Source organism: Staurois parvus, unplaced genomic scaffold, assembly GCF_062004578.1.
Source record: "Staurois parvus isolate SC_StPar_1 unplaced genomic scaffold, SC_StPar_1.0 ptg000287l, whole genome shotgun sequence".
Taxonomy (NCBI): Eukaryota; Metazoa; Chordata; class Amphibia; order Anura; family Ranidae; genus Staurois; species Staurois parvus.
This window is the reverse complement of record NW_028318083.1, coordinates 17484315-17772672: the sequence shown is the minus strand read 5'-3', so window position 1 is coordinate 17772672 and position 288358 is coordinate 17484315. Positions and strand designations below refer to the sequence as shown.

Genomic DNA, 288358 nt, shown 5'->3' with positions numbered 1-288358 from the left:
CCCACTGACACCAACGATGGGGCACTATTCCTCCCCCCACTGACACCAACGATGGGGCACTATTCCTCCCCCCACTGACACCAACAATGGGGCACTATTCCTCCCCCCACTGACACCAACGATGGGGCACTATTCCTCCCCCCACTGACACCAACGATGGGGCACTATTCCTCCCCCCACTGACACCAACGATGGGGCACTATTCCTCCCACTAACGCCAACGATGGGGCACTATTCCTCCCACTGATACCAACGATGGGGCACTATTCCTCCCACTGACACCAATGATGGGGCACTATTCCTCCCACTCATACCAATGATGGGGCACTATTCCTCCCACTCATACCAATGATGGAGCACTATTCCTTCCACTGACACCAATGATGGGGCACTATTCCTCCCACTCATACCAATGATGGGGCACTATTCCTTCCACTGACACCAATGATGGGGCACTATTCCTCCAACTGATACTAATGATGGGGCACTATTCCTCCCACTGACACCAATGATGGGGCACTATTCCTCCCCCCACTGACACCAACGATGGGGCACTATTCCTCCCCCCACTGACACCAACGATGGGGCACTATTCCTCCCCCCACTGACACCAACGATGGGGCACTATTCCTCCCCCCACTGACACCAACGATGGGGCACTATTCCTCCCCCCACTGACACCAACGATGGGGCACTATTCCTCCCCCCACTGACACCAACGATGGGGCACTATTCCTCCCCCCACTGACACCAACGATGGGGCACTATTCCTCCCACTAACGCCAACGATGGGGCACTATTCCTCCCACTGATACCAACGATGGGGCACTATTCCTCCCACTGACACCAATGATGGGGCACTATTCCTCCCACTCATACCAATGATGGGGCACTATTCCTCCCACTCATACCAATGATGGAGCACTATTCCTTCCACTGACACCAATGATGGGGCACTATTCCTCCCACTCATACCAATGATGGGGCACTATTCCTTCCACTGACACCAATGATGGGGCACTATTCCTCCAACTGATACTAATGATGGGGCACTATTCCTCCCACTGACACCAATGTTGGGGCACTATTCCTCCCACTGACACCAATGATGGGGCACTATTCCTCCCACTCATACCAATGATGGGGCACTATTCCTCCCACTGATACCAATGATGGGGCACTATTCCTCCCACTCATACCAATGATGGGGCACTATTCCTTCCACTGACACCAATGATGGGGCACTATTCCTCCCACTGATACTAATGATGGGGCACTATTCCTCCCACTGACACCAATGATGGGGCACTATTCCTCCCACTGATACCAATGATGGGGCACTATTCCTCCCACTCATACCAATGATGGGGCACTATTCCTCCCACTGATACCAATGATGGGGCACTATTCCCCCCACTGATACCAATGATGGGGCACTATTCCCCCCACTGACACCAATGATGGGACACTATTCCTCCCACTGACGCCAATGATGGGACACTATTCCTCCCACTGACGCCAATGATGGGACACTATTCCTCCCACTGACGCCAATGATGGGACACTATTCCTCCCACTGACGCCAATGATGGGGCACTATTCCTCCCACTGACGCCAATGATGAGGCACTATTCCTCCCACTGACGCCAATGATGGAGCACTATTCCTCCCACTGACGCCAATGATGGGGCACTATTCCTCCCACTGACGCCAATGATGGGGCACTATTCCTCCCACTGACGCCAATGATGGGGCACTATTCCTCCCACTGACGCCAATGATGGGGCACTATTCCTCCCACTGACGCCAATGATGAGGCACTATTCCTCCCACTGACGCCAATGATTGGGCACTATTCCTCCCACTGACGCCAATGATGGAGCACTATTCCTCCCACTGACACCAATGATGGGGCACTATTCCTCCCACTGACGCCAATGATGGGACACTATTCCTCCCACTGACGCCAATGATTGGGCACTATTCCTCCCACTGACGCCAATGATGAGGCACTATTCCTCCCACTGACGCCAATGATGAGGCACTATTCCTCCCACTGACGCCAATGATTGGGCACTATTCCTCCCACTGATGCCAATGATGGAGCACTATTGCTCCCACTGACACCAATGATGGGGCACTATTCCTCCCACTGACGCCAATGATGGGACACTATTCCTCCCACTGACACCAATGATGGGGCACTATTCCTCCCACTCATACCAATGATGGGGCACTATTCCTCCCACTGATACCAATGATGGGGCACTATTCCTCCCACTCATACCAATGATGGGGCACTATTCCTTCCACTGACACCAATGATGGGGCACTATTCCTCCCACTGATACTAATGATGGGGCACTATTCCTCCCACTGACACCAATGATGGGGCACTATTCCTCCCACTGATACCAATGATGGGGTACTATTCCTCCCACTCATACCAATGATGGGGCACTATTCCTCCCACTGATACCAATGATGGGGCACTATTCCCCCCACTGATACCAATGATGGGGCACTATTCCCCCCACTGACACCAATGATGGGACACTATTCCTCCCACTGACGCCAATGATGGGACACTATTCCTCCCACTGACGCCAATGATGGGACACTATTCCTCCCACTGACGCCAATGATGGGACACTATTCCTCCCACTGACGCCAATGATGAGGCACTATTCCTCCCACTGACACCAACGATGGGGCACTATTCCCCCCACTGACACCAATGATGGGACACTATTCCTCCCACTGACGCCAATGATGGGACACTATTCCTCCCACTGACGCCAATGATGGGACACTATTCCTCCCACTGACGCCAATGATGGGGCACTATTCCTCCCACTGACGCCAATGATGAGGCACTATTCCTCCCACTGACGCCAATGATGGAGCACTATTCCTCCCACTGACACCAATGATGGGGCACTATTCCTCCCACTGACACCAATGATGGGGCACTATTCCTCCCACTGACACCAATGATGGGACACTATTCCTCCCACTGACACCAATGATGGGACACTATTCCTCCCACTGACACCAATGATGGGGCACTATTCCTCCCACTGATACCAACGATGGGACACTATTCATCCCACTGACATCAGTGATGGGGCGCTAGTCCTCCCACTGCAAAATTACAGTTATGAAGTAGCAACGAAAATAATTTTATGGTTGGGGGTCACCACAACATGAGGAACTGTATTAAGGGGTCGCGGCATTAGAAAGGTTGAGAACCACTGGCTTAGAAGAACCCATGGTGCTGATTGTTGGGGCAAGGTCAGATGAGTCTGGGCATTTAAAACCTTTGAGATTGACATCACCTGGTCTTCCCAGATGATGATTGAGAACAATACATGACACTGGCAGGTTTCAGCTTTGCAAAGGGGGCAGTGCATGCTATAAATTCTGCAGGGTGCCCAAACATTTGCAGACGCCATTTTTTTGTTTTCTGTTATTTCGAAAGTGTAAATGATGGAAATAAAATCTAACTTTTGTTGACATATTATAAGAATGTCTAATCTGTAATTTGATGCCTTTTGGAAATTTTTCCATCTTTTCTTGGCTTCTTTATGAACATTAATACAAATTTTTAGCTGGGGTGCCCAAACTTTCGATCCCCACTGTACATGAAGGACTTACTTCTCCAACTATGTTTTTCTTTGCTGGAGTCATCATGATCCCTGAATCTAGGAGAATCTTGGTTGGAAACAGATTCATGCTCAGCATGAACTCAGAAGTACTTTCATTCATTGATGGAACGGTGCATGTAATACATGATTTTTGGGCTATTAATGACAGTTTATAGAGAGTCCCATATTGCATGGGCACCTCCTGCCAGGGACATCGTACTCTGTTATGCCCCCAGTTTTGATATAGTCAGCATTAAGTGATGTTCACTCTTTAGGGCACAGGGGAACTGGCCTGCTTTTTTGGGAAATTGGTGTTTCACTGTATTGTCTCATGGTGGTTCTGGGGTTCCGTGGACCACATTTTCAAAGGGAAGGGTTTTTTCTTCTCTATGAAAAAGGATTCCTTGGACTTGGGAGCAAGTAGCTCTCTGGTTACCTTTCAACCATCTCAACTAACTGATTTGTAGTTTTAGGGTCTCTATGACAAACCCATAACTGCTGGTTGACCAGCAGGGACAGAAAGTTCCAGTCAATCTCACTCTAGGCCAGTGGTTCTCAACCTTTGTAATGCCGCGACCCCTTAATACAGTTCCTCATGTTGTGGTGACCCCCAACCATAAAATTATTTTCGTTGCTACTTCATAACTGTAATTTTGCAGTGGGAGGACTAGCGCCCCATCAGTGATGTCAGTGGGATGAATAGTGTCCCATCGTTGGTATCAGTGGGAGGAATAGTGCCCCATCATTGGTGTCAGTGGGAGGAATAGTGTCCCATCATTGGTGTCAGTGGGAGGAATAGTGTCCCATCATTGGTGTCAGTGGGAGGAATAGTGTCCCATCATTGGTGTCAGTGGGAGGAATAGTGCCCCATCATTGGTGTCAGTGGGAGGAATAGTGCCCCATCATTGGTGTCAGTGGGAGGAATAGTGCTCCATCATTGGCGTCAGTGGGAGGAATAGTGCCCAATCATTGGCGTCAGTGGGAGGAATAGTGCCTCATCATTGGCGTCAGTGGGAGGAATAGTGCCCCATCGTTGGTGTCAGTGGGGGGAGGAATAGTGCCCCATCGTTGGTGTCAGTGGGGGGAGGAATAGTGCCCCATCGTTGGTGTCAGTGAGGGGAGGAATACTGTCTCATCGTTGGTGTCAGTGGGGGGAGGAATACTGTCTCATCGTTGGTGTCAGTGGGGGGAGGAATAGTGCCCCATCGTTGGTGTCAGTGGGGGGAGGAATAGTGCCCCATCGTTGGTGTCAGTGGGGGGAGGAATAGTGCCCCATCGTTGGTGTCAGTGGGGGGAGGAATAGTGCCCCATCATTGGTGTCAGTGAGGGGAGGAATACTGTCTCATCGTTGGTGTCAGTGGGGGGAGGAATAGTGCCCCATCGTTGGTGTCAGTGAGGGGAGGAATACTGTCTCATCGTTGGTGTCAGTGGGGGGAGGAATAGTGCCCCATCGTTGGTGTCAGTGAGGGGAGGAATAGTGCCCCATCGTTGGTGTCAGTGGGGGGAGGAATAGTGCCCCATCGTTGGTATTAGTGACACAAATGATGGGGCACTATCCCTTCCACTGACACCAATGATACTTACCTTGCTGACTCCTGCTCCAGCCTGGGCTCGCTCTCTCCCTCTCCCATCTACAGCCTGCATACCTGGCTGCAGCAGCAAAATTTGCACTTACCTGTCAGCTGTCTTCCTTCTCTGGCCTCTCTCTTCACTCGTTCCTGCAGCTCCCTCGATCTTCTTCGATCTCCGCGCGCTGCCGCTCGGCTCCTCCTCTCCAAGCTCCACCTTCTCGCCGGTGATTGGCCGCCTGTGTGCCTCTCCTGAGCTACAGTTCCGGTGGCCAATCAGCGGCGAGGAGGCGGTGACAGGGGCAGCATATCATCCCGCCCACACATCGCCGGAGACAGCAGCGGTGTCTCGGTTCCTAAGACCACCGGAAATATGTGTTTTCCGATGGTCTTAGGCGACCCCTGGGAAATGGTCGTTTGACCCCCAAAGGGGTCGCGACCCCCAGGTTGAGAACCGCTGCTCTAGGCTGGACTCACCTAGATGTCAAACGGGGAGCAATGGCTGTGTCCATGCAGAGGCTGTGGCCTGTTTGACATCTAGGTGAGTCCAGCCTAGAGTGAGATTGCACACAGATGCATGGAACACCTGTGCATCCTGTCCAGGGAAAACACGGCCCTCAAATGGATGTATACCATGTGAATGATATCTAAGTCTCACTGCCTCTTTGTTACATTATTCTGTCAAGACCATAACCCTTTCACTGCCAGGTCTGTATGTCATATGGACCTGACAGCAGGGGGTTTTACATACACTCCCGGTGGCTGTATATCTGACAAGCAGACTGATGTCTGTTAGACGAAAGCAGTCTAGTGCCTTCAGGGGTGCCCCCGGTAATGAGCGCCCCCCCACATGTGTGCCCCCACCATGTATCTTGGACTCCGCTTACCCATCTGCAGACCTGGGTAGAGGGGAGGGAGGTGAGTGGACATTTGTCTGCTCTCCTCCTCTTCTTGTAGCTGACTCGAAGCGAAGTGTAAAACATCACCTCTGGGTCCTCCTGTCAGTTTGCCTAGCTAGTATGTCTGGGAAAGAATGTAGTGCAATGCGATCTGCATTACATTCAGTGGAGCAAAGGGGAGACATCCTGGATGGCTCATTAAATAAACTTTTTGTCCCCCATGTGATAAAAAAAGTTAAGTAAAAAAAAAGGCCTCTCGCATTTAAGCATGTAGAAACGTAAATGCATGCGTTGAGGGTGCCTACTCACGAAAAAGTTGATTGCGATACACATGTTACATATTATCACACACAGTGGAGTGAGAGCAATATTTCTAGCACCACACCTCCTTTGTCACGCTAAACTGATGACCTATTTGGGCTTTTAAAGCATCACCTATAGAATATATAGGGTACTGAAGTTTGTCACTACTTCACGGGAACACACAAATTTGAAGGTTTGACATGTTGGGTATCGATTTACTCAGTGCAACCTCATCTTTTATATTTTATACCAAAAGTTGGGTAACTTATTGCGTTTGTGTGCCCTAAAACTTACTGCGTTTCCCAGACCTTTGCAGTAATATCGTGTAACCTAAAAAATTGGAGCTTCCTCTTTTTTATTCTCTAGGGCAGTGATGGCGAACCTGTGGCACGCCGAGCCTTATCTGTGGGCAAGCGAGGAGAATACCGTATTTTTCGCTCCATAAGACGCACTTTTTTTTCCCCCAAAAAAGGGGGGAAAATGTCAGTGCGTCTTATGGAGCGAATATAGAGCGGCCGGTCCGGTATTTCCACCGCCGCCGTGTCAGAATACCGGGCCGGCCGCTCAGCTCTGCAGTGGGACCGTACCTGTCCCTCTATCCAGCGGCGCGCTGTCTTCCCGGCTTCTGTAGTGTGCGTGACAGCCGGGTCCCAAGTGCGCATGCGCAAGAAGCAGTGCTCTTTGTGAATGGTAAGGCGGTACCTGGGACACATGACAGATCCCAGAAGCCGCCGGACCAATCACAAAGCGCAGCGCTTCTCGCGCATGCGCACTGGGCATCCGGCTGTCCGACGAGCGCCCACACTACAGAAGCCGGGAAGACAGCGCGCGGCTGGATAAAGGAACAGGTAAGATAAAAAAAAACTCTGCGGAAGTAAGAGCGGGTACCTGTCAAATTCAGGTACCCGCTCCCCCTCCCTCCCCAAAGGTCAGCAGTCATCTGTACTGTCCGCAGTCTCTGGTCATCCCTGTGCTTTCCGCAGTCTCTGGTCATCTCCTGTACTGTCCGCAGTCTCTGGTCATCCCTGTACTGTGTCCGCAGTCTCTGGTCATCTCCTGTACTGTGTCCTCAGTCTCTGGTCATCTCCTGTACTGTGTCCTCAGTCTCTGGTCATCTCCTGTACTGTGTCCGCAGTCTCTGGTCATCCCCTGTACTGTGTCCGCAGTCTCTGGTCATCTCCTGTACTGTGTCCGCAGTCTCTGGTCATCTCCTGTACTATGTCCTCAGTCTCTGGTCATCCCTGTACTGTCCGCAGTCTCTGGTCATCCCTGTACTGTCCGCAGTCTCTGGTCATCCCTGTACTGTGTCTGCAGTCTCTGGTCATCCCTGTATTGTGTCCGCAGTCTCTGGTCATCCCTGTACTGTCCGCAGTCTCTGGTCATCCCTGTACTGTTCGCAGTCTCTGGTCATCTCCTGTACTGTGTCCGCAGTCTCTGGTCATCCCTGTACTGTGTCCGCAGTCTCTGGTCATCTCCTGTACTGTGTCCGCAGTCTCTGGTCATCCCGGTACTGTGTCCGCAGTCTCTGGTCATCCCTGTACTGTGTCCGCAGTCTCTGGTCATCTCCTGTACTGTGTCCGCAGTCTCTGGTCATCCCTGTACTGTGTCCGCAGTCTCTGGTCATCCCTGTACTGTGTCTGCAGTCTCTGGTCATCCCTGTACTGTGTCCGCAGTCTCTGGTCATCCCTGTACTGTCCGCAGTCTCTGGTCATCCCTGTACTGTTAATTAGTTTGCACCACTGTACGAGTTGTTTTTTCTAAACCAAAAGCTCGATATTCAGGTTTCATTGCAGTGTTGGCACTTTGAAAGAAATAAGTTGGTTTTGGGTTGCAGTTTGGGCACTCGGGCTCAAAAAGGTTCGCCATCACTGCTCTAGGGTGTCTGCTTTCAGAAAATATATTATATTTTGGGGTTTTATACAATCTTCAGGCCTAAAATTATTATTTTAACATGCGTGCAAAAAACGGAAAACAACTCAGCGGCTATGGCAGTGAGGGCCATAACTCCCATTTCCTCCTGAGGTCCCCGAGGACATTTTCTCTTGAGGTCCCTGGTGCCCAGTCTGCAAATGGCTGCTTACCAAAATTCATGCACGCTACAACAGTGGAAAATGGTTTTAAGCGATACAAAAAGGCTGCTAATATTTTCTGATGAATTTTCATCAGCTGGATTATCTCTCTGTTTCCCTCAGTACATCTAAGGCTTTTACAAGACGTTTTACCCATATTAATTATAGGCTTGTGCATAATTTCAATTGCAATTACACGTAAATAGTAATATTGGAATATTTCAACAATTACTATACCTTCGTTTTTACTAGATTTATTAGATGTGTAATTTCTCATTTGGGCACAAGAGGGAGGCCTACTACATTGAATTATGCTCTTTCTCCGCATGAAGGCTTTTATTGCTCATGATGTTCAGCATACAAATCGTAGTAGTTTCATCAGACAGGTTAAGTGGCTGCAATTTTCACTTCTTTTCAAAGTAAACAATAGAAAAATGAAATTATGTTCCCATTTTCTGTCTGTACCTATCTAAAAATTACAATCAATGCACATATGCAAAAAACAAAACAAAAACCTTAGACTTATGCATTTTAAAATAACATTTAAAGTGATGCTAAAGGCTTTTTTTTAAAGAAAAAATAAACATGCCTATATATACCTGCTGTGGAGGTGGTTTTGCATAGAGCAGCCTGAATCCTCCTCTTCTTGGTCCCTCGCAGGCTCTCTTGGCCCCTCTCTCCTGTCGGGCGCCCCCACAGCAAGCAGCTTGCTAAAGGGCACCCACTGCTCCCCGTGTGTCCATTCACACATGGAGCCACAGCTTGACCCTGCCTCCTCTCTCTTCTCAATGGCTCCCGCTTCTGTCCCAGCCAATGAGAAGAGGGAGTCCTGGGATAGAGGAGACTCCAGTGCACATTGCTGGATCGAGAGGGGGCTAGGTTAGTATTTGGGGGGGATGCTGCACACAGAAGGTTTTTTACCTTCATGTATAGAATGCATGAAGGTAAAAAACATGAGCCTTTAGAACCACTTAAAAGTGAAGATTTCAGTGCCTGCAGAGATACTGTCATATTGCCTATTCGGGGATAAGTGACAGTTCCATTGTATAGAGCCACGCCCCTCCCGAACCCTAATACTCACTTTGTCATTGCTTCTGCTGCCATCGCAGCTGGCCACAATACCTTGTGCTCGGATCTAGCAGCCAATAGATAGACCCAAGCACCATTACATGACCAATGACACCATTGCTCCCCTTACAGTCTGACAACACCTGACACTAGAGATTTTAGCGCCAGCTGTGACAGAGGCAGAAGCAATGGGAGGAATGCTATCAGGGGGTTGAAGGGGATCCTTTACAAAGACATAGTCCTTTTGACATGAATGGGCAAGATTACTCTTCAGAATAGATCTAAACCCAATCACTTAAAAATCTTTAACATGTTATTTTAATTTCACAAGTTATTTTTAATCCTTTTATTTGCATAGGTTTCTTTAAAAAAAACTGTCTAGTATCCTGCCATGAAGGTCCTTGTTCAGCCACTTCTTGTTATGGAGTGTCCCAGCTGTGGTCCTACCTTGTCACCCTGTCATTGACACCCCAGGTATTCACTACAACTACCCAGTCTGGCACACATTGTGCAGGTGCAGTCCACTGTTGTCACATCAGCATGCCACTCAAGAGCAATGATATGTAGCCAGTGCTGGAAAAAGTGCATGTAGACTGAAATTGGTTGAAATAGACTAGATTAAATCATTATTACTGAACAGGAACAAACAAACAGATCTACTGTAACCACTTCGATACCACCATATTGTAAGAAAAAAGGTGAGGAGGTGGGCATGTATTTTTTGAGTGCTTTTCATAGGACAGTTCAAATTACAGTCATGATGTACAGAGCTAATCAAAATGGCTCTGTACCTTGTGATCACTGTGAACCAATCACATTCATCAGAAGTGTAAACATCATGGGTATTTACAAACATTTAGCACATTCACAACAGAGGAAGCTCCCTTTCTTTATTGTGAACAGGATGAATATCTGTAAACACAGTAGGAAGGAGAATCGGCAGATTGATGGTGAAGATTGGTGTCTTAAAGTGCCACTGACCATCAAAGATTATGGTACTTTTTATGGGCTCGGGGGTTTAAAGTGCTACTGACCACAAATAATTGCTTTTTTGGGGGGTATTAAGTATTACGTTATTAGGTATCACCAAAAGAAAGCTCTATCTTTCTTAACAATTATGGAAAATTAATTTGTGTATAGTGTTGTAGAGTTGCATGCTCAAATATTAGTCAATCAAAGTATTACAGCATTGAAAACTGAAAAATGTCTTGATATTGAAGGGGCACGTGAAAGCTAGTACTTAAGTAGTTAATGCCTTCAGGCTGACTTTGATATAAACCCTTGGAAAGAGAAGTCAACTGTAGCATCAGAACCCTGTACACTGCCTTTTTTTTTAAGTGCTAAAGATTCTATATAAACATGAAAAGTGAGCCTAAAGCTCCACATTTTGCCTAAATGTAAGAATGCACAATATTAGTATGCAATATTTCATATATATTTGACAAAAAAATAAACCAATATTTTAAAATTTGTATTTATTGCCAACAAAAATATATACAAAACCAATATATACTCCTTTTGAAGGTAAGTGTTGGACATGTTATAGATTTAGCTTGCAACAAAAAAATATTTTTCTCTTCATGCTTTTTTTGGTCTTTATAGTCCCTTATGTTATGTCCCTGATTTTCATATGAGCATGCCTTAAAAAAAATTTTCTCAGTGTAAATATTGCCCACTCTAGTGCTCTGTGCTGGCATTGATGATTAATACAAACACCCCATATCAAAGACCACGTTATGCACACTTTTGCTGCAGAAAACAAGAGAGGAGTGCCTGACTGGGTCAGTTAAGCAGGGCATACAATTTTTTTTGTTCAGCCAGTGGGTTGAAGAAAAACATACCTGCATCCACACAAGCAATGTGGATGTAGGGCTCTTCCCTGCTGTGCTATTGAATTCTGACAGCAGGAACTTCCCCACCCCCCATTAGAATGCACAGATCAGCACTTCAGCCATTGGCTGCAAGTGCTGATTGAATGTTGGTCTTCCAGCAGGACTGTTTGACCACCTTCTGTTGGACAGACAGCAGTACACACGAACCGAAATTTGGCTGGTTTCTGCTTAGTCAGCCATATTTTGATACATGATAACTGGGTAGCTTTAGAGTGCACTGGACAATGTAGTCAAAAGTTGGTGCCCACGGGACTGTATAGTCATATTTACAAAAACTGTGCAACTGCCATAACAGGATAGTAGTGGTGGAACTGTGAAAATGAGGGCTATCTGAGTGAAAACTGATTTTTCTGACTTCAATTAAACTTTAACCACTTTCTGTCCGGCCCATGTACATACACGACTGGACAGGAGCAGTGCCGAAGCGGGTTGCCGTTTATAAACGGCTCTCGCATGAACTGCCTGTGCGCTCCCCCTGGGAGCGTGCAGCACCGCAATCTGGTGTGAGGTCCTGATTCATGTGATCCCTGATTGGCCAATCAGCGATCACATGAATAGTAGTAAGCAAGATGTCACTTCTGACATCATTGCTTTACTTATAGTTAAATCTGTGAATGATCACAGAGGTCACATGGTACAAGGCTATTCACAATAGCCTTATACCATGTGTCAAGCTGTGACCAATCACAGCTCTCACAGTATTTCTCAATGGCTGCAAGAATGCAGCCAGAGAGAAGGAGAAATGATTGCTTATATAGCCTTTATGGGTGTAAAAGCAATCAGTGTAAAAAAAAGCAAAAAAAAATCTTCAACACCCCCCACTAGTAGTCCAGTGTCACTATAGTGATAATGTACTGCTAGCGTGACAGTATGTAAAAAAAAACCGGAAAAAAACCCATAAATAATAATATTAAAAAATTTAATAAAAATGTAAAACATTTTTTTAATTATAATTTTTGGTTAGAAACTAATTTGGGTTATTTTTTTTACTAAAAAGATATATGAATACATTTTGGCCAAGATATATGAAGAAAGATTATTTATTTGCAAAATTGTATAACAAAAACATTTTTTTTTTCAAAATGTTTGGACTTTTTCATCTATATAGCAAAAAAATAAAAATCCCAGTTGTGAATAAATACCACCAAAATAAAGTTTATCTGTCTCAAAAAGATGCTAAAAAATTCATATGGGTACAGTATTGCATGACCACGTAATTGTCATTCAAAGTGTGATAGCACTGAAAGCTGAAAATTGGCCTGGACAGGAAGGGGGTGAAAGTGTCCGGACTTGAAGTGGTTAAAGTGACTCAAAATCAAAGGCATCCCTGCAAAACAAAGAGTTAATTCTTACGTCTTCTGCTGCCCATGCTTCCAAATTTCTTTGTCTTTTCCAGCCATGCTGGCTGCAAAATCATAAACACTCAAACAATTGGACTTGTCAAATGTCTGGACCCTTGTATCTTTGACATTCTTTCCTTCTTCCTTACATCACTACAGAACACAGTGGTAATGTAGGGGTGAAGTAACAAACCAGAGAGGATAGAGCGGTCTCTCTTCTCTTCTGTACACTTTCCAAGCTCCACTGGCCCTGCACATGAAGTACAATACTAAGTACCAGCACATAAGGAAAATGTGGGACATACTTGCACCACGTCTGTCTGTTATAAAGTGATTTTCCAAAACAGCTTATTTTATATACATGCAAATTTGTATTAGCCATTTAAACATTATTATTCTTTTAATTTAACAGTATTTCCCATTCTAAAAAACGGAAAAATTGGTTATACAGAATCCAATGTTTCCCATCATATAAAACAAGCCCATCAATAAGACTGCTGAATGTTACAAATGTGTGAGCTGTACCAATTGTTTATATATGTTTATATTAATTGCACATCTTTTAGCAATATTGGTTAGGATTTCTTAGCCTCTAGTTCCTTACAGTACAGCTTTGATGTATGCCAACATAATAGCCAATATATTATTTTTCCATAACCCAAATTTTGCCTGCAGCTTTCCCTTTGTAAAATAAGACAGAAAGATGAAAGGAGAAAGAAAATGGCTTTATTCACTCAAATTGCTGTACAAGACCTTTGACAACTGTTATGTAGATTAACAAGCGAATAACAGAGAATATGTAGCATATTTAATAAGTTGATGAGCTAGTTACAATAATTGGATTAATGCCCTTTTAAAATGTTGAAAATGTATTTTCTATTTATTTAATATGTTTATTTAATATTTCTTGTATAATGGCAATTTGTATTTACAAAGAGAACTGGAGCACTTCCAGCTAGAATAGATAACGTGCATATGTACAGTATATGATACCAAGATATTTGCATTTGCCTAATATTTTTGCTTTTGAAAGCTTGCCATCTCAAAGGTTAGTAAATGTGAGCTCTTCACAGATGTGTTTATATTCTATATAGATATAAAAATAATTATCACATGTGCAGTTGGCTGCTGGCTATACTGTATATGAGAAAACCAAAGTCTATCTGAACTATAGAATGTTACAAAACAATTTAAAATGCTAGTGTTATGATTTCAAATTATGTTGTATCCCTGTGTAAGCTCAAATCACAAGACATGGAGCTTGCACAGGGCTCCTTCTCTTTGGCTCAAGAGGTGAACAGAGCAGAAGGTAGTGTAAGGATGATTGGTATAAGCGTTTGGAAAGCCTACGCAATGTAAAATGTTATATTACAGTGAAGGAAATAAGTATTTGATCCCCTGCTGATTTTGAATGTTTGCCCACTCACAGAGAAATGATCAGTCTAAAAATCAAATGGTAGGTGTATTGTAACACTGAGAGACAGAATAGCAACAAAAAATTCAAAAGAAATGCATGTCTAACAAATGATGCACTGATTTGCTTGTTCATGAGGGAAATAAGTATTTGATCCCTATCATCTAAACGACATATCAGACTGGATGTCGCTCCATTTCCTCAAACTGAACCTTTCCAAAACCGGACTCCTAATCTTCCCCCCAGCCCGAGCCCCCCCCCTCTCCATCATGACCAACAACGCCACCATCAGTCCCACCCCTCAAGCCAAAGTCCTAGGTGTCTCTCTAGACTCAAACCTGTCCTTCCAACCCCATGTCCAATCGTTGGCAAACTCATGCAGACTCCACCTCCGCAACATCTCCAAAATACGTATGTTCCTAACCCCAGACACTACTAAACAACTCGTTCACTCCCTTATTATTTCACGTTTGGACTACTGCAACTCCCTTCTCACCGGCCTTCCTCAAAACAGACTATCCCCGCTTCAGTCTATCCTGAACTCAGCAGCCAGACTCATCCACCTTACCAACCGCTCCTCTTCTGCCACCCCCCTCTGTCATTCCCTCCACTGGCTCCCGGTTGCCCAACGCATTAAATTCAAACTACTAACACTGACATACAAAGCCATTCACAACGCTGCCCCAAACTACCTCACCGACCTGATACCCAAATACCACCCAACCCGTAATCTTTGCTCCTCACAAGACCTCCTATTTTCTAGCTCCCTGGTCTCCACCTCCCACGCCCCTCTGCAGGACTTCTCCAGGACTTCCCCAATCCATCAGACTGTCACCTACCCTCCTCACCTTTAGGCGCACCCTGAAAACCCATCTCTTCAGGGAAGCCTACCCCACCCTCACCTAACAGCCAATCTCCTCCACTCCTCCTACCACTCCATCCCCCACAGCCACTTCCTCCTGTACCACTTTCCCCTCCCTCCTAGATTGTAAGCTCGAAAGAGCAGGGCCCTCGAACCCCTCGTGTATTGTTTTGTTATTGTATTGTCTCATGTTCTGTCCCGCACTATAATGTACAGCACTGAGCAAACCTTTCTGGCGCTATATAAATACTGTATAATAATATAATAATAATAATATCATTCAGCAGGATTTCTGGCTACCAGGTGTCTTCCATACAGGCAACAAGCTGAGATTAGAAGCAGTCTTTTAAAGGGAGTACTGCTAATCTCATTTTGTTACCTGTATAAAAGACACCTGTCCACAGGAGCAATGAAACAATCAGATTCCAGACTCTCAACCATGGCAAAGCCCAAAGAGCTGTCCAAGGATGTCAGGGACAAGATTGTAGACCTACACAAGGCTGGACTGGGCTACCAAACTATCGCTAAGCAGCTTACAATACACCTACCATTCGATTTTTAGACTGATCATTTCTTTGTGAGTGGGCAAACATTCAAAATCAGCAGGGGATCAAATACTTATTTCTTTCACTGTACATATATTTTCTAGAAATGTATTGTAATTGTTAAAGTAACCTGGAGCAAAATCCTCAAAAAATCCCCCTATGCAATTCTATATTCAGTGAATAGTACAGCAGCTGTTGGAGGTCCTCTCCAGAAAAAGTGCAGGCCCCACACCTCTTCTTTCTGCCATTTTCAGGATGTGCTGAATAATGCACCCTTTAGCGGTCACTTGGGTTGTTTAAACTGCACACGTGTTCAGTTCATCCTCCAAGTGCTCCAGCTTAGCTTAGGAGCAGCAGCTATGGGCTGCTCAAACGGCATGCATGTCCAGTGCACCATCTTCTTCTCTAGCTGAGCTAGCTGTGTTGCAAACATATATATCCTGTGTTGCCAGCTCCTATGTGCTTGTATTGGTTAAACATTAGTTAAACTTTGTATTTCAAACAAAACTGGTCAGGCATGCCCCCTCTTCACTTCTGCAATAAAAGTCAATGTAAAGACACTCGTGCTGAGGGGTGTGGTTGTTACTTAGCTCTGTCAGCACAGAACACTGTCATGTGAGGACAGGGAGCAGCATCTTCACTGAGGGAAAATTGATATTTTAAGGTGTTTCCAGGAAAAAAAATCAGTCACAAATCATAATTCCCAGGGGGTTCAGGACTATTATAATGTTTCTTCTATCTTTGGCTGAAAATGTTTTCTTAAACTTTAACTATATTGATTCCTGCTCACTTTTCTTCCCTAATATTTGGAAGTGGCATAATAAATTTGTTGACCAGATACTGATGCTGTACACTACTGATACTTTAGTTTGAGCCTGGGTTCACATATATGTGGTTCATTACATTGCATGTGATTCGCACAGGAACCGCACCGTATTCCTGTGCAAATCACATGTGATTTGTGTGCGGTGCGATTGGAGCCATACATTTTGTATAGCTCTAATCGCACCGCACCCACACCAAAAAGGTGCAGTACCCTTTTTTTTGGTCCACACTAGAATTGGATCGCATGGGTATTCACACCTATGCGATCCGATTTATGCACATCGCACCACGTTTTGCGGACCGATTTCGGGGTGTTGTTAGCTTAACATACACACCCGCAGCAGTTTGCATGAACTGGGTGCGATTCTGATGCGGTGCGGAATTTGCACAGAAAATGCTGCGAATTTCGCACCGCATCAGTGTGAACCCAGGCTGAAGCAAGAAAAAAGTATTTAATAAACATTTGTGCATTGCAGTTTTCAAGATAATCCTGCCCATAAATGTTACTCTAAATTTTAGAAGCTAGCAGACATCCCAGGAAAATACAGATTACTATTATTAAACTGATTTAGGAAACACCGCCTGCACTCCTCTAAATTTTACCCTGGCATTCATCTTCTGTGCCTGGCTTGCTAGCTAAATTCCAATATTCAACTGAATGGGACTCAAACTGAACCACTAAAAGAAAAGCTTTAGTGTCCATTGGTTTTATCATTACCCCATCTCCCCAACACAGATTCTCTTGCTTATATTAGAGCATGTGGGATAATTTTTACATATATTGTGCATCATGTGAATGGAGAAGAATTTCAACTAAAAGCACTGTGTGAAGCTTGCAATAGATTATACAGAAACCAGAAATCATTGTGGTTTCATTCAATAGATAACAACTGAGCACAACATTCCAACAGAGCTGTTTTTTTTCCGGTACATCTAGGTAGAAGCTTTTTAAATCTTGAAAATGTCTTTTGAATTTAAAGTTAAATTATTATGCATTTCCAGTTTTATTTTTATATTCATTAGTTTTCACAAATTTTTTAAAAGTCATACCTGTAATGGTCACCTCAACAGCTTTTTGTACTACTTTCTAATTTTTGCATTTGTTATCATATCCCCTTTATTGAATTACATATACAGATTTTTAGATTCTCCCTCTATTATATTTTGTATCTCCATACTCAGCTTTCCTAATTAACAACTACTGATAAAATGAGATTGATTTAATAAAGAAGTCGATAATCTTCACTTGATAATGTGTAGCTGTGTTCATTTCAAAATGTTGTTGCCCACGTAACACATATGTGCAATGACAAAAGGGTGGGCTTTAATGCCCATGTGGCGAATATAGGTATGTTTTGCTGGGTGGTCCATGTTTCTGTGTTCAAGTTCACTGTGTGCTCCCAGCACAGTGACTGAGCCGCAGATCAGTGCAATTTGTACCTCCGATTTCACTGTGGCTTGCAACCTCATTTAACAGAAGTTAATGTAAGTCACATTGAAATTGGAAAAAATTGGACTGGAGGAACTTGAATGGCCTGCACAGAGTCCTGACCTCACCCCGATAGAACACTTTTGGGATGAATTAGAGTGGAGACTGCGAGCCAGGCCTTCTCATCCGACATCAGTGCCTGACCTCACAAATGCGCTTCTGGGAGAATGGTCAAGCATTCCCATAGACACACTCCTAAACCTTGTGGACAGCCTTCCCAGAAGAGTTCAAGCTGTTATAGCTGCAAAGGCTGGCGCCAACTCAATATTGAACCCTATGGACTAAGACTGGGATGCCATTAAAGTTCATGTGCGTGTAAAGGCAGGCGACCCAATACTTTTGGCAATATAGTGTACATTAGATACGCCCTCAGGTGTGATTTGCAAATCGCATGTCACACCTGGGGTTGCACCCGTGTAAACCAGGGCTAAGAGTAACGAGAACTCCTGGCATATCAACAATATGTATCCGGACCTAGAGAAAGACCCATAGGAGATACTGAAAAAACAGAAGAGTAGAGAAAGCATAAAGGATAGGTGAAAGAAAACATTCTGGAAAAGATAAAGGGTAATAATAAGAAATCCAACAGAAAGAAAGAGGTTGGGTGGGGGGAGTGGGGTTGAGATTCAGGTAAACACCTCACACAGACCCATGGACCATGCTCAGAAGGGTACTGTAATCTGTTGCGGTTTGGAAAACTAACCATTAAAACCAAGTTTTGCTGAACCATTTTTCAGTATGATTAACTCTAGACATCAGGTTCTCCATAGGTCTGATTACATCAACCTTAGTTATTCACAAAGCAATTAATGGGGCAGAGGTTTGATTCCAAAATAGTGGAGTATAGGCCTTTGCCATGTTGAGGAGATGGATAAGTAACAATTTCTTATAATGTTGAGAGACATTGGAGTCAAATAGAGAGGAAGGTAGTGTGGTGGTGACCTAACTGGACTTTGGTCAGATGAAGGGTCATATCATGAATTTTGTCCTAAAAGTCACATAGAATCAGGCAGTCCCAAACATATGTAGTAGTAACCCCTCTTGGTGACATCTCCAGCAAAGGTGTGAGCATTGTGAGAACATTTTATGTAACATTTTCGGGACCCTATACCACCAAGCTACCAATTTGTAACAAGGTTAAGAACTTTTTAAAGCGATGGCAGGGTGGGCAGGAAGGGGTTAGATACCCAATCATGTGCAGATGAGAAACAGGAACTTGCATTTCACATGATTGGATAATTTACATGTTACATCAATATTTAGGGTGTAACATGCAACCAAGCGGACTGCTCCACAAACAGCATCACCCTGTGACAACATGCAGGAGAGTTATGTGAATGAATAAAGTACATGTCCAGTTTGTCACCATGGCAGACAGACTTGTAGCTAATAGTGGAACACAAGTGCCTTGACTATGGCACTCATAGTCAGTTGACACTTTTTCTTGGTCTCTACCTGAAAGTCAGTACCCTAGAGAGGATATAGAGCTGGAGGAAGAGTTTGAACGACTGTGCATTGCATTGCACTCAATATCCACTGATAATGGTTGCAATGCTTTATGGGCTCATTTGCAAAAAAAAAAAAAATGTACAATTTGCTTCAAATATTCAGTATGTGCATTTATTATTATTTATTATTATTATTATATTTTTTCTTGAGTAGCACCCTTCTAGTTTAGCTAAGGGTAGCTAGACCCTAATGGTTAGTTAGGAGCTGATTAGCAGCTCAGGTGAGATAGCCAGAGAGGCCAAATTCTGGTCATGACTGAGAGACTCTGCAGGCCAGCCCCTCTGGAATTTCCCCCTGCTCTGAGGCTTTCAGAGCAGGGCCTTGTAGGCAGTGGGTGGATCTGAGGAGTGGCTGGCTACACTCTTGAGGGACCTCAGCCAATCCCCAACAGGAGCTTTGGCAAGAGGCTAGGACTCCCTTAAAAGTGGAAGAGCCTGCTCAGTAGCAGGAATGTGGTGGAGGGAGAGGAGTGTGGAGCAGGAAGATGTGAGGCTTGAGGAGGAAGGCTGCCAGGAGGCCTAGTGGGATGGGGTCTGCCTTGGAGCCTGGAGCTTAAAAGGAGGAAAACTCGGGACTCACTGGCCCCCTGCGGGAGAACCACCTGTATGGCAGGGAAGGAGCAGCCCAGTTGATAGACTTGGTAGCAGCAGCCATCCTGAAAGTGGTACATGAGAGGATCTGAGTGAGTACATCTGCACCCACCGGGCGGATAGGGGAAAGAGCACTCTGATAGGGAACCAGATTAGCCCTCTGCTAGTGCTCAGGAAAAAAGACTCCAGATGGTTGGGTGAAGAGGAGTTCATCTAGGGTCTGGGGTAGTAAAACTGGAGCTGCTGGCTAGCACTCCAACAGAGACTGTGTCAGAAAAAAGAACCTGTGAATAGTTCAGGAAGTTGTCCTCAGATTTCCCTTGGGCATCCTATACACCCCTTACCCCATCAAAGTTATAATCCCCTCAATAAAATAACAAAACTAACACTCAAGGACTGATTTCTGTCTACATATGAGAGCTTGTGTGAAGAGGTGCTAACTGACTGGCCGTACAGGACTATAGGAGGACTACAATTCATCAGCAATCCCTAAGGGGGTAGTGCTACACTTGCAAAAAGTGGACTTATCCTCTAACTGAATTTCAACCAATTTACTAAATCAGTCTCGAAATCTCAGTCACATGGGCAATATTTTTTTTCATTCATACCTGAAAAACTGCAAGGTAAATACATGATGCAGAACTTCTAAACAGGAAGCAGTGCTTAGCTTACATATATAATAAGCAAACATGCCTGCTTCCGTTTATATATAACTTGCTAACTTTACACAGAAACAACTTTTTTTTTCTTCAAAAACATTAATGTACAGAACAAAATGTAGTAATTTAGAGAAACCAGTGAGAAACCACCTTATATGCTTCTGCCTACTTATGGATAAGTGTAGCTTACCCAGAGGCGTATTTACCACAAGGCAAACAAGGCACTTGCCTAGGGCGGCAGTTTTCAGGGGCGCAGCACCTCCCCCCAGAAGAAGGGATGAAAGAAGGGTGCCATGGGAACTAGGTGGAATCTGAGAGAGGCTGCTGGATGCTTGATGGTGTATGTAGAGCCTGACTTTCGTTCCTGGGGATGTCAGGAGCTGTGTAGATGAGTGTCTTTTTCTTTATCATATCGGGGGAGGGGGGTAGTGGAAGGCTTTTCCGGGTGGGGGGCAGGGGTGTTGTCAGCATTGTCAGGTTCTCTCTGCGGGAGGGGGAAGTGATGTTGGTTGGGGTCCGTGGGGGCAGACGATTTTTGTGTTGCCTAGGGCAGCACAAAACCTAAATACACTGCTGAGCTTACCCATCTATGTCTAATGCAGAATACTTTCATGGGCTTTCAGAAAAAAACAAACGTCATTTAAGGTCAGTTTGGAAAGCATTGGAGATGTGTTTCCCCTGCATACTGAATTGTGTAGAGGATAAAAAGCAAAGGTATACGATGCATAGCAAAAAGAGCAATTTACTGAAATCAGCACAGCTCTATATGATTCAATTCAAAATTCAAACACTGCAATCCAAATGCGTAAAAAATATTCAACAAGCAAGTTATATGTGAAACAGAAACAGATATATACTCCAGTCCATAAACTAGTTGATGGGAAATGAAGCTGTGCTTGTGGCATATGTGTATTTGTACATAGTGAACAAAGTTTGGCTTTGCCTTTAAACTGTAACTTCCCTATTCAGCAACTTTTCATGGCAATAGTAAATACGCAGCAACTGGAAAAATGCAAATTTTTAGTGTATCAATGAACACTTTGGGACCTATTTAAAAAAAGCTGCAGAAACAATATTTCAGTGTATATGAAACATATCCATCACAGAGCTTGTGCACAGATCAGCCTTTATTTCAGCAGGTATTGCTAGCTTTGGTTTTTTTTTTTTTTTTTTTTTTTTTTTTTTAGCCATTAGAAGGAACAATAAGGTGTTACAATCATCATCTGTCTACATACAATGCATACCACACAAATGCTTAACCTGTTTAACTAGGGGTGAGGATCAAGCAGTTGATATTGGTGCATATATTTGCATAATTCACGCATACATTTGCATATACAATTCACCTTTCAAAAACATATCACCTCTCTTTCCTCTCTGAGATTTTCAGTGCTAGTCAACAGACAATCCTTGAAAAATAACATTACATTAGTTAGTGTGATTTTCTAATGAGCATTCCACGCATATATTGGATGAATGTGTTTAAATATTTTGATTGCAAATGGCCCAGTGTTTTAAGTTAACTTCACACCATGAGTTTAATTAACTGGTTTTGATATGTTAGGTTGTGTTCTGTATAGCAATTAGATTCTTTATTAGTACAATACTAAATTTAAAAAAATTAAATATACGAAATCTACAAATCATATAGCATTCTTCATAACCAAAACACACATGGATTGAAACAATATGAAATCACAGTCTCCATAAAAAATTAACCACCTGATAAATATAACAGTTTAAACTCTGTTCTGTTTAAAATAGTGCAGCACTCCTAATAACCAAACTTTTAAATCAGCTAAAAACTTACGTATATCAATAGGTAATGTGCAGCACTATATACAGAAATATGTGAAGCAATGTGTTATATGAAAAAAAAAATAACAGAAGTAAATCAGTCCAGTAATAATCAGTATTCAAGAGTGCAGGAGGTATTTCAAAACTCCATAGAAAAGGCTCCCAGAAATCCAATAGAGACAGGAGTGAGGCTGGATGCTTACCAGAACCCAATGACTCTCACATAACCGAGAAGCCAAAAATGCTTTAGGGATAAACTGCATACATGCCTGCAGTAAATGATGCAATCCAGCTGGTGCTTCATTTCAGCTTCACTCCCATAGTCTCAGGAATATGCAGAATTTAAATGCTCATTACCCTTAAAACAGAATTTATTAAGATAAAGAAGTGCACTCACATTCCATTAAAAATAAACTGGCATTGATAATCAGTAAGCCAAGCCCCTGACAACATCCAACGTATGACGAAATGAGTTGGGCAGTGCCCAACATGACGTCATCACGTATAGCAACTGCACAGTGGATATTACAAGCGCTGCAGCTTGCACATTAAAAAATGCCGGTTTGTTATTTTTTATGTGTATATTTCTTCTAACACATTGCTTCACATATTTTTGTAAATAGTGCTGCACATTATGTATTGATGTTTGTTGTAGGTTTTGCATCTTTTTACGTTGTGCTAGCTGCTTCTTCTGTTTTTCATTATATGTGTTTTTTGATATATCATTTATCTAAGTGCAGAATTACTCATGTAAAAAACTTACATATGCAAAGCTTAAAGTCGAGCTCCAGTCTTATCTGAAAAAAATAAAAGTCAGCTGCTACAAAAACTGTAGCTGCTGACTTTTAAAAAAACAGCCATTTACCTGTTCTATGATCCAGCAGTGTGTTCACACCAGCCGGGTTCACCAGCCGCATCCTCTCTCCCTGGTGCCAGCATCTTAGATGTGGACAACCGGCCAACTTGCGGCTTCATAGCCGGGTACCCACTGCACATACGAAAGTAGCAATGCACCTTGTGAATGGTCCCATAGTCTTTTGAGACCTGTGATGTGTCCCAGAAGACTACAGGGAGGGAGAAGGGGAGGACAACTTCTGCTTCTGATGGCCTGGGTGGTCAGAGTGGACGTGGGAGCGGGTACTTGTCAAAATCAGTACCCCCTCCCCTCCACTCACCAAAGGTGCCAATTCCTCACGGGGTGCGGAGGACCAATCCTTAAAGCGGAACTGCCCCTTTTGGGTGGAGATCCACTTTAAGAACCTATGTAAGCTTTTAGATGATTTAAAAGTTTGGTTAGTAAAAGTGATGCACTATTTTAAATAGATCATTTTGTTGGCTTTTACTAACTTCACAAGGGTGGTAGCTGCTCCTGGATTATACAGATTATATATTTTTTTGCATTTATAGGAGTAGTGCACAGATGTAATATTTTCTGGAAGCAAAACCTCAGAGAAAGATAACCTCAGATATTTCCAGATATAATATCTCAGATTTATTTCCACTTTTCCTGTGCCAATATAAAATTTTAGATGACGGAGAGGCGTCTGATGTTTAAAGATTAACTCCACCTTTTTTCAGAAAAAAAATCCCCTCTAGGTGATCAATTTAAAATGCAAAGCTTTTTACAAACTTTGTTGCAGATTCCTACCTGTTTTTGCTTTGAAGCTGTATATTCCAATATTTTTTTGGGATACTGATTCTGAATGGAAATGACTGATTCATTATAATCAGCTGATGCAGTCTGAAAAGGAAAAGGAAAATGTAATAACATTAAAATATTATATGGCTTGCTTCACAATTGTACAGTATATGCTATATTATTTTTTTCAATTTGCTATATTTTTTTTCCCATGGAAGTGGAGTTACCCTTAAAGGTGTATTTGCCACAAGGCACTCGTAGACCAGTGCCTAGGGCTGTAGGCTCAGAAACAGTAGCGCCAAGCCTCAAAATACATACGTTTACATAACATTTTCACTTTTTGTTTTTCTGCTCTTTCCACCACTAGAGATGTGTGGCTAAGTTCAAAAAAGAGAGCTGTAGGGGAAGATGGCGTAGAGATGTTAAGAGAAGAATGCTTTTTTATTGATCAGGAAACATAAGTAATCTCTCCTTTCTCTTGTTTGGTGGCCTGTACAGTTTACAGCACTTCCTATGTTACAAGTTGTATAGATAGGATCTATTTTGTAATGCTGAAGTCTAGGATACTAGTTAGTTTTAGCATAAATTCTGTTACATATGTATACTGTAAATTTACTCATTGTTTTATTTTAAAACTTCCCACTTTATGAGAAAAATATATTTTTGAACTCTGTGATGTCATAGCTTCCATTTAGAAGCAAGATGATATGTCACTTTCACTCATTGTGTGGCATCACTTGGAGAAACTACGTTTTCCATCAAGCAGTGGGAATTGTAGTTGTGAATAGGTGAGCATGTCAGGAAGACTGAAGGTGGGTATAGGCTTGACAGACCAGGAAACCCCTGGCCTGTTCATAATTGTTAGGTCATGATTGGTGGGACAGACCAGGAGTAAGTTGGAGGGTCAGTCCAGGTATGTCAGTAAGGTGTAACATGTTGCCGCTCAATGTTCCTAGGAACTCCATACAAATGGTAGTCAGAAATAGCGGACAAAGTGGCCTCCATTCCTACTAAAAGGAAATACAGGAGACTGAGAACTGATCTTTACTCATTCAACTTATTTCTAATATCCATGTAAAGGTATATCTAGGTAGCAGTGACCATAACATGATTTCATTAAATCTAAGCTATAAAAAACAAGCACATACTGGAAAGATATAAACACTTAATTTTAAGTGCAAATTTTCTAAGCCTGAGGGCTGCTCTTCGAGACATAGACTGGGAGACAATATTGTCAGAGGAACACAGAACAGAAATAGGACAGTTTCAAACTGATTGTATGCAAACATACTGCAAAGAATTTTCCAATGGGCAAAAAGTTTAAAAGGTTAAAAATAAAACCTAGGCAACTCATGCCAAAATTAAAAAAAGCTATAAATGACAAGAAAAGAGCATTTAAAAAAGTCTAAAAATGAAGGAACATTATCATCATTTAAAAGTTACAAAGAATATAACAGAATAAGTAAAAAGGAAATCAAGGAGGCAAAAATCCAAAATGAACAACAGGTTAAAAATGTAATAAAAAGGTCAGGTCTGAGCATGTGAGCCCTTTACAAAATAATTTAGAGTTGGTGACTGAGGACAAAGAGATGGTAAATGTATTAACCACTTGGATTTACCCTCCTTCATGACCAGGCCATTTTTTGCGTTATGGCTCTGCATTACTTTAACTGACAATTGCACTGCCATGCAATGCTGCACCCAAATGAAATGTACGTCTTTTCCCACAAATTGAGCTTTCTTTCTTTACTATAAGTAAAAAAAGACCGACAATTTTAAAGAAAAAACAATATTTTGGACTTTTTGCTATTAAACATGTCCAGTAAAAAAATTTTAAAAATAAAATTTCATCATAAATTTAGGCCAAAATGTATTCTGCGACATGTCTTTTCTAAAAAAAATCCCAATACGTGTAAATGAATTGGTTCACATGAAAGTTATAGTGTTTACAAATGGCGGTATAGATGATGGGATTTTTTTTTCTAATAGTAATGGCGGCGATCAGTGACTTATAGCGGGACTATGGTGGACATTCTGACACTGGGGGGAACTAACTTTGTGTCACTGACACTCCAGTGACACCAATACAGTGATCAGTGCTAAAAAAAAAAGCACTGACACTGTACTAATGGCACTGGGCAGGAAGGGGTTAATGTGAGGGGAGATCAAAGGGTTAACTGTGTGCTGGGAGTTTTACTAGGGGGTGGGGGGGTGTTCTTCACTGTTAGCACACTGATCCGGATGGCTGTACTGTGCACAGCCATCCCGAGCAGTGTGCTCAAGCTGACAGGGAGGAAGATTGTTTGTAAACAAAACAATCTTCCTGCCCATCGGAGATGCTTGGTAATATCAGGTGACAATGGGTAATTACCGGCCGGGACCCGGTGATTGACATCCGCAGCCATGAACGGCGGAAATGTAAAAGCACGTATATATACGTGATTCTGTGCACAGGTGCCGCCCTGTAGCAGTATATCTGCTATAGGGCAGTCCTTAAGCGGTTAAATATCTTATTCAGCTCTGTGTATACAAAGGAAAAAGGGGGAGCTGAAGTCTGTAATGTGGATGATGTTGACATAGCCCCAGATAAACACCAATGGCTCAAAACTGAGATAGTCCAGAAACATTTAGACAAAATATACATAAATAAAGCACCTGAACCAGATGGCTTACATCCCTGGGCCATCAAAAAGTTTAGCTCTGTTATTTCCAAGCAATTGTTACAAATTTTTAGAGACTCTTTGAAGACTGGCATGGTACCACTGGATTGGTGCAAGGCCAATATGATGTCTATATTTAAAAAGGGATTCAAGTATTTACCAAGTAACTCAGACCAGTTAGTTTAACTTCTATAGCCAGGATGATACTTGACAGATTAATAAAAGAGCACATGGAAGAGTTTTTGCTAGAAAACAATATTTTAAGCAATAAACAACATTCATTCACAAAAGACCAATATTTTCAAACAAATCTTTCTTTTTATAAAGAAGTAAGCGAAAACTTAGATAAAGGAATGCCTGTGAATATAGTATACTTGAATTTTGCCAGAGCATTTAACACAGTTACCCACACTTGGCTAATGTATAAGTTAAAGTCTACAGGCTTAAGCAAGTCACATGTGGATTGAAATTTCAATTTCAAAATTCAACCTATGTATGAGCAGGCTGGATGTAACCAAGCTGATCTATTGAACAATCAGTCTGTCAGGTTTTTCCTGATTGACCAGTGCCATCTGTTATAGCCAGCATCACTGCTCATTGTATTCTGCAAGTGGGGAAGGCTCTCTGCTGTCAGAATATAATACCACAGTGGGAAGGATTCCCCCATCCACTTTGAGTGTGTTGATGGGGAAATCTGATCATTTTATTTTGTTTATCCAACTGGTTGAATGAAAAAAAAAATGATCAATGTTTAGGCTACTTTAGAAAAGTTTGTAAATGGGTAGAAAACTGGCTAAAAGACCGTATTCAGAGAGTAGTGATTTATGATCTATACTCTGAATAGTCTAGGGCTGTTAGTGATGCACCCCAGTTCAGTGTTGGGACCCCTAATTTTTAATACACTTATATATGACATAAGGTTTTGGATTAAAAGTACCATTTCAGTGTTTGCAGATGACTCCAGCTTACAAACTGACCTCTATTTAATTGGGTAACTATGTGGCAAATGATGTTTAATACTAATAAACGTTAAGTGTACAGCTAGGAGAGTCAATGTTCTGGTAGCTCTACCCAGTGCCATGCTGAAGTTTCTAAAGCTAGCAAAATACCAGGAGTTTAGTTTTAATTTAAAAGTTGTTGTCTTGTTGAGCATTTAAAGCATCTGGCAGACTAGTATTCAAATGAAAAATGAATCCTTGCAAGCGTTGGGTAGGCACACTCTCAGATTAGGGACCTAGTAGACCATGAAAAGTATCAATGAGTAATGACTGGGGAATGTTATAGAACTATTTTAATTATGAAGGGACAGAAAGGATGAGGTTTAGTATTTGCTGTTGTATGCAGTTTTAGAACATTATTATTCTACAAACACATTGTGGTTAGTGATTAGAGTCAGTTTATGTATTGCAGTTAACAGGGGCAGACTGACCATTTGGGAACTCGGGCACTGCCCGAGGGCCCGGGGTCAGTAGGGGGCCCCATGAGATGCCCCTGGTACCTTTCATAGGCTTTTTTGGGTGTGGTTTGAGTGTGGGTGAGGACACAGGGGCCCCATGATCCCCTATTGCCCGGGGGCCCCATGAGTTGTCAGTTCACCCCTGGCGATTAATATACCAATACATATTTCCACCACTTTACTGGACCTTCTGTAAGGATTATATACTCTAAAATAGTTAAAGAATTAAAGTAGAACTATACCACAGCATTTGCTTCTGTCAAACCGAGATTAACAAGTATACCTGTCTCTATCTCTCTGTCTTACTCCGTAGTTCTACCCAGATGGGCATGTGCCCAGATGTTACTCTCTCACTTACAGGCGTACTAGTAATCATGGCAGAGAACACTTAGCCTAACTAAAAGGCATTTTGCATCCTGTTCTCAGTGCACATCAGACTATAACAAGAGTCACTGTGGCTACAGCTGGTTCTTCTGGGTGTTGAACTACCTCACCTGGATTTCAGCCCTGTGAAGGACCCTTGGCAACAGTTGACTACAGCCATCTGACTATGGGGTGTTTAGCTTCCATGCCCCATCTGTCTTGGCTCCTCCCATCCTGGTATTTATGTGGGCACCTGGCTGCTAAGCAGTCTGACTATTTTAATGAAGGTCTTCTTAAGGTAGGCTCAGATAAAATGCTGACCATTTTCAGTTTACGCAACATTTAGTGTAGTGGAAGAGTTTTATTTTATTTTAAGATGATTGTGCTGAGGTTTATACATGTCTATGAGACTCTTACTTGTGGCATAGCAATCTAATCATATTTTCTGCAAGAATGCTTTAGTTTTATTTAACCATGCCCCTTTAAGTCCCTCCCACTGTTAATGCAATTTAGCCTCACTCACTGTTCGCCGTTGGTCCTTTACTCCCCTTGTAGCTCCCAAAGGTGCCCCTGGTCTTTTACAATCCCATAGTGTATACTACAACAAAAATTGCATTGCCCCACCAATGTGCTTGGGTTTGGCTTGAAGAACATGTGGCAACCTTGGGGGAAGTGGGGGTGCGTTTTTTAAAGTGATTTCTCAAAAGATTAAGCATGGAGACATGGATGTATGGGGGAGATTGCTTTGAATATTAAAAATGAATTTAAGTTTTGGTTTGTGGTGCACAGATGCAGTACAATTCTATTTTAAAGAATTTGATCTAGACAGCACAATGTGATATGATACTCAGGGTTGGATTTACCATTGGACCCAATGGACACATGCTTATAGTCAGCTTTTTCTTTACAACTTTTTTCCAATTTTTTTCCATTAGTAGAAATAATTATCCAATATATAGTTATGTACATAGTATCACAATATCCTAAAGTAAATTAAGGCCTAAAAAAAAAGAAATGTTTTGTTTTAAAGAGGTGATCCCACAGAGGCAAAACACATTTATTAGTTACACATTTTTTTTCTATCCTCAGTATAAAGATTTGTCAGATACTAGGTTATTTACTCCTTGTCAAAATTATCTAAACCAGATTAAGACCAGGAAAACTGGGAAATTTTAACAAGGTGATGCCAACAGAAGGGTGTTACTTGGGGTGCCAAAAGTTGTGCGCTTAAAGGCTCCAGTTATAAATCCAGCCCTGAATATACTGTAATTTTATACGGGTAGTTATTTACAGTATTTCACAGAAGTGAGTACACCCCTCACATTTTTGTAAATATTTTATTATATCTTTTCATGTGATAACAGTGAAGAAATGACACTTTGCGGCAGTGTAAAGTAGTGAGTGTGCAGCTTGTATAACAGTGTAAATTTGCTGTCCCCTCAAAATAACTCAACACACAGCCATTAATGTCTAAACCGCTGGAAACAAAAATGAGTACACCCCTAAGTGAAAATGTGCAAATTGGGCCCAATTAGCCATTTTCCCTCCACAGTGTCATGTGACTCATTAGTGTTACTTGGTCTTAGGTGTGAATTGGGAGCAGGTGTGTTAAATTTGGTGTTATCACTCTCATTCTCTCATATTGGTCACTGGAAGTTCAACATGGCACCTCATGGCAAAGAACTCTCTGAGGATCTGAAAAAAGAATTGTTGCTCTATATAAAGATTGCCCAGGCTATAAGAAGATTGCCAAGACCCTAAAACTGAGCTACAGCATGGTGGCCATTGCTACAGAGGTTGAAGGGGTGGGGGGTCAAGCCTGCCAGTGCTCAGACCATAAGCCGCACACTGCATCAAATTGGTCTGCATGGCTGTCATCCCGGAAGGAAGCCTCTTCTAAAGAAAATGCACCAGAAAGTCCACAAACAGTTTTCTGAAGACAAGCAGACTTAGGACATGGATTACTGGAACCATGTCCTGTGGTCTGATGAGACCAAGATAAACGTATTTGGTTCAGATGGTGTCAAGTGTGTGTGGTGGCAACCAGGTGAGGAGTACAAAGACAAGTGTGTCTTGCCTACAGTCAAGCATGGTGGTGGGAGTGTCATGGTCTGGGGCTGCATGAGTGCTGCCGGCACTGAGATACAGTTCATTTAGGGAACCATTAATATAACGGATCGAATCTCAAGGAAACAATCCTACTTCATCTTCTCATGGTTTTCAAAATAGTGGTTTAAAAAATGCTTCTACATTTAACCCCAAGATTTCTGGAAATGCTTTTCTGGAGGTTTTTAAAAATATGGTAGAAAATGAGATTAAGAGTATTAATGTTAAAAATTCGTACTGTATTCCACCAGATATAAAATTGGGTATTGATGATCTTGAAAAGAGAAAGAATATAGTAATTAGAAGTGCTGATAAAGGGGGAAGTATTGTTGTTTTAAATAAGAATGACTATGAAAAAGAAATGAAAAGATTATTACAATCTGAAGATACATATAAAATTCTGTCAAAAAATCCCACTAAGAAACTTAAATTACTACTTAAGAGTATTATTAATAAAGGAAAAGAGTTGGGGGTATTAACTGAAAAAGAAGCAAAATATTTACTGATTAAACATCCGAGAATACCTACTATATACTATTTACCAAAAATACACAAAAATAAGGAGAACCCACCGGGGAGACCCATTGTGAGTGGGATAAATTCTTTATTTGCAAGAGTTGGTGAATATGTTGATACTTTTCTGAAAAATATTGTTATGACAAATAGGGCTTTTCTGAGAGATGGTGGACATCTTATTAATATTCTTAAAGAATTACATAATGTTGATAATTGCATATTGGTTACTATAGATGTAGAATCTTTATATACTAACATCGATCAAAATGATGGAATTAATGCGGTAAAATGGGCCCTTAAACATAAATCACTCCTGAAAAGATCGCAGAGGAAATTCGTTGTTGAATTACTTGAATTTGCGATGAATAATAATTTCTTTTGGTATAACAACACTTTTTTTCAGCAATGCAAAGGTGTTGCTATGGGAGCTAAGTATGCTCCCAGTGTTGCAAATCTGGTAATGGATAAATGGGAGGAAGAAAGTATTTTCAATAAATGGCCAGAGATGGCGCTATACAAGAGGTATATTGATGACATTATAATGGTATGGGATGGATCCAGAGAAAAACTCGATTCTTTTATGGAATATATTAACATGAACCGCTATGGATTGAGATTCACTGTTATTAGTGATTTTGAGCGAATTAATTTTTTGGATCTGGTCCTATATAAAGATAATGGCCAAATTTGTACCAAAACTTACTTCAAGGAAGTGGACAAAAACAGCTATATACCTATTTCTAGTGGACATCATCCAAATTGGTTATATAGAACTCCAAAAAGTCAGTTTACCAGATTAAAAAGAAATTGTAGCGCTAACAAAGATTTTTTCGATCAATCTGAGGTGTTAATTGAAAGATTTCTAGAGAAAGGGTATGATAAGACCTTTTTGATTAAAGAGAGAAATTCGATTGGTATTAAAGATAGGGAGACATTTCTTAGAAATAAAAAGGCTCATGTGGGATTTGAAAATAATGTACCCTTTATTACTAACTATAATATGCAATATAAAAATATTGAACGAATTTTTAAAAAATATTGGCCCATTTTGCTAAAAGATGATATACTAAATAAATTCTTATCTAAAACTCCTAAATTCATTTATAAGAAAAATAAATCTCTTAGGATGAAATTGGCTCGCAATGTCATCAAACCCCCAAAAAAGTTCGATCTGTTTCCAAATTTAAATGGTTTTTTTCCTTGTAGGAAGTGTAAAGTATGTAGGACTGTAAAAGTCGGTAGTAATAAAAAAAGAAAGTCATTCTGCTCTTCATTTTCCAAAAAAGAATATGATATTAAATCCCTGATTACATGTAATTCTACACATGTGATTTATGTTTTAGAATGTCCATGTCATTTGAGATATATTGGGAGAACTGGGAGATGTTTAAAAACAAGAATAGGCGAACATATAAGAAACATAGTAAAAGGATTTGATAAACATAGTGTATCCAAACATTTTAAATTGGTACATAATTGTGATCCGAGCTTACTTACCTTTTATGGGATTGAGATGGTAAAACCCCATTGGAGGGGCTCGGATTTGGTTAATGAGATTTCCAAAAAAGAGACGTTTTGGATTTATGAACTAAATTCCTTGCAACCATTCGGGTTAAATGTCGATATAGATTTGAACTGTTTTCTCACAAATTTTTAAATTTTAATTTTTATGCTTTTTAAGTATATTTTCATATAGGCAACTGTTTAAAGATGATATATGGAAGATTGTGTGCTTTTTATACAATTTCTGCATTATTTTTGTATTATCACTAGAGTTCCCCTTTATTTGTGCTTAATGTGCTACTGGCCCTTTAAGTTCCCTTTTTTGAAACACAGTCTTAGAGGGTATTGGCCCGTTAATGTATTTATTTATTTAATTTATTTACTATCATTGTTTTATTTAAATTTCTTTTTATTTTTGTTCCCTTGTTTTAAAGTTTTTTGCTTGTGATGGCAAATATATTGGATATATTGTATACTTTTTGTGGACTTCTGTCATCCTTGGGGCGGCTTGCTTTGCTTGATTCCCCATTGATGTCAGCTGTTCGTTTCCTGTGAGTGTATATTTAATGAGGGTGAGACGTCTCACATCTATCCGCTCCGTGAGGACGTCGATGACGAAACGCGTAGGGCGGAGCTTGATTGATGTGATGTCATTACGTTTTTGACTGCCAGCTATTGCACATGTGCTGAGTAGTCAGGCTCGTTTATGTGATTGCTGTTGATGCTGTTGATGCTGGTGTCGGCTGGGACACCTCTTGAGTAAGTGCAATGAGTATCTAATAAAGGAATTGGTTTTTATAATATTGCACCATGAAGTCTTTCTGTTTCTCTCGAGTGCTTGGCATTTCCCCCCATGGATACGTTTGAAGGTGGTCCTTTTTCTATTGGAGAAGTGGATTTTCGATTAACTACAAAGTTTTTCGTCCTGTTATTTCGATCGATGAGGATCGGTGTGTTGGAGAGCTTCCGTTTCTGAAGATATTTTTATGGATGATCTGCCATTATATTATCAAGGTTTTTTGGTGAAATTTTTTTATATTGAGACACTTTTTTTATATTGAGACACTCCTTTTGCACAAAAGTTTTTTTGCACTTAAAAAGTTTTTTATATTTTTCTGTGGTATTGGTATATAGATATTTCTCTGGACTTATGATTTGATGATTTCTTTACATATATTTATATATATTTACTAGCGCAAATTATTTATTAATTGGTACACTTTATATATGGTGGTTTTTTTGCAGCTGGTACACTATTAGTAAGTTATACAATTTTGACCATAGGCGCTATTATTAATTTTTTTTATTTTTAGGGAACCATTAATGCCAACATGTACTGTGACATACTGAAGCAGAGCATGATCCCCTCCCTCGAAGACTGGGCTGCAGGGCAGAATTCCAACGTGATAACAACCCCAAATACACCTCCAAGATGACCACTGACTTGCTAAAGAAGCTGAGGATAAAGGTGATGGACTGGCCAAGCATGTCTCCAGACCTAAACCCTATTGAGCATCTGTGGGGCATCCTCAAACGGAAGGTGGAGGGGCGCAAGGTCTCTAACATCCACTAGCTCTGTGATGTCATCATGGAGGAGTGGAAGAGGACTCCAGTGGCAACCTGTGAAGCTCTGGTGAACTCCATGCCCAAGAGGGTTAAGGCAGTGCTGGAAAATAATGGCGGCCACACAAAATATTGACACTTTGGGCTTAATTTGGACATTTTCACTTAGGGGTGTACTCACTTTTGTTGCCAGCGGTTTAGACATTAATGGCTGTTTGTTGAGTTATTTTGAGGGGACAGCAAATTTACACTATTATACAAGAAAAAAAATATATTGAATATGGCCAAAATTGTATTGTATTTGCATTTCAAATATATGTCAATATATTTGAAGAGAATATTTTTAAAATATATTTCAAATATATTTTTCTTCCATGTAACACTGGCAGTGTTGTTTACAATGATCAGCTTTTATTTATTAATGTAAAACCTTTATCCCAATAGAAAAAAAACAGTTTGCTGTAACTGATTGTAGTGTGTGATCTAGTGTATACACTGGCTTCAATTTGTTAGTGCATTTAAATATGCTAGTGTTTGCTGTGCCCCCTGTGCTCATTAATACAGAGGGGGGGGGGCACTCTAATACAGGGAGTGTGTTCTTGGCCAGATCACAAATGAAAATAAAATGCAGTCACCACATCTAATGATTGGTAAGCTGGAAAAAAAAAAATAAAAAATAAAATATATATATATATATATATATACAGCTTTGGCAATGGGTTTAATGTTGCTTTAAAGGAAATCTAAAGCCATAATGCTGACATTCATTTAGTATTAATAAAGACTACCATTCATCAAAGCAAAATGCTGAACTCTTTTCTGTAAAATAAAATTCTTATTGTGACACTGTCCTTATCTTGTCCCTCTGACTGTTCTGCTGAGGCTGCTGGTTTGTACAATTTCTGTTTCATTATAACGGGGTGCAGCAAGGCTGATACATCTTCCTACCCATAACAAAACTACAGTACATGTTCTTTGTCTTTTTGCAGCTTACATCAAACAAATGAGCCCTCCTACTTCCCAAATCACTTTTTGGACACGTACATTTGTAGTCTCTGCTTTCAACGCTTTGGAATGAGTGACTATGTGGAGAGATATTCAGAAATTAGACTGCAATGTAGCCACAGATATAAAGGAAATCAATAGAGATCTAGCATGATGACAAGGAATTTATTGGCACTAAATTGACACTGAATTTTAGGGAACAGGAAGAAACATATGATAGTGTAATTCTGCACCTTATATGTCATTTTTATTTTTAACTTTAGTTACACTGTAAATTTTACTTTGAAAAATCAAAATGTTTTGTGAATCTCCAGTACACCTATTTATTAAATGATCACCATTGTTCTGGTCCTATTTTCAGTTCCAACCTGTTTAGAATAAAAAATTGGCATTGTCACTCCTTTGAATTTTTAAAAAATGTATTTACATTTCAGGCCCAGCGGTGCTTCTATAATGTAACAGAAGCGCAGCTTAACTGTTTGACAGTAGTCGTTTATCTGCTTGTAGCAGCAGAAAAGCTAAATTGTCTGACTTCACTTTGGCTTTGTAAATAGAGCTCTATACAGAATTTTGGTGTAAGGGAATCCCGGTGAGACGATTGGTGAATAGAAGTGCGCATGCAGAAATGCGCACGTGCACACGCACGGTGAAGATTGGCCCCAGATGGACTATTTAAAAGGTGCCTCTACCTGTGCTGAGTGCTGACTGATTTTCAGCTGTTCCCCATTTCCTGCTCATTCCGTATGGACTCTTTTTTCTCAGCCATGTCACAACTTTACGCTGATCCCTTCCGTCATCAGACTGCAGAATCTATGCTTAGCAAGCTACAGCAAGGCCAAAGGCCTGTAGAGGAATATGTCACTGAGTTCCGTATATGAAGTTCTAACACTCAATGGAACGAGTCTGCTCTCCGCCATCAGTTTCACCTTGGTCGTCTCTCTAATATCTTGAAAGGTGAGCCTGCCCGAGTTGGGGTACCAACCAGGCTAGAGGACCTGATTAACCTTGCCAATCAAATCGATCAACGGATGCGGGAAAGGTGGGATGAAAGAACTAGCAGGGGTGTCTTGATCTGCTCAGAAATGGAGACTCCTGTCTCCTCACCCACTGCTGTCACATCAGACATACTCTCCAGCAAAAGAGAGCATCGTAATTCTCGTAGAAGGAGTTTTTGGAGACCACCGTTATCCTCTGCTGAACGTCTTCAACAACAAAACTCCAACCTTTGCCTCTACTGTGGTGATGTGGGTCACTGTGTACTGACATGTCCAGTGAGAGACATGTCCATAAGCCTTCTCCTAGCTGGTTCTATATGATGCACCCCCAAGGAACGAGTCAAACGCACCTCTCCTTCCATCTTCACTTACAACTTGCTGAAAGAACTATTACTGTTCTAGCAATTATAGACTCTGGTGCCTGTAGCTGCTTCATGGATTCGACTTTCGCTAATCAAAACAATATCCCTCTCCGTACTAAGACACAAAGATATTCGGTCCATCTGGCTGATGGCTCTGGTATCAGTTCTGGCCCAGTGACACAAGAGACTATGCCAATTTTCTGCCACTCCTCCTCGGAACATCAGGATTTTTTATGTCTGGATGTCATAACTAGAGATGAGCGAATCGAACCTGGCGAAGTGGAATTCGTTTCGAATATTAGGAAAAATTTGATTCGCGCCGAATCCAAATATTAGCAAACTTCGGATGCGCGAATCGAATTTTCCCCGATCGGCCGATTTTCATCCCTTCTACAGCCGGCAAAAAGTGTCCCTGCAGAGAGCTCCGCTATTTCTGACAGTTCTCTGACAGTTCCTTCACATTTACAGCAGTTGAAACATTGTATCTATTTGTTTCCATTTAAGATACAGATGTTTTTATTCGGAAACAAATAGATACAATGTTTCAACCGCTGTAAATGTGAAGGAACTGTCAGAGAACTGTCAGAAATAGCAGAGCTCTCTGCAGATACACTTTTTGCTGCACTGGAATTCTTCTTCATCCTCATCCTACTTCTTCTTCTTCTTCTTCTTCTTCTTCATCCTCATCCTACTTCTTCTTCTTCTTCTTTTTCATCCTCATCCTTCTTCTTCTTCTTCTTCATCCTCATCCTACTTCTTCTTCTTCTTCTCCTTCATCCTCATTCTACTTCTTCTTCTTCTTCTTTATCCTCATCCTACTTCTTCTTCTTCTTCATCCTCATCCTTCTTCTTCTTCATCCTCATCCTACTTCTTCTTCTTCTTATTCTTCTTCTTCATCCTCATCCTACTTCTTCTTCTTCTTCATCCTCATCCTACTTCTTCTTCTTCTTCTTCTTCATCCTCATCCTACTTCTTCTTCTTCATCCTCATCCTACTTCTTATTCTTCTTCTTCTTCTTCTTCTTCATCCTCATCCTACTTCTTCATCCTCATCCTACTTCTTCTTCTTCTTCTTCTTTATCCTCATCCTACTTCTTCTTCTTCTTCTTCTTCTTCTTCTTCTTCATCCTCATCCTACTACTTCTTTTTCTTCTTCTTCTTCTTCATCCTCATCCTACTTCTTCTTCTTCTTCTTCTTCATCCTCATACTACTTCTTCTTCTTCTTCTTCTTCATCCTCATCCTACTTCTTCTTCTTCTTCTCCTTCTTCTTCTTCTTCATCCTCATCCTACTTCTTCTTCTTCTTCTTCATCCTCATCCTACTTCTTCTTCTTCATCCTCATCCTACTTCTTCTTCTTCTTCTTCTTCATCCTCATCCTACTTCTTCTTCTTCTTCTTCTTCTTCTTCTTCATTCTCATCCTACTTCTTCTTCTTCTTCTTCTTCTTCTTCATCCTCATCCTTCTTCTTCTTCTTCTTCTTCATCCTCATCCTACTTCTTCTTCTTCTTCTTCATCCTACTTCTTCTTCTTCTTCTTCATCCTCATCCTACTTCTTCTTCATCCTCATCCTACTTCTTCTTCTTCTTCTTCTTCTTCTTCATCCTCATCCTTCTTCTTCTTCTTCTTCTTCATCCTCGTCCTACTTCTTCTTCTTCTTCTTCATCCTCATCCTTCTTCTTCTTCTTCTTCTTCATCATCCTCATCCTACTTCTTCTTCTTCTTCATCCTCATCCTACTTCTTCTTCTTCTTCTTCATCCTCATCCTCATCTTCCTCTTCTTCTTATTCTTGCCATGGGCCCCTGTACCGCCTCCTCATGCTGCTGCCAGGTCCAGAGTGTGTCATGGGTCCCTGTACGGCCTCCCATTGCTGCTGTCTCCATCGCCACACTCTGCCATGTGCCACTTTCAGGTCTCCTCACACTGCTGGTGGGTTCCATTTTGTCATAGGGTGCTGTATGGCCTCCCATTGCTGCTGCCTCCACCGCCACACTGTGGCTCCACACTCTGGTTTTGGCCCCGTGACTGCCCAAATGAGTGAAGTGTGCGGTGATTCTAAGATCGACGGCACTCATCTGCATGTCATACTGACTGATAGTATTATTTCTCTTCCCCAGCAGACTCCAAGGGCATTTAAATTAAAGGTACAGTGTTCTGCACTAATATAAAGGCTCTCTGAAGCCTAGAAACCCTTTTTATAAGTTAAATTCGCAGCGAATAAATTCGCATCGAATCGAATTTATTCCACAAATTCGGCGAATCAGCCGAATCGAATTTTTGAATAATTCGCTCATCTCTAGTCATAACCTCACCAATGTTTCCAGTCATCCTCGGCGTGCCCTGGCTAAGGGCACACAACCCATCCATCGATCGGCTTTCCGGGGGGAGATCCTCTTCCCTTCCGAATACTGTCAGACCTATTGCATTCCAAAGGAACCATGTGCAGTTATTAGCATCCATCCTGATTCAGAGATGATGAAACTTGTCCCTGCCGCTTACCATGACTACTTGGATGTATTCAACAAGAAGAGTGCCAATGCTCTTCCCCCGCACCGGCCCTACGATTGTCCTATTGAACTTCTGCCTGGTGCTGAAATTCCTTTTGGGCGAATTTACCCCCTCTCCGAATTGGAACTAGAGGTCCTCCGGAGTTATATAGATGAAAGCCTGGAAAAAGGGTTTATTCGGCCCTCTACATCACCGGCGGGAGCTGGCATCTTCATTTGGTCTCTGTAATGCCCCAGCAACATTCCAACACTTTGTTAACGATATATTCCGGGATTATCTTGATCTATTTATCATTGTTTACTTGGATGACATCCTAGTCTTTTCCAGCTCAATTGAATGACACCGGGACCATGTAAAGAAGATACTGGGTAGATTACGCCAACATCACCTCTATGCCAAAGTTGAAAAGTGTGAATTCGAGAAACAGACTATTCAGTTCCTTGGACTTGTGATCACTCCCGATGGCATTGCTATGGATCCCCAAAAGGTGACCTCTGTATTAGCATGGCTCATTCCAAGAGACAGGAAAGCGGTACAACGCTTCGTTGGATTTGAAAATTTCTATAGGAAATTTATTAAGAACTTTTCAGGTATCATTGCACCAGTCACATAGTTAACTAGGCAACATGTTGCTTTCAAGTGGACTCCTGAGGCTCAAGCAGCGTTTGAACAGTTAAAGAAGTAATTCACCTCTGCTCCTATCCTGAAAAACCCAGATCCTGCCCTAGCTTATGTCCTTGAAGTAGACACTTCTGAAGATGCTGTTGGAGCCATATTGTTGCAACGACAGGGACTCAAATCCCTCCTTCACCCTGTTGCCTTCTTCTCTAGAAAGTTAAGCTCCCCTGAAAGGAACTATGATGTGGGAGACAGAGAGCTGTTAGCCATCAAGGCGACACTTGAGGAATGGCGCTACTTGCTGGAGGGAGCTTCCCACCCTATCCTGATCTTTATGGATCACAAGAACCTAGAGTACTTGAGAACTGCAAAACACCTAAGGCCACGGCAGGCAAGATGGGCACTGTTCTTCTCCCGCTTTGTGTTTCACTTGACATACCGTCCAGGATCAAAGAATGGCAAGCCCTCCTCCCCGTGGGGAGGAGTTTCCGGTGACGTCATTTCCGGCGTGGGGGCCATATTGGATCACCCTGTTGAGTACACCCATGCAGTACACCCATAGCATGTGGTAAAAAGCTGGAAAACTCGTGGGCAAATGTGAGTGTAATACTTATTGTCGTTTTAAATTTGATGCAATAAAAACCGGTTGCACTATGGAGGGTCTCTGCTTGTGTCTTATTATGATCCTGTGAGGAGCTGGCTGTTAGTCTGTTGGAGGCTGGAGACGTGAGGGGAAAGCCTGAGAGGGACCCATTCTGATAGGATCACTTGATCCTCAAAGCGTGTTGACCCTGTGGGGTCTAATGAAGGAGGTGAGGGGGTATTTTGGCTGGTAAAGGATTGGTACGTGTGTATCACGTATACGGCACATTATATATTATTGCATGAAGAGTGAAGTGTGAGGATCACCACAAATTATCGTATTACTATTATTATATCATTTTGGACTTTTTGAATTGATTATTTGTTCACTAATTTTGTGCACCAGTATAAATCTTAAATTGAGCTGCCCTTCAAAGAAACTTGGTCCGAGGTACCTGGGACCATTTACAATTAAGAGAAGGATTAACCCTGTGGCTTTTGAATAAATGCTACCAAAGAATATGAAGATCCATCCGGTATTCCATGTCTCCCTATTAAAACCAACAATACCAAGGTCGAGATCCGGAAACTCCTGCTCCACTGCTGGTCGAAGGCAATGAAGAATATGAGGTGGAGGCTATCCTGGATTGTAGAAAGAGGGGTGGTCAGACCCAGTTCCTCATCAAATGGAAAGGCTACGGTTCAGAGGATAATTCCTCTGAACCATCCGCTAATGTCCATGCTCCACGGTTAGTTTGAGCTTACCTTCATCGTCATCCTGAAAAACAAGCTTTAGTAGGCATTTGGAGGCTGCCCCTAAGGGGGGCAATGTAAGAGAATCCCAGTGAGACAATTGGCGAATAGAAGTGCGGATGCGCACAGAAATGCGCGATCACGCACACGCGCGGTGAAGATTGGCGCCAGACGGACTATTTAAAAGGTGCCTCTATTCTGCTGTGCTGAGTGCTGACTGGTCTTCAGCTGTTCCCCGTTTCCTGCTCGTTCCTGTGTGATTTCCTTGTTGCTGACCCGGCTTGTTCCTGACCTGACTCTGATTACTCTCCTGCTTGATACTTGTTCCTGACTTCGGCTCTGCTCCTGACTTTGGCTTGCTTATGATTTGGTACCTCGCTGTCCACCCGTTGATGACCCTGGCTATTCCTCTGACATTGCTCCTGTCTCCCATCCCTGCTTCCTGCCTTGCTCTGGTGCACACCTGGGGACCTATCATACCAGCTCTGCATATCACTACTGCTCCTGAATCAGAGGTTCATCAGTCTTCCAAAGTCTCCAGCTACAAGAGCTGCAAACAACATCTGCTGGCGCTCTGGTCCCCCTGGTCCCTAGACACCCTCTGTTCCACTTCCTGTGGGGTCAGGGCTAGTGACACAAGTGAGGCCGACCTCGTCATTTTAGACTCCAATCAGGTACATGACATGTGGTCACAGGTTCTTGATTAGTTTTATCTATATGATACAAACTTTAAAAAACTATACTCTATATCTTTTGTGCAGTTAATAGATGTACTGTAGCACCTTCCTAGAATAAGTTTGTGATGGACCGCCTGGCAACCAGCTTGAGTGCTTCCATCAGAGAACTGCTTCTTCGCTGCTGGGACACAGGACCTAGGTATTATAGCTGGGCATTACACCCAAGGACTAGATGACACTAGCTTAGGTGCAACTTTAACTACTTTTATGAACAGAAATACAGGTTTTTATACACTTTGGAAATAGGGGCAGTCCTCACATGAACAATAAAAAAAAATATTACACATTGGGATAAACATCCACACTGATTAAATAATGAGGTAAAGCTGACACCAGCCTAATCCCATCTTGTAGGAACCTCCAGGAGCACTAGCCAACAGACAGAAACAATAGGCGACTCAATTAACTAAATTAACAATGGGACAAATACACAATGGTAAACACATCACACCTTTATAAATAGATTACAGAAAGAGACCTCAGCAAAAAGTTGTTTTGCGCTGATTATATTAACATCTACTTAGAGTTTCTGAGTCTGGGATGAGGGGTTGATGCAGTCAATGCTGGTTTGGGCACAGAGGCGCCAAATCTGTATTCTGGTCCTCCAGTTCTCAGAGTATGTATGTTCCAGGGACACATGAGCTTGAATACAAAGTAAAAGACCCCCCAGGCATACACATCCCAAAGAATAGAGCCCCCTCAGATGCCAGGGCCCAAGGTCAGTAGGCAATAGGCTAGCCTGCAGTCCCCTCCAAAAGCCCCTGTCCCGGTTTGGCCTGTCACAAGGTTGCTAGAGAGGTTCAGGTAAATTTATTTCTTTAGCTCCTCTGTAATCATTGGAGCAGTGTGTAAGGTACCTGTGGTAGGGTTTAATCCAAGGTGGAGCTTTGGCTGAGGGTTGAGGCATCAGCATAGTCAGACAGGCCAGGTCAGCAACAAGTCTTGACAGCAAGGTGCAAAATCAGAGTTCAAAAGCCTGGTTGAAGACAGACAAAGGAATGCAGAGTCATCAGACAACAGAGTAGTCCAGGAATCAGGCAAAGTTAAAAAATCCAGAAGTTCAGCAGTTCAGCTGCAAAACAGACATCCACAGAAACAGATCCAACAAACGGGCACAGTGTACAGGAAGTTCCATAATTTAAGTTGAGCTGATTGTGGATTGACTGCAGCTGGAAGGCAGGTGGAGCTAGAGAGCCCCAGGAGCCGATGTACTAAGCAGGGTAGATGCTGCAGAGACTCAGATTCCCTAGTGGCAGAGTGAACAGAGTCGCAGCACAGAGGCGGAAGAACCCAAGCTCAAATCCAGGCACATAACACAGTGTGTGAATATTATTTTTTTTTTGGCTGTTCTGGGTCCCACTGGCTGCTGGCTCAACTGCGTCCTCCTGCCTTCTAGTGGATTCTAGACTGTAGTGGGTTGAAAGAAGCAGACCCTGGGAATATTCATGTGGTCTTCGCCGATCCCTGGGGAGATATTCCCAGTAGGTGGCTGAGGATTGCATAAATAGTCTGTGCCTGGAGCAACAGGGTTCTTGTCTAGGAGGAGAAGACCCCAGCCATAAGGGTCGCTGTCCTTCTGGGCCAAATCTGCAGGAGTTCATCAAGCTCCCAGCTCAGTGGGAGCTGGGGGTCCTATGTTTTGAGAGGAGCTGGAGCCACATCAAAGTGGGTTCACTGAGGATTTTGCCAGGGAGTTCACAGAAGTGTCTGGCCAATACTGGACAGAGGCATCCAAGTATGTGAGTGTAGGATCCTAGTGAATATTCACTGCCCTAACCCTTTGAACATCTGTTCCAGTGTTAATGAATTGGGACATTTCCTGTTCTTGGAGTTTCTGAGTTGCTTGTTTTGCTTATGCCTTAGGGTTGCCACCTTTTCTTCAAGCCAAACCTGAACACTTTAGCGACAAGCAGCAATTTTTCTTTTTGTAGTATGCACTATGCATACATTTTGTGATTAAATACCATTTCTAATCATATGGAGTTAATCACAACTTTCCAAATTATTTGCTGTCTTTCCTAAAACTGGAGCAATCAGAATTTTGTGCAGCTGTGCATGGTAACCAATTTAACTTCAGCTTGTACAGTTTTGAACAGAGTGGAGATGGATTAGAACCCCTGTCAATTGTTATGTTTGTGAATTAACCATCTCTATTTTTTGGTTTGTCCCCAGATTAGTATTAGCAGGGAAATCTTCCAGTAGGAACACTAGTTTTGGTGACCTTGGGGGGAATTCCCTTAATTTGTGGTGATTTCCTCTCAGCTCCTGCTTGGCTATGGGACAGGAAATTCTCCCCAATGGGACGTAGATGACAAAAAATATGTTGACAGGGGTTATAACCCTCCCTTACTCTATCCAAAATGAAAAACTCTCCAGTTTTAGTAAATAACCCCCTATTTTGGGTTTGAAATACTGCCGGTATATATGTAGCACCCTCCTAGGTAGCTAGGGGGAGCTAGATGATTATTTTTAGTTAGAAGTTGAGTAGTAGCCTGGAGGAATAGTCAGAGGGGGTCAAAATTTGGTTAGGGCTGAGAGGCTCTGCAGACTAGCTCTCTGGAACTTCCCCCTGATCTAGAGACTTGGAGAAATCTCTAGCATTCAGTGGATGGGGATTGGTCAGGATCCTTTGAAAGTGCAGACCAGCCACTCTTCACCCCAAGAGTGGCTGGTCTGCACTTTCAAAGGATCCTGACCAATCCCCAAGCAGGAGGCTTGGCATGGGGTCAGGACAACCCTTGAGAGTGACCAAGCCTGCTCAGCAACAGGAGAGTTCGGGTGGAAGATGCAGCAAGCATGATGGAGCTTGTAGCCTGGGGGTCCAGGAGAGGGGCCTACCGACAGGCAGAGGAGCTGGAAAGGAGGATCTCTCAACCTCATTTTCCCCTGAGAGAGGACAACCTGGGAAGCAGAAAAGGAGCCAGCCTAGCATAAGGCCTGAAGACAGCCACTAACCCACAAGCTTGTCGGAGAGACTGAGTGAGTAACCCCACACCCCCTGGGCCAGATAAAGGGAAAAGGCATTCAGGTGGGAAACCTGGCTAACCCCTATCTGGGACTGCTTTCATCTAAGGTGGCAGCTTCTGTGTCCCCTTGTCCAGGGATTCCCTCAGGCAGCTGGGTGAAGAGAAGATTTCATCTGGGGTCTAAAAGGAGAGACTGGATAACTCTCCAAGAACAGAAAGCCCTTCGAAGATGGGAGGCGGAGCCGCCCTAGGGCAGAAAATCCCATGTGTGTGAACAATGGCCAGGCTAAAGTGTCACTGGTTGTTAGGAGACCTGGGGGGGGGGGGTGCCACTGTTGTCACAGGGGAGAAGGCCAGAGAGGACACAGGACAGGAGGCAGGCAGTAGGGAGTGAGGATTTCCCTCGCTGGCTGGCTGCATCCCCAGGACAGATTTAGCTTACAGGCTGGGAAGAGTGAAGGTATGTTGTGTCCGAATTTCAGGTGAACAGAAAGTGTCAAAGTGTCAAAACCCACACTGTGCGGGTCAATCCCATGCAGGTGGCAACTCTATATTGCCTTCCAAGAGGGGAACTGCACTGAAGAATGCAGTCAAGGCAAAGAGTGCACTACATTTGAGAGTCCTAAAGCCTACCCTGCACCTCAACCAAATTCAATGAGCATAAATCTTAAAAAGACATACCCTGCCTGGTTATCGAGTTGTGAGTGTGTCCGTGCTGCCATGTGCCTGGCTGTTCTTTACACCAATTCGGGAAGAGGACCTGGGACAAATCTGTAGGGCCCTTCAGGGGTCTTTGCTACGTAGATTATCTTTAAAGTGAATATGTGCTTTCTCCACGCAGGGTAAAAAACAGGTTTGCTTATCTTTTTTTTTATACTCCCCTGCTGGTCCGTTCAGCTGCTGGGAGTGAATGCAAAGCAATCTGGAAGCTTTACAGGACTATGGACTTCCATTGAGACAGTGCTGAATGGCCTAGCTTTGTCACATGGCACATCCTCCATAACTAAAAGAACCTGGTGCTTCCTTTGGCTCTCAAAGCTGAACAGAGTCTCTGTGGATAATGAAGAGTGGTAATACAAACATGTTGCTTTGCTCTGTGTGGGTAAAACAACGGTTTACTTTCAAGTATTCCAGTCAAGATAGTGTAAGAGGATGGCTAATGATGAGACAGAAAATAATTGTACTTTGCAGTTGACTAAACAGATACAAAGTCAGAATCAGTATTGAACAAAAGAGCCTGCTTGGCAAAGAGCATGCATAGACTACAGAATAACACAAAGCAGATTATGAAAGCTGCACAACATGAATTATCTGTGACACAATTAGGGTAATGTGGCTGCAGGGGCTGACCATTTGGAAACTCGTGCACTGCCCGAGGGCCCGGGGTCAGTAGGGGGCCCCTTGAGATTCTCCTGGTACCTTTTTCATAGGCTTTTTTGAGATTGGGCAAGGACACAGGGGCACCATGATCCCTTATTGCCCGGGGGCCCCATGAGTTGTCAGTCGTGGCTGTATAGTATAGTCTCTACAAGACCCTATAGCAACTGAGAGTCTAGCTGAGAATCACTACTTCATTAAAACAGTACAAAACACAGCTTTTTAGGATTCTCCTCATAAAGAACTTTCCTTTACATTGAAGTCTAGGGTGACTCTGGTAACACATGAAGAGTTGGAGGAATCCAATACAAAAGGGCCACCCCACTGGAACTACACTGCTCCCCACAGAAGCTAGGTCTTCTGGAGAAGCTGCATGCTATTAGGATCCTGCCCAGCTGCCTACACATCAGTTCCGACAGTGGAGGCCCTATCAACTGGGTGCAGATCATTTGCTCTACATCAGGTAGGGCGCCCCTGAGCTGGATGGATGAAAAGGCAGGCCATAGAGAATTACAAATCCTTGGTTAGGAAAAGCTAAGCTCATTTAAATACATTCCTCAACTGCCACAGATTATTTAAATCCACTCTGTGCACACCAAATGACAATATTATCTTGTAAAAGTGACAGTGACAACATCACTGTGTGTACAAAGCCTGTGTAGACAGCAGAGTTGTGGGAGGGTCTCAGTAGGCTCCACCCTCTACAGGCTGCCTGCAGAAAACAACAGGAGGAGGTGGAGACAAGACCAGTCACCCTGCACAAGGAGAGAGAGCAGCAGTGACCGGTCTTTATAACAGGACGATCCTGTACAGAGGCAATGTTTCAGCAAGGATATTGCACAGATCTCGAAGAAATACAGAAAGCACACAAGATTCAATAAGAATACACATTTAGAAAATATTTGCTTATGCTTAAGTTCAGCTTTAAAGAAATTCTCATAAAGGTATTTAAACTGTGTACTTTGCTGCTTGCTTGGAGGCAAGTTGGAGTTCAGCTGTAATAACTTTTCACTTAATAATTATTTTGTGTGTTCTGCCTGGAGTGCTCCTTTAAGCAGCATGTAGGTGATGTAAATTATTCATGTTGTATTGAGATGAACAACTAACACAGTTTAGGCATGTTTTGTTAGGAGGCAGGCTTACTTTCAGATCAAAAGAACTTGGAACTTAAAATACATCCTCTGGCTTTTATCAACTCCTGTACAAGTAATAAATGACTTGTCCCCAAACTGGATTGAAGTTACTAGCAATTTCAGGATGCCATGCTATAGGCGGCTAAGTGCCACTACGCCTGTGATAGCGGAGAGAGCGAGAGAAAGAAGACATGATCTGAAAAACGAGACAGCAGAGGAGGAAGATAAGATAGAAGAAATGCACATGGATGACCTTGAAACAGAAAAGGATACATTTTCATTTCTTTCCATTCGAGAAGGGAGCCAGAGGAGTTCCCTAGGGACCTCTGCAATATAAACGTCTGTTTTCTGTTTTTAATCAGATCCTGGAACATATTAGCATACAAGATGCTTTGACTTGAAACTGTTAAGAAAAGCAGATTTTGAAATGTCTGTGTTCTCATCACAGTTGAAATAAAAGGAAACTGCATCTTTGTGTTATCACGTACTTTCCTCTAGTACAGCAGATTCAGTTTCCCACATTACACTTTTTAACAGTATGGGAATAATCCTTTTGGCATCTTGTTTTGATTAAATTATTATTTATAACAGTACAAAATACTTTTTTTTCTGACAAATGCCTTATGAGAAAAAAAGTTCATTTTTTAATGCCATTATTTTTATGATATTGTATATAATTAGATGTATCATAACTTTCAGTAAATACCCCTTTGAGTTAAAATTGTAATTATTATAAGTATAGTGCTTTCATACAAATAATTTTTCTGCTTTTATTTACCAGGGGTATGATAGTTCTCACAATACTACTACTTGGGGACATGACATACCACCACTGACTGTTTGCCAAAGCATTGGTAGTGTGTGCAACAGAACATGATTGTTGGATTGGATTGTGCGGAGAGATAAATGCGTAAAAATAGAGGAATGCAAAGAGGAGGCAAAAAATAATTTGAATTTATGCATCAGCAATCCAGAGGTGTAATAGGAACAGATTTCCATGCACAGGTTCCAAAGCAGTAGACTAAAGCTGGCCAAGCACATTAACCTCTTGGCGCCGGCCGAACGCAAATGTGCGGCCTCCTGGTGTCTGGGCCTAGATGCCGAGTGGCCGCACATTTGCGTTCTATTAAAAAAAAAACATATGTGCTGAAAGCGTGCACCCTGTGCGCTCCCAGCACACATGTTCAGTACTCACGGAAAGGTCCCAATCTCCTCTTTTGATGGGGACCTTTCCCGATCATGTGACCACCATGACAGCAAAACACGGCAGTCACATGACCTTAAAACCCCGCCCCGCCTCCCGGCTTCTGGAACCCTTAAAGGGCCTGGAGGTACCGGCGCCAAGGGGTTAAGGGACCTTTCACACTAGAATGTAGTGCTGGAAAGCCGCATTCCTATGCAACTTCCTGTACTTCATTCCAATTGGACTGCACTTGCGATCTGCTGCGGATATCAGTGCAAAGTTGATGACACTCATGTGCCAACAACGGTCCACACCAGATCGCATGGTACAAAAGTACCATGTGATCTGGTTGCCATGCATTTCAAAAAGTAATCAATAGGGCTGAAATTTCACTACATAGAACTACGTGTCAATTGCACAGGAACCACACAGTATTCCTGTGCAATGCACATGCAGTTCCTAGTGTGAAAAAGCCCTAAAGCTGCCCTAAATTCAAAGAAATACTCATTTGCTCATTCCAACAATACAATGGTGAAATACCTCACTGGCTGCAGTCGTCTTTTCCCTGGGCAATGGGATTTTGGCCTTTTGATTGGCCAGTGGGGGAATGATGTCACCTCCTACATGCATGCAGGAGTCTGTCATTTCTGCTCAGTTGGAGTGCACCAGAAATGCATACTGAGCTGCACATGCTCAGCTCAGTGTGTATGCAAGAGAAGACTATAAGGCCTCATGTACACAGAGCGTTTTTGCACCCATTTTTAGGGGCGTCAGGCATTTTTTTTTACTGCTTCCAAACGGCCCTCCATGTTATTTTTTGTGTCCATGCACACATAGACTTTTAGAAGCACTTAGTAGCAGCAGTGTTTACCAGCAGGGAAAAAAACCCCAGGGCCAATGCTTCCAGGAGCAGTAGTGTTTTGGCCAAAAAAAGGCTTGGCACGTCTAAATGCTAGTCACGTTTAGCGTTTGAGTGTTAATTCATTTCAATGACCAGAATAAATTATCATTCTGGCCAATGAAATGAATGAACACCCAAGCGCTTAACGCTTTGAAACGTGGCTACACACTTGTAAAAGTGCTAGATACTTTTACAAGCCTCAGGCGTTTTTTCTGCAAAAGCTCTGCTGCCAGGACAGCTTCCAGGAAAGTTTTTTTTTAACGTCCTGTGTGCATGAGGTCTAAGTAGGCAGATACACTATATTGCCTGCCTCTACACGCACATGAACTTTAATGGCATCCCAGTCTTAGTCCATAGGGTTTAATATTAAATTGGCCCACTCTTTGCAGCTATAACAGCTTCAACTCTTCTGGGAAGGCTGTCCACAAGGTTTAGGAGTGTGTCTATGGGAATGTTTGACCATTCTTCCAGAAGGGAATTTGTGAGGTCAGGCACTGATGTTGGATGAGAAGGCCTGGCTTGCAATCTCCGCTCTAATTCATCCCAAAGGTGTTCTATTGGGTTGAGGTCAGGACTCTGTGCAGGCCAGTCAAGTTCCTCCACCCCAAACGCGCTCATCCATGTCTTTATGGACCTTGCTTTGTGCACTAGTGTACAGTCATGTTGGAACAGGAAGGGGCCATCCCCAAACTGTTCCCACAAAGTTGGGAGCATGAAATTGTGCAAAATGTCTTGGTATGCTGACGCCTTAAAAGTTCCCTTCACTGGAACTAAGGGGCCAAGCCCAACCCCTGAAAAACAACCCCACACCATAATACCCCCTCCACCAAACATTACACTTGGCACAATGCAGTCAGGCACGTACTGTGCTCTGGCAACCACCAAATCCAGACACGTCCGTCAGATTGCCAGACAGAGAAGCATAATTCTTAACTCCAGAGAACACGTCTCCGCTTCTCTAGAGTCCAGTGGCGGCGTGCTTTACACCACTGCATCCGACGCTTTGCATTTGCACTTGGTGATGTAAAGCTTGGATGCAGCTGCTCGGCCATGGAAATCCATTCCATGAAGCTCTCTATCCACTGGTGTTGTGCTAATCTGAAGGTCACATGAAGTTTGGATGTCTTTAGCTATTGACTCTGCAGACAGTTGGCGATTCTTGTGCACTGTGCGCTTCAGAATTCACTGAGCTCCTGAGAGTGATCCATTCTTTCACAAATGTTTGTAGAAGCAATCTGTATGCCTAGGTGCATGATTTTATACATCTGTGGCCATGGAGGTGATTGGAACACCTGAATCCAATGATTTGGAGGGGTGTCCCAATACTTTTGGCAATATAGTGTAATTGTTTATTATTGTAGAAGAGACATAACCTGTTTGTTCTGAAATAAAAAGCTGCCTACTCACAGCTGTTTACTAGTTCCGTTTCATTCCGTTTTAAGATTTCAGCATGGATGGATGAATCTACAGTATTAGCTATGTATTCCGACAGCCAGCACCCGTGTTCAACAGAGAATTTTCCAACTGACTCCTATAACATAAGTTGATTGAAAAAAATCAACTTTCGCTGAGATGGGTGGTCACAACAGAGCCACTTACAGAATGAATTTTGGCTGGATCAGCTGAAAGTTGATCTGTGTATGGCCAGCTTTAATACTTCTAAAGGACCCCCGGATAACTGATCAAACCTGATGGGAGTTTAATCCTTCCCAACACTATCCAAAACTAGATAAAAAGCTTTTGGTTTGACCTACACTTTAATACTCACTTGATCATTGTGGATAGTGTTCTAAATGAGCCAGAATTAGGCTGCTTGCAGAAACCCTCAGACAGGGAAATGTGTGGGGTTAGTGTGGCTAAAACTGAAGGTTTCAAACCACATTGTTGTAGATGCTGCCATTTTGTATCTATTGTATTGCTCAGCTGCTGAAACCTAGAAGGGGTTATCAAGTTACATGTGCATTTTATAATGGTAGGTATGGCAGAGATGATTACAATTGTTCCATTGTTCTGTTTAGATCACTATGGACACTGAAGATAAAACCTGCACCATTGTTACAGTAAGAATCTCTAACGGCAAGAAAATAATAGTACACATAATCTGCAATTGTTGCCAGTTAAAAGGTTTGTACAAATATTCTTAGCAATGTCTCAGTATTTAATAGGGTAATTCATCTTCCTAAGTGTAAATGCCAGTTTATTGGCCTAGCTATTACCCCTGGCTACAGAGTAGTCCTTTGTGTGTTGTTATGAGCGTGGCTAAGTGATGAGAATACTCTGCTTGCCAAAGTTATGTTTTCAGCAAATCTGTTTATATTCCAACTGCCGCTTTTTATGTTTAGTCTTAACAGCAAGTTTTCTACACACAGGCTAGAAAGCATGTGCCGTACAAAGCTGAGATCCATGAAGGTGATTGGATCTCAGAAAAAATATACTATTTGTATTTTATTTTTTTTTCTGTTCATTATGTACATAACATGAAAAAGACAGTATTCCAGCATTAAAATGTAAAACATACCGCATATGTCTATACAATAGTGTACACTTTAACTGTTTCTGAACCTCAGCATGGTGTGAATAGAAATGAGGTTTGGGTTTGGATCTAGAGCAGGTTCAAGGTGAACCCTGCATGTTCATGGTTCATAAACCTGGTGAACTAATGCAGGAAATTGCCAAAATAACCACAATGCACTGCCAGACCTTTAAACGTAAGCCAGCTGGCATAGAAGGGCCAATAAGAGAGCTTTGAATAAGCCAGCTCCTTAACTATAAAAGGGGCAGCTATACTGACAATGTGGTTTGGCTGTTATAGGGAAATCATAGGAAGTGCTGCTGATAATAAGAAAGTACATAGTGAAAGATTAGTGTAGGGCTTGTTGGCACTAGCAGGTTTCTTAAAGTAAATGTAAACTCTTACTAATTCCTGTATGTATCAAAATGTTGTGTATATTGGAGAGTGAGAGGGTGAGGGGAGGAAAGGGTTTCACCCTGTTTCATCCTTTTGTCAGGACCTGGATCACCTGCTGGTGGCACTGTGGTTCCCTGGGCAGAGCTTTGTAGATCCAGTGTCCACCACGGGTGTCTCCAAGCAGCCTGCAGTTTCCAGTAATTGTCAAGGTCCTACCTTTTCCCAGAGATTGTGCTGCTTCATGTGCTGGCATCCATCTTGGGTTTCTGCAGAGCATGGTGGGAGTCTTTTATGCCTTCAGGCCTCTAAGGTCCATCCCCCAGAGGGGTGTGGCTCATTACATATAAGCCTGTGATCCGCACATGTCCTTTGCACTTGTGTCTTGTGTCTTTCTGTTGCTACAGCTCTGTTCATACTCTCGTGACTCTCCTGGAATCTACTCGGCTTGTGACTAGACCATTCTCTGTGTTTTCCTTTGATCTGACCTTCCGTTGCTGAACCCAGCCTGTGACCTGTGATTCTTGTCCACTGTTCTGTACCGTTTTGTCCCGTTGTTGTCGACCCGGCCTGCCTGACTACGCTATTGTCATTCCTACCAGCTACACGCCATTGGCGGTGGCCATTACCGCAGCCGGGGTGTCTCGGGGGCCGCGACCTGGTTCCTGGCTGCGTCAAGTCCATCCCCACCATCAGGGGCTCTGGTGAAGGGCAGCCTGGGACTTAGAATCCGCACCCTGAGGGACTTCGGTCTGTGGGTGGTGGTTGTTGTCAGTCAGTGCGTTACTCTGCCACTAGGCCTGCCTGTCCGTTCCACAGCCCCTGCCCTGACAGTAATTAACCTCCACCTGATGTCGGCTGTTTCTAGGTCCCAGCCTCTGACAACATCGTCTTGTGATGAAATGCGTGGGACGGAACCTAAGAGCTGAAGTTATCACGTCTGCTAGAGTGCGCAGTGTGATTTTATCTGATTTTTAGATTTTTAGCTGGATATGTCTGCATATTTGTGCAAGCAATATTGTTTATTGTGGATTTACACCATGCAGATTTACCTAACTTTCTTTATATGATTCATCTTGTGGCATATGTATTGAGCTGTTTTATGAACCAGTGGTAGTCTGGTATAGAGGTTGGCTGTCACCATCCAGGAGCTGACTCAAAGTTTTACAAGTTCTTATCACCTCTTGTAATAAGGGGTCCTATCCATTTGGTAATGGGCTTTTGGATTATGGTGGTGGCGATTTAATTACTGAAGGAGATAAGTGTGAAGATTCTTTGACTTTGGATAGTTGTGGACTTTTTCACTTTTATTTAATGATAGTTGCATGCAGTTATATGTGCTTTATAAAGAACCACTGAAATATTGGCTTCTTTTACAATAAAGGGATAGCACAGAAATTGTTTTTGCTTTATGTGATGTTTCATATTTAGTTAATTTGTAAGCTGCTTTCCCAGCTGTTTTGAATAAAATATATTATTTTCACTTTTGTTTTTACAATGCTGAGCGTGAAGTTATGACAGTTTAAAGTAGTTGCTGACAGTGTATACAAGAGCAGCATTTTCACACCACCTCACTGCATTGTTTCAAAGCATCTACTGTAGGTTCCAGGCAGGGACGGACTGACAACTCATGGGGCCCCCGGGCAATAGGGGATCATGGGGCCCCTGTGTCCTTGCCCAAACTCAAAAAAGCCTATGAAAAAGGTACCAAGGGCATCTCATGGGGCCCCCTACTGACCCTGGGCCCTCGGGCAGTGCCTGAGTTTCCAAATGGTCAGTCCGCCCCTGGTTCCAGGTTTTATTTGTTTTAAGAATCAGCTTCTCAGTCACAAATCCCTGCTGCACCGAAGTCCCTATATGACATGACACTTGAGCAGGGCAGACTAGTAAAGTATATATTGGGCCACCTCCAGCCCGGGGTACACATCCATCTTGAGCTGTCCAGGTATAGAACAATATTTGTGACAGTCAGGGCTTTTTTTCTTAGGAGCAGGAACCCCAACCATGCCCCACAACTGCCCCCCCTCCCACATACACACGAATGCAAAACCACATCAAATAGAAGGTGTGGCCGAATTTTACTAACAGTGGGAGGGTCTTAAAGGGGCATTAAGTACCAGGAGTGCATTACAAACTGAGTGCGCAACACATAGAGCGCAGGATTCAAAGGTGTGCTACACATAGAGTTCAGGGGTGCGCTACACAAAGAGTGCAGAGTTCAGGGGTGTGCTACTTGCAGAGTTTAGGGGTTCACTATGTACAAAGCGCAGAATTTTTGGGTGTGGCTGAATTTTACTAACAGTGGGAGGGTCTTAAAGGGGCATTAAATACTAAGAGTACACTACATACAGAGTGCTGATTTCAGCCCTCTTCCTCAGCAGCTAACCTCTGTATCTCCTGTCCACATCTCACTTTCACCCCTTCTCATTTCTGATCTCTGCACATAACCTCCCTCCACTGCCCTCATCTTCTTCCCCTCCTTAAAAGCCCACCGTATTCAACGTGTCTTACTTTTGTTCCTGTATTAAGTGGAAGCACCCAGTCAACTCTAGTACCTCCCCAAACACTGTAGGCAGCTCTGCCTCTCTCATGCAAAAAGAACAAGCAGGGCGCCAGATCAGTATGGGTTAAAACCTAGAGACTTTATTACAATAGCACTTACATATAAATCCCCCACAATCAGTATCCGGAATTCGTGCAGAGTGCAGGAACAGTGGAGCCAAGGGTCCCTAAGATGGTGGAGCCGATGATTACTGCATGGCATGGGGAGAGACCCACTGCAATGGACTCAACGGCGTCTCTCTGTGCATTTCCACTGGGTGATTGGGAGATGTCACAGGTGCCCTGAATGGCGAGAGGGTGGGCCGCAACACGTTTCAGAAGCTCTGCCTCCTTTGGCAAGCAGGCCCGCCCCTGATGCAGAAGGGTATAAATGAGCTGTCAAATCATGGGGAACCAATTGGGAACATTTTGGATTTTTACCCTCAACACATTGTCACCGAAAGGGCTCAAAGAAGAGCTGGAAATTAACACTATTATTTAATCATGAGTTATCACCATGATGTTAGATACCCAGATTACCTATTATGGTTTCAGCGTTAGCTCTTCATTCTGGAGATCAGATTTGTGGGAGCCACTGTGAGACAAGCTGTCACTTCTAAACACAGAAGCTGGACCTCTGTGTTTACAAGTGATAGTGGTGAGCAGGGAGCAGAGGGCCTCAGCTAGAGGTGGTGTCCTGCTCCTGGTGACAATTATGTCTCAAATTATACACTGATTTTTATTTCAAGATAAAGCCAGCTTACTGTCTGGGGCTCTGTCCTTACATTTTTTTCAGCACCTAGGGGTGGGGAGGGAGTGGACCAACAGTCTTTTTTCTTTATTGACTGCTTCCCGACCACCCTATAGCAGAATTACTGCTACAGGGCGGCAGGGCTGTGCAAAATCAGGTATACATAGACGTGATTTTGTATTTCCAGATAGGGGGCCACGATTGTTGGCTTCAGCTGTCGATCACCGGGTCCCGGCTGGTAATTCCCCGCTGGCACCCTGCGATCGGCAAGTATCACTAACAGGGGAGGGTCTGTATGTAAACAATACAGATCTTTCTCCTGTCAGCTACAGCATGCTGCTTTGTATTGCTCTGCATAGCAGAGCAATACAAAGCAGCGTGCTTACACATTAAAACACACACAGTACACAGTAAAACACACAAAGCACACAGTTAACCCTTTGATCTCCCCAGATGTTAACCCTTTCCTGCCCAGTGTCATTAGTACAGTGTCAGTGCTTTTTATAGCACTGATCACTGTATTAGTGTCGCTGGGGATGACAGTGACAGTTAGTTCCCCCCAGTGTCAGAATGCCCACCGCAGTCCCACAGTCCCGCAGTCCCACAGTCCCGCTATAAGTCGCTGATCAACGCCATTACTAATATAAAAAAAAAAATTCAGTATATATACCGCCATTTGTAGATGCTATAACTTTCACGTAAACCAATTAATTTACACGGAACTGGGATTTTTTTTTAGCAAAGACGTATAGCAGAATACATTTTGCCCCAAATTTATGCCGAAATTTGATTTTTTAAATGTTTTATACTGGATATGTTTTATAGCAAAAAGTAAAAAATATTTTTTTTTTCAGAATTGGCAGTCTTTTTTTGTTTATAGCGCAAAAAATAAAAAACGCACAGGCAATCAAATACCACCAAAAGAAAGCTCCATTTGTGGGAAAAAATGACATACATTTCATTTGGGTGCAGCGTTGCATGACCACGCAATTGTCAGTTAAAGCAACACAGTGCAGTATGGCAAAAAATGGCCTGGTCAGGAAGGGGGGTAAATCCTCTGGAGGGTAAGTGGCTAAAAAAGAAAAAAAAAACAATGGGAGGGGGGGTACTCATATTTGTATTAGTGCTAAAGTGGGCAACAAATAATGTCACAGAAAGCTCAAAATACACCTTCTCGTTCCTGCCACAAAAATGTGGATAGTGCTGGAACGTGCTAAGTAAAAATTAGTAAAATTTACATTATTAAAGTTTTTTTTACAAGCTTTGTATGTTTTATTTATTCACATTTAATACATGTATGATACCAGTCATGCATTTTTTTTTACATTTTTATAAAATATAATAGTTTCAAAAAGACAGAGACCTCAGAAGAGCTGCAACTGTGTTATAAAAATATAGGTTCAATATTTTTCATAGACAAGCATTGCATTCAGTAGAAAATATATTGATTCCATAGCTCACCCAGGCACATTTTATTTACAATCCGGTTATGGCAATATCAGGTGAATGTGTAAAGAGGATTACATTCACCTTTCTTTTAAATTGGGTGAATGTAATAGTAAAGATCAGGGCCGTGGATAAGGGGGTACCACCAGGCCTCCTGTATGGAGCCCAGGCCAGCGGGGGGGGGGGGGCAGGCAGCTGGGTGAATTGGATGTGGGCAGGGAGGGTGATTGCCACAGCAGGGGGGTGCAATTACTAGAACTGATCCCCTATATGGCTCTCTGTCCAGCAGCTTCTTCTCCTCTCCCTCCCGCTGATTTTCAGCTGCTGCAGAAAGAACCATATACAGGATCAGTTCAAGTAATTGCCCTCTTCCGCACCCATCACCCTCCCTGTGAACCATATATTTCCCCCTGTGTGCCCTCCTCTCCTTCCCACTGGCAGCTGCAATCACATAATAGGATCGTTCAGGATGGAGAGTGGGGGAAAGGTCTGGCAAAAATGTCACATTTACCATCCCCTTCCTTTCCTGAATTAACACAATAAGTGATTGGTACCAATCACTCACTGTGCTCATTCATAACTGAAGCATAGTAAACTGTGGGTTTTTTTTTGGGGGGGGACGACCCTCTCAGGTTGGCTGTATGGGGCCCTGTGATTTCTATCAGCAGCCCTGGTAAAGATCTTCACATGTTGAAGAACAGATGTTGACAAATGTCAGGAAATGTAATTTTGGATGATTGTTTAGTGAACTTCTAATAATTTTGCTTTATAAATAGCTGGAGTGTAGTTCTAAAATCATATTGGGTGAATGATGGGTGAATTGACCATCGAATTGTTTATAAAAAACATCTAAAGGACTTCACTAGAGTAGTAAGTACAGGTCAGGAGACTTCAGGAAATGCCACCTGTGAAACATGCAAATAATCCTATCAAAATTAAGAAAGTACATTGAGGTATATGCATTTTTACATGGCTGGACTGTAGATGAACTCCTGTGACTGTTAATACTAGTGGATGGTACTTTTAGTCTACTGAGCCTGGTAGCTCTGGTCAGATGTGACTCATAGTGGGACTTTGAAAGTCTCCCCTCTTGATGTGACTTGCACTAGTTTTGCACTACAATGTTCCTTTGAGTGATCTTATACGCTTGTTTTACTTCTTTAATTGTGAGTATATATCTCATTTTAATAAAATCACAGTTTATTGAGGTAATGCGCAAGGTTGGTGCGCTTTCTTTTTGCTTTACTTTGCAGCTGTAACAGAAATGTCTTCAATGGAGTACTAACTACAATGACATTATTATTAAGCAATGCTCCCTTATAAACCCATGCAGATAAGTGTTTCTGAAAAGAGAACTGACTTCTGGGTAAATGCCATTTTTTGGAAGTGGGCCCCTAAGTTGATGCTGAAACTCTGATGTCCATAAATACATTAGTAAAGACTGTCTAATGATAAAAAATGCACAGAATGAGTGATTCACCTACAGGCTTGCCATCTAAAATTAGCATCTACCTAGTAGCAATAATGTACAATACTCTGCTAGGTATCATGTCATAGGTATTACATAATTCAACTTTAATACATGCAAGTCAGTTGAGTTCTATACAATTGCACTGGTCAAATTTTAGCAAATGATATTCACAAAAGAGAAAATGAGAACTAGTCATTGGGAAATCACAAGTAATTATAGATATAGAGCGGTGTATTTTAAATTAGTATCATTACTTTATCCAGAAATGAAAGGAAATGAGGTTACATTCAATAATGTGTAGATAATCTTGTAAAATTGTAATTGGACTGAAACTGGAATATAAGCAGGTTTCTATACATTCTGAAATGAATTATTTTTGGCAGAATCTCAAAATATCAGACAGCTATGATTTGGCTTACAGGTCCCCATAATAAACAGAGAGATATTTGGATCATGTTTTAAAACACAAAAACATTATTGAATTACATCAATATAATGATGATGCTAAGTGCATACATTTTGTGTTAGGGTAAAATATTATCAAATGTGTCAGCGTTGATAGGCTTACAGTGTTCTATGATTTATAAAGAAAACATGTCTTACGTGGATTTACTAAACCTTCAGAGTGTCTGTTTATGTCTCTAAAAATGAAGAAGGAAAAATATAAAAAAATAAGACAGTGGTTCTCAACCTTTATGACCCAAATACCCCATGGAAGGTCATTTAGGTACTCCTTATGCTAATCCACTCCTTGGCAAACTAATCTAGGCTGTCTCTGGTTGTCCTCCTCTTTCTAGGCTTTTGCCTATGCTATGCGGCACTATATTAATATTATACAGGATTTATATAGTGCCAATAGTTTGCTCAGCGCTTTACAATATAACGGGAGACAATACAGCAACAAAACAGTTCAATACAAGAGGGTTAGGAGGGCCCTGCTCCTTGGAACTTACAATCTAGGAGTTATATTCATCTTCTAAAGCAGTGGGGCAGAGTGGTAAAATGCAGGCAATGCTTTTCTCTATCGCCCTTGCAAGGCTTTCTTCAGCAAGGCAGTTAACATTAGCTTGTTAAATATGAAATGGTGCCCAAATCACTAATTGCTGGCTGGAAAAAAAATACACGTGAAAGATGATATTAAATATTTAAGGAAATAAAATAATATATTTTTCCTAAGTATAATAAGTGCCTAAAGTTTTAGCAAGTTTTATTTTTCACTTGGAAACCAATCTACTTGCAAAAAGCAAATATAACATGATGACTATACAGTGCAGACACTCTTCTTCCAAGTCCATATGCAGCCATCACATGCATTATTCACCCCCAGGCCACCAATGCATTGTGAGAAGCATAATCTGGCAAGAAGATAGGACCAGGGTTTGACTGACATACAGTGGATATTGGCCAACTTGCCTGACTCTGTTCCGTCCCCTTGCTGAAGTAAGCCGTCTGTCTCAGGTTACTGCATCGGTGGATTTTTTTGGGAGATAATTATTACAGAAGCTGTATACAATCTTGGCAGAGAGAATATGTGGTAGACAATACATGGACCATAAGATTGAATATGTGCTGTATTAGGATTGAATAATGGTTATGTGCTATTCAGTACATACAGTAGACTCGTTGCAAAGTAATTTATGATAGTATAGTATGAGATCTGGCTCCCAAGTTTAATAACACCAATTACTGGCCTTTTTTGGTCCATGAAGGATCTTAATTAGGTCTCTATCTGTGTTATTGTAGAAAAATCATAAACTATACACTCACCGGCCACTTTATTAGGTACACGTTGCTAGTATCGGGTTGGACCCTCTTTTGCCTTCAGGACTGCCTTAATTCTTCATGGCATAGATTCAACAAGGTGTTGGAAACATTCCTCAGAGATTTTTGACCATATTGACATGAGCTACTGTTGCCTTTCTATCATCTTGAACAATTCTGCCCATTTTTCTCTGACCTCTGACATCAACAACATTTTCGTCCACACAACTGCTGCTCACTGGATATCTTCTCTTTTTCAAACAATTCTCTGTAGACCCTAGAGATGGTTGTGTGTGAAAACCCCAGCAGATCAGCAGTTTTTGAAATACACAGACCAGCCCATCTGGCACCAACAACCATGCCATGTTCAAAGTCACTTAAATACTCTTTCTTCCATTCTGATGCTCGGTTTGAACTTCAGCAAGTCATCCTCACCACATCTAGATACCTAAATGCAATAAGTTGCTGCCATGTCATTGGCTGATTAGCAATTTGTGTTACCAAGCATTTGAACAGGTGTACCTAATAAAGTGGCCAGTGAGTGTATATTGGCAACAGTTCTGGGAAAATTACAGATTATTCAGAAAGAACCTCATATATTTGGGAAAATTAAAGTTTACCTTAAATTGATATGTTGCCACACTATAGTTAAAACTAAAAGTACTGCCTAAGAACAGGCGTACAGACTGATGTACAGTAGCCACCAATCAGAACACCATTGTTGGCTTACACTGGTCTGGTAATAATGTAACTCGTGTGGCGATGAACAGAAATTTTGTTGCTGGCTGTACTGATCTGGCATCACTTGTACTGGTGTGATGGTGATTACAAACACTGGTGGCTTACACTGGTCACTGTAACTTGTGTGGCTGAAGATCAGGAACACTTGCTGACTTACACTGGTCTGATGACACTTTGACTTGTGTGGATGAAATCAGGAACTCTGTTGCTGGCTGCACTGATTTGGCAGGGACCAGGAACACTGTGCCTAGCTGCATTGGTCTGATGACACTGTACTGGTATGGAAAGTTGCTTTGGGAAATTAAGTAATTAATTTTTTTTATTATTATTATTATTAATAATAATAATAATAATAATAATAATGATAATAATAATAATTCCTATTATTATTATTAATAATAATAATAATAATAATAATAATAATAACAGCTGTAAACAGCCCAGGCCATATTACCCTTTAAGTAAAACTGAATATTTTTTCACTATTACACTTATTTTTTTTTTATCTGTTTTCTGGTAGCAAAGCCAGTTATGACAATATAGTTTGAGATCTAACTCCCAATTTTGTTAATACTAATAATTGGCCTTTTCTGAAGGCTCTTAATTAGGTCTCTATTGGTGTGATTTAGAAAGAAGCATATAGTGGCAACAATTGTGAGAAAACTAGAATGTATTCAGAAACAAAACCAAAGATCTGAGAAAATCCTCCTTTTGTTTTATCTGCAATTACTTTCACTTTGCTATGAAGGTCTCAGCTACCTGACTCAAGATATAAGCCCTATTCACGTGGGGTGCTAAGCCCACCTATCAATCAGCAAGACACTCTCATTGGCAATGAGTGTTTAGGGTTCATATCCTAAGTCAAGAAATAAATGCCCCTATAGTAAAGTCAAAGTAATCTCAGAAAACAGGAGTCTTTTTTAGATAATGGGTCATTTCAGGCATAATTCAAGTTTAATTTTATATGTAAAGCTCTAGTGTGCTTATCTCTACTTGACAAGGGTTCTGGAACAAGCTCAATCTCTGTAACCAGTCCTCTCAGTCAGGATCAGACTCCTCCCTAAAGGTAAGTGTGCCTCCTGGATCCTCAAATTTGGAAAGAATTTCATACTGGTATGTATTTTGTTGAAAAGTCTAAAGCTGCTCCTCAAATTAGAATGCTACTGTTTATCATGGCATTAAATAATACTTATTGGGGGAGATTTACTAAAACAGGTGCACTCAGAATCTGATGTATTATTATTATTATACAGGATTTATATAGCGCCAACAGTTTGCTCAGCATTTTACAATATAACAGGAGACAATACAGCAACAATACAATTCAATATAAGAGGGTTAGAAGGGCCCTGCTCCTTGGAGCTTACAATCTAAGAGCATGATAGCCAATCAGCTTCTAACTTCAGCTTGTTCAATTAAGCTTTGGCAATCAAACCTGAAACTGATTGGTTTTTATGTAGAGTTGCAACAAATGTTGCACTCTTCAGCTTTGATAAATAACCCCCATTGTGTCTTCACATGGCTTGTCAGCTGACTCTTTCCCAATATGTCATTTTACCATACCACTTCAATGTTTAATGTTTACACATCCTTTTGGCTAAGACCCATGAGTCTTTAAATACAGATTTTCTACAATGTATATGAGACCTACATCAGCATCAAGCTGGATGTTGGTAGATTGAGTTTGTTTGTTTATGGTGTTAATTATAAGGAGGATAATACCAGACCACCAGTGGTATACCTGTTTTATATTTTTGTGGGAAAATTTGTATTAAAGGATAAGTTCACCTTTTAACAAAAAAATAAATAAATGCACTTTTTTTGCAGGTTAAAAAGTGTATTTATTATTTTTTGTTTGTGGGGCCTCTAAAGCATTGCACCAGCGATTAGCAGATGGCTGGTGCCATGCAGGTCTCCCCATGACCTGCAGTATATATCTCACTGTGGAGTGCCGTGGTAATTTATTGAAAGCTACAAGCCGACAGCAACAAAGACTGCTTGGACTTGTTGTTTTCCCATTCACAGAATGCTGTGAATGAATGACATGGCCAGAGCCCCGAGACGGAGGAGAAGATCCCCTGCTGGCTGTCACAGCAGGCATCAGGGAATGCGGGGGCCGGTCAGATTGTAACATGTTACCAAAGGTCAACTTATCCTTCAAGTTTTTCTGCAAGTAACACAGATAAAAAAAAGAAAAGGTAACCTATAGTATTGTATTTCACATTCAGCCTGGGTTCACATACATGTAATGCAGTATATCGAATGTGATTCACACAGGAACCGCACCGCATTCCTGTGCGAATCGCATGCGAATTTGTGTGCGGTGCGATCGGAGCCGTACATTTTGTATGGCTCTAATTGCACCGCACCTGCACCAAAAACACGCAGGATCCTTTTTTGGGTTCGCACTAGAATCGGATTGCATGTGTATTCACACCTATGCAATCTGATTCTGCACATCGCACCGCGTTTTGCGGATCGATTTTGGGGTGTTGTTAACTTAACATACACACCCGCAGTGGTTCGCATGAATGGGGTGCGATTCTGATGCGGTGCGGAATTAGCACTGAAAACATGGTGAATTCCACACCGCAACAGTGTAAACCAGGGCTGAAAGTGAATCAATTTTGTACCACCTTTATAAATGTCTCCTCTATACATAAAACAATGACCGGAGCATGTCCACTTTACATAGTGAATTTTCATTTGCAATGTGAGTTTTCAACTAGGTTAGTGTATGATTGAAAATTCACATTTAAAAGAAAAACAAATTCTGTGCAAAATATATAGAAGATTTGGTTGCACATGAATGAATGATGGAAGTCAGCACAGATTCATCTAATTCATTAAGCTAAGTGGAAATTCACTTTGTGATTGAGTGAATTTTTACCCTGCAAAGTGAATTTTTATTTATTTAGTGAATGCATGAGGGGGATGCATGAGCAGTACAGTTCTCATTTTTGTAAAGCAACAAAGTGCTGTTGTATAAAGTCTTTTCTGTCTACTGATGGAAATGGAAAGGATGTATTAAATAATAAACTATTACATGGCTTGTCTAATCAATCTATCTATCTATCTATCTATCTATCTATCTATCTATCTATCATTCTGAACAAAAATGGAGTTTCTCTTTCAATTGACTGTGAGAATAATGACTACGCACAAAAGCCTACATCACCAACCTTGCAAATCTATGTATTTCTCTGTCCAAGATACCAGCAATAGCCCCCTAAAAGATGGATATGATTCATTGTGACAGACTGTCATGGAAAAGCTGCTGAGTGGACAAACGAACGAGTTGTATAGTCAATCAACACCAACATCTCTGTGACATGTCCTCCCTTAGGCTTGTCAATCATATAGCATCCACTTCAGGGTATGGAGAAAGAACAAGTTTCTTTCATCATTGGTTGCCTAATGTTAACAGAGCAGTCCTCTAAAGCAGTTGGTGGTATACTATGCAATGACAGATGGGGACTCCTTTACTGGTAAAATACAGAAGTGTACAATCTGCTGGAGCTGGTAAAAGTAGATAATTTTTAGTACAATAAAGCTCACGTAGTGTAATAGACAAGAGGCACAATAAAAAAGTATATGTACGTGATGTTTCAATTAAGAATGCAATGTATAGCAAGATACCATTTATGAAAAAAAAAACATATAAGTAAAGACTAACACAAGTTAATAAGTAAATAATACAACTTGACCCTTAAGCTGTGATCCCATGATTGCTAACAGCATGAATGCTGAATTATAAATGCAGCGGATATTTCCAGTGAATATACAAAACATCCCAGTCTATCCTGGATTGACCAGGGTTTTATAACCACGCTCTTTGTTTACCAGTCTTGGTTTAAATCTGCTTGCATTCACTACGTGTATTTCATGTTCTTGCATCAACCTTAAATACTCTTGTTCTAAGTACAGGATGCAAGTGACAGTTATTCTGCTGTGATTAGATAGTTAATTAAGGAGAAAGCAGGTGTGGATGGATCTATTCAACTAATGAATATGGTCTGAACATAAAAGCAGTTGATATTGGAGAGCTTGCAGGTGGAGCAGTGATTTATTTGTTTTAAATTGCATATGAGGAGGAAGAACACTTTGAAATATGAAATTCATATTGCTGGTAATACATGAACATGTGCATTGTTATCACTGATAATAATAAAAATATGAACTGAGAAGCAAACAAATTATATGGACAAAAAGGTAACTCTTGAATTATTCATATTTTAAAACAATCTTTTGAATTTGCAAGAAGCAATACAGGATATAAAAACAAATATATGAGCATATGCTTTACGGTGATGACAATAATATAGATGTAGTTGCATAAAATGATAAAAGTAGGACATAATAATGTATTAGCCTATGCAGATATGACAACTGAAATGGCTCTATATGGTACAGTATATTCCTGCAGATATGTTTCAATGCCAGGCTGCTACTATAGGTAGAGATGAGCGAAGAAATGAAAAATTCGATTCGGCTGATTCGGCGAATTCCAGTGTGAAATTCGATTCGATGCGAATTTCTCCGCTACGAAGATGACTTATTTAAAGGGTTTCTAGGCTTCAGAGAGCCTTTAAATTAGTGCAGAACACTGTACCTTTAATTTAAATGCCCTTGGAGATGAGGAAGGAGAAGGAGAAGGAGAAGGATGAGAAGAAGGAGAAGGAGAAGGATGAGAAGAAGGAGAAGGAGAAGGGTGAGAAGAAGGAGAAGGATGAGAAGAAGGAGAAGGATGAGAAGAAGGAGAAGGAGAAGGATGAGAAGAAGGAGAAGGAGAAGGATGAGAAGAAGGAGAAGGAGAAGGATGAGAAGAAGGAGAAGGATGAGAAGAAGGAGAAGGATGAGAAGAAGGAGAATGATGAGAAGAAGGAGAAGGATGATAAGAAGAAGGCTGAGAATAAGGAGAAGGATGAGAAGAAGGAGAAGGAGAAGGATGAGAAGAAGGAGAAGGATGAGAAGAAGGAGAAGGAGAAGGATGAGAAGAAAGAGAAGGATGAGAAGGAGAAGGATGAGAAGAAGAAGGATGAGAAGAAGAAGGATGAGAAGAAGGAAAAGGATGAGAAGAAGAAGGATGAGAAGAAGGAGAAGGATGAGAAGAAGGAGAATGATGAGAAGAAGGAGAAGGATGATAAGAAGGAGAAGGAAGAGAAGAAGGAGAAGGAGAAGGATGAGAAGAAGGAGAAGGATGAGAAGAAGGAGAAGGATGAGAAGAAGGAGAAGGATGAGAAGAAGGAGAAGGATGAGAAGAAGGAGAAGGAGAAGGATGAGAAGAAGGAGAAGGATGAGAAGAAGAAGGATGAGAAGAAGGATGAGAAGAAGGAGGAGAAGGATGAGAAGAAGAAGGATGAGAAGAAGGAGAAGGATGAGAAGAAGGAGAAGGAAGAGAAGAAGGAGAAGGAGAAGGATGAGAAGGAGAAGGATGAGAAGAAGGAGAAGGATGAGAAGAAGGAGAAGGAGAAGGATGAGAAGAAGGAGAAGGATGAGAAGAAGAAGGATGAGAAGAAGGATGAGAAGGATGAGAAGAAGGAGAAGGATGAGAAGAAGGAGAATGATGAGAAGAAGGAGAAGAAGGAGAAGGATGAGAAGAAGGAGAAGGATGAGAAGAAGGAGAAGGATGAGAAGAAGGAGAAGGATGAGAAGAAGGAGAAGGAGAAGGATGAGAAGAAAAAGGATGAGGAGAAGGAGAAGGATGAGAAGAAGGAGAAGGAGAAGGATGAGAAGAAGGAGAAGGATGAGAAGAAGGAGAAGGATGAGAAGAAGGAGAAGGAGAAGGATGAGAAGAAGGAGAAGGAGAAGGATGAGAAGAAGGAGAAGGAGAAGGATGAGAAGAAGGAGAAGGATGAGAAGAAGGAGAAGGATGAGAAGGAGAAGGATGAGAAGGAGAAGGATGAGAAGAAGAAGGCTGAGAATAAGGAGAAGGATGAGAAGAAGGAGAAGGATGAGAAGAAGGAGAAGGATGAGAAGAAGGAGAAGGAGAAGGATGAGAAGAAAGAGAAGGATGAGAAGGAGAAGGATGAGAAGAAGAAGGATGAGAAGAAGAAGGATGAGAAGAAGGAAAAGGATGAGAAGAAGAAGGATGAGAAGAAGAAGAAGGATGAGAAGAAGGAGAATGATGAGAAGAAGGAGAAGGATGATAAGAAGGAGAAGGAAGAGAAGAAGGAGAAGGAGAAGGATGAGAAGAAGGAGAAGGATGAGAAGAAGGAGAAGGATGAGAAGAAGGAGAAGGATGAGAAGAAGGAGAAGGATGAGAAGAAGGAGAAGGAGAAGGATGAGAAGAAAAAGGATGAGGAGAAGGAGAAGGATGAGAAGAAGGAGAAGGAGAAGGATGAGAAGAAGGAGAAGGATGAGAAGAAGGAGAAGGATGAGAAGAAGGAGAAGGAGAAGGATGAGAAGAAGGAGAAGGAGAAGGATGAGAAGAAGGAGAAGGAGAAGGATGAGAAGAAGGAGAAGGATGAGAAGAAGGAGAAGGATGAGAAGGAGAAGGATGAGAAGGAGAAGGATGAGAAGAAGAAGGCTGAGAATAAGGAGAAGGATGAGAAGAAGGAGAAGGAGAAGGATGAGAAGAAGGAGAAGGATGAGAAGAAGGAGAAGGAGAAGGATGAGAAGAAAGAGAAGGATGAGAAGGAGAAGGATGAGAAGAAGAAGGATGAGAAGAAGAAGGATGAGAAGAAGGAAAAGGATGAGAAGAAGAAGGATGAGAAGAAGGAGAAGGATGAGAAGAAGGAGAATGATGAGAAGAAGGAGAAGGATGATAAGAAGGAGAAGGAAGAGAAGAAGGAGAAGGAGAAGGATGAGAAGAAGGAGAAGGATGAGAAGAAGGAGAAGGATGAGAAGAAGGAGAAGGATGAGAAGAAGGAGAAGGATGAGAAGAAGGAGAAGGAGAAGGATGAGAAGAAGGAGAAGGATGAGAAGAAGAAGGATGAGAAGAAGGATGAGAAGAAGGAGGAGAAGGATGAGAAGAAGAAGGATGAGAAGAAGGAGAAGGATGAGAAGAAGGAGAAGGAAGAGAAGAAGGAGAAGGAGAAGGATGAGAAGGAGAAGGATGAGAAGAAGGAGAAGGATGAGAAGAAGGAGAAGGATGAGAAGAAGGAGAAGGAGAAGGATGAGAAGAAGGAGAAGGATGAGAAGAAGAAGGATGAGAAGAAGGATGAGAAGGATGAGAAGAAGGAGAAGGATGAGAAGAAGGAGAATGATGAGAAGAAGGAGAAGAAGGAGAAGGATGAGAAGAAGGAGAAGGATGAGAAGAAGGAGAAGGATGAGAAGAAGGAGAAGGATGAGAAGAAGGAGAAGGAGAAGGATGAGAAGAAAAAGGATGAGGAGAAGGAGAAGGATGAGAAGAAGGAGAAGGATGAGAAGGAGAAGGAGAAGGATGAGAAGAAGGAGAAGGAGAAGGATGAGAAGAAGGAGAAGGATGAGAAGAAGGAGAAGGATGAGAAGGAGAAGGAGAAGGATGAGAAGGAGAAGGATGAGAAGAAGGAGAAGGAGAAGGATGAGAAGAAGGAGAAGGAGAAGGATGAGAAGAAGGAGAAGGATGAGAAGAAGGATGAGCAGAAGGAGAAGGATGAGAAGAAGGAGAAGGATGAGAAGAAGGAGAAGGATGAGAAGAAGGATGAGAAGAAGGATGAGAAGAAGGAGAAGGATGAGAAGAAGGACAGTTCTGTGACAGTTTCTGTCTATTTCTGACAGTTCTGGGACATTCACTCCATACAGCGGTTTCAACCGCTGTATGGAGGGAATGTCATAGAACTGTCAGAAATAGACTATTAATGACAGTTCTGGGACTGTCCTTCCATGCAGCGGTTGAAACATTGTATGTATTTGTTTCCATAAATGGATCCATTTATGGAAACAAATACATACAATGTTTCAACCGCTGCATGGAAGGACAGTCCCAGAACTGTCATTAATAGTCTATTTCTGACAGTTCCATGACATTCCCTCCATACAGCGGTTAAAACAGCTGTATGCAGTGAATGTCCCAGAACTGTCATAAATAGTCTATTTCTGATAGATCTGGGACATTCACTCCATACAGCTGTTTTAACCGCTGTATGGAGGGAATGTCATGGAACTGTCAGAAATAGACTATTAATGACAGTTCTGGGACTGTCCTTCCATGCAGCGGTTGAAACATTGTATGTATTTGTTTCCATAAATGGATCCATTTATGGAAACAAATACATACAATGTTTCAACCGCTGCATTGAAGGACAGTCCCAGAACTGTCATTAATAGTCTATTTCTGACAGTTCCATGACATTCCCTCCATACAGCGGTTAAAACAGCTGTATGCAGTGAATGTCCCAGAACTGTCATAAATAGTCTATTTCTGATAGATCTGGGACATTCACTGCATACAGCTGTTTTAACCGCTGTATGGAGGGAATGTCATGGAACTGTCAGAAATAGACTATTAATGACAGTTCTGGGACTGTCCTTCCATGCAGCGGTTGAAACATTGTATGTATTTGTTTCCATAAATGGATCCATTTATGGAAACAAATACATACAATGTTTCAACCGCTGCATGGAAGGACAGTCCCAGAACTGTCATTAATAGTCTATTTCTGACAGTTCCATGACATTCCCTCCATACAGCGGTTAAAACAGCTGTATGCAGTGAATGTCCCAGAACTGTCATAAATAGTCTATTTCTGATAGATCTGGGACATTCACTCCATACAGCTGTTTTAACCGCTGTATGGAGGGAATGTCATGGAACTGTCAGAAATAGACTATTAATGACAGTTCTGGGACTGTCCTTCCATGCAGCGGTTGAAACATTGTATGTATTTGTTTCCATAAATGGATCCATTTATGGAAACAAATACATACAATGTTTCAACCGCTGCATGGAAGGACAGTCCCAGAACTGTCATTAATAGTCTATTTCTGACAGTTCCATGACATTCCCTCCATACAGCGGTTAAAACAGCTGTATGCAGTGAATGTCCCAGAACTGTCATAAATAGTCTATTTCTGATAGATCTGGGACATTCACTGCATACAGCTGTTTTAACCGCTGTATGGAGGGAATGTCATGGAACTGTCAGAAATAGACTATTAATGACAGTTCTGGGACTGTCCTTCCATGCAGCGGTTGAAACATTGTATGTATTTGTTTCCATAAATGGATCCATTTATGGAAACAAATACATACAATGTTTCAACCGCTGCATTGAAGGACAGTCCCAGAACTGTCATTAATAGTCTATTTCTGACAGTTCCATGACATTCCCTCCATACAGCGGTTAAAACAGCTGTATGCAGTGAATGTCCCAGAACTGTCATAAATAGTCTATTTCTGATAGATCTGGGACATTCACTCCATACAGCTGTTTTAACCGCTGTATGGAGGGAATGTCATGGAACTGTCAGAAATAGACTATTAATGACAGTTGTGGGACTGTCCTTCCATACAGCGGTTGAAACATTGTATGTATTTGTTTCCATAAATGGATCCATTTATGGAAACAAATACATACAATGTTTCAACCGCTGCATGGAAGGACAGTCCCAGAACTGTCATTAATAGTCTATTTCTGACAGTTCCATGACATTCCCTCCATACAGCGGTTAAAACAGCTGTATGCAGTGAATGTCCCAGAACTGTCATAAATAGTCTATTTCTGATAGATCTGGGACATTCACTCCATACAGCTGTTTTAACCGCTGTATGGAGGGAATGTCATGGAACTGTCAGAAATAGACTATTAATGACAGTTCTGGGACTGTCCTTCCATGCAGCGGTTGAAACATTGTATGTATTTGTTTCCATAAATGGATCCATTTATGGAAACAAATACATACAATGTTTCAACCGCTGCATGGAAGGACAGTCCCAGAACTGTCATTAATAGTCTATTTCTGACAGTTCCATGACATTCCCTCCATACAGCGGTTAAAACAGCTGTATGCAGTGAATGTCCCAGAACTGTCATAAATAGTCTATTTCTGATAGATCTGGGACATTCACTCCATACAGCTGTTTTAACCGCTGTATGGAGGGAATGTCATGGAACTGTCAGAAATAGACTATTAATGACAGTTCTGGGACTGTCCTTCCATGCAGCGGTTGAAACATTGTATGTATTTGTTTCCATAAATGGATCCATTTATGGAAACAAATACATACAATGTTTCAACCGCTGCATTGAAGGACAGTCCCAGAACTGTCATTAATAGTCTATTTCTGACAGTTCCATGACATTCCCTCCATACAGCGGTTAAAACAGCTGTATGCAGTGAATGTCCCAGAACTGTCATAAATAGTCTATTTCTGACAGTTCTGGGACATTCACTCCATACAGCGGTTTCCGGCAAAAAGTGTATGTGCAGAGTTCCTCTATTCTGCAGATACACTTAGAGGAGCTCTGCAGATACACTTAGAGGAGCTCTGCACATACACTTTTTTCCGGTTTGGAATTATTCTTATTTTCATCCTACTTCTTCTTCTTCTTCTTCATCCTCATCCTCATCCTCTTCTTCTTCTGAGGATGAGGATGAAGAAGAAGAAGAAGAAGAAGAAGAAGTAGGATGAAAATAAGATTAATTCCAAGCCGGCAAAAAGTGTATGTGCAGAGCTCCTCTAAGTGTATCTGCAGAGCTCCTCTAAGTGTATCTGCAGAATAGAGGAACTCTGCACATACACTTTTTGCCGGCTTGGAATTATTCTTCTTTTCATCCTACTTCTTCTTCTTCTTCTTCTTCATCCTCATCCTCAGAAGAAGAGGATGAGGATGAGGATGAGGATGAGGAAGAAGAAGAAGAATGAAAAGAAGAATAATTCCAAGCCGGCAAAAAGTGTATGTGCAGAGTTCCTCTATTTCTGACAGTTCTCTCACAGCTTCTTCACATGTACAGCGGTTGAAATATCTGTATCCTAAATGGAAACTAATAGATACAAATTGTATCTATTAGTTTCCATTTAGGATACAGATGTTTCAACCGCTGTACATGTGAAGAAGCTGTGAGAGAACTGTCAGAAATAGAGGAACTCTGCACATACACTTTTTGCCGGCTTGGAATTATTCTTCTTTTCATCCTACTTCTTCTTCTTCTTCTTCTTCTTCTTCTTCTTCTTCTTCATCCTCATCCTCATCCTCTTCTTCTGAGGATGAAGAAGAAGAAGAAGTAGGATGAAAAGAAGAATAATTCCAAGCCGGCAAAAAGTGTATGTGCAGAGTTCCTCTATTTCTGACAGTTCTCTCACAACTTCTTCACATGTACAGTGGTTGAAACATCTGTATCCTAAATGTAAACTAATAGATACAATGTTTCAACCGCTAAACATGTGTTCCTTCTGTCAGAGAACTGTCAGAAATAGCGGAGCTCACTGCAGGGACACTTTTGCCGGCTGATCGGGAAATGTTCGATTCGCGCACCCGAAGTAGGCAAAATTTCGGTTTCGACACGAATCGAATATTTCCTGAAATTCGACTCGAATTCCGGTTCGCCTAGTTCGATTCGCTCATCTCTAACTATAGGCAAAGCTCTGATACATATTTATAGTGCCAAAGCTTACCTGCCTCTTCTGCCTCCTACACTTTCCTAATGTCTATTGATGTTGATGGGCAATGTAAGGGGGGCTTGGGTGAAAGTTCCAACTTTTGCCCAGAAATGTTGTAGCTTTGTCATTCAGCCTGGGTTTTGTAAAGCCAGGCTAAATGGCAAAACTACAACATTTTTGGGCAAAAGTGAGGGGAGATTTGCTAAAGCACTCATAATTTGGTGCAGCTGTGCATGGGAGGCAATCAGCTTCTAACTTCAGCTTGTTCAATTAAGCTTTGACAATAAAACCTGGAAGTTGATTGGTTTCTCTGCAGAGTTGCACCAGATTTTGCACCATGCAGTTTTACAAAAATCAACCTCTATGTGTTGCAGGACACCACAGGTAATTTGCACAGGAATCGCACCACATTCCTGTGCGAATTACATGCAAATGTCTGTGCGGTATGGCTCAAATTGCATCGCATCTGCACCAAAAAGGTGTAGGACCCTTTTTTAAATCTGCACCTGAATCGTGAAAACACCTATACGATCCGATTTGTGGCATTTGCATCGGGTTTTGGAATCTGTTTCGGGGTGTCATTAACCTCCCTGGAGGTATTCCCGAGTGTAGTTTAGGATTAAGTTTCAGCACCACAAGCGGTAACCCCGAGCTACACTCGGGAATACCCTGCAGCGTTGCTCTGGGATCCCTCTTGCATTTACCTTGTCCTGCATTCCCGCGATTTCCTTCCTGTAGCGTCCCCGGCCATCTCCTCTGGCCGATGCCGGCATCCGTCTTCCGGGTTCTGTTCCCTGCGACGTCGGGACATACGGGGGACGGAACAAGCGATAAATTCAAAAATGTTAAAAAGTGACATTCACTAAATACACTAAAATCACATAGTATAACATTACGGTATCAAACCATTTCACATACATTTTGGCCCGAGTGCTTTGTCCTGTGCCCTGCCTGCATTTTTACTGTTCTTTCTGCCTGGGAACTGAGAAACGTCCATGGCGTCCAAAAAGCGTCCCTTTAGGTCAAAAGTGGTTTTAGACCAGCTAGAGAACAGTGATAGTAAATTAGAACCACTTGCAGAATTGAGCGATAATGATTTGTGGGGAAATTCCTCATCAGACACTGAAAACGATTTTGCGACTAAGCTCAGTGATATGCGAACTTGGTGCTGTATTTCAAATTTCAGTGTTTTTGGTTTGATTATATTATTGAATTACATTTTTTATTATTATTATTTTTTATGATTATTTATTATATTATAATTTATGATTTTGTGTTTCAAGTTTTATCATACCCGGGATGTTTACTAGACTCTTGTTCGGACAGATTTCAGTGAGTTATTCCTAAGAATTACAGGCCTACAATAAAAACAACAACATATTTCCATGCAAAAAAATGTACCGCTTTGAGCACAGAAATATTGACATAATCAGACTGCTAGGGAGGTTAATTTATCATTGACACCCGCACCAGATCGCATGAACGTGATGTGATTGCAATGCGGTGCGGGAAACGCACAGGATTCACAGCGTTTCCAGCACCGTATTGGTGTGAACCCGGGCTAAGTGTGGCTTGACAGCTGTGGGCTTTTAAAAGTGGTTCTAAATGCAGAAGGTTTTTTTACCATCATGCATTCTATGTATAAAAACCTTCTGGGAGCAGTTCTACACTGATCCCCCCTTATACTTCCCTGAGCCCCATCTCGCTCCAACGATGTGCATGAGAGTCAGGTCTCTCCTGGGTCTCTCTCTCCTTATTGGCTCACACAGCAGCAGGTGCATTGGCACAGTAAAGCACAGACAGCAATAAAAATATTGTAAGAAGCTCTCAACCTTCCTCACTGCACTAAAAATGTGTTCCCGTTGAATCTCCCATCATTAAATGTCTTGAAAGGAAATCTCACTCCATAGGGGCAGTAACAGCAATTAAAACCTGATAGAAACACAAAACATTCCCCACTCTATAAAACTTGATTGAAAGGAGACTTTTCTCCCCTCCCTATCATATAGGGCTTGTTCACGCCAGACTGTGCAGTAAAACTCGAGAGCGCCAGTCAGCATTTTATGAGTGGTGATGGGCGGTATGAGGTGTTGCTGACATTCATCACACTATTTCTTTTTCTAGCTTTGTTGAAGTTTTACAAAATGACAATACATGCTGCATTTTTAAGCAGCTCACATCACCCCACATGTATGAAGTAAACTGGCACACAGAAAACATCTGTTTCTATGCATCCTTACTATGAGCTTCCATTAATTTATGCAGGTCAGGTGCAATGCTTTGGCCAATCACAGCTGACTTCACAGGAAGAGCCATGATTGGCCAAAGTCTTGGTGATTTTTGCCAATCATGGCTCAGGGACCAAGTCAGCTAGCTCCGCCCAATTGTACATCTTACCGGCAAATGTCAGAACTGACATTAATAATTGGGCGGAACTAGCGGTGACATCACCACTAGCTCCGCCAATTTGTGGATGACAGTTCTTACAGTTGCATGTCAGACATATACAGTTGGTTGGAGCTAGGGGTGACGTCACCGCTAGCTCAGCCCAATTGTTTACCTTTGAGTCGCAAATGTCAGATAGCTGCAAGTACTCGGTGGGTGCGGTCAGGTCGGCGGGTGTTGGGTTTTCATTATTTTAGCAAGTCGGCGTCATGATGGATTACAACGCTGGTACCATTTTTTTTGGCTTTTTATTTTATAAAGGACTTGTCAAAAACAGTTTTTTGTTCTTGTTCAATAAAGGATTTTTTTCAAAAGTCTGGTCTCTTTATTTTTTCATACTTTTACCCTTTAGTGAATAGGTAGGGGTAACAATATCCCTTACTCATTCACAAGGGTGGGGGGGCAGCATCAGGGTGTCCCCTTATTTAAAAGGGTACCCTGATGCTGAGCCCCCCTGCCTGCACACTTCCACAACCACTGGGCCAGGGTTGTGGGGAAGAGGCTCTTGTCCTCATCGGCTTGGGATCACTGTCAGCCAAGGACATGTGGCCTGGTAAGGCCCAGAGAGGGGGGTACTCATCCACCTTTCCTGCCCTGCCAGGCCTGTGCTTGGAACAATGGTATGGTAAAAATTTAGGAGGGACCCCATGTTTTCCCCCCCTTTTTTTTGGGTGGAGTTCCCCTTAAAAGTCCTACCAGGCCTAAAGGGCCTGGTAAGGCTTTTAGGGAGAACCCCATGCACTTTTTTCCCCCAATTTTGGGAGGTGAGGTTCCCCTTAAAAATCCTACAAGGCCTAAAGGGTCTGGTATGGCTTTTAGGAGGAACCCCATGCACTTTAAAAAAAAAATTCCTGTGAGGTCCCTCCTAACCTTCCTATCAGACCTAAAGGGTCCGGTGTAGATTAGGGGGGGACCCCACACTGTTTTTTTTTAAAATAAAAATGTAATTAAAGAAAAATGTCAGTCCTGCTGCAGCACGTTCTATACATTGTACAGATATGCAACTTTGCAGTTAGTTTAAGGGGACCCCCAGGCATGATATTTAAAGAAATTTAAAAATTTTTCTTTTAACTTTAAGCAATGATAAATGACTGCCCCTCCTTTAAAAACGGTACTTTTTGAAATGCTTTCTTTTCATTTATTCATGTCCCTCAGGGCAGTACCCGAGTCCCCACACCCCTTTTATGGCCAATAACTTGCATATAAGCCTTCAAAATTGGCACCTTTGAATTTACAAGTTCGAGTCTCATAGACTTGCATTATGTTCGATGTTCGCGGTAGAACTTTTTTTAGGTTCAAATGTTCTACCGTGAACCGAACGGGGGGGGGGGGGTTCAGACCATCACTAATAGACAGCACATGTAGAACAATCCTTGCAGAGTAGCTATCTGGGAAGACAGTCCTTTACCCTAGTTCTTCAGCTGGCTAGTGTTGAGGCCCACTCTTGGTGCACAAAAGCACAGTCCTAGTAAAGTCTGCATGCAGTGGTAAAGGCAGCTATTCAAATGTCCAATTCCTATGTGCTGAGTCTCTGCTTGCAGCAACAGATAATGGCAGTAGTGCCTTCTCACTAGTCCCAGCGATGCAGCTGCATTAGTCACACTGTCCAGGCATTGGTTTGTTTCTGTATCCACACAGTGTGGATCCAGTCCCACAGCAATCAGCTCCCTCTTGGCTCTGTACCTAGGCACCTCTGATCCCCTGCACACAGCATACCAGTGCTCAGTCCCTCTTGGCTCAAGCTGCATGTTTGTAGCAAACAATGTGCACACAAATAGTGGCATGCCCTATCCAATCTCTACTTCTAGAGAGGAAATCACTTGAAAAATAACGCATTTTCTCCCCCCTATACCTGGCTCTCCTTGGGAATTTTAGTGCAATAATTCATAGACTCCCACAGTATGAATCTTCTCCTGGACTTCAACTCCCACAGTACAATGGCAGCATTTAAGTCCTTTGAGCTCCTTAACTCGCTTGCTTTCCTTGCTGAGTGGAAGTGCAATTAACCCATTCAGGCTGATGATCCCAGGGGGACAGAGAGCAACTGTAGCACAGTATCCCAACTTACTCTCTCTACCCAAGCACCTGGCTATAGAAGTCAATAGGGCAATGTTGCAGTCATGGATCAAACGCTTACCTTACAGTTGTGGCTCATAAGTCCCATCGTAAATTGCCGCTCGGCAAACAAACAAACAAGAAAAAACCCCAAGCAATCCGGAGGTAGCAGGATTGTCTCTTGAACACCTGACAGCAGCTGCTTAGCCACACTCTGAAAAATGACCCACTGCAAATTGCTTTTCAAAGAATGGGCTAGTGTGTACAAATCATTTGTATCATCTTTGGAACTAAATATTACATTCGTTAATGATTAACTAGTAAGTTCAAACAAATTGTTTAATTTTCTTACAATGACCATCAAAACTCACATTTCACATATTTGACAATGTACACATTTTGCTTTCTGAAATGTCATAGACTGAAAAAAAGCAGCATATGCTAATATCAGTCTTTCTGTATATGCTTCTGTCTCTGCTGGTTCCCCCTTCTTTATTTTATTGGCCTCTATTTTCCCATCCTCTGAGATCACATGAATGCACTTTTCAGTTTAATTTACGCTTCTTAATAATGCAGAACAGCTAATTTCCCAAGGTATAGCCTAAGGCGGCGCAGGGACAGGATGAAAAGAAACAGGTATAATTCTTTTATTCAGGCATTAATAATCAACATTAGAGTGGCAGAAGCTCAGAAGAACTGCAAATTGTTCATCAGCCTGGAATGTCATTATAACTGGTTCATATACATTGTTTTAACCCTTACAATTTAATCTATAGTCACACTATATTGTTTGCAAGAAATTATGTTTATTATTTAATTATACAGAACCTGCACATTCATCTTTATTTCAGAGCAGATTACATTGTAACACTCAGTCCTGCAATGTTCTGAAGCCTCCTAATTAGACAGCTAGATTCCCAACCCTGCAAACCCTAGCCATAATGGAACACAAAGGGGGACCTACCCCTGCAGCATTACAAAAGCTGAATATAGCTGCTACATACAGCATATTGCTAGGTTGGCTCTTTATGTGTCGCTAGATGAGCCTCCTCTCATCAGATATTGAGAAGGCTTCTGCTTTTCCTGGTTGTAGATGGAAGACCTCTAACCGGAGCTTGCTGTAATTGCTCCCTTTGGCAATCAAGGTACATGGGCCTCTATAGCAACTTATCCAATAATAGTTTGTGTATTTTATCTTTAATATGTATTCTTTAAAATATAGATTTACACATTTAGATGCGGCTTAGAGTTTTTGAAATGCAGTGGTCCTCTGCGTTCCACTCTAATGACTGTGACGGAAGTGTAGGCAGGACAGAACGCACACGGAGGATGATAAACACACAACGTTTTTTGAAATGAGAGAGACACTCAATCAGGGTAATAAGGTAGTGTCCGGGTACCCAAAGGGGGGAAGAGAGGGGAGAAGTCTGAACAGTGATAATCCGGCACACGATAGGGCGATTCGGGTAGCGATGGCCCGAGCACTCAGTGGGCAGTCCAGGTAGCTACGATAATCCAGGCACGCAATAGGGCAGTCCGGGCAAGTATTAATCCAAGTGTTCAATGGGGTAGTCCAGGCAGGGGAGAATATGGGCGAACAATGGGGCAGGCCAGGCAAGGGTAATAGAGAGATTCAATGGGGCAGTCCAGACAGGGAGAATATGGGCATTCAATGGGGCAGTCCAGGCAGGGAAAATAGGAGCATTCAATGGGGCAGTCCAGACAGGGAGAATATGGGCATTCAATGGGGCAGTCCAGGTAGGGGAAATATGAACACTCACAGTTTCAGGCAGAGGTAACTTGCCAGGCACACAGTGGTCAGCAGGCAGGGGTAACTCCCAGGCACACAGCGGCAGCAGGCAGGGGTAACTCCCAGGCACACAGCGGTAGCAGGCAGGGGTAACTTCTCAGGCACCCAGCAGCAGCAGGCAGGGGTAACTCCCAGGCACACAGTGGTAGCAGGCAGGGGTAACTCCCAGGCACACAGCGGCAGCAGGCAGGGGTAACTCCCAGGCACACAGCGGTAGCAGGCAGGGGTAACTTCTCAGGCACCCAGCAGCAGCAGGCAGGGGTAACTCCCAGGCACACAGCGGTAGCAGGCAGGGGTAACTCCCAGGCACACAGTGGCAGCAGGCAGGGGTAACTCCCAGGCACACAGCGGCAGCAGGCAGGGGTAACTTCTCAGGCACCCAGCGGCAGCAGGCAGGGGTAACTTCTCAGGCACACAGCGGCAGCAGGCAGGGGTAGCTCCCAGGCATACAGCGGCAGCAGGCAGGGGTAGCCCCTAGAGACACAGCGATCTGCAGACACTCAGCGGGGTCTGGGCTGTGGGGTCTGGCCTCGGCTCAGACCTCACACAGCTGTTCTCTCCTTGAGCAGGGGACCAACAAACGCCTGGGTCCTGCTCCGGTCTTCTTATTGCCAGAGCAGGACGCTTCCTGGTTGCGGAATTTGCAGTATTTTCTGTGTGAATTCTGCACCGCATCAGATTCGCACCCCAGTCATGCGAACCGATGCGGGTGTGTATGTTAACAACACCCCGAAATCAGTTCGCAAAACGCAGTGCAATGTACAGAATCGGATCACATAGGTGTGAATACCCATGCGATCTGATTCTAGTGCGGACCCAAAAAAGGGTCCTGCACCTTTTTGGTGTGGGTGCAGTGCGATTTGAGCCATACATAATGTATGGCTCCGATTGCACCGCACACAAATCGCATGTGATTTGCACAGGAATGCGGTGAGGTTCCTGTGCGAATCACATGCGATATACAGAGCCGCACAAGTGTGAACCCAGGCTTAAAGTATTACTAAACCCAGGCCCTTGCATCCACTATATCTGGTCTGCCATAGTACACAGAACATGGAATGCAATTATTTAACTGCTTCCATACAGGGCACTTTTACCCTCTTCCTGCCCAGGCCATTTTTCAGGTTTCAGCGCTCTCACACTTTGAATGACAATTGCGCGGTCATACAACATTGTACCCAACTAAAATTTTATCATTTTCTTCACACAACTAGAGATTTCTTTTGGTGGTATTTAATCACTGCTGGGGTTTTTATTTTTTGCTAAATTAAAAAAAAAACTGAAAATTTTGAAAAAGAAACACATTTTTCTTTGTTTCTTTATAAAAGTTTGTAAATAAATAATTGTTCTTCACAAATTTAGGCCAAGATGTGTTCTACTACATGTCTTTAGTGAAAATAACCCAAATTAGGATCTATTATTTAGTTTGTAGGAAGGTTATAGAGTTCACAAACTATGGTATAGATCTGAATATTGATCAATCCTGAAGTACTGACAGCCAATCGACCCCTTTTTGCAAAGTAGACAGTCCAACGTATTTCATAAGAGGCACAGCGAGTTTTTTAAGTTGTACATTTTTGTCATAATTTTTCGAAAAATGTAAAAATGAAAAATTTATTTTCGCTATTTTTTTTTACATACTGTCACCAGTGCAATACAGCGTCATCATATAACTGGCATGGCGGTGATCAGGGACACTGACTGGTGACAGTACGAAAAAAAAAAAATATAATTTAAAAAAAAAATGTTTAAATTTTTTTATTAGTTTTAATTTTTTAACCACTTGAGCTCCTGAGGATTTACCCCCCTTAATGACCAGGCCTTTTTTTGCTGTTTGGCGCTGCACTAATTCAAATGATAATTGCGCGGTCATGCAATGCTGTACCCAAACGAAATTTACGTCCTTTTTTCACAAAAATAGAGCTTTCTTTTAGTGGTATTTTATCACCTGTGTGCTTTTTATTTTTTGCGCTATAAACAAAAAAAACACGAAAATTTTGAAAAAAAACAATATTTTCTACTTTCAGCTATAAAAAATATATCGTAAACTCAAAGTTAGTCATAAATTTAAGCCAAAATGTATTCTGCTACATTTTTTTTTACGTTTTTGGTAAAAAAAATCCCAATAAGTGTATATTGATTGCTTTGTGTGAAAGTTATAGCGTCTACAAACTATGGTATAGATACTGCAATTTATGCCTTTTTTTGCTATACAGCGCTGCACTAATTCAAATGATAATTGCGCGGTCAAAGAATTACTTTGCTATAAGCAAGCATTGACCTGAATGACATCGATTCATTCAGGGTTTCTTTTTGTGCTTAGCTGTGATTTGGCCACGGCTAATCACATGACACAGCTGGGCTGTGATTGGCCCAGCTTGTGCATGTAATCGCTGTGATCATTCACAGCTAGACACACTAGTATACAATGGATGGCATAAAAGGAAGCCATCCATTGTATACAACTGTCATGTGACCTGCTGTGATTGGTCACAGCAGGTCACATGGTACTGGAAACGGGACCGTTACACAGATCTGTCATCGGCCGTGTCCGAGGTACAGATCACGCCGCAGAGTGGCCCTGCAGGCGGACGCACTGCGCATGACTGAAAGGACGCCATATGGCGTCCACTCGGAGGGACGAGCTGCTCACCCGGCCACCTTTGTGCTATTGGCCGGGCGGGAACTGGTTAAGTAAATATAAACTGCTAAATACCTTTTCTCCTCAGCAGTTAGAGCAGTCTTGTGGCTTCTATCAGTGTCCAGCCCAGCACTAGCTAAAGCTTGTAGGAGAAGTTTTCTTTTTGCTCTAGGAGGATGGAAATCCCCTCACCTCTGTCTGGACAGTGCTGATTGGCCCAGTGCTGATCACATGCAATCTCCCAAGAAACCCCCCCTCTCTAGCAATACACACCATACTGAGCTTGCGCATGCCTACGGTTCAGTCTGGAGATAAGTGGTGGTCGCTTGAAAAAGGGGAGGAACAGAGAAGAAAGGATAAAAACAGCCTTTTTATACAATGCAAAGGATTAACCCCTTAGGTTCCACAGTGAGTATAACAAGCATGCTTTACTGCATCTACAGACTGATTTTACTGTTGTGGGGTTAATAACACTTTAACACATGATTCTCTGCACTTCTGGTTGTGCAGACAATTAATAGATCTAACTTCCACTACGGTTTCCTGTTGATCATATGGGTTATCTGAGATGTATAGGGCTTTGCATCATATACAGTATTCTCTTTCAGATCTATGGCGTTAGCTCTATGTATGATTACCTAACAGTTTCTATGGAGATCCAATATTTAAAGAGGTAATTATAGCTGGTCTTCTTGCATGTGTCCATTTTTGATGTCCAGCTGTTAGCTCTTTAGCTCTAGTCTAGCAGATTAATTACTGCTATTGATTACTTTGAGCTTCTCTCCTCACACCTGCAGTCTGTTGTAATTAGCCATTGGCCTACAATGAAAATTAGGAGCTGTTTCATTCTGGCTTCTTGCCATTCCCTAGTCATCATGGGTATTGCATTGAACAAAAGGAAATCTATTTCATTCAAATAAAGATATCAAAGTGGAACAATATACTTTACTCCATGTTGTGATAATTAAGATAACTCAATAATATTGGTTGGTCCTCAGAGAACCTGAAAAAAAAAGATGCAAACAGGTGATACTTTGTGGTTCTTACACATTCATATTATTCTTATTAGTTTAGAGAGTAGATTAATGCTGCATTCGTTGTTAGTTTATTTTCCCATAAAATCTAGATACATAAACTGGCCCACCATTGTGACTTATTCTAATGTTAGAAAATAGCAGTAACTTATAGACACCCAACCAATAAAGTTCCTGCTTTAAAGTTAAGTTCTGATTGGTTCATTTGGGTTGCTGTAGATCACTCTTTTGTGAATTATAAATGTATCCAATACATCTGAAGCAAACCAGTTAGATTCTCCCTTTCATGCAGAAGAAGTATAAGAAAAGTTTTAAAGGCTGCAAAGACTCTCTTAAAAGCAGCCCTTTGCCCTAAGCTGTTGTCTTTATACAGTTTTGTATGTATAAATAATCTCATCTACCGTATGTACAAGCAATCTTATAATTGACTGCTAGAGTTTACAAACCTTGTTTTTGTGTATAGTTTGTAGATACAGTTCTGTGAAAAAGTATTTGACCCCTTCCTGACTTTTTTTTTTCATATATGTCACACTTAAATGTTTTAGAACAAATTTTAATATTGCACAAAGATAACCTGAGTAAATACAAAATGCTGTTTTTAAATGTATAAATTAATGGATAAATTAATCCATTTATTAAGATAAAAAAGCTGGCTGGCCCAATGTGAAAACATAGCTACATGCTTTTCTGCAGCATTTCCATTGAAGTCTGTAGAACCAAAAAAGCAATGTTTTGCATTAAAAAAAGTCCCTGACCCTTTCCTAAAAACGCACCTTGTGAAAACGCGGAGATCTGAATGTGTCCCATAGGAAATCATTTTAAATGGACTGTACTGCGTTTCTGCAAAATGCTTCGGAAGATGCATAGGTGCGAACCTAGGGTCATTCCTTAATCCAAAGCACCTGCAATGCAGTACACCACAAAGCATGAAATGCATGACTATTTGTTGTGATGTGTTGCGTTGGAAAAAAAATAGTACATTTGATTTTTGCTGCATTGTGTCACGTAACACCATGAACATTAATACGGGATAACACGTTACCATGCATTCATTAACACATGTTCATTAGCACAGAGCTGACATCTAAATGGGCCCTTACAATTGCCACCTAAACATTACCCAACACAAAATGTAACAAAAACAATCTGGATTTTAAAATCACAGGAGGTCTCAAAGCTTTGGACACGAGCAAAGTTTTGTACAATGCTGCAGTCTGTTTTTCTCCACAGCAGGCATGAGCTGTTGCATTGGATCATTACTACAATGACAGCATGAAAGATCTGTTAGACGCCATTGTTTTTTCTGAACGGTCTGGCCTCTTTGTAAAGTGTTGCGGCTGGATGGTGAGTGGTAGGTAATATCACACTGACAGCTTGGCACACTATACAAAGGTACATGCATACATTCCAGCATCACCTAAGGAAAAAAGATCAGAGTTTGCTACAAAATGACTGTCACTCCGGGATGGCAATACATTCAGTAAATGAGTTTTTATAACACATGCACAGAAGGATAGGGAAGTGACTGAATTTTGGCCCAGTGAAAAAAAAAACTGTCCCATGAAGCTTACATTTTTTTAAACAAATATTTAACAAAATGTAAAATGTGTCAAGAAGCTTGATAGTAGAGTAGCAATGTATTGTGTTTTAATGGATAATAATACAGTTAGCTGGAATAGATATTTCTAATTGCTATGTAATGGGGCAGCACAGTGGCTAAATGGTTAGCACTTCCACCTGGCAATACTAGGGTTGTTGGCTCAAATCCCATCCATAACACCACCTGCCTGGAGTTTGCATGTTCTCTCTGTGACTGCATGGGTCTCCTTCCTGTCTAAATTGGCCTTAGTATGTATGAATGTGAGTTAGGAACCTTGAATTGTACACTCCTTGAGGGTTAGGGACTGATGCAAATGTACAATATATACATGTAAAACACTGCATAAAACTGATGGCACTATATAAGTACCTGTAATAAATAAATAAAACCTTTCACAAAACGCATCATTGCAATACTACACTAAATTAAATGTACAGTATGTGATTTATGAAGTGTGGATATTTTTACCTTGCACCACCCAATTTTATCTGAAAAGAACATATAATCAGGCTCCTCTGGAGAAGCTAATTAGAGCAGCAAATGCTAGCTTATTAATTGCAGTAGAGGCCCATTTTATCAATTAATACTTTCCATAATCACAAATGTGGTGGAAGAGAAGCATGCTGTGTTGTTATATGATAGGAGGGGGCAATCCTTTATACACTCCTGCAATTACGACTCTTCTTTCCATCAGGAAAAAGAAAATGATCTTTAAAATTAGAACAAAAAAAATCTCATATTAGCTACGATACCAAATCACTGGTCATTTCATAGTAACTTGTAATACAAAAAAGTCTTGTTTTGTGCATTTATGCAAAAACTAATTGTAAATAAGAAACACAATATTAGAAACGGCAATTTCATTTTATTAGGGCAATGACAATATGTTTTCATGTATTCTGAATTTATTACAGGTGCCCATATTCCTGTTGAACCAAGAAGTAAATTTATAGGTGTAGTGTAAGGGCGCTTTCACACTGATGTGGTGAGGTTTTCCCATAGTCTGTCGCAGTGTACCTGCAGAATTCATGCAGGTTACCTGTGCTTCGCCATAGACTTCCATTAGAACAGGCAGTTTTGGTACGTTTTCTGAAAGCACGCTAAAATTCTTGCATGTAGGTCTTTTGGTGCACTATCAGAAAACACACCCAATCTAAAAGAAGTCAATGGCAAAGTGCAAAAACCATTGGTACACTTCCCATGCGTCAATGTGAAAATGCCTTTAGAAAATAAATGAGGGTTCATGCTCACATAGAAAACTCAGCATTTACCAAGAGAAGACTGTGTGTGTGGGGGGTGGGGGGATTTACTAAAATTGGAGAATGCAAAGTCTGGTGCATCTGTGCATAGAGACCAATCAGATTTCAGGTTTTATTGTCAAAGCTTAATTGAACAAGCTGAAATTAGAAGCTGATTGGCTACCATGCACAGCTGTACCAGATTCTGAGCGCTCCAGTTTTAGGAAATCTCCCTCCTGTGTTTGACCTCAGTAGGACATAAAGCATCCAGGACTCACTGAATGATCCCTTGTTAACACACAATGCAGAAGGCCAACTTCTAATTGTGTAAGGCTAGGTTCACACTAATGCGGTGCGGTATATCTCTTGTGATTCGCACAGGAACCGCACTGCATTCCTGTGCAAAACGCATGGGAATTCTGTGCGGTGCAATTTGAGCCGTACATGGCTCAAATCACACTGCATCCACACCAAAAAAGTGCAGGACCCTTTTTTGGGTCTGCACTAGAATTGGATCGCATGGGTATTCACACGTCTGCGATCTGATTCTGCACATCGCACTGCGTTTTTGCGGACCGATTTTGCTGCAAATTCCGTACTGCATCTGTGTGAACCTAGACTAGCTCAAAAAAGCTGCCAGCACAGTACAGATGGGGGTAATTATGTTAAACATTGCCTCACAGCCCCTTCCTAAACATTACAATGCAGGGAGACCTTGGTATGTTCTTAAGCAAGTAAAAGCACTAAGGCTCCAATCACACTTGTGTGACTTGTCATGCGACTTTGGGTTCCAAAGTCACATTACAAGTTGCACCCCATGTTTCCCAATGACTACCATTCATATCTGTGCTACTTCAAGTCACAGCGATTCGAAAGTAGTTCCTGCACTTCTTTGGTCTGACTTTCATGCAACTTGAGGGCCATAGACTTCAATGTAAACCCTCCATAGTATAGCACAATTATCCTTGGTGAAAGCCAAAGTCGAACTCATCCAAAGTCACATCAAAATTGCATCAAGTCGCACTTCAATGTCACAATGAAAATTGCATTGTCTTGAAGTTGCGCAAGTGTGAATGGAGCCTTAAACAGATAACCAGCTATTATAAAATATTTATTTAAGCACTTCAAGACCAGAATGACCAGACTGTTCCCCTCCTTCCTGCCCAGGCCATTTTTATATTTTCAGTGCTGTCACAACTTGAATGACATGTACTCATTCACACAACACTGTACCCAAATTACATTTTTATATCATAATTTTTTAAACAGATAGAGTTTTCTTTTGGTGGTATTTAATCACTAGTGGGTTTTTATTTATTTTATTTGCCAAGAATTAACAAAATACAGAAAATAAAAAAAAATTTCTTAGTTTCTATTATAAACTTTCCAAATAAAGAATATGTATTAATAAATTTAGGCCAACACATATTCTTCTACATTTCCTTGGTGAAAAAAAAATAGATGTATATTTAGTCTGTGTGAAAGTTATAGAGTCTACAAACTATGGTATATATGCAGGGCTCAGCATAAATGAGTGCACCCCTTTTGAAAAGTAAGATTTTAATCAATATCTCAATGAATACAAGAACAGTTTCAAAACGTTTGAGAAACAGTTTTAGAGAACATTTGTTTAGCCCATTACATGAAATTAATGTTAATAATAGAACTTAGATGACAAAATCTTCAGGTTTTACTCAAATTAGCTGATGCAAAAATTAATACACCCCACAACAAGAACTACTACATCTAGTATTTTGTATGACCTCCATGTTTTGTAAGGACAGCACCAAGTCTTCTAGGCATGGCATGAACAAGTTGGTGACATATTGCAACATCTGTCTTTTTCCATTCTTCAAGAATGACCTCTTTTAGAGCCTGGATGCTGGATGGAGAGTGATGCTCAACTTGTCTCATTAGAATTCCCCATAGGTGTTCGATTGGGTTCAGATCGGAAGACATTTTTGGCCACTGAATCGCTTTCATCCTGTTCTTCTTCAGAAATGAAACGGTGGCCTTAGATGTGTGTTTTGGATCATTATTATGTTGGAAAAGTGCATGACGACCAAGGGCAATAAGTGATGGTAGCATCTTCTTTCAATACAGAGCAGTACATCTGTGAGTTTATGATACAATCAATGAAATGCAGCTACCTGACACCAGCAGCACTGCCACCACCATGCATTTTTCTCTGTACTTCTACCTTTGTGACACCATACAGTTTTGAAGCCATCCATTCCAAAAATATTTATCTTGCTCTCATCACTCCAGAGTACAGAGTCCCAGTAGTCTTCTTTTTCAGCATGGGCCCTAAGAAATTCTGGGTGGGCTTTTTTATGCATGGGCTTTAGGAGAGGTTTCCTTCATAGACGACACCGATGCATGCCATTCCTCTGCAGTGTACGCAGTATTGTGTCACGGGAAACAATCATCTCAGTTTGGCTTTCTACTTTAGCGAACTGCAGTGAACTTGCATTTTCTTCAACCCTTCTCATCAGAAGACGTTCCTGTCGAAGTGTTAACTTCCATGGACGGCCTGGATGTCTCTGTGAGATGTTGCAGTTTAATTTTTGCATCACTTTTGCTACAGTATTCTGACTGATAAGTAAAGCTTTGCTGATCTTCTTGTAGCCTTCACCTTTCTTGTGTAAAGAAATTATTTTCTTTCTCAGGCCATTTCTCTTTCATGTGGTACCATTGCTGACAGCATGAAATGGGATGGGGTTTTCTTTAAGTAACACCCTTTTATAATCAACTGTCTGCTGGACACCTGCTTAATGAATAATTAGACTCACCTGCAGTTGAATTAGTGTTAATTAGGATTTTGTTGTCTAAAATTTAGCTTTGCTCCTAAACTTTCATTGAGGTGTATTCAATTTTGCCACATGGTCTTGAATGAATTTGTTTGTGTGCAAATTAACAAATCTTGTTTGCAATCAATAGCCCGCATTTGTGGGAGTATTTTGTAGTATAGTGTCCCATAGAAAATGTTGATTGTAAAGGGAAAGTAAACGTTTTCTAACAGATCTGTTGGGGTGTACTCATTTATGCTGAGCACTGTATTTGAAAATTGATCAATCCTGATGGCCTCATTTCTTGAGGCCAGAAAATGCAAGGACAGTACAAATACCTACCTAAATGACCCCTTCTTGGAAAGTAGACAGTCCATGGTATTTTATGAGATGCATGGTGAGTTTTTTTAAGTTGTTTTTTTTTTACTTTTTTTTGGAAAATAATGATATGCAATTCCTTTTTTTTAATTTTACTTTTTATGTTTACATAATGTTCCCAGAGCAGTGCAGCATCACCATATGACTGATGTGGTGATGATCAGGGACACTGGTGACATTATGCAAAAAATTTGTTACTAATTCTTTTTTCAAAAATTTTAAGAGACATCGTGAGAAGAGGAGGGGGCTTATTGAAATTGCAAAGCCCCTTTCTAAAATAAGGAGGCCCTCAGATATCTCCTTCCCTGAGGCAATCGAGTATGAGGTAATGTCACTAGCAGAAAGAAAAAAAAACACCCATACCATAGTAAAATGATTTATATTTATTCTAAATTTGCTAAGAAGGCTGCAGGCAGTCTTGAGGGGAAAATCCACAATTGCCCTGGACCTTATTGTTCTAGATTATATCAAATTAGAATCTAACATAAATTATTAGTCCACAAATAATCCCACACATTTAAATGAAATAACTTAGATCACTTAGAAGAGTGCAAGTCGCATCAGTGATCAATAGTTAGACAATTATTCACAGGTTATAATTTGAAAGATGGCCTAGGCCTGCAGTCCTAGCTGCCATGAGTTTCTGACTCCTTGGCAGCAGTGAGGAAGAGGTCTTTACACAACAAAGCTCCAGATTGTCTGCAACTTTTTGTTGTTTTCCAAAGAGCAGAGTGAGTATGCTGTCATCTGTCATAGACCCAAAATACTAGTCATAGGGAGTTGGAAATGATTCCTTCTCATAATAGGCATTACGAGCTTCTTGCAGATGCAAATAGGTATAGCCTGGCCTTACAAAACAACCTAGGGCCCCATTAATGGCACTTATGTTATGTTTGCAATCTAGATGATGTGCTGCTATTGGAAATTCTAACACTAATCCAGCCATCAGAACCAGCAGATCCATCTAACCTGCAATCACTTTAGGAGGCAAAAAATTTCTTCACAGCAGGTGTGGTAACGCCTCTAAAGGTGAATGGCCAAAGAGGAAAAGCCTGTCCCACATCCATACCTCTAAAATTAAGTAGCATGAAAATGAACATTGTTCTAGTAAGGTAGATTGCTGGAACTTGTGCTTCAACCAGCAGGATAAACTGTACTGCATACATTTCTATGGTATTTTCTGCCAGCTTTCATCATTTTTACATTGGCACACATGTAGCGCTACCCCCGAAGGCACCACTTATAGGATGGTTCCTCTGTTCTTTGCCTTGGACTTTTCCAAAAGACCTCAGCCCCTCTAACACACTCAGTTGAGTGTACAATATCACAGGAATTCACTGAAGGTAATACTTAGTGCCCAGGATTAGGATTATATCAAAACAACCAGGCATGAAACCAGTTAGTAAAGGCAAGCATAAAATGTAATAGTAATAACACAATTTACCATACAAAGTGACATTAGGGACTAGGCATGCAGTGACATTTGGTGTCCATGTCAGCATAAACAATAGCAAGGACACCTCATATGCAGCAGTGAGCAGTAGCAAAGTTTAATCTACAGAGTACTGGAACTATACTCCCAGAGTGCATTTATGGCTGCGATTCTAGTCCTAGGCCGACTGACTATGCACTGTCCAAAAGAAAAGGAGGATGGTAGCAAAAGGGGCAGGGGGACAAAGGGGGCTTGTGGAATAATTATTACAGGAGCGGCAGTCTTTGGAGATGTTCTTCTGCTGGCTATCATTGGGGTCCTTTAAGAGCATTGGTGCACTTAACAACAATCCCACTTAACCTACATGCAGTATAGGTGTAGTTAGGTGTGGTATAATCTCAGCATATGTGTAAGGAAGATGTGGTTTAGATGCAGTTAAGGTTTGGTATAATTTGGTATATTGTTGGTATATGTGCAGTCTAGGTTTGAAATAAGTGCAGTACAGGGTGCAGTATGGCTGCAGTATAGATTAGGTACACTTTGTGTCTTGCTTTTATTGGCTCAGTCCCTGATAGCAGTATCCACAATGGGTGAATAACCCTCTCAAAAGTCCCTGGGATGCTGCGGTTACCTTACATTTTAGAAGGGGGCTGCCTTGGTCTCTCTTTGAAAGCCTCTGGTGATTAGCGGTCGGAAACAGAGGATGAGTAAATGCTCCAGTCTCCCTGTGGCAGCGGTGCAAGTCCTGTGATATGGGCAGTGCTGCGCTTCGCCCAGGTGTCCTCACTCCAGTCTCAGGCTCAGGTCTCCACTGGCATGGTCTCCAGCTGGCAAGCGAATATCCAGGCAGTGTTGCTCTCTATCTCCCTCTGAGCCAAGATAAAGTACTTTCCTGGGCAGTTTAATATAAATCACACTCCTCCTATTGCACAGTGCCTACTGGGATCTGTAGTGTAACCATTATAGTGTAGCCAATATATGGCTGTCATCTCAAACTACTTCTCAGTGCTCTGCATAGAAATCTATGGGCTTGCTTGGCTTTAGCTTTCCCTCTGCTGGTCAGATGAGGATGCTGCAGCATAACATCAGTATCACAGTAGAGGGAGAGAAGAATAAAGGACAATGTCTCCATCTCCATATTACTGTAGCCCAGCACCTTGTTAAACATATACCTAGAGAAATTGTTGCATGGCATTATTGGCGTCTGCATGCTCAGTTGTAAGTTTGCTGTTATTCTGTATAAAATTGCATTTTAATCCATACAGTGAGGGGGCAATTCAGCCGTTTATAGATTATTTCCTATTGGTTGTCATGCATATTCACTTTATCACCTGCACTTTCTGAAGACTTTTTGGTGTTTAAGCACCTTTGAACTTTTTTCTTTTTTCTTTGGACTTATTTCATGCGACAATTTTGTAAAAAAGTTTTTTTGGTTAATCATTTCTGGTGATATATTTTTATTATGTATATTTATTTTTTTATCATATTTTTGTCATTTAATCACTGCACTTGTCACTACTGTGTGATAATTAATCCCATATTTAGGGATTGACGGAGTTTTTCACCTATTTTTCACTTTTATTTGCCAAATTTATATTCTTTGTGGTCACCAGTATTGTCAGAGTGATAATTGATCCCACATTTAGGGATTCACCATTTTTTATATTTATTCAGATATTTCACTGTACTGTAGTCCCATCAGGATTATTTTTCTTTCACTGGCATTTATTTTCAATATTTATTCACCATTATTGTTAGAGTAATAATTGATCCCACATTTAGGGATTCACCATTTTTTATTTATTAATAACTTTCACATTATTGTAGTCCCATCAGGACTTTTTTTCTCCTTCACTGGCGTTTATTTTCAACATTTATTCACTTTTCCATCTCATTATGGATCTCCTAGTGGATCAGTTCACTTCATGATTGGTGAGTGAGTGGCATATTTATCCACTGTATGCACTGAGGATAATGATTAGTCACCATTAAGATATATTTGGTATGTAATATATTGGGTTTTAATACTGTTTTGTATTATTATATTTGTTTTTTTGTTATAAGTCACGGAAAAATGTAGAGTAGCGCTGCACCATACTCTTTATAATAATCCACAAAGTGACAATTCATAAAATAAACATCAATCATTGGATCAAATAAGCTATATACAGTACATAAACATGATGACACCTAGTTTATTAAAAATACCAATAACAGAATATATCACAACACCAACATTCCTATAACATTACAGTAGATAACCTTAGCCCACATTTTTCCAAGGAATGGCTTGATGATAGTGACTTCATTTAGCCCATTTCATTTCAAGCGGAAGCACAATACATTCAACATCATAACCTCTTGGTTTAGGTGAATTCAACCCAGTGCACTAGACAAGATGACAGTGGAGTCATAGTGGCAATAAAGAGTTGCATGTCTGCCAGTTGGGGTAGTCATGTCACCATTATAAATAGAATTGATATGGCAATATATTCTTCACCAAATAGGGTGTTCGATCATTCCTATATAAAATGCCTGTTTAGCGATGTTTGACTAATTTGTTCCTCATTATGTCACATAACTTCAGTTAGTTTAAGATCAATTTGGAGCAAGAACCAGTATTTACTCAAAATGCCTCTAATTTGATAATGTTGATGAATATAGCGAGGTAATTACTTTTACAATGCTAGATTTTTTTGAGGACTTTACTAATAAATAGTTTAGAATGTCTTTATCTCCCATTTATAGGGTTTTTCAGGGTATTTGTACTACATCTCCTAATCAAAAGTCAGTTAGTTCATTAACAAATCTACCTCCTTTTGTAAATGGTTTTCATCTGAACAATTCTACCTTAACTGTAGGTGTTGGCTGTAATATTGAACTGACTATTGAAGGGCTGTATAGGCAGCCATTTATTCAATTGTGGGAGCAATTTTGATATGGAAACATTGCAGGAACATTGTTTCTTTATAACCTAAGAGGCACCACTTGGCATTCTCCCTCTATCCTCTGCTTGACCTCCCTCTCTGGGCTTGTTTGATGTTCTCTCATCCATCCTTTGGATGGGCATATGCAAATGGAAGAGAGGGTTATATGTATCTATTGGATGTGGCTACACTGCTTTTGTAGCCTTATGTAATCAGTGTGTCTATACTGTGCACCATGTCAACACATTTAAGGTGCTGTCTGAGGGTGTGAGAGGGCTAACCTAGCTTCATGGTTTTGAAAATAAAAAGATGCCAGCCCCCATTAGAATATCTGCACCACAGCTGGGAGGCCTGCTATGAGGCCACTGGGCTAAGGTCACCTATGTTACACTTGGTGGATTTAAACCATCTTAACATCATTAAGTTCTTTTAATTTTTCAATATAGCAAAGAGGTTTTTGGATGTGTATAGACTGCAATTTTGGAGGCAAGGTTGGAGGAGGATTTAAACTAATAGAAGAAGCAGCAGCACTAGGGACTACTACTGACTGTAGCAGGGGCGGACTGACCATTTGAGCACTCCGGCACTGCCCGAGGGCCCGGGGTCATTAGGGGGCCCCATAAAATGTCCCTGGTACCTTTTTATAGGCTTTTTTGGGTGTGTTTTGAGTGTGGGCAAGAACATAGGGGCCCCATGGGTTGTCAGTTCGCCCCTGGACTGTAGGTTATGTGCTGATTTTTCTGGGGTTTTTTTTCTTCTAATTTTGGCACTTAGGCTTTAACTTTTATAAATGCCTTAGTGGATATTTAATGGTTCATGTATGAAAATAACCTTAAAAGTCCTGGTTTTCCTTTTTCTCTTTCTCACTAATTTAAAATGTTACTAAACCTTTGACCCTGCATTCACTATATCTGGTCTCCCACAGTACACAGAACACGGAAATGCAATTATTTTAGTAAATATAAACTGCTAAATACCTTTTCTCATCAGCAGTATATAGCAGTCTTGTGACTTCTATTAGTGTCCAGATGAGCACTGGTTAAAACTTGTAGGAGGAGTTTTTATTCTCCCCTGATTGTCCTATGAGGCCACAGTACACCTGACCCTCTGTCTGAACAGTGCTGATTGGGCCTGTGCTGATTACATGCATCCTCCCAAAGTAAAAAAAACTCACTAGCAATGCCCACCAAATTGAGTATGCGCAGCTTGCCCCCAAGGCTCTGTTCTATCAGTAGATGGATTGGGGACTGTGGACGAAGGGGAAGATCAGAGAAAACAGGATCAAACATCCTTTTTACACAATGCAGAGGATTAACCCCATAGGTTCCACCGTGAGTATAACAAGCATACTTCACTGCATGTACAGACTGATTTTACTGTTGTGGGTTTAGTAACACTTTTAACATGTTTCATTCTGTTGGATGTTATTACATAGAGCCATTATAAAGATCTGAGACACCTGTATGCTATTTATCTAGTAGTTATTGGGTGCTTGGAAATACTGGGTATTGTTTCGGCAATTAACACTGAATGATGCAACAGGGTAGTGAATGTAAAGTACATATGTACTGTTAGAGACAGAGAGGGGAAAGATGTTGGTTTGCCCTGAATGGCCAAAACAAGGAATTTACTGTAAACATTTGTTCATAATTCTCCCCCACTGATAATCCTGACCTACCACTGCAACACCTAAAAAATTAATGTGAAGTTTCATTTTTTAGACTCTGCCTGTGTCAATGTAACAGCCTTTAGGACTGATGGCTGGCTGCTAAGGGAACCAAGAACTTCTCTATGGGAAGTGTGGAGCAATACATAGAAGCACTGTTTTTGAAGCACTATATTTTGGTGAGGTGGGTAAGTCAAGACAACAGAAGAAGGCATACATAAACTGTGCCCTTGCTGTCAGTAATATTGAAATGAACATTTCTTTATATGTTATATGTTAACAATTGCTCATTCAAAGGGTATATTGCAGTCTTTTATGAGAGTTATGGAATTATACTGATTTATTATACAGTATAAAAGCATGGCATTTACTTAGTGGGTTTTTGTTTTCTTGAAACCATGCCAAAAGATTACAGTAACATTTTCTACAAATTACAGAAACATGCAAAAATATACACTATATTGTCAAAAGTATTGGGACACTCCTCCAAATCATTAGATTCAGGTGTTCCATCACCTCCATGTCCACAGGCGTATAAAATCAAGCACTTAGGCATGCAGACTGATTCTACAAGCATTTGTGAAAGAATGGATCGCTCTCAGGAACTCTGTGAATTCAAGCATGGTATGGTGATAGGTTGTCACCTGTGCAATAAGTCCATAGTGAAATTTCTTTGCTACTAAATGTTCCACGGTCAACTGTTGTAGTATTATAACAAAGTGGAAGTAATTGGGAACAACAGCAACTCAGCCACAAAGCTAAAGACCTGCAAACTTCATGTTGCCTTCTGATTAGCACAACAACAGTGTGTAGAGAGCTTCATGGAATGGGCTTCCATGGCCAAGCAGCTGCATCCAAGCCTTACATCACCAAGTTCAATGCAAAGAATCGGATGCAGTGGTGTAAAGCTTGCTGCCACTAGACTCTAGAGCAATGGAGGAGTGTTCTCTGGAGTGACGAAGCACACTTCTCTGTCTGGCAATTCGATGGATGTGTCTGGGTCTGGCAGTTGCCAGGAGAACGGTACTTGCCTGACTTTATTGGGCAAAGTGTAAAGTTTGGTGGAGGGGCAATTATAGTGTTGGGTTGTTTTTCAGTGGTTGGGCTTGGTTCCAGTGAAGGGAGCTCTTAAGGCTTCAGCATACCAAGACATTTTGAACAATTTCATGCTCCCAGCTTTTGGGGATTGCCCCTTCCTGTTCCAACTTGACTGCACACCAGTGCACAAAACAAGGTCTATAAAGACATGGATGAGCGAGTTGGAGGAGGAGGAGCTTTACTGGCGTGCATCTCAACCCGACAGAACATCTTTGGGATGAATTGGATCGGAGACTGCGAGCCAGGCCTTCTTGTCTGACATCAGTGCTCAGGCCTGGACTGGGACAAAAAATAAGCTCAGGCATTTTAGACTGAGCAGCCAGCAGCCAATTTTTCCAGGGGGTGGGGGGGGGGAGGTGTTGGTGCAAGGACGTTCACAGGGCAGTTGGTGATGGAATATTCATGAAAACATGGAGTCGGTCCTCTGCACTGTAATGTATAGGAGCACTGTGGTATAAAAAAGGCTGCACTGTAAAGGGGCACTCTATTGATTACAGTGCCCTTTTACAGCACAGTCCCTTTTTATATCATAGTGTCTCTTTACATTACAGTGCCCCTAGAGATCTAATCACAGTGCCCCCTATATATTCAAAGAGGCCCAATCCAGCAAAGAGACAACCCAATCCAACAAAGAGACATCCCCATATAGCAAAGTGACAGCCCAATCCAGCAAACACATATCCCCATACAGCAAAGAGACATCCCAACCAGCAAGGAGACAGATCATCCAGCAAGGGGACAGATCATCCAGCAATGAGACAGATCATCTAGCAATGAGACAGCTCATCCAGCAAAGAGAAAGCTCATCCAGAAAAGAGAAAGACCTTTTAGCAAAGAGTTAACCTGCCCAGGAAAGACACAGCTCATCCAGCACAGAGACAGCCATTCCAGCAAAGAGACAGCTCAACCAGTAAAGAGAGAGCCCATTCAACAAAGAGACCGCTTAACCAGTAAGAAGGCAGCCCATCCAGTAAAGAGACAGCCCGTCCAGCAAAGAGACAGCCCATCCAACAAAGAGACATCCTGCCCAGCAAACAGACAACCAGTTTCGCAAAGAGACAGCCCATCCAACAAAGAGACATCCTAGTTCAGCAAAGAGACAGCCCGTTCATCAAAGAAACATCCCATCCCACAAAGAGACATCCCGTCCCGCAAAGAGACATCCTGTCCAGCAAAGAGACAGCCTGTTCAGCAAAGAGACAACCCATCCAGCAAGAGACAGCCCATCCAGCAAAGAGACAGCCCGTCCAGCAAAGAGACAGCCCATTCAGCAAAGAGACAGCCCATTCAGCAAAGAGACAGCCCATCCAGCAAATAGACAGCCCATCCACTAAAGAGACAGCTCACCCAGCAAAGAGGCAGCCCATCCAGCAAAGAGATATCCCGTCCTGCAAAGAGACAGCCCGTCCTGCAAAGAGACATCCCATTCAGCAAAGAAACATCTGCTCCAGCAAAGAGACAGCCCATTCAGCAAAGCGACAGCCCATCCAGCAAAGAGACATCCGAGCTGTAACAGTGTGCTGGCGGATGAAGGAGAGAGGCCGCCGTTGTCCCTTCACTGTGGCTGTGTGCAGCAGTTGGCTGGGGAGGTGTCTGTGTGTCCTTGGCGATGTGTCCTGCCTGTCGCTGGAGCCATCACTGCCGCTCCTCCTGTCAGCCCTGCTTTGGGTATAGCCGCACAGCAGGAGGTGAGTGACGGCCATGGTCTGTGTTAGCTTCGTCCAGACCGCGGTTGCCGCTTACCTTCTGCTGTGTTTCCCCATCATCAGCAGACCACTCTTCTTAAGCCCAGCTGCCCCAGCCCACTGGGAAAATGTCCGGAGTGCCCTATGGCCAGTCCGTGCCTGTCAGTGCCTGACCTCACAAATGCGCTTCTGAAAAAATGGTCAAATATTCCCATAGACACACCCCTAAACCTTGTAGACAGCCTTCCCAGAAGAATTGAAGCTGTTATAGTTGCAAAGGGTGGGCCAACTCAATACTGACCCCTACGGACTAAGACTGGGATGCCATTAAAGTTTATGTGCGTGTAAAGGCAGCTGTCCCAATACTTTTGGCAATATAGCGTATGTGGTGAAAAATCATTTCATAAGAAAATATAGAGCAGAAAATTCTGATGTTGGTGTGCATGTTGCGATCACAGATGCTCTCCAAATTGTTCTGGTCATCTGCTAAGTGTAAATATAATTGCTTCCTTATTAATTTCTCTTGACACCCCCATAGGAAACCACTGCTTAGTCTATGAGCTATACATCTTTGTACTGAAAAAAAAAAACACAGAAAAACAAAAACAAATGTGTGCAAAAAGCTAGAAAGCTCAGCTAATCAGAACCTTCCTTTATTTCTAAACAATATATATTTTTCCAGTCTTTACAAAAACAACCACACTGTATCTTATGTGCACATGGAGATCTATGCGTATTAATATGAAAAATAAATGTATTCTGATAATTGCTGAAGGAAGTGCTGAAGGAGCTGAAAGAGGAGCCTATGTGCCAAGAAAAGGAATGAAGAAATCCCTGATTTATTTGAATTATTCATTGACAAAAAACGTTCCCCCTCCAGACTTAAGAAAGCATGAAACCTATTCTATTACCCAAAACCCAGCAATTTAGAAGACAGACATACATATTTTTTGGCAATTTAGAGCTTTTAGCAACTTTTTAATGGATTAGGATTAGGTAGTTTTTGGACAAACGGTCATTATATGAATGTATGATGTTTCTTATAATGTGTATATTTTTTCCATAATATAATGTCTTTAGTAATGATGTTACTACTGTTAGTACAATGTACAATATTCATTACTATAAAACAAAAGTTATAAAGATTGAACATTCTTCTACAGTATTTTATAAATATATTTCCATTTTGTTTAGATAATTTATTTAATTTACAGATGTGTTTTATTCATAATTTTATGTTATCTAGAAAAGCTGTATCTGATATCAGATTAATTTTACATTTTATTATGCAAAACTACTGTGATGATAATATCTAGCTACCAAAATCATTCTAGCACACCAAAACTGATAATCTGTTTCTAATATGTCAGGTTGTGTATTTGATATGTACAGGCAGAACTATAATATGCTGTCAAACTTCAGCTATAAAATGCATCATACACAAAGAGCTGCTATAATTGCCTAACCAATCAAGACACCATAGTGCATCATGCTGGAACTGTGTCGTGCTCTGCAAAGTGGATGGAACATGAGCTGATTCCATTTAGTGGGGTGTTCAATCTTTTTTTAAATATTTATGATAAATGTTTATATCACTATTTATATCATCTTGATTTATGGGAACTCCAGGCAGACTTAGATAAAGGGTAAATATAGTAGACAATTTAGATGGGCTGGGGGTTTGAGTCGAGCATGGGTTTGAGGCTAATCAAGGTTTTTTTTGCGGTTTTCAGACACACCAAATAATGACATACCAGACTAATGTGTGAATTTGCTACCATAGCAGCCAACTATTAATAATGCACTTCCTGGCCTTTGAAGTTTGGTCAGGTGGCTTGGAAGGGCCAATAAGGGTGATGCTGATAAGGTATATAGGGACAGATTAATGTAGGGCTTGCACGATGAAGGAAGGGTTTATTACATGCTGCAGATCTGTGTACTGCACCCTTATTTTCGTGTCTCTTCTCATGCACTACCATATAGTAGACTACATGTGATTTTTTTTTTTTTTTGCAAAGGGCATATTTCCTTAATTTTGCAGATAGCAATTTAATTTTCACAGCCTGTTCCTTTCCACGTGTACTACAGTACTAGAGCAAATTTTCTCATTCTTGCTGGCTGCAAATTATATTTTACAGTGTGTCTCTGTCCACATGCACTACACTAATAACCAGTTACATGTGTTTTTTATCACAGGGCACATTTTTTTGCTGCTGGGTGTTTTTTTTTAACTATGCAATTTTCCCGGACAATGTGTACCAGTAGGAAAGCTTATTTTTTTTCTTTGGGCGAGCATGTGACGGTGATTTACAGGCAGGAGATTGTGGGAGACAGAGTGCTATTATCCATAACAAAATGTCCAAACAAGGACCTTTTATATCCATATCACCTACTGTTAAAGCATACAGTATATGAGATTTTAATGGTTGTGTTTATATCTACTCTACAAACAATGCTTCAGTTCTTTGAATTGTAGTAATGGGTACATTTTTTATGTGCCCTGCCTGTGTGAACAGATCTGCCTGTGTGAACACCCCCAAAAAAGAGTAGTATCTTCTGCAACAGGTGATTGATAGCTAGCTCCTTAATTGTCAACCCTACTATTTGAGTCTTTTTTTGCATCATTTAAAAAGAAAAATAAATACAAGAACAGTGTGCACCTACACCACCTCACAATACATCCCTCACATTCACTGCATCCCCCATCCAGATAAAATAAAATGTATGTGCCTCGGTTAGGACTATTATGCCTGAATACAATTTCCTGCTACCACCCAATTTCACACTGCTGTATCCTCTGAAAAATCTTCATTTTTATAGACTGGTGTTTGGCTTCCGGAAACCAAATTCATGTCTCTGCCCTTTCTATCAATTTCCGGGGACTCTTGGCCTCTAACCCCTCAAAGTGGTTGTAAACCTAAGACATGAAGTATGAACAAAGCATATCCCTCTATTGTGTTTACTTGTCTCAATTAGGAGCACTTAGTGTCATTTCTATCTGCTGCTTCATTCTCTGCTATCAGCATGAATCACTTCTGACAAGTTTTCCTTACACCAAGAGAAAAATGGTGACAGGGAGGGACCTCCAGCAGATTGACAGCCTCAGCTCTGTTCATGTGAGCTGTGTGAAGGGGGGGGGGGGTGTCCCTTCCTTCCAATCAGCTCTTAGAGTTCTCCTCACTGAGCTCTGCAGTGTGTAATTTCAGCTCTACACCCCTTTTTCTGAATGCTCAGACAAGCTTTATAAATTCAGCAGTTTGAACAGACATTCCTTTCTTTAGTCTCACCTACAAGGTTTGGTTCCTTGTAGCCATCACCTCTGCAAGGCCATTGCCTGAGCTAGTGGCCTTATCTTGCAAGGGGCATTTATTTAATTTGCATAGGGAAAAGGTGGAGTTTGGGCCTTTTTTTTGAGGCAGTAACTATTTTACATTGTCATCCCTGCCCATGTTTGCTTCATCAGGATGGGGATGGCTGTGTATAAAAAAGCTTAAAAATGTAAATAAAAAGTGCAAATAATAAAACAGACACAACATACACCACCTACAGTCTATGACAGTCAATGTTTTCTTTCATACTGCCACTCTGATGTATTTTTAACCTTTGAAGGAAGATATGAGGAAGGGCAGGCAGCCTCTTGCTGTAGGATTCTATGCTATTATTCTACGCTTATTCTTGCTTTCTCTTCTCCCTTCCCATATAATCTCTTCCGTCTATTTGCTACTACCTGCCCTTCCCCTTGCATTTTGGAAGGGTGGTCGGACATAATCTTTGCAGAAGAACAAAGTGGTGTTTAGATCTTTTTATAAAGACAGCTCCTAGTTTGGATTGCTGTCCCTGCCTAGGAATTCTTTGCCAGAATTAGAATGAAAAACAAATAAGATGTAAATAGATATTGAAAAAAAATTGTTCTACATATGTAAGTAATACAATGTTTTGCAATATTTAGCTCTTAAATTTAGTGTTATTTTTTATGCAATTTATTTTATATACTAACTGCACCAGAGGAAGATATGTTTGTAAATTAATGCACGCATAAACTTATTGAAACTGTGAAAAAATTCTAGTGTGCTTTCAGTTCTTGTTCACACAAGTGTGACTTTAGATGCGACATGAGTTGTACAGACTCTCCTGACAAGGGAAATCTCATTGTTTTCAATGGTACCCATTCTCATCAATGCAACTCAGAACAGTGCGATTTTGGAAAAGGTTCCGGCTACTACTTCGCAGTATTTACCTGAAATCCGATATTTTACTTTGATGAATTGATTTTTATTATTTCATGCAATATTTCCCAAAAAAATAGTCATGTGACTTTCATATCCCAAAGTCTCTTTAAATGTACGTCTGCTTTTATGTTCTGGCATGAAGAAAATTTAAAGATATGTGTATTTGTACAGCTCTTCTCTAAATAATGAAGAAATTGCAATAAGGCTTTATTTTGGACAGCTGAGGTGCAAAGATTGCTGAAACTTATTACGGTGCTTTTCCTGAAAGATAATAAGGGATTTTACAAGAGTTGTAATATTCTTGTAAATTACTCCGTGCATCATTAAAATGCTTCACCTTCCTTAGTGAGAGATGTTTACACTAATGGCTACCGAGATGCATGTTTGGGTGAACATCAGCCGTAAGAAATTCTTGCAATTTGAAAATAGAAAATTGTCCTCTGAGACCTGTTCCATATATGCAAAATACATCTGAATAAATGAGTACCTTATTTAAAGTGGGAGCATGCTGCATCTTCCATCTGTAGTCTGAATGATTGCCCCATTCCAAGCCTCCTGACTCTCATGGAGCCATCTGGTACATGTGCCATTGTGAATGGATGTAGGTAAGGGCTCTTGTTAACACAACGATCTTCAACCAACTGTGTATCTTCATGCTCAGCATTCTCTTTCATTTATAAGTAGGGAGACAGGATGGAATCAATACACACTCGTCACATCTCTTCTGTTCTAATATAGTTTCATTTCTTTGGGATTAGACACTTTAAAAAGCAACTGGTGCATTGTAAATACACTGAACTTTTTAATAATATATCATTATCACAGTAGATACTAGCAGATGCCAGCAGAGACATATAAGAGCTGATTCATTAAAACTGAAGAAAAGAAAATGAGCACAGAAATTGTTACCTATGGTGACCATTTAGAATTCTTATTTAATATTTCCATAAAATAAAATGTGAAACCTGATTGTTTGGCTTTGGCAGCAGCTCCACATTTGTGCTTCCTCTGCAGTTGTTGTGAATCAGTTCTAAATTGTTAAATATATCTCACAAATCAGTAGCTAAAATTAAAGTGACCCTGTTGCTATGCAATATACAGTCAGGTCCATAAATATTGGGACATCAACACAATTCTAACATTTTTGGCTCTATGCACCACCACAATGGATTTGAAATGAAACGAACAAGATGTGCTTTAACTGCAGACTGTCAGCTTTAATTTGAGGGTATTTACATCCAAATCAGGTGAACGGTGTAGGAATTACAACAGTTTGCATATGTGCCTCCCACTTCTTAAGGGACCAAAAGTAATGGGACAATTGGCTTCTCAGCTGTTCCATGGCCAGGTGTGTGTTATTCCTTCATTATCCCAATTACAATGAGCAGATAAAAGGTCCAGAGTTCATTTCAAGTGTGCTATTTGCATTTGGAATCTGTTGCTGTCAACTCTGAAGATGAGATCCAAAGAGCTGTCACTATCAGTGAAGCAAGCCATCATTAGGCTGAAAAAACAAATCAAACCCATCAGAGAGATAGCAAAAACATTAGGCGTGGCCAAAACAAGTGAGCTCAGCAACACCAAAAGACCCGGAAGACCACGGAAAACCACTGTGGTGGATGACCGAAGAATTCTTTCCCTGGTAAAGAAAACACCCTTCACAACAGTTGGCCAGATCAAGAACACTCTCCAGGAGGTAGGTGTATGTGTGTCAAAGTCAACAATCAAGAGAAGACTTCACCAGAGTGAATACAGAGGGTTCACCACAAGATGGAAACCATTGGTGAGCCTCAAAAACAGGAAGGCCAGATTAGAGTTTGCCAAACGACATCTAAAACAGCCTTCACAGTTCTGGAACAACATCCTATGGACAGATGAGACCAAAATCAACTTGTACCAGAGTGATGGGAGGAGAAGAGTATGGAGAAGGAAAGGAACTGCTCATGATCCTAAGCATACCACCTCATCAGTGAAGCATGGTGGTGGTAGTGTCATGACGTGGGCATGTATGGCTGCCAATGGAACTGGTTCTCTTGTATTTATTGATGATGTGACTGCTGACAAAAGCAGCAGGATGAATTCTGAAGTATTTCAGGCAATATTATCTGCTCATATTCAGCCAAATGCTTCAGAACTCATTGGACGCCGCTTCACAGTGCAGATGGACAATGACCCAAAGCAGACTGCAAAAGCAACCAAAGAGTTTTTTAAGGGAAAAAAGTGGAATGTTATGCAATGGCCAAGTCAATCACCTGACCTGAATCCGATTGAGCATGCATTTCACTTGCTGAAGACAAAACTGAAGGGAAAATGCCCCAAGAACAAGCAGGAACTGAAGACAGTTGCAGTAGAGGCCTGGCAGAGCATCCCCAGGGATGAAACCCAGCGTCTGGTGATGTCTATGCGTTCCAGACTTCAGGCTGTAATTGACTGCAAAGGATTTGCAACCAAGTATTAAAAAGTGAAAGTTTGATTTATGATTATTATTCTGTCCCATTACTTTTGGTCCCTTAAGAAGTGGGAGGCACATATGCAAACTGTTGTAATTCCTACACCGTTCACCTGATTTGGATGTAAATACCCTCAAATTAAAGCTGACAGTCTGCAGTTAAAGCACATCTTGTTTGTTTCATTTCAAATCCATTGTGGTGGTGTATAGAGCCAAAAATGTTAGAATTGTGTTGATGTCCCAATATTTATGGACCTGACTGTAATTTAAACTAAGGTATACCTGTAAAAGAAGAGTGCACCGACTCCACTTTTGATACCAAATTCCACTTTGATCCTAAGAGATCTTCTGCTCCTCCAGGATTGTCAATCTCATGGGTCCTGCACAGTACTTACTGGTTCCTCCTCCTGCTTTCCTGCGTCCCTCCTTCGTTTCCCTTCCCTTCTCCTCCCCCTTTCCTTATTTTCTCCCTGCCCTACTTCCCCATTCAGATAGGACATTGCAGGAATGAACCTTCCTGCTTGCAATTCTAAAAGCGCGATATACCCGTGTTTCCACGTGTCATGCATTGGGCAGCCTGTTCACTTTAATGGGCTGCCCTATGTGTGTATGTCTCCAGATGGAAGCGCCTTCTCCTTTTTGGGCAACAAGCTCAGTGTGAGTTTTAAATATGTGTTTTGCTACAAATGCCGCGGTACTCTGTCACATGACAATTGTGGCAGAATCACAGAACATTTGGAGTGCCATTAAGAATAATTGGCACCCAAAAATGCAATTCTGCCCTGTTCCAAATCACCTAATGTTAGCGGGGCCTAAGGCCTCATTCATATGAGCAATTAGGGCTGCTGTGAAAATTCCGGAATCAGTTTCTCTTTGTATTTTAGCCAAAACATTCACAGGATCATTGTGGAGTTTGGCAGTGTGGGCAGCAGGAAAGGTGAGCATGTGCAATTTTTACGGATAAGGCATTCTATACTGCATACCTACTAGAGCACCGTTCTCAAACTTTTTAACACAAGGAAACCCTTAAAATAATTTTCCTTTCTCAAGGAACCCTTGCTAATAAGTACTACATCTACAGCTCACAATATGTTAGTGTGATGGTCAGTGGGAAGAATTCTTCTTACGTTTGCTGTCTTTGGGAAGTATCGATTGGGCTTATTGCCCAAGGAACTCATAGCAACCTTTGGAGGAACTCTAGGGTTCCACCAAATACTGGTTTGAGAAAGGCTGTACTAGAGGCCTCTTTTTTAAAGTGACAAAGTCAGTCTCTTTGAACAGGTATGAATTGTAAATTTTACATTTAAAATAAAAAAAGTAAACATACATAACAACATACTGTTCTTATGTATGTTTATTGATGTTTTTGCTTTATATAATGTTCTCTTTTAAAGTGCACCTAAAGGAAATATTAAAGTGATACATTGACATACAGTTGTGTTCAAAATATAAGCAGTCAGCCATCACTAACCTGATCAATCACTGTTTTTGGTAGAAATTATATTTCTACATGGCAAATAATTTACTAGCAGGTGTAGTAGAGTAATAGAAATCCAACAGACCCAACAGTCATGACATGCATGCTGCTGATTCTGTGTAATTGAATCACCAATTGAAATGGGCATGTTCAAAATAATAGTAGTGTGGAGTTCTATTAGTGAGGTCATTCATTCTTTGAAAAACAGGTGGCAATTATTGCCGTCAGTTAAGGAAGGAAGGCAGCAAATGTACATGCTGGTTACAGTGCATTTCTCTCTGAAATTCTGAGGAAAATGGGTCGTTCCAGATATTGTTCAGAAGAACAGCGTACCTTGATTAAAAAGTTGATTGGAGAGGAGAAAACATATAAAGAAGTGCAGAAAATGATAGGCTGCTCAGCTAAAATGATCGCAAATGCTTTAAAATGGCAACCAAAACCTGAAAGACGTGGAAGAAAGCGAAAAACTACCATTCGAATGGATAGAAGAATAGCCAAAATGGCAAGGCCAACAATCAGCTCCAGGAAGATCAAAGAAGGTGTAATGTTCCCTGTGAGTACTGTTACAATTAGAAGACGCCTATGTGAAGCCAAGCTATCTGCAAGAAGCCCCCGCAAAGTCCCACTGTTGAAAAAAAGACATGTGCTGAAGAGGTTACAATTTGCCAAAGAGCACATTGACTGGCCTAAAGAGAAATGGCGCAACATTTTTGGACTGATGAAAGTAAGATTGTTCTTTTTGGGTCTAGTGGCCAGAGACAGTTTGTCAGACGACCCCCAAACACTGAATTCAAGCCACAGTACACTGTGAAGACAGTGAAGCATGGTTGCGCAAGCATCATGATATGGGGATGTTTCTCATACTATGGTGTTGGGCCTTTTTATTGCATACCAGGGATCATGGATCAGTTTAAATACATCAGAACACTTGAAGAGGTCATGCTGCCTTATGCTGAAGAGGAAATGCCCTTGAAATGGGTGTTCCAACAAGACAACGACCCCAAACACAACAGTAAACGTGCAACATCTTGGTTCTAGACCAACAAGATTGACATTATGGAGTGGCCAGCCCAATCCCCGGATCTTAATCCAATAGAAAACTTGTGGGGTGACATCAAAAATCCAGTGTCTGAGGCAAAACCAAGAAAAAGAGAGAAGAACTGTGGAATGTAGTCCAATCATCTTGGGCTGGAATACCTGTTCACAGGTTCCAGAAATTGGTTGACTCCATGCAACACAGATGTACAGCAGTTCTCGGAAACAGTGGTTATACGAATAAATATTAATTAAGTAATTCAAAGGAAAGCAAAATCTTCAAACATTTTTCAGTTTATATAGTGAATGTTTGAGTTTGTAGAGAAGAATACAAACACTGCTATTTTTTGAACAGTCTAATATTCACTTTTCTTCAATTTTTTAAGAGGAACAATACAAATTTGATATATTTTTCTTCTTTTTTTAATTTGGAATAGACTGTGTAGTGTTCCCAATGCATTTGTGTGTATGGAAATAAAAGCTATTAGAAGGATTTTGAGCTTTATTCACTTTTTTCAACACACTGCTATTATTTTGAACACAACTGTATATAGCAGATAGTGGACACCATCAGCTATAAGCCCATACCTTTTGTTTTAGGGTCTTGTATTGCCTCATTATCTGCAGTGTTTGTATTTTTTCATTGTGGAAAACAGGCATGCCCCCTGCCCTCAACCCACAATGCAATACTCAGAGCCCGTGTGACCTATCAGCAGGCTATACATGGAGCATGCCTACAGCTATGCTAATGCCTTATATCTCTACAGCTGCTTTGGGAGAGCTCCAGGCTGTGAAGAAGTGACAGATCCTAGCATGAATGGTATATTGATAGCTTATGTTAGCTATTTGCGTATATATGTTAGTTTACTAGTTTGTCAAAAACGCAGACATTTATTCAGATAAAAATCCCATTTTACAGGAAATGTGTCCAAAAAAGGCCACATGATCTCTCTACATTGTATTTAGAAAATACAAGCCTTTCTGTGAGAACCTTCTTTTTCTGGAAGCCTTGTGCTTCTAACAATCATATCTCACATACAAAAATTGCATACTAAAGCGGAGTTCTGTAGCTGCTGACTTTTAATATTAGGGCACTTACCTGTCCAGGGATCTAACGGTGTCTTTACCCTGAACTGATTCTTTAATTGGCTATCAGGTGCTGGTGTGCCATCTTGCGGCTTCACAGGTCTCCTACTGCGCATGAATGAAGCATGCTGTGCTTTGTAAATGGGCAGCAGTCTTCTGGGACCTGTGAAGGGCTATGGGGGGGCTGAACTTCCGGCTCAGTTCACTGCAGGTACCTGCTCCCCCCAAAAGGTGCCAAATGTGGCAGCGGAGGTTGGAGGAGATAGATAAGCACAGAGCTTCCCCTTTTGGGTGGAACTCTGGTTTAAGCATGGCTCTCAACCAGGGCCAGGACAAGGGGTGGGCTGGAGGGGCAGCTTCCCTGAGCACTGTGGTATCATGTGAGATGGGGGGGCTGCACAAGGAGATTAGGTGGGAGGGTATTTGTTTTTGAATTTGGGGGCAGCAGGGGAGTAAGAGTTGTTCTAGGAAGGGAAATTTGGGGAGTGGTGATTTTGGGGGCTTTGTGTCAGGAGGGGGAATGGTGGAAGAAGATTTGTGCTAGGAGGAGAATTTTTTTTTTGGGGGGGGGATTTGTACTAGGATGGGGAATTGGGAGAGGGGAATGTGTGCAGGAAGGGGGGGATTTTGAGTGGAGAGAAGATTATTTGTGCTCGGAGGGGAAATTGAGGGGCAGAGGATTTGTGCTAGGAGAAGGGATTTTTTTTTGGTGGGGGGATTTGTGATGGGGACATATGGGGAGAGAGAGAAATTGAGCCAGGGGATGGGGGTTGGGGCAAAGATTTGTGCTGGGAGGGGGGATTTCAGTAGGGGGGTAGATCTTTACTGGAAGGAGGAGATTTTTGCATACATCTTAGGGTGCGGGGGTGCCATTTGACATGTTCGCCCTGGGCTTTAGATGACCTTGTCCCGGCACTGCTCTCAACTGTCCCTCACTTAGAATCAAATCCCTCTGTCTATTTCCTCCTCCATTGTCCCTCTTTTTGGTGTGATGTATAGACCTCTTTAAAAGGAGGAAATGTTTGAAGTGAGTAATGGCTAAAAAATTGAATTATTTTATGGTTTAAAAACTGTTCCAGTTGATTCCCATGTCCTTGACAAGTTTGATTTGTTCCTTTTTGTGCCCTAGGGCCATTTTATACCAGTAATCCTGTTGGTGGCAGCAAATTTCCAGCAACAGAATTGCTAAAGAGAGCACCTCTCTGCTCCTTCTGAATTTCTCCATCATTGGCAAAAATGCTGCAGAATTTTGCTTGCCAGTGACAGAGTGACACTTGGCATAGATCAATGCTGCGGTTGCTTTCTTAGTGATCCTGTCTTGGCATGTTGTCATGAGAGACAGGATCATTAGTGTGACCAAGGCCTAATTCTTCATATTCATCCTGTCATCAGTGAGTAGATTTAATGTAAGAAAAAACTGAATGAAATAATTTAAAGTGGAACTAGACTTCAGTTTAAACATATGGCTAGTACGCAGGTTCTTACTGGAGAAAAGGATCTAAATGTCTCTTGCCAATAAAAAAAAAAATCTTATCAACCTGCCAGCAATATTCTTTTGCGAATGTACACTGAGCTGTGCATGCGCAGTTCAGTATGCATTTTCGGCATCTTATGTCACCCTGGGCTGGCCAATCAAGATGGTCAGGAAGCGAAACCTGGAAGACGACTCGGTGAAAATGCTAATGGAGTGATGAGGGACATCATGGCCTTTGCAGCACTGAAGTGGGGTGCTTTGGCAAGTACGTCTGTCATAACGTGCAAATATGCGGCTTGCGCATCATAACAAAACCCTGGGCATCTGCAGCAGAGTTTAATTCTGCTTTATGAAACACCCCAACATGAATCACTCATTATCATGTGTAATTATAATTACCTTTGGAAAAACGCTGAATGTATTTTTATTTCTAAAATGAGTTAGTTGCTAAAACAAATAATGTATTTTATGTTTCAGCTGTAACATATTAACTTTACAAAACACACTAAAGATGTTTTAAATGCAAAGCTGGTTGTCCTCTCCAATTTTCTAGAGAAGTTGCTTGTAATTTTAAAATCTTAAATACAAAAGGCTTAATTCAAAGAGAAATTGCAATCTGCAAATGTAATTCACAATCAAGATCCTCAAAGTAAGTATGACTGCATCTCTGATTGCTAATTTAATCAGTCACCCAGAGCACTTATATGAAGAACCCCAAACACACACAGAATATGTCTTATGAGTGGTATAGCAAGAGGAGCTTTTAAGACATGCGTTACTTTAGGAAGAAACCGATGCGTAACAATATATGTTAATGGTAAATTACGGTCAAAATAGAAATGTAAAGTCCAACTTTAGACAAAAACTTATTTTTTTAAGTTTTCCAAAGAGTGGGGAAGGGATAGAACCTCTGTTAGATTTTAAAATGTATGTAAACCCAAAGTATATTTTTTTATCAGCATGTTTGGCATCATGCCCTGCTGTATACAGGTTTCTTAAAGTGGAGTTCCACCCAAAAGTGGAAGCTCCGCTTGTTTGCCTCCTCTCCCCATCCACTGCCATATTTGGCACCTTTTGGGGGGGGGGGGATGGGTACCTGGTTTGACAGGTACCCGCTCCCACTTCCGGCTCAGTTTGCTATGGCGAAGTGAGCAGGACGTTAGGCCCCCTCCTTCCTCCCGCAGTCTCCTGGGAACCTCCACAGGACCCAGAAGACTGCTGGACCAATCAGAATACGCAGCGCGACTTGTGCATGCGTAGTGGGCACCTGGCTGTGAAGCCGCAAGGTGTCACAACCTAGTGCCCACAGTTGAGATGCCGGTGCCATGAAGAAAAGAAGGGACGGTGTGGGTGAGTACTGTACATCGCTGGACTCCGGGACAGGTAAGTGTATGTTTATTAAAAGTCAGCAGCTACAGTTTATGTAGCTGCTGACTTTTAATAAACACTAAAACAGCTGGAACGCCGCTTTAAAGTAGATCTAAACCATACCTAGGCCACATTTAATTTGCTGAAACTTATTGTATTATAAAGAATTGCAATGTGATTTTCCCTCAGAAACATCTTTTTACCCCTTTTTGTATCCCATTGCTGCTGATCTCATCCAACCCTTTTCAATCACTTCCTTCCTACATGTACTCCCTCTAGTGAATAAAAGCTGACCATTCTAAGCACCCCAGTCAGCGGTAAATTGTTTGTTTCAACACTCTGCCCCTTTTGCTGGACAGCTTAGTCTATTATAGAAAGTTGAAAAATAGCAGACTTTCTGACCTGATCAACAGAGAAAAATAAAAGAAAAAAGTCAAAAAGTGAAAACTAATGAGGCCACAACATCTAAGAATTAGTACTCCGAAAGCTAATACATTTTTGTTTTTGTGTTTAATGCTGCTTTGATGAAAACTGCAGATTTAAAAAGACTGAATACAACTTTTGGCATTAGATTACATTACAGCTGAACTCTAGGAAGATATAAAATACAGCAATTAATTTATCTCTGTGATCAATACATCACCAACACTGTTTTTTAAATGCAAGCAGAGTAAGTACCTGAATTTGACCTCTTGCAGTTCCCAAACAACAGAACTGGAGTGCCAGAGGAAGAAGCAGTACAAGGAGCCATTCAGTTTATGTGCTGACAAGAAGCATGCTGATAGGAGGAGAAAGCAGAATGACAGAGAGAGAGGCTCATCACTGTGTTGCTTGTTGTTTCATTGTCCTGGTGAAATTTTGCAGAAAAGGCTGGCTTTGTTGTTTTATCTTTTTTGGAGTTATTCATTTATATAGTGTTTTTTTCTTTTTGGCTGGAGTTCTGCTTTAAAGCTTACATCAGATGTTTATTTAGTGAGAAACTAACCACCTTCTCTTTACATGCAAAAAAGTGATACATACTGGCTTACACATCTTCCATGCGACAAAATATAAATATAAATAATTACTCAACCATTTATTGTGCCAATAAAAATAAATATAATACAAAAAAATGTTAGCTGCCCCTTGGAGTGGAAAATTACTTGTGACCGTATAATAAAATAAGGTATGGTGCTAAACATACATATTAGGGGAACAATATTCCAACTGTGATAGAAACATGTAAAAACCTAAAAGTGATATAAATTAATGAGTCCAAAGTCAAGAACAAAAGTCCCACACCAGGTTGTAGATGAAAAACAATGGTTCATAATCTTCTGGTGCCAAATAAATTGCTTCATGCAGATCTTTTGTGCTCCACCACCATAAGACAATATATTGCACTATATTGACCATATATTAACCATCCATGACCTCATAATTAAAAGATGGTCTAATGCGCTTTGTGTCCCCAAGAGTTTGGAACATCAGTTTGTATCTTCTTACTGGTCTCCCAATTTACTCCATAGCCAAGGTTAGCAAGAATCAGAAGGAGAAATGTCTCACAGTATAGTAGGTTTATTTAAAAAATAAATAAAATCATCCAAATATGCACTCACATTAATTGGTGCTCAATCCTCTTCCTGAAGATGCCTGGTAGGCGAAAACATGTATAGGCAGAATCGCGTCCAGCCATATTCGGGTCCGGTGACGTCACTTTCGCTTTATGGAACGCATGCCGACTTCCCTGTTGAGCGGTGCTAGCATCCTAAGCTGAGTGTATTAGTGCCGAGGATTGGGCACCATTTGATATGAGTGCATATTTGGTTGATCCTGTCCACTATAGGAAGTGCTCATTTTAGCAGGATCTTTAGGTAAGAAACTTTGCAACAAATTCATAAAAAATTAGAATTTGGGTTTACATATATTTTAAATGCTGTCTGTGTCCCATTGGGGAAATTAACCTTCACACACATTGCTTAGAAAAAACATGATGGAAAATCTGTAAAGAACCAGATAGCAATAAAATGACTGGGGATCTAAAGTTTTCTTACTCTGCTAGAAATATTAATCTCTGTGCTTGATATGGGTCACAACTAGAAATATGTGTTTCATTTTGATGTGTTTTATCGGATGAAAATTTTATTTTTGGAAATTCTGGTGTACACAAATCTCTGAATGAACATAGTAACAAATGTCAATAAATAAAAAAAAAAAAGCTATAACGAAATCAGCGAATGCATTCGTTCCATTATTTTTATTTGGATAACATCACATGATGCGATTGTAGTTCGGGCCAATGAGGAAACTAATTCACTTCATAAATGTATTTGATAATTCAAATAATGAATTGATCAGAATTTTGTTCCATTCGTTAATTCGTTAATTCAGATGCACATGACGTCAGTCAATATTGTCCTATCAGCCCATGCTATTTCTCTTAGAGGGTTGGACTAGCGTCTGAAAATATTGAATCCTTCTGATTCGAATCCGTCCCATTTGGTAATACATCTAATATATAGAAATCTTCCAGAAAAATGTCAAATGTTTTTGAATCCACACGGACCAACGAATATACAAAATGAATGCCAAAGATACAAAAACGAATTGGGTCAAAATAATGAATATGAACAAATGCATCCATAACAAAATGATATGAAAATTTGTAGCGTGCCCTTGTCTAGTCAAAACTATCAAATAGACAGGAAGAGGGGAAATTTCCAATTACTTTCTGCTCTGTCCAACATCCATCAATTATACCGGAAAGTGACTTCTTTATCTCTGCCATTATAGCCTGGCAGCAATTGGTCTGCCAGCAGCCTGATTTGTTGGTATTCCTATTTTGGAGCTCAGGCTGAGCTCAGTTTCAATCCCCTTCTCTACTGTAAGCATGCCTGAGCTCAGTAATAATTCTGCTTTACAGGCAGTCCTGTTGATGACGCCTGCCCCCATCTACCTGTAGGATTCTCAGGCAAGCGCACATAAGCTTTTAGCTATTTGTCTGTTACTGAGCTCCGTGGTTTACCAGTGGTGGGGGAGAGGAGGTGCTATTGACCATGCTCAACGCCCTTAAAAATGGGACAAAGTGCTATATGAACTTTGTCGCTTGGGTAAAATAAAATATTCATGGTGAGTCTTCTTTAGTAGCCTTACAGTATATGTTGTATTACCAAATGGCTTTAGTAGCACGTGTTTTGTATAATATGGTTTATCAAAAATTAAGTCTTCTTTTAACAAATTCCTTCTGGGTCTAGAAAGTCTTCAGGATATGGAGAATTCTCACTTCAGCCAACTGTATTAAAAAAGGGCAAACGTCCCAACCTATAACCAGCCTTAGCAGCAAGGTGCACATGGAAGGGCAATGCACATCACAAACAAAGGATTTTCCAGCACACTTACTAGCCAGCCTGCAAAAAACCAATTTGGCCCTGTCTAAGGCTCCGTTCACACCAATGCTTTTTTTAGTGCTTTTTGCAGAAACACACTATAGTCCATTTAACATGGTTTCCTATGGAACATGTTCATATCTATGTTTTTTTGAGCTGCTGCATTTTTGGAAAGGATCAGGGACTTTTTTAAAAGCAAAAAGCAGCATTTTTGCTACAATAGAGTTCAATGGAGAAGCTTCTGAAATGCATGGTAGTGTGTTTGTTTTTGCATTTTTATTCTGCCCAGCAACAAAAAAAATTCCACCTTAACAAAAAAAACAGCTGAACAAAACGCGGTAAACCAAATAAAAAATGCATCAAAAATGCATCACAAACACGTGTAGGAAAACGCAAACCAAACTGAAAAGCACTGCAAAACGGACAAAAAGCAAACTGCATATGTGTGAATGGAGCCTTAAAGTTTGCGTTAAAAACAGAGGCTTTTGTTTGCACACATTTGCAAATATGCATGAGCCACAGTCCCGCGTCAATGGTCCTCAAGGTTTGCGAGGGTGACAGTTTTCTTAGGGTTTCCAGCCTGAAATGTGGATTGGTTAATGGAAAGGGTCGGTGTTTGTCTGATCAATGGACTGATAAGAAGGACCTGGCATCAGTTAACAGTTTAAGGAGGAGGGAGGGGTAATATGTCACTACAGCTGTGTCTTTGGGTCAGCACAGAAGAGATAGTGGCAAGTAAAATGTAATGGCTGAATTTTGAACATCATGACTGCTACACACACAGCCTGTCATGTGTCCAGTACATACAGTGAGGAACAGAAGTATTTGAACACCCTGCAATTTTGCAAGTTCTCCCACTTAGAAATCATGGAGGGGTCTGAAATTCACATTGTAGGTGCATTCCCACTCTGAGAGACAGAATTTAAAAAACAATTTCAGACCCCTCCATGATTTCTAAGTGGGAGAACTTGCAAAATCGCAGGGTGTTCAAATACTTCTGTTCCTCACTGTATGACCATCATAAAGCCGGCCATGCAGCAAAATTCAGCATGTTCAGCAGGGACCATCCGATATTCAATCCATGTATGAGCGGCTGATTGTACATTTGGTTAATCATCGTGTTCTAAAGCCCCCCCCAAGCAGAACACAATATCGCTATAGGTGGCATTGACTGTGGCATTAACACTGATTGTGTTGATGGGGAATCAAGTGATTTTCCTTCCATCTGTGGTGGAAGGAAGGACAGTCCAATAATCTATGAACTGCTATACACAAGTGCAGTGTATAATTCCAATCCATACAGGCCATTTAAAAGGATAAGTTCACCTTTCGTAACATGTTACCTGTTACACCCATAGATTGGCCTCTGCACACACCGATCCCCGTTGTGACAGCTAGCGGGGAAACATCTCCCTCCCATTAGCTGTCACAATTTTAAAAAATCCTGGATGTGCAGGGCTCCGCCCACCCGGCCACATCACTCATTCACAATATTCTGTGAATAAGAACACTACAAGTTCCAGATTTAGCTGGTCTAATGTGGGGTGCAGTAAAAAATGTCAGGGGGGGGCACAGGAAGTGAGGTCTACAGGACAGTGTGTAGGTAGCAGTAGGGCAGGGGATCAGCAGGTTGGAGGATAGGGTCAGCAGTTTGTAGGGCAGTGTATAGTGGGTTATCAGGGCACTGTGCAGGGGTTAGCAGGGCAGAGAGTCAGCAAGGCAGTGTGCAGTGGGTCAGCAGGGCAGTGGACAGGGGGTCAGCAGGGCAGACTATGAGAGGTCAGCAGAGGAGTGTACAAGAGTTATTATGGCAGTGTACACAGGGTCAGCAGGGCAGGGGAAAAAACTATGTACAGTCCAATGTAAGCACGATCTAGTGACATCTTCTCTATGTAGGAGCAAAGCTATAACAGGAAGGGGAAGAACACGGCACACAGCCCGCACCTCCCCTCTGTGCCGCCGTCACATCTCTACAGACCTTTTAGTTTACTGTACTTAGGCTGCTTCCATGCCCTGTCCTGACCCTCAGGGATGGGGAGAGGAGCTCAGTGGGCAGACTCAATCCATGGGGGCCGGCCTGAGGGGGCACAACTGGAATCTTCAGGGGGGGGGGGCAGCCCACCCCAGCACCCTCCTAGATCTGACCATGGTGTGGAGCACCGCGGTAGTTCATCCTGTCACTAAGTATCTGCTTGCCTGTACAGGTGTACAGACACACAGATAAACTGTCAGGTCTGAAGGAGACCTGCATGACACCAGCAATCTTCTGATCTTTTATCTTTTTATTGCATTGGTCACTTTATCTTCACTAGTAGTCACTTTATTGTGACACCATATAGTGTGATCACGTTCATCTTGATTTTCACTTTGTCACTTTATGGACATATCAGTGCAATTGTTAGTTGCTTAATCATATATGTCACTTTATCAGCACTAACAGTCACTTTATTTATTTATTACTGTCACTTATTTGGGGCAGTGATATATGTATATATATTTTTTTTACTTTGATGACTGCATTAGCACTTTTTCATATTTGCACATTATCACATTTACCAGTCTAGAAGTCATTTAAGTCTTTTTAGCGCTGCCCCTAATATTTATTAGTGACTTTGGAAGGTTTATTTGGTTACCTTTTTGGTGCTATAGCAGCTTTGGATTTTTTAGCGCTTGCTTTCTTGTTTGTGTTTACATTTAATCTTCTGATCACTGGTGCAATTCTACAGGCTCCAGAAACAAAAAATAATAAATGCAAATTTTTTTAACCTGCAAAAAAATGTGTATTTATTATTTTTTGCTAAAAGGTGAACTTATCCTTTAACACATCCTTTTCAGATTTACTGTTAATTACATTACAGCCATGGAATATCAGAAGGGGCTGCTGGTTTTTGGATATTATATAATCCAAGGGCTTTTTCATGGTCAGGCCATGAATCAATGTAGTTCTACATTAAGAAAATGCCATACAATACAGACGGCTTAGGATTTTATTTAATTTCTCATTTTATACAGTCTGGCCTAAATTGACTCCTGCCAAATTGTCTTGCTACAAAGGCACTATTCAGGAAAACACACTAGCCATGTTTCACCCACCCAGTCCTGCCTACCACATGGTTTGTAATTGTAATGTTACAAAGGATGAGAGATTGGATAGGGGGGCGCTGGCTGTGGCTGCAATATTCTATCAAACAGGGGCTTCTACAAACAGCATCCACACGCAATTCCCTGTCAGAGCTATAAATGGAGGAAAACTACAACTGTTACCAAAACCTTGGAATTCTTAGGTAATAAATGCATTTTACAATGTAGCTGGCCAACAGTAATCAATATATCTCATTAAGCTTTAGGCATTCAGAATGAACATGGGCTGTAGCATTGTTCCACACTGACACTGACATTTCCAGTAGCTTAGCTCAGACAGGGCTACCCCCCATGTCCAGGACAGTATTACAGTTTATTCAGATGCCTGCATTCATTTATTAATTTTAGCTATTTTTGTTCATAAAGCAAAATCAAGTAGTTACGTGATATACTGTCTAAAATTAATGAAACTACAGGCTTATTTTATAAAATGGTGCAATAAACAAAGCTGAAGTAATTTTTTTTGTTTTTTACCAAAATCAATCACTAAAAGATTAATTTTGGTTGGCTACTTTTGAACTTTGTCCTTTGCTTCAGTGAATATGCCTGTTGGACTGAAATAGTGGAATTTACTATCACAAATTTGGCAGGTACTGGCCAGTTTTGCTTCACAACAATCTATTTAGTTACAAGAATGGTTTGTTTCACTCCCGACCACTGGGGAAACAAAATTCCACGTCAGTCTTAATTTTCACATAAGTCTGGATATCTCAAGCTGCCAGGCTGATGTAAGCAGCGCTTTGTGCAATTTTTTTTTATAAACAGTTTTATATTGCAGTTCAAGGCTTATTGCACATACCCACCCAAATTCTAGTATAAATGACAATGATGAATTACAATGTATGCTCAAGGTCAGATCCAACACCCTGTGTGTGGAATCAAATAGAAAACACAAAAATAGATCAGACATTTTAATCCCAGCACAGGCACAGCAAACCTAAGAATCACTTGTGTTCCTCATTAAATAACAGGCTTTACCAACAAAATGGAACAAAGAAATGCACCCACCAAGATTACCGATAAGGTCTGACAAGTATTAACCACTTAAAGTCCCAGTGCAGATTTAATGGCTGCCATGGATCTTAGGTTATTTTTATGTATGTGAATTTTAAAAGAAAAAATTCTGCTTGCTGCATCTTTGGTATGGTTTCCAGCAAACAAATTTCCACTATAGTGATTGGTAATGCATGTAAAATGCATATTAAAAACATCTAAATACATCAAATTACAACTGCACTGTTTGATAAGTGTATACATGTGAAAGTCTGTGACGGTTCTCACTTTTCCAGGTTACTGTGTATCTAAAGTAGTCACTTTCAACTGAACTGTAATGTTGAAGATGTTTCATAGCATATCTCAGTTAATTCTTAAGTTCCTAGTGTGTCAGGAAGATACCCCAACATTTCTAATCACACCATAGGACACCTTAACCCAATCACCATGGAATGTGAAAATCTTAGTTGTCCGAGAGAAGGATAGCAGGTAGCACCAAAACTTTCCTCCCATTCTACTCGTGGACAACCAACAGTTAGGCAGGTCATACATTGAGCAATTTTCCTTCCTTCAACCATGGTTTGAAGAACAAAAAAAATAACTTACTTCCCCCATCAACACAGTCAGTGTTGATGGCAGAATCCCTCCTGCAGCACTATTGAGTTCTGCCAACGGGCAGCTCTGGGAACATTCCCCACTGACAGTATACAATGATCACTACTGGCAGCTATAGCCAGCAGCAGCGATCTTGATTGAATTCAGTACAACCAGCCTTAGATCCACGAATGGATCGAAATTAATCCGGTTCAGCAGGAATTTTGATTTGTCTATGGCTAGCTTTACTCATTTCATGACTCGACTACTGCAACTCCCTCCTCACCGGCCTACCCCATCACAGACTATCCCCGCTTCAGTCTATCCTGAAGTCAGCGGCCAGACTCATCCACCTTACCAACCGCTCTGCATCTGCCACACCCCTCTGTCATTCACTCCATTGGCTTCTGATTGCCCTACGCATTAAATTCAAACTACTAACAATGACGTACAAAGCCATTCATAACACTGCCCCAAACTACCTCACCGACCTGATACCCAAATACCACCCAACCCGTACTCTTCGCTCCTCACAATACCTCCTACTTTCTAGCTCCCTGGTCTCCTCCTCCCACGCCCGACTGCAGGACTTCTCCAGGACTTCCCCCATCCTCTGGAACTCACTACCCCAATCCATCAGACTGTCACCTACCCTCCTCACCTTTAGGTGCACCCTGAAAACCCATCTGTCAGGGAACAAGAAGATCGCTGCAGAGCATGAATCTGCGCATGCGCAGGATTCCGACAAGTTATACAGGCAGGCGGGCACTAGGACCCAGGCTTGCCTGTCACCAATGACGGAACAGGCAGGCACTAGGACCCAGGCACGCCTATCGGCGCTGGGTGGGCTATTTAAAGAGCACTTCCTTGCTGATTCAGTGCTGACTGGTCTTCAGCTCCCCCCATGTCCTGCTTGTCCTGTGCGATTCCTTTGGTGCTGACCCCGGCTTGTTCCTGACCCGACTCCGATTACTCTCCTGCTCCTGGTTCCTGACTTTGGCTCTGTTCATGACTTTGGCTTTTCCTCCTGATTCTGTACCACGCTGCCTGACTGTTGATGACCCCGGCTATCCTATGACTCTGCTCCTGTCCTGTGTCCTGGCTACCTACCTTGCTCTGCTGCACACCAGGCAATCCGCAGAACCTGCTCTGTCTACTGCTACGATGCCCAAATCTGAGGATATCCTGCCTACCAAGGTCATCACCTACAAGAGCCGCAATCAACAACCTCTGGCGCTCTTGTCCCCCTGGTCCCTAGACTCCCTCTGTTCCAACCTCAGCGGGGTCAGGGCTAGTGACACAAGTGAGGCCAACCTCGTCAATTCAGTCTCCCATCAGGTACATGACACCATCTCTTCAGGGAAGCCTACCCCACCCTCACCCAACTCCTCCTACCACTCCATCCCCCACAGCCACTTCCTCCTGTACCACTATCCCCTCCCTCCTAGATTGTAAGCTCGAAAGAGCAGGGCCCTCGAACCTCTCGTATATTGTTTTGTTACTGTATTGTCTTATGCACTGTCCTCCACTATTTTGTACAGCTCTGAGTAAACCTTTTGGCGCTATATAAATATTGTATAATAATAATAATAAAAATTTCATGGTGATTAGCTTAAGATGTCCTAAGGTCTGAATAGAAATTCTGAGGTATGTTCCCGATACTCTTGGAACTAGACTGGTAAGCTGCAAAATTTTATCAATGTTACAGAACAAGTTCATTTGAATGTGACTACTACTACTATACATATAAATGCACACTAAGAAGGGCTGAGGGCTGGAACCAATGCACACTATAATTACAATATGTTAAATATACTGTACACATGGGTAAGCCTGAAAAATTAATAAATCATCCCCACATTAACTGTCAGATTCTAGTAATCACATCAAATGCTCTGAATTTGATTGATGTTATTGCATGAGTGCCAGAGAAGCACTTAAAGTGAACCATTCAGTAACTTTACTGGTCTGCATACATAAATGTCCCATGTGACAATACAAAGCAACAGTATCATTAAAAAACAAAAAACAAAAAAAAAATGGTACCTTTTATTAATAGAAAGCAGTCCTGTGGTCTAAGTAAATGACTTTGCCCAAGCTGAGAGGGTCATCAGGCAAGCAGGAGGAAGAATTTTTTCCAAAATGTGGCCGGTTCAGCAGGCATCATGATGACATGTTCTCAGTTCTGATTAGCCTCTTGCTGCTGCCCTGACCCATGTGACTTTCTACAAAGCTACAATGTCTGATCACTGGAATAGAGGAGACTATTCCAGTGATCAGACATTGTAGCTTTGTAGAAAGTCACATGGGTCAGGACAGCAGCAAGAGGCTAATCAGAACTGAGAACATGTCATCATGATGCCTGCTGAACCGGCCAAATTTTGGTTTGCATGTACTGGTCTCTATTCTAGCCAATATGAAAAAATAAAGTTTTGCCTTTAGTTTAGTTCTACTTTAACCACTTCAATACTGGGTACTTTCACTCCCTTCCTTCGACAGCTCTGTGGTCTTCACCATAGTGGAGTTTGGAGTGTGACTGTTTGAGGTTGTGGACAGCTGTCTTTTGTACTGATAACAAGTTCAAACAGGTGCCATTGATACAGGTAATGAGTGCAGGACAGAGGAACCTCTTAAAGAAGAAGGTACAGGTCTGTGAGAGCCAGAAATCTTGCTTGTTTGTAGGTGACCAAATACTTATTTTGCACCATAATTTGCAAATAAATTCTTTCCAAATCAGCCAATGTGATTGTCTGGATTTTTTTTCTCATTTTGTCTCTCATAGTTGAGGTCTACCTATGATGCCAATTACAGGCCTCTCTCATCTTTTTAAGTGGGAGAACTTGCACAATCGGTGGCTGACTAAATACTTTTTTGCCCCACTGTATACTGACATTTTAGAGTGTTGGTTGATAACCAGTCTATCAGGAATGTGTATTGGCGATTTTCCTAGTTGAGCTATTTACAACTGAGTATCTGTTAAAACTCTGGTTACTCAAGTTTGCAGAGTCTGATGTTTGTATTGGGGTTTGTAGACTGAAGTATTGATTCAGGCTAATAGGCATGAGAGGATCTGTCTCTGTTCCCTCAAGGATCTGATAAGGAGGTTCTGGCATCTGCTAACAGTTTGTGTATTGTATAAACTGAAGGGGAAAGGGGTTCACTGTGGCTATGCCCTATTATGACAAAATGGCATGGAATACTTGTGATGTGAACAAAGTGGCTGCTACACACACAGCTATTTGTGTGTCCAGTACGCACGACCATCACGATTATGGATCCCATGCACACATAATTAACACTTCCATTCCATATGGCTAGGTCCCTAGGGTCATCGAAACGCAGGTCTGGTCCCAGTTACTGGGGCACTGACCTCTCAGGAGGTAGGCTAGGTATGAACTGCTCCCCTACAAAACACAAGGCCTATCACCTCTACCAGTACCACTCTCCTGCCATATGGCTGTCATAACATCCTTTCCTTGCTTGTTTCCCCTAGCAACAACATGTTACTACTTCACCCCTTGTGTGCATCACAGCCCTGTTCTTCTATATGCCATTACCACCATGCACCACTTTAAGTAACTTCAGAGCAGGCATGACTACATTTCAAAAGCTTTACTGGAATAATGCAAGATAACAGTTCAACAGAAAGTGCAGTCTTCCCCTAACATCCCTAGTCCTTAACTACAAGTTTGTGTTCATCTCCGGCATCCCTTCTTAGAAAAGATTCCATTGCTGGCATCTTCTAGGAGGAGTGCAAGTCCCATCAATCCCCCAACATGTGGAAGGCTCCAAGACACAGGTTTGCAGCAGTTTTGCTGGAATCAGGAACAGAAGCACTCTTCCACACCCTGCCGGCTGTTTGTGTCTTTCCTTCTCATGTAGCAGGCTGTGTGCTGTGGAACCACAAAGCTCAGCAGTCCCCAGGCATGTTGGCTGGCTCCTCAGATAGGCAATCTCTAGTGAGGACAGTCAGGATGAGAAGATATCTGAAGGATAGCTGAGCAGAGCTCCTCTGGGCGGATGTGTGCTGGAGGATTGGGAAACATTGTAGATGTCAGCCATTCCTCCTTCCCACATGGCTGGAACTCTCTGACAGAGCTCCCTTCAGTTTTTTTATGCATGGGGAAGGGGGGCAGAGTCCATCAGCAGCCTGCCAGAAACAGAGACCTGGGAAATAAGTTAACTCTTTCTCTCCCAGCCAGGCAGACAGGGCTAAACTACTCACAGTAGTTAGCACCTGTTTACAAGCAGAAGCTCTATATAATGTGTGAAGACAAAGAATCAAATAGTTTTTATTGCATAGAGAGGGATCTGTGACTATTTTTACACCACTGCTTGGCATATCTTTCACCTCAACTCTCTTGATCAGAGGCGGACTGACAACTCATGGGGCCCCCCGGGCAATAGGAGATTATGGGGCTTCCTGTGTCCCTGCCCACACTTAAAACACACCCACACAAAGCCCTACCTACATATTGCACTACCTACATTACATACATTCAGGTATCCCCCAGTTTCTCTCCCCCCTCCCCCCATGTATCCCCTCATCCACCCTGTAGTGTCCCCAGTGTCTCTCGCACCCAATCATTCATCCTCCAGCTCTTGGCCAAAGATTTACAGCCCTCTATTTTCTCATTCTGCCTCTTCTTCATGAAGGCAGCTGGAAGGCTCCAGTTGCAGAGCCCAGTGTCCTCCTCCTCCCCGGGAAGTCCCACCAGTATCAGGTGCTGTAGCCCTACCTGCCCTGGACATTCCACCGCCTTTCCTCATGGATGGTCTATGGGCACCACCATATTGGCTGCTCCTGGCATATACTCCACAAATGGATCCTCTGGGGGACCAAAGCGGGGTGAATCATGATAGACTGAGGAGGGAAGGATGGGGCTGAGGGGGCCGAGTGTCCAGAGAGATGGAGACGTAAAGCTGGTGACCCAATGAAGGTACCAGGAGTCAGGGCCAGTGTAAGGATTTTGTCTACAAGGGGTAAGAAAGGACAGGAAGGCTATGGTGTAGGTAAAGGAGTAGCCACCTCCAGGCAGAGGTCAAGTGCAGCTGGCAGGCAAAAGACCAAAGAATGGTCTGGTTCATGCAGAGGCTGCAGACAAGCAAGCAGACAAGAGACTAGTCAGATCCAGTCGGGTCAGCAATGAAACAAGTTATCAGAAGCATAGAAATTTAAAATAATTATTTTGCACAAATGAATATACAGGGGATTAAATGCACTGAACACAACAAATCAATTTATAAAACATGCAATACTTTATTCATAAAATGTTTACAGGTCTGTATAATGGCATAGAACGGGCATCACTAAATGGTGGACTGCGGTCTGGATCCGGACCCAGAAACATTCCTTTCTGAAACCAAATAGCCTCACCAAATAGTTGCCTGGATGTCTTCCCCCCGCCACTGACTCACCCACCTGCCGCTGCCGCTATTGTCCTCAAGGAAGGGCACAACATTTGAGGTGCAGCAAGTCTGTCCTTTTCATAACATTGCAGCACTCCCCCCTTCCTCCTCCTCCCCACACTGTCCTACCTTATTCACACAAAACAGCAAGCACGGCAGGTCTGGACATAGGGCTGGACTTTTCATTGAAAACTACAAGCCAGCAGCCGCTAAGGCTGTCAGTACTTGCAGTTCATTAATTCACAGAAGTCTGAATGACTGATGTGGCCGCATGGGCGGAGCCCTGCATGGCCGCACTGTTTTCAAATTTGACAGAGGGAGGGGGGACGGCTAAAAACGGGTGGAACATGTAACATGTTCCTAAAGGTGAACTTATCCTTTAACCACGTGCCTACTGAGCACTTTTACCCCCTTCCTGCCCAGGCCAATTTTCAGCTTTCAGCGCTGTTGCACTTTGAATGACAATTGCGCGGTTATGCAACACTGTACGCATATGAAATGTTTATCATTTTTTTCACACAACTATAGCTTTATTTTGGTGGCATTTAATCACCACTGGGCTTTTTAATCTTTTGCACTATAAAGGAAAAATTGCAAAAAATAAAACCCCCCCCAGTTTTTCTTAGTTTCCATTATAAAATTTTGCAAACAGGTACATGTTCTCCTTCACTTATGTGCATTGATGAGGCTGCACTGATAGGCAGCACTGATGAGGTGGCACTGATATGCAGCACTGATGGTCACTGATAGGCAGCACTGATGGGCACTGATAGGAGGCACTGATGGGCACTCACTGGCGGCACTGACAGGTGGCACTGCTGGGTGGCACTGCTGGGCACTGATGGGTGGCACTGCTGGTCACTGATGGGCACCACTGCTGGGCACTTTTTGGACCGCACTGATAATCAGGGCACTGATTATCCGTGCATATGTCCTCTGTGACATTTGCCGGTTAACGGCAGTTCTTTCCTCACACTGTGACAACGTGAGGAAAGTGCTGCCGATAGCCGGCAACTGTATTTACTTTGTGATCAGCTGTGTCATTGGACATAGCTGAGCATGTGATAAAAGGGCGCTGTGATTGGTCTTTTATCTTGTCATGTGATCAGCTGTGTCCATAGAACACAGCAATCACAGACAGCACCGGGTGCACGCCGCTAGGAGCGCGCTGGGGTACATTCTGGGAGGACGTCATGTGATGCCCTTCCAGAACTGGACAACCGCGCTGTAGCTGTCATTCGTCTATAGCCCGGTTGTCAAATGGTTAATTGAACAAGCTGAAGTTAGAAGCTGATTGGCTACCATACACAGATGCACCAGATTTTTCACTCTCCAGTTTTAGTAAATCAACTCCAATATCTCATAAAAATGTTTTTGCTCCACCAGTTTCTCTTTTAACTTGTCATAATCATTACTGCCTTGTAGCATCAACATATATATCTTCTGTGTATCTTCCACTAAGAAGGGCCCCAGGCATCCTGCCAAGCCTTTTTAAAATCATGCTGCTCACATTGTAGTCTGCTCTAGGAAGTCTTTCAAGTCATCATCAGGTAGCATCCTTCACAACAACTCAGTTGCGCTAACCTAGTCAGCACTCGCCTCGCTCTTCATAGCACTGAGTACTGGGTTTTCACTGGGTCATCAATGCAAAATGATGTTTACACCAGTCCTCAGCAGACTTCCAAACTGTCTAATTCTGTCTGGGCACCTGTGTAATTATCAAGTAAAGTTGGATTCTAGAATAATCAGTCCCTTATGAATAAATGGGTCATACCACAGTGGCTAAGTTGTTAGCACTTCCACCTAGCAGCACTAGGGTCAGTGGTTTGAATCCAAACCACAACACTACCTTCCTGCAGTTTGCATGTTCTCCCTGTGCCTGAGTGGGTTTCCTCCAGGTATTCCAGTTTCCTCCCACACTCCAAAGACATGCTGGTAAGTTAATTAGCTCCTGTCTAAATTGGCCCTAGTATGTGTATGAATGTGAGCCAGGGACCTTAGATTGTAAGCTCCCTGAGGGCAGGGACTGATGTGAATGTACAAGAGACATGTGTAAAGTACTGTGTAAATTAATGGCAATATATAAGTATCAGTAATAAATAAATAAAATAAATATCAATGTTACATATAAGCCACCAGATGTCACTCTTCCCTCTTCTCATCATACTCATCAACTGTTCTTCTGTCCTCTATTTCCTCCCAAGAGTATACAAAAGACCAGAAAAAACAATATCCATAATGTAGTATTGCAAAACCAATAAAATACTGAATGTGAAATACTGCTTACATAAATATTAACTGTAAAGACCCAAATGAACATAAAATTAACTGTATGTGCAACCAAATCTTCCCACCAATCAAAATCCACCGCCTTGTCGCATGCAGATGGACTCTCACCAGACACAGCAACCCCTGGATCTTATAGGGTCATAAATAATTTGGTTCATATAATCCATTAAATCTCTCTTCAAACCTCTATAGGTTCCTTAGATATCTAGAGGAGATGAAACGGAGAAGCAAGCCTCATGGTGTATTATATTTAATAAAACCAGTTTATTCTAATATAAATTACACCTACACAAATAGAAGATGAAAAACATTGATTCAGTAATAACAAGGATGGCATCCCCGCGACTTTCAGATCTGGCCCAGTGCTTGACATCACTTCCTCAACGCGTTTCATTGTATTTGCTATCTATCTATCTATCTATCTATCTATCTATCTATCTATCTATCTGTTATATGTAACATCCTGCTTGATTTGACCCATTTATTCATAAGGATCTGATTATTTGGTGAGAGTCCATTTTTATTTGCATGTCTCATGAATGGAATGGGAAAGGATTGGAAGAGATATCTGCAAAATTGTTGATTTATAGTGCACATTTATGGACATTTGAATTTAAATTGTTTGGTTTACTTGTCTGGGGTGATAAGCTGATTCCAGCTTCTTGGGGGGATGGTGTATTTATTGCTAAGGGTATTATCTTGAGCACTGAATATACAAATATACAACTTTTGGGACTTGCTCAGGAGGTGAATCCCTCTCCTGCTACAAAATTCTCTTTCTCATTTTAGCATAGTTATTTATTTCCAAGTGCTGCATATTTCAGGCACACCACTTACAAAGTCCACAGTAACTTGCACACTTCCAGTAAACTGGTACACTATCATATTAGGAGCTGCACTCCCTTTAACTCTTTCAGGTACACAAGTCCTGCCACTCACGATGTGCTGTTTCAATCGTTGGCTTCTTAGCATAAAGCACCTTGCTGCTCTTCCCTGTACAAAAGTGAAAATGTTTGTCTCAGTGACAATAAATTATATCTGATATGGCATATTTGTGCTCATATCTTCAGACTTGAATTGGCCTTTGGGAATCAAGTGATTTTTTGTTCCTGCAACCTGTGGTTGCAAGAAAAAAGAAAGTATCATCTAGGGCAGCGGTCACTAAATGGTGGACAGTGGTCAGAGAATGGCCCCAGAAGCATAGCTCCTTTTCAGAACGCCAGCCCACATTGACAGATCTGCCGCTGAGTAGGTCTGTCTTCACGGCAACATGACATCACAGTGTGCACCCTGCCCCTTGCAGAAGGGGTGTAGATAAGGAGGAAGTCAGGGGGGTCTGAACCACCCCCTAGAGGAGAGTTGCCAACCATCTCTGTAGCACTAAAAATTTCCACTCGCCCGTGAGTGGAAATAAGGTGGGGGCAGCGAGCAGTGCTGGGACTAGGGGTGTGTGGTAGGGGTGGCGGTAGAGGCAGTGACAAGCAGCGATCTCCTGTATGGGTTTCAATAAAGCAGCTGGAAGCCACGGGAGGGAGAGAAGGAGAGCGGCTCCCAGCTGCTTTATTGAAAGCCATACAGGATATTGCTGCTTTTCACTGCCCCCACCACTGCAAAGAACATACCTGATGGCTCAGTTTTCTTTCTACGCCTGCCCCCTCTCCCTCCCACCACTGCTGTGTTCTTCTCAATGCCCAGCTCCTCCCTCCATCCTCTGCACCAATAGGAGAAGAGGGGAGAGAGGCTGAATCTGCTCTGCCTCCCCCTGTGCCCACCCACATTCCAGTCTGTGCAGTTTCAGAGGATGTGTGGGCAGGAAACTGAAAACAGCAGCCGACAGCTTTGATACATCTGAATGAGCCACGTGAGTCCAACCTACCTTCCACCCACCCCTTCCTTCCTTACACCCACCCCTCCCTTCCTCCCTTCTTCCTTCCGCCCCTTCCTCCATTCCTTTCACCCCTCCCTTCCTCCCTTCCTTTCACCATTCCCTCCCTTCCTTCTACCCACCCCTCCCTTCCTTCCTTCCACCCCTTCCTTCCTTCCACTCCCTCCTTTCTTCCACCCACCCTTCCTTCCTTCCACCTACCCCTCTCTTCCTTCCATCCACCCCTTCCTTCCTTCCACCCACCCCTCCCTTCCTCCCTTCCACCCACCCCTCCCTTCCTCCCTTCCACCCACCCCTCCTTTCCTTCCTTACACCCACCCCTCCCTCCCTTCCTTCCGCCCACCCCTCCCTCCCTTCCTTCCGCCCACCCATCCCTCCCTTCCTTCCGCCCACCCCTCCCTTCCTTCCTTACATCCACCCACCGCTCACTTCCTTGCTTCCTTCCTTCCATCCACCCACCCTTTCCTTCCTTCTACCCAACCCTCCCTTCCTTCCACCCACCCCTCCCTTCCTTCCTTTCACCCACCCCTTCCTTTCACCCACCCCTTCCTTCATTCCATCCACCCTTTCCTTCCTTCCACCCACCCTTCCTTCCATCCACCCCTTTCTTCCTTCCTTCCTTCCACCCACCCACCCCTCCCTTCCTTCCTTCCTTCCTTCGACCCTCCCTTCCTTCCTTCCTTGCTTCCACCCCTCCCTTCCTTCCTTCCATCCACCACTCCCTTTCTTCCATCCACCCCTTCCTTCCTTGCTATGGAAATTGTACATTTCTCATTTTTTTATAGACACACAGTGACTACACTCTGAGTCATAGCACAAACATGAGATTTGGACCTCGGCCAGAGAAAATTTTAGTGACCAGACATCCTTGAATTTTAATTCAATACCCCTGATCTAGGACTTGCTTAAGGCTCTTGTGAAATCTGGACACTTCTGGAACCTGCAACTCCAAAAGTTTTTCCAGTTGGTGGAGTGGTACTAGTGACAATGAGGATCCATTTCCATCTGTGACACATTGAGGTTGATTTGATAAAGGCAAATAGTCTGTGCACGGCAAGTGCATTGTAAGTGCAATTGCTCTAAATCTGAGAGGAAGCTCTGAAATGAAGGGAAGCTCTGCTGATTTCTATCAGCCAATCATGTGCTAGCAAAAATACTGTTTTTTTAAATTTTCCCTCCATGTGATTGGGCATTGTTTGGAAAAGTGAAGCTTTACCTCATTTAGGGCTCTTTCACACTAGACTGACCCATTTAGGGGATCTGCTTGCTCAATGGGGGATCTCTCTGCTGATCCCCGCTGAGCAAGTGGATGACAGCTCTTTGTTCCCTCCGCTCCTGCAGAGCAGACACAGAGCTGCTCGCTCTCCTGAATGGGCGGTCAGATGAAAACGGACCACCTGTCCATTTTCATCCTATCCGACGGACGGAAGGGGAATTGGATGCCCATCCGTCACTTTTCTCCATAGAGGAGAATGGAGGTTCCGATCGAGTCCATCTGAAAAACAGACCCAATCGGATCATTCGTGTGAAACAGCCCTGACTAAGCTGGAGCAACTGCACTTGCAATGCACAAACTAGTTGCCTTTAGTAAATCAACCCTATTTGTTTTAAAGCTCTCATTATGCTGTTAATGTGGGAGTGAGCTAATGGTTTTTTTTTTACTAAAGCTAGAGAGTACAAAATCTGGTGCAGCTCTGCATAGAAACCAATCAGCATCCTTGTTTTATTGCCAAAACCTAACTGAACAAGTTGAAATTAGAAGCTGATTGGCTATCATGCACAGCTGCACCAGATTGTAAGTGCACCAGTTTTAGTCATTCTACCCCTATGTCTCTGGCATGTATGGGACACCAACCAAGTAGTTAAAACACTTTTCAGCTACAGACCACACAACACACAGCTGCATCAGTTAAAATGAGCTTTAATTAGCTGGATTATTTTCTGTATCCCACAGACCATTGCTCACATAATCAATTACTCTTTCACATTTCTTAAGATTTTTTCCAGCTGGTGTTAGTGTGCAGCATCAAGTCAATCAAGTCCACACACAAAAAAAAGAAAAGTTAAATAAATAAAAAAACAATATGACAGCTGAAGTATGCACAACTTTTCAGGATTCAAAAATTGCCTGCTATGTAGGGCCTTTGGCAACCTTCTTTCTAAAAGCTGATAATTCTGGTCTTAGGCAGGGGTTAGTTCATACCTGTCTTGTTAGAATGAAGCTGCACCAGATGCCATGTTTTCTAGACTTGAGATGGTGTCACTTGTCCAGTTTTAGCTTCAGACTAAAACTTGATACTTGGTTGAAAATCATGCTTGGATGCTTGATATGTTCTTTAAATGTGGCAAAGAACACTATAATATTAGTCACAAATAATACAAAGTACAGATTCCCAAGGCTCGCTAATTGTTGGAAGGTGATTGGTGCATTATTTAGGCCAAATGACATGCATGGTACAGTCCCTTGGGTGTTACGGAGACTATCTTTGTAAGCCACAGAGAAATTGAAGGGATACTACAATATTTAGGAATAGTTGGGCCAAGAGAGTCATCAACCACACAAAAACGTGGCCCCTTTTCACCAATGCTAGTATTCAACACAGAGAAATTGTAGGGATACTACAATATTCAGGAATAGTTTGTCCAAGAGAGTCATCAACCACACAAAAACTTGGCCCCTTTTCACCAATGCTAGTATTCAAGTATTTTAACTGCACTCTTGTCCTTCAGAAAGATTGATTAGTGTCCTAAATAAAATGTACATTTCAATACATTCCTATCAGAAACTAGAGTACAAAGTTTTAATGAGACCTCAGTTCCAGACCTCCCTCACAGGTGGGAATAGTGAGAATATTATAGTATATAGTTACATTGTAAGGTTGAAAAAAGACACAAAAGTTCTTTTAGTCTGATCAATAGAAAAATTAATAAATAAATAGAAAACCTCTGTTTACAGAACTCTTTGGCCACAGCTGATTGAGAAACTGAAAAAAAAAATCCAATAAAGCATGGTCAAATTTGCTCCAGCAGGGAAAAAAACATCCTAAGTGATCCCCAAAGGCAATTGGATATTCAGTGGATCAAAAATTCATGGTGTTATTACCTATACTGTACATTTTAATATCTTGTTATGTTCTGTGCATTTGAACACAATGAACTGAGTGGGCCAGAACTAGTTCCTGAGTGAGTCTATTCCACATTTTCATAGCTATTAGTGTGAAACCAAAATGTTCATATCTGGAGGTAAAACCTCTTTTCCTCCACAAACAAAGAGTGTCCCTTGTCCTTTGTAAAGACCTTAAAGTGAATGACTCTGCATCAAGTTCACTATATGGACCACTTATGTATTAGTACATGGTGATCACATCCCCCTTTGATCATCTTAAATTCAGTTCAGTTAACCTTTCCTCATAGCCTTCTCTGTGCTTGCTTCAGTTCTCCAATATCCTTTTTGTGAGCTGGCATCCAAAACTGGACTCTCCCTCCAGATGAGGTCTTATTGTTTTGTACTCAGGGAATCTATGTTTCTCTCTCTCTGGAGTCTTTACTTTTAGTATTTTGCTTGCTTTAGAAACTGCATTTTGGCTTTGCATGCTGTTATTTATCATGGTCAGATCTAGGGGGTTGCTGGGGTGGGCTATGCCCCCATACCCCAGATTTCAACTTCAGTACAAGCAGCCTGCCCATAGATGGATCGAAATTCGGCCAATTCAGCAGGAACCGATCAAACTTCAGTCCATCTTTGGACAGCTTTAGAAGCACCCCCTTCCTTTTATCTGTCATTATTGTTGCCTATAATTCAAAAGGGGCTCTTGGAACCCTGATGTAAGGAGGGGGGACCCTGATATAAGGGGGGGATCTGGAGACCTGATGTAACTAGGGAAACTCTGGGGACTCTCCTTTAAGGCAGTGGCTCTAGGGATCCTAATGTACTAATGAAAGGGGGAGGGGCTCTGGGGACCCTGATGTAAGAGACGGTGACTCTGGGGACTTTGACAAGGGGGATGACTCTAGGGACTCTGATGTTAGGAGGATGACTCTGGGGATCCTGATGTATGGTTGGTGGTTCTGGGGACTTGTCACTTGTGACATAATAAGTAGTATTTTGTGGGTATAAGGACTGTGCTATATTTGGGCAAAGTGTACAGCGACTAGGCACAGATTCTGTTTGATCATCCCCCTTTAAGGTCCTCCTACTGTAAGGCAAAATCTGTTCTCTGCATCACTTTCTTCTGACCTGTACCTCATCTACTACTGACCTTTGAACTCTGCATCACTTACTACTGACCCCTGGCTTTCACCCTGCTGACCCCTTTCCTCCACTTTGCTGACCCCATACACTGCCCTGCTGACCTTCCATCCTCTGACCCTCTGACATTTTTTACTTCACCCCAACATTAGAAAGGCTAGATCCAGCCCTGATATTTGTCTATGATTTTCCAGAGCACCCAGATCCTTCTCAGCTATGACTACCCCAGCTGTACTCCCCTTAGAATGTATGATGATGACCTGCAGCAAGTGGAAAATGTTGCACAACAGTCCCTCTTCAAAAGCATGCCAGCCTCTTGCATATATGCCCATCTGTGTCATTAATGAAACCGAGGAGAACTCATGCAGTGCTATCTGAGAGCCAAGGGTTAGGTAAGATTAAAAGAGGCCCCATCTTCAATTTGCAATGGAAATGCCACACACAACCATCATGACACACATGCTATTCACACAGATACTGTGGGTTCATAGGCCTCTATAAAAAGCATATTATAAGGAAAGTTAACCCTTAGAGTGTAAGAAATAGTCCATAGCAGGACAGTCCTTAAAGATGCAGCTTCCCTTGTATTCCCCCTTAAATTAGGTTGACTTTAAATTAACTTTATAATCTTGTGCATTGATCCTTACTATTATCTTTTGTTGGGAGACTAAATTATGTTTTGTCAAAATCAATGCCCTGTTTAACACAGCTTTGTGATAAAGAATTACAGACTTTGTCTGAAATCTTATTTATAACATACTTAAAAAATAAAGAAAAAAAATATGTTTTTAGCATAATTATTCCCTGTTTCCTTGCTGTGTTTAAGCTTCAGAACAATACAGTGACATGTCTGACTGTACTGAAAACGTAGAAAGGGCTGCTGCTCAATGATTAATAAGCTGAAATCAGCATTGCACCCCACAGGGATACCCTCCTTCCTACTAATGTTTGACATTTTACTATTTAATTAGGATCACCCTCTAAGCAAGAAGCCACTCTGAGAATCATAGATTTTCTTTTCTCTAACAAGATGCCAACTGAAGGGCAGAACCCACATTTACTAGTGCCAGTGATTTTGTTCTAAGCAACCCTGGGGGGTGGCATGTCAAAAGATAAGTGAAAAAGAAAAAGACAGAAAAACAAAAGTGGAGACAGTGAAGGGGAAATTAAATGAGCAAGTTTGAAAGTCTAAAATATAATTGCACAAATCCCTAACTAATATTTTATTTTTTACACAGTGAGCTCAATCTTCTACAATTAATATTTTCTCTTTAACATGTAATATGGAAGATATAATATGAAACTCTACTATATATGAAACTCCAACATTTACGCACTTACAGGTTAAAGTGGGTGCCACATTACTAAAAGACATTTTTTGGAAAGGGTTAAATGAATGATATAAAATATCTTACTGGAATTAAAAGATTAAATAATTTGGGTATGTTCAATTTGGAAAAAAGAGATGAGGACTAGATTCTCTGTTACTTTTTATTCATGTGGCCCCATTTAGTATTTTCCTTTACTTTCTGACACATTGTTAGTATTGTCACTTGAAAAGGAAGTGAGGGAAAATTTTCTTAGCACAAAACTTAAAGGAAAATATGTTCTCTACTATATTCAACCTAAAAAAAAAAATGTTTTCCCTAAGAACTATTAGGCAGCTTGCACAGCACCCACAGCAAATTACGGGGGTGGCAAAATTGTGCTAACAAAAGGAGTTGCTTAAACTTGAGCCTACTTGCTGTGTACATGGTAACATATGGCACAGTACCTGTATCATCAAAACATGTTTTAATTACTGAGCACAAAACATGTACTTTCATTTTTTGAAACAAATAAAACTTTAATTACATGTTTTCCTGCACAAAACCTGCCTTGAAGAACATAGTCAGTGTATACTTAGCAACCAGCAACTGCTGTATAATAAAGCATAAAGAGTGCTGGGGTCAGGAGTATTGTATATCATATACAGCTCAGCACAGTGCATGTACACACACACACACACACACACACACACACACACACACACACAGATACTGTACATACATACACATACTCCCATAAATACATTCACATGTACACATACAGTGCTAACACAAGCATTGTTAATTTAAGGGGAACGTCTAGAGTGTAAATCTAGAATTAAAATGTGGTATCCACTGGCACAACAAACTTCCCTTAGGGTGTGCAAGTGCTTGTTTGAGCTACATTTGTGTTGGCAGGTTTTCAGGCAGTAATGTGGAATGGTGGAGAGATTACACATAGATTGGCAGTGTGGAAAGTACCTATTAGCAGGCTGCTGGGGCATTGCAGTGTGTTTGATGAGGCCTGAGCTTTGGCATAGCTGGGGGGCTTATTTAATGGGTTTCGTCTGGGGACCTGGTCTGTAGAGCTCATTGAAGAATGTCTGGTGGAAGCTGGAAGGGGGTGTCCAGCTGTCCTGTGGCATTGTGAGCCTTAATTTCTCCTTCACTGAAGAGTGCCCAGTGGATATCAGAGGGAGGGAACAGGTGATTCTGTGGCATTGCAAGTACTGGCCTGAACTCAGAGCCCTAGTGTCTGTGCGCAGGTTCCTCTTTTTTTCAGAAGGCCCTTGTGACTGCTCTTATGGTGGGCCTTTGCAAGACCTTGGTTTCAGCTACCTTTCCTGCCCTTTGCTCAAAGACTGTCAAGGGAAGATAAAGGGACATTTTGATATTTATTGTTCAATGCCACCTTTCTCCCCATCCAAGTTCTTTGGCCATAAAATACATAAAAGACATCCCTTGTACTATTTATTGAGCCAGTGGGAGAGAAAAATGCTGCATGACTGACTTCCTCTGCAACAACTTTTGGGAAAGAACTAGTTAAGATTTTGTGGCTCCTGCGGGGGTAGTGCTACACAAATGAGGTGCATGGAGGAATTCTACTTGCCAGGGCATTGTATTCTGACAGTGAACCATGTTCACTGGCTTGTCTGCAGAAAATATGCTGGCATGTCCTAGCAACCCTGCTAGGGGTGGATTTGGACCATCTTATCCACCCACCTGTAGCAACCTCTAGGTAGATAGGATTTTTTGTTTTTAGTCAGAGGCTTATTAGAAGTTTGGGATGAGTCAGCCTTAGGTTACCTCAGGTCAAGCTGGGAGGCTCTACAGGTCAGGGCTTCTGGAGTCCCCTCACCCTTCTAGAAACTGGAGGAACTTTCTAGAAGAGGGGCAGAGGAGGGGAGAAGGCCTATATTTGCATATTTAAGGGAACTTGGCCAAACCTCAGGCAGGAGGCTGGGCATGGTGGCTAAGAGCAGCCTTTAAATGTGAGAGCCTGTGCAGCAAAAGAGTGCTGTTGTTCGGGTGGAAGAAGGACTAAGGAAGGTGCTGGAGTGTGGAGCCTGGGAGGGGACCCCAGGGAGGGAGGGAAGGAGCCAGCCCAGCATAAGGCCTGAAAGCAGCTGCAACCCACTAATCTACAGGACATTGTGAGTACTTCTACACTTCTTGGGCCACAAAAGGGAGAGGGTGGTCAGGTGCAATACCCAACTACTGCTCATCTGAGCCTGCTTCACAGTACATCCTGGAATCCCTTGCCCAGGGATACTCTTAGGATAGCTGGGTGGATGTGGAGAGTCTCATCTGGGGTCTGGTGCACCTAAGGGGACGTAGTACTCCTTAAAGAGACTGTTGCTGATTTTTGATCCACATTTTGTACAATGTTTGCTAATACGTTTGCCTAGAGTTTTACAGTTCCTTGGGCATCCTATATACCCTTAGACCCCATCCAAGTTGCTAGCCCCTAATAAAAACAACAAAACCAAGCTCAAGGACTGTTTTACTGACCCTGGGAGAAAGTGTGGAAAAATGCGTGTTGCCTGGCTGTGCAGAGATTAGAGGGACCCAGCAAAATCCAGTGGCCCTCAAGAGGGTAGTGCTACACACCATTATCTATGCCCCTGAATATATACAAGGCTATTAGAAAAATTTATCAAAAAATGTTTTGTCTCAAGAACTATGCATAGGACAAGTTCAGTTAGTTCCGATATCCAATATTTTAGGAAGGAGTTCTTTAAAGTAAAAGTTATAAGCTGTTACATTTTTTAGATAGTAAAAGTAAATTCAGTAATGGAAATTTAAAAAAGGATTGGATATTTTCTCCTAATAATATCCACAGCTATCAATACTAAATTCTAACATAGCAATATTATGATGCAGGAAATCAATCTGACTGCTGGTAGAGGGCCAAGCAAGAATCAACAACAGTAGCACACGTATTTTTGTTTTACTTTCCTTTGGATTGAAACTGCAAGAGTGAAAGTTGAACTTGATAGATATCACACTTTTTTGTCCTAAAACTATGTAACTATATGCCAACAGTAATATTATCCTGGGTGCCCAGGAAAAAGTCCAAGGATGTAGAAAACTGAATCAGTCACTCTTAATTTGGGGGACAACTGCAGTTTTCCTCCTTTAAGCATGAATAGAGCTTCCTGGCAGCCATCATTTTCAAGGGTTCCTCCAAGGAAGGGAGATCCTTGCAGATAGGGATGCACCGATACCTGTTTTTATCAGCGAGTACAAGTACCAATACGTGTGCTCAAGTACTCCCCAATACCAATTATCAATACCTTTGTGGTGTGATTTGAGCCCATACTTAATAAAAGGGCTTGAATTGGATTGTAAAGAATCACATGATTTGAACAGCAATGTGGTGTGATTCCTGTCCGAATCACATGCGGATTTCTGCTCTGCTCCTTTGTGAACCCAGGCTGAAGTCACTATGACAAGCCTGAGTTAATACAGGAGCGGTGGGGGAAACCGCATGTGATTCGGACAGGAATCGCACCATATTCCTGTTCAAATCACATTCGATTCTTTACAGTGTGATCTGAGCCCATTCATTTTGTATGGGCTTAAATCACACTGGAAAGGTATTGGTTTTAGGTATCAGAGCACTTGCAAACGCTTAGTCTTGATATAGCATTTAAGATCCTTTAAGATCAAGCATTTAAGATCAAGGCCTAAGAACAAGACTGGTGTTACACCTGTATCCTCCCTAAGCAAAAACTCAAGAAAGAAGGCTATGTTGCAGAAAGTGCTTCCAATTTTTAATATCATTCTCAGCATGCATCAACTGGCCGCCAAGCCTGTTGACCGGCTGGGCATTAACACAGGATGATATCTCTAGCACACCCTACTGGAGGCAGCTCAAACTGCAAGTGACTAAAATGATACACTCCATGAACATTATCAGACACACAGCTAAGCCAGCTAAAGCGCTCTTATTCCTACAAGGTTACAAAAATAAAAATTAAAAAATAACGCATCCGCAGTCCCGCAAAAAAAAACCTTTCAGCCAAGAGTCAGGTGTCCTTTATACACAGAAGATGGAGAGCAGTGCATGGTAGCCAACCAGCTTCAAACTTCAGATTCTTCAGTTAAGTTTTGACAAAAAATCCTGGAAGCTGATTGGTTTCTGTGCAGAGCTGCACCAGGCTGTGCACATACCAGTTTTAGTACATGAACCCCCGTGTGCAATTGTAACATTTTCCTAAGCTTCCAAAATACAATAGCAGTCAATGTCACCAGTTACTCAAGTGACATTTAAATTTTGCTGCTACACTACCTATTTCTATCTTTATAGATAAAATAGGCATCACATTGCATAGTGCAAACAACTTGCAGCAGCTTTTCTGCAATGCGGATGAGAAAACTGGTCAAGTATATGTACAGTTTGCAGGAGATTCAGCGAGGTCCACAAAAAAACCCCTACTGAAATGTATGGGAGGTGAATTTTTTCAGGACTTTTCCAGGCTAATTTACATGTTTTTTTAAGGAGATAAGTAGCTAGGCATTGCCATGGGGGACATATACTATACTAAAAAGAAAAAAAAGTTTAGTCGGGCGAGAGTTTTTAATGTGGGTTAACCCTTTCATTGCCACTGACGTATGTCATATGTCAGGAGTAGGAGGATTTTGCACACAAAATGTAAGTAAACATTACAAGTCAACTGTAGACTTTCAGATGGAAGTGATCTGGTGAATGTACAGTGGTCCATTCTCTTCTATGGTCCCCTGCAACTTTTGGTTCCCCCACATGACCCTGCCCCCCATATTTCCCACACTATCCCACCTACGGCTCCGGACTTGCATGGCGGTTTTCACTGGGTCGAGGGGTGGGAGACAAGTAAACATCCATTTCCTGTTCTTCCCTAGCTAGTAAGAACCCAGAAATGACAATCATTTCACTTACTGGATTTTTTTAATAACCAAAAGTAAAAAATATTGTTTTTTTTTTCAAAATGTTCAGTCTTTTTTCATTTATATCACAAAAAATAAAAAACCCATTGGTGATCAAATACCATCAAAAGAAAGTTCTATATATGTGAAAAAAGGACATACATTTCATTTGGGTACAGCATTGCATGACCATGCAATTACCTGAAGCACAGTGCCGAATAGCAAAAAATGGCCTGGTCATTAGGGGGGTAAATCTTCTGAAAGGCAAGTGGTTAAGTAAATTTAACCATGGATATAACAATGTAGAATCCTACAGGCAGTTACTAAAAGAGAAGAATATTGGTTGGAAAAGGAAAAGAAAAATACAATGAGCTAGTGGTGTATGAAGATAAAAACAACGTGACATAGCTTAGGTCTAATGAGTAGTAGTAATTTATTATGCTGATTAGCATGGCCTTGGGGTTTTCAGAAATGACATCCACTTATTTTCTCCTTTAAACTGATGTTGCAGAACCAGAAAGTGAAAAAAAAACTAATTAGAGAAAAATAAGAGAAAGAAAGGCACAAATGATTAAAAAAAACTAGTCTAAACATTAATGAGACCTGTGTAGGGAGGAAATGTGACAACTTGTCTTCAAAGGCATTATTGTTGGATGTGTCACACTTACAAAGATGGCTAGATATACCTTTAAGCAACATGCTGACAACTAATGATCACCAAATACAAAAAGACAGAGAATGTTAACAGAATAGCAGGCGAAAGTACATTTTAATGAGACCTTTTTTGAAACCAAAGAACAGATAGTGTACAAAGGGTTTAGTACTATCTAACAAGAACTGAAAAAAATGAATTTAAATATATTTGTAAGACTGTTTGTGTTTTTTCTGTCATATCCGAATTTATGTATTTTTTTGTAGGTATGAGCTGTGAAGGGACTTTAATTATAAAAAATAAGGAAAGATTGATGGAGAAAAGAGTGAAAGCTTGTTTATTTCTTTCCTGGTAACATGCTGAGATCAAGCTATTTTCACACTGTGAAATGTAACAAAGGAATCCAAAGTGATTACACAGCTTCATTTGTCAGTATCACTGCCTTGTAAAGTGCCATATAGTACAATAAAATGACAATGCATTTCTTGTTGATGTTTTTTTATTAGTGGCATTATAAGACACATTAGTGCTGTTTAGTATACACAGACCATAGAGAAAATAGCTTTCTGGGCTTCAAACACAGCGTGAATGCATTGTCATTAAACTCGTATTTGGACTTTTTGTTTTCGAATAAATTGGAAACAATGGTTTAAATGTGCAATCTTTGTGGTTTCATTTCGCAATGGTAGTTTTAATCGGATATATTGTATTTTATATTGTGGAACAGAATTAATTATGAGCAGAGATGGCAACATCAAGCATAGAAAAGCAGGGGAAAAGTGACACCTCTGCGAATCTTATTATCAGTTCTGAACCCAAGGAGATGCAGCTGTACTTGTTAAACAAGTGCAAATTACTCATGGACAAGCTTTGCCATATGTACTGATCTCCAATCTTATTTTATTACAAGTGTATTAATAGGAGTTTTTCCTATGCATGGACTTTGAAAAAAAAATTTGTAATTATTTTTGAAATAATACTTTAATATTGCAAAGAACTATCACACTGTGAGGAAAATACAAGTGTCGCTACTGCTACGTATTTTCAAGTTTATCTGAATTAATAATTTTCAGTTGGAAAGTTTGCAGGTATGGCACCAAGTGTACAAACTGCTTAAAAGTAACCCACAATGTCATTCTTTATCATGGACAGGATGAAAAAATGCAATAATGTTTTTTAAATGATCTAAATATTATATATTATATATATATCAATATTTTTCATTCATCTTTTAGGCAAGTAGATTTGGTAGAATTTTAGGCTCCTTTATTAGAAGGGATGAGCTCAGGCTTGCTCAGATCCTAGTCCAAACCCTACTGAATGATCCCACTTGGAAGCTGTGACTGTACTGGGCCAAGTAAGTGATTGACGCACCCTTCACAACAGATACGCATATACATGTCCCTTATGATTTGCCAGTACAGTTGTTTACTTCCAAGTGGGCTTGCTCAGGTGGTTTAGGACTAGGATCTGAACACGTCTGACTTCATCCCTATATGATATCAAAACCAGGTAAGAAGAGACAACTTAGCAAATCTGTGCTATCAGTTACAGTAGCAATGCCCAACTTTTCTTTCCCAATGGTTCCTGGTCTTGAAAATGTTAACAGCCAAGGCAACGTGCAGCTTCTTTAGGTCAGTACAATGGAATGGCAAACTTAAAAACAAAAGGAAAGAGGGAAACCCATTTTTCTGGCACAGTAACTCACTTTATTACAGTTTGAAAACAGCTGTTGCACCCACATATATCCTGTCAGCCAAAGTGCTTTGTACCTGCCCATACCAGATGGAGCAAAACTAATATCGGGGCAAGCAGTGTACTAAGATGTAATACAATCCTCCTGTTCCACTTTTGGGTTTGAGTGGGCTTAGATGGCACGCCTATACTTGTCGGAAAGGTAATGCTTGGCTAAACCATATTTTACCCACTCCCTTGCAAGAGAGACAGAACATCAACTGTTGTAAATATGCGTAAGCATGCTGTAAGTAATTCACATACAGCCTCCACAAAAAGAGGGCGAGGGTATATAATTTACTTACACAAATTAATAAGCCAGTTCAGTGACTCATAAATCTCTCTCTTCCTTATTCCTGCTATGTTCTTTTTTTTCAATACTCTATTCAACAGTTTAGTCGAAATACATATACACATATTTACATAAAATAGCCAGAACTGTAACATGTTGTCAAGGTCCTACCTTTTCCCAGAGGTTGTGCTGCTCCATGTGCTGGCATCCATCTTGGGTTTCTGCAAAGAGCATGGTGGGAGTCTTTTATGCCTAAAGGCCTCTGAGGTCCATCCCCCAGAGGGGTGTGGTTGATTACATATAAGTCTGTTGTCCGCACATGCCCTTTGCATTCGTGTCTTGTGTGTTAGTGTTGCAACAGCTCTGTGTATACTCTCGTGACTCTCCTGGAATCTTACTCGGCTTGTGACTAGACCATTCTCTGTGTTTTCCTTTGATCTGACCTCCCGTTGCTGAACCCGGCCTGTGACCTGTGATTCTTGTCTACTGTTCTGTACTGTTTGTCCCGTTGTTGTCGACCCGGCCTGCCCGACTATGCTTTTGTCTGATCTGATTCCTACTAGCTACACGCCATTGGCAGCAGCCATTACCACAGTTGGGGTGTCTCGGAGGCCGCGACCTGGTTCCTGGCTGCATCAAATCCATCCCCACCATCAGGGGCCCTGGTGAAAGGAAGCCTGGGACTTAGACTCCACGCCCTGAGGGACTGCGGTCTGTGGGTGGTGGTTGTCGTCAGTCAGTGCGTGACCCTGCCTCTAGGCCTGCCTGTCCCTTCCACAGCTCCAGCCCTGACACATGTATCAGTGGTATGCGCACATTTGAAAGGCAATGAGTAAAATAACAGCACTCAGTGTCTTTAGCCTCAAGAACTACATCACCATGAGTGAGCATGTTTGATGAGGCCTCAAAAGGAAATGTTGTTTGATTTTTTTTAACAGTTAAAATACAGGGGTGAACCCTAAAAAGTATAATAGAAGGATCAGCAATGATTTTTTGTAGTATTTCCTTGAGAGTCAAGTTTAGAAGAACAACTGAGTAACTAGAAAAGCTACAATTTCTGGGGAAATTGTGTGAAGTGTTCTTGCCTCCACCAGTAGTCTACAACTGGAGTGGGCGGAGTAACTGGGTGGAGTGGCTTGAGTAACTATTGTGTGGTTGGAGTGGCTAGAGTAACTATGAAAAGGTTGGACTGGGCAGAGTAACTTTATGGAGTGGGCAGAGTAACTGTGTGGAGTGTTTGGAGTGAGTAAAGATAGTAACCATTACACTAACCAATTGATTGATCAAATTTAAAAAGTGCACATGGCAAGCTTGATAGAGTGAGAAATGCATTTCAACTTTTAATTATTTATACAGCACATTTAATTGCAATGTTGTTGCCCAAAGTGCTTCACAGTTACATTAAAACATACATTTATAAAAACATTAGCAGCATTATCACCTCAAATACTCTCTACTGTAGAAAACTTATTTCCAAACCTTTAACCAGAAGCTGGCCAGACTGTCACCAATTCAAAATTAGATTTCAAATAGGGCAGAGCGGAGCGGTTAAAAACAAACTGCTTCAAATTGCTCACTTCACTGGCGTTTTCAAATGGTCGTAGTTTTAAAAACTATAAATCCTACAGTGAAGAGCTTTATATTGTGAGAATCACCAGACCTACATTTTGATGCATAGCATGTCTCTGAAATATTAAAAATGAAGGCACAGCCGTAGTTTAGAGATTTCCCTTCAAATTTGAGGTGGCTAGAGTGGAGTTTCAATGAATGTCAATGGGTGGTGTGAGTTGCAAAGAAATGGTCATATTGTGAAAACGTTTTGATATAAAATTTATGTAGGTGGGCTTGAAAATGAGGGAGTGATGGCAGTTTAGAAATCATGTCCTGATTTTTCAGCTCACACTCTAGCTTTTGTCAGCTCCCACTCTAGTTTTGAACATTCTGCCATTCATTCCTATGGGACCAATTTCACCACAAAAACGCCGATATTTTGTGAACCATTTGGCAAAACGTTCCACAAAGTAATAGCACACCAATCGGGAACAATCCGCACGTTTCGGTATATTACTGTCTATGTTAGTTAGGGTGGTAAATTTGGCTATAATAATAAGAATATATATGTGAGATAACAGTAAGTGGTCTAGTGGTCTTGCCATGCAAAAACACTTAATTATTAGAGAATGAAATGTCAGTAGACTGGGTTATGATTCAGGTGACCTGCTGCCCAAAAGGAAGCAGCTGAGGGAATTCCCAAAACATATGTATTAAGGTGTCCTTTTGGGCATTGTATCACCAAGATACATTACTTTTGTACAGGAAGAGTTTGAGGACAACTGGTGTCCTATACCATCAGGTTATGATCCTATAATTGACATCTTGATATTTGCTGCAATCTAAGTCTTATGAGCAAAAAACAAGACCCTGTCTTTCTGATTGTCTGTAAATGTTATCTGCAGATCTAATTTCCACTTGTGAAGATATGTATGGTCAGGTTGGGAGTAAATGTTTGCTAGTAGTGACAGAGTCTGCCAGACTGTACCTCTACCTTGACAAAGTTCTTCAAATGGAGTTAGGAGTGTTTTAAACTGGTTTGAGCAGGGAATGCAAAAAATGTAGTAGTTGTTGCTGTCTCCACATATCCAGCACAGGATATTGGGGTCAGAGTAGAAGGTGAAGATCATCTTACATTTGTTGGAGACAAGGAATTTGGAGGCTCACATACGTCCTGATCTGGCCAGAGTTGGGACGTTTTGTCTGTCAATCCAGGGGTGAATTCTGGGTGACCTAGATGGTATCATATGAGAAAGGTTGGCTCAATAAATTGTTTAATTTGAATTATCTGTTTATTTCTGAAAAGTTGGACCTATCAATAAGTGCTTTTGAGGGCTGTTAATGTGCTCCTCTCAGGCCAAGGTGCTTTATCAATGGAAATGGAGAGCAGTCCTGTTCTAAGGAGAAAAGAGATTCTATTTATCAATGTGGACAGGATCGATAGATTTTACTGGAGGGTTACCAACCCAAATATAAAACGAAAAAAATTGAAAAAAGATAGTGGGTAATCAAGGGTAACTCACTGGTAATAAAAAGAACCTACAAATGTAGAAATCATAAATGTTTTTTTACAAAAAGCTGGTAAAATATCCATCTAGATTGGTTTACAATCCATATAGATCACATACATAATGACATAAGAGAATTTTTGTTACATTAAAAACATTCATGTCATGAGTTTACTGTCAATGCTTTTCGTGGTAAAAAAAACTCTTCTTCAGGACGTTATATTCTCTTATGACAATGTTTGTATACAGATAATTTTTCTTGTTTCTGAAAAAATAAAAAAATTAATCTTACAAACAAGCATTGGTAAATATGCAAATACAATGTTTTCATAGGTCTTTAAAACAAAGGTTTCTTACCAACAGGAGGGGGAGAACCTGAAAGAAAAAAAAAAGTGGGGGGGGGATATAAGGGGGTGGGAATCTGGAAAGCCCCACTGGGTGTCACTTTGCAGAGAAACATGATTATCAAGTGGATTCCTTGTGGTTTTTTGGCACTGGCCAGAACACACTTTCACACTCGGGGGGGGGGGGGGGATTTTGACAGATGCATTCTTCAAATTGAGGCAAGGTGGATATATAAATTGCACACTATGTATCCTCGGCTCCTCAATGACTCCATAGGCTACACCCCATTCCTCATGGAAACCTAATGTTTTAATATTTAGGGGAAGGTTAGGGATTTTTTTGTATATATGGTTAAATGCCAAGACTTAGATTGTACACCAAGTGGAGTGATGAGTAATTGATTTGAGCTAATTATTTATCCATTTATTTTTCTTTCCCCATTTATTGATTTTATTTTGTTTCTATTGGTATTTTTAGTTATTTTTTTCTGTTCTAGTTTCTCCTTGTTTGTGTGTTATGTACTGTATGTTTGTTTTATTTTACTTTTAGGATGGTGTGGAACAGTCCTTATACCTGTCAGGGCTTTGTCCCCATTGGCCGATTCTATTAGCGGTTTATGTGTCCCAGTGGCCAGCTGGTGCTGTGTTTTCCATTGTTGTAAATGTGGTGCCGTGTCACTTACATTTTGTAGTGCGCATGACGTTACATCTGGCGTAGCGACCATTTTGACCACTCTACTTTCCTGCCCAACATTGTCGGAGCACACCAAGATATCCATCCTAATTTGGAGGACACTGGCCACCCTGGCCCCTATAGATAGCATTAAATTGGTCATTGCCAAGGGGGAAGGGACCACCCTCCCCCCTTTCCATGTTCCTACCTTATGTTGGGCTGGTTCCATGGCTCTCCCCACCTCCTCTGATTTTTGATTCACCTTCTTTCCTTCTGCATGTTCTGCTTGGATGGGCAGAGATTTGTGTGGGAGATTTGCCACTATAACTCTCTTTGTGTGTGGGTGGTCTCTGGGAAGCCCAGGGAACTGCATAAGGGGGAGTTGAGATGGAGCTTGTTGAGCTGCAGTATTCATGTGGAGTCTTGAAAGCAGGGGCGGACTGACCATTTGGAAACTTGGGCACTGCCCGAGGGCCCGGGGTCAGTAGGGGGCCCCATGAGATGCCCCTGGTACCTTTTTCATAGGCATTTTTGAGTTTGGGCAAGGACACAGGGGCCCCATGATCTCCTATTGCCCGGGGGCCCCATGAGTTGTCAGTCCGCCCCTGCTTGAAAGTGAATTGACACAGGAATGATCTAAGACTTTGGTATATAATTGATATCTTGGAAGAGTGGATTTGCAAGAATGTTTGGTTGTGAGATGGCCTCATTAAGTGACTTTATGTCTGTGTATTGCTGTTTTCTTTTCTTCTTTTGTTATGTTTTCAGTTGGTAACTTGTTGGGATTACTGTTTGAATGAGGCTTCTGTTACCTCTCATTAGACTTCTTATCAAACTCATTTGTATTGCAACCATAGTTGTGCTTTGAAACTCCAGGGTCAGTATGTTTATTTAACCTATATTTCTTGCCTGTTGCATATGGCTGATTGTTTTGATTCCTACTAAGATTCTATTTGTATTATTATTCATTGTTTGTAGGAACCCTTGTGAGTGACGTTCCACTCTTTTATCCAGGATATGATGCTTAAGAATTATTAGAAGGTATTTATATTTTTTTTCTTCTGGTTATTAGCAATAGTAGAGACAGCTTACAAACGGTATATCATAGCAAATATTTTGTATTGTCCTTATAGATACAAAATTGTGGCAGTTAAATGTCTTACTTGCTCACCCCACCCTTTCTGTGGTTCCAATGAGAAGTGAGTGTTTGCCTTTAAATATGGACAACTATGACGCGAGCTGTTATTTGTTTGGGGATTTTTGCCCTCCTACCCTTAGTTTGTCTTTGCTATCAATATCCTTATATGTTTAGATCTAATTGTATATTTATTCCTGATGTCGTAGTATCCCCATGGGTGCACTCTTCTACCATCTGATTGTTTCCTAACTGCCTCCCCACAGTCCAGACGAGTGTGACGACCTTCCAGCCTCCATTTATGTTTGTTGTTTTTGTAAGTATTCATTTAGTATGTTGTCCTCCCTCCTCCCCTCCCCCACCATTTTTTTTTCTCTCAAGTTCATTCTCCCCCTTCTGTTGGTAAGAAACTTTTATTTTAAAGGTCTGTGAAAAAATTCTATGTGCATATTTACCCATGCTTGTTTGTAATATTTATTTTTTTATTTTTTAGAAACAAGAAAAATTATCTGTATACAAACTTTGTCATAGGGCAATATAAGGTCCTGAAAGAGCATTTATTTCACTGCGAAATGCATTCACAGTAAACCCATAACATGAATGTTTTTAATGTAACAAAAATCTTCTTATTGTCAATATGAATGTGATCTATATGAATTTTAAACCTATCTAGATGGATGTTTTACCATCTTTTTGTAAATAAACATTTATGTTTTATATATTTGTAGTTTCTTTTTATTATCCATGCGTCAGGGACCCTTGATTACTCACAATCTTTTTTCAAATTTTTCCTGTTCTAAGGAGAGAGATAGATAAATCCAATAAATTTAGCCCTGACCGAATGAAAAATGTATAAAAGATGCGAATTGGTAACATCTGTAGCCGGTACAGAAGGAGTGGCATCCATTCAGCCCATTACAACACCAGAACAAGGAAAAGGCTAGATGTTTCCATGTTTCTAGGTTCATTCATAAGGAATAGGAGACATTAGTTTGAACATTAAGTTGTGATCTTCTGGGATTTATGTGCTAAAGTACTGTATTGCTTAAGACGTTCATATGAACAGAAAGGTGGGGCTAAGAGACATGAGAGTGAGCGTCAATAAAGAAGTATTTGGTGCTTTGGATTTTTGTAAGTTAATATTAAAGTTTGACAGGGAGACATAACTCATATATCCTGCAAAAGGGCAGGTAGCGAAGTAGTTGGGTTCATAACATAGAAGAGTAAGTCATCAACATAAGCCACTGTTTTATGGAGATAACCTCTCAAAAGGAAGCCCATGATGTCAGAATTGTTTTGAATATGTTGAAAGAATGGCTCAAGGGTGAAAACAAATATTAAGGGAGACAGAGGACAGCCCTGTTTGGCACTGTTGTGAATCATTTGGAGATCGCAGACAGTGCTATTAATTCTGATGGTAGCATAATCCTGCTATGTTCTAATGCAGTGGTTCTTAACCTGGGTTCGATCGAACCCCAGGGGTTTGGTGAGTCAGTCTCGGGGGTTCGGCGGAGGTGACCCACACCCGACTCATGATTTGTGATGACATGCCCAGTGGTCGGCAAGCCGCGGCTCTTGTGTGCCGGGCGCCCGCTCCCCTCCCTCCTCTCGGGCGGCAGGGACTCAAATGCAATGATTGGCCAGTCTCGCTGCCACTCACATCCTGATAGCCAGTGATTGGCTGTTAGGATGTGTGTAGGCGGGGCAGCGTGACGAACGTGAGAGGAGCTAGGCTCCTCTCACAGTCCGCCCTGAAGACCGGAACGGCGCGGGAATACAGCGAGAGGAACGCGCGGAGCAAAGGTAAGTGAATTGACACGGGGGGACTTAATATGGGGGATGAATTAATATGGGGAATGAATTACTATAGGGGGGATGAATTACTATGGGGAATGAATTACTATAGGGGGGATGAATTACTATATGGGGGATGAATTACTATATGGGGGATGAATTACTATATGGGGGATGTATTACTATATGGGGGATGTATTACTATATGGGGGATGAATTACTATATGGGGGATGTATTACTATGGGGGATGAATTACTATATGGGGGATGAATTATTATATGGGGGATGAATTACTATATGGGGGATGTATTACTATGAGGGGGATGTATTACTATATGGGGGATGAATTACTATATGGGGGATGAATTACTATATGGGGGATGAATTACTATGGGGGATGAATTACTATATGGGGGATGAATTACTATATGGGGGATGAATTACTATGGGGGATGAATTACTATATGGGGGATGAATTACTATATGGGGGATGAATTACTATGGAGGATGAATTACTATATGGGGGATGAATTACTATATGGGGGATGAATTACTATGGGGGATGAATTTTCATACCGTTTGTTACAACATATCTTTGCGAGCAATCCTTTTCGAGGATGCTGGACATAAAGACGAAGAAAAGGAACAGACTTTGTTGCGAAAATTACATGAGAGTGGCACTTGCCAAGGTAATGCCGCGCATTTCTGAACTGGCCTCTGAAAGACAACAGCAGAAGTCACACTGATTTGCGGTAAATATTCATTATTTTGTTTTTGTGTGAAAATCATGTTTTAATGGTTTTGTTCTTTGTTCTTAATGGTTTTGTTCATTTTGTGCACCTATGTATAAATATATACCTATGTTTTGAATTTTAAAAATCATATTTTATTTTTCCAATTAAGAAGGGTTCGGTGAATGCGCATATGAAACTGGTGGGGTTCAGTACCTCCAAAAAGGTTAAGAACCACTGTTCTAATGTCTATATCCAAAGTCTCAATTAGAAAGAAAAAAGACAAAACCAAGTTTTCCTGTGTTTTCTTCTTAGATAACCCACAACTCCTGTGCCATGAGGAGTGTACCTTGCATTAAAGCCCATTTCTATAAAAAAGCCACCTAGTACCCATCCTACTTACACATAATATATTTGTGTGTTTTAAAAGATTCTAAAACACAGAAAAAAATCACCTAAATCCACTTCCATGGGATACCCATGGTGCCTCTGCCTGTCTGTGCTCTCTGCTGCTCATCCAACCAGTCTTTTGTATGGCCCTCATTATGATGTCATCCTTGAATGCTTTGAGATCCTGTAAGAAATACTATGAGAACCCAGTGATAGTTACTGGGCAGCCCCACATCACCAAGAAAAGACAACATGGTCACTATACACTGGACTCTCCCATGCCGCAGAGCAGAGGAAAGAAGACCTGGAACCAGATTTAATTAGCATGTTTGGGTAATTTTTATGTCAATAAAAAAAATATAAAATTAGGTTTAGGGATTGTTGTGGGAGAGGGGTTTTCTTCTCTCCCCAGAGATGAACATTAAAAGTTTATTTATATACAAATACAAATAAAAAGTTAAATAAAATATTTAACTTTTATATAAACAGTTAAACGAAGATATTACACTTTAGTTTAAAAACATAAAAAATTATATATATATATTAAAAAAAACAAACTCAAACAATATAGTTTCCCTGTAACAAGAAATGCATTTCTCAATTTACAAGGACAGAATTTGGAGTCTTGCATCAATATTTTTCTTGAACCAGACAGAGCAATAGTAAACAGCACGCTTTCTTGTGCGTCTTTGTTTTCCCAGCAGGAATTTGTAATCCATTGTGTCAATTTGTTTAACTTGAAGAGGCAGGATTGCATCCAGAAAGAAAAGGCTCACAGATAGCAACAAAGAATAAAAGCAATTGGATGAGCTCTTTATTAAAACCATCTCATTACATCTGGCCTGTCTGGGACTGAAAAGATGCTTTATTCATTTATAGGCCAAAGTGAAACATTTTAACAGTTTGGTAATGGGAGAGTTGCTCTTTGAGTGAAGAGTCACAAGCAGTCTTAGTAACGCAGTTAGGGCCCAAACAAATGTTTCATTTTCTGTCCTCTTTTAACGGGATTAGTCAACTTTTGCCAATAATATGACAGGAGAGTTGTTTGGGTCTCGTAGTGAAAGCTCCACTGTTGTGTAGTTACTGAGAATTCTCTGCAGGTGCAGCCCTTGGTCACGGTCCAGACTTATTTTGCAATACTGCTGGCTGTAACCACTTTTAAGTGGAAACATGATTGCACTTTATTTTAATATCACTTCTTTTCTCCCCTTGTAAATAAATGGCGAAAGCACAGGCCGTCTATTTATCCTTGCCAAGTTTCATGCTGATGTATAATTCCTTTGGAGTTAACATGCAGGGAACACCATGTAAATGTACTACAACTTCGTTAAGTCAAGCAAAACTATTAGCTAGATAATAGTATAAAATATTACCAAGCCTGTGCTCCTTTACACTTTCCTGCCATCACAAAACAGTTGAAATTCATTTTATGAGCACAATGGAGGTTAATATTGCTGGGCATGTTAAGAAGTACTTGACAAGCATCTACAACAATTATTAATGCTTGTTCTTTACTAATGGTCATATTTTATACAGATGTTTCTTCTATCATTTTAACTGATGTCTCTAATTGTCTCTAGTTATTTTTGCGTATGTTGGGAAGATGGATTATTTAATTTAACTGGATATTTTTCACCAAATGTGCATGCCTGCTATTAATGAGAAAAACTATATTTTCTGCAGAATTTCTGTAAATCCATCTAGAGAATATAGCTCTAAATCTTTAATTGCTTGAAAAATAACAAAAAAAAGCTTACAAATGAGATATGCATTTAAAATTAATATTTCTGTTTCTTTTTAAAGGGTGTTTAGAAAACCTTTTGCCTTATTTAGGGAAAGGCCACAAACTATAAAACCTGCATTGTACTGCTTTTGTTTGCCCCTTCTGCAGTTAGAATGTTTTTCTGCACACTAGCAATATAAGACAGCTTTAAAGCTAAATGCACATTTAAAGTATACAAATCAATGCATCGCTGTAATCATTAATACATCATTAAGTATATAGTGTACTTACCTGAAATTGATGTGGTATCAGACTCCTGCAGGCTACTGTACAGCAGAGCTTAGAAATTGGGTTTGAGAAGCAAAACAATAAGCCAATCAGCTGTGCTGCCTTTCAATATGCAAATTAATAAGAGATGACAGCAGAGTGACATAAAGCTTAGTTGGGGAGGAGACATGTAAGTGAAAGTGAAACTGCAGCAGAGAAAATTCAGGTGTTCTCCCCTGCCGGGCAGGATTGTGCTGTAAATTGAAAATTCTTCCTGCGCCAAAGAAACTACTACAGGATCTACCCTGCTGCTGTGCAATGTGATAAAACACACAAAATGTGACAATTATAAATAAACAGCGCAAACATAGACCTCTAAATATAATCAATCTATAAAGTGCATAATAATACTAAATATATCATAAGTAATATTAATAGTGAAAGTCCATCATAATAATAGACACCAAAAGTTCGTGAATCACAAAAAATTAGTGTAGAGATAAGAAATCCAAAAATTCTTCAGATGCAAAGAAAACTTCCACCTTCCACCCGTGCAAACCAACATCAATTACACTCACCAGATTTTGGTGAATGAAACGCCTTTTAGGGATTTAAAGGGATCCTAAGCCCTCTTTCGTATCCACTCTATAGGATTCCTCACCATCAGAATAGGCTCCACCATTCAAACAGGGAGAAAAGAATCTCAGATAGTGTGATATTGCTAATTGCTACTTTTAATAAAATCAAAGATTAAGGCCACTCACATTTCAACCACTTTAAAAAGGCACTTTTACTGAAACAACCTGTCAGGGATCCCCTCAATCCCCGCCGCAATGGTGCCGGCACAGGCGCAGTGCACCACCCTGTGCAGGGACACGGGCACTAGGTCCGGGCCGGCCGCGGCGTTCGAGTTCGCTCATGCGCAGTAGAAGCCGCAGCCGCCCGCTGGGCACCAATGGCAGCGCAGGGCGGGATATTTAAATGTCCCTGAGCTGTCATTCAGTGCCTTCTGGTCTTACATGTATCCTGCGAATCTGAACCTGTGCCTAAGTAAGTTATTGACCCGGATTGCTCTTGACCTGCTGATTTCTCCTGCCCAGACCTCTCTTTCTGAATGCCCCTCATTAGTTCTGACCTACTGTTGCTGACCTGGCGTGTGACCCGACGATTCTCTGCCCGCTCCCTTGTACCTTACCGTCCTCTACGTTACCAACTCGGCTCGTCTGACTTAGCACTTGCTCAGCCATCCATCCATCCCATTGGGGTCACCCGACCTCCTCACATCTGGCTCTCCCTGGTTGGAGCCCCTGGCGAACACCCCTACCACTGACAGGTGTGCTCAGTAGTGGCAACCTGGTCCCGGGGTATTCCAAGTCCATCCCCACCATCAGGGGCTCTGGCGAACAAGTACCCTGGGGCTTAGACTCCGTGCTCTGGGCACGCCTGACCAGTGGAGTGCTAGTGGTGCCGCTCGGTGGTTCCTCACACAACCTCTTCCAGATGGAAAATGAGTGATGTATAGCCTCCTCAGGAATCTCACATCACAGCACCAGGGTACAGCAGAAGCTCCACAGAGAAAATCATACACAGATCCCAAAAGATGGCCACTGGAACGCACCGCTCAGCGTGCGTTCCACTCACCGGAAGTGACGTCAGACGTACGGGGTATAGACCAGAAATGTGTCAACGAGTTTCGCCCCTCCCATCCGGCATTCTCAAGACCATTGTGCTGTGTTTTGGATAAACAGAAATACAAGTATTTTGACAAGTACACAGATGAAATTGATGTACCTCATCTTTGTATTTAGCTGTTTGCCTGCAGTTTAGCTTTAACACAATAGCTATTGATGGATACGGATACATATGTTGTATAAAACTGCTCATACATTTCATTTGCTAATTATCTTTAGGATACAGTAATGACTGGCAGAATCAATATTATGTATCAATATTAAGATCTCCAACTGTGAGATCTTGAAAAGGAACCAGTCAGAGTAACTGATCCAAAACAACTAAGAAGGCAGTGATGTTGGGACTTTGATCTACATACTTGTACCTGGACTTATTAAGTAGTATCTGGACCTATTAAGTAGTGAGTTAAGGAAGAGATGGATGTGGCAAAGCTTTTATGATTAAGAACCAAGTTGGATGACAGTTTCCATAACTGTCTTCTGACAAGATCTCTTAAAATTCCTTAGTTTGTGTATATATTTATATTTGATGGCTCCCTGCTGTGAGATTTGGTTACTGTAAGTTTCCTTTGTCAACATATTTCACTTACTGTTCTTTTTGAACATAATTGAAATCATTGTTATTTGGGCTGACATACACTATGTGGGCAAAGGTATGTGACTGTGCCCACAAAGCCAGGTCCATAAAGGCGAAGTTTGATGAGTTTGGTGTGGAGGATCTTGCGTAGCTCTCGCAGAACCCAGACCTCAACCTTCCTGAGCACATTTGGAATTAATTTGAGCACCAATTATGTGCTAGGTATTCTTTTTCACTATTATTTCCTATCCTCACAAAAGTATGTGGACACATTACCAAATTATTGAGCACAGGGTTTTCCAGCAAAGGGTAATGGTAATGTAACAGCATACAAAGTCATTTTAGACAATTGTGCACTTCCAGTTTTTTGGTAACAGCTTGGGAAGGCCTTTTTCTGTAGTCCCTTTGCACAGTCAGGTCCAGAAAGGCATGCTTTGATAAGTTTGGCATGGAGGTTCTTGAATGGTCCTCACAGATCCCTGACCTTAACCTCCTTGAACACTCTTCCAACACTAGTACTTGACCCCACAAACGATTTTATGACGGAAAGAGCACAAATTCTCACAGACAAAAACAGCCACAAATGGTGCACCAATTCTATACTAATAGTTTTAGAATTCAACAATCTCACATAGGTGTGATGGTCAGGTGTCCTCAAACTTTTGGTCATATAGTCCAGTGGTCTGCAAAATGCGGCCTGTGGGCCAAATGCGACCCTTTGCTTGCCTCTTTTTGGCCCTCGAAGTACTATTCCTCCAACTGATACCAACAAGGAGGCACCATTTCTTCCACTGGCGCCAACTATGGGGCATTTTTCCTTCCAGTGACACCAATGATAGGGCACAATTCCTCCCACTGATATAAACAATTAGGTACTATTCCTCCCACAAATACCAAGGATGGGAAACTATTCCGTCCTCTGATACCAATGATGGGGCACTATTCCTCTCACTGTTGGGGTTCTATTCATTCCCCTGACACCAGTGATGGAGCACTATTCCTCCCCTTGACACCAATGAGGGGGCACTATTCCTCCCCCTGACACCAATGATGGGGCACTATTCCACTCACTGAGACCAATGATGGGGCACTATTCTTTCCTCTGATGCCAATGATGGGGCACTATTCTTCCCACTCATACTAATGATGGGGTTTTATTCCTTCCCCTGACACCAATGATGGAGCACTATTCCTTCCCTTGACACCAATGAGGGGGCACTATTCCTCTCACTGACACCAATGATGGGGCACTATTCCTCCCACTAACACCAATGATTAGGCACTATTTCTCCCCCCGACACCAATGATGGAGCACTGTTCCTCTCACTGACACCAATGATGGGGCACTGTTCCTTCCACTGACACCAATGATGGGTCAATATTCCTCCCACTGACACCACTGATGGGTCAGTATTCCTCCAAATAATATCAATGATGGGTCAATATTCCTCCAACTAATACCATTGACTGGAAACAATTCCTCCGTCCACTGACTACAAGCACTATGTTATTTTTTTATACTCCTACTGATGCGGGGACATTTTCTACTCCCACTGACCACTCAGGCCCTTCTAAAGTCTGAAGGACAGTAAACCGGTGCTTTGTTTAGAAAGTTTGGAGACCCCTGATATAGTCTATAGTGATTTGTACAGACTCTGGGAGTAGGGATGATGGTTCACAGGGAGTTCTTTGAACCCTTCCAAAAATCGCAAACCTAAATCTGAACCCCTTTGAAGTCTATTAGGGCAAATTTTGAAAATCAAATTTGGCCATTTTATGGCTAATAGGCAAGCAGTTGCAAATCAAAGGCCATGGGGAGCTGGACACTTCCATGGAGGACATGTAGTAATGCAAAAATGATATTTTAAAAACAAAAGGGTCCACCTTTTAATGTGACTGTGAGGGTGACATGTGAAAAATACCAATCCTTTTAAATACATGTTTCGATGATGCCTCTAAGATGTATGTGATGTATGTTTCTCATGGACAGCTTCAGAGACACTGTATTCTAGCGTCACATGTTTTGCATGTGTAATTGATTTTTATACTTTTACAATATGGTTTGGTTTAAATACAACAGCAGTACTCCAATTTGATTCATTACAACTTGAAAGAAAACGCTTTTCATAAGACACCTAATTTTTTTTATGCAGTAATAGTCCTGATTTGAATGGTAGAAGCAGGAGCCACAACAGGTCCAAAAGCTAAGAGATCGTTTACTCTTAGAAATAAAGCTAATACCCTCAATGATGTACGCAGTGGCAAAACAGCATCATAGTATAGTTTATAAGCTTCAATTCAAAACAACCACACGTTCCCTGGACCCCCTTCCAACCACATGTCTCCAATTATTCATGAAATATTCCAAATATAGTGTTTAAGTACAGGTTTGTTAAAAATTGCAGCATGGGCTTTATTTTTCCTTATCTGCTGCTGATAGCATCATTGTTACCTAAAGCTTGTGGCTGCAGCATATTAACAATGGTATTAGTAACAGCCATTTTTGTACCACATGCATGTGGAAACACATTACTTTGCACCACAGAGCTTGATGGGAACAGGACCTACTGTAAATGAGACAATTCAATGGCAAAAGGTATATCCTCCTTGTTCCTCCGGGGCATAAAATAGATATTTTCTTTTAGAGTGCTGCTAATTCACCATTTTACCTCTCCTCCTCCTGAGGGGGCACAATAGCCACTTTATTTTATAGCACTGCTAATGCCCCCTTTTTCTACAGGGTGCATAGCAGGCAGCCAAAAAATATTATGCATTGAATCATACAACCAAAGGTTGCCTGTCCTTTTCCAAATCTTCCTTTTTTGGTCACACATATGAGTGAGACAGTGTATAGAGCAGTGGTTCTTAACCTTTTTGGAGGTACTGAACCCCACCAGTTTCATATGCGCATTCACCGAACCCTTCTTAATTGGAAAAATAAAATATGATTTTTAAAATTCAAAACATAGGTATATATTTATACATAGGTGCACAAACTGAACAAAACCATTAAGAACAAAGAACAAAACCATTAAAACATGATTTTCACACAAAAACAAAATAATGAATATTTACCGCAAATCAGTGTGACTTCTGCTGTTGTCTTTCAGAGGCCAGTTCAGAAATGCGTGGCATTACCTTGGCAAGTGCCACTCTCATGTCATTTTCGCAACAAAGTCTGTTCCTTTTCTTCGTCTTTATGTCCAGCATCCTCGAAAAGGATTGCTCGCAAAGATATGTTGTAACAAACGGTATGAAAATTCATCCCCCATAGTAATTCATCCCCCATAGTAATTCATCCCCCATATAGTAATTCATCCCCCATATAGTAATTCATCCCCCATATAGTAATTCATCCCCCATAGTAATTCATCCCTCATAGTAATTCATCCCCCATATAGTAATTCATCCCCCATATAGTAATTCATCCCCCATAGTAATTCATCCCTCATAGTAATTCATCCCCCATATAGTAATTCATCCCCCATATAGTAATTCATCCCCCCATATAGTAATTCATCCCCCATATAGTAATTCATCCCCCCTATAGTAATTCCTTCCCCATATAGTAATTCATCCCCCATAGTAATTCATCCCCCATATAGTAATTCATCCCCCATAGTAATACATCCCCCATATAGTAATTCATCCCCCATATAGTAATTCATCCCCCATATAGTAATACATCCCCCATATAGTAATTCATCCCCCATATAATAATTCATCCCCCATATAGTAATTCATCCCCCATAGTAATACATCCCCCATATAGTAATTCATCCCCCATATAGTAATACATCCCCCATATAGTAATACATCCCCCATATAGTAATTCATCCCCCATATAATAATTCATCCCCCATATAGTAATTCATCCCCCATATAGTAATTCATCCCCCCTATAGTAATTCATTCCCCATATTAATTCATCCCCCATATTAAGTCCCCAAGTCCCCCCTGTGTCAATTCACTTACCTTTGCTCCGCGCGATCCTCTCGCTGTATTCCCGCGCCGTTCCGGTCTTCAGGGCGGACTGTGAGAGGAGCCTAGCTCCTCTCACGTTCATCACGCTGCCCCACCTACACACATCCTGACAGCCAATCACTGGCTATCAGGATGTGAGTGGCAGCGAGACTGGCCAATCATTGCATTTGAGTCCCTGCCGCCCGAGAGGAGGGAGGGGAGCGGGCGCCCGGCACACAAGAGCCGCGGCTTGCCGACCACTGGGCATGTCATCACAAATCATATGAGTCGGGTGTGGGTCACCTCCGCCGAACCCCCGAGACTGACTCACCGAACCCCTGGGGTTCGATCGAACCCAGGTCAAGAACCACTGGTATAGAGGATCTATGGAACTGTGTTTTTTCACCTCACCAGTGGTGAAAGGCACAGGAGGTAGTCAAGTGAGTGACAAACCATGTTTTAATTCTCCTAGGCACAGAACAGCCACTTGCTCACAAGTGCTGCTAACAAGCCCCTTTCTTCCTCTTCATCCATACATTTTTGGGGCAGCTTGAAGGGGAACGTTTCACCCTTCCTTGATACAAGGGAACATTTCTGGTTGACCTACTGGTTGACCTACTGCCATCATTCATGAGTGGACCCAAAATTACCAACTCTGAGAATGCAGAGCATAGAAACTCTTTGCTGCATTTCCTGATGGTGGCTGAATTGCTTGAATTGTAGACATACTGCTGGGGGAAGGTGGTGAGGGAAATGAGAGTAGGCTGATTACATTTCTACAAGGTGGTCAAAGAATGTGAAAGTCTCAGAGAAGGAACTCAAAGAAGAGGACAATAAATAATAAATAACAAATAAAACAGAGCTGTAAGGCAAATAAATGAAGAAATTTGTCTTGCTGAATTCATAAAATAAAACTTATTTATTCAGTATTGAATTAACAGAAAAATCTGTACAGTGGATCAATAAAAACCCAAATGTGGATTATTTATCAGGAGCCAAGAGGACAGTTAACAGACTGAAATGTCAGCTGAAGGCAAAACTGTTACAAATCAGCAACGTGAAATAATCAGATGAATACAGTAAAGCTGTCCATTCTCCATTTGCATTGCAGCATAAAAAAGTAACACTGGACTTGCAGAAGTATAACTACAAGGAATATCATCTTTTAGGTGAGAGTAGGGAAAGAAATGTATCTAATGTGTTAAAATTGTTATTTCTGAAGTGCAGAGACAACTAGATTTACATTGCAAAGAGCACTGGAATTCTCAGTTAGGGGGCAGTCAGTATTTGCTTCTCTTAATCAGGGCGACTTCCTGGCTTCAGTAGATATCAAAGATGCTAACCTCTATATCCCTGTTTTTTATCTGTGCTACCTGCATTTTGCGGTGGAGGATGGGGGCACAGCATTTCCAGTCCTTTGGCACCATGAGTATTTGCGAAGGTCCTGGTCCCAGTGTTAGCTCTTCTGAGAGTCCGGGGGATTCCCATTCAGGGGTAGTTGGATGAACTGGTCTTGTGGAAGCAATTGGAGGATTACCTTAAAGCCAATTTATAACAGATGGTTCTATAGAATACTGACTGGGTCCTTAGTTTCCAAAAGTCAACCCTGGAATCATTGTAATATCTAGTTTTCATCCTGGACACAGCCATGTTCTTTCCACAGGAAAAGCTTTAAACCCTTCACTCCTAGGTGCAGAAGTTATGTTCCCTGGAGCATCCCTTTATTCACCTTTGCATGTGGGTGCTGGATTTGATGGTAGCCTCCTTTGAGGCAATCCTGTACACTCAGTTTCATTCAAGACAGCTGCAATGCAACAGTCTGACAGCATGGGACAAAAGGACACTGTCTTTGGATTAACCCATATTTCTGAGTGCCAAAACTAAGTTAGCCTTGGATTGGTGGCTATCCAGCCTTGTCCTGAAGTGGGTAAAATCCTCCCCATGGTGTGGAAATTATTGATGACAAGCACCAGCCTGTCAGACTTGGGAGGTGCCCTAGATAGTCTTTCGGTTCAGAAGATGTGGTTGTCAGAGGAGGCATGGATGCCAATCAATATCTTGGAGCTTAGGGCCATTCGGGTTAACCTTCAGCACTTTATGTTCCAACCCAATCCTTGGTGCACATTACAGGCATAGAAAATTTGCAAGTAGATTTACAAAGCCACCAATGACTGAATGCCAGAGAGTTGTCCCTCAACCCGGAGGTGTATTAGTCAATCTTTCTCTGGTGGGGGGGCACCAGACATAGAAATACTGGCATCCAGACTCAACCACAAACTGCACAGGTTCATGTCCAGGACCAGGGATACTCTGTCCTTCAGGGTAGATTTCCTAGTCAATCCATGGAATCAGTTCACCATGATTTATGCACTGTACCTCTCAAACTCCTACATTGCCTGCTTCTTTGGAGGATAGATAGGGAAGGCTTCCTTGGTGTGAAAAGGGGAGGATTCATCCCAGGAAATACTCAGTGGTATGCATTTTATCTTTCCTCCAATCAAGATTGGATAAGTAATTGGTCCTGTGGACTATTAAGGGTCAGGTTTCTGCCTTGGAGGTGTTTTTTCAGAAACTGCCAACTTCTCATTCCTTGGTCAGAGCCTTTGTACAAGGGTTGGCTCACACTGCACCGCTGATATGCTCTTCATTGACTCATTGAGACCTCAAACTGGTGCTGCTGGTCATTCAGAAGCTATCACTTGAAACTGTTCAGGACATTTATCTCTCACTTTTTTCATGCCTTTTTCTGGCTATCACTTCAGTTTGGAGTCTTATTCTGCAAGAAACAGCTTCTTGTTCCTCAAAAGGACAAGATTGTTTTAAGGTTCCCAAAAATGCATTCTACTTTGGGTACTCTCAGCATACAATTTAAAATAGGAAATAATGCTGCCTTTCTTTTCTCCTGCTCTTAAGCATCCAAAGGAGCTTGCTCTACACTGCTAGGATGTGGTTAGGGCTGTAAGAGTCTCTCTTGCAGCCATGGCTATGATTTGTCATTCTGATGCACTATTTGTGTTACTTGAAGGCTCCACAAAGGGTTAAGTTGCCCCTCGATACACAATTGCTAAGTGGATTTAGCAGATCATTACTTAGGCATGAAATGTGAGGGGAAAGGTTCCCGGCTTTGCTGTAAAGGTTCATTCCACCAGAAGTGTTGATGCTTCATGGTCTTCAGCACATATGTTTGCAAATTTTACCAGATGAATGCTCAGGCTTTGTTGGATTGATCAGAAGTTTCTCCAGGTTTCCCTTTAGGGGCCTTTTACTTTTTATTCCCCTTTTTTATTCTTGTTAAGAGGTGCTTGGTGGGTGTAATGAACCGCATGGCGGCGCCTATAGCAACCCACCGGTTAGGATTCCCCAGAGCGCGGAGTCTAAGTCCCGGTCTGCTTGTTCACCAGGGCCCCTGATGGTGGGGATGGACTTGGAGCAGGCCGAGACCAGGTCGTGGCCCCTGAGTACACCTACCCGTGGTAGAAGGATCCACCAGAGGTATCTGCAGGATGAGAGCCTGATGTAAAGAGACGGATGTGCCAGAGCAAGGTGGATGGATGGATGAGCAGGAGCGTGGTCAGGCAAGCCTAGTCGGTAGCCGTGGGAGCAGCGCGGTACAAAGAATGGCAGAGAATGGTCGGGTCACACGCCAGGTCAGCAACAGAAGATCAGATCCAATAGGGAGCATCCAGGAGGGAGGTCAGGCAAGCCAGGGGTCAGAGCAGGAGAGTACAGCACAGTCAGGGGCAATCCGGGTCAGCAACAATCAGAATAACGAGTACACAGGATCAGGAATACAGAGAGACCAAACGGCAATTCATGTCAGCACAGGGCGGATTTAAATACCGCGCCCTGCGCTGTCATTGGTGCCAGGCGTGCACTCGCAGCTCCGAGTGCGCATGCGCGGGTTCAGTCTCCGCCGCGGCCGACCAGGACCTAGTGCCCGTACACCAGCGTTAACGGGTACACTACGCCTGCGCCGAGCCGTGTGTCGCGGCGGCTCCTGACAGTGGGCATGTTAGCTGTTGTTTATGGTTTCCTGCCCTGCATTAAATTGGAAAAGGAAACACATACTTTTTTATGTGCAGATGCATATTACGTAGAAACTTTTCACAGTTTTTTTTACAAAAAAGCAGCCAGCAATAATATATCCTGTGAAAATACACATGCAGCCACTTAACAGTGAAATACATGTGGACTCAGGGACAGGCTGTGTAATACAGTACATTACAGCAAGTAAAAATATAAGATAAAAACACACATGCAACCTAGTATGATTGTAGACAGTGCACGAGGAGAGGCTGTTAAAAGGCTGCAGGAGACACATCAGCAACACCGAAGTAGCATTAAACTCTCACAGTTTTTTATATTATTACACTGCGAAATAGCCAGTCAACATTCCCCTATAAAGAATTAATTTATATTTTTGCCAAAGCGCTTGCAGTTCAAATATTACAAAGCTGCTCAACTTCAACTTCCTCAAACCTCCTATTGTTAAGTGGCAAATCACTCTAGCAGTGAGGCCTCCCAAATGCTTGTTATGTCTAGGTGGGTACAGTGTATGCTCTCTCACTTACCTGTTTCTTCGCTTCACCAAGCTCTGACATTCTCCACTTCTGCCTGAAGCTTTGTCCTGTGGGCAGAACCTCAGCATTATCATGTACAATACAAGGAGATTAGCCCTGTATTGTACATTGAGGAGCATGGAGTATGATTGTGAATGGTCTTAGTTTATTGAGGCAGTTGTTGCAGCTGTTGGAGTAAGTGATAAACATTCATTTCTATTTCATAATTCGGCACTTATATTGATGGCAAGCTTGCAAAAAATATTTGTTTTTTATGATTAATCATAATTAATATTAAAATGTGTGATTGGCCTTGAACAAGTGATAGTGTTAAATTCTTCAATTGAGCTAACTAGCCGAAAACTGAGTATTCTATAGAAGGGCGTAGCTGGTTAACCTCCCTGGCGGTATTCCCGAGTGTAGCTCGGGGTAAAGTTTCAGTACCAAAAGCGGTAACCCCTAGCTACACTCGGGCTTACCATGTGGCGTTGCTCAGGGAGTCCCTGCAGCACTTACCTTGTCCTGCGCTCCCGCGATGTGTCCCCTGCAGCGTTCCCGGCCATCTCCTCCGGCCGATGCCGGCATCCGGCTTCCGTGTTCTGGTCCCTGGGACGTCGGGACAAACGGGCGCTGGAACCGGCGGCAAATTTGAAATTTGTTACATACATTTTGTCCCTACTGCTTTTTCCTGTGCCCTGCCTGCATTTTGACTGTTTTTTTCTGCCTGGAAACTTAGAAAAGTCCATGGCGTCCAAAAAGCGTCCCTTTGGGATTTATTTACTAAAGCTGGAGAGTCCAAAATTAGACTTCCTTCTGCATAGAAACCAATCAGCTTCTAACCTCAGCTTGTTCAATGAAGCTTTGGCAATGAAACCTGGAAGCTGATTGGTTTCTATGCAGAAGGGAGTCTGATTTTGGACTCTCCAGCTTTAGTAAATAAAAACCTTTATGTCAAAAGCGGTTGTAGACCAGCTAGAGAACAGCGATAGTAAATCAGAACCACTTGCAGAATTCAGTGATAATGATTTGTGGGGAAATTCGTCATCAGACACTGAAAACAATTTTGCGACTTTGCTCAGCGATGTGCAAATTTGCCTCTGTATTTCAAATTTCAGTGTTTTTGGTTTGATTATATTATTGAATTAAATATATTATTATTATATTGTTATTTTTTATAATTATTTATTAAATTATAATTTATGATTTCGTGTTTCAAGTTTTATCATATCCGGAATGTTTACTAGACTCTTGTTCGGACAGATTTCAGTGAGTTATTCCTAAAAATTACAGGCCTACAATAAAAAACTACATATTTCCATGCAAAATAATGGTACCGCTTTCAGCACAAAAAATCGGAAATAATCATACCGCCAAAGAGGTTAATGGCCTTTGGTATAGAATGTCATGGGAGTGAACCAAAATAGAATTAGTATGAAATAATATATATTCTAATAGTATCTGTGTGTATTTAAGTTATGTTTTGTAAGTTGGTAATATATGTTACAGTAAATTTTTGGTTATACAACATTATTGAGATATTATGTTGTAAAGATACATTCTTAGTTTATATTATCATTTAAACAGAGAGACTGGTCACATGAGCAGGCTGATGCAACATTTTCAGCTTCAGCTTATGGAGCCAATACATATGGGCTTGTCAATCAAAAGACCATATATGTAGTGCCCCTCCCTTCTATGAAATTGCTCTGCTAAGCAGTATTGTTTGCCATACAAGGTTCTAAGATCACAAATTATGACGTATATAAGCATCATAAAAAGACATCCTAAGAGATGCGATGGGAGCTTCACACACACACACACACACACACACACACACACACACACACAAGCATGGCCTAAAGATGCTATGGTTATTCACAGGACTGGCAGACTGGAACAGGTGCATACTCTAAAAGCATGTCCCGAGGGCCCGGGGTCATTAGGGGGCCCCATGAGATGCCCCTGGTACCTTTTTCATAGGCTTTTTTGAGTTTGGGCAAGGACACAGGGGCTCCATGATCCCTATTGCCCGGGGGCCCCATGAGTTGTCAGTCCGCCCCTGGTCACTTCCTTCTTCTTGCTAAAACACAAGACAAGAAGCACCACATGGGAGAACGGCCATGAAAATAAGGGTGATACATCTTTATAACTTCTGTTTTGATATTTCTGTTTTACTTACATGAAACTGTTCATGATACATTTTACATTGTTATGTTGTTGCCAAGTGTGAATTAAATAAAAGTCACAATGTTTTAAATCAGCCTGGCACTAGAACACTTTACCTCAAACGCCTAAGAAGGACACTAATAACATAAGTGTCACGATATTTAACAGTAAGCAATAAGGTAAGTCCTTCTTACTATTCCTCTACCCCTAGACATAATGAACATTTAACCCTTGCAGTCTAGAAGACCCCACTGAAAGAGTGAATGTTTTGATATTCCTGGAGTTGGGTATTAAGGAGACTTCTCTATAGTGCCAGCTGGGAGAGTGCACACAAAGGTGACTTCTTGGGACCATGTAAGGGCACAGAGCCACCTGAAAACAAGAACCAGTTAGCATTTTAAGAGATGGAATTAAAAGCAACCATAGGCTTTAAGGTATTTCCACTTTTGCAGCCAAATTAAGATGACATCTACTTCTTATTTGTTACTCACCCCCATTCAAATAGGAAAACATTAAAAAAATATTTAAAACTTGCAGCGTACGTTCTTAGATGCTCTTTTTTCTGGAACTTCAAGCAAGGAAATATTACACTTAGATTTCATGGTTATGAAAGGTACTGAGAAGCTGTGTTCATCCATACTTTAGAGGCAGATATATCATCATTTGTACTAGATGTGAACACTGTATGTTTTAACAAAAGATTAAAGGCTTTGGAGTCAGATTTACCGAAAACTACATTCAATCAGTCCCCAGCCAAGATATTGGGACAGATCACGCAGAGCTAGGTGAGAAATGCTTGCAGTCAGCCATGACACCTTCTCCTTAAAAAATATATATAAAGGCAAAAATATCTATAAAGGTAGGAAATATAAAAAATAGATAAGCCGTGAAATAAGGAACACATAAAAAAATACGGGGGGAGGGGGGGTCCACAAAAGTGTAAATATACTTTAAAAAGAAAAACAGACATACAAGCATTATAAATGCTGAGGTCTGCAGCACTATAAGCTTTTTTTTTTAAAAAAAATAAGGGCTTAATAAAGAAATGCAGTAAGAGCTCACATCTACTTTAACAGACCAGTGGTCGCAATTCGTACACTAACCTGTCCCTTTGCACTTTATCAGCAGTGCTTTCTTTGGTGCTGTATGCCCTCCACCCTGGTCAAACTAAACTTTAGCTTTAAGCAATTGAATGTGATATCTAAGATATCTAAGCATATACAATTGTATATTTTATTGTATCAGCAATGTGTGGTGTGTTTGTAGCGTGTATAGTTCTGGGACAGGGACAGGGTAAGGGAGTGATTAAAAATCTCCAGTGGGAATTCAGGCAGCAACAAAAGAAAAAAGCATTTTGGTAGAGTGGGCAAAGGTTTGAACTTCTTTGAGGTTTTACCATTTGTGCTTGGAGATGTAACTCTTTCCTTTACAATTGTAAGCTATACTCAATAGAGCTATGTTATTATTTGCAGCAATATTACTATTTTATTTGATTTCACTGCCTGTAGTAGTAGATTTTAAAGTGGACTGTTTGTGAACTTTCATATGCTAACATACCTGGAGCAAACATACTACTTTATCTCATGGAAACAGCTAACCTTTAATGCTGATATCCTCCAATTTTATTTTAATCATGTATACATTTTATATTTCCTAGTGGTTTTCTAGAAAGGGGGTGTTAAGGACCCGGTATGACCAGAAATGTGTGGGAACACAGGCGTAGTCAGGGCTGGAGAGGTGGAATGGTCAGGCACCACCCGGCGGGATCTCTAGTACCCACAGAACGGGATTCCCCAGGGCGCGGAGTCTAAGCCCCAGTCTGCCTTTTCACCAGAGCCCCTGATGGTGGGGATGGACTTGATGCAGGACTGAGACCAGGTCGTGGCCCCTGAGTGCACCCAACTGTGATAGAGGGGTCCGCCGAGGGTATGTACCGGGGGAAAGCCTGACATGAAGAGGCTGGCAGACCTGGTAACAGGGACCGATCCGTGCAGGATGGATGGATGGATCATCTGGGTAGCGCCAGGCATAGTCAGGCAGGCCAGGTCAGCCACGTGCGGGCAGCGAGGTACCAGAGGAGCAGGCAGAGAATAGTCAGGGTCACAAGCCGGGTTCAGTAACTCACGGGCAGCACGGTACAGAGGATCAGGTAGAAGGATGGTCAGGCAAGCCAGGGGTTCAACAGGATACGGTCAGCAGAGGTCAGGATCAAAGCAGGGTCAGCAACTAGGCAGGAACACAGGATACCAGGTACAGGGGCTCATGGGAAGCATCCACCAAGGCCCTGACTGCAGGTCTGGTCATTCCTTAAATACACTTCCTGCAATCAGCTTCAGGTGATGGCCGATTGCAGGAGTGAGCTTCTGGTTGCTGAGAGCACCCGCTGGCCAGCCCTGGTACTGCAGCCCACACGGCAGGTGAGTCCCGCCACCAGTGGTGAATCCATTCCTGACAGTGGGTGACTTTGCATTCACATTAAATGTGATTAGAAAAAAATCAGTGCAGGATTACACATATTGCTATGTACTGTACATGATTTCAAAGTAAATTTCACTCTTGGGAATACCATTATCCAGCTTAAAGTGGTGGTGAAGTCTTAAAAAAAAACCAATCTAGTCCTTGCAAGTTAATGTCATAATGTGCTAGTATGCACTGAATGTTTCCAGGTGGTGTTTACTACCACTTTAAGGTTTAACTTTACAAAAAATTCCTTACCTGTCATGATATACAGCAACAGTATCATTTTTTAAAAAAGCTGTACTTTATAACTTAAACATCCTTAAGCTCTAAGCAAGCCATTTTACCTAGTGTTAGATGACATCATCAAACTACTGCAAGCAGTAGTAAGCATTTCCTCAGTCTTCTTTCCCCTATGGATCAAACTGCAACATCATAACTTTATAGTAAATCCCAACGTAAGAGACTACAGCAGGGGCTGATCTAAGTCACACATTTGTGAACATAGTCAAACCAAGGCCTGCATGGGCATCAGGATTTACATGAGTGTTTCATCTCAGTCTAGGAAGTACTGTAGATGTTGACACTGGATTGTGACGATGGCTCTCATTCTGGGATGAAAAGAAGATTATAGTACTGTCAGCGATTGCTGTGAAAAAAAGAAAATATATATCCATGACATAGTTAAACATGAATATACTCTATATTGCCAAAAGTATTGGGTTGCCTGCCTTTACACGCACATGAAGTTTAATGGCATCCCAGTCTTAGTCTGTAGGGTTCAATGTTTAGTTGTCCCACCCTTTGCAGCTATAACAGCTTCAATTCTTCTGGGAAGGCTGTCCACAAGGTTTAGCAGTGTGTCTATGGGAATGCTTGACCATTCTTCCAGAAGCGCATTTCTGAGGTCAGGCACTGCTGTCAGACAAGAAGGTCTGGCTCACAGTCTCCGCTCTAATTAATTTCAAAGGTGTTCTATCAGGTTGAGGTCAGGACCAGTCAAGTTCCTCTACCTCAGACTTACTCATCCATGTCTTTATGGACCTTTCTTTGTGCACTGGTGAGCAGTCATGTTGGAACAGGAAGGGGCCATCTCCAAATTGTTCCCACAAAGTTAGGAGTATGAAAATATCCAAAATATCTTGACGCCTTAAGAGTTACCTTCACTGGAACTAAGGGACCAAGTCCAACCCCTGTAAAACAACCCCACACCATAATCCCTCCACCACCAAATTTTACACTTGGCACAATGCAGTCAGCCAAGTACTTTTCTCCTGGCAACTGCCAAACCCAGACACATCCATCAGACTGTCAGACAAAGAAGCATGATTTATCACTCCAGAGAACACGCCTCCAATGCTCTAGAGTCCAGTGGTGGTGTGCTTTACACCATTGCATCCGACGCTTTGCAATGCACTTGGTGATGTAAGGCTTGGATGCAGCCAAACCCAGACGTCTCCATCAGACTGCCAGACAGAGAAGTATGATTCGCCACTCCAGAGAACATGTCTCCACTGCTATAGAATCCAGTGGTGGCGTGCTTTACACCACTGCATCTGATGCTTTGCATTGCACTTGGTGATGTAAGTCTTGGATGCAGCTGCTCGGCCATGGAAACCCATTCCATGAAGCTCTCTCCACACTGTTGTTGTGCTAATCTGAAGGCCACACAAAGTTAGGAGGTCTTTAGCTCCGTGAAGTCAAGCGTGGCACCGTGAAGGGTTGCCACCTGTGCAATAAGTTCATCCGTGAAATTTCCTTGCAACTATATATTCCACGGTCAACTGTTAGTGATATTATAACACAGTGGAAGCAACTGGGAACAACAGCAACTCAGCCACGAAGTGGTAGGTCACGTAAAATGACAGAGCAGTGTCAGCGCATGCTGAAGCGCACAGTGCGCAGAAGTCACCAGCTGTTTGCAGAGTCAATAGCTCCTGAGAGCGACCCATTCTTTCACAAATGTTTGTAGAATCAGTCTGCATGCCTAGGTGCTTGATTTTATACATATGTGGCCATGGAGGTGATTTGAACACCTGAATACAATGATTTGGAGGGGTATCCCAATACTTTCGGCAATATAGTGTGTGTCTGATAGGTCCACTTTAAATAAGTCAACCCCAGATAAAAAACACTTACCAAAGCAAGAAAAAAAGAGGAGTTGAAGATGCACAGAGCAGTTGCAAACATAATGTCCTAGATCTACTCCTCGTTAATTAGTCATTTACTGAATATTACCTACTTTTTGTATCACCTTCATAAGCTCACAAAAAAAGTTGTCAGTTATCAAAACATCATCAGATCCTCATCAGAACCCACACATGGGATGATGGACTTCACTTGAGGATTACTAGGTTATGGCCCTCAGGCACACCTGTGGAGGAGGCATCTCTACAGGGGTTAGAACCAGAACATGGTACAAAATATACAACGCATAGTACAAAAAAGAAACAGGGACAGGCCAAAGGTCAGGGCAGGAAGTGAACAGACATATTAAAATACAAGCTGAGATTAGTAACCAGAGAGGTGGGGATGCAGGACTGCAGGAGCTAACACAGACTGGAGCATTGGGCTAGAAAATTAACCTATTGTTCAGGCAATGGGTGTTGGGCTGAGCACAGTAAAATAGTGAAGTTAATTGATAAATGGGGACTGGCTGTGTAGCTACTATACCTCCCAGTTCTGTGGATTAGATTGACTGCAGTATAAAATAATAGAAATAATACCTGGTAATATAACTACACACAGTTGCAGATCCACCTTGCTGCTGATCTGTGACAAGGCATTGATGTGCACACTCATGGGTAATAATGATTGTGTTGGGAATACCTCTAGGTATCTCCTTTGTAAATTCTGCTTAGGCCCTAAATTCATATTATGGCTGCAGATGTTATACTCCAGGGCCAGTGTGGGAACTAATGGGTACCTGTCTGATCAGTTCCCTCTCCACAGAGGGACAAGGCAGGAATGCCCCATCTCCCTTGGTCTGTTTGTGTTGGCCCTGGAAACCCTGGCAATCCTTATTAGAGAAGACCACAGGGTAAAGGGAATTATGATTGGGCCACTCGAGGAAAAACTTTCTTTATTTTACTTACTTTCTTTATATACGGACAGCACCCTCTGCATCTTATTGATGCATCTTTCTCCTTGCACTTACAAATCATAGACCAGTTTTTGGAATGTACTATGATAAATCATCACTGTTCCTGCCTTATGCCCTAGGGTAGCCACAAATACACTGCTCCAGTGGGTAGATGAAATCACCTACCTAGGGTTTAAATTTAGGGGGGGGGGGGCTTCTACCTATTTAGCACAAAATCTGCATCTTTGACTCACCTAAACTCACATGTAGGTGTACTTTGTGGTGGCCCCTTCCTCTTACACCAGTAGGAAGAGTAAATCATTAAGATGGTCTTCATAACAAATTCCCTGTATTTATTTTGCAATAGTCCTGTGCCTATACCAAAATCTCAATCCATTAAAATAGATGGGATAATCCTTTCTTTTGTGTGGGCTGGGAAGTTTCTCTCCTGACTAGATCAACTCTACAGCTGACTCTTTTCTTAGGGTTGTTTAGCCCTTCCTAATTTTCAGTGATACTACTGGGCAGCTGTGTTGGTGAGAGTGCACTGGTAGTTCTCTCAGCCCACGCATAATCCCACACATAATCTGGAAGTAGATCTAGAAGTGGCCCTTTTTGGTTTTTGTGCGACTCTCAGCAACTTGGTGTTTTGGTGTCCTTGTGCCCACCCCATTATTACATTTTCCATTCATGCCACTGTCAGAGTTTGGAATCAGGCTAGAGAGACATATCAAGAGGCACATACATTTCCCCGCATGCCCCTCTGTGGAGTAATCCCATCCGGCCTCATCTTCACTCAGTTCCTGACCCACTATGGCCTGGTAGAAAAGAGACCACCTTGAGACATCATAGTAGATGGGACATTGATGAGATTCAGTAACCTCAACTCTAAATATACCTGCCTAATTGTATGTTCTTTAGGTTCCTGCAGTTGAGACATGCTGTTATCATTCAATTTCAGATGCTATCTCACTAGCTTCAAATCCCATAGAAAGCTTGCTTACCTTGAGTATAATGGGCGAGTCTTTATCCCCTCCTTTTTGAGACTGTCCCTGGCGTATGCCACTAAATTGACCCACTTTTACCAGAGACAGAAAGATGTCTAACCTGACCTAATCTTATCTGTTAATAAAAAAGAGTGCTCATAATTTTGTGGCATGCAAGACCATGGACAAATCGCTGTTCTATAATCAAATCTTGATCCATTTGAAGGTCTTTCTTTTCCATACATTGCCTGTGGCTGCAGTTGGACTTTAAGCTGTTGAGGGTGATGGGGCAATGGCTAATGTGCTTCCTCACCGCACTTAACTTAAACAGGCACACAAGACATGTCATACTGTACCCTTTTATACAGGCACTCATATAATGTTTGTGGTCTGCTAAATCTGTCTGTTAAATTTTATAGGGCTTACATTTGAAAAAGGCCACAAGACTGAGGTCTAATACTCATGGGGTTACTGTAAGTAATAGAAGATTAACAAAAGCAAATTTAATTCTTCCACATACTGGGATTTGCAAAAATTCAGTGGGGTTTGTTTTAAAGTTTGTGAACTTTAAACGACATTTGTAAAACTGTTCATGAACTGAACCCAGGCAGATTCATTCATCCTTAAATACAAAAAAGTTGAATGGATGGTTAAGAAAAAAGATTTTTAAAAGTATATTTATAAATGTGTGTACATTAATATGCTTGCATTTTTGGGCATCATTTAAATGACGGTATGCTGAATAGAAAGTTTATAGGTACACAGAAATGACTGATCATACTGATTGTGCTTATTAAAACTGATTTTCTACTCCTCCCTATTCAAAGTAAGCTAAATTGACTTAGTGTGATTTGTCTTGGACTATTACCAAAAAAAAGTATAAGAAAAATAGAATGCTATTTGTCATTAGCTTGTTAGCAGGTCTATGGAAGAAGCAGGGATGTGTTGTTCTGCCCCCCCCCCCCAAGGGTTAACAGAGAAATTGCATAGAGGCGCATGATGTGATATCAGGGCAGTACTCTCTCATTCGCTCCTGACCTTTCTTTGTGACACTGCAGCCAAACACACTCTTTTCAGCCCATTAATAAACCATGTAGTACTTCTGAGTCAAAATGTGGAGCATGTACTGGACTCTATCAGCCTAGATTTGTCACTCTCCCTGGTGACCCAATTGATATACACTTGTTCCATACTCCATGACAGGCTCCTTGGGAAGCTAGCATCGTGCTTCTTCTCCTTGAGGCCTTGCTCCCACGACTCACAGGCCAGGTCTCTAGGATTCCCGTACTGCAGCGGGACCCAAGTTGGGGATACTGGCTTCTAGGGAAGAAACCCAAACATACTGGTTCCTTCATTACTGGGGACCACTGTCACCCCCCCCACCAAGTCACTTGCTTCCTGGCCTGCTGGCTGCTAACTTATAGACACTTGCACCTTCGTATATTGTCGGCTGCAGCAGCACCCACAAGGGTTACCTCAGCCGCACATTTGGGTACATGGCCTGTTTTACTGAATCCGAGAAGGTTACTACACTGTTTCCCCTGCTAAGTGATGAGTTATACAATGTGCATACACCAGTAGGTGACCTTAACTAAATGTAGACCAGGCATTTCTTCTTACAGTACAGTGTAATACATTTTCACAGGAACATAAGCTGGTTGATCTGCCCTGTTGCCTCTGGTACCCTGTCCCGTTATCTAGTCCATTCCATGGTTAGCTGCAGTCCAATGATAGAGCGAAATTCCATTTCCTGGAACCCCGAATGGATTCCCACAAAAGGTTGCTGAAGAACAAAGTTCTTTTACATCCTGGACCAAATCCTTTTTACACTTCCCACAGATGGACCAATCTCTCTCTAAAGACAGACTTCTCCTGATATTTATGGCCTCCACCAGGGGACAGAGTTATCACCAGGGCACAGAGCCATGAACATCAGGGAGAGAGTATGTTTAAACAATTAACTCCTTCCTGACCAGAGTGCACTAGTCCTTAAAGACAATTACAGTACACAACATAAGATAAAAGCAAAAGACCATGATACAGCGAGGGAGCAGATTTTAGTAGGCACCCTCTATGAGCTGATATTTTTTATCTGAGCATTGTCTTACGTTTTCAAAATATATTTCCTGGTTCAATTTTTTTGGCAACATTGAAAGACATTTTTGTAACGTTAAAAAAAAAAATTAGTTGAAATATTTTCAGTATACTAACAGTGGCTGAAACTTTTTTGAATTACATCTGCTATTTTGAACACAGACAAGTTAATTATTCCACTGGGTTTGAAAATGATTGGGCTGACTTGCTGGTGTAGGATAACCTTTAGTATGAACATACTAGCCCTATGAGATATCTTCATAAGGGTCAAAAATGTCTAAGTCTAATGCGCATTAATAATCACCTGCATACCCTTCATCACTGGCCAGGTGTTTCATTACAGGCCAGGAACAGAGTACAAAAATATGGAGACCTGCTCTAACTATTTTAATTGGGTGCAGTTTTGGCACAACAGCCTCAACCCAATAAACACCAGACAGGGAAGAAGAGTGGTGATGCTAATGAAGTATATATACTTTTTTAGTGGCAGCAGCACAGCAAGGTATCTTGGACAGGAAATGAGCCTCATAATGGAGAATTAAAAGATATTTACACTTATTTTATTTTCCAAGGTGCAGCAGTACCATGACAAAAGATGACAGTTTTTAAACTTTGGGACTAGGCTGGAGTAGCAACAGTGAAAGCAAAAATGTCATTCTTCTTCAGGTATTTTTCAGAGTTTGGCAGCATCACAGTAGAGTTGGAACATCAAAACCATGAGCATTTAGAAGTGGGTATGAAGGCTAATTATTAAAATGACAAAACTAAAGAATTCTTTTACATTTTTATTTCTGGGATGTAGCAGCACCACAGATGCACCAGAGCCAATTAAAAAAGAAAGTATAGATTTTTTTTTCATCTGGAAGTGGCAAAGTCAGCATCATTAAATCCACAATCAGCAGGTTGGACTGAGTTGAGATGCTGCTGATCATGAAGAATTACAAAAATATATTGCATATTTTTTCTGGAGAGTGGCAGCTGCAAAACGTCAGATGTCTATCTGTGGACCGAACAGGTAGATGATTAAGATTAATAGACTTAACTGTTAAGTATAAAACATAGTGAATGTCTAATGCAGTCTGCATGTTCACCACAAAAAATTGTCACTTTGACCTATAAAAAACCTTGAAGATGAACCTGATAACTTTTGGAGAAAATTTTAATTGAGTGCTTTGTCTGCTATACCACACACAGTGGTAATGGAAACTAGCTCTGAATCATCTGCCTATGTCTGTATATACTTCAGTGTAAATGTCACCTCAAACTGTTACACTCTTCATTCATAAATACAATTGTATATAATGTTACAATGCATTTTGTTATAGTTTATGAGCAGATCAACAGTGTGTCCCCTATTTAATTCTGTGTCCAGAATTAGTAATTTTTTTTACTCTTTTCTTTTACTTTGTTAGTTATTTCAATTTTAAAATTCACACAATCAAAAAATGCATTCTTTTCATTTGAAAATAACTTTGCCATGTTTGTATCAGACAAACCATTTTATTGTCTTTGTAAAGGGATCAAGAGAGGAGAAAAAAAACATACAGTTCACTTAAAGTGATTACTGCCACCTCATGCTGCACATACCCAACACATCCATAGACACATACTGCGTGGCTTGGCCCTGCCCCCTGCTCCCTCCTCACAGGTATTCATTGATAGCAGCAGAAGCCAATGAATCTCACTGCTGCCTCTGTGTCCTGTGAGTAGAGGAGACCAGTGCCATTGCAGACAGGCTCAGTGCTGGATAGAGATAGGTAAGTAAGTAGATAGGTGAGGGGGAGATACAAAAAACTTGGACATTTGTTTACCTTAAAGTGGAACTTTAGCCAGAAAATTAAGTCCTGCTACATCACTTCAGGCTACCCCCTTTTGCAGGTACAGTTGCAAGAAAAAGTATGTGAACCCCTTGGGATTACGTGGAGGTTTGCATGAATTGGGCATAAAATGTGCTCTGGCTGTGGCATGATCTTAAGAGAATGATTCACACCAGTCATCCCAAGAATATTGCTACACTGAAACAGTTTTGTGAAGAGGAGTGGTCCAACATTACTCCAGATCGTTGCGCAGGTCTGATCTGCAACTACAGGAAACGTTTGGTTGAGGTTATTGCTGCCAAAGGAGGGTCAACCAGTTATTAAGTCCAAAGGTTCACATACTTTTTCCTCCCTGCACTGTGAATGTTTACATGTTATGTGCAATTAAACCATGGCAGCATCTAATGTTTGTGTAGTATTATGTTCAGCAGACTGTGTTCTTCTATTGTTGTGACTTAGATGATATTCAGAGCACATTTTATGCCCAATTCATGCAAAACTCCACGTAATCCCAAGGGGTTCACATACTTTTTCTTGCAACTGTATAGTTATAGCTATACCTTTACAATAGGCATATTAGCTAAATATACTGTAAGTGCCTATACTGTTTGAAATCCAGTAATATGCTGTCTCATCCTGCTTTGTACATGCTCAATTGCTCTCTATTTTTTGGAGCTACTAAAAATCTAGAGGCCAATCTGCTGACAGTCTAAGATTTACTGCTGCTCAGGGGCTCTGGGCTTCAGCACAATGGCAACACACAACAAGTAGAAACAGGAGAAATGCTGGAGGCAATTTACAGCACACTCTAGTTAATAATTATAAATGTGGAATGTATGTTCCTTGCGAAAGAACATTATTTTTTATTAAGTTGGTATGGGTATAGTTCCGCTCTAATGCAGGGAACCTGCGTGTCTCCGTAGACACACAGGTCGAGAGTGAGCAAGCAGCATGTGTCCCCTAGCACACAGCTTGCTATGGAGACACACAAAGAAGAAGAGGACCCAGGGATCACCTGCAGGGGACCCCAGAAGAGGAGGATTGCGGCTGGTCTGTGCAATACCATTGTACAGAGCAGGTGAGTATAACATGTTTGTTATTTTAATTTTTTAAAAATCTGCCTTTAGTAACACTTTAAATGTACTATTCCTAATGCTTGCATGTAGCTTAAGTTAAAAACTTACATGAACTGAAATGGGAAGAATGAATGACAGCCAGTCATGAACACTGGCAATCATTTTGTGCTTTCTTTGACTGAGACAGTAATGACATCCTGGCACTGTTAAAAAAACAAAAATTAAAGGGACACTCTGAAAGCACATCAGATCACATTGGGGAAAAATATCATGCTGGATATTTATACTGATGGACTGTGTAATGTGCTAGGAATGTAAGGATGCCCCATTGTTTGATGGAAATGAAAATTATCAACCTACAGAAGATTGAATTCAAAGACACCTTGAAAATCAAAATGAAAAAATTATGTAGCAGACTAGTCCATTTTTCTGAAATTTACTTGCAGCAACTCAAAATGGTACTCAGTAGTTTGTATGGCCCCCACATTCTTGTATGCATGTCTGACAACATCGGGGCATGCTCCTAATGAGATGATGGTTAGCGTCCTGGGGTATTTCCTCCCAGATCTGGAGCAGGGCATCACTGAGCTCCTGGACAGTCTGAGGTGCAACCTGGTGGCGTCGGATGGACTGAAACATGATATCCCAGAGGTGTTCTATTGGATTTAGGTCAGGTGAGCATGGGGGCCATTCAATGGTATCAATTCCTTCATCCTCCAGGAACTGCATACTCTCGCCACATGAGGCCGGGCATTGTCATGCACCAGAAGGAACCCAGGACACACTACACCAGCATAGGGTCTGACAATGAATCCAAGGATTTCATGCCTATACCTAATGGTAGCCCTTGTCTAGCCTGTAGAGGATGTGTGTCCCTCCATAGATATGCCTCCCCAGACCATCACTGACCCACCACCAAAACGGTCATCCTGAACGATGTTACAGGCAGCAAAACATTCTCCACGGCTTCTCCAGACCCTTTCACGTCTGTTACATGTGCTCAGGGTGAACTTGCTTGCATCTGTGAAAAACACAGGGCACCAGTGGCGGACCTGCCAATTCTGGTGTTCAATGGCAAATGCCATTGAACTCTATGGTGCCGGGCAGTGAGTACAGGGCCCACTAGAGGGCGTCGGGCCCTCAGGCCACCCTCATGAAGTCTGTTTCTGATTGTTTGGTCAGAGACATTCACACCAGTGTCCTGCTGGAGGTCATTTTGTAGGGCTCTGGCAGTAATCATCCTGTTCCTCCTTGCACAAAGGAGCAGATAATGGTCCTGCTGATGGGTTAAGGACCTTCTAAAGCCCTGTCCATCTCTCCTAGAGTAACTGCCTGTCTCTTGGAATCTCCTCCATGCACCTGAAACTTTGCTGGGAGAAACAGCAAACCTTCTGGCAATGGCACGTATTGATGTGCCATCCTGGAGGAATTTGACTGCTTGTGCAACCTCTGTAAGGTCCAAGTATCACCTCAGGCTACCAGTAGTGACACTGGCCCTAGCCAAATGCAGAACTAATGAAAAACAGTCAGAAAAGATGAATAGGGAAAAAAATGTCAGTGTCCTCCACCTTTGGGGGTCATCTCATTGTTGCCCATCTAGTGCTCCTGTTGTTAATTTCATTAACACCAAAGCAGCTGAAACTGATTGACAACCCCCTCTGCTACTTAACTGACCAGATCAAAATCCCAGAAGTTTAATTGACTTGATGCTATACTATACTATATGATTAAAAAGTGTTCCTTTATTTTTTTGAGCAGTGAAGCATTACTGACAGGCAACTTCTGGTGAACACTGACAGTTAACAACTGTAATGTCTATGGTGATGATGCAGATAATGATGACTTGACAATATGACAGCAGCCTCCAACGCACTATAACCATGACCAATGATGTCCTTGAGTAGAACTGAAAGGCAATGTTAGGTTTTACTGCATTATGAAAATGGTGACAAATGTGCTGCTGCAATGTTTATAAATGGTTGAAAAGGCTAAAAGTTTTTTTTTACCTTAATGCATTCTCTGCATTAAGGTAAAAACCTTCCAAGCTTAGCTCCACCCCAGCACCCCCTAAATACCTGAGTCCGAACTCAATCCAGCACTGTGCTTGAGAGATACTCTCACTCCCTCTCCTCACTGGACACGGAGGTAGCATAAAGAGCTATTGGCACCTGCTGCTGTCAATCAAATCCAGTGCGGAAGGAGTAGGGGGCAGGACCAAGCCACGCTATTTGTGTCTATGGACACACAAAGCCAGATCTGGAGCAAGCCTGCACGTCTGCTCCCATAGCAAGAACTTGGGGTCAGACACTGAAGAGAAGGACCAGACAGCACCACTGGGGGACAAGAAGAGGAGGTTTGGGGATGCCCTGTGCAATAATATTGCAGAGAGCATATAAGTATACCGTGTTTGATATTTTAATAAAAATATAGCCTTTAGTAATACTTTAAATGGGATTTGTGTCTGATTACATAATTACTCCTGAAAGTCTAAGGAAGTAAGCATATGCACAGTGGAATAAAACAACATTCAAAGCAGTGTGGTGTAGTCAGAAAAAGGTCAGAGGAATTGGCCGGCCTTATTTTTGCGGTACAAAATTGACAGGAGTGTAGAAAAATGAACTGGCAGATTCTCAAAAGCCAAGTGGAATTGTAGAGGTAATGTTTTTCTTATGTTTTAAGTGTGTGTAAAGCTGGCTATATGTGATTCATTTCTTTTTTGATTCAATCAGTGTGTTGAACGGAAAAAAAATATCCGAATAACCCCATTCATACATTCCAGATGGATGGGGGAATCCTTTGCACTGGTATTGTATTCTGACAGCGGGGAACCTTTACTGCTGTCAGAATACAATGATCAGTGTTGCCAGCTGGCACTGATCATTCAGGAAAAACTTGACAGGCTGCTGTACAGTCGATCTATAAATTGACCTGTCTGCCCATACATGGATTGACATTTGGCTGGTCCCTGCTGAACTGGATGAATTTTGATCCATGTATGGCTGTCTTAATAGATTAGAGAAGGGACAGATTCTCAGTCAATATTTTATAGCTGCCCAATCCCCTGCTGGGGAGAATCACCCCACTATTTGCCCTAGTGACCACTGTCACCGTGACAGAATGGGATATGAAATCATAAATGAAGAGTTATCACCAGAGCAAGAGGTGAGGGTAAATATTGAAATGAGGACACCTGTTTCAGTGAGGAATGCATGCAATAAATATTCCCTTCAATCTGGAACACTTTCCTCTCATTTCTTGTTGCATCTTCAGGAGAGGAAGTGAAGGAAAATCTTCCCAGTGGGATACAGACAGAACCCCCCCCCCCACCAATCTCTAATCCATGCAGAAGCTAAAAAACAATGTTTTTGGCTATACATACACTTTAGTAAACATGTTCACTACATAGAGCTGAAGCATTGGCATTTCTAGAGCTTTCATGGGGAAGAACAAGGCTTCTAATCTACAATCCTCTGAATTTAAAAATAATTTGACTTATTAATTGGGCTTATTGGTTGTCACTAAATGGTTATGAGACATAATACATCCTGCATCTTTTCTCCTAGACATCAGATAGTAATAGGATATGAGGGCACAATCTGAACACCAAAAGACCTTTCCTATGACAGAGCTTTCTATAAACATGCACATTTGGATCATCGAATCATCCATATTTTTTTTCTTATGGAGGAGCGGGTAGGAAGAGTAGCAGAGCATTCCTTAAACCCATTCCTTTCCTATTTACCTATCTGGGAGGAAAACAATAGTGAGCAGCCAGAAAAGTCTAACCTGGTTGGCCAGTCCTTCCTTTTAAGGTTGTTGCACCCATGTCAAAATTTGACTGGTTAGGCAAGGACCGGTCTAATTTTGATCTGTGTGTCCCTGATTGTTTGATATAAGTCAATCAGATTGCCTTCTGATGAATGGAACTGTTGGAAATTTTTCATTCAATCAGTGGCTGCAGTGCTGATCAGTGTATTCTGACAGCGGAGGGATCCCCACTGTCGGAATACAATAGCACAGAAGGGCTGATTCCCACGTCCACCTTGCTTGTGCAAACAGTTTGTTTTCTTCACTCAGCACAAAGTGCATAGTCTAACTTTAGAGGGATGTCTGCAGAAACTACAGTCCCTGTAAGCAATGTGCTTATCTGTTATTATTGACCATGCTCAACTCATAAGCACCTTCATTATCAACAGCAATGGTCAGATTGGTGTCATGCGAAATAGCCTTAGGTTTAATAAAAGGTAAGGCCTGAATTTTTTATGTAATTGGTTAGCCAATAAATCTGAAGTTTAGCCAGTATATAATATAATTGTGACTGCATTTTTTCTCTGCTTATGTTAGAGGCTAACAGCATTGTAGGGCCACAATATCATTAGTGATCAGAGATTTCTAAGGTGTTTTTGAAATCTGAAAGCTCCTGGCATACAGGGAGAAATGGAAGGACTCCAAGTCCTCCTTGTTCACAGTAATGATGCTGCTTGATATTTTCAGTTAAAATGCAATCACACTGCATCGTTTTAGCTTTTGGATGATAATATGAAGCTCTAGGTGAAAAAATATATTTGGAGCATATATATAATTTATTTTGCTATTTTGTCCACTGGCATTAAAAAACAAACAAACAAAAAAAAAAACAGGAATTAGGCTACTGTTAAACACAGATTTTTATGTATGCAAACTACTGTATAGAGTTCAATAAAATGTTGTGTTTACTGAATTAAGTTGGCTTTTTCATGCAGACTTATACTGAAATAATAAAACATTTGGGTTGATGTACTAAAGACAAATGGACTGTGCACTTTGGAAGTGCAGTTGCACTCATTTTCCTCAGAGCATAGTAAATGTGGTAAATTTCTATCATCCTCATTTGCAAGCAAAAATGCTTTTTTACAATTTTCCCTGCACCTGATTGGGTATTCTTTACAAAGTAAAGCTTTACTACAGCCTAAGGCTGGCCATAGGTGGAACATTTTTTTCATCAGCCAGTGGTCTGATAAAATAAAAATAAAAAGATAAGATCCCCTCATCCACACAAGCGGTGGGGGAATCCTCCCCACTATGCTATTGTATTCTGGCAGCGGGGACTCCTCTGCTGTCAGAATGCATTGCTCCGTGCTGCAGGTGAATTTCAATGTATTCATCTGTGTCCCAATGAACTGGGTGAAATTTGCTTAGTGGGTGATCTCATCAGCTACCTCCTACTCAACATCCCTCGATTGAAAATCAAATCAAAGGGGATGGGTGCAAAATTGCTGGCCAAACAGTGGCTGAAACCTTTCAATGCTGCCCGTGTTTGGGCATTTGACAGCTGTGGTGAAACCTCCAAATTCCTTGCTTTCCTGCAGAGAAACTGAATTGAGCGTATAGGAAGACCATAGACTATTGAGGATAAAATAAAGTGTCTCCACCCCTTGTGCCAGCTGTTCCAGATATGGATTCCATACAGTGCCATGAGAGAGGAAGGTCATCTGATTGGACGCTGTACTCTCGAGAGACTTCAGAAGGAACCTTTTAAATAAGGGACTCCACGTCATTTTAGTGTGCTTCTGGTAAGTGTTTTGTAGGGTTATGTCTGTTTGGGTTTTCCTTCTCCTCTTTTTGTAGGTATATAACATATAAGTAGTTTTTTGGAGTTTTTGTTGCTAAAGATCACCTTTAAAGTGGTTAGGAGGATGGATGTCTGCCACTGGTAATAATGCTTACGTTACTATATTCTTTTAGGTCCTTTTTTTGGACTAAATATTAGGTATATAATAACAATTTGTATATTAGAGATATATTTACTTTTTGGGGTATGGTATATATTTCTAAGTAGCTGACCTTGATTGTTGTCGCACAGCGATAGTTTTATAAAGAATAAAATTGTATATAAAAAAATTTGTATATACATGGAAGCTTATGCACATATATAATTAATTAGAATAATATTTGTATCTATTATGTGCATATATTAAAGTATTTATATCTCTGGGGATTATTTCATCTCCGAGAATATGGTTATTTTATTGCTTCCTGTTTGATGAAGTGGGATCTCCAACAAAATGATGGAATGACTAATAATGTCCTACTGGATGAAATACATAGGGTGGAGTTTCTGGTGCTGACGTCACGCCGCTGCACTATTCATGTTGACAGCGGCTTTCTATGTGAGTTAATTTGTTTGCTTTAATGGAGATTGTTTTTATAATATTTTAATAAACTACTACTCTATTGGAGATTATCCCTGGCTCCTGGGGAGCTTTATTTATCTCACCTTGATTCCATTTGGAGGTGCCATTGGACACAGGTTATTGGTAAGCTTGGTACACACTGGGAAGTTTTGACATGAGTCACGGGTGCATATGCTGTTGTAAGGACAGCCATCCATTCTGGTGAGTGTTGACTTCACAGGGAGATGGGGTCTGTTCTCTGAACACTTAAAGAAGAGTGATTTCACATTTGGAAGGTGGCTGGCGTTCTTTTCAGGTTTTATTTACTGAGAACACTGTTTCACTGGGACTTTTTATTGCTTTTATGAACTGATTTATTTTGCACACTCATTGATAGATTTATATAATTTATCACTTTTATTTTATTAGTGGCGCTACATATTTGTGTTTTATATGTTTTATATGTTAATTTAGATTTGTTATACTGCCTTTATGTGAAAGCTGCTGCACACTGTTTCTGTTTTCCACAGCACAGATTTTATTTATATAGTTTTAGGGAGAGGAACCCATTTGTGAGGGACAGTGCTTAGCACAGGGTCATGATCCAGACATGAAGGGATAGCTCAGGGAAGGCTCCTTCTTCACTAAGAACACTCTGTTATGTAGCGCAGAGGCGGGGAGCCAGTGCAGACTGCAGAAACATCCTTTGTCTTTTCAAATAAGGGACATTCTCCCTTGTAACGGAAGCTGTCCCCTGGTAACATATACTGTAAACACTGAGGTTACATATATTCTGGATTGCTTATATCAATACTGAAGAACAGCGTATCTGCTGCTGGAACTAAACTGTGCATGAGTTTTATAACATGCACCAGTACGCTATAAACTGTGTGTGTGAGTATTTCCTACCAATACCAGGTACCTAACTCAGGCCCCACCTACAAGCATACTGGAACATTCTAACAATTTGTCATGGATAAGTACCTGGACCTGGCTATGTTGCCAAAATTAGACTGTAAAGTATATCATTACATTGATAATATCATGTTCTCTAGTAGTATGGAGGAAACAAATAAGTAAGGACTTGACTACAGTACAGGCTCATATGCAAAAAAGAGGATGGACTGTTCATCCTACAAAGATTCAAGAACTAGCTACAAGTGCCAGATTTCTGGGAATGATTTGGTCTGGGCACATCAAAACTATTCCAGTCTGCAGTGGACTATATTCAGGAATGTGGAGGAGGGTTTAACATTTTCTTGGTTTACTGGGCTTTTGGAGGCTATTAATTCTTGATTTGGGCCTGGATCTTAAGCCAATCAACAATGTAATTAAAAGAAAAAAAACTATTCTTTTGGGGAACAGAGCAGAAATTGGAACTAAACAGACGAATCAGCCAAAATCATCCCTCAAGGCAAATATGTACTGCTGTGGCTTTCCAGCCTTGTACTGACACCGTGGTCAGGGTAAATCATGTCAATATGCTAAGCTTCAAGCCATGTATATGGTGGTGCAAGATGTCAAAGGAGATTTGATACTCTATACTGATTGCTGGGCAGTATTTTTATTTATGTCTTGTATGTTCACATGTAAGGTTGCTGAGCACTGCGTGTTACTTTAATATTTCTATTGCAAATTATTTTGCTAAACTGAAAAAACCCACAATTTTTATTCATCATAGCTTGATACAAGTCTTGTTTGCTGTCCAAGTAACCACTTGTCTAATGAGATGGGCTTTACCCACTCATGCGATACCTTTTGTTTTTGCAGTATTTAAAGGCCTGAATACTTGGTTCAGGGTGTGGCAAGTGAATGGAAAAAAACTGTATATGTCTCAAATCTAGACGTTTCTATTGTAAGAAGGTCACAAATAAATTGGGAATTCCAGCAATGACATAGTGGATAACCTAGCCCAAGTTTCTACTGATGACTAAATAAAAAAAAAATAATCTTGGGAAAATGGGTGCACAGCAAATCTAGACACAAGGGTGCTCAACCCATATGGTAGAAAAATATATTTTAAAAATATTCTTCCCAAATATATTGTCATTTACAGTATTTGAAATGTTACAATTTTGCCCATATTCAATATATTTCAAAATATATATATATACTGCATGTTCAAATGCGTTTTTATTACAAAATATATGAAAAATAGTTTTTAAAATACATTTCAAATATACTGTATGTCTCTAAAAATACAAATCTACATTTTTGAAATTCATTTACAAATATATGTAAAAATATATGTTAAAATTACTTTTTTATATCTTAAAAAAAATCTGAAGAATATATTTAAAAAATATATATTTTTAAAAATATATCTTTTTTAAATATATTCTTCAGATTTTAAAGGCATACCTCAAGCCAAAGATATTTTGGTACAGTGTTCCATCTGCCAAAAAGCAAAGAAATGGCCATGAATGACACCCCTGTCAGGAAGCATTTATGAAGGAGAACAACCAGGAAAAGTCTGGACTTCCCAGGTGGACTTCCTAGGTTCCCGACTTTAGGAACGAGATTGTATGAGATGCTGTGCGACAGCTATGGACATGAATAAAGAACTTTTGCAAGTTTATACTACTAAACACACCGATCAGAAGACAACTGTAAAACTTATTGCAACTGCTGGCAAAGCATTACTGGTGCCTCAGACAATGGCACACGTTTTACAGGACAAGCTATAAAACAATGGGTAGAAGACCATGGTGTACACTGGTGTTTCACACCCTATACTGTATCATCCTCAATCACATTTGATATAAAGAATGAATGGTTTGATCAAGGAGCAAATACATAAACAAACACCTACAAACACTCAGGGAATAAGATAGGGTGGTACAAAAAGCAGTGTACATTTTACATTTTTAGATTGGTAGGACAGAGCACTCCTATGCAGTAATTGTTAGAAATAAGAATTAAAAATGCGGGAGAATGAATAGTGTCTGTAACTTCCAAAGAGCCAACAATACTCCAAGATATGGAAGTGGGGGGAGGTGAGGAGGAATCAATTCTGAGTTGATTAAATGGTGTGAGTGAGATCTAGTGAAGAAAAATGCACTGGGGGATATTGTGTGACCTAGAAATGGGATATCTGAAGAAAGAACAAAGAATAAGAGAGATAGTAATAATACCTTAAAGTGGTTGTAAATGCTGAAGGTTTTTTACGTTCATTCATTCTATGCATGAAGGTAAAACAACGTCTGTGTGCAGTAGTGCCTCCAGCCCCCTCAATACTTACTCAAGCCTCATCTTTATCCAGCGATGTGAATAACAGCCTCGGCTGTCCCGGGTCTCTGCCTCCTCATTGGCTGAGACAGCAAGTGGGAGCCATTGGCTCTTGTTGCTGTCATTCACAGCCAGTCAGCTAAGAGAGGGGGGGGTCAAGCCATGGCTCCGTGTGTGAATGGACACACAGAGCAGTGGGTGCCCCCATAGCAAGCTGCTTGCTGTGGGGGCACCCGACAGGAGGGAGGGGCCAGGAGAGCCTGCAGGGGACCCGAGAAGAGGAGGATCCAGGCTGCTCTGTGCAAAACCACTTCCATAGCAGGTAAATATACCATGTTTATTATTTTAAAAAAAGGAGCCTTTTGAATTGCTTGAACATCTGCAGGTACTAAAATGCATTCTGCCCAGTTAGGGACCAAGGTAGGGGTAATCTCAAGCCTAGCTGAGGAAAGGAGAAATTGTGATGGACAAACTTATATGTTTTTTCTTTTTTGGACACTTTTATGTTTTTTTTTTCCACAGGATGCTGCCATTGCCATGAGGCAGATTATGACCAGCCTCACTTTCAGAGGAACAACACAGAACGTCCTCCACATGACTCTGAGAGCAACCATCCATGTCTTTAATGTAACAAACTGCTTGCTTGTTTTAATGTAACAGATTGTTTGGACAAAACCCCTGTGCTGCATCTGAGGGTGTACCATTACATGGACCACCATTTATTATTAGCTGGTTGCCTTTGGACGATTATTTGAGATTAGCTATAGTGAATAGGGCCATTAAAAGTATGTCTTATACATCATGTAACTAATTTTGGTGCAGAAGAATACACTGTAAAATTATCCCGCAAACCCACCGGTGTATTGTGTGTACAAAGAAAAATAATTCATATTCCATAGAGATGTGAATAGTACCTATAGGTACATAGTAACAGATCACTGAAACAATACATGGTGCCACTTTCCTTCCTTTTGCTCACTTGCTATTTTGTTCAGTTTTTGTAATTTACACAGGACCAAGGGAGGACTGACCATTTGGAAACTCGGGCACTGCCCGAGGGCCCGGGGTCAGTAGGGGGCCCCATGAGATGCCCCTAGTACCTTTTTCATAGGCTTTTTTGAGTTTGGGCAAGGACACAGGGGCCCCATGATCCCCTATTGCCCGGGGGCCCCATGAGTTGTCAGTCCGCCCCTGCACAGGACTATGGTCTCCTTGTGTGATTCACCTCCTTTTACATAATTGGAAGTACCCCGTATTTCCTTTAGCTCCTATTGCTGACAGCGGGGCAATGTAGGAAAGGCAAATGGGGAATTAAAACAAATCTGTTGCTTTGCCCTAAACTGACAAAATCTCGGTTTGCTTTAAAAAATAAATGGATGTTTCTATCGCAATTTCTTTCTTTCTTCTATCACAATTTTTCAAATCTAATTTCTTACCAACAGCACATAAAGCAGAATATGTGGTCACTGAAGAGTGAAGTGTATATTTCCTATTGCTGGGTTGGTGGAGGCACCAAGATTGAACGATTCCTGTGTTGAAGAGTAGCCTGTGTGTTAATTTCTTCCCCAGTAGATTATTGTTATTATTATTATTACTACTATTTTCTAACAGTAAAAAAAATTCCTTTCTCACAGGAAAATGAATAACTCCCAGATTTAACGATCTTTAATTTTATTCTTTATAATTATTAGTAAAAATTTGTATTGTGTACATTTGGAAACACATCCAGCTATATGTAGAACCAGTAGGCTAGAACTAACTACTGTGAATGTCTGTACCCTTTTCCGTAAAAAGAACTAAAACTGATTTTCCTCCAGAGTGCCCTCATATCTTGTAACCTTAAAGTGTTTGGAACACGTACCAAAGAAAAAAAATTATTATTAAAAAATCCAGTTTGGTGGGGAGTAGTAATTTTAATAATGCTTAAAGTGAAACATTACAAATGCAAAATTCCTTATAAACTAATATACTTGGGGGATGCCCTTAACCTGCCTGTGAAGTGGCACATCTGTGCAATGATTAAAACCTACTGCAGTAAACTGACATTTACAAAGAAAAAAAAAATGTCATTTAAGTAATTGGCAAATGACAGCTCCCAGCTGTTTACTTGTGTTTTGTAAAGAAAGCGACTGGGGGTTTTCTTCATCTATACCAGACCCTTATCCTTGAAGAGAGTCTGGTATAGCTGTTCATGAAGGATTCTCCACAAAAAAAGTCATGGGGTTCCACCTAAAAATACATACCAGATCCTTTTTCTAGATGCGGGCCTCATTAAGGTAAAAAACAAAACAAACAAACAAAAAAACTATGTGGGGTGCCCCATATTCTATACCAAACACTATGGACAAAAAATAAAAAGTGAGATCTCTCTCAAAATTAACCCCATAATGCTGGCCCTTTAATAGGCTTCAGATGCCGGGAAGCTGAGTGGGGTTCATGCTTATGTGATCGCTGTGATTGGCTGTCATAGCAGTCACATGATCAGAAAGCTGCCAATTGCAATTAGCGATCAAGAGCTTTCCATTAGGCACAGGTTTGTTTACATTTAGGTAGGTATATATGCAGCCTCTAGACGGCAAGGCCCACCTGCCGAGAGGCGGCATATATGCTTACTCTTAGCACAAGGTGGTTAACAGACCCTTATGAGAGCTTGCAGCCTGGCAGGCCAGGAAAGAAGAGGGAGCACCCCTCCTGAGTCATATCAATCAACATGCCCTCAACATGGAGGGGTTCCCCCTAGGAAAGCACCTTGTCCCCTTGTTAATCCATTACAAACTTGGCCTGGTGGTTTTAGGGGTCTGTGTGGCAGGGAGCTTATTGGAATATGAAAACCCCCTTTGAAAATAGACTGCCCCCAGATACCTGCCCCCCCATGTGAATAACTAAGGGGAAAACACAGAACAGGTGCTCTAGATAAGGGCAACCGAGGGTAGAGAGACCCAACTTGGATGGCTTCAGTGTTCCTCTACAGTGCCTGAAACTACAGAGGCCCAAGGGCTTGTTTTAAACCTCATTGGTTGCTTGTTGAGAATATGTACTGTAAATACTTAAATGGCCAGGTTCGCTCTAAGCCCATCTTCTTTTTCTATTTACATATTGTATTTTTTAAGCCTATAGACTTTAACTTACACTTTTACCATCTGTTGAAAAATCCAAATATACTACATCTACAGCCACCCCTTTGTTTAAGTTTCTGCTTACGCCCTCTTAAAAAAGAAAGCAGATTTGTTAGCCAGCTTCTGTCTTTCATAAATCTATACTGCTCCCAAGAATTGTTGTCTTGAACCTTTCATGATTTAAAATAGGATTGAAAATGTAAGTTAAAACCTAATTAAGGGCTCGTTCACACTTGACTGTTTTACCAATGCTTGCCAAACGCCCCTATAGCATTTTGCAAGCGTTGGTCCGGCGTTTGCGGAGCGTTTTTTAACGCTTTGCAAATGCCGCATGCGCGGTTTAGCGGCAGTTGGTAGGCGTTTGCCGAGCGTTAAAAATACCCCACAAACGCCTATAATGAAGTTTAAATGGTGTTACCGCTCTGAAAACGCCCCGCAACTGCGCCGCAAATGACGGACGGGAGTTTGCGGAGCGGCACCATAGACTAGAATAGGAGGCTTCAACACCTCCTGACTCGACCAGAGGCGTCCGTTTTGCCGCGACGCGATGCTATCACTCCCGTTAGAACAGCACCATGTGCTGCAATGTGCAGAATTGTCCGAGGCGTTTGGGAAGCGGTAAAAACGCTTCCCAAATGCCTCTCTGCCGCCTGCACACAACGCTAGTGTGAACGTAGCCTTAGATTGATCATACATGGAGTACATTTTGCTCATAGGCCCAGAAATGAAAGCTGACTTCGTAGTTCAAACTGAAACCTGTTCAAAACAAATGCAATCACATCTGTACTTTTTTTTATCTTGACGGGGTGCTCTTACTGCCTGCTTCAGAAACATATAACTAAATGAGGCTTCCAGCAAAATTAAATGGCATTTTATGCATAGGTTATAAAACTACCCACATTCTAAGGCAACAGTCATTAAAGTAGTTGTGAACATACACTTTCTGAAAAACAGTTATACATATGCAGGCACCATAATTCCTGATGCATAGTTTCAGAAATGATCTCTTCCTAATTTTCATGAGGTTAAAACGTTCTCTTATGCCATGCATGACCATGCAGATCCTTTTACTGCTAGTGGGGGTGTGGGGTTACAGGACACTGTACAGACACACAGTGTTCCTTTATTACATAGTCTGTTCAGCATAAGGCAAGATGCAGGCTGTGCTTGAGCAGAGGCAAGAGGCAAGTTGTGATTGGTCATTGGTGGCCCAACAAACTACCCAATGCAGACTTGCTGTGTTTGTCTGCACAGTGTCCTGCACCTCTGAATGGCCAGCCAAAAGATGCAAACTGACCACACTAGCAAAGATCAGCTGTGCTTTGTGTGGTCAGTTTAGAACAAGAAAAAAAAGTGACTGGCAGAATCAACCAGATACATCAGTTGGAATAAGTACATGAAAATAATAGAAACTGCTATTTGTAATATACATGTATGAGGAAGCACACATATGAAAAAAAAATACATATATAGGGCAACATACACTTTAACTAATAAGTATAGTTAAAGAAATAATTTACTAAGATCAGAAATAATCTTTCTGTGCTATACCAATCAAGATAAGTGAAACTCAATCTCTTTCCAGAATGGCATGGCTGTCAACAGGAGATGGGCCATAGGAGAGGAATTTTTTAGTTAGTTTATTGATATTCTTTAAGCTAGCATCATAGACTTCAGTGTCCTTTAGGCTGGATGTAGTATTATCTTGGCCATAAACATAGTGTACTGCTGGATATCCTGCTAAAAATTGAATTTTCTTGCTGTAATGTTATCTGCAGACCTATGTTTTTTTTTTTTTTTACTTCTGAAGAATTATCACTGAGTACAAGAAGGCAGTCACCTTGAAAAGCCAGACCCTGTCTCTTGCTTTTATAGGCCTGGAATATGAAACAGTAAAAGTTAGCAATGCAATTAACAAACAGTCATTAATCAGTGACTCCCCATTCTCTGTAGTCAAACTGACAGGGACATGTGCCTGGCTAAATCCATGATTCTGAATGCTGCTGATGCCCTGTTGTTCACGCTATGAGAAAGCAAATGTAGTCACAAAAAAGAAAGATGTGAAGCCAGGCATTCTCAACTGAATTTGCACTCTATGGATGAATAATAGTAATGTAATAAAGGGTTGAAAGGGACAGCCTGAAAAAATGGCCATTGAAGGTGGTGTGGTCCATGGATTATTAAAGTGTCACTAAACCCACAACAGTGAAATCAGTCTATATATGCAGTAAAGCATGCTTGGTATACTCACTGTAGAGCCTAAGGGGTTAATCCTCTGCATTGTCTAAAATGGCTGTTTGATCCTGACTTCTCTGATACTACCCTTCTTCCAGCGTTCCCCTTTTATCGCCTGATAAGACATAAGACATATTGTGTGGAGACACTCTGTACATGCTCAGTTTGATGTATATTGCTAGAGAGGTTTTTTTTTTCCTTGGGAGAGTGCATGTAACCAGCACAGGGCCAATCAGCACTGTCCAGACAGAGGTCAGGGGTTTTGCATAAAACTCCTCCTACAAGCTGTAACCAGTGCTCTGCTGAACACTGATAGAAGTCACATGACTGTTCTGACTGTTGATGAGAAAAGGTATTTAGCAGTTTATATTTACTAAAATAATTGCATTTCCATGTTGTGTGTACTGTGGGAGACCAGATATAGGGAATGCAGGGTCCTGGGTTTAGTAACACTCTAAGGTATTGTATGTATAGTCAAATTACTAACCAGTTGCTAGTCAAAGTCAAAGAGCCAAAGTAACAGATCAGTCAGTCAATTAATGGTTCACACCACACAACACAATATAATACTACACAACACAGCACTACACAACATTGTGTGTTTTGGTGCAGACCTGTGAGGTTTAAGCACAGCTGCTCCTACAGAACACAATGTTAATTTAGTGTTAGGGCTTAGTTTTTGTATTTTGTTAGTTTATTATTAGAATCACAGATTAGTGGGCTTAGCTTTAATTGTATTAATTTATTATTGGTACTTGTATAGTGCCGTCAGTTTGTGTAGCTCTTTATATATATATTGTACATTCACATCAGTCCCTAACCCTCAAGGAGTGTACAATCTAAGGTCCCTAACTCACATTCATACATGCACATTCAGACATGTTGTATGCATATTACTTTTTAATATACAGTATTTATAAATGATCTAGTGTCTGGGATAAAAAGTACCATTTCAGTCTTTGCAGATGACACCAAGCTCTGCAGTGGAATAACGTCCTCGCAGGATGTCTCCAATTTACAAGCCAACCTCAATGCACTGTTTAATTTGGCATTTATGTGGCAAATGAGGTTTAATGTTAATAAATGTAAGGTTATGCACTTGGGGGCTAAGAATTTGCATGCATCGTACATACTAGGGGGAGTACAACTGGGGGAATCAATGGTGCAGAAGGATCTGGGAGTTCTGGTAGATCACAAGCTTAATAATGGCATGCAATGCCAAGCTGCGGTTTCTAAAGCGAGCAAAATCCTCTCTTGTATTAAAAGAGGTATAGACTCCAAAGAGAGAGATATCATATTACCCCTGTACAAATCATTAGTAAGACCTAATCTGGAATATGCAGTTAAATTTTGGGCACCAATTCTCAAAAAGAACATTGGTGAAGTGGAGAAAGTACAGAGAAGGGCAACCAAACTGATAAGAGGCATGGAGGAGCTCAGCTATGAGGAACGATTAGAGGAACTGAATGTATTCTCTCTTGAGAAAGAGATTAAGGGGGGATATGATCAACATGTATAAATACAAAGGTGGTCCATATAACTTGGTGTAGAGTTGTTCACTTTAAGGGCATCACAGAGGACAAGGGGGCACTCTTTAAGTCTAGAGGAAAATAGATTTAATCTCCAAATACTGAAAGGCTTTTTCACAGTAAGAGCTGTGAAAATGTGGAATAGGGCTGGTTCTGGTCAGTTCAGTAAATTGCTTTAGAAAAGGCCTGGATTCTTTCCTAAATGCACATAGTATAACTGGATACTATCATTTATGGGTAAAGTTAATCCAGGGAATATCTGATTGCCTTTTGGGGAATCAGGAAGGAATATTTCCTCTGCTGGAGCAAAATAGGTCATGCTTTGCTGAGGTTTTATTTGCCTTCCTCTGGATCAACTGTGGATATAGGATTGTGTGTATGGGATTGTATATTTTTTTTTCCTTTGTATTGGTTGAAGAAGATGGACATGTGTCTATTTTTTCAATAAGACTAACAATGTAACATAAGATAGAGAAAATTTAGAGGCTTAAAAATATTATGCATCGCTAGACGTAAATTATCTGCCCAGTAACAAAAAAACATGCAGCAAAAAAGAGGGAACGTGAAAAGAGATTCACAAAAAGTGGTTACATCATGGACAGAATGCGATACTCAAAGTAATTCTAAAAATGATGCTTTATTACACAATACAAATGTTGAAAAATGAGGTAAATACCTCAGTTCACCATCACCTCAGTATGAGATAATACAAAGACAGACCTCAAAACATATAAAGTCATACATCAAGACTGGTCTAAGTAGTAAAGTGCTGCAGATATAGTGACAATTGTCTAATACATTTGCATGCCTAAAATACGTTTTTAATATGAGAATACCAGCATTTCTGGATCTAGTAGCAGCAGATCTTAAAAATCTTAAATGGAAAAAGCCAATAAGTGATAACCTTACCAAAAAAGAAAGAAGAGCACTTAGAGAATTAAAAGAAGCCAAAAATATTATTATTAAAAGAAGTGATAAGGGTGGCAATGTAGTAATCCTAAATGAACAGAATTATGTGAAAGAACGCCAATTAGGTGACACTACCACTTATTGTAAATTAAGTGTTAATCCCTTTCCCATTTTGGTTAAGAAACTAAATTCTACCTTAGTTTTGGGCAAAGAAGCTGGCCTTCTCACTAAAAAGGAATATGATTATCTTAAGATTGAGGAATTTAATTATCATACCTTTTATATTATCCCGAAAATCCACAAGTATCTGATAAATCCTCCAGGAAGACCAATAGTCTCCGCAATACAGGGTCCCCTTGAGAAGATAGGAAAATATATTGACCTGTTTCTCAAGGATATGGTTCCAAATTTATCTTCCTATGTGAAAGATACCAAAGATGTACTAGCAAAGATTGAAAATTTAAAAATTGATGGAAACTCTATTTTAGTTGGAGTAGACGTTGAATCATATACGTCTATTCCACATGAATGTGGGCTAATATCAGCTCGTCATTTTCTCGATAAGTCAAATCCTGGAATGGGAGGGCAAAACGAATTTATAAGTGAGCTATTAGATTTTGCTCTGCATCATAATTTTTTTCAATTTAATAATATCTTCTACGAGCAGACTAGAGGCACCAGCATGGGAGCACCGTGGGCCCCAATGTATGCATGTCTGCACCTGGGCTTTTGGGAGGAACAGTTTGTCTACAGGTCATCGATTGTTCTTCACACATGTTCAAATTTGGTTGAGATACATTGATGACATGTTCCTTGTCTGGAGAGGGTCACTGGAGGAATTAAAACTCTTCCTGGAGGAATTGAATCATAACTCCCTGAATATTAGACTTACATACAACTTTGATAAATGGCGTATTTCCTTCCTTGACCTTGATCTTAGACTTGAGGGAGACAGGCTGGTCACCAAAATGTTTAGAAAACCAACAGCAGCCAATACTTTACATGAGGCTAAAAGCTATCACCCACGTTCACTGATCACTGAGATTCCAGTTGGACAGTTTCTGAGGTGTCAAAGAAACTGTTCCAATATTGATGACTTTAGACTAAAGGCTCAAGACCTCTATAAAAGATTCAGGGAACGAGGATACTCTCACTCCCAGATTAGGAGGGCAAGAAAACGAGCATACCAAACTGATCGGAAAATGTTACTATCTTCAAAAAAGGAAGAAGGCCAAGGGAAACAAACCTTACAACCAGTCAGGATGATAACCCAGTTTGGAGCACAGTGGGGGGAAGTAAAACATGTATTGGAAAAATTTTGGAGGATTCTTACACAATGCCCTAATTTAGGTAAAATTGTAGGCGATCATCCACTAATGGTGGCAAGGATAGCACCAAATCTTGGTGACCTACTTAGTCATCCTGATTATCAGCCATTAAAACAATCAACATGGCTTAAGTCACACACAAAAGGGATGTATAATTGTGGAAAATGTCAAATTTGTAAATTTGTAGATCGTACTGGTACGTTCTCTGATTCAAATAACAAAGTTCACTTTAAAATTAAAAGCCTTATAAACTGCTCTACAGCTAGAGTACTCTATATGTTGATTTGTCTGTGTAAAAATATGTATATTGGTAAAACTAAAAGGCAGCTTAAAGTGCGAATAGGTGAACATTTTAGAGATATTAAATCAAATGATTCTGAAAGTGATTTGGCTCAACACTATGCCAAGTACCATGGGGGAAAACTAGAGGGCACTAAAGTCAAAGGAATATATGCACTTAGCTGCCCACAGAGGAGAGGTGACTTTGATAGAGAACTCTTGAAACGTGAAAAACATTGGATATATAAACTTGATACTTTATCCCCCAAAGGGTTAAATATTGAATGTGACCTCCAAGTGTTTTTGCAAAAATAGGCAGACTCATAGTGTAAAATTCCTTTGCGCCACCTGGTGGTGAATAGGAAGGCTATTGAATAATTCCTCTAAAAGGCTGCTATGTTAATGAAAGAGCAATTCTCTCCCCACTGTGTACCCAGGTATCTGCTTTTTTATTTGTATTATATGACCAGCTACTTGCTAATTATTTAGCTTTTCTTCCACTGAGTATAATTGCCACCAATTGATTTACATTTATGGGTAGTCACAAGCCCATTATAAATAGTGTATGGAAGGTAGGCATCTCATTGGTCCTGACGAAGCCGAGTGAGATACGCCCATTGGCGAAACACGTTGACATCATACGTCAGATACGTCACTTCTGGCCGGATGCATTGGCTCCATACACACTGACCATCAGGGGAGGCAGCCATACACGCTGGCCATGAGCGGTGCAAGGCTGAACAAGTACCGGGGCAAGAGCGGAGCCCATTGGACAACAATCCCGATGGTGGCAGCTGCCTCCAGGACTGCGGCTGGATATCCAGACAAAGGAAACTCGGTTAGAGTATCACCTATGGCTTGGGTGGTGAGTGAACTGCAGCATAACTAAAAGGGAACACGGCGCATGCACGCCATTGCACATTTACTACCAAGAACTCATATATTGACTCTCCATATGTCTCGTATTTGTTTCAGGATGGGGACATCATGCTTCAACATATAAAGGTGCATGGCACCCTACACTTATTACAAAGCACGGAAGGTCCAGCACTCTACATTACAACATCAATATTAAGGTGGTCCATAGCCCGCATGTTGCGGTGAAGAAACCCCTTAAGGCAGGCCCTTGCCAGATCTACTACATTGAGGAAGCCAAGTGGTGCCCTGTATACTTTTTATTCCGCTCATTCTACATATTATTATGGACATAAATATTGCTGCTTGATACTCTACCACCTACTTTTGCCATTATCCATTGTCATTATTGCCTCATTTGGCCACCATAGAGGCCAACCACATCTCTCTCTCTATATATATATGCATTTTAGCCCACATTACCTGTTTAGGTCCATGGGCAATCATATCTATTACTTGGTACTTGTTATCAGCCATTATTGCACTGCATGCTATGCCTATATTGGTACAATTTTTTGATATACCTCCTGCTTGGCGGTGCTGCAAATGTATTAGACAATTGTCACTATGTCTGCAGCACTTTACTACTTAGACCGGTCTTGATGTATGATTTTATATGTTTTTAGGTCTGTCTTTGTATTATCTCATACTGAGGTGATGGTGAACTGAGGTATTTACCTCATTTGTCCACATTTGTATTGTGTAATAAAGCATAATTTTTGGAATTACTTTGAGTACCGCATTCTGTCCATGATGTAACCACTTTTTGTGAATCTCTATTCACGTCCCCTCTTTTTTGTAACAATGTAACATACTAGAGCTAGTTTAGACAGGTGCCAATTAAGTTGCCAGCATGTCTTTGACGTGTGGAAGCAAACCAAAGTACCTGGAGGAAACCCATGCAGACACATTTTAGGGTTAAAGTGACTTTTTTTGTGATAGTAAAAAAATGAAAAAAAGAGACCTGCAATAACACAAACTGTCAGTATTTTATGCTCTTTTTTTTATACTTACCTTTTCCTTCATGTTCAGATAAGTTACCTGACATACAGAGTTCTCTTTCTCTTTTGATCTTCTGCCGAAGTTGGGTATTGCTCAGGGATGCAGAGAGAGTTTTGATGTCCATTTTTATGTCAGTGCCATTCTCTGCATGATTACACTGTGATTGAGTGATTGAGTATCCCCTCTGTTAGAATAACCTCCTTTGTACAGAACATTTTCTGGTTTTGTTGGTTTATGACCTGCAGCATTGATTAAATTACCAGCAACCATGCAAAATTGCAATCCTAGTTTTAGTGGAGCTGGCAGGGAAAGTAGACAACCAAGTAGGGTGTATTTTCATAGTTTCTCTGGAAAGGCCCAACCCCTCCCCTCGACTCTCCAGATATTCACCCTACTTGTGCTCCTTTGCAATTCTGTACTCCTTCACTGCTGGCAAGAATTCTTAGGACTAGGGATGGGTCGACTGTACCTGTTTTCAGTTCGGGGCTGGAAAGGTGAACATTACTGAAGTTTTGGTGCTGAATTCAAACCCTTTTGAAATCAAAAGGGGCCAAATGTTAAAAATAGTAATGGCCATTTTCTAGGTTAATAAGCAAGGGATTGTCAAACAAATGGGACATGGGGTAGCTAGTCACTGCCCTGGAGAAAAAGTATCAAAGAAAAAACAAATGTTTTAAAATTTTGTTTGGTAGAGAGCAGCGATTTTAACAATAAAAGACAACAATAAAAGTATTAATTCCTTTAAATAACATGCCTGGGGGATACACGTAACCTGACTGTGAAATGGCACATCTACTGTATAAGATTTATACAACCTATTAAAACAAAACTGTCTAAATTCTGGCTACTTTTGTTTATAAACAAAGCAGTTGGGGATTACCTTAATTTATTCTAATGCTTATCATAGAAGTTCAACAATTATGTGCACCACTAATATACCTGATAAATGTGACAAAAATAGTGAAATGAAATTATATAGTGTTCATACAAGTTTGACACCCAGGTAGAAAGTCCAAATGGTATTTTCATAGCAAATCACGAAGCAAGGGATTAGGTTAGCTGTGAAACTATCCCTGTGAAAGAATGCTGGATATTGCATCTGGAAGCCTTCTCCCTTACAAGCCCTGGGGGTATAGAGGTACTCACTCTGTCCCTTGTATCTTGCAGTTAAGACTGCTTGTTCAGGCCTTTTTGGTTGGGCTAGTCTCCTATGCTGAGCAGGGTTCCTTCTCGATAGGACTTGTAGTGCAGTTACCTCTGCCTAACTTCTTATCCTTCTTTCCTTCCTCCTCAGCTCCATCCTGGAGGGAGAGCCCCCTTCCCAGGCCTCATGATCCTCAAAACTCCATCTTCTACCCGATCACCAGACTCCCCTGCTAGCCAGGCTCTCTCATATTTATGGGCCCATCTACCACACTGACAGGCCTCCTGCCTGAGATTGGACAGACTCCAATGAATATACTGAATTTGGTCTCCACCCCTCTGCCCACTAGCTTCTAAAATCTTCTGGAAGACTCCAGGGTGGAGGTACCAGAGATTGACCCTCCAGTCTGACCTAAAATAACACAAATAGACAAGCTGACTTCACTACTGTGAACCACACTATAGCTACCTCTCTAGCACCCCTTGAGGACGCTACATATATAAATCTGCTAACCTCAGAACTGATCTCAAAATCATGAGAGGTCAGGACAGGCACTATACTTTTTGTTTTGAAAATCTGTTTTATTGATTTTGTTAATAAACACAAACAACAAGAAATATAAACAAAGGTTGCCCTCACAGGGGCAGGGCCTTAGTCCCAACAGGTCTAACACATAACTAACTAAAAGTTAAAACAACCCCGGAGAAGAGGTGGGGAGACATTACAGGACATGCAAGGCCTATCCAAATACAAGTGAATAACAAGACCATAGAAAACAATGAGGGAACTCGTTTCGAGTAAGGAAAAAAACATATTAGTAACTTCCCGCGGTTTATTTCCCCTCACCATCTATCATAGTGGCGGTGGAGGTAGCATCAACCAGCAAGACCAAATTTTATAAAACTTGCGGGGGCATCCTATAGCATAAATAGTTTGATAAAGGGGCCATTAGGTTATGGCAGGGAAAGATGGCTGTTTCCAGCATAAAGTGATGATTTTGCGAGCATAAAATAACAGAGTATTTAACCACTCGCTTCCAGGACACTTATACCCCCTTCCTGCCCAGGCCAATTTTCAGCTTTCAGCGCTGTCACACTTTGAATGACAATTGCGTGGCTATGCAACACTGTACCCATATGAAATTTTTATCATTTTTTTCACACAAATAGAGCTTTCTTTTGGTGGTATTTAATCACCTCTGGGTTTTTTATTTTTTGCTAAACAAACCAAAAACTGAAAATTTTGAAAAAAAAATGTTTTTCTTAGTTTCTGTTATAAAATTGTGTAAATAAGTGATTTTTTTCCTTCACTGATGTGCACTAATGAGGCTGCAGTAATGGGCACTGATAGGCGGCACTGATGGGCACTGATGAGGAGGCGCTGATAGGTGGCACTGTTGGGCATGGACAGGCATCACCGATGGGCACTGAAATGCAGCACTCAAATATGGCACTGATAGGCGGCACTGATAGGCAGCATTGACTGGCACTGATATGCAGCACTGACTGGCACTGTTAGTTGTCACTGACTGGCACTGTTAGGCAGCACTGACGGGCACTGATAGGCGGCACTGATGTGCACTGATAGGCAACACTGACTGGCACTGATAGGCGGCACTGACTGGCACTGATAGGTGGCATTGGTTGGCAGCACTGATAGGTGGCACTGACTGGCATTGATGTGCACTGGTAGGCACTGATATGTGGCATTGATATGGCACTGATGGGCACTGGCAGGAGGCATTGATGAGCACTGACAGCTGGCATTGATGGACAGTGACAGGTGGCACTGATGGGGCTACATTGATCATCAAGGCACACTGTTCATCAGTGCCCTGATGATCAGTGTACATGTCCCCTCTGAGGATTGCCAATTACCGGCTCTCCTCTCCTCATGAGCGGTCAGCGTGTTTCCCTTTGTTCAGCTCCAAATCCTGCACCAAGAGAGAGAGTCAGTCATTTGCTGTAGAATATATCTTTTTTCCCAGCATCCTTCTTGTTCGTCAGCTCTCTATTAGTTGTAGTTCAATCAGAATTCAGGAGTTCTGTATTCAGGAATACAGGCTATAGGACTGCAGGTCCCAAGATCCTCTGCTATCAGAAAAAAATGAATTCACTCTGCTAACACTAGGGGGAAAAGGATTAAACAGTTCCACACCACCCTATAGCAGAAATACTGCTACAGAGTGGCACAGGTGCGCAAAATCACATATATTTATGTGATTTTGTAGTACCGGGTAGGGGAACATTCGCGGCCTCAGCTGTCAATCATCGGGTCCTGGCCGGTGAATACTCACAGGCACCCGGTGATTGCCGGGTATCTCCCACGAGGGATAGACCTGTATGTAAACAATACAGATATCTCCCCTGTCAGCTCCTGCACAGTGCTTTGCATGGCTCTGCATAGCAGAGCCATACAAAGCAGTGTGCTCACAGTGAAGCGCACACACAGCCCCCATAGTAAAACAGCACACAACACACAGTTAACCCTTTGATCGCCCCAGATGTTAACCCCTTAATGCCCAGTGCCATTAGTACAGTGTCAGTGCTTTTTATCACTGTATTTGTGTCAATGGGGAAGTCAGTGACACCAAGTCAGTTCCCCCCAGTGTCAGAATGCCCATTGTAGTCCTGCAGTCCTGCTATAAGTCACTGATCACTGCCATTACTAGTAAAAATAAATAAATAACATTTCAGTATATATACCGCCATTTGTAAACACTATAAATTTCATGTAAACCAATTAATTTACATGTATTAGGATTTTTTTTAGCAAAGACATGTAGCAGAATACATTTTGGCCTAAATTAATGACAAAATTTGATTTTTAAATTTTTTTCACTGGACATGTTTAATAGCAAAGTCAAAAATATAGTTTTTTTCTCAAAATTGTCGGTCTTTTTTATTTATAGGGCAAAAAATAAAAATCACACAGGCAATCAAATACCACCAAAAGAACGCTCTATTTGTGGGGGAAAAAAAGACCTAAACTTCATTTTGGTACAGCATTGCATGACCGCACAATTCTCAGTTAAAATAACACAGCACTGTTTCTCAAAAAATGGCCTGGTCAAGAAGGGGGGGTAAATCCTCTGGAGGGCAAGTGGTTAATCATAGTCTGTAAATGTCCCTGATTAGCATAATGATATAGCTGGCACCTGGCTATACTATTGACAAATGTTTTTCTTCCTGCAGTTCAGCTTTAACAGCTATTGATGGAGGAAGCTATCATACAGTATAGCAGGGACGTATTTACCACAAGGCAAACAAGGCACTTGCCTAGGGCAGCATTTTTTTAGGGGGGCAGCACTTCCCCCAGAAGAAGGAATGAAAGAAGGGTCACGCGCACCATGAGAACCAGGTAGGATCTGAGAAAGCTGCAGGCTCCTTCATGGAGTATGTAGAGCCTGACTGTCGTTCTGGGGGATGTCCAAAGCTGTGAAGATGAGTGACTCTCTATCGCCGGGGGGGAGGGCAGTGGAAGGCTCTCCCAGATGGGGGGTAGGGGTGTTGTTGGTCAATGTCAGGCTCTCTCCACGGGGGGGAAGGGGGGTTGTGTTGGTCTGTGTCCGTGGGGGCAGATAATTTTTGTGTTGCCTAGGGCAGCACAAAACCTAAATACACCACTGCAGTATAGTAGTAGTAGAAAAACTGCTTCTATATATATGACAGTCAACTCCCACTGAATTACCTAAAACCCTGACGTTTGTATGAATGTAAAAACAAGCAAAGCTTGGACTGAACCTGTGTTTTGGACCAAACGGAAAATTCATCCTTACCTGGCACTTCCAGGTATGAGGGAGCATGTGACCTGCTCCTCTGTGGTAGAACCAAGCACTTTCACATTACTGGGGGAGTAAGCTCACCAATCCCCAAGGTTGCCACCACAGCTGAGCTCAATATCAGTTTAAAATGAGAAAAAGAGGTTTGGGGGAGTGTTCTTTGCAGAGGCACTATTACCTTGTCCTGTATGGGATTTAAAGGATGTGGAAACAAATTATTTAATCTTTATGGAAAATATATTTTATTTCAAATATATCAATAAAAAATAAAATAAAGTCTTCCTGGCAATTAGTCTATGAAAATGAAATTTTCAACATCTATTTAGGATCTTTTTCAGTCAATGTGTTATAATAAATACTCAAAGAAATAAATAAATAAATAAAATAAATCAATGTAACAGTATGTGAATGTAAGGTAACTAAAAGGAAAGAGAGAATGGCAGTCTGATAAAACCTTTTATTTACTGCATATAAAACAAACAGGTAAATTAATAAAAATAAGGTGATGCTTGGACTAGTCTCTGAAAAGTGAATAAATAAGCTCAGTTAGCTTCTTTCCCTTCAGATTTGAATCATTGTCCAGTGATTCTGTGCATCTCTCCTTAGAACATCATTTTGCTTTATCTAAGGTGCACACACGCACGGAAAAACACAAACTACAATTGCATTTTTTAATTCTCTGCACAGGAGAGATAAGTGACCTTCTGAACAATGGAACGGCGGAATTACTCCAGGTTTCCACTGCTTCACTAATTTCATTTAACCAGCTCTCCTCACTCAGATATGTGCCTTACATTAGTGAATATATTTATGCATGACTATTATGAGAGTTATTCCAGCATAAACTTGATGCATGCTTACACACATGAACGCATAGGCTTCCACTTTTCACTCAAATGCTGATGTCCCCTGCTGATTTTAAATTGTGCCCCTTGGGCTTCATTTGATTGTGTGCAAGGTTCTGACCGACATTGAAGAGCATTGTGGTATAATAATGCCCTTAAAATCCTGCACGCGGTCCTACATTATCAGAATCTATTGTTCGAATAATCAGCCCTTTCTTTTAATTTATGAGGAGAAATGTTTAAAAAAAAAAAAAAAAAAAGCTTCCCCTGAATTTCTTGAAGATGGCAGTAATGAAGCTCTAAAGGAATAGTCAGGGGATTCCAGCTAATTAAAATGCAGCAGGGTGTAGAGGAAAAGGTAACAGGCTCTCACTATGCTCTGCCTTTGGTTTAGCCACACTAATTGACAGGAGGTGTAGTGCTACTCAGCAAATGTACACGGCTAACACTAATGGAGTCAGCACAAGCTGATCTTCTTGCCTGACTTGTCTCATTATCGACCTTGAACTGGCAAAGGTCAGAGGATGGCACTGCTTTCATCAACTTGACAGGTGTCTAAGGCTCTTTCTTTTTAGTACTATAGTAGCTTGGCAGTTGTCTAATCCTGTATGTGAATTAACGAAATGATGACCAGGGTTTTTCATTTGAAAGGAATATACTGTATGAACCATTGGAGAACTGGATCTTTAGTGGTTAAGATTTGTGCATGATATTTTGATAGTGTTAAATGTTAGAAACAAATTAGAAGATGCTGTGAATACTGATCAGTGAAGAGGAAATAAAAAACTAGATACCATTGTATAACATTTATACAGATTTCCTATATTATCTAAACTGAAAGAGGTCAACTACAAACTCTTAACCAGATGGCACTATACCCCAATTGACCTACACTTGTTCTTCCCTGATGCATCCTCTATGTGCTGAGGAGCATGTGGGAAGAAAGTGACCCATGCTCACATTTGGTGGTAGTGCCCCATTATTTGTTAATTTAGGGAAAAGATTCTAACCCTGATAGCAAGTGTCCAAGGTAATAAAATGGCAGCAAACTGCAGATTAGCCTATATGGGTGAGCCAAACAGCTGATACAGGCAATCCTATACCACAGAATGCAAAAGAAAAACAAAAACAAAAAGAGGGCACACTAGCCTAGTGCATTATCGTACAAAATATTTATTCAGGGGCGGACTGACAACTCATGGGGCCCCCAGGCAATAGGGGCTTCATGGGGCCCCTGCTTCCTTGCCCAAACTCAAAAAAGCCTATGAAAAAAGTACCAGGGGCATCTCATGGGGCCCCCTACTGACCCTGGGCCCTCGGGCAGTGCCTGAGTTTCCAAATGGTCAGTCCGCCCCTGCAATGGACATATAAAACACAGGCACATCACAATGAACAGTGGTGTTCAATCCATATAGCATCTGAGTCCACAACGATGGAACCCTGGATGACCAACTGTCTGACGCATTTCGAGGACTCGGCCTCTTCCTCAGAGCCAACACTCCAAGAGCCTGCACTTCTCTTATATAAGCTAACTAATGCTGGTATTAGACATAAATGTGGGCTGTCTCCAGCAAGTCCAGGAGCGGACACTACCATCACATGACTTGTTACCATATATCAAAATAAACAGAATATAGCATAAATAAAAACAATATATAAGCAATAGTAAATCCAATGAGAATTGGAATATCTGTAAATCATATAAAAAAAAGGAGCACATCAAATAGGTATAGGATCGTACATGGTCAATGTTCTGGAATTTCATGTATGCACATATACGAATTGGAGCAACATATAAAAAAAAAAGGAGAAGGGAAAGAGGGAAGCGATGATGAATAAATGTATAACTGTAGACTTACATATCTGTATATGCATACGGTGGTTGATCAATGATCACATGTCATGATGGTGAGGGGAAATCCCATACCCCGCGGACCTGCTCAATGTGGCTAAATCACTAATACCATAACTATGAAAGCAAAAACAGGCCCCACCATCAAAATTCGACTATATCAGTCTCATGGAAAAACAAACATAAAACATAATAATTCTTCACATTATTGTACGGTATGGACTTGTTGAATCGCCTTTAAATCCACACCCACTTACCTGGATATCATGTCCACCCCATATTAACCTGCAATATGTGTCATATTATGCAATGTATACACTGGTTTGATGTTTATCCAACCTATGCTCTCGCAGCTGGGTCTTTCCCCTTCCACCACCTTCCACTTCCAACTCCCCCCCTTTTTTATTTTTGTGCTATTATTGTTTCCTTTTTTATGTACCAATTTCTCCCATGCCCTTTTTGTGGTGGTACTCCCAAATGTTGTGACTCACTGTGATGATTTATATATAAGATTTTTACCTTCTCAAACATTGGTAATGTAAATGTTATTTACAATTTAATGTACAACCAATTTCTAACTGGTTGAACACTTTTTATTCTCTGTTTGAAAATTCTCTTAATAAACATTAGTTTAACAAAAAAAAAAAACAATAAATAAATAAAAAGTTACATGCATATATACTTGAACCATTAAAATGGTACACCAATCAGTGGGATAAAAAGTATTAGTTCATACAGAACAATGATTATTCTTTCTGATTATCTTGAATACATTGATATAGAAATGTGGTGATTTGAATAGCTCCCAGCTGCAGTCACCATGATCCTATGCTAAATGTAACCACTGCATGTTTCCATGTTGCTTACATCTCAGTGATCATATGTACCTTGATCACTGACAGATTTGTCTGTGTATATTAAAGTCATTTTAATCTTGCAGCCTCTTGATACATGTGGACAGGTATACAACACATGATATTAGAATTCTTCCCACATTACTAATCCTATTTGCATTCACAATGGATGCTTTCAGCATTTGTATAGGACAATACATAGCTGCAGTCCCTGGGACAGCAAAATCTATCTGCTTGACAGTAACAATGGTTACTAGCAACTTTACTGTGTAGTACAAAAAGAATGCGGCAACAGTGAAGGTAGCATTAAAAATGTGTTTTTACTTCCCATTTATTACATGAAAATGTTAGTTTTTGGTGTTCAATTGGGCATTTAACTCACTATTTTACAATACTTGTAGTAGTTATTTTCATAGTAGTAAATCAGACCTTAAAGTGTTACTAAACACACCACAGTAAAACCAATCTGTATATGTAGTAAAGCATGCTTGTTATACTCATTGTGGAATCTAAGGGGTTAATCCTCAGCATTGTATAAAAAGGCTGTTTGATCCTTTCTTCTCTTCCCCTCCTCTTGTTGAAATGACCACCTGATAAAGACTGAATCCATAGTCACATGCACATGCTCAGTTTGGTATGTATTGCTAGAGAGTTGTTTTTCTTGGGAGAGTGCATGTGATCAGCAGAGGGCCAATCAGAACTGTCCAGACAGAGGTCAGGGGTCATGCAGCCTCATAGGACAGTCAGAGGAGAATGAACACTCCTCCTGAAAGATTAACCAGTGCTAAGGTGGACACTGATAGAAATTGCAAGACTGCCATATACTGCTGATGAGAAAAGGTATTTAGCAGTTTATATTTACTAAAATATTTGCATTTCCATGTTGTGTTTGCTGTTTTGCATCCTCCTAGAGCAGAAAGAAAACTCCTCCTACAAGCTTTAACCAGTGCTCTGCTGAAGTCACAAGACTGCTCTAACTGCTGATGGGAAAAGGTATTTAGCAGTTTATATTTACTAAAATAATTGCATTTCCATGTTCTGTGTACTGTGAGAGACCAGATATAGTGAATGCAGAGTCCTGGGCTTAGTATCACTCTAAAGCTGAACTTCATACAGAAATAAAAGACCAACATAAAAGCAAATCTTTAATCATTAGTACATCATTAAATGTATTTTTTAAATGCAAGCAATGTAAGTACCTGAACTTGATCTGGTATTGGCCCCTTGCATTACCTGTACAGCAGGGCTGGAGTGTGTGAAGAAGAAGAAAGCCGAGTGAAAAAAAGTTGAGTTCATCATTGTTTCTTTCATTGTCCAGTCGCAGGCTAGGGAGAGTCCTGGATGACCTGGGTTGAGAGGAATTCAGTTAAATGATGTTGGAGCTCAGCTTGAAGACCCCTAGTGGCAGAAATAAAAGTACTAAAAGAAAAATCTCTTGATTGAAGGTGAATATTGTTATTTATTTATTTCAGGTACTTATATAGCGCCGTCAATTTACACAGCACTTTACATATATATATTGTACATTTACATCAGTCCCTAACCCTCAAGGGGTGTACAATCTAAGGTCCCTAACTCACATTCATACATACACATACTAGGGACAATTTAGACAGGATCCAATTAACCTACCAGCATGTCTTTGGGGTGTGGGAGAAAACCGGAGTACCCGGAGGAAACCTACGCAGGCACAGGGAGAACATGCAAACTCCAGGCAGGTGGTGCCGTGGTTGGGATTCAAACGACCCTAGTACTGCCAGGTGGGAGTGCTAACCATTTAGCCACTGTGCTGCCCTTTGGTTTTATTTGATCTTTTTAATTGACTATTCATTCTTATCTTGATATTTTTGGCTGAATTCTACTTTAAATATATTTATATAGTATACTCAGTCACAGCCCCAGGCTATATTTTCTGCAAGGTGATGTATTACAAATCTAAAAGTATTTCACATCCAACCAGGATAAAGAAATTGGTTTTCTGATACTGCATTGCATGACATATATTTAGCTTTAAAAAACTTTGCATAGGATGTTATCTCTAACATTTTATTTAATCCCCAGCTAAAATTGTGCTAATCTACTAGCAAATTCATGTTGTTTCCTGAGTTGTTTCCTATTGTTTTCTTCAATAGGTTTTTAAACTTTTTTTTATGGCCTATTTTGGAAAAACAATTCCACAACACAGGTTATAATGTCTACAAACTTGAACTGTAAAAGACTGTCTGCACAGGGTAGCATGTATGTACCGGCACTGGAACATGGTATTATACAGTCACTGATCTACAGCTTCAAATATCATTATCACAGGCATCAGAGATTGCAACTAAACCTTTGTAGTCACCATGGCTAGAATTCTGCATTTTCCACACAGCAAAGACAAGACATAAGCCTCACGTGTAGGGCACATTGGCACTGGTCCTACATTTCATTAGGATGTCTGAACTCATTTTTGGGCTGAATTTTGCCTGTTAGAAGTTTTGGGGTGCGACTGATCTAATAGGTGTTTATCTAAGCTGAACCTCAGGCTGAGAGCAGTATTACTACAAATGCTAAATATGACAACTTCCTGCTCAGGGCTCCCTGTTGTTGGGGAACTGATGGCTGTCTGTGTCCTAACAACCATTGAGTCATCTCCACCCAGCCAATGCAGTTGTCAACCAGGGATTCCCAACTGTTGGTGAATGTAAACAAAAGGGTTGGGTTTGTGTGAAACACATTAAGAAAAAACATCAAGGGCCTCTCCAAACTTCATACCAAAGCTTTCAGGTCTGGTATGGATTTTAAGAATGAACCCTATGCAAAAATTGAAAAACAAAAATATGTCCCCCAAAATCCATATCAGATCCTTATTCTAGCATGTTGCCTGGCTGGCCAGGAAAAGGGGATAGAAGAATGTGCAAATCCTCCCTTCTAACCATATGGATACATCATGGGATTTTTTTTCTCTTAATAAAGGCCTACTTACATTTTTGTAATAGAGCTTTTTTTGAATGGGGTTCACAGTTTGAATCCCCCAAACATAATACCAGACCCTTCAGATCTGTTGTGTATTTAAAGGATGAGCCCCATGTAAAAAAAAAAAAAATGGGGTCCCCCAAAATCCATACCAGATCTTTATTCTAGCATGTTGCCTGGCTGGCCAGGAAAATGGGGTAGAAGAGCGTGCATTCCCCCTTCTAACCATATGGATACATCATGGGAAATTTGGAAGTATTTTTTCTTAAGAAATGACTACTTACTTTTTATGTAAATTATTTTTTTTGTATGGGGCTCCCAGTTAAAATCCATATAATTTTATTTTACTTTGATATTCCTAGAGCAGTACCCAGCTTCATGCCACAAGAATGTCTTAAATGTCTAGCTTTTAAAGTGGCCTTTTCTATTTAAGGGTGCATTTTCCTATATACAACATTTTACATTCAAATGCAGCACTCAGTTACATAGTTAGTCTGACTGAAAAAAGACAAAAGTTCATCCAGTTCAACCATTAAAAAAAAAAAAAGTTATAATCCTATATCCACTGTTGATCCAGAGGAAGGCAAAAAACCCCCAGAAAAGCATGATCCAATTTGCTACTGCAGGGAAAAAATTGTTTCCTGATCCCCCGAGAGGCGATCAGATATTCCCTGGATCAACTTTACCTACAAATGTTAGTATCCAGTTATATTCTGTGTATCTAAGAAATAATCCAGGCCTTTTCTAAAGCAATCCACTGAGCTGGCCAGAACCAACTCTTGAGGGAGTCTATTCCACATTTTCACAGATCTCATGTGAATGTGAATGTTTGATTTGGGTTTTTTAGCACTGGGAAACAATCCTGTTCCTGTAGGTCTTGTTTTTATTATATTTAGGAACAGAATTGGCTACATAATCAGACAGAGAATAACTGTAACTTGCAGTTTACTAAACATAAGCAAAGTTAGAATCAATAATGCAAAATGGGGTTGGTATGACAGAAGAGCATGCAAATGCTGCAAGGTAATACAAAACAGATTATGAAAGCTGCACAAAGATGGTCTCTTCAGCAATACCTTGGTGGCTCATTCGGGGTAACGTGGCTGCATACCATAATCCCCATAAGAATCTATAACAACAGAGAGTCTAGCTAAGACTCACTACTTCAGTAAAATCGTTCAGAACACAAACGTCTATTTGCACTTATCCTCTGAAACAGAATTCCTCACAATGAAGTCCAGGGTAGCTTGAAGTCCAGGGTAGCTTGAAGTCCAGGGTAGCTCTGGTAACACAGGCAAATAGCTGCAGGGATACCAGGCCTGAAGACACAGGGGGTCCACCCTGTGGAACTTTAGTACTCTGGGTCCTCCAGAGAAGCAGCATGCTATTGGACTTCTGCCCCACTGCCCGCACACTAGTTCTAACAAAGGAGGGCCTGGCTGCAGATCACTTGCCCAGCTACCTCTGATCTCATCAGGTGTGGCCTCTCTGAGTTGCTGAAGGAGGGAAGCTGGTGAGCTTATTCTCCCTGAGTGTGTCCAGGAACCCATGGAGTTGCTGGAAAAAAACTTTAAGGGGCTTGCAACTGCATCTGAGCATGGTGAGTAAATGGGCATTCTGCTACACAAGTCATCATATGAGGCAAATAATTTTATTTAAATAAAGATGTTTTCTACCTGAATTTGGAGCTATCAGTTTGATATATTAGTATTATCATTAACAACTTCAGCTCTGGAGTATTTTACCCCCTTCCTGACCGGGCCATTTTTTGCTATTTGGCACTGTGCTATTTTAACTGCCAATTGTGTGGTCATGCAATGCTGCACCCAAATGAAATTTAGATAATTTTCCCCACTAATAGAGCTTTTGGTGGTGTGTGATCACCACTGGGTTCTTCATTGTTTGCTATTTGGCACTGTGCTACTTTAACTGGCAATTGTGTGGTCATGCAATGCTGTACCCAAATGCAATTTATATACTTTTTCCCTCAAATAGAGCTTTCTTTTGGTGGTATATAATCACCACTGTGTTTTATATTTTTTATTATATAAACGAAAAATTTTTTTTGAAAAAAAGCCCAATATTTTGTACTTTCTGCTATAAAACATATTTAATAAAAAATATAAAAAATCGAATTTCTTCATAAATTTAGGCCATAATGTATTCTGCTACATGTCTTTAGTAAAAAAAAAAATCCCCAAAAGCATATATTAATTGCTTTGTGTGAAATTTACAATGGCAGAATTACTAAAACTGGTTCACTCAGAATCTGCTGCACCTGTGCATGGTAGCCAATTAGCTTCTAACCTCAGCTTTTAGAATTAGGCTTTGGCAATAAAACCTGGAAGCTGATTGGTTTCTATACAGAAATTTCACTGTCCTGCTGTAGTAAAAAAAAACTCATAGGGGTTTATTTACTAAAGCTGGAGAGTCCAAAATCAGACTCCCTTCTGCATAGAAACCAATCAGCTTCCAGGTTTCATTGCCAAAGCTTCATTGAACAAGCTGAGGTTAGAAGCTGATTGGTTTCTATGCAGAAAGGAGTCTGATTTTGGACTCTCCACCTTTAGTAAATAAACCCCATAGTGTCTACAAACTATGGGATATATACTGGCATTTTGATTTATTTATTTTATTTTTTAAATTTTAATACTAGTGATGGCGGCGATCAGTGACTATCAGCGGGACTTTAATAGTGCAGAAGATAATCTGACGCTAACTGATGCTAGGAGGGAAGTGACTATATGACACTGATATCTCCAGTGACACTAATGCAGTGATCAGTGCTAAAAATATACACTGTCACTGTATTAATGACACTGCCTGGGAAAGGGTTAACATTTAGGGGCAATCAAAGGGTTAACTGTGTGCCTAACAATATGTAGTGTGTTTACTGTGTGGTGTTTTCACTAAGCAATGTACCAGTTTTTAATCCCTGCCTTGCAGGGAGAAAAAAACTTGCACATCGCTGTTGTCAGTAGAGAGCTCTGTATTGTTTACCAACTCAGAACTGTCTCCTGTCATTCGCTCCGCTGATCAGCGCGTCCTGGCCATAAATCTTTGAATGCTGATCGGCATGTGCTGGAGCAAATAGCAACACAGCCGGGGGCTGGTCGGCTACTGGTTATTCAGGAGTATATAGCTCCTACAGTTTGCACAGTGCTTTACAATACAAAGGGAGACAGTACAATGAAAATACAGTTCAATACAAAAGGAAAAAGACGGCCTTGCTCATGGAGTTTATAATCTGTAATGTGCCATGTATCAAGCCTGATGCAAATATAGGGACTGTGTTTTGTTCTCTGTTTTGTGAATAAGGAACTTTGCAAGCACTGGGAAGGGTCATTGGTAAGACTGGTGGTGTCACTGGTGGAGATTCAAGGCAATGCAAAGCAGGTCAAACACAGCCTGAGAATGGTCATTAATACTACAGTATTGTAATAAAATCTGCAGACCTGCCACTAGAAATGCAAGTCAAATGCAGAAAAACAAAGCCCATTCCATTTCTGCTTGTTACAAAAAAGTGTTTGAAAGACTTAAAATAACATTTCGACAGACTGTCAAAGTAATAATAAGAGTTACCTTTAAAACTACCCATGAATAAGGGCTTTACCACACCATCTGCTTGAACATACAAGTCATCGTTCTTCAGGTCCATTTCTCTAGGGCACAATGCTGGCATTTGTAGATAGCACAGAAGAAAGCCCTCTAGAATTGTGTGTGTCCTTGAAAGTTTTTGTGAGGTAAGGCTGCGAGGATTTATCATTTTGGCAGACCGCACATTACATAGTTATGGTTTATTTACGTTCTTGAAGTTAAATAGATTTCTCACTTCTGTAATTATGATTAGTAACTGTTTTCATCCTCTATACGCATTTCTAGATGTCTGATAACATTCTCAAATCATATATTATGCTGTGTTGCAAAGCCAACAAACTAAGCTAAACAGAATAAACGTTAATATAATCCAGTCTTAGAGAAGAACTCTGGGCTAATAAACAACCTCACCATTTATAAACATGTACAGGAATGTTTTACTTGCTAACAGATTAGTAATTCTGTTCAGTTAGGGTGGTGGTACACAAACCTCTGCCACATGGCACAGAGGTGCCAGGAATGGGAAAACTATATTTCCCGGTGAAAGCCTACTGGTAACTTGGCCATTGGACAATAATACAGCATCGTATCCTGTGGAGTGGCTACAGAATTGAAAAATGCTCTGAACATTTTTTTAAACCCCGCAAACAATTATAGCAAGTCTGAAAACAAAATGGAAAGAATCTCAAAGATATTATTGTGGTGCAAATCCACAAGTGATCTAAATGGTTGAAATATTTTTTTGTTGAGGGGGTAGCTGTACTGTAAACTGTAGATCGTAAAGTACTTAGTTGAGATCTTGATGAGGGTAAAGCATGTTTTTGCAACTAAACAGGTCTAAATAGACCATATTGCCAAAAGTATTGGGACGCCTGCCTTTACACGCACATGAATTTTAATGACATCCCAGTCTTAGTCCGTAGGGTTCAATATTAAGTTGCCCCACCCTTTGCAGCTATAACAGCTTCAACTCTTCTGAAAAGGCTGTCCACAAGGTTTAGGAGTGTGTCTATGGGAATGTTTGACCATTCATCAGAATCGCATTTATGAGGTCAAGCACTGATGTTAGATGAAAAGGCCTGACCCACAGTCTCCGCACTAATTCATCCCAAAGGTGGTCTATTGGGTTGAGGTCAGGACTCTGTGCAGGCCAGTCATGTTCCCCCACCCCAAACTCGCTCATCCATGTCTTTATGGACCTTGCTTTGTGCATTGGTGTGCAGTCATGTTAAAACAGGAATGGGCCATCCCCAAACTGTTCCCACAAAGTTGGGAGCATGAAATTGTCCAAAATGTCTTGGTATGCCGATGCCTTAAGAGTTCCCTTCACTGGAACTAAGGGGCCAAGCCCAACCCCTGAAAGCAACCCCACACCATAATCCACCTTCCTCCAAACTTTAAACTTAGCGTAACGCAGTCAGGCAAGTACTGTTCTCCTGGAATTCGCCAAACCTTGACACGTCCATTGGATTGCTAGACAGCACCCCCACCCCCACAAGAGAGAGCTTTCCACTACCACTGCCCCCCATACACTGGCCACCCCACCCAACCAGAGAGCGAAGACACTCACCAGCTTCGGACATCCCCGGGAATGAGAATCGGGCTCTGCATACACCATCAAGCAGCCCGCAGAATCTCTCAGTTCCCACCTGTCCCTTCTTTCATCCCTTCTTCCAGGGAGGCTGCGCTGCCCCCCTAAAAAATGCCACCCTAGGCAATTGCCTTGTTTGCCTTCTGGTAAATATGCCCCTGCCCCTTGGTGCAGACATTGCTTCCCGAAGACAGTGCCATTTACCAAGACAACAATGCTCTGATTCACACAGCTGGTGTGGTCAAATCACAGTTTGATGAGCATGCAAACAAAGTCTTGCACCTTCCTTGGGGGTGCAGTTGCTAGACCACAATATCATAGAGCCACTATGGTCAATCTTGGAGAACAAGGTTTGGGCTCGTTTTCTGCCTTTGGCATCCCTGTGAGAACTGGAACGATTTTTGAGGAAGAGTGGTGTCAGATTCCATTATCCACCATCCAAGACTTATATTTGTCAGTTCCCAGAAGAATTTAGGCCATCCTGGATGTCCAACACCATATTAGGTAATGATTTTGTTCTTTTACCTGGTGTTTCTATAATTTTGTTCAACCTGTGTGTATCTATCTATCTATCTATATATATATATATATATATATATAAACAAAGTGTCCTTTAAACAAAAGTGTCCATAGAGTATAGTATCCAAAAATATTCACAGAAACAGCACAGCGCCACCTTCAGGTTGGCACATATGCTGCAGGCCACACCTGCCTACAACTTATCTATAGGCATTATTACCTGGTGTGCAATATAGCTTTTCTGTTTGGAGAGATGCAATGTGTTTTCTGTCTGGAGCATTGCAATGTGTGTAGATACACCAACGCATACTACAATATATCACTGTGTGTAATAACAAAATAACAAACATTCAGAAGACTGTGTGCATTGAATCCTAACAATAGCAGAAGATGAATAGATGTCCTCACTAACCTTTACAGCAATAAGTACAAAGTAAAATTGACAGGGAGGCATTACAGTATAAGGATAACCCCATAATTGAGGACATAGCTGCTGTCACCCCAGTTCACTGGCTTTGCAGTTCTTTATATCTACAGTAAATTTAAATCTATAATACCTTGCTTCAAGTAACAGCATAGCCTGGACTTAGTATGAAAGTCTAGTTTTCTGCACATATACCGTTTCACAGGATGCATAAACATTTACATGAATACAATCTCCTAAGCCTGAAATTGTTGGGATAAAATCACACCTTGGCTCAGTCTTTACGTATATGGAAGATTTCATAAAAATTATGTTTTCCTCATTTTCTCCAAACCTGATTGTCTCTGCTTGTTTATGGCTGTCACTAATTTGCTCGTTTGCTGCTGGAAAATAGCTAATTAAAACCCACTTCAGCTAACAAGCTGTCTGGGACCATGCAAATGTCATTCTCTGCTGTCTGCTATTTCCGTTTACACTTTTCATTATTAGTGTTGTTTTTCCTACCACCACCGTAATGAATGCTAGGGTAGATTTAGTGTCCTCTTCACAGGTGTGTGCTTGTACATCAGTACATCATCACCATCAAAGTGCCGCTGTGTTACTGCTCTTCTCTGCTTTGAGTGTTATTACCTCTGACAGCAAATGGCTCCAGACTGCTCTGCTTGTTAGCACTACATTCTGAACAGCTTCATCTATCTTTTTGTTTTTTTACAGTGACTAGTTGCATTAATTGTGTCTGTCTGATCTATTAGTGGCGTCTGTTCATTGGGTATGTTGATCAGCAAAATTAGTACACATTGTCATCTGTATACTTCAGCATATCAACTTGTGACATAATTATGCTGTCATGATGGTGCCTACGCACGTTCCTTAATTTATAGTAGCTAAATTACACCCAATATTACCAGTATTGCAGCTGTTGCTATGGAATGCACAGTACTGTTCTCATACATTATTGGGTAATTGGGTTTCAAGGGCTGAGGTGAGGTTATATCATCTAATATGGTTAGAATAAAAATCAAAGAATAAATTAAGATTATATTAATTTTATAACACATTCAATCAGTCTCATCAAGGTTTTCAATGAGCAAATGAAAGACAATTAGAGTGACAGAAAAACAATAAAGCATAAAACATACCTAGAGGAATGTTACTTCTGTAAATGCGGAGAAGCAGAACAAAAGAACTTTGACTCTTGACAACAAAAATTTCAGTGCAGTAGTGATACTGAATATACAGTATAAATATATATATAAATATATATATATATATATATATATATATATATATATATAAAAATAAATATATATATATATATATATATATATATATATACAGTTGTGCTCAAAATTTTGCATACCCTGGCAGAAATCGTGACATTTTGGCATTGATATTGAATATATGACTGATAATGCCAAAAAACTGTTTTCTTTTAAGAATAGTAACCATATGAAGCCATTTATTTTCACATACGCTATATTGCCAAAAGTATTGGGATGCCTGCCTTTAAACGCACATGAACTTTAATGGCATCCCAGTCTTAGTCCGTAGGGTTCAATATTGAGTTGGCCCACCTTTTGCAGCTATAACAGATTCAGCTCTTCTGGGAAGGCTGTCCTCAAGGTTTAGGAGTGTGTCTATGGGAATGTTTGACTATTCATCAAAAGCGCATTTGTGAGGTCAGGCACTGATGTCAAATGAAAAGGCCTGGCTCACAATCTCCACTCTACTTCATCCCAAAGGTGTTCTATTGGGTTGAGGTCAGGACTCTGCAGGCCAGTCAAGTTCCTCCATCCCAAACTTGCTCATCCATGTCTTTATGGACCTTGCTTTGTGCACTGGTGTGCAATAATGGTGGGACAGGAAGGGGCCATCCGCAAACTGTTCTCACAAATGTGGGAGCATGAAATTGTCCAAAATGTCTTGGTATGTTGATATCTTAAGAGTTCCTTTCATTGGAACTAAGGGGCCAAACCCAACCACTGAAAAACAACCCCATACCATAATCCCCCCTCCACCAAACTTTACACTTGGCACAATGCAGTCAGGCAAATACCGTTCTCCTGGCAACCACCAAACCCAGACACATACATCGGCTTGCCAGACAGAGAAGTATAATTTGACACTCCAGAGAACACGTCTCCACTGCTCTAAACATGTACATTGGCTTGCCAGACAGAGAAGTATAATTTATCACTCCAGAGAACATGTCTCCACTGCTCTAGAGTGCAGTGGCAGCGTGCTTTACACCACTGCATCCGCCGCTGTGCAGTGCACTTGATAATGTAAAGCTTGAATGCAGCTGCTTGGCCATCGAAATCCATTCCATGAAGTCCTTTATGCACTGTTGTGCTAATCTGAAGGCCACATTACGTTCTGAGGTTTTTAGCTATTGACTCTGCAGACAGTTGGCAACTTCTGCACACTGTGTGCTGACCCCACTCTGTCATTTTGCGTGGCCTACCACTTTTGGCTTAGTTGCTGTTGTTCCCAGTTGCTTCCACTTTGTTACATTACCACTAACAGCTGACCGTGGAATATTTAGTAGCAGGCAAATTTCACGAATGGACTTATTGCACAGGTGGCAACCTATTACTGTACAACACTTGAATTCATAGAGCTCCTGAGAGTGAGCCATTCTTTCACAAATGTTTGTAGAAGCAGTCTGCATGCCTAGGTGCTTGGTTATAAACACCTGTGGCCATGGAGGTGATTAGAACACCTGAATCCAATGATTTGGAGGGGTGTCCCAATACTTTTGGCATTATAGTGTAGTTGTTTGGCTCCTTTTTAAATCATAATGATAACAGAAATCACCCAAATGGTCCTGATCAAAAGTTTACATACCCTGGAATATTTGACCTTGGTACAGACACACAAGGTGACACACAGGTTAAAATGTTAATCAAAAGTTAATTTCCCACATCTGTGGCTTTTTAAATTGCAATTAGTGTCTGTGTATATTGTAAATAGTCAATGAGATTGTTAACTGTCATGTGGATGCCCTGAGCAGGCTAAATACTGAGCCAAGGGGAGTAGAAAATACCCATCAAAAGACCCGCCTAACAAGGTAATGGAACTTTATATATAAAGATGGAAAAGGATATAAAAATATATCCAAAGCTTCCTGTTCAATCACTAATTAAGAAGTGGAGAATTTGAGGATGTCTTGATACCAAGTCAAGGTCAGGTAGAAAAAGAGAGATTGCAGCCACAACTACCAGAAGAATTGTTCAGAATACAAAGAAAAACCCACAGGTAACCTCAGGAGAAATACAGCCTGCTGTGGAAAAAGACAGTGTGGCTGTTTTTAAGGAGCAAAATGCGAGATGACACTTGAAAAAAACTAAGCTGCTTGGTCGAGCCAGAAGAAGGCCAGAGAAGAGGGAAAAAGCAATGAGAAGCAATGCCTCAAGAAAGTTCTAGGTCATAGTTGTCAGACTGCAGAAGAGGAAGGATGCAGGAACCTGAGTACTGAGTCTGGTGGATTTGCCTGTCCTGCAGCACAACCGTCACATCTGCCGAGGAGTGGCTGGGACTTGCATTCTGATACTCATTCATTTCAGAGCATCGCTGACCTCAGACAAGCATGAGCATCCAAGTGAAGAAGTGATCAGTCTCATCCAAGGCCACCATTATTTTAGAGAGAGAGTGGTAGCCATCTTTAACTGCTTGCAAAATTTCAGATAAAATGTCAGTTTTCACCTACAACCACCATTACCTCAAGCAGAGGATGACAGCCATCTTTAACAATCAACAAAGCTGACAAATTCACTTCCAACCACTATTACCTCGGAAAAAAAGAAAGACATCCGATTTTAACAGTGAGCAATATTTGAGAGAAAATGTCAGTTTTCACCCCCAGCTACCATTACCTCAGGAAGAGGATGACCTCTTCCTATTCCAACATGATTGCGCACTAGTGCACAAAGCAAGGTCCAAAAAGACATGGATGAGCGAGTTTGGGGTGGAGGAACTTGACTGGCCTGCACAGAGTCCTGACCTCAACCCGATGGAACACCTTTGGGATGAATTAGAGCAGAGACTGCAAGCCAGGCCTTTTACCTTCGGCAATACAATGTGTGTGTGTGTGTATATATATATATATATATATATATATATATATATATATATAATATTTGTATATTATATAAACTGCCCCATGAACACAAATTCATAGGGCAGTTTACAGGGTAGTACTTTCATCTTCTAAAACAATTTGAACTGAGTCCCCATAAAAAAAACATAAATCACAAAATAAATTATAGCTTGTCTATCACTCCCTATACATTTAAAGTGATTCTAAAGGTTGTATTTTTTTAAAATTAACAAACATGCTATGCTGTACTTACCTTCTCTGTGCAGTCTTTTTGCACAGAGCAGCCCCAATCCTCTTCTTTTTGGGTTCCCTGCTGGTGGTCCTAGCTCCTCCCCCCTTCCACATGTCCCCTCTTGTTATGGGAGCCCAAGCCATGCTCCTGTGAATGGATATGGCCCCCTCTCTCTCCTCATTGGCTCACTGGCTACGATTGACAGCAGCAAAAGCCAATGGCTCCTGTTGCTGTGTGATCCAATGAGGAGAGAGAGACCCTCGCTAGATCGAGATGGGGCTCAGGTAAGTATAAGAGCAGGCAGAGGGGGGAGCTGCACCTAGAAGGTCTTTACCTCAATGCATAGAATGCATTAGGGTAAAACCTTCTGTTTTTAGAACCACTTTACGTCCCTCATAACAAGGAGTTGAATATAGTATTTGTTGTGCCAATTATTTCTCTGGACCTCCATACAGTCATTGATGCAGTAAAAATCAGGCATTATAGCTGATATGACATGTCTAGATTGACTTTTATGACAACTCATGTTTTCTGTTGTTTCCATGTGCTAAGTGGTGGCATTATACTCTTGGAAATCACTCAGATGAGAATTCAGCCTCCCTCTTACTGAATAAATGCTGTCTCATTTCATAAACAACAGTTTACACTGATTATATTCATGCTTTTCATTATCAATGTCATTGATGAAAAAAAAATTTCAGGTTGGTTTAGTCAAAAGACATTTCAGAGCACATTATTTAAAAAAGATACCTGAATATAGGGTTTCATCAGTTCATATTTAGGCAGAGTGTTGGCAAATAGAAGCAGCTTTGTAAGCATGTTGGGTTCCTGCAAAGGTTGGTGCAAGAGCAGTCAAACAGGCCTCATGGTTGTAGGAGGTAGGGATACAGATGAGAGCTAAAGCACTTGACAACATCTTTGTTCATAGGTTTACTAAACAAAAAGGATATTGATAATATTAGGTGCCACAGTTAAGCCCCTAATACCATGTAACATGACCACCACTGATTTGAATAATTGTATGGCAATGTAAAATTGCGTATTATTTACTAAAAAGTCTTACAATGCACTCCCATTTCCTCATAGGATCACGAATTATAAACAGATCTGTGAATTATGGTAAAGGATTTATTCCTAAATGTACATAGCATGTGCCAGTCTATTAATACTGGTTAAATTATAGAGTCTCAAAGGGGTTGTAAACCTTTTTTTTTTTTTAATTAAAATAATAAACAGGTTTATACTTTCCTGTTTGAGTGGCCAGAATCCTCCTTTTTTTGGGTCCCCAGTTGGTGCTTTATGCTCCTTCTCTTCTCTACGTGCCACCATAGGAATCTGCTTCCCATGATGGCACACATGTGGGCGTGCTATTGATCCCTGCTGTGTGCATTCATAGATACACACAGCGTGGCTCAACCTGGCCCTCTGCTCACAGAATTTGATTGCCAGCAGCAGGAGCCAATGGATCCCACTGCTACCTTTCTGTCCTGTGAGAGAGGCGAGGGCCACTGCAGATGGGAACAGCGCTGGATCAAGTGAGGCCTCAGGTAAGTATTTAGGGGGTGAGGGGGTGTTGCAAATACTGGAATTATTTTTACCTTTATGCAGGAAATGCATGAAGGTAAAAAATATTTTTCCCTTTAGAACCACTTTAGCTACACATGAAAATCCATGGAATGAAAAAAGCACAGGATCACCTAGAATTAAGATAGTACATAGATCGTAACAGAAGAACTGAAATAACAGTTACTGAAATAAAAAATACATTGTAAGACATGCTCATGGTCCAATATGATCAGAGCCATTTATTCAAAGGCATCTACAGTATTAGGGAAGCCAAGATGGCAAATAAGTTTTTAGATCAAAAACCATAAGCCATACCACACTGCATCCAATTGTTCTAGGGCTCCAGCTGAGTGTGTGTGGAACACCATATATGATCTGCATTAAGTACCAAACAAGCATTCTAAAGGAAGACTTCTATTCAGAGAGGACATTGTAAATAGTGTAAAACCAGTTGTCTCTCCGGAGCTGTTTTCAAGACGGAGTAGCTCAAGAACAAACTACACCTGCCAATTCAAATTGCATAATTATGTTTGTATTGAGATGACACATGCAGGCTAAAATGTGTTCATTTTTTTTTACTATGGCTAAGAAAAATGTTTATTTAGCATGTTCAAATAAAAATAGGGAGAATCAGCATCCCTAATAAAATTTAACAATATCCTTTTGAAATGTGTTGTGCAGCATAAATTTACATTTATTTTACTGTTGCCACTTGTAACTTTAATGCTGAACTCCAGGCAGGTATAAAATATGCGTATTAATTAAGGCAGCTATTTTCATTGTATGCCCCTTAAATGTAGCTAATGTAAGTACCTGAATTTGACTTTTTAAATTCAGAAATTTTTAATTCCATATAGAGCAGAACTCAATTGCATGCAGAGCTGGCAGCCAGTCAGGTGTGCTGCTAACTAGGAACAGAGAGTGAGCAGAGGGACAAACTTTGCTGCTGCTGTTCTTTCACTATCCAGTTAACATACAGTAGTAGGACAAGGTCGTATCAGCAGTGTATTCCTTAACCACTCGCCTACAGGGCACTTATACCCCCTTCCTGCCCAGGCCAATTTCCAGCTTTCAGCGCTGTCACACTTCGAATGACAATTGCACGGTCATGCAACACTGTACCCATATGACATTTTTTTAAGACAGAGCTTTCTTTTGGTGGTATTTAATCACCTCTGGGATTTTTATTTTTTCTTAATCAAACCAAAAACCACTGAAAATTTTGAAAAAAAACACATTTTTTCTTAGTTTTTGTTATACAATTTTGTAAATAAGTGATTTTTCTCCTTCACTGATGTGCGATAATGAGGCTGCAGTGATGGGCACTGATAGGTGGTACTGGTGGGCACTGATGAGGAGGCACTGGTAGGTTGCACTGATGGGCATTGACAGGCATCACTGATGGGCACTGAAAGGCAGCACTGATATATGGCACTGATAGGCAGCACTGATAGGCGGCACTGACTGGCACTGATAGGCGGCACTAACTTGCACTGATAGGCGGCACTGACTGGCACTGATGCGCACTGATAGGCGACACTCACTGGCACTGATAGGTGGCACTGATTGGCAGCACTGATAGGTGGCACTGATTGGCATTGATAGGTGGCACTGACTGGCACTGATGGGTGACATTGAAAGGCAGCTCAGATGGGCACTGATATGTGGCATTGATGTGCACTGGTATGCACTAATATGTGGCATTGATGTGGCACTGATGGGCACTGACACGTGGCACTGATGGGCACTGGCATGTGGCACTAAAGAGCACTGACAGGTGGCACTTCTGGGGCCACACTGATCATCAGTGCCCTGATGATCAGTGTACATGTCCCCTCCGTGGAAAGCCGATTACCGGCTCTCCTCTCCTCTAGAGCTGTCAGCATGACAGCTCGAGAGGAGAGAAATGCCAATAACCGGCATTTCCGTGTTTACATGTGATCAGCTGTGATTGGACACAGCTGATCACATGACCGAGCCGACATCTTCGGTTCTTTCCGTGATCCGCTGTGTCCGAGGGACACAGCGCACCGGCGATTGCCGCACTGCTCACTCCCTGAGCTGCGCATGCGCAGTGAGAATGGTAGGACTTCATATGACGTCCTATCAGAACGAGAGAACCACCTTGCACCCATCATTGTACTATAGGGCGGACGGAAGGTGGTTAAAGTGATTGTAAAGGGAAAATAAATATTTTTAAAATAGCAAACATGATATACTAACTTGCTCTGTGAAATGGTTTTGCACAGAGTAACCCTGATCCTCCATCGGCGCTCTTGGCTCCTCCCTCTCAAGCCGCTTGCTATGGGGGCACTCATGCAGGCTCGCTCCTCTTGGGCACAGCTCCAGATCAACATCTGGCTAAAGGGAAGGGGGGAGGGGGAGCTGATAACTGAACATTTTTTACCTTAATGCAGAGAATGGCACCTTCTGCCTTTAGAACCACTTTAATATGTACTGCAGCATGGAAGTGCAATTATTTTAGTAAATATAAACTGCTAAATACTTTTTCTCACCAGCAGTCAGAGCAGTCTTGTGACTTCTATCAGTGTACACCAAGCACATGTTAAAGCTTGTATTAGGAGTTTTCATTGTGCTCTATAAGGACGCAGGACCAATGAGCTCTGTCTGGACAGTGCTGATTGGCACTGTGCTGATCACATGCACTCTCCCAAGAAAAAAAAAACTTCTCTAGCAAAACACACCAAACTGAGCATGTGCAGAGTGACTACACATGATATGTCTTATCGGGAGATAAGAGGGGGACACTGGAAGAAAGGAAGGATCAGAGAAGTCAGGATCAAACAGCCTTTTTACACAATGCAGAGGATTAAAACCTTAGATTCCACAGTGAGTATTGTTGATTAAGTGTTAGAGAAGACACTACTAGCTTGTGATGAGGCAGAACTTGGTTTACTTGTGTGGCTTAAGTTGTGAACATACAAAACATTTCAGCAGACTGTAACAGCAGACATCTTGGTTTTGAAGAGAGAGAGAGAAGAGAGAGAACCAACAAGTTTACAGATATGCACAACTGGTAACCTTAGTGTACAGTGCCATCTACTGGTCAAGTGATATTAACACACAGTACTGTATATAGTACATGCTGTTGCATTCCCAAGTATAACAAGCATGCTTTACTGCTTATACAGACTGATTTTACTGTTGTGGGTTTAGTAACACATTAATGCACCTAGCTGTGATGCTGTGGCAACAATGCTCCACTGTTCCTGAATTCTAAACAGAGATGCCACTCTCATGTAGACTGTACCTGCTTGTGCTACAGTGGGATTAACAAATATTGCTGGGGTCATGGCTAACACCTCTTTCATTGCTGATTGACAGGCCTGTAGGTTGTTATCCAGATTCTGGCCACACCTGTGAGCTGCAGTGTCTTGGAGACAGATAGTGTGAAGCTCAAATGAAAGAGGATTTGGCTTAATTAGGGGAGGTAAATTTAAATTTTTATTTACTTTATGAACTTCTACATCATATAGTAACTAGATTTGGGTTGGGTTGGGTTGAAGTTTGGTTTTTGATGTTGGTATATTGAGTACTCTGTTTGTCCTGTGTGACATAAAAAAGGTATGCAATGAGCCAGTCTTATATAATAATAAACCACAGAAATCAATCCTAAAATTGATTTCTTTTCCCTATTCAAATGATTAATAAACTTCAACTTTTTACATGGAACATCCTGGATATTACCTAAAGGTGACCAAATAAAAAAAAAAATCAAGCTCTATATAATCTCGCTCTAGGAGACACATCTGGTCAGCTTCAAAGTAATGTCTTTCAAAAAGCCTCCTCCTCCTCTTTCCCAGGAGTTTATATTCTAATATCTAAAACTAAAATATCTTTGAATGTGAAAGTCACAAAGGTGATGTCACAAACTGGAGTCTGTTCCCACCAAGGGTGGACTAGCTAACCAGAGATTAGTTATTGCAGCTGGGGCTAAGCAGTGTAAATGGCCCCAGAGGAGTCACAGAGAACTGCAAGGAGTCTTGGGGAAGCAGAGCACTTGTTGGCACAGTAGGGCAAGCCCAGTGTGCAAGCCCTTATAGCAACAGTAAGAGCCTCCTCACCACAGCACCTAAAGGTGGAGATGGGTTTGGCTGCAATCTACACCATGGTTGCGGTCCTATGACTCACTCAAGCAGGTAGCCAATGGGAACTATGTGCAGATATGTAGGGAAGAACCCTGGCAGCACTGAGATGCTGAGATCACAAGTCTGTATTGAACACAGACAAGGTACAAACACTTCAGGGTGCTTCACTCCAAAAATTGAGCTTACTCAGTGTCACCCTATGATTAAGCTCCATACTGAGTGAAACACATTGGGGTGTTTACATCGTGGATGGACTGATCTTTTTGTTGGACTGAAGAATAAATGGTCAGTGAGCTGTTCCCTTCTTCTTTTTAGAAAGGTTAATATGTTTATCAAACCAGCAACATGCGATAGTGAAATACATTTTACAAATTACAGTAGTTAATTTATTTGGTTTGTACTCAGGCTTTAAAGTCAGTCAAGGAAGGCCACATGGTTTCTTGATGGATGCATGAACTGATCTAGGTCTGAGTAATAACTGTCTTCTGAAACCTACTGACAAAGTCAGAAACTCGGGTGTGGGAATTCAATTACACCTAACAAAATACACGGAAAATTACTTAAACGCTCTTATCACAGGATTTAAATGTAAGATTTCTGTCTGCTATGGCCTCTGTTTTACTCTGTTAGGTAGAATCAATTTATTTAAATGGTACTTCTCAAAAAGGTCTTATATGTATTATTCAACCTTCCCATCTATATTTTTAAATGTATAATAATTGGCCTCCAGGTGTATAGCAATCAGTGTGTCCCCTTTAGCCTTTACAACCACTTTAAAGCGATTGTAAAGTCAACATTTTTTAAATTAAAATGGTACTGGTAACCATACTGTTAAAATCTAATAATTTGCTGTTGGTTTCCAGAACCTATGGCACCCTCCTTCAAAGGAAACCCTCCAGGTTATCCCAAACTAGAGATCAGTGGAATAAAGATATTCCTGACATATTTTAGCAGACTGGAAAACATGTTTCCAGCTCTTACTTTTGCATGGTTGTATTTGCAAGAGATAAACTGATCCAATTGCAGTACCTTCATAAATCTCACCCCTGTCCGATTATTTAAAATAGGTAAATGGGATACCCCTGTCTAACGCGAATGTCATGTGGCAAGTTATCAAATTTAATTCTCCTAACTGTACAAGCACTATGAAATTCAACCCTGAGTCTTTTTTTCTCATAACTTTACAATTTATGTTGTATGTTACCCTATGGTGACTTTTGTATTTTGGGTATGTTTGGAGAAATGGATCTAGGTGTCATAATAAAATGTTCCTGCTTTTACGTTTTTTTTATGTGAGGAAAACAATAGTGCTAAATTGCATGAACTCTGAGGCCCTAAAGAAGAATTCAATGTTTCCTGTAACTTTAAAGAAAATAGTTTGGGCCAGCTTGGTTGAATTTAAGGCTTTGGCCAATGTATATGCTGAAATACTGTGCAGAAGCTTGGGTTGCATACAGTAAGCCTTGGTATGTTCCTTCCCGAGCCCTATGCACTTCTCTTCTGCAGCTGGAAAGAAACAGAGTTGGTCATGTGGCATCCCATCTATAGTAGTTGGGAAATGTCTTGTGTTTTATCAATGAAGGCGTTCTTTGATTGGCTGAGGTGGTACTCATGGAGTCTTCTGCCTCCCTCTCCATCTCAGCAAATCAGAGAACACCTACCATTCATTGATAAAAGTATAGCCTTCCTTTACTGAAATCCAACCTGAGGCAAAAGAGATTGCTGTTATGTTTAGGCTGTCAGATGGGCAAACTAACATGAAGTGAGAATCCTTACATATTACTTACTAGCCGAGTTTCTGCAGCTCTGTAAATATATGAATGGGATTAAATTCAACTACCCCAAAATAAAAGGAAAGAATAATTGATTTCCAAACACGGTGTCTGTATTGATTTTAGAAATTAGATGTCTTTGTTCAGGGAAATTTTAATCCCCTTCTATTTCAATGCTAAACTTGTGTAGGTCAACAGGGAGAAAGATGCGCAATTCTTTGCTATTAGGAAAAATACAGCATACATGCCAAGCCCTGGAAACTATCAGACCTTTTTAATGCCAGGTGTCTGAAAATTGGTGTTTTGTTCTTTAACTAGGTAAATTTCAGTACACAAATATTATTCATTTTATCTAATGTGTTACACAGTTATCAAACTCAGAAAATCAAAGTTGCTTACTGGTATTTCACTTTAAATTAACCCATAATCCAATGTCTAGACAGTTAACCTGCACCTGAGCCATCAGCTTAAATCTTAACTGGAACCTAATGTAGCACTTACCATATGAGCCTAACCCATAATGCTAACCTATCACAATGAAAATATCATGTCAATAATGTTTTGGCGCACCAAAATATGCAATAAAAGCTGTGCACCAAAATAAAATTATGTGCAAATCAAGACTTATAAAATAGATTTTAGTTATTTCATTTAGTACCCTATATAACTGAATTCAATAAAACAAGATATCCCGTTTAACTGGGACTTCTGGCTGCAAAGATATACACCTTTAAGGTTCCTGGTTTCACAGGTTTCAATACTATTGTGTAATGGTCTATCAATACATATTTTTTGGACCTAGTGCAAGTGTCAATTCTATCCTTTAAATAAAAAATTCTCCCAGTAATGAGGGTGTAAAAATAGTCTCAGGAAACAATCCACACAACAGAACATATTGTATAAGCAAAATAATAGCTATTAAATGCACTTGTAATGTGTGTTTAGATGGTTTAACCCAATGTTGAATGAACAAAAGGTTTATTTTCTTGAATGGAGGAACTTTTCAATTGTTGCTGGATAATGAAGGTCATTTTAGGAGCAGGCTAACAGAGTGCCACCTTTTTTCTGTTTCATTCCGTGTGATTGTTTAATTAATTTTTCCCGGTTTTCGGGGAATGTGGGACAGGGATGGTGATTCCAGGGGATTCCATGTGCTTTTCTAAAAGACATTCAAGTGGAAGACTCCTGGTTAGAATGAGATAGATCAACCAATGTTGAGTAACAATGTTGATGTTAAAGTTAGTGTCTGTTCTGCTGATGTTCTGCTTTGAGAAATCTTCAGGAAAATTTTCTCAGCCGAAAATGAAATGTGCCTCCTTTACTTCCAGTGGCAGTAATTTATACTGGGAACTGGTTGGGAGATGGAAATTGAGCTTGTAGGAATGTGTTTACTAGTCATCCAAAAGCAGCTACCAGGACTATAGTCTGGTAAAGGAATCCGAATGGAGTGGACATCTGGATGATGATGTACAAGGCTTTCAGAGATAAACAATGAGACCAAGGAGTAACAGCTGGTCAATATCTTCAGAGGATGGGGTTGAGTCTCAGATGCTTCTGTTCAGAAAACCTACAGAGTGCTGCAGAACATACCCTAGGGTCATTGGCGAATTTTGCAAATCAGGGGCTTCCTACAGCGTGGGACATAGTCTAGGTTCAAAGATTATGTTTCTCTCTTATACTTCATGTATGGCTCTCGGGGTAAACATTGAAGTTTCCCATTCAAAAACTAGGCAGAGGGTTACTGGAAGGGGTGGGTGGTGGTATTGTGTGGTACAACAGTAGTGCCACATTTATAAAATGTCTATTGACATGGAATATGGAAAAAAACACTTTATTTTGATGTCTACTATTTGCATTGAAACAAAAAAGGGAACTTTACTTTTCGGCATTGGTGTGTGGATGGGTGTATCTTAGGATGCATACATCCAAACCTTAGAACCTGTTATATTTCTTAGTGAGGTAAAATAGCTGTTACAAAATGAAAGTTCAAAATCCTGTACATATCTGCTCCTGTCCTCCAGTGGTTATCAAAAGTAAAAGTTAAGGTAATGACTTTAAGGAACATCCTAAGACATTTAATGTGAAAATGGCTTAATGTAGCCTAATGTGTAATAAAGTGCCTAAACCTTAATTAATTGTCTTTCACAACCTAAGTTTTCAATTTTCCAAATCTACCCTGTAAATTTCATGGATTATGGTCTCCCACAAGGCAAATTAGTGACATTAAACACTTGCCTACCAGGCACTTATACCCCCTTATTTACCAGGCCAATTTTCAGCTTTCAGCGCTGCCGCACTTTGATTGACAATTGCGCGGTCATGCAACATTGTACCCATATGAAATTTTGATCATTTTTTTCTCACAAATAGAGCTTACTTTTGGCCACTGGGCGCTTTACTTTTTGCGCTATAAATAAAAAAGGTGCAAAAAATTTGAAAAAAAAAAAAAGTTTCTTTGTTTCTATTATAAAATTTTTCAAACAGGTAATTTTTCTCCTTCACTGATGTGCGTTGATGAGGCAGCACTGATGGGCACTGATAGGCGGCACTGATGGGCACTGATAGGCAGCACTAAAGGGCACTGATAGGCAGTACTAATGAGGTGGCACGGATAGGCGGCACTGATAGACAGCACTAATGAGGTGTCACGAATAGGCGGCACTAATATGCAGCACTGATAGGCGGCACTGATAGGTGACACTGATGATGGGTACTGATAGACGGCACTGACTGGCATCACTGCTGGGCACTGACTGGCGGCACTGACTGGCACAACCGCTGGGCACTGACTGGTGGCACTGACTGGCAGCACTGCTGGGCTGCACTGGTGGGTGGCACTGGTGGGCAGCACTGGTGGGTGGGCACAGGTGGGTGGCACTGGTGGGCACAGGCGGGTGGGCACAGGTGGGTGGCACTGCTGGGCACAGGTAGGTGGCACTTCTGGGCACAGGTGTGTGGCACTGCTGGGCACAGGTGGGTGATCTGCTGGGCACAGGTGGGCGGAGTTAGTGGGCGCACTGCTGGGCACAGGTGGGCGGAACTTGCGGGTGGCACTGCTGGGCACCGATCATCAGGGCACTGATGATCAGTGCCCTGATGATCGGTGCCGATCCTCGCTCTGACAACTGCCGTTTCTCGGCAGTACTTTCCTCACGATCTGACAGCGTGAGGAAAGTGCAGCCGAGAACCGGCACTTGCATTTCCCTCTGATCAGCGTGTCATTGGACACCGCTGATCAGGTGGTAAAAGGCCGCTGTGATTGGCCTTTTACCACATCACGGGATCAGCTGTGTCCGTAGGACACAGCGATCACGGAGATCGCAGGGTGCGCGCCCCCTGGGGGGCGCAGGAGAGCGTGTTCTGGTGGGACGTCATATGACGTCCACTCAGAACTGGCCGGCCGCAGTGCAGCCGTCATTCGGCTATCTGTGGTCGGCTACTAGTTAAGCTTGTTTTTTGGGGAGCTTACTGTGGCTTATTGTACAAAAAAACCCTTAGATGTTAGCCAATTTCCCACAAACGTCACACAACAAAAGACTCTGTCTATGCCAACATATCCTGACCATTTCAGATCATTTGGTTAATCATACTCTAAGTGAACAGCTTAATTTAACCCCTTGACGCAGGTACCTCCTGGTTTGTGATGACAGGTGGCGGGGCAGGGTTTAGGGTCACATGACCGCTGTGATTGGCTGTCATAGAGGTAACATGATCAGAAAGGTCCCAATCGCAAGTAGTGATCGGGACCTTTCTGTGAGACGTCGGCAAATGTGCCAGGAGCACGTAGGGTAGATGCTCTCGAAACATGTTTGTTTACCTTTTGTACGTAAATATGCAGCTGCTCAGCATCAAGGCCCAGCTACTGAGAGGCTGCATATTTGCGTACTGTTGACGTGAACCGGTTAAAAAGAGCTTAATGTACCATAATGTACCTAATCCCTAATCAATTGCCTTGAAAAACACCCTAAGTTTGCAACTTTTCACACCAAACCTATCCTAGATGTTTCATGGATTTTGGTTTCCCAAAAAGAAAAGGATGGACATTAAGCTTGTTTTTTGGGGAGCATAATGTGGCTTAATGTACAAAAAAAATAACTTTAAAAAATTTAAAAAATAAATTTCCCCCAAAATTCACACAACAGAATACTCTATTTATGTTAACATATTCAGAAAATTTCAGGTCATTTGGCAAATCATACCAAAAGTTACTTACATTTAACAATTTCTTTACCATCCTAAAACATGTGGCTTAGTGTAAAAAGAGCTTAAAGTGTTACTAAACCAAGGACTCTGTATTCACTCTATCTGGTCTCCCGCAGTACACAGAACATGGAAATGCAATTATTTTAGTAAATATAAACTGCTAAATACCTTTTCTCATCAGCAATTAGAGCAGTCTTGTGACTTCAGCAGAGCACTGGTTGAAGCTTGTAGGAGGAGTTTTCTTTCTGCTCTCGGAGGATGTGAAACCTCTGACCCTCTGTCTGGACAGTGCTGATTGGCCCTGTACTGATCACATGCACCCTCCCAAGAAAAAAAAAAAACCTCTCTAGCAATACACACCAAACTGAGCATGTGCAGATGTCTGTATCGGGTGGTCATTTCAGCAAGAGGAGGGGCAGAAAGAAAGGATCAAACAGCCTGTTTACACAATGCAGAGGATTAACCCCTTAGGTTCCACAGTGAGTATAACAAGCATGCTTTACTGCATATACAGACTTATTTTACTGTTGTGGGTTTAGTAAATTTATTTATTTCAGGTACTTATACAGCGCTGTCAATTTACTCAGCGCTTTGCATATATATTGTACATTGACATCAGTCCCTAACCCTAAAGGGGTGTACAATCTAATGTCCCAAACTCACATTCATACATACACATACTAGGGCCAATTTAGACAGGATCCAATTAACCTACCAGCATGTCTTTGGAGTGTGGGAGGAAACTGGAGTACCCAGAGGAAACCCACGCAGGCACAGGGAGAACATGCAAATTCCAGGCAGGTGGTGCCGAGGCTGTGATTTGAACAGATGACCCTAGTACTGCCAGGCGGAAGTGCTAACCATTTAGCCACTGTGCTGCCCAGTAACACTTTAATGTACCATAATAAATGTACCATAATGTGCCTAAACCTCAATAAATTGTCTTGAAACTTTGGACAACGTACATTCTCAACTTCCCAAACCCCTCCTAGAAGTTCCAAGGAATTTGGCTTCCCACAAGGCAAACTGGAGACATTAAGCTTGTGTTTTGGGGAGCTTAATGTGGCTTAACGTAAAAAAAAAGAGCTTAGATGTTAACCAATTTACCCCAAACTTTACAGAATGCAAGACTCTATTTATGCCAACATAATTTCACAAATTCAGATCAATAGTTAAAATCATAACAAAAGTTATTCACATTTAACCATTTTTTTACAATCCTAAAACATTTGGCCTAATGTACCAAAAGCTTAATGTACCATAATGTGCCTAAACCTCAATCAATTGTCTTGAAACTTTGCACAACTTAAGTTCTCAACTTCCAAAAGCGATCCTTTAAGTTTCATTGATTTATGTTTCCCACAAAGCAAACTAGTGACATTAAGCTTGTTTTTTTGGAAGTTTAATGTGGCTTAAGGTACAAAAATGTTAATATTAACCAATCTAATTTTCCTCAAACTTCACACAATTCAAGACTCTACATATACCAACATCTTGTGAAAATTTCAGTTTTTTTTATATAACATGCCAAAAGTTATTCAGGCGTAACTTCTTCTATAATCCTAAAATGTAATGTGTACAGCTTATTGTAAAAATAGCTTCATGTGCCATATTGTGTCTAAAACTCAATAAATCGACTTGAAACTTTGCACAACTAAAGTTTTCAGCGTCCCAAAGCTATTTTGGAAGTTTAATGGATTTTAGTTTCCCTCAAGGAAAATTAATGACATTAAGCTTGGTTTTTGGGGAGCTTAATGTGGCTTAACGTACACAAAAGAATTCAGATGTTAGCCAATTTACCCTAAACTTTACATAATACAAGACTCTATCTATGCCAACATATTTTAAAAAATGTCAGGTCATTTGGTAAAAAATACCAAAAGTTATTCATATTTAACCATTTTTTTTACAATCCTAAAGAATTTGGCTTAATATAAAAATAGCTTAATGTACCATAATGTGCATACACATCAGTCGATTGACCTTAAACTTTGCACAACCTAAGTTCTGAATTTCTCAAACCTGTCCTGGAAGTTTCATGGATTTTGGTTTCCCATAAAGCAAACAAGTGACCTTAAGCTTAATTTTTTGGGAGCTTAATGTAGGTTAAACGGAGCTCCACCCAAAAGGGGAAGTTCCTCCGCTTTAAGGACTGGTCCCCCGCTCCCTGTTAAGGATTGGCACCTTTGGGGAGAGGGTACTGGAAATTGACAGGTACCCGATCCCTCTTCCGCTGCGATCGCCTAGGCGATCGGAAGTGGAAGCTGTCCTTTCCCCCTCCCTCCCCGTAGTCTTCAGGAGACTATGGGACCATTCACAAAGCGTAGCACTACTCGCACATGCGCAGTGAAACGTGCTATGCGGGGGGGGGGTAAGTGTTCATTTTTTAAAAGTCAGCAGCTACAGTTTTTGTAGCTGCTGACTGTTAGTTTTTTTCATTTTCACTGGAACTCTGCTTTAATGTAGAGATGTTAACCAATTTCCGCCAAACTTCACACAATACAAGTCTCTATCAATTCCAACATATTCTTCAAATTTCAGGTTGTTTGATAAAACATAACAAAAGTTATTCTGATGTCAATATTTTATTCTAATCCTATAACAAACCTCACACAATACAAAACTCAATTTATTCAAATATATCCTGCAAAATTCAACTTTTAGTAAAAAAGTAGCATTATTCACTACTTAATTATGACATTGAGGACATGACTTCATATCTCCTGTTTTTTGTCAATGTTACCTTCATATTTCAACAACTTAGTTTGCAAGAAGACATTTATTTATGAAACTTTATAAACCAAAACGTAATAGTGATCTTGGAGGCAGGGGCGGACTGACAACTCATGGGGACCCCGGGCAATAGGCGATCATGGGGCCCCTGTGTCCTTGCCCAAACTCAAAAAAGCCTGTGAAAAAGGTACCAGGGGCATCTCATGGGGCCCCTATTGATCCCGGGCCCTCGAGCAGTGCCCTAGTTTCCAAATGGTCAGTCTGCCCCTGCTTGGAGGAAAGCTTCAGTCGGTATCCATAACCTTTGGGTATGTCCTTATATATGATGGAAAGCACCATCTGGAAAAAAGAACATATGGCAATTCCATTACATAAGAGGTAGTGAGGGTAGTAAGTATGCACGTTCTAATTCAGAGCACCACAAAAATAATGGACAAAACCAAAATAATTTTTCTATTCAGTAAAATAATTTACTATCATTGATCACAAAAATCTATTAAAAACTATTACTGCCATTACAACAAAATTGTGCATAAAATTAAAACAACCTGTGTAGAGTTGTATGATAAAATTGTTTATCAATATGTGTGGACATCTTATTTAGAGGAAAGCTTTAAGAATATTTCTAAAATTAATAATAAATGCAATGTATATATAGAAATTGCCTGTGTAGAATTTTGTAAGTGCTGTATGTATTTCCTATATTTACTTCTTGATTCAGGTGATGTATCTTCATGCCTGCACAAAGTTTGAAAAAATAGTTGTTATGCTTTGTATATCCGAATATTACTGTTTTTACAAATACTCACTAATTGTACCCATAAAGACTACATTGATTAGTAGCAAAAACAGAAAGCAAATCTCATCACTTGTTATGAAAAAACCCTTTTCAAAGAGTCTTCCTACATTTTTACTTTGCAGGCTTTGCATGTGTAATGCTTTACTTGTAAAGTGCCAGAATCATCTGTGAACTTTGCGCATTGCTGATCAAAATTCTGTAGGCACACTTCACAGTGAGCATGTTGGGTTATGAACAGGGGCGGACTGACCATTTGGAAACTCGGGCATTGCCAGAGGGTCCGGGGTCAGTAGGGGGCCCCATGAGATGCCCCTGGTACCTTTTTTCATAGGCATTTTTGAGTTTGGGCAAGAACACAGGGGCCCCATGATCCCCTATTGCCCGGGGGCCCCATGAGTTGTCAGTCTGCCCCTGGTTTTGAAGTTATCAGGATCCTATCAGGATTTATCATTTTGTTCATACTTTCACTAATCAAAAACATAAAAACAAAGCAAAGGCTTTTGCTCTGAGGAAGTGGGCAGGGTCCCCGAAATGAGTCATTAGCATACATCATCTTGTATCCAGTTGGAGGTGGAGAGTGGTCCACATTCTGTGTTTTTGTAACCACATGCCAATTGCTCACTTTGTCTGTGAGTATTACCTTTGTCTCTTATTTGTCAATACATTGTTTTAAGGTAATGTGCCAGGCATTTACTCCCTTTTATATTTTTGTGCAGTGTTGAATTTCCCCAGTCTGAGGAGGGCTGTACCACCATTTCTTCCCAGTCATAGTTGTGAAAGGTCCATGAGATCACACCTATAGTGACATTGTCCATTATTGAGCAACAAGTGTCCAGTGTGACAATGTTTTCACTTGCATACTTTCACTAATTTTGTTTGGTGCACGTTTGCCTCTAAAACCAGCAAAGTTGTGAGTGATATATGACACTAAATGATACTGGATATCATTTTTCAAGTGTATATAAAAATAATATTTGAAACTTTCAGTCAAGGTTTTGCGGAATTTTTCAGAATTACCATTGAATTCATGAGTTACTGTTGCCTTTCAATAAACTCAAACCAGTCTGCTGTAACGGAACCGGACCCCGACTGCACCCGGGTATTTCCTTTAGACTCCCGCTTCCCTGTCCGAACACAGATCCACGAACACCACCGCTGGCCATACAAGAGGAGACAGCACCAGACTTGAAGGATTCCAGGAGGTAGACTGCTTTATTTTAACATAGATACAAGATATATACACAGGGCTGGGAAATACACACTCAGTAACAGGAAACACATCAGCAGGCAGTCCCATCAGGGGGAAGAGCTGCCGGAAACACCCCCCACCAAGCCAATGCACAAACACATACATCCCATAATAGTTTGCTCCCAAGCCAGACAAACAATAGAACAATGGGATGCAGCCACATGGCAGTGAACAATGAACAACCCCCACCTATACATGTCTACACAATAGCAGGACATTCCACCCTGTACCCCTAACAGGCACAGGGTGACTTACACATAAGAGTGATATGGGGAACTGAGGCAGGGGTCTCCCCACCTCTCTAAAGGGGGCTGTGTTCCATGGGCCCCCCACCCAAAGTGACTCCATTCTCCTCTGACCTCTGATATCAACAAGGCATTTCCACACAACTGCCGCTGACTGGATATTTTCCCTTTTTCAGACCAATCTCTGTAAATCCTAGAGAAGATGGTTGTGCATGAAAATCCGAGAAAATCGTCAGTTTTTAAAATACTTAGACTTGCCTGTCTGGCACCAACAACCATGCCACATTCAAAGTCACTTAATTTCCCATTTCTTCCCTATTCTGATGCTCAGCTTGAACTTCAGCAAGTCGTTTTCACCACGTCTAGATGCCTAAATGAATTGAATTGCTGCTATGTGATTGGCTGATTAGCAATTTGTGTTACCAAGCAATTGAACAGTTTTACCTAATAAAGTAGCCGGTGAGTGTATATATTGATTGCATCAAGTCCTGTATCATATTTACAGATATCAATAAATACAGGTGTTTTTAGTAGGCAGGTAATGGTTGTCAGTTTTTGAATTCCCATGTTTTGGAGCAGTAAAGATCTTTTCATTTCCAAGGTAATGTATTAAGTGGTACTTTGACATTGTTTCGATTCTGTTTTTGTTTAACCTCCCTGGCGGTATTCCCGAGTGTAGCTCGATAAAGTTACAGTACCAAAAGCAGTAACCCCGAGCTACACTCGGGCTTACCATGCGGCGTTGCACAGGGATTCCCTACAGCGCTTACCTTGTCCTTCGCTCCCGCGATGCGTCCCCTGCAGAATCCCTGGCCATCTCCTCTGGCCGATGCCGGCATCTGGCTTCCGTGTTCCGGTCCCTGTGACGTCGGGACATACAGGCGCCAAAACCGGCGGCAAATTTGAAAATGTAAAAAAAATGACACTTTTTTAAAAACGATTATTTCATAGCAAAACATTCCTGTATCAAAGCATTTCACATACGTTTTGTCCCTAGTGCTTTGTCCGGTGCCCTGCCTGCATTTTGACTGTTTTTTCTGCCTGGAAACTTAGAAAAGTCCACGGCGTCCAAAAAGCTTCCCTTTAGGTCAAAATCGGTTTTAGACCGGCTAGAGAACAGCGATAGTAAATCAGAACTACTTGCAGAATTGAGTGATAATGATTCATGGGGGAAATTCGTCATCAGACACTGAAAATGATTTTGCGACTTTGCTCAGTGATGTGCGAACTTGGCGCTATATTTCAAATGTCAGTGTTTTTGGTTTGATTATATTATTGAATTAAATTTATTATTATTATATGATTATTTTTTTATGAGTATTTATTAAGTAAGTTATTACTAAGAATTACAGGCCTACAATACATAACACCAAATTTCCATGCAAAAAAATGGTACCGCTTTCGGTACAAAATTCCTGACATAATCATACCGCCAGGGAGGTTAACCACCTCCCGCCCGCCATATAAGGCAATGACAGGCGCAAGGTGGTTCTCTCATTCTGGGAGGACGTCATATGACATCCTCCCAGTCTAACCGTGTGTGCGCGGCTCCGGGAGCGTGCAGCGCGGCAATCGGTGGTGCGCTGTGTCCCTCGGACACAGCGGATCACCGATCAATGGAAAGAGCCGAAGGTGTCGGCTTGGTCATGTGATCAGCTGTGTCCAATCACAGCTGATCGCATGTAAATAGGGAAATGCTGGTTATCTGCATTTCTCTCCACTCGAGCTGTCACGTTGACAGCTTGAGAGGAGAGCCGGTGATCGGCATTCCTCAGAGGGGACATGTACACTGATCATCAGGGCACTGATGATCAGTGTGCCCTGATGATCAGTGTAGCCCCAGCAGTGCCACCTGTCAGTGCCCATCAGTGCCAGCTGTCAGTGCTCATCAGTGCCACCTATCAGTGCCACATCAATGCCACATATCAGTGCCTACCAGTGCACATCAATGCCACATATCAGTGCCCATCTGAGCTGCCTTTCAGTGTCACCTATCAGTGCCAGTCAGTGCCACCTATCAATGCCAGTCAGTGCCACCGATCAGTGCTGCCAATCAGTGCCACCTATCAGTGACAGTCAGTGTCACCTATCAGTGCACATCAGTGCCGCCTGTCAGGGCTACTTATCAGTGCCGCTTAACAGTGCCAGTCAGTGCCGCCTAGCAGTGCCAGTCAGTGCCGCCTATCAGTGCCACCTATCAGTGCCACCTATCGGTGCCATATATGAGTGCTGCCTTTCAGTGCACATCAGTGATGCCTGTCAATGCCCATCAGTGCCACCTACCAGTGCCTCCTCATCAGTGCCCATCAGTGCCACCTATCAGTGCCCATCAGTGCACCCTATCAGTGCTCATCAGTGCAGCCTATCAGTGCCCACCACTGCAGCCTCATTAGCGCACATCAGTGAAGGAAATAAATCACTTATTTACAAAATTTTAAAACAAAAACTAAGAAAAAACTTTTTTTTTCAAAAATGTCAGTTGTTTTTGGTTTGTTTAGCAAAAAATAAAAAACCCAGAGGTGATTAAATACCCCAAAAAGAAAGCTCTATCTGTCTAAAAAAAATGATAAAAATGTCATAAGGGTACAGTGTTGCATGACCATGCAATTATCATTCAAAGTGTGACAGCGCTGAAAGCTGAAATTTGGCCTTGGCAGGAAGGGGGTATAAGCGCATTGTAGGCTAGTGGTTAAACAGTATACATGTCTATGGATCTCTGAAAAGCCATTTTTTAACTCTTGTATTCTAATATGATAATACTTTTTTAAAACACTGCCTACATATTTGCAAACATTATGCATGCTTGATCCCTTTTGTTTCCAAGTACATTGGTCAAAACCAAAATCCATATTGGTTATGTCATAAGCTGGGGCCTTGTAGATATAGCATTGATTTGCTTTTGATAATATTGCTGAATCAGAGGATACATATTGTTTAGGTTCTTCAATGCCTCTTAATATTGCAATTTATTTGAATGCTTTATTGGAGAACTCTGTAACTGGGACAGAGGGTATAGGCGTAGATCATCCATGGAAAAACTAGATTAGAACAGAACTCCAGACTCACCAGTCCCTTTTCAGTATTCCACAGTGCAGAATCAATAGGAGCACAGGCTGACACTGGGTATTAGAGCAACAGCTAAATAGGCATGAGATCTTCAGTAGGAGAGACACCAGACTTGCTCCTTATGTCCATTCCAGTGCCAGGTACCTCCAGTAGCCATCCAGCTTCTCTGGTTCTGCTCCTCAAGCAGCATATGAGGCCTCTTCTAGGCTTGAGGTCTAGTCAAACCTTTCCCGCACTGAGCATTCCCACCCACAGGCCAAGCCTGGAGATAGGCTGTACTAAGACTGGCAATTCTCCTGAGTATATATGCACTTCCCCAGCATACACCTTTGGCCAAGAAACCCTCAGTGATTGGCTGGTTAGCCACACACACTCATAATATTCCCTCATTGGCTGTCCCACACTATGGCCACTACACAAAAGGTGGTAGGGGCTACACAAGCTTAATGCCACTCACTTGCTTTGTGTTAAACAAAAAGTCATGAAACATCTAGGATAGGTTTGGGGAAGCTGACAACTTGGGATGTGCAAAGATTCAAGGCAATTGATAAAGGTTATGACACAATATGGCACGATTGGAAAAACAATACTTACATCTGAGTAACTTTTGGTATGATTTATCAAGGAACCTGAAAATATCAGAATATGTTGGCATATATACATTTTTCTAATATGGGAAGTTTGGGAAAAATTGGATAACATCCAAGTTCTTTTTAGTATGTTAAGCCACATTAAGCTCCCCAAAAAGCAAGCTTAATGTCATTAATTTTCTTTGTGGGAAACTAAAATCCATGAAACATCCTGGATAGGTTTGGGAAGCTGAGAACTTAGGCTGGGCAGATTTTTAAGATAATTGATTGAGGTTTAGGCACATTATGATACATTAAGTCTTTTTACATTAAGTCACATGTTTTGGGACTGTAGAAAAATGGTAAATGTGAATAACGTTTTGTATGTTTCAGCAAATGATCTGACATTTACAGAATATGTTGGTATAGATAGAATCTTCTATTGTGTGAAGTTTGTGAGAAATTGGCTAACACCTAAGTTCTTTTTCGTACGTTAAGACACATTATGCTCTCCGAAAAACAAGCCTAATGTCCCTCATTTTCTCTGTGGGAGACCAAAATTCATGAAACTTCTAGGATGGCTTTGGAAAGTAAAAAAAATTAGGTTGTGCAAAGTTTCAATGTAATTTATTGAGGAATAGGCATTTTTTTTCACACTAAGCTCTTTTTACATTAAGATGTTCACATTAAATATTTTAGGATTGCAATAATATAGTTTGATGTGTATAACTTTTGTTATGTTTTACCAAATAACCTAATATTTTCAGTATATGTTGGCATCAGCAGAGTCTTCTATTATGTAACGTTTGGGGGAAATTGGATTTGATTTTGAAAGTTGAAAACTTAGGTTGTGTAAAGTTTCAAGGCAATTAATTAAGGTTTAGGCACTTTATTACACTACATTAAGCCATTTTCACATTAAATGTTTTAGGATGTCCCTGACCTTAGTTGTAAAGTATGCTTAGTTTGGTTCCATTATAGGTAAATTAAAATTGCATCCTTGGCTGTGATGCATCCATTTATTAAAACAAGTTTTGTATTTCTCACCCCCTGCTTATAAGCTATTGTAGGATTCCTGAACTGTTGCTGTGCATGTTGGCTTGATAGAAAAAACCTAGTACACAGATGTACTATATATCCCTGGTATGTGCTTATTCAACGAGGAAATATAAAGGGCAACAATGATTTAAAAACTGCAGTTTATTTAAAATAATCTTTAAGTGTGTCCAACTTTTTTTCACCCATAGGCTTGAATATTTGCTCATTCACTGATTTGAAACAAGGAAGGTCAGAAAAGTCAGAAGTCCTTCTCTGCCTACTAATCTCAAAGCATGACTCAAAGTACTGAAGTCAGAACGTTAGCAGGATGGGCAGACAGTTAGCATTTGCAGACAAAGAGGTCAGTAATGGCAGCCTCCAGTTTTCCCTTATGACATGCTTCCTTAAATAAATGATTCTATTATTACATGCAGAGAGCAGAGACTTCACTCAGCTTTATTTTCCGAAACTTCAATGTTAGGCCTTCCCCCTGTTAACAGTTTTATTATTGGTTTATGACATTTTGTACGTACAAGTTATCTTTACCCTTCAGTCTAAAACATGGTGAAATCCTGGCCATGTTACTGTATATAAAAATAACAATGTAAAATGAAAGTTGTATAAAGATTATTCCCATTGACTGCATGCCTCTCACTTGGTTTTGGCTCTTCTCTTTCATTCTTCTGTCCAAAAATGCACAATTCTGCAATTGAATACAAAGAAAACCACATTTTTAAAGGCTAGACATCCACAGTGATTTCATTTAGTTGGAGCTGGATGCTAATGTCATTTCATAGGCCAATTGGCTGTAATCGCAGTTAGCAGGTTGAGCAGAGATGTGAAAATATTTTTATTATGCAAAAGGAGACGCTGCTCACTTTGTCACAGCAGAAGTTGCTACAGCTAATGTAAAATGACAAGTGCTTTGGCAGTAAAAGTCACATTTAATAGACACACTTTCTATGTGGAATGGGAAAAAGAAGCGTACTGTGTGAGATACTCTGTTCCACTCTCCTTTCTAAGTAAACAGATCCAGTTAAAATGAGCTCCTATCACTTCCAGCCAAATGACTGCTGGGAAACGGCCTTTTGTAAGATCAATTTGTTTTTTCAGATAGAAGCATCGTGGAAATGTTAATCCAAACTATGAAAATGCTTTTACACGCTGTGCCAAAATGTCTCTGGCTTTCACATGGGGGATTGTGAATTGCTAATAGTTTTTTGGAGGCTGGAAAGACAAAATCCTTCCTTATGTTTTCCTAAACTGATTTTTTTATTTCATGGGGTACAGGGCCATATTTTGATACGTAATAGCTGAACATGAAAAGAGTGACCAGAAACAGGGCTGTATACCTATACACATGAACTTGCAGAGTTTTTTACTTTTTATAACTGTTTGTCAATTTGTTTCATTTTCCTTTATTAAAGCACACATTACACGGTTTCTATAGAATGTTTAAAGAAGGTGGATGAATGAGTTTTATTTCACTTACAGGCATTTCACATTTTAAAACAAACATAGTTTGGAGGATTAAAGTTTGTGTATCCCTCTTTTATGAGCGGAGGGTTATGAGAAATTACCCTACCCAAACAGGATATGGTGCTAAACCTGTAGGTAAATTAAAGAAAACCTTCTCTAAGTGGAAGAATGGGTTTCATACTAAAGTTGGCAGCCAGGACAGGGCCTCTGTGAACAGAAGGGTTTCACTTCCTGGGAAATTAACCACTTGCCTACTGGGCACTTTCACCCCCTTCGTGCCCAGGCTAATTTTCAGCTTTCAATGCTGTTGCACTTTGAATGACAAAAGTGCAGTCATGCAACATTGTACCCATATGAAATGTTGTATCATTTATAAAAAACAAATAGAGCTTTCTTTTGGTGGTATTTAGCCACTACTGGGTTTTCTATTATTTGCTAAACAAACGAAATAGATTCAAAATTTAAAAAAAAAAACAGTTTTTCTTAGTTTTTTAAAAAAAGTTGCAAATAAGTAATTTTTCTCCTTCACAGATGTGCGCTGATGAGGCTGCACTGATGGGCATTGATTAGGTAGCACTAATTGGCACTGATGGGGTGGCAAAGATGGGCACTGATAAGGCTGCATTGATGGGCATTGATGAGGTAGCACTGATGGGCGCTGATGTGGTGGCAATGATGGGCACTGATAAGGCAGCACTGATGGGCACTGATGAGGAGGCACTGATGAGGCTGCACTGATATGTGGCACTGATGGGCACTGATATACGGAACTGATAGGCGGTACTGATGGGCACTGAAAGGCAGCACTGATGGGCACTGGCAGCAAAGGATGGGCACTGATAGGTGGCACTGATGGGGAGGCACTGATAGGTGGCACTGATGAGCACTGATAGGCAGCACTGATGGGCACTGATTGGCACTTATGGGGCTACACTGAAAATCAGGGCACTGATGATCAGTGCTCTCATTATCAGTGTAGATGTCCCCATGAGGATCGCCAGTTACCGCCTCTCTTCTCACGCTGTCACAGCGCATGTGGAGAAAAATACTGATAACCGGCAAGTCTATTTACACTGTGATCAGCTGTGACTGGACACAGCTGATCAGGTGGTAAAGGGCCGCTGTGATTGGCCCTTTACCTATCTCTGTGATCAGCTGTGTCCAAAGGACACAGTGATCACAGAGCGCTCCTGATGCTTGCCTTGGGGGTGCGCATGGAGGTGGGGTTCTGGGAGAATGTCATAGATACCCTCCCAGAACCAGCTGACTGCACTGTAGCCATCTTTCAGTTATAGCCCGGTCAGAAAGTAGTTAATCAGTAATTTAATAAAAGTAATTGGGAGCAGAAACCAGCATTTGACATTAACCCCAAGTATATAGATGTATGCCAGTATGGACATAATACAGCTCTATATAACAAAAGATTAACAATGGTACATATAGCCAATGTACAAACAGATATTATCAGCCAAGGGCCCAACAAAAGACCTGGTGGAATTGTGCACATATACTCAGGTATATATACAGTAGTTATTAATAATGATACCTTCAAATGCATGTAGTGCCACAGTTCTTTGTGGTGGAGACCTGAAGAGAAGATCAGGGGAAATCCTTCAACTGTTGTCCATCCATCCTGGAATGCAGCTTCTCAGCCTATCTACTCTGCACTATAGTCCCTCCCAATCAGTTTCTGTCCTGACATGCAACCCAACATGCAACATGCAATGGAGTTATTCTGTAAAAAACTACATACTGTATGACCATAAAAACATGCAATAAAGTGGAGGAAAAAAAAAAGGAACTGCACAAATTGACCTGCATCTGTGTCTTCATTACATTATGAAAATTAAAATGTATCAACCTGAGTTTTTTAACAGGAGAGCTTCAGAGGTAGGTACAATTCTCTGAATCATAAAGAGAATAAACTATCTGCAATATGATGAAATGGAGCTAGGCCAGGTATTGCTATCCAGGGGTTCCATATTTTTTATGGCTTGATCCCAGAGATTCTCAGATGAGGGTCCTAAATCCTCCTCACATCCCTTTCTTGCTGGGATTTGGGTTCACAAAAGTATCTCAGCCATCAACATCCCATAGAGTTGAGAAATAAGCCCTTTTTGGAATCAGCAGACTCTAATTTACCTCTGGAGGCATGTTGGCAACCCCCAGGGACAGGGTGGGCTGACATTTCACCTCAGAGTAGGGGTTGCTAGGCATTGTTGTAGCATGAAGACCCTTGTCTGGAGTCTACAATATATAGACCCATGGGTATCTGGCGGCTTTTAACCTCTCTCCTTGCATTGATGGTGAAAATAAAATGTTCAATCTCTATAAAAGTGACTGGTACAAAGTGTTTAGCACTCCTGCCACACCAATGCCATGGGGTAAACTTCAGCTCACCTGACATTTGGGAGTTTCCACTAGCCTCCAGGGGGTACAGCTACATATGGAGCTAAAACATTCAAATGATTAAATATGCAGCTAAGATTATTTTTAATCATATACTTACTAAATATTTTTATACAGGCTGTAATATAAAGCATTTGCAAATTCAAAGCATAGACATACAAATGGGTGCCAACCACATAGTGAAAATGTCCAAAGCACCTTTAATTGTTGGTAATTCAGTAACATAAAACATACAATGTGTTTTGAAGGCCACAAAACTACCCCTTCATCAAGGCTTAGAAGAATAGAATAGAACTTGAATTAACTCAAAGGATAATACAAACAAATGAATCTGTATTGTATCTAGTTATCTAGTCAAAATCTGCTTATGGTTTGGAATGGTAGTAATATGTAGCTCTACCCCCACGGGGGCTTGTCCCCAGTGGTTGCCCTGACCGTGCAAGCCTATCAACACCTCTGACACTCTATTGACAGTATTAAATAGTAATGCAAGAGACACAATTCTATAGTAACACTATTATATAGTAACAACTCTTTATTAGACTTGTTCAAAACAGTAGGCTACAGGAATAGTGGGTTTAGGATTTACAACCCCAGTTAACACATAAAAGTAGAACACTGGTAAATCAGGAATAATCAATTAGTAATGCTTAACTGGTTATACAGTCATGAGTAGTAAGCTTCAACTATTTAATTTCAACACCAGCAGCAAGAGGGGGAAGAAAAGGCTTGTCGACTTATCAGCTCCCTCCATGCCACCGACATTGCAATGAGGCATGCAGAGAATTATGTAAATGTATACTCTGGCATTAATAGATATAAGTACCCTAAGTTGAAAAACAATGGTCTTATAAGAGAAAAGGTCCCTTTTCTGTTTCTGATATGATGGTATCAGCTGTCTTATGCTAGCAATGGTGGGGCCCAGAAGCATTAGTGAATACAGGTAATTCAGTGAAGTTAAATAGATAAGCTGTGGTACTGCTCAAAGCAAAGGTCTCCTGGTAACTGAGATGTATTAGTGTCTGCATGCAGTATCTCTAGAGTGATGACAGAAAGTGGTTGGGCATCTGCCTGTTCACAAATCCTGGACCTCCTAGTGTTCTTGTCTAGGCTCTGGACTGTTTGCAGGGATGTGCAGAGTTACTGCCTGATGGCTTGTGAGAGTGGTGAGCAGAGATATCTGTCTGAAGACTGGACAGTGACAATCCCGATGTAGAGAAGCTGATGCGACCCCAGTGTGGAGATTGGTATCACCGCTGTGCTGAACTGATGTACAACGCCTACAGTAGGGAGAAGGCAGGAGAAGTGCTGAATGAGTGTAGAATTTAAATAAAAACATTTAATAATTAGAGGTAAATGCACTCACAAAAGGAGAATAAAATCAAGCATGTAGTGCTATGATGTGTGCCATCATGAATACCGGTCCTGGTCTGCCAGGTGGAAGGGTAGCTGTTGTCCTGCTGACAAGCTGCTCTGGAGGCTTCCAAGGCTTCCTAGCCAGTGTGGAAGGTAGTTGTTGGTAGATGTGATGTCACGGCTGGATATAACGAGCAAATGTGGCAACATGTTGCAGAGCATGCGCTCCTTCATCAGGCCTTGACTGCACCATCTTGAAGGTGTTACTTGCTGGCTACAAGTATAATCAGCAGCAGTTGACCCTGTGCAAACTGGCACATAACCAATAAGCTGTGGATGTTGTTATATTGTAGAAGATACAAAATAAACAGTTCCCATTAGTGCTTACATTTGCTTTTTTTTATCATGTTCTTAAAAAAAAAAACAAAATAAAAAACCCAACACCGTCTTTTATATCTGAAAAATAATATACTTATGAGCTACCATTTTTCCAAGCTGTATTTTTTTATGGTCAACCTATTTTATTTCTCAAAGCAACCCATATACAGTCAGGTCCATAAATATTGGGACATCGACACAATTCTAACATTTTTGGCTCTATACACCACCACAATGAATTTGAAATGAAACGGTCAAGATGTGCTTTAACTGCAGACTGTCAGCTTTAATTTAAAGGTTATTTACATCCAAATCAGGTGAACAATGTAGGAGTTACAACAGTTTGTATATGTGCCTCCCACTTGTTAAGGGACCAAAAGTAATGGGACAGAATCATAATCATAAATCAAACTTTCACTTTTTAATACTTGGTTGCAAATCCTTTGCAGTCAATTACAGCCTGAAGTCTGGAACGCATAGACATCACCAGACGCTGGGTTTCATCCCTGGTGATGCTCTGCCAGGCCTCTACTGCAACTGTCTTCAGTTCCTGCTTGTTCTTGGGGCATTTTCCCTTCAGTTTTGTCTTCAGCAAGTGAAATGCATGCTCAATCGGATTCAGGTCAGGTGATTGACTTGGCCATTGCAGAACATTTCACTTCTTTCCCTTAAAAAACTCTTTGGTTGCTTTTGCAGTATGCTTTGGGTCATTGTCCATCTGCACTGTGAAGCGGCGTCCAATGAGTTCTGAAACATTTGGCTGAATATGAGCAGATAATATTGCCCGAAACACTTCACAATTCATCCGGCTGCTTTTGTCAGCAGTCACATCATCAATAAATACAAGAGAACCAGTTCCATTGGCAGCCATACATGCCCACGCCATGACACTACCACCACCATGCTTCACTGATGAGGTGGTATGCTTAGGATCATGAGCAGTTCCTTTCCTTCTCCATACTCTTCTCTTCCCATCACTCTGGTACAAGTTGATCTCGGTCTCATCTGTCCATAGGATGTTGTTCCAGAACTGTGAAGGCTTTTTTAGATGTCGTTTGGCAAACTCTAATCTGGCCTTCCTGTTTTTGAGGCTCACCAATGGTTTACATCTTGTGGTGAACCCTCTGTATTCACTCTGGTGAAGTCTTCTCTTGATTGTTGACTTTGACACACATACACCTACCTCCTGGAGAGTGTTCTTGATCTGGCCAACTGTTGTGAAGGGTGTTTTCTTCACCAGGGAAAGAATTCTTTGGTCATCCACCACAGTTGTTTTCCGTGGTCTTCCGGGTCTTTTGGTGTTGCTGAGCTCCCCGGTGCGTTCCTTCTTTTTAAGAATGTTCCAAACAGTTGTTTTGGCCACGCCTAATGTTTTTGCTATCTCTCTGATGTGTTTGTTTTGTTTTTTCAGCCTAATGATGGCTTGCTTCACTGATAGTGACAGCTCTTTGGATCTCATCTTGAGAGTTGACAGCAACAGATTCCAAATGCAAATAGCACACTTGAAATGAACTCTGGACCTTTTATCTGCTGATTGTAATTGGGATAATAAGGGAATAACACACACCTGGCCATGGAACAGCTGAGAAGAGAATTGTCCCATTACTTTTGGCCCCTTAACAAGTGGGAGGCACATATGCAAACTGTTGTAATTCCTATACCGTTCACCTGATTTGAATGTAAATACCCTCAAATTAAAGCTGACAGTCTGCAGTTAAAGCACATCTTGTTAATTTCATTTCAAATCTATTGTGGTGGTGTATAGAGCCAAAAATGTTAGAATTGTGTCGATGTCCCAATATTTATGGACCTGACTGTATTAGGAAAATGACTGCTGAGTGAAGCTGGACACATTCATAGGCAAAACATACGCAAATTATTATAATTTTCCTTTTTTGAGATTTCATTTTGTTCTTGTGCATTTACTGTTTGACATTAATTAATTAGAAAGTTAAATAGGTAGCTATATTATGTCATACAGCATCTGCACTGAAAATATTATTTGCATGTTGTATTTTGTTACTGTATTTTGATACTGCAAAGAAAAATTCTATAAAGAAAAAGAAATGAAAAGATGAGGCGTGTCAGATAAGTCTGAGGATATTCTGAGTTAAGGATATTCTGAGTCAGTCTAAGCAGCTGGTCTGGAACTGTGCCCAGTATTTTAACTATTACTCAAAATACTTAAAAACTGCCAAAAATACTTTTTATACTCAGTATTTCCTCAGTAGTGTCCCGACCTTATATACAATTAAAAAACTTTGCCTTTAGCGTCATTAAGGCAAACTTTTTTAATTTTAGATTTAGATTTCCATTAGGGAGGTTGTGATCATTGCTCTGTGTGCTACATCTGCAATACTACCTATGCAACCTGGTCTCCTTTGTGAGCCCAATGTCTGGAATATATATTATCATTTGAAGCGGCTTCATTTCATGCCTCTCCTGTTTTCTATACGCTGATATAGCAAAACTTTCTCTTAGAGTTTGCATTATCATTGACCTCCAAATGTTTGCTCATCATCTCCCCCCTACTCCTTTTTTTTTTTTTCTTCTCTCCCCTTCCCCGTCTTCTCATCCATGGCACTTCAGTTAAAGCTTACCAATACATGCTCTGAAATATTTCGCAATTGTCCTGTATGTTTCATATTTGTTGGTCAATGTATATGTTTCTCGAATGTTTGTTTATTTCTGCTTATTCTATAATAAAACCCTTTGTAAAAGAAATCTTCTCGCACATTCCATCCCAGAGAGAGAAGAATCAACACAAAAGTGAGTACAAGCACTACACAATTACAGTTAGAACACTCTAGGGCACATTTAACCCCTTGATAGCCCCCCCCCCCCACAGTTAACCCCTTCACTGCCTTGTCACCAGTGTCATTAGTACAGTGTACAGATTGTTTGCTGATCACTGTATTAGTGTCGCTGGCGACTTCAGATAGCACTAGCATAAGTTAACTCCCCTCCCAGATAGCGTCAGATTGCCCGTTAGTACACCAGTAATGAAATTTAACCCCTTGATTGCCAGGAACACGCTCACGTACACAATAAACCTCCACTGATAGTATAGTGTCTGAACGGATCAATATGTTTGATCAGATCAGCGCTATACCAGTGTTCACATTAGTATAGCGTCCCCAAAAACACAGCATTAGAGGAATCAGCCCCGGAACCTGCCAGCACCTGCATTTAGCCCCTCTGCTTACGCGCCTTCCCTTCTCCCCCAGGAAGTGAAGTGTCAGTAGGTCACTGTCACTTGATACAAAAGTAAAAAATATAGTTTTTTTTCAAAATTGTTGGTCTTTTTTGTTTATAGCGCAAAAAATAATAAGCGCACAGGTGATCAAATACCACCAAAAGAAAGCTCTATTTGTGTAAAAAAGAAAGACATAAATTTAATTTATGTACAGCATTGCATGACCGTTCAAATGTTAGTTAAACTAGCACAGCACTGTATAGAAACAAATGGTGTAAATTGCAGTATCTATACCATAGTTTGTAGACGCTATAACTTTCACACAAAGCAATCAATATGCACTTATTTGGGTTTTTTTTTACCAAAAACATGTAGCAGAATACATTTTGGCCTAAATTTATGACTATCTTTGAGTTTACTATATATTTTTTAAAGCCAAAAGCAAAAAATATTGGGTTTTTTTTCAAAATTTATGGTTTTTTTTGTTTATAGCGCAAAAAATTTAAAGCGCACAGGTGATCAAATACCACCAAAAGAAAGCTCTATTTGTGCGAAAAAATGGACATAAATTTTGTTTGGGTACAGCATTGCATGACCGCACAATTACCAGTTGAAATATAGCAAAAGAAAGGCCTGGACATTAAGGGGGGTAAATCCTCAGGATGGCAAGTGGTTAATAATCAGCCTGTCACCTGGGAACTCTATTAAGAGCCCCCCAGGGGCGGACTGACAACTCATGGGGCCCCCGGGCAATAGGGGTTCATGGGGCCCCTGTGTCCTTGCCCAAACTCAAAAAAGCCTATGAAAAAGGTTCCAGGGGCATCTCATGGGGCCCCCTACTGACCCCGGGCCCTCGGGAAGTGCAGTGCCCGAGTTTCCAAATGGTCAGTCCACCCCTGGAGCCCCCTAAAGTCAAATTATCTGCAAAGGAAATTTAAAAAAAAAAAAACAAGCCTCAGCTTTGGCTTCTGAAGCTTCCAGGAGGTGTGAGTGACATCACTTTGCCTCTCCACTGCTTCCGTGAATAGCTAGGTGCTTGAAATCCAAACCATTGTAGAAGGGCATTTCCATGGGATTTTGAGCACCGTGCTATCTCAGAAGGCAACAGTGAGGCACAGTGACATCAACTGTGCATCTCAAAAGTGACAGTAGCCAGGACAGATTAATCCTCTTCTTTTTTTTTAGCGACTGCTTCATTTGCAGCAGACTTTTGTTAAAGTGGACTTTACATTCTCATGGAAATCATACTTTAATCAAACAGCAGGATACACACATATGCCTAGGAAACTGCATGGCACACATATGACAACTTTTTTTTTAATAAATTATTTGTTTATTCATTTTTCATATTATATAACAAAACAAGCAAGGACAGAAAAGTATTATATATAACCACATACTTGCAGGACATTAAGGAATTAAAACAACAACAACAACAACAACAACACCACATACCTTTTACTAAGGCCTTTTCTCACTAATTAAAAATAATTCAATAGCTGTTTTTTTAGCCTCCCCCTAGTTTACAAAGCATCACCTGGCATCCAAAAGGGATTGATATTCAGGAGTATGTAGACACTTACACCAGTGGGACCATTTCAGTCTGAGTTTATCAGTTAGAATTTAATTAGAAATTAGATCTTTTGTAAGATATATTTGAGTAGGTATGATGGCGTAACAAGAAAATAGCAGGGTCCGGTTGAAGCAGCTGATCTGAAAAATTGCTGTATAATACGAAAAATCTCTGCCCAATAAGGGTGCACCTTATCGCAAGACCAGAAGATCCTCTACGGCCTTCACACATCTCCAACAAAGATTTGAGCTCAGTGGGAACATTTTACTCAAATGAAGTGCTGCAAAATACCATCTGGTAAGAATGTTAAAGCCGAGTTCCTGGTACCTTGAACATATTACTAATATACATGAGAGTGTCTGTAACTGATAATATATTACTACTACTGGGAAAACTGCCTGGCAAAAATATACCTGGTACCCCACTTACAATAACAGATCTAATGTAGCAATTTATTTGATATCATAAAATATAAATTGTTGTGAATTATAACACTATTGTACTAAAAATTAAAAGTTCCATGTAGCTCCTTAGAATCATCAAGTGTCTTGCCTTAAATGTACGCAGTATGGCCAAATGTCTGAATTCAGGTGCATAAAGCCAGGTCCATAGGTTATGGTTTGAAAAGTTTTGTGTGCAGAAAATGAACTGCATCATAAGTATAGAGAGGGCAATGGTAAAATAGATTATAGAGACAATGTACTAAACTATAATGTGCATGTATACTTTTTCCAACATTCCAAAACAGCATACATTCTCCATACTAATAAATTGTTACTTTTTTGCCAGTTCCCCTGGCAGTTTTAGCAGGTTACCTTTAGAAAGAGAATAGATATCTGAGGTGCTATTTAACCACTTGCCTACCAGGCACTTATACCCCCTTATTTACCAGGCCAATTTTCAGCTTTCAGCGCTGCCGCACTTTGATTGACAATTGCGCAGTCATGCAACATTGTACCCATATGAAATTTTGATCATTTTTTTCTCACAAATAGAGCTTTCTTTTGGTGGTATTTAATCGCCACTGGGCGCTTTACTTTTTGCGATATAAATAAAAAAAGTGCAAAAAATTTGAAAAAAAAAAAAGTTTCTTTGTTTCTATTATAAAATTTTTCAAACAGGTAATTTTTCTCCTTCACTGATGTGCGTTGATGAGGCAGCACTGATGGGCACTGATAGGCGGCACTGATGGGCACTGATAGGCAGCACTAAAGGGCACTGATAGGCAGTACTAATGAGGTGGCACGGATAGGCGGCACTGATAGACAGCACTAATGAGGTGTCACGGATAGGCGGCACTAATATGCAGCACTGATAGGCGGCACTGATAGGTGACACTGATGATGGGTACTGATAGACGGCACTGACTGGCATCACTGCTGGGCACTGACTGGCGGCACTGACTGGCACAACCGCTGGGCACTGACTGGTGGCACTGACTGGCATCACTGCTGGGCTGCACTGGTGGACAGAACTGGTGGGTGGGCACAGGTGGGTGGCACTGGTAGGCACAGGTGATCAGTGCCCTGATGATCGGTGCCGATCCCCGCTCTGACAACTGCCGGTTCTCGGCAGTACTTTCCTCACGATCTGACAGCGTGAGGAAAGTGCAGCCGAGAACCGGCACTTGCATTTCCCTGTGATCAGCGTGTCATTGGACACCGCTGATCACGTGGTAAAAGGCCGCTGTGATTGGCCTTTTACCACATCACGTGATCAGCTGTGTCCGTAGGACAGAGCGATTATGGAGATCGCCGGGTGCGCGCCCCCTGGGGAGCGCAGGAGAGCGCGTTCTGGGAGGACGTCATATGACGTCCACTCAGAACTGGCCGGCCGCAGTGCAGCCGTCATTCGGCTATCTGCGGTCGGCAGCTAGTTAACCAGTATGAGAGGCATGATTTAGCACCATCCTTGCAAAATTTAAAAAAAAAGTATGGGTTAGTGGTTAAATTTCATCTTTCAGTGTCTCTCCCTTGCACTACAAGGTTTGGTAAGTGCTCATTTGGTCTAGGGGTCTAGATGGAACCTTCATTCCAATCATGATAATAAAGCCAACTTCAAGCAAATATTTTTAGATTTGAATTGAGTATGAAAAAGGCTAAAAGCTCTCTTGGGTTTTACATATATATATATATATATATATAGTGACATTATGAAATGCGAGGTGATTGATGGACGCTATGTTGTGTCACCTCCCATGTGTTCATATCTGAGAGATTAAGGTGGAGTCTAGTCCGGGTTTTCCAGGCCACTTTAGCGGAGTTGATTCCGGACCGGATTTTGTGGTCCACTGATGACCACCAAGCAGGTAGTATAAATCAGGAAATGCAGAAAGGATAAGTGAGCGCTAAAATTATGCCAAATATTAGCAGCTGTACACCAAAAAGGTACCAATAAACCTTCCAAGACACATATAAAAAGAGGGGGTGCAGCGCTAGTAAAATCAACAATTTCACAATAAATATAGATATAAATATAAAGTGACAAGGTGCAAATACATGAGCCACTGGATGGTGGCCAAATGTGCTAGAAGGTTTTAACTCAGTCAAAAGTTCACAAAGAAGTGTTGATAAGATCTCAAATGATCTCAAGATATCCTGTGATACAGACCGTGGATCCGGTGATAAATGATAATGAGATTGCGCACTCACCAGATACGCAAATCAAATGCGCATAGATAGTAGTAGGCCACTGGTCTTCAGGATATCCTCACAATAGGTCTGGTCAGATTGTCCCTCACTCCCTGGGGGTGCTATCACTCATGGGGGTCACCACACAATGGATACAGCCTGCTCATATGGGGGTCTCCTCACAAAGGATGCAGCTGGTTCTGCGGATGTGATAGGCTCCCAGGAGAGCTGCACTATGCAGCCGAGTCTCAGGCGGGGGGAGGGGAAGTATTCGGTGCGATGAGCCGCCCTCCCCTCTACACTGCTCAGTCTGACCCGGCACCCACCTGTGCAATAAGTCCATCCGGGAGCTCAGTGAATTCAAGCATAAGTCCATCTGTGAAATTTTCTTGCTACTAAACTCCACAGTCAACTGTTACTTCGATTGTAACAAAGTGGAAGCAACTTGGAACAACAGCAATTCAGCCACAAAGTACTAGGCCACATATAATGACAGAGACAGTACAGTGCTGAAGCGCACAGTGAGCAGAGGTTGCCAACTGTCTGCAGAGTCAATAGCTAAAGACCTCCAATGTTTGTGTGGCCTTCAGATTAGCAAAACAACAGTGCATAGAGAGCTTCATGGAATGGGTTTCCATGGCCAAGCTGCTGCATCCAAGCCTTACAAAGTGTTGGATGCAGTGGTGTAAAGCATCACTGAACTTTAGAGCAGTGAAGACATGTTCTCTGGAGTGACAAATCACGCTTCTCTGTCTGGCAATTTGATGGATGGATCTGGGTTTGGCAGTTGCCAGGACAATGGTACTTGCCTGACTGAATTGTACAAAGTGTAAAGTTCGGAGGAGGGGGGACCTCACAAATGCACTTCTGGAAGAATGGTTAAACATTCCCATAGACACACTCCTAAATCTTGTGGACAGACTTCCCAGAAGAGTTGAAGCTGTTATAGCTGCAAAGGGTGGGCCAACTCAATAATGAACCCTATGGACTAAGACTAGGATGCCATTAAAGTCCATGTGCATGTAAAGGCAGGCTTCCCAATACTTTTGCCAATATAATGTATATATATATATATATATATATATATATATATATATATATATATATGTATGTATATATATATATATATACCTGTCAACCAACCATATACACAGAAACTGAAGATAAATGTTCCCAAAGGGGGAAAAACTCAACAGAGGATCTAACCTTTCCTGATATTGTTCAAACAATGGAACTGAACATTAGAAAATAAAACCTTGCCATGATTTTATCGAAGAAATCAAAGCAAAGTTACTAGTCAAATGGCATGTGCCCCCTATATTTAGCATCATTCAACACTGTAGTTTGTATTCTGACATGTAAAGCAATTACAAAGTATGTTGGCCCATTTCTTTATACAAAACTGTTATGGTTCATGAATATCTCTGAGATGTTTTGTTCCACTATCAGTTGTTCAGTTCATACAACACCTTTTCATTGATATTGAGGTTAGGAATAGTCTCCAGTTTCTTCAGTTACAGCCACTCTTTTGTTAGTTTAGTTCTATATTTTGCATCATTCTCATGCTGCATGACTCTTGAACTTGAGATCACAGAGTGATACTCATATACTCCCAATACACTTTGAAATTCATAAGTTCCTTCATGATTGCAAGTTATCCAGGTCCTGGGCCAGCAAAGCAGCCCAGAACTATTTTACTTGTGTTGACATGCAGAGTTTTTTATTCTACAAACATGAGGCGTGGGAAAAAAGGGTTCATCAATATCACAGAATAATCCTCCAGCAGAACATAGCTCAAGCAGAGCATTAAAGCATCTAGGTAGTAATCATAAACAATCAGAAACTGATTTTTTTATTTTTTGTATGGGAGTCCATGTTTTTCTCCATGGAGATCTCCAAGCAACACCGCATTTTTAGTGTTTTTTTTTTTCTAATAAAGTCTTACAAATCTAAGTGGAAATTGTTTGCTGAAGGCAGTTCAAGATATCCTCATCTGACTTTTAGTCTGAGGCAAGGGTGTATTTGCCACAATTTTTCAGGGGGAAGGATCCACCCCCTGGAAGAAGGGACTCCCCAGAAGAAGTGACAGCAGATGGGGACCAGGGGGGGTGGAGCCAGCCACGAGTGTGATTAGCATTTCACAGCAGTGCCTCTGCATTCATTCACCTCTTTCGGCACTTCCTCAGTAGCTTCCAGCAATGTCAAAAACCACATCTATCCACTGGTAGCTGGGTCCAGCACAGCCTAAACAGTGGGCAGATTTTTTCCCAAGAGAAGCATGCAAGAGTACAGGGATGAAGAAGAGGAAGATGGCATGGAGCATGCCCCCTTCTCCTGTACTGCACAGGACAGAGCCTCCACTCCTCAGAGTCCTAAGAACCTCACACCTTTACCTCAGAAAGAAGATAAGGTCTCCCAGAAAAGACAATCCATTTTCCCTGCTACATTGCCTCTCAGGTCCAGTAAGTAAGAAGCAATTTGCTACTGCAGATGACTCTTCTTACTGCTCCTGAAACCAGATCCTGACATCACCTGGAGGAGCCACTGATGGACAGGTAAGAGACTGGAGGACTAGTGCTTCCCCACTCCTGCCATACTGCCCCCCATCACGCTGCTCCCCCTTGTCACGCTTCCCCCATGTCACGCTGCCCCCACCTGTCCCTCTGCCCTCCTCCTATCCCTCTGCCCCCCCTGCTGCCCCCCCATCCCATTGCCCCCCTCTTGTCATGCTGTCCCCCCTCCTGTCCTGAAGGGGTGAATCTTAAACAGTAAGTGGTGGGACACATTTAGATGGTGGGGTCACCCAATTTTAGTCTTTCCTAGGGCAGTACAAAACAAAAATACACCACTGGTCTGAGAAGCTTTTACAATTCTTCTGTAGAAGTTCTCTGACATCTCTTTCAATTGGGCCATCCTACTCCTTAAGAAACTCTGTTTTAAAGTGCAGATATTCACTTTATTTTATTGAGTAATGCCAAGGCTGAAAGAAAAGGAAATATGAGCATAGAACACAAGCTCAAGCTTTAAAAATATCATGGACAGGAAACTTTTTAACATAAATAGAAGAATGTTGACATGGTCAAGGATTTATTTAGGCTATACCCCACCAGCAAAAAAAATATGGACTTTGTGCATATACAGTGCCTTGAAAAAGTTTTCATACCCCTTGAAATGTTCCACATTTTGTCATGCTACAACCAAAAACGTAAATGTATGTAGACCAACACAAAGTGGCTCATAATCGTGAAGTGGAAGAAAAATGATAAATGGTTTTCAAACATTTTTACAAAGAAATATCTGAAAAGTGTGGCATGCACTTTGTAGAACCACCTTTTGCTGCAGCTGCAAGTCTTTTTGTGTATGTCTACCAGCTTTGCACATCTAGAGAGTGAATTTGTGCCCATTCTTCTTTTCAAAATAGTTCAAGCTCTGTCAGACTGGATGGAGAACATCTGTGAACAGCAATTTTTAAGTCATGCCACAGATTCTCAATTGGATTTAGGTCTGGACTTTAACTGGGCCATTCTAACACATGAATATGCTTTGGTATAAACCATTCCATTGTAGCTCTGGCGGTATGTTTAGGATTGCTGTCCTGCAGGAAGGTGAACCTCCACCCCAGTTGCAAGTATTTTGCAGACTAACAGGTTTTCTTCTAAGATTGCCCTGTATTTGGCTCCATCCATCTTCCCATCAACTCTGACCAGCTTCCCTGTCCCTGCTGAAGAAAAGCATCCCCACAACATGATGCTGTTTTATGGTGGAGATGGTGTATTCAGGGTGATGTGCAGTGTTAGTTTTCCGCCACACATAGCTTTTTGCTTTTAGGCCAAAAAGGTCAATTTTGGTCTCATCTGACGAGAGCACCTTCTTCCACAAGTTTTCTGTGTCTCCCACATGCCTTCTCGCAAACTGCACATGGGACTTCTTATGGCTTTCTTTCAACAGTGGATTTCTTCTTGCCACTCTTCCATTAAGGCCAGATTTGTGGAGCGCGCAACTAATAGTTGTCCTGTGGACAGATTCTCTCACCTGAGCTGTGGATCTCTGCAGCTCCTCCAGAGTTACCATGGGCCTCTTGGCTGCTTTTCTGATTAATGCTCTCCTTGCCCAGCCGGTCAGTTTAGGTAGACAGCCATGTCTTAGTAGGTTTGCAGTTGTGCCATACACTTTCCATTTTCGAATAATGGATTGAACAGTGCTCTGTAAGATGGTCAAACCTTGGGATATTTTTTTAAAACCAAACCCTGCTCTAAACTTTTCCACAACTTTATCCTTGACCTGTCTGGTGTGTTCCTTGGCCTTCATGATGCTGTTTGTTCACTAATGTTCTTTAACAAACCTCTGAAGGCTTCACAGAACAGCTGTATTTGTACTGAGCTTAAATTACACACAGGTGGACTCTATTTACTAATTAGGTGACTTCTGAAGGCAATTGGTTCCACTAGATTTTAGTTAGGGATATCAGAGCAAAGGGGGCTGAATACAAATGCACGTCACACTTTTCAGATATTTATTTGTAAAAAATTTTTAAAATCATTTATAATTTTCCTTCTACTTTACAATTACGTGCTACTTTGTGTTGGTCTATTACATAAAATCCCAATAAAATGCATTTACGCTTTTGGTTATAACATGACAACATGTGGAAAATTTCAAGGGGTATGAATACTTTTTCAAGGCACTGTAAATGTGAATGGGAGTGACTCTATAATTATCAATCAGCTGCTGCACCTACAGGGTTCTAATGAGGAAAATGGCAGGGTCTGAAGCCTTTTACACATGATTAACCCTTTGGGAATATTTCACCAAAATGTTTGTTGCAGAGAGTGCTAGCATGCCCAAAATCTGATTTGTATCTCAGTGAAGACTTCTGGGAAAATCAGTGAGCCAATCACACAAGCAAGAAATTACATTTCTGGGGGGCCTTCTGTAAACATCTGTGATATCCCAGTCAGAATATATGCATTTCATTGTAATTTACAGCTGTATTGGCAGCATTACCAAACATTTTGGGGGGAGACCTTCCTTTGTTCGAATACTATGGTGGCTATTTATAATGTTGGCCAAAAGTGTAGTTTTAATTGATGTGATTTATTGAGACTCAACTCTGCATCTATATAAGTGTAAAATACAGATACTACTAAATAAAAGTAATGCAGCAAAGAATAATCTACTTTTAATGACTTGAATATTGGGCACTTTCACCCCCTTCCTGCCCAGGCAAATTTTAGCTTTCAGCGCAGTCACACTTTGAATGACAACTGTGCAGTTATGCATCACTGTACCCATATGACATTTTTATCAGTTTTTTCATACAAATAGAGATTACTTTTGGTGGTCTTTAATCACTGCCGGGTTTTAATTTTTTTACTAAATAAATTAAAGTGACTGAAAATTTGGAAAAAAACATGTTTTCCTTAATTTCTGTAATAAAATTTTGCAAATAAATAATCTTTCTTCATACATTTAGATCAAAAAGTATTCTACTATATTTGTGTCGTAAAAATAACCCAAATCAGTGTTTATTATTTAGTCTGTCCATAAACTATGGTATATCATTTTTTTCACAATTTTTAGGAAAATGAAGAAATTTGTAAAAATTACTTTTTCAAAAACATTTTTTTTACATACTGTCACCAGCATATTACAGCGTCATCATATAACTGGTGTGGCAGTGATCAGGGACACACAAACATTTTTAGTTTTTGCATACTGTGACCAGAGCAACACAGTGTTACCATAGTGACACTGTACTACTCTGGGGAGGTGATTAGGATTTTTTTGTATACACTATAATCGCTTATCACTGTTACAAGCAACCGTTTTTTTCTGAATGAAATCGATTAATTCAACGTGTACTATTGTAATCAGCTGTGATTGGCCACAGCTAATCCCATGGTACAGATGGACTGTGATTGGCCTTGTCTGTACGATGTGATCACTGTAACCAATCACAGAGATCAACACAATAGTACACAATGGATGGCATGAATGGAAGCCATACATTGTGTACAATTGTCATGTGATCTGCTGTGACTGGTCACAGAGATCACATGGTACTGGCAGTGGGTCAGTACACAGACACACAACAGGTGACAGATCGTGCTGCAGCATGGCCTGTGTGGCACACGTGAGGCTCGTTCTTGGGAGGATGTCATAAGACGTCCATCCAGAACGATGACCGGCCATCATTGTACTATAGTCCAGGTGGGAAGCGGTTAAACACCTAAATATTATATGACATAAAAATTGTCAGGATTTGTCAATTTGATCCTTGATACTTACTGTAGTTAAAAGGCATGTACTGTCATCTAGTCTATAAACATGTCCAGTAGTATATTGCACTTATTTCTAGTGTTTGTAACCATCTTCTAGGCAATTACTTTAGCATTTTTGTTTTTTTCTTCCCACATACCTCTGTTGTCTAAAGTTTTTGCTGCCTATGTTCCAAACATCTTGTACTTTTTGGCCCCTGATGGCTATTTTTTGACCATGTTCTCTTTAGGGTTGAGCAAATTAGCCTTAGTTTTGTTTTGTGGGCATTAATAAAACCAATCGTAAAGTCCAAAAACTATGAACTATAATCTGAACCCTCTTTAGGTCTATGAAGGCAAATCTTGAAAATGAATTCTGGCCGTTTTCAAAGCTAATTAACGAGAGTTTGTCAAAGATCATGGAAAGCTGGGTATTGCAATGGGGGTATAAGTTACCAATGTAAAAAAGCAGCACTGGAAGGAGATGGTAATGGTTGCAGGAGCTGGTAATAATGGCTGGCCAGCTGTGGTGCAAGAATCTGGTAATGGTAACAGGAGCTGGTAATGGCGGTGGCAGGCCAGAAATGTGGAAAAAGCTATTAATAGTAGCAGGCCAGCAGTAGTGGAAGGAGATAGTAAAGGTATAAGATATCATCATTCTTGGGGGACCAAATTCCAAGCAAACATTCAGTTGCTAGCATCAGTTTCTAGAAACTGGTTCATTTTTATAAACATTATCTGGTCAACAACATCAGTGGACACACAGATTCACCTCTCTGTCACAAACCCCCAACTGCACTGAATGCCCTTTCTAACAGCACACTGACTGCAGGGTAAGCCAACAGCACAATTGCATACTGTATAACCCGTATTGGCCAGTTCTCAACCTGGATACCCAAATGTTCATGGGGTCATCAGTTTGAAGATTTTTAACATCTGACCCCAGATTATCTGAGATCATATGATTTTGGAGCTGCTTGTGACTGCTGCCAGCAATGGTTCCTGAAAAACGACTTTACAGTGTTGCTGAGGCAACTACTGCCACAGCTGCTCCTCAATTCAGTCATCTGAGGATCATTGTGATATTGCTCATGAAAGAGAATTCTGCCATTGTCAGCCATAAGGTTCATCTGCAGCATGTGCTCTAAGTAGTTAATTTTTTTGAGTGTGCAAGCTCTCGTTGTGTATGAGCAAAGTGGCCACAAACTCTTCTGTCTTGCCACAGGATATCCTAGAAGCCATGGTATCTAACTTGGAACTGTTGCACCATCAGGATCAGGACCCGGTTCAATGCATTTTTGTAAACATAAAAGATTGAGAAAAAAAATAGTTTGAGCACTAATTTCAGTAAAATATATTTAAAAACAAAGTCTGCAAATAATGTTTGTTTTCAGGCTTTGTTTATACAGAAGCCATTATCAGTAATCATGCAGTAGAGACAGTGGTGAGTGGAACAAATTTCTGTGTTAGATTAGCTTCTCTTTCATAGTTTCCACACCCTTAAGTTATTTTCTTTAAGACAAAATAAAAATACATCACAGTTAGAAAAAAAAAATCTAATCATATTTATTGTAACACACATAGGATGTGAAATGTGAATTAAGCTTGACTTAATGAAACAATATACATATAAAACTACCCATTAAAAATAAAACAGGGAAGTAATTTACAAATTTTCCTACGACATAATAAATTAAGCATGGAGTGCACCCTGAATGCAATTTGCAGTCATTTATAATGCAGTATTTTATGTTAATAATTTAAAATTGCATGCTATTTGGAGACACTTCTAATTAATGTATTTATGAAATTGTCATCTGTGACTGTTTCAGTTCCATTTAGCTAAACATGTCTGCAGAATGTGGCTGTTGATGTTTTGTGTTTGCTTGACAGCATCGAATATACTATTGGGAATGGGGGACATGCTTGTGTATGTGCAAGACAGGAATGCTTCCTTTTTTCTATAGAACCTATGGAAAGTTCATCATCACCTTCATCATTGTAGAACTGTATTAAATGGTGCATGAAAAAACATAACAAAAAAACTTCTGTGGATCAATAATTCAAGACAGGAAAGTTCACTACTTTGATAATGAACCTTTTAAAATATTGAGTACATTTCATGTATTAAATTTCGGACAAGCTGACATTTCTACAGAGTGGAAATAATGTGCAGGTTTTCTTTTTTTAATCTTTTAATGTAACATTTTTTTCATTGATCTGAATATAATTGGCTGCACAAACACAATAGGGTATCAGACTGTCCTTGAAAGAATCTACAGCAGAAAATTAGTGTACAGTAGTAGGAACATTTACTAATGATTCTTCTTCCACTTTCAAGTGTGTATTTGAATTACAGTACTATACAGTATATTTAGCTGATGCTATATATCCACTTATTTGTTGTACATAGTTGGACATATTTGATTTGGACTGTTTGGAAGAGAAATATTTTCTTAAGGTTATTTTTAAACTTTATTTAAACTCAAGAATAAAAAATATAATAAATTGTAGCTTAACCTCCCTGGCGGTATTATTAGTTCACATTTTTGGTGCTGAAAGCGGTACCATTATTTTGCATGGAAATTTGGCGTTTTATATTGTAGGCCTGTAATTCTTAGCAATAGCTCACTGAAATCTGTCCGAACAAGAGTCTAATAAACATCCTGGGTACGATAAAACTTGAAACACGAAATCATAAATTATAATTTAATAAATAATCATAAAAAATAATAATATAATAATAATAAATTTAATTCAATAATATAATCAAACCAAAAACACTGAAATTTGAAATATAGCGCCAAGTTCACACATCACTGAGCAAAGTCGCAAAATCGTTTTCAGTGTCTGATGACGAATTTCCCCACGAATTATTATCATTCAATTCTGCAAGGAGTTCTAATTTACTATCGCTGTTCTCTAGCTGGTCTAAAACCACTTTTGACCTAAAGGGACGCTTTTTGGACACCATGGACGTTTCTCAGTTTCCAGGTAGAAAGAACAGTAAAAATGCAGGCAGGGCACAGGACAAAGCACTAGAGACAAAATGTATGTGAAATGGTTTGGTACAGTAATGTTTTACTATGTGGTTTTAGTGATTTTTGTGAATGTCACTTTTTGTCATTTTCAAATTTCCTGCCGTCCCGTCCCCCGTACGTCCCGACGCTCGCAGAGGATGGAACCCAGATGACAGATGCTGGCATCCGCTGGATTACATTGCCAGGGACACTGCAGGAGGGACATCGTGGGAGTGCAGGACAAGGTAAGTGACCGAGGGATTGCAGAGCAGCGCCGCATGGTAAGCCCGAGTGTAGCTCGGGGTTATTGCTTGTGGTACTGAAACTTTACCCCGAGCTACACTAGGGAATACCGCCAGGGAGGTTAACAGTTCTTATATGTGGGGCTTCAGAAATTTTTTTTGTTCAGGCTAAGAAAATTTTTAGCAAGTACAAAAACAAATACAGAAAAAGCCTGTTGATATGGCCAGAAATAAAGGGGTTGATTTACTAAAACTAGAGAGCACAAGCTTCCAGGTTTTTTGTCCAAGCTTAATTGAACAAGTTGAAGTTAGAATCTGATTGGCTACCATGCACAGCTGCACCAGATTTTGCACTCTCTAGTTTTAGTAAATCAGCCCCATAGTGTCCTTGTCACTTTCTCTGCACTAATCTGAAATTCTAATAATAATGTTAGCCTTCCTAGTTCTGTTCTGTGAACTACAAAACACCCTTATGCTGTAGAGATGAAGAAAGGGAGAGGTCAAATCAGGTGAGTAGCTTGGGGTGTTACCACTGCTTACTCCAAAGATAAATTACAGGGAGAGAACTTTGTCACTCTAGGACAGGAGAAGTCTGAACACGAATGCAGCTAACACATCAAAGGACTGTTAAGCAGCAATATAATAGATCCTTGCTTTGGGGTTCAGACAATAATATTAAGTGAGTGAAATTGCTTATATACAAAATGATGTTCACTTTGACTTCAGCGTAGTGAGGTCCTGTATATGGAGTTATAAGCTAAGCTACTACCACCATTAATATTTTGGAGTATGTAGGTTCTTCCTCCCCATTTCCCAAATGTAATTTTGTTTTTTATTTATGATCTTACTGTCTACTTTTCCATCAAACATTTGTTCTTTTCTATGTTTTTTGCTTAGTATTTTGCATGTACATCAATACAACAACAGTACAGTATACAAGGAAAATTGCATCAGTAGTAGTACATGCTGGACATACACGTACAAGAAAACATACATGTAGCAAATGCAAATCTATAACAGAGGTTACATAGTGTGCATTTATAGTTTGGACTTGTGACATGTTGAAAAGGCAGGGGTAAACAAGCAGGAGGTTAATTCAGAGAACTGTACCACTGGAGATAGTAAGGGTGACCACACAGAAGTGCATTTGGAAAGTAAGGAAAGCATTTTGCCAGTGAAAAACAGGAAGTGCCAGAACAAAGACAGTTGTGGCAGGAACACGAGGTGTTATTTTATTGAAAGCAGCAAGTTTGAAAACATTAAATCCTGAATTTGAAACTATGATACTTCTCATCTACAGTACAAACATTACACTTGCAAATTTTAAATAAAAATGTAGGGTGACCCTTAGTGTTTGCAAGAAGAGAGTTTCCTCAGTGGGGTGTTGCCTTGCAGATATGGGGGGGGGGGGGGGGAGGTGCCATGACCAGTTGACAAGGGGCCAAGGGAGGTTCCAGGAGAAAGAAGAGGGGAAAGAGAAAACTCTTTTAGTGTCATAGGAATAAAGGTGTCATAGGAATAAAGAAAGGAGGGTAATGGAATGGGGAGTGGTCTAGAGAAGAGGGATGCAGAGTAGGGCTGGTAGGTGTAGGGGAGCCTAGGACAGGCTCAAATCGGAACGAAAAGTTTTGGGTATACCAGGAGGAAAATCTGGTAAAATCTGGGGGAGTTAAAGACTTACATATGGTTCATAAGTTATGGAGAATAGCCCCAATAAGTGAGTGAGCTGACTGGGGAGTAAGTCACAGATTGGCATCTAGTGGGTACAGTCTAAAGGCTTTTTTAGGACAGCCCAGTCTTTCAAGGCTTAATGCAAGTTCCAGTCAGCCAATCCCATCATTTGACAAGGCAAAAATATTTTTTCATGTCTAGGAGTCTGATGCCACTCCTAAGTTTGAGTAATGTCAAGTATGAGAAGTTAATTCTTGAGGCTGCATTTTTCCAAACAAAACAGCCAAAGAACATCCTCACTATTGCAAAAAAGTAGAAGGCAGTTATATTGAAATTGCTTTCAAGACATATAAGATACAGTAATTGGAAGAACATCCATTTTTAGGATGGAGACACTTCCAAACCAAGAAACACAATGTCCACGTTTTTAAGATGTTTTGAATGTGTTCAATAAGGGATTGGTAATCAAAGGAGTAAAAGTCTGAAAAACTGGCTGTTAATTGTATTCCTGAATATGTGATTGCATCTCTTTGTCAAATAAATTGGAAGTTAAGTTGACAATTAGCAACCATTTCAACTGGGTGATAATCAAGTTAAAGGATTTCATGTAATTAAAGGTTAAGTTCCCCTTTTTTTCTAAATTCCAGCTCCCCTTTGTACCAATATACCATTATTGTGTCTCTGTTGCAGAAAAAAATGTTCTCTGTCTGTTTGGACAGACCTTACCTAACCTCCTATTGTGTTCCATAGAAAACTCCTCCATTACTTCCTGCTCCATCCTGGAATTTGATATTTAGGGCATGAAAACCAGTAGAAGAAAGTACTTCATCATCTGACCTCAATAACACACACACCCTGCACCTGTCCTTCTCCTCCAGGAGATTGCTCCCGTCCACCTCTGTACTCACACTCAATCATTATCAGTCTATATATCATTATCTGTTCTTACTAAATACACAGCCAATGATTAATCTTTTCTGTTCTTTCATCTTGCACAGACCGTTCATTTAGCAGAGTATAGAGGAGCTGAGTGATCACATAACAGCCTATGTTGAGCAGAGCCGTAGTATTGAAAACATGAGAAGTGTGTTTCTCCTGGAAGTCTGTAAAACTTACCATACAGTGCACAATCTGACTGTACAATCTCCTTTAGATCTACCTTCAACTATGAAGTGCAAGAGTCTGTCTGATTGAATACAGAGTGATTGGATAGATAAGTGTGTCCTCTTATTATATAGTTTCAGTAAATCTAAAGGAAATTGTACAGGAATTGTACAATCAGATTGTAAAGTGTACACCAAAATGTCCCTTGAGCTACTTTGCAATGTGTAGTGCAGCCCATTGAAATCAATGGGCTGCCCTATGCGTTTTGTGGAACAAAAAAGAGCCAAAAAATATGCGCTCTCACCACACTTAATGTGCATAGGGCCTGAATGTGAATTGGTGTGCTTACACAAAAACAAGGAGGCTCCATTCACATTTGCATGTTTGAAATAATACATGTGAACAAATCAGTTTGCTCTAGGCATATAGATTAAAAAGGAGTTAATTCCCTTGATAAATCTTCCTGAGGAACAAGATACATATAAAATGTTTCAGTTTAAGTTATAGATACCACCTTCTGAAGAAGTGAGAGCCCTGTGGCAATCATTTAGGGCTCTAAAGCCGAAAAGCAAACTCCTGTTTTACAGTAAGTCTTGCCTGGCTTGTCATGTATGGATTGGATAGTCATTGATAATTGTTTGGTCTGTAACGATCTCAATAGCAGCCTATTGTTTTTTTTTTTAAATATGTTTGTGAAAAAGCTAGTTGTTTAGGATTTCTACTCAATTTTTCCAAAATGTGGATACATGTTTGCGATCAAAGTGTTAGTTACTGCTACCAGCAGTTAATATGCATAGTGAACACCTTAAAGTTTTTCTAAAGGAAAGATTTATTTATTTTTAAATAACAAAAATGTTATACTTATCTGCTCTGTGCAATGATTTTGCACAGAGCAGTCCCAATCATCTTCTTTTTGGGTCCCTCGTCGGCAGTCCTGGCTCCTACCACCGCTGAGTACCCCCAATAGCAACCTCTTGCTATGGGGGCACTTGAGCAGGCTGTCTCCCAAGCCATGCTCTGTGTCCAATCACACATGAAGCATGGCTCTGCCCTGCCCCCACTCTCTCCTCATTGGCTCACTGGCTGTGACTGACAACAGCAGAAGCCAATGACTCCCACTGTTGTGTGAGCCAATAAGGAGAGAAGGACTTCAGGGAGCTGCTGCTCTCATGCACATTTCTGGATGAAGATGCGGCTCAGGTAAGTATGGGGGAATACATTAAGGTAAACTACCATTACGGTAAAAAAACTTGAGCCTTTAAACCACTTTAAGTCAAAACAGTTTGGTCTTTTTTAACTTAGGCACAATAGCTGTAAATTTTCTATGCATGACACACTTATGAGACTCCAACTGTGTCATCAGAGATGTCTTAGGGGTGTGTAAAGTATTCTAGTAAAAGGGTTTTGGAGACTTTTAAGTATATCAGGTCTCCTACTATGAAGTAGTTAGTCTCCAGAATTTTGTTCTAAATGCTCGTTCAGGGAAAGAGTATTAGTGATAGCTTGACAAGGACATTGGTTTAATGGTCACTGCCAGGAGATAGGTTAGATCTGGTTGCAAGAGAATGATAATCAATCTTGGAATATTTCTGGTGTGGGGACATGTAAAAGGTAAAGTCCTTGGTGGTGGGATATAAAGTGTGCCAAATATTGTGCAGAGTCAGACTTACACTTTTATTTTGGTTTGGCATAGTACTCTGTACATAAATAATAATGCACCTAAGGATGTGTCAAGACAAGGGTTGTGAGATGAATTTAGGTCTTCTCCCAAACTGAAGATGCTGAGGTGCTGAGGAAATCTGACTTTTCAGGCTTAAATCCTTCCTGATGGAGCAGACTGCTGGTAAATAGATGAACAAAATTCTCACGTTTCCTGTGAGAAATGTAGTAGGTCTCTTACTTTCTGTTGCAATTTTGTGTGATAGGTAGTCTGATGTATTTGTGCAATAATGGTCTGCTTATCCTTACAATGTTGATTCAGTACTGTTCATTTTGTGTATTCTTTCACTGCCTTTTCAGTTTACATCCTTTCTGTTTCATTTGCCTCAAGGTCTTATCATACCAAGCTGCATGGAAATGTGAGGGTCAAGGCTTTATCTTGGGAGGAGCAATGAAGTCACATACAGAAATAATGTTTTGTTGTATAAGTAGACAAGGAGATATGGGTCCTGCTTCGGGGTGCCCTGGATCTCCTCAAGGCACAATTCAGAGGTTAACCTTTGTAAAGACAGCCGTCCTAATGAGCAATATTTTACAAATTCCTCTTTCCTATTTGTGTTAGATGGGGGAACAATACAGAATTGCACACAATGATGATCTGCCCATACAACTCGTTTGTTGTTACTCAAAACCAAAAACATAATCTATTGTAGCTTACTAGTCTTTAGATATAGTATTAGTTTCTTTTTTAGATTTTTTTTCCTTTATTTACCTGGCAATCATGCAAATAACAAACTTCTTGTTCCTTGGTCACTATGCTCACTCCACCTCTGTAGCTATGGCAGGAGCCATGGCAGCCACCCAGTCTGAACTTCAAACATGCCATATCATCCATCCCACACCTTCATGTTTTTCACCGAATCCTGGATACATGATCAACAAAGACACTGCACAAGTTCATAAACAAAAAAAAATATCCATCACACTAAAAAGAAAATATCAAATATTTACTGAGACCTCAATGGTGAAACTTCAGATGTATAAAGATGTGTGTGTGTGTATATATATATATATATATATTTATATATATATATATATTATTCTAAGGTCTCCAGGTGGATTTAGCCTGTAATTAATAGTACAAAAATTGTACACAGATTTCCACTGGGACCACTGAGACCACTTATGCATTGTTTAGATGTCACCCATATTGCTAGGAGCACATGAAGCAGATGACCAAAGAAAATAGAACACATATAAACCTTTTATATTTATTATTATTATTATTATTCTAATAAGCTTCAAGTTATAAAGACTTAATTCCAGGTATAAAAGTAAAAGTCCATCCATCATAGAAAGATATTGGGAGAACCAGCACATGATCAAAAGGGAGAAAGACTAACGTCCAACCAGTTTCGCTGGAGTCCAAACTTACTAATTTTATAATAAAATATGTTTGGTAAAAATATGGTTGCATAAGAGTTACAGTATATAAATATATATATTTTTTTTTGTTAACTCGCTCATATACATGAACTTCTGTGGCAGCCCTACAAAGTATATATTTGTATAGGAGTGGTTTCTTTGTTCATTTTCATAACATGGGAGTATATAAGGAGATTTGTCATTTAGACTGGCCATACATTGATCTTTTTTTTTTTGTTCAACCATCTGGTGGAAAAAAATGACCCAATTTCCCCATCCACCCTTGATGTAGATGAGGGAATCACTCACCACTTCCCCATTGAGAGAATACAATGGTCAGTGCTGCAGGCTGAAGCCTGCATCACTGATTGTTTGGGAAAGGGCTGATAGGCTGGATGTACAGAAGTCAATCTGCAGATCGACTACCCATCGATTGACTTCTGTGCAACCAGTTTTCCCATACATGGTTTAAAATTTGGCCGGTCCTTGCTGAACTGGCCAAATTTTGATTCATGGATGGCTGCCCTTACAGAATAAAGATACGATTGTTTTATGCTTCTAAGTGAGTTCACAGAAAGTGACAATGACACTCCATTTCTGGCAAAATCAACAGGCATTAAAAGTAAAAGGTCAAATACCTGCAGTGAGTCTTTTGGTGAGGAGAAAAGAGTTACTAAAGATAGACTAATATTTTTTTCTTACTATTTGACAGACTTTATTTTTCACAAATATTTTAATGCATGGTCACTGCATGGCATTTTAATGCATTGCTGTTTGTGATTATACACAATTTTTATACATTATTGCTCGTGATTATACACAGGTATTTTTTACAATTTGAATAAGAAATTTGTTGGTGTTTTTATTTATGTTTTTTCACAAAGATTTATTTCATGGTTACACTATTTGTATTTTAATTGGATTATTAAATTTCTTAGTTTGAAATTGAATAAAACAATCAATTATAATGTTTTTCTAATGCACAATGGTGTGCTCAACATAAACTTTTAAAACATGCAGATTCAGGTGAATGTGTCAGACAAACATATATGCTTTTCTTTTGAATAAAATAAAACCTTTCAAGACTAAATTTATTCAAGCAAACCAAAACAGCCTTGAAACATTGACAATTTATTTTTCTTTTAGCATAAATTAGTGCAATCTTTTGTGAAAAAAATATATGTAAGATTTTGTTCAACTTCTTTTGTTTTTAGAAGTATATGTTGTTCTCATCAAAGAATGCTGTATTCTGAGAAGCAATATAACAAAAAGAAAAAAAAAAAAGAAAATGTGACCTTTTAGTTTTTTTCAGTGCTGCCTTTCAAGAGCACATTTTACTGCTTTAACTCCATTAGTGTTAAGGTTTATATTACAGTGGAGAGTACTACATCTGCTCAGTCTTTTAAAAGTGTTCTTCTCTACTTTCCTTATCTTCTTTTAAATTACAGTACAGAGAGCCAAAGGAATTTCAGGAGCTATTCTGAATCTCCTAGCAGCAAGAACAAAGGTATTGAAATGGGCATAAAAGGGTAAAAGCACAAAGCTCCTGCCAAGTGCAGAGATGGCTGCAGTATCTTAAGCCTTGAGAAATTGCACATTGGTAATGTATTACTTGGCTCCCATAAGGATTCATGGTTCCATTTAGACTTTTTTATAAGCAAAAGCAAGATATTGAAAATTAATTGTCTCACAGAGATAATGAGTTTGGGCCTGTAGTAATTCACACTGGACACCTTTTTCTAAGTACGACTGATCAATAGTACAAAAAGGTCAATTGTAAGAAAAAAAACCCTTAGAGTAAAACAATGAGACAGAGGGACCTAGACAAACTCTACAAGCAAGAAGAAGTGAGCAGAAAATTACTGCCACAATTTGCAATATATCATGTGTTGATTAAAAAGTAAAATGTAGCTTACAAAGTCACACTGCATATGTTATTGCAGTAATATAGGTCTTACTGAATATTGTACAGTTGCATTTTCCCTTAACTAATAATACCTATTGTATGGAATTACTAGCTCTACTTATGAATATAATGTTTTTAAAATGAATTATTTATTTTTTCCAAGGTATATTGAAATACAACATGACACATTAAGATTAGGAAAATGCAAGTTTTAGCAATGGCTATATTACATAATAGCTATACGATGAATACCAATCTCTAATGAATATAAATAACTGAACAGTGTACTGATCATAAACGGAGAAGGTTTACTCAGTCTATTCTAGATGTGTGTCAGAAGACTCATTTGAATAAATGGTTTATTCAAGTATCTCTAGCTCAGTGGATAAAGCCTTGCCCTGGCAGTTACTTACAGTAGCTGTGTGGTATGTTGGAATGCATTAACGATAAGGTCTGAGATCTCTCCCAAAAGATGTAGCCAACATAGACCAACAAGTAATGGCTGGAAAATGTGTGGGATCCGGTGAGCAAGCTTTTGAGGATTTCCATTATGCTATCAGCAATTAGAGCAAATATTGTGCACTGAGAAGGAATGTGAGCCAGACTTTTTTTTTTTTTTGCAAATTTGATAAAGGTATAAAACAAAGACATTTAGGCATATCCTGACTTAAAAGTAGAAAATAGTCAATGCACACAAAAGTGAGAAACATTACTATTGCTATAGTAACCAGTAGAGAAAAACAACAAAATTGGCCGCATTCTTTTCCACAATAATCTATCCTACATAAATACCATAACCATATAGATTGATAGTAGAGATGAGCGAATCGAACATGACGAAGTGGAATTCGTTACGAAGATTTGGAAAAATTCTATTCGCGACGAATCCGAAGACTAGCAAACTTCGGATGCACGAATCGAATTTTCCCAAAAATGGCGGCGACATGTGTGGCGACGGAGAAAATGGACAGAGAAGATGGGGCGGGGATCTCTGGGAAGGCGCGCAGACAAGGCGCGCTGACCCATAATGCATTCATGACATGTGATCGCATTAGCCAATCAGCAGCCAGCCAGCACTGTGTAATGGTGGAGCTATAAATCGCGGCCATCTTAGAATTCTCCATTAGCCTCCGGTCATTCAAGAGAGACAGACCTGTGTGTATTAAGGGACAGAGTTAGGGCCACAGAGACTTTAGGGCCTTAGAATCGTTACTCAGGGACACAGAATCGTTACTCAGGGACACAGAATCGTTACTCAGGGACACAGAATCGTTACTTAGGGCCACAGCTATCAAAGAATCGAAAATTTAAAGTGACATACACCCTTTTTTTTTTGGTGGCTGTCGTGCACAGTTGGTGCTGCAGTTTACCGATTGTGCAAAATAAACTGACTTTCTGCTTCACAACCACTATTGTACGTTCAAAGAGTTAAATCCATTTACACGCCGGCTGGCGGTAATATTTTTTGGGTGATTAGTGCATTCCAGTGACACAAACGTACAGTTTCCAGCCAACGGCAAGCTGCAATTGACTGATTGTGTACAATAAACTGACTTTCTGCTTCACAACCACTATTGTACGTTCAAAGAGTTAGATCCATTTACACGCCGGGTGGCGGTAATATTTTTTGGGTGATTAGTGCATTCCAGTGACATAAACGTACAGTTTCCAGCCAACGGCAAGCTGCAATTGACCGATTATGCTAAATAAACTGACTTTCTGCTTCACAACCACTATTGTACGTTCAAAGAGTTAAATCCATTTACACGCCGGCTGGCGGTAATATTTTTTGGGTGATTAGTGCATTCCAGTGACAGAAACGTACAGTTTCCAGCCAACGGCAAGCTGCAATTGACCGATTGTGTACAATAAACTGACTTTCTACTTCACAACCACTATTGTACGTTCAAAGAGTTAGATCCATTTACACGCCGGGTGGCGGTAATATTTTTTGGGTGATTAGTGCATTCCAGTGACATAAACGTACAGTTTCCAGCCAACGGCAAGCTGCAATTGACCGATTATGCTAAATAAACTGACTTTCTGCTTCACAACCACTATTGTACGTTCAAAGAGTTAAATCCATTTACACGCCGGCTGGCGGTAATATTTTTTGGGTGATTAGTGCATTCCAGTGACACAAACGTACAGTTTCCAGCCAACGGCAAGCTGCAATTGACCGATTGTGTACAATAAACTGACTTTCTGCTTCACAACCACTATTGTACGTTCAAAGAGTTAGATCCATTTACACGCCGGGTGGCGGTAATATTTTTTGGGTGATTAGTGCATTCCAGTGACATAAACGTACAGTTTCCAGCCAACGGCAAGCTGCAATTGACCGATTATGCTAAATAAACTGACTTTCTGCTTCACAACCACTATTGTACGTTCAAAGAGTTAAATCCATTTACACGCCGGCTGGCAGTAATATTTTTTGGGTGATTAGTGCATTCCAGTGACAGAAACGTACAGTTTCCAGCCAACGGCAAGCTGCAATTGACCGATTGTGTACAATAAACTGACTTTCTACTTCACAACCACTATTGTACGTTCAAAGAGTTAGATCCATTTACACGCCGGGTGGCGGTAATATTTTTTGGGTGATTAGTGCATTCCAGTGACATAAACGTACAGTTTCCAGCCAACGGCAAGCTGCAATTGACCGATTATGCTAAATAAACTGACTTTCTGCTTCACAACCACTATTGTACGTTCAAAGAGTTAAATCCATTTACACGCCGGGTGGCGGTAATATTTTTTGGGTGATTAGTGCATTCCAGTGACCTAAACGTACAGTTTCCAGCCAACGGCAAGCTGCAATTGACCGATTGTGTACAATAAACTGACTTTCTGCTTCACAACCACTATTGTACGTTCAAAGAGTTAGATCCATTTACACGCCGGGTGGCGGTAATATTTTTTGGGTGATTAGTGCATTCCAGTGACATAAACGTACAGTTTCCAGCCAACGGCAAGCTGCAATTGACCGATTGTGCTAAATAAACTGACTTTCTGCTTCACAACCACTATTGTACGTTCAAAGAGTTAAATCCATATACACGCCGGGTGGCGGTAATATTTTTTGGGTGATTAGTGCATTCCAGTGACATAAACGTACAGTTTCCAGCCAACGGCAAGCTGCAATTGACCGATTGTGCTAAATAAACTGACTTTCTGCTTCACAACCACTATTGTACGTTCAAAGAGTTAAATCCATTTACACGCCGGCTGGCGGTAATATTTTTTGGGTGATTAGTGCATTCCAGTGACAGAAACGTACAGTTTCCAGCCAACGGCAAGCTGCAATTGACTGATTGTGTACAATAAACTGACTTTCTGCTTCACAACCACTATTGTACGTTCAAAGAGTTAAATCCATTTACACGCCGGGTGGCGGTAATATTTTTTGGGTGATTAGTGCATTCCAGTGACATAAACGTACAGTTTACAGCCAACGGCAAGCTGCAATTGACCGATTGTGTACAATAAACTGACTTTCTGCTTCACAACCACTATTGTACGTTCAAAGAGTTAGATCCATTTACACGCCGGGTGGCGGTAATATTTTTTGGGTGATTAGTGCATTCCAGTGACATAAACGTACAGTTTCCAGCCAACGGCAAGCTGCAATTGACCGATTGTGCTAAATAAACTGACTTTCTGCTTCACAACCACTATTGTACGTTCAAAGAGTTAAATCCATATACACGCCGGGTGGCGGTAATATTTTTTGGGTGATTAGTGCATTCCAGTGACATAAACGTACAGTTTCCAGCCAACGGCAAGCTGCAATTGACCGATTGTGTACAATAAACTGACTTTCTGCTTCACAACCACTATTGTACGTTCAAAGAGTTAAATCCATTTACACGCCGGCTGGCGGTAATATTTTTTGGGTGATTAGTGCATTCCAGTGACAGAAACGTACAGTTTCCAGCCAACGGCAAGCTGCAATTGACTGATTGTGTACAATAAACTGACTTTCTGCTTCACAACCACTATTGTACGTTCAAAGAGTTAAATCCATTTACACGCCGGGTGGCGGTAATATTTTTTGGGTGATTAGTGCATTCCAGTGACATAAACGTACAGTTTACAGCCAACGGCAAGCTGCAATTGACCGATTGTGCTAAATAAACTGACTTTCTGCTTCACAACCACTATTGTACGTTCAAAGAGTTAAATCCATTTACACGCCGGGTGGCGGTAATATTTTTTGGGTGATTAGTGCATTCCAGTGACCTAAACGTACAGTTTCCAGCCAACGGCAAGCTGCAATTGACCGATTGTGTACAATAAACTGACTTTCTGCTTCACAACCACTATTGTACGTTCAAAGAGTTAAATCCATATACACGCCGGGTGGCGGTAATATTTTTTGGGTGATTAGTGCATTCCAGTGACATAAACGTACAGTTTACAGCCAACGGCAAGCTGCAATTGACCGATTGTGCTAAATAAACTGACTTTCTGCTTCACAACCACTATTGTACGTTCAAAGAGTTAAATCCGGTTTTATTTTTGGGGTGCTTATTGAATTAAAGAGTATGTCAGACAACACGCAGAGGAGTGGCAGAGGAGGCAATGTTTCAGGAGCGAGCAGACGTGGCAGCAGAGGAAGGGGTCGAGGCAGCACTAGTCGCAGCCAGAGGCCAGTGCTCCCGGTGTCATCCAGCGGTCGTGTCTCCACCGACAACCCTGCGTCATCGATTGGTTGACTCGGTCGTCTTCCTCTTTCCAGGTCACCTCTGACACCTACAGCCAACGGTCGGTGGGTACGTCAGACACAACCGTTAGTTGGCATGGCCCGGGAGCAAGCCCACTGAAATCACGTGTCCTCGACCTGCCCCTGTCCTTTGGTGTTCCCTCACCAAGCGAAGTATCGCATGCTGTGGGCTCAGCCCCACTGTACAGTGAGGAAGAGCTAACAGAGGGCGGTCAGGAACGGGGGGAGACATCCGCCTCTTCAGCAGCCAGGCGAAGAAGTACTGGCGAGGAGAGTGGCTCGGTAGCCGGTCTAGAGACAGGTCTGTCTCCTGACCCACACGCAGCCGAGGGGGCTAGTAGTGACGCGGAGACCCTAATTGATGATGATGAGGCTGATCGCACTTGGCAGCCTCGTCGTCATCAGGCTATTGCTTCCGCATCATCAGGAGAAGAGGGTGGCAGCTTGGCAGCGAGCAAAACAGTCGGTGGGTTGCCCAGGAGGCAGCAGGGTCGCAGCAGTGTCAGTGGAGCCAAACGGCCACGGAGTAGAGCACCAGCTCCACTGCAGCCTACCACCACGGCCAGTAGTGGTGCCGGTGTGCACGGAGGAAGTAGCAGTCAGCCAGTGAGGAGTAGCGGGGGGCAAAGTTTCCTACTCGGCGGTGTGGCAATTTTTCGTCAAGCCGCCCGAGGAAGTAAACGTAGCCGTATGTCGACTATGTGGCCAGAAAGTCAAGCGTGGCCAGGGGGCCAATGTTGGGACTACAGCGTTGCGTCAGCATATGCAGCGTTGCCATTCGGTGGCCTGGGAAAACCGTGATAAAGATATGGCGGTTCTGCCTGCCCCAGCCCCCGCTCCATCACCCGCTCCGTTACTTGCTCCGTCACCCGACGTCAATTGCCCTCTATCAGCCAGTCAAGGCTCCAACACCTCTGCTGAGGGGAGTTGTCGCTCGTTGGCATCTTCCGCTCGTTCAGATGCTCCTTCTCCTGCTACTCCTATTCACGGATTCCGTCAGCAGTCTTTCTTGGAATCCGTTTCCAAGAGACAACAGTTTGCGAGCACGCACCCGACGGTGCAAAAGCTGAACGTCCTCCTGTCCAAGTTGCTGGTGCTGCAGTCCCTCCCTTTCCAAGTGGTGGACTCAGCACCTTTCCGAGAAATGATGGCTTGTGCCGAGCCGCGGTGGAGAGTGCCAAGCCGGCATTTCTTCGCCAAAACGGCAATGCCAGCCCTGCATTCACATGTAGAAGAGATGGTGGGCCAGTCTTTGAGCATGTCGGTCTCTGCCAAAGTGCACGGCAGCGCCGACGTGTGGAGCTGTAACTACGGTCAGGGACAGTACATGTCATTTACGGCCCACTGGGTGAACGTGGTGCCGGCACAGCCGCACCAGCAACTTGGACAGGTCACGCCGCTTTTGCCTCCACGTTTGCACGTCCTTGGTCCAGCAAAGATGTCCGCCTCTACCACCTCTTCTTCCGCCGTGTCCTCAGCTGCCACCCCCGTGCCAAGTCCCATTACCCGACCGGCATATCACATGTGCAGGGCGCAACGGTGTTACGCTGTGCTGCACCTGGTATGCCTTGGCGAACGTAGTCACACAGGGGAGGAACTTCTGAGTGTAATGAACAGAGAAATCAACAGATGGCTGTCTCCGCGCAAACTGAAAATCGGAACCATGTTGACCGACAACGGAAAGAACATGGTGTCTGCTCTGCGTCAAGGAAGGTTGTGCCATGCGCCATGCATGGCTCACGTGTTCAATCTGGTTGTCAAGCGGTTCCTAAAATCCACCATCCCACTGCAAGACATCCTTAAAATGTCACGTAAACTTTGCATGCATTTCAGCCATTCCTACACCGCAAAGCACACCCTCCTTGAGCTGCAGCGGCAGAACGGAATTCCACAGCATCGCCTGATCTGCGACGTTGCAACAAGGTGGAATTCAACCCTACATATGTTAGACCGCCTTTACGAACAGCGAAAGGCCATCACCGATTTCCTGATGTTACAAGCGGATAAAGGTACTCCCCTGTGTAACTTAGATGTCAGCCATTGGCAGCTCATGCGTGACACCTGCCGCTTGCTCAGGCCCTTTGAGGAGGCCACGCTATTCGTGAGTCGGCAGGACTATGGGATGAACGACGTCATTCCTCTGTTGCACGTCCTGGAACAAATGCTGTTAACAATGGCTGGTCAGGGTGCAGTAGACGTGGCGCACAGATCTCAATGCCACATGACCCCTGTGGGGGCAGGACAGGAAGAAGAGGAGGAGGTAGAGGAGGACATTGGTGCTCAGGAATTATTGAGTGAAATGGGTGGTTTTTCCACTCAGCGGACAGGAGTGGAGGAGCAGGAGCATCTGGTAGAGGAGGAGGAGGAGATAGAGGACCCAGACGCACCGTGGCAGTATGCTGTGGAGATGGAGGCAGGGAGTCCCTCGCATTCCTTGGCACAAATGGCCCATAGCATGCTCGGTTGCTTGCGTAGGGACAGCCGAATAATAACCATCAGACAGAGGGATGACTTTTGGCTGTCCACCTTGTTGGACCCTCGCTACCGTTCAAAAATGGTGGCCTTTTTCACACCTGCTGAGAGGGAGGCCAAAATAAAGTACTATAAAAACCACCTATGTAGTCAGTTGGTCTTTGGCTTTCTGCGCCAACATCCATCCTCAGACACTGTGGACCCTGTGCGCTTGCGTTCCGCTGCCATGGCAGCAGGGGAGGGGTGGGGTGGTAGGAGCAGTGGCAGCTCCACCAGCAGCGGCTGCCTCAGTCTGCAGTCGATGATGAGTAGCTTTCTTCACCAGCGCAGTGAGGAAACTACTAACCAGCCGCAGCAGCATCAGGTGGACTTGGAGCAGGACCTCAAACAACAGGCTTGGGCCTACTTGGACAGCACCCTGCCAACCGAGGTAGACAATCCCCTTGACTACTGGGCAACGAAACTTGACCTTTGGCCCCAACTAGCTGAATTTGCCCTTGAAAGGCTGTCATGCCCGGCCAGTAGCGTGGCATCGGAGCGTGTGTTTAGTGCGGCAGGAGGTATTGTAACTCCGCGGAGGACATGACTGTCCACCCAAAGTGTGGAGAGACTCACGTTTGTGAAAATGAATCAGGCGTGGATTAGTCTGGATTTCAAACCACCAGTTCCTGACACAACTGACTAAATCCGCCATGAATCATGCCCCAAACATGTTATTAGGGACAAATGGAAGACCTCCACCTGATCCGTACATTTGTATATATATTTTATTGAGAGGCTGCTGGTCGGCCGACTCATGTTTTGTACATTTTTAATGACTTATACTCTGCAGGTCGGGCCCCTCATGAATTGGGGTTTTTAAATTATTTATACTTCGCTGGACGACCGTCACATGAATTGAACCTTTTTAATGACTTATACTCTGCTGGTCGGGCCCCTCATGAATTGGTGTTTTTAAATTATTTATAGGTCGCTGGACGACTGTCACATGAATTTAAACTTTTTAATTATTTATAGTCGACCAGTTCCAGACCGATGGAATAGCAATTTTTTTAAATATTTATTTGACACGTGTTGTCCATCTCATCAATGAGGTGGACTGTTTATTTATTGGCCACGGTTTGGCCCCCTCCCGTTTCTTACATTGTTAACTTGTTGTATCGGTCACGGTTTGGCCACATGTTTGGTTGTCTTGTTAAGATTTTCTGTAATGTACACAGTTACGCTTGACTTGTCGACTTTCCACAATCTTCTAAGGTATAGCATCGCATCAAAGTTTTTTTTTTTTCTTTTTGGTCTAAACCATTTCTTATAATGTCAATTTGTAGGATACGCCGCTGTAAGGCGACCTACTTTTTTGTCACTGTGTAGACATCTATTTATAGGCCGACGTTTGGCCAGAAAGATATATTTAGTAATAACCTAGCCGTTCAAGCCGCTCACTGAACACCTCGGGAATTGCTTTGTATATCTGTCGCCTTAGGGGCTGCTGTCTGGCGACATCATTTTTTGTCACTGTGTAGACATCTATTTATAGGCCGATGTTTGGCCACAAAAATATATTTAGTAATAACCTAGCCGTTCAGGCCGCTCCCTGAACACCTCGGGAATTGCTTTGTATATCTGTCGCCTTAGAGGCCGCTGTCTGAACAGCTCATGAATTGCTTTCTATATGTGTCGCCTTTGAGGCCGCTGGCTGGACAGCTGATGAATTGATTTGTATATATGTACTTATTGTCCGCTGTCCGGACAGCTCATGAATTACTTTTTGTATATAGCCTTCCAAACCACTCTCAGAATAAGTCATGATATTCATGCTGTGTATAGCCTTATAGGCCAATGGTCAATCAAGTCATGATTGTTATAGTGTGTATAGCCTTATAGGCCGCTGTCTTTACAACTTTATAATTCCATGCAGTATATAGCCCTATCGGCCACTTTCTGGCATCCAGTTGCTGTAGCCCCATCACTACACTGTGCCACGGGCCCCTGTACCGCCTTCTCATACTGCTGCCAGATCCATCCTCTGCCATGTGCGTCTTTGTCGTCTGCTCACGCTGCTGGGTTCCAGTTTTAAACCTAGGCCTGTGTATGGCTTCCGAATACTGCTGCCTCCACCGCCACCCTGCGCCATGTGCCTCTGTCGTCTGCTCACGCTGCTGACGGCTTCCGCTTTTTAAACTAGTCCTGTGTATGTCTTCCGAATACTGCTGCCTCCACCGCCACCCTGCGCCATGTGCCACTTTCGGGTCTCCTCACACTGCTGCCAGGTCCATACTGATTCATGGCCCCCTGTACCGGCTCCTCATGAACGTGGTTCAGCGGGTTTGCATCACTTAACGGCAAATCGTTGACAAATGCTGGGACGTTCAGTGTTGTGCGCATTAAGCCAGACACCAAAGGGCAGCACAGACCTGTTATTACTCGCTCAAGCATGGCTGAACAAAACCAGTCTCTACCACAAATTGGACCCAGACCTGCCCAGGGTCTCGTAACTAGATTGCACGGAGGAGTAGAGTCCGTTATCGGAATTAAATAGACAAAACGCCACACCAAAAAGAGTGGCCATTTCCAACACTTATTCCAGAAAGAGGAACAACCCGTTTCATATACGGCCCGTAGACGTTTCACGTCTGCCACATTCAGTCGATTTAAGACGCAAGCTCCACTTCCTGTGGTCTTTGACCGTCGATATACCTTTAAGTGTCAGCTTTGAAGCTATATTCCCTCCGGAGCACTGACACTGGTGCCCTTCCGTCAACATGCCTTTAAGTTTCAGTTTTCAACCATATTCCCCACAGAAGCCAAACTCTTGGGTATCCCAGAAGCTGCTCAGCGGGTCAGGGCAATAAAGCTCCCGGTTCGCAGGTTGTTCCGTCTTATGGATGGAAGTACGACGGTATATGATCTTCTTCGCACCCACGGCATTACCTCATAAAATTTCTGCATTGCATCTGCAATCACAACGCTGACTTCCCGGATCGCCACTCAGCCATTGGACTCTTGATAGTCGTCTCCCCACACTGCTGCTGGGGGGACTTTTTAACCTAGGCCTGTGTATGGCCTTCAATTGAAGCTGCTTCCGCTCCGCCACTCTGCCATTGGACTCTTGATAGTCGTCTCCCCACGCTGCTGCTGGGGGGACTTTTTAACATAGGCCTCTGTATGGCCTTTAATTGAAGCTGCTTACGCTCCGCCACTCTGCCATGGGCCTCTTGGGTATCCCAGAAGCTGCTCAGTGGGTCAGGGCAATAAAGCTCCCGGTTCGCAGGTTGTTCCGTCTTATGGATGGAAGTACGACGGTATATGATCTTCTTCGCACCCACGGCATCACCTCATAGAATCTCTGCATTGCATCTGCAATCACAACGCTGACTTCCCGGATCGCCACTCAGCCATTGGACTCTTGATAGTCGCCTCCCCACACTGCTGCTGGGGGGACTTTTTAACCTAGGCCTGTGTATGGCCTTCAATTGAAGCTGCTTCCGCTCCGCCACTCTGCCATTGGACTCTTGATAGTCGTCTCCCCACGCTGCTGCTGGGGGGACTTTTTAACATAGGCCTCTGTATGGCCTTTAATTGAAGCTGCTTGCGCTCCGCCACTCTGCCATGGGCCTCTTGGGTATCCCAGAAGCTGCTCAGCGGGTCAGGGCAATAAAGCTCCCGGTTCGCAGGTTGTTCCGTCTTATGGATGGAAGTACGACGGTATATGATCTTCTTCGCACCCACGGCATCACCTCATAGAATCTCTGCATTGCATCTGCAATCACAACGCTGACTTCCCGGATCGCCACTCAGCCATTGGACTCTTGATAGTCGTCTCCCCACACTGCTGCTGGGGGGACTTTTTAACCTAGGCCTGTGTATGGCCTTCAATTGAAGCTGCTTCCGCTCCGCCACTCTGCCATTGGACTCTTGATAGTCGTCTCCCCACGCTGCTGCTGGGGGGACTTTTTAACCTAGGCCTGTGTATGGCCTTCAATTGAAGCTGCTTCTGCTCCGCCACTCTGCCATTGGACTCTTGATAGTCGTCTCCCCACACTGCTGCTGGGGGGACTTTTTAACATAGGCCTCTGTATGGCCTTCAATTTAAGCTGCTTACGCTTCGCCACTCTGCCATGGGCCCCTGTACCGCCTCCTCTTGCTGCTGCCAGGTCCAGAGTGTGTCATGGGTCCCTGTACGGCCTCCCATTGCTGCTGACTTCATCACCAGACTCTGCCATGTGCCACTTTCAGGTCTCCTTACACTGTTGGTGGGTTCCATTTTGTGATAGGGTGCTGTATGGCCTTCCATTGCTGCTGCCTCCACCGCCACCCTGCGCCATGTGCCTCTGTCGTCTGCTCACGCTGCTGACGGCTTCCGCTTTTTAACCAAGGCCTGTGTTTGGCTTCCGAATACTGCTGCATCCACCGCCACCCTGCGCCATGTGTCTCTGTCGTCTGCTTACGCTGCTGACGGCTTCTGCTTTTTAACCTAGGCCTGTGTATGGCTTCAGAATAATGCTGCCTACACCGCCACCCTGCGCCATGTGCCTCTGTCATTTGCTCACGCTGCTGCCAGGTCCATACTGATTCATGGCCCCCTGTACCGGCTCCTCATGAACGTGGTTCAGCGGGTTTGCATCACTTAACGGCAAATCGTTGACAAACGCTGGGACGTTCAGTGTTGTGCGCATTAAGCCAGACACCAAAGGGCAGCACAGACCTGTTATTACTCGCTCAAGCATGGCTGAACAAAACCAGTCTCTACCACAAATTGGACCCAGACCTGCCCAGGGTCTCGTAAGTAGATTGCACGGAGGAGTAGAGTTCGTTATTGGAATTAACTGTGAGGGACTTTTAAACCTAGGCCTGTGTATGGCCTTCAATTGAAGCTGCTTCTGCTCCGCCACTCTGCCATTGGACTCTTGATAGTCGTCTCCCCACGCTGCTGCTGGGGGGACTTTTTAACATAGGCCTCTGTATGGCCTTCAATTTTAGCTGCTTACGCTCCGCCACTCTGCCATGGGCCCCTGTACCGCCTCCTCATGCTGCTTCCAGGCCCGTAATCTGCCATGGGCCCCCGTACCGACTCCTCATGCTGCTGCCAGGCCCGTAATCTGTCTTGGGCCCCTGTACCGCCTCCTCATGCTGCTGCCAGGTCCAGAGTGTGTCATGGGTCCCTGTACGGCCTCCCATTGCTGCTGTCTCCATCGCCACACTCTGCCATGTGCCACTTTCAGGTCTCCTCACACTGCTGGTGGGTTCCATTTTGTCATAGGGTGCTGTATGGCCTCCCATTGCTGCTGCCTCCACCGCCACACTGTGGCTCCACACTCTGGTTTTGGCCCCGTGACTGCCCAAATGAGTGAAGTGTGCGGTGATTCTAAGATCGATGGCACTCATCTGCATGTCATACTGACTGACAGTATTATTTCTCTTCCCCAGCAGACTCCAAGGGCATTTAAATTAAAGGTACAGTGTTCTGCACTAATATAAAGGCTCTCTGAAGCCTAGAAACACCCTTTTTATAAGTTAAATTCGCAGCGAATATATTCGGCTCGAAGCGAATTTATTCGGCGAATTCGGCGAATCAGCCGAACCGAATTTTTGAATAATTCGCTCATCTCTAATTGATAGCTTGTAAAGAAAGTAACAAAATGTCGCTTCATGCCTCACCTTTTTTACACAAACTCTGTGTAATAAAACTTTTATTTGGTATTGGTATCCTTGGAGGTAAACTAAAATATAAAAGACAAAAATGCAATTTTGTAAAATATCCTGACATTCTATCAGCTAGCAAGCACTTGATGTAGTGTTTCATACCAATGCAAAATATAACAAAACGTGTAGCACTTCATAAGATATATTACTAATATATGAATCCCAAATAATACATCAGAAATAATACATCAAGACTGCCTACAACAGGTGAAAACCTAATGCACTATACTCATAAGAAGTCTGTCTTGCTTCTACCTAGTAAACTGCCATTTATTTCCTCCATCAGCTCATCCCCCCACAGCTATTACCTTTTGTATCACTCAACCCTTCCTCCTAGATTGTAAGCTCTAACGAGCAGGACCCTCTGTTTCCTCTTGTACTAAATTGTATTGTAACTGTAATGTCTACCTTCATTTTGTAAAACACTGCGCAAACTGTTGGCGCTTTATAAATCCTGTATAATAATAATAACAATAATAATAATAATACTACTCATAAGAAGCTAAATATATGTGCCATAATTAAACACACTTCAGTGTACTGTGTACATCAATACATATAAAAATACCCCAACTACTTTTGAAAATCAAAATTATCACAGAGAAAAGTGCAATATCCAAAGTCCACTAAAACAACAAAATTGTCCAGCTTATCAAATAACAGTGTTCTTCATGCATAAAATCTCCATGTGAAAAAAGTTCTTCCAAAATGTGCTTTTCCCTTTATTCCTGGTGACATACAAACTGCTTACCTTACATATAAACCCCTTAGTTATAGCAGGTCTATAAGCACTTGCTAATTGAGTGGATTACATCTGTCTGAAAGCAGGCCAGCCAGGCTTAAGCTTGATGTAGACAAATGGTTAAAATGGCAAGCCACCTAGGCTGTAAGAGGGACTCAAAGAAACAAGAAGAAACAAATAGTGCACACTTCTTTCCTTTATTCAATGTTATATTGCCAATAAAGCCACTTATATTAATCTAATGCCCCATCACAAAATAAACTCCTCTTTTAATAAAACCACAGTATACTTATCCAAAAGAAGAAATGCCATGGCTGCAAAATGCTTTGCACGGAACACTGGAGGCTTCCTATGCACAGTATGATGATGCCTGGGTAGAGCAAACCTGATGATGTCATCACACTGTGCATAGGATGCTGCCAGTGTTTTTATAACTATTGTGTTTTCACCTGTTGTAGGCCATTTTATTGTATTATTTGGGATTCATATATTAGTAATTTACTTCTTATGAAGAGCTTCAGTTCATTTTTTGTTATATACATAGAATTTTTTGGTGAAATCACTAGACTCATATGTAGTTTTTTAAAGTGGGAGTGCGGTATTGACTAGCAATGTCCAAAAATACAGTGTGGGAGCAGTAGAGAACAAAAGAAAACCTAAAGATGTCCTGGCTGCATGAGTGGGGGCTAGTGGTTCCACCAGGCTCAAAAGACAAGTGGATATATTTAAAGGGACTTGAATAATTCTATGGCTGTACACTCCTAGGACATAACAATGTACCCTACAGGGTCTTGAAGAAATCTCTAACAGCATGCAGGGACAGAGAGGTATATCTCTCAAGTGAACCCTGATATTGGCAGGTTTTCTAAGGGTAACTGAAAATAATCAGAATAAAAATTTGTGGTAACGAACAGTGCTCACACTGGTAGTTGGCAGTGTGACAGATTAATGTGACTACATTGCTTATTTAGGGTTTTCTCTATTTTGAAAATAATAAATAAGTAATAATAAAAATCATAAAAAGTTTTATATAGAAATTCATGATTTTTGCTATAGCAGCAGGAAAGCAAGAAGTCATATAAATGACCATGTATTTCTATATTTGTTTACAGTTCTAACAATGTCACACCAAATAGTAATTCTACAGATAGCTTAGTTTTACAAAACCTGCATTTATAAATTTAGTAAAACTTATAGAATGTAGAAAGGTGAAATGAGCCTTTTTTTCCAAATACGTTTCAAGATAAGCTGTCTTTTTGACTATTCAATTATTACACTGCAATTACTGTGAAACTCTGAAATAATTATCTTATTTGTCAGCTGTCATAAAATAGATTCCTCTCACTTACAGAAATACAGTTCTGTTTGATTGAACAGCATTTACAGAAAATAAAAGATGCTGGATAAGCCATCTTGTCTCAATTGGATTAAACTATTGATTTTCTAACTCGCTCTTTGTCTTGACACGAGGGAAAAGAGTTGACGAGACTAGGAATTTAACAAACTCTATACCATATGTATCTTATTTAGCTACACTTCAACTTCATCACCTTTCAGTTGATTGCTTTAGACATGTGATCTCATGGGCAGCGAATCTGCCATGCATATAAGACATCTCGTCGACTTAATAGAATAGAATTCTAGAGGTTGACCTTGCCTTTAGTTTACAACTTGAAAGGGCTAACATTATAGAGACCTGCAATTTCTTTTCTTTTATAATAGCTAGGCCTGACTAATTGCTCAAGGCTAATGGCAAGTAGCAAGGCTGCTTAATAAAACACAGTCTAATTAGTAAGGGACCTTGCAGGGCTTCCTAAAGTGCACCACACAGGTGGTCCTAAAGATTTTGAACTTCAACCATAGTATGTGGCAGTATGAAGAAATAACTTTTATTTGTCATTGTAAGTTATACAGTACAGAAATGGAACACAGCTTATTGGGGGTAAAAGGGAAAACCTTATGTTGTAAATAGCAGTCTGTAAAGGCTTGGCCAAGACATATTTACATGTACCAATCCACTCAACACATGCAGCTGCCAGTTCGGCGCTTATTATAGTCTTCACTAATACCAGAGATCATCAGAGGTCTTCCCTAGGGCATGCAAAAGTGCTTCTTATTCACTACTGTGTGTAAAATATTGTAAATAACATGCTCTATTTTATTACTATAAATGCATTCAGGTTTAAAGGTTCTTGCAGTCCTGAATGTTTAGGTTTTCTTTTCTAACGCAAGTTAGAGGAAACATTTGCGTTTTAGTTTTTGGGCTCTCCAATGGATTTGTACCTCAAGGACAAAAATGGAACAGCCTTTTAAAGAATGCTCTTGTACAATCCTTTATATGTATTTTACAGGAAGGGTTACAGTAGCTAAAGGGCACCTTCAAACTTAATATTAAAAGTAAGTGTAATATTTAGATGTGCCTTGGTCCCTAATACAGAATTTAATGAACTGCAACATTCTTCTTTTTATTAGAGTATAAACCTGTAGAAAGGAATGCAGTATGCTTTGTCCTTGAATGTAACCAACAATCTTAGGGCACAATGACATTCTCATCTACTGTACAAATTGCGAGATGGAATAACAATGAGACATTAGCATGCGTAAAATCTATATGAACACCACGCACATCTGGTTAGACCTTAAATACATTAATTTAAAGCATTGTGGGTCTGCAGTAGAGCATATCATTGCTGGCATCTTAGAAATGTGTACAGCAGATTTCTTTACAAATGAGATGCCTCACTATTCCTCCTTGGCATGACTAATTTTTGTGTTAATTATCATTTCAGTAACTATATTATAGCATTTAGAATGCATGGTATATCCATTATTTATATATTTATTTTAGTTATTTCACAATGCATTTAAAACATAGAGAAACACAGTATGTATTCCAAGAAACATGATTTCAGAGCATATTCAGTTAAGATAAACCTTACCATGTGGGGGAAACCCTTGGTAATTATCTCTTTGTGTATGTCATAACTCACATTTTACTTGGTGTTTACATTTGAACCGAATCACTGGTTGATAGTAGTTGCTTTCCCATATAAAAATTGTTTCCTTGTGTACACTTACCTTTTATTTTATTGATGGTATTGAAGACATTCTTCTGAATAAGGGCAGTTTTTAACTTTCTATTTACCCACTTACTGTTGTTGCTTCTGCTCAATCTACAATATTCCAAGTATACATTAATTGCAAGACATAAGCTATCTGATCCCTCAGGCCAGCTGTCGTTGGCTCCCTCTCTTCCACCTCAATATACTTGCTAGCCATAGTATTACTCTAATAACATCAGCTGTCAATGCCACATCAATACACAAAAGCTGAAAAACACAGCTTTCCTTCTTCATGTCAGCGCACCTAGAACCAAAGACTATAAGAGTAAGGCATAACTCTGCTAGAAGATCATTTCTAGGTTTTAGATTTAAAAATGTGCAGGTACACAGCATACTAGTCCACTAAAAAGAATGCAATGTCAACAAAGAGGAACCAACAGTTTGTTGCTATCCAGATCTATTCAGCATTGGTGCCACATGGATGTTCACACCGGGATGCACGTGGAGATCAAGCAGGTTTGTGCAGCCAACCACCTGCCATTTATTTGAACTGACTGCCTGCAAGAGTCTGCACAAAGCACCTGAAAAATCCCATGCAGGTTTGTGCAGCCAACCACCTGCCATTTATTTGAACTGACTGCCTGCAAGAGTCTGCACAAAGCACCTGAAAAATCCCATGCAGGTGAAGACAGTCCCTTTACAAGGGCATGCGCATTGGTACACCCATGTGAATGAGGCCTTACTGTAACAAATCCTTTTCAATGTGCGAAGGCAAAAATCTTATCCAGAGGTGCAAAACTGCAAGACCGCGTGCCTAACTTTTTTATATTAAAGGCTAAAATCACTCACAAGCTAAGTACAAAGAAGACACTGTTAAGTTAATATGTATGTAGCACCCTCCTAGTCAGCTAGGGGGAGCTAGTCTCCAATTGTTAGTGAGGAGGGCTGAGTAGCAGCCTGGGTGTGATAGTTAGCAGGGGTCACTCCTTGGTCAGAGCTCTGCAGAGCAGCCCTCTGGAATTTCTAGTGGGGGCCCAAATGGAGAGCAGCTCACCTACAGGCAGTAGAGCTTGGAAGGAAGAAAACTCAGACCCTCACCGGCCCCAGAGTGAGGACCACCTGTGTAGCATGGAAGGAGTGAGTAAGCCTGCACCTCCTAGGCCATATAAGGGAAGGAGCACTCTGGTGGGAAACCGCCTCCCAGGTCTGACTTATTTCTTAAAGTGGTAGACACCGGATCCTCTGCTCAGGGATTCCTCCAGACACCTGGGTAAAGAAGAGGATTTATCTGGAGTGGTACTACAGAAGATGCTGGCTATCTCTCCAAAATAAATTGTTTTGCTGTGGTAAATAGTTCCAAGAATTTGTCCTCAGTTTCTCAGTTCCATTGGGAATCCCATACACCGCTTACTCCATCCAAGTTGAAATTCCCCTTATAAAATCCAAAAAAAACCCAAGCTCAAGGACTGGTTACTGACTCTTTGATGCAAGTCTGTGGGAAATGTGTGTTGCCTGGCTGTGCAGGACTGTAGGGGGACCCAAAGCTTCT

At 41.3% G+C, this 288358-nt stretch overlaps 1 long non-coding RNA gene across 2 annotated transcripts; it reads left to right on the top strand.

The window, feature by feature from the left end:
• The first annotated feature begins 51420 nt into the window (after window positions 1-51420).
• Window positions 51421-186632, top strand: LOC149458406 (uncharacterized). Of its 2 annotated transcripts, none has more exons than XR_016313429.1 (2): window positions 51421-51526; window positions 185764-186632. It is a non-coding gene; the product is annotated as an uncharacterized LOC149458406 (long non-coding RNA). The 2 variants fall into 2 exon arrangements; XR_016313428.1 differs by lacking the exon at window positions 51421-51526 and adding an exon at window positions 94639-94741.
• The last annotated feature ends 101726 nt before the right edge of the window (window positions 186633-288358 follow it).